The sequence below is a fragment of the Pongo pygmaeus genome, chromosome 16 (genome assembly GCF_028885625.2).
Source record: "Pongo pygmaeus isolate AG05252 chromosome 16, NHGRI_mPonPyg2-v2.0_pri, whole genome shotgun sequence".
In the NCBI taxonomy this organism is placed as follows: domain Eukaryota; kingdom Metazoa; phylum Chordata; class Mammalia; order Primates; family Hominidae; genus Pongo; species Pongo pygmaeus.
The window spans coordinates 37,344,028-37,632,385 of record NC_072389.2 but is presented as its reverse complement, the minus strand read 5'-3'; the positions used below and the strand labels follow the sequence as shown (position 1 = coordinate 37,632,385).

The 288,358-nt window shown below is 41.5% G+C and overlaps 5 protein-coding genes, 2 non-coding genes and 3 pseudogenes across 12 annotated transcripts; 1 reads left to right on the top strand and 9 right to left on the bottom strand.

The window, feature by feature from the left end:
- Nucleotides 1–32,709: 32,709 nt before the first annotated feature.
- LOC129014781 (U8 small nucleolar RNA) lies at nucleotides 32,710–32,842 on the bottom strand. Its single transcript, XR_008494316.1, has one exon. It is a non-coding gene; the product is annotated as a U8 small nucleolar RNA (small nucleolar RNA).
- Nucleotides 32,843–47,537: 14,695 nt separating this feature from the next.
- On the bottom strand, nucleotides 47,538–58,320 carry LOC129014226 (golgin subfamily A member 8B-like). Of its 5 annotated transcripts, none has more exons than XM_054451392.2 (17): nucleotides 58,089–58,320; nucleotides 56,272–56,391; nucleotides 55,321–55,380; nucleotides 55,057–55,137; nucleotides 54,172–54,210; nucleotides 53,859–53,906; nucleotides 53,690–53,774; nucleotides 53,488–53,594; nucleotides 52,398–52,484; nucleotides 52,183–52,290; nucleotides 51,890–51,977; nucleotides 51,250–51,506; nucleotides 50,799–51,020; nucleotides 50,615–50,715; nucleotides 50,432–50,532; nucleotides 50,169–50,324; nucleotides 47,538–50,082 (listed from the first exon to the last, which is right to left on the bottom strand). In XM_054451392.2, the coding sequence occupies exons 1-17, from the start codon at nucleotides 58,134–58,136 to the stop codon at nucleotides 49,883–49,885; spliced, it is 1,908 nt and encodes a 635-aa protein (XP_054307367.1). In that variant the 5' UTR covers nucleotides 58,137–58,320; the 3' UTR covers nucleotides 47,538–49,882. The 5 variants fall into 5 exon arrangements, with proteins under 5 accessions (XP_054307367.1, XP_054307369.1, XP_054307370.1 ...); XM_054451394.2 differs by having other exon boundaries at nucleotides 50,799–50,993; nucleotides 58,089–58,317; XM_054451395.2 differs by lacking the exon at nucleotides 55,321–55,380 and having other exon boundaries at nucleotides 58,089–58,318.
- Nucleotides 58,321–71,367: 13,047 nt separating this feature from the next.
- LOC129014238 (amyloid-beta A4 precursor protein-binding family A member 2-like) lies at nucleotides 71,368–96,264 on the bottom strand. Its single transcript, XM_063652541.1, has 8 exons — nucleotides 94,667–96,264; nucleotides 92,626–92,688; nucleotides 81,425–81,481; nucleotides 77,684–77,823; nucleotides 74,757–74,847; nucleotides 73,461–73,508; nucleotides 71,883–71,931; nucleotides 71,368–71,466 (listed from the first exon to the last, which is right to left on the bottom strand). Exons 1-6 carry the CDS (start codon nucleotides 95,183–95,185, stop codon nucleotides 73,473–73,475), a joined length of 906 nt encoding a protein of 301 aa, XP_063508611.1. The 5' UTR covers nucleotides 95,186–96,264; the 3' UTR covers nucleotides 71,368–71,466; nucleotides 71,883–71,931; nucleotides 73,461–73,472.
- Nucleotides 96,265–163,312: 67,048 nt separating this feature from the next.
- Nucleotides 163,313–169,020, bottom strand: LOC129013836 (heterogeneous nuclear ribonucleoprotein L-like; annotated as a pseudogene).
- LOC134738271 (fascin-like) lies at nucleotides 168,940–170,509 on the top strand. The gene is given in 1 exon segment (XM_063652540.1): nucleotides 168,940–170,509. A coding segment is annotated over 1 exon segment (1,479 nt). The 5' UTR covers nucleotides 168,940–169,018; the 3' UTR covers nucleotides 170,498–170,509.
- An 11,636-nt stretch (nucleotides 170,510–182,145) lies between these two features.
- Nucleotides 182,146–189,762, bottom strand: LOC129013835 (uncharacterized; annotated as a pseudogene).
- Nucleotides 189,763–194,052: 4,290 nt separating this feature from the next.
- On the bottom strand, nucleotides 194,053–207,851 carry LOC134737556 (golgin subfamily A member 8M). Of its 2 annotated transcripts, none has more exons than XM_063652538.1 (19): nucleotides 207,598–207,851; nucleotides 205,834–205,953; nucleotides 204,873–204,932; nucleotides 204,609–204,689; nucleotides 203,717–203,755; nucleotides 203,404–203,451; nucleotides 203,231–203,315; nucleotides 203,026–203,135; nucleotides 201,902–201,988; nucleotides 201,688–201,795; nucleotides 201,405–201,492; nucleotides 200,752–201,017; nucleotides 199,104–199,179; nucleotides 198,581–198,672; nucleotides 198,265–198,327; nucleotides 197,914–198,014; nucleotides 197,731–197,831; nucleotides 197,480–197,635; nucleotides 194,053–197,394 (listed from the first exon to the last, which is right to left on the bottom strand). In XM_063652538.1, the coding sequence occupies exons 1-19, from the start codon at nucleotides 207,643–207,645 to the stop codon at nucleotides 197,219–197,221; spliced, it is 1,905 nt and encodes a 634-aa protein (XP_063508608.1). In that variant the 5' UTR covers nucleotides 207,646–207,851; the 3' UTR covers nucleotides 194,053–197,218. The 2 variants fall into 2 exon arrangements, with proteins under 2 accessions (XP_063508608.1, XP_063508609.1); XM_063652539.1 differs by lacking the exon at nucleotides 198,265–198,327 and adding an exon at nucleotides 200,428–200,496 and having other exon boundaries at nucleotides 207,598–207,687.
- A 5,656-nt stretch (nucleotides 207,852–213,507) lies between these two features.
- LOC129013834 (uncharacterized) lies at nucleotides 213,508–274,885 on the bottom strand (annotated as a pseudogene).
- On the bottom strand, nucleotides 266,195–266,326 carry LOC129014780 (U8 small nucleolar RNA). The gene has a single exon (XR_008494315.1). It is a non-coding gene; the product is annotated as a U8 small nucleolar RNA (small nucleolar RNA).
- A 2,344-nt stretch (nucleotides 274,886–277,229) lies between the features above and the next one.
- LOC129014230 (golgin subfamily A member 8B-like) lies at nucleotides 277,230–287,847 on the bottom strand. The gene is made up of 17 exons (XM_054451407.2): nucleotides 287,773–287,847; nucleotides 285,955–286,074; nucleotides 285,011–285,070; nucleotides 284,747–284,827; nucleotides 283,858–283,896; nucleotides 283,545–283,592; nucleotides 283,376–283,460; nucleotides 283,174–283,280; nucleotides 282,088–282,174; nucleotides 281,873–281,980; nucleotides 281,580–281,667; nucleotides 280,940–281,196; nucleotides 280,489–280,683; nucleotides 280,305–280,405; nucleotides 280,122–280,222; nucleotides 279,859–280,014; nucleotides 277,230–279,772 (listed from the first exon to the last, which is right to left on the bottom strand). Exons 1-17 carry the CDS (start codon nucleotides 287,818–287,820, stop codon nucleotides 279,573–279,575), a joined length of 1,881 nt encoding a protein of 626 aa, XP_054307382.1. The 5' UTR covers nucleotides 287,821–287,847; the 3' UTR covers nucleotides 277,230–279,572.
- Between the last annotated feature and the right edge of the window lie 511 nt (nucleotides 287,848–288,358).

Below are 288,358 nucleotides of genomic sequence, written 5' to 3'. Positions count from 1 at the left end.
TCAGGGCTGCTCTTCTGACATTTGGTGGGCTTTCTTTGTATTCATACTGTGTCTCCAAGCTTTAGTCAAACAGGTTTCTGTTTGACTAAAACAGATCTAAAACATTTGTATTTAGTTGTAGATCATATATGTTTTGCATTAAAAGAATGAGAAGATAGAATGGATATGAAGGAAATAATAGTTGAAACCATCAGAACACCTTCCAAAGACAGGTATTCCATCAATCCAAAATGTCACTGGCAATTCTTGTTTGACCCTTGGAGTAAGCAAACAAGGATAGAGTTTTATGCCACTCTCCAGAATAACGCAGGGGTAATGTGCTGTTTGGTCCCCCAAAAAGCAGATACCAAGACATAATTAGATGTGCAAGAGATGTGCTGGAAGGAAATGCTGTGAAGGGTACAGGCAGGTACAGAAGTAGGCAGGGAGAGCCTTAAGATCATGACGTAGCTCAGACATCGCTGAAAAGAGAAGGAAAGGAAGGAGGATTGAACCTCAAACTACAGCATCCTTCTAAGAAATTTTGGACAAGTTGATAGGGAATTCCCCACCAAAGTCCCACATTAGAGTTTTGCATCCCACAGGAATGGACCAGCACTAGTAACCCTCAGTCATTGGCTGGGGGCAGGCCAGAGTGCAAAGGCAGTGATGGATCCAGAGACAAGCAGCTAGGTCTTTCAGTCAATGATGCTCCTTGCAGCAGGAAATCTGACTGTTACATTTTTTTATGGCCACCATGGGGAATGAAGTCAGATGACCTGGGTTTGAATTCTAGTTCTACCACTTAAGTGTGGAAAAATTATCTAATTTGTCTGAGCCCCAAATTCATCAGCTGTAAAATGGAAATTATTATTATTATTTTGAGACAGTCTCGCTCTGTCCCCCAGGCTGGAGTGCAGTGGCGCGATCTCGCCTCACTGCAAGCTCCGCCTCCCGGGTTCATGCCATTCTCTTGCCTCAGCCTCCCGAGTAGCTGGGACTACAGGCGCCTGCCACCACGCCCGGCTAATTTTTTGTATTTTTAGTAGAGACGGGGTTTCACCGTGTTAGCCAGGATGGTCTGGATCTCCTGACCTTGTGATCCGCCTGCCTCGGCCTCCCAAAGTGTTGGGATTACAGGCGTGAGCCACCGCACCTGGCCAAAATGGAAATTATTAAGGTATCTGTCTCAAAGAGTTGTCATGTGAATCACATGAACCGTATAATATTCTTATTTAGATCATGTTATTCTCAGACACCTCAGTATCAAACACCTCAATACATGTTAACTATGTTTATTATAGATATTTTAGCTGGTACAAAGTCAGAGGTCTCAGCCCTCAGGAAATGTTGACAGCTGGCGAAATGCTGAAATATAGCAGAAAGCCTATACCGTGTGTACCATATACAGTGCCACTAAAACTCTTCTCCAGGACCTTTTGAATGTGATTGTTCTTGCTTCTCAGACAACAAAAGGTGAAGTTATCTGCTGAACTTCACCTCCAAATGCTTAACACCAGGGAAAAGGACAATGGCTTCATTTACCTGCCAGATTGACATAGCTAGTGTGGGGACCCTCATTTGCAAGTTTCCCTTGCAGAGTTTAGTGTGTTTATCTATTTATTCTGTGTGCATTTTGCAGAGGTCAGTGATGCTGTAAACACAAGACAGCTCCAGGATCAGTCAAACAAATGACAGAATATTGAAAAGGTCATCATGGTAAAGTACATCATTTTAATCCACAGACTATATGAGGCATTACATTCCTAATGTGTCAACTTTTGATCAGAATTTATAGAAGATGACAAAAATGAACTACCTCAAAGCATTTTCACCACCAAAATTAAAATACGGTTAGATTCATTCGTCCCCTGCCAGCAGTCTTAGCTTCATTGAACTGCCTTCTGTGTTCACGGAATTCTCTCTACGGAACTTGATAAGATGGGGAGGTGTTATTGCTTTGAAACCCTTCCTGAAGACTTAAGGAAAAACAAGAGATAGGTGAAAATTGAACCAGCTGGTGAGACTTCACACATTTGAAACCAGCCTGATGGTTAGGGTAATGCTGATGGTTTCTCAAGAATATTAGTTATATAATTTATGGCTCCATGATGTTGATGGGCTCAAAAGCATGATCTGTCCTTCCATTAACCATGCGGCAGCGACATCTCTGCCAAGACTGTGTTCCTCTGTACCACATACCAAGCAGAAGTGGCTGTTAACTAAAATAGTGGCTTCACAGCCTAGGAAAAGAGTGGACAGAGGGAAACATATGAAGCTATGTGGGCATCTCACATCTGGAATAGAGTGCTCTATACCTGTACGAATTCTGATGTGAGGCAGCTCTGGGACCTGATTTGGAGACATTTCTAAGAAACATTCCCTAGGAAAAATTACCTAGGAAAGAGCTTATTCACCTGTATAACCTCATGACTGAAATTATTAGTGGTGTTATTGTCTAATCTTTTGCAGAACTTAAATTACTTTTCCACCTGACAAACCCCATTAAGGGAAGAGGCAGTAAGATATTTAGCATTTATTGGATACAATATGCCGGTAATATGCCTCACAGCATACCTATGAAGTGGGCATTATCCCCATTTTACAGATAAGAAAGCCGAGGTTTAGAGAGGTTAAGAAAATTGTACAAGGTCCTAAAGTGTTAAATGGCAAAGCGAAGTTTCCAGTCTGGATGTGCCTATCTCCAAAATCCACACTCAGTCACACACACACACACACACACACACACACACACACACACACACACACACGCTGATTGCCATACCCTTCCTATTGGGGACACTGGTGACCTTTGGAGAAGTCTTGAGAGCCATCACCTTTCGATTTTAGTAGCAACTGAAAATCTTATCTAAAAATGCCTCCCTCAGTGATCTCCATAATTTCCTATTAGGGGCTGGTTGCTTTGGCTCTAGTTCTTACTTTCTTTTAAAATGCAAATTACCCTGAGAGATGAGACACCCATTGTGAATAACTGTTTTATGTACTTTATTTTCTAAAGAGAGAAGTTAATAGAATTAGACCACGGGCTACCTGAAGACGAGAGAGAGGGGCTCAGAGAGAGAAATGGTTTAAAAAAAAAAAAAAAAAAAAAAAAAGGAACATTTGGAGGCAACAAATCTGAGCCTATTTCAGAATTTTACCTGGGGCTGAGCCTAGTGATATTTTTCTACTTTTTAGAAGAATAAAGCTCTAGATTTTAGAACGTGCATACCTATCTCATGGTACCGTTGTGTGAAATAAATGAGACATGTGAGAATGTTTTGTAATGTAAAATCTTAATATAAACAAAGTATGGGGAGGTACTATTTCAATTTGTAAATTAATTCAGTTTTTTGTTGTTGTTGTTTTTCTTTTTGCCAAAATACACCTCCTTTTCCACCTGGCTTCATTATCTTGACCTTGTGTTAAGTATAAGGGGCAAGGGGGAGAACCCTACCGAAAACATATCTGGACACTAGAAACAAATTTTTCAGATCAACGACCTGCTCTAAAAAATAATGTTGAAAATTTCAGGCCGGGCGCGGTGGCTCAGGCCTGTAATCCCAGCACTTTGGGAGGCCGAGGAGGGCGGATCACGAGGTCAGGAGATGGAGACCATCCTGGCAAACACGGTGAAACCCTGTCTCTACTAAAAATACAAAAAATTAGCCAGGCGCGGTGGCGGGCACCTATAGTCCCAGATATTCGGGAGGCTGAGGCAGGAGAATGGCGTGAACCCGGGAGGCGGAGCTTGCAGTGAGCCGAGATAGCACCACTGCACTCCAGCCTAGGCGACAGAGCAAGATTCTGTCTCAAAAAATAAAAAATAAAATAATAGTAATAATAATAATAATGTTGAAAATTTCAAATGCAAAGAAATGGGTTTTGGGAAAGATTGAGTACATTTTTGTGATGTTCAACATTATTTTTTCTTACAGTTTTAAAAACACAATTGATGTTTCTATCAATTTGACTTAAAAAAATTAAGAACTATATTAAAATTTACTAGCAGAGGGGAGTGAAGGAACACAAAACAACTTTGAGTTTAGGGTAATTTTTGGGCATAAACAGGGCAGCAATGTCCTCAAGTCTATTCTTTATTAGCCAGTGAATCCATGTGAGCTCATTAAATGTTATTAACAGCTCAGTCTATAATGGAGGGCAAATAAACAGACTTGTAGGTCACAAAGATACTGACTTTTGACCAGAAGTTCCAGGGAGCGAGAAGAATGAACTACCTCCATGCATTCTTTTTTTTTTTTTTTTTTTTTTTTGAGACGGAGTCGCTCTGTCGCACAGGCTGGAGTGCGGTGCCTCAATCTCGGCTCACTGCAAGCCTCAGCCTCCCGAGTAGCTGTTACTACAGGCGCCCACCACCACGCCCAGCTAATTTTTTGTATTTTTTAGTAGAGACGCGGTTTCCTCGTGTTAGCCAGGATGGTCTCGATCTCCTGACCTCGTGATCTGCCCGCCTCGGCCTCCCAAATTGCTGGGATTACAGGCATGAGCCACCGCGCCTGGCTCCATGCATTCTTATGGCCACATTTTTCCAGTTTGAAGTTTTATTTTCCAAGTTTCTTGAAACAATTGTGAAATCAGTTTTATTACACTAAAATCACTGTATTTTCTTATTTTTGGATATCTATTTAAAAATATTCATTTAGAATGACATTCCAGTGAAATACATTTTTAAAGGCTGTTCTATGTCACAGAGACAACAATTTGACTTTCACAAACTGTATTTCAGATGTACAAGGTCTTCATTTTGATGAAGAGGGGCTGTGGGAACATAATCTGATGCCTGTTCAAAATGTACCAGAAGTGCACGCATGTGTATGCAGGCGTGCGCACGCACGCGCAGACACACACACACACACACACACACACACACACACACACACAAAAAACCCCATTAGGATTCCAGTTAGCACACACAGACACACACAAACCCTACTGGGATTCCAGTTAGCGCGCGCACGCACACACAGACACACACACACACAGCCCATTGGGATTCCAGTTATTTACCTCGAGATGGATGCTTGCTGATGTTCCAAAACCTCTTTAGGTCTTAAGGCAAAGTGCCTTTTGAATACATAAACCCTTACCTAGAGGGAATAGACAGCAGCAATCATTGTCAACAACCTGAAATACATATTGAGTAGTTCCCATGCTAGACATTAGAGACATAAAGATGCAGAAGAGGCCATCGCCTTAAGGGGAATAATCCCGTTCAGACAAGTGAGAATACATTGTGTAATGAGCTATCTCTTATAGGAAAGATGAAGACCAATCAACAACAGACCAGAATTCCAATATTTAACCAACTTGTAATATTATTCCAACTTCTCCTTCACATTCACTTAATTCTCATAAAGCAGTAACCAGAGTTTTGTGTTCTTTTTCTTTTTCTCTTCTTCTTTTTTTTTAAAAAAAACAAAGTCTTGCTTTTTCGCCCAGGCTGAAGTGCAGTGGTGCGATCTCGACTCACTGCAGCCTCCGCCTTTTGGGTTCAAGTGATTCTCATGCCTGAATCTCCTGAGTAGCTGGGATTAAAAGCATCTGCTACCATGCCTGGCTAATTTTTGTCTTTTTAGTAGAGACAGGGGGTTTTATCACATTGGTCAGGCTGGTCAGTTTTGTGTTCTTAGTAGAGAGTTCTACTCTGTTATGTCACAGAAGGAAAATGTCTTTTGATTTCATTTCAATGAAATGTCTATTCATCAATTACGTCTTCACTGGCATTTCATACAGGATGAAGACTATCTTCTTTGCCTTAATGGTACACTGTGTGCATTGTTCCTTACCCATTGTAGCAGCTTTGAAGGTCTTTTATCCATATTGGTATTTTCCAGTACCAGAAAACCAAGTCTTGAAAGAAGGACTTCATATCTTATCCATGGACACGCCATGGTTCCAGAATGTGTTGTCAGTTGATAAGATAGGCTTGATTTGTTACTGGTCTTAATGAGGGCTTTAGGTCAGCACACCAGGCAATGTAGGAGTTCTGGGACTGTTAGGGAAGGCCTGATGGAGAAAATGGAATGTTAGCTGGGCTTTAAAGGGAAAGTAGAAATTAGATCACTGGGGGAGGGGGTAATGTAAAAAACATTCCAGGTAAGAGAAAGTGCTTAGCAAGTAAGAAAGCATCCAAAATATTAGAAAGTACCAGGCTGGTGCAGTGGTTCACACCTGTAATCCAAGTCCTTTGGGAAGCCAAGGTGGGTGGATTGTTTGAGCTCAGGAGTTGGAGACCAGCCTGGGCAACATGGCAAAACCCCTTCTTACAAAAAACACAAAACTTAGCTGGGGGTGGTGGCATGTGCCTATAGTCCCAGCTACTGGTGAGGTTGAGGTGGGAAGATCACCTGATCCCGGGAGGTTGAAGCTGTGGTGAGCCATGATGGCGCCACTGCACTCCAGCTGGGCGACAGAGCGAGTGACCTCGTCTCAAAAAAAAAAAAAAAAAAAAAAAAAAAAGAAGAAGGAGACGAAGAAAGTACCGGATGAGTTATAAGCAGTGATGAATAATGTGAGAGTTTAATTGGTTGAGATCACAAGGCCTTCCAGAGTTGAAGGGTGTCTTACTATTTTTTTTTTTTTTTTTTTTTTTTTTGATACGGAGTCTTGCTCTGTCACCCAGGCTGGAGTACAGTGATGATCTCGGCTCACTGCAAGCTGCACCTGCCAGGTTCATGCCATTCTCCTGCCTCAGCCTCCCGAGTAGCTGGGACTACAGGTGCCTGCTACCACACCTGGCTAATTTTTTTTGTATTTATTAATAGAAAACATAGAAGAAAGAAAAGAGACTATCCTGGATTCAATACATACACCTGGGAGCAACTCCAGTTGATTTCTCTTTCCCTTAATTAATAAAGGTAGATGTGTTCAATAGTTAAGGATAATAAATATCTCACAGGTTTAGAAGATAAATGTATGCAAGATTCTCAAACTACAGTGGATACCCAATCAATATTAGCAATCTTTCCATTTCCTTGAACATCACAATCCACCTTAGAAAACTGTTCTCTAGAAAAAATGGCAATCAGTAAACATTAAATGTTATAAATCTCAGTGTTACAAAGTAACATTATTAAGAATTTTAACGCTGGGCTAGGCAGCTCACACCTGTAATCCCAGCCTTTGGGAGGCTGAGATGGGAGGATGACTCGAACCCAGGAGTTCAAGGCCAGCCTGGGCAATATAGTAAGACCCTATCTCTACAAAAAAAAAATAGAATAAAATAAATTAGTTGGGTCTGGTAGCACATGCCTATAGTCCCAGCTACTCAAGAGGCTGAGATGGAAGGATAGCTGGAGCTTTGGGAGGTCGAGGCTGCATTCAGCTGTTATTGCCACTCCAACCTGGGTGACAGAGTGAGACTTGTCTCAAAAAAAAAAAAAAAGAACTTTAACAGTAAATATCAGCATAAATAAAATATATTGTGTTTCTCTATCACTGTCTTGTGCTCTATGCTAAAAAAAAATGGTGTCTTGAAGCTAATAAAAGTTGTTCATACTTAAGTCCTGACTACAATTCTCTATGGTAAATCTTTTCTATTGTTCTCTAGCAATAACACATGATGTAACTGTATAATGGATGGAAGTGTTTCTAAATGAAATCATTCTGACAACTCGTAAGAATTTCCTGGGTTTCTGTTCTGGAATGAACATAGGTACTATTTTTATATCATAGGCTACATGACTTAACAAATCTTAGTATTAAGGAAATAAATATCTTTTGTATTTTGTGGCAAATTTTCCCTTTTGTAAAGACTACCAAATTTGTGGAGACAGGGAGGAGAGGGAGCAATGTGAAGCATAGAGTTACATTTGCACTTATGGTAAGGTTATTTCCGGTGTCAGGCCATTTTGGTAGATAATGTTAGTTATATGGTTGCTTAGCAACCCTGCAATAGATGAACTCAGGATTCCTGTTTTGCTGGGAAATCCTAAGGAGCAATACCTCCAGAGTCCTTCTATTGCTTTTACATCATTCAAACTAAAGGTGATTTTTACAAAAGACCTTGGACATTCACACAATAAGAGAGAAATTTAAAAAAATAGGCAATAGGATTGTATTTCTGTTGTTATTTTAATAGTAGAGGAAGATGTTGATCCATTTTCCATTTTTGCTAAGAATTAAGAGACTTGCTGTAAAATGCAAGAAGGAATGCTTTCACCTATGTAAGAGCGGTATGTACACTAGCACATCTCTTCTTACCTTTTTTGCCTTTGAGAAAGAAGGGAACCTCTTTTTGCCCAATGCTAAAGTCTCCTTTTGCCCTTTTGAGCCCACCCTGTTCTTTACTTCAGGATCTTGTTTCATCAGTTTTCCTCCTTCTCCTCCACTTCCAATTTTTCCTTCTCCACTGGTTCCATCACTTAGCCTAAAAACATATTCACCGCAGAAAAACAAAAGAAAAAAGTAAAACATAAAAACCCAGTTCTCAAGCTACTCCCTCCTACCCTCTCCTCTTCTTTCACAAGCACCTTGAGAGAGTATTCCACACTTGTGGTTTTCAGTTCCTCGCCTCTCTTAGGTTACTGCAGTCTGGGAGTGAAGGCTACCAATCCACTGAAAGTGTTCTTGCTGACATGACAATAACCTGGTGGCTGAATTCACTGGACACTTTTAAGTCATTACCTCACTTGTCTGACCAACCAGAGGACTCTCTTCTTTTGGCTGTCTTCTCGTCCCTTCCTGTGTCTCTTGCTCTGTTAATGCTGGGCTTCCCCAGAAGTTTGTCCTCAATCTTCTCCTCCTGCTCTGCATGGTCTGCCGGAGCAATGTCATTCCCTCCCATGGCTTCACTTACTCATTAGTGGTGACTTCCAAATCTATATTGCTCTGGTTCAGACCTCATTCTGGGGCTTCAGGACACTCCCTCTAAATCACTCCCCTAAACATCTCTGTATATCTTATAGGTCCTTCACAACCTCTTCTTATGTCTTTGTCATCCTTCTGGTGTCCCCATCCCAAGAAGCACCAACAGCCTGCCTGTTCTTCCTATTTTCACACTCAGTTAATGGCATCACCATCCGCTCAGTTTCTCACATCAGAAATCTGCGAGTCATCCTGGATTCCTCACCTTCCATTATGTGTCAGCAAATGACTCATCAGAGCCCATATATTCAAACCCTAAGTAGCTTTTGAATCTAGTAATACATTAACATCATGTTTAATTCAACCCTTATAATAACAATTGAAGTGTCTGAGTTGTCCTTTTCATCTTCAGTCTCGTCTTCCCCACTCTTCCTACAACCCTATTACATTTTCTATCCCCGTCACTTCCCTCACAGTGGAAGTAATGTCCTCTTCTAGAGTATGCCACACAAAGCCCTTCATACCTGGCTCTTGACTACATTTTGGCATCAACTCTGCTATTTCCTATGTAGACGTTCTATGCTACATAGATTTGGAAGTTGCCACTGATTAATACATGAAGTTTTAGAAGGGAATGACGTCATTCAGGCAGACTGTGCAGAATGGGAGGAGAAGATGGAGGGCAAAACCCTGGAGAATCCTGTGTCCATAGGAAACAACTGGTGGTTTTCTAAACTTGAATGTTCATCCATCCCTTTTTACCTTTGCACATGCAAGTCCCTTAGGTCTTTCTTTCTCTTTCTTAGGAACCTTATGCTTCAAGAATCAGCTCAACCATCACCTCCTTGGGGTTTCCTCCCAGGCAGTTAAGCACCTCTCCTCAGTACTGCTATGTCACATAGTATCTGAGTGTGTTTTGACACTTATCACATCACTTATGTGATGTACATGTAATGCATTATGTCACATATAAACACATGATTATGTATTTACAGGCCTGTCCCTGATGAGACTGTCAGTTCTCTGATGGTAGGCAAGATGTCTTTTTAAAAAGTCTTGATATCCCCTTATCTCTAGCACAAAGTAGGTGCTAAACAAAGGCTGAATGAAGGAATGAACAAACACAGAGTGAGATATTTCAATAGTGACAATTATAGGACACTGAAAAGGCCCTAATAGAAGTTGGGGAATTTGCTAGACAAAAATTTATAACTTACATCCATTAAGCTGGTTGCTATTAGAAAAACAGAGAATCACAAGTGTTGGCAAGAATGTTGGGAAACTGGAACCCGTGTGCACTGTTGGTGGGATTATAAAACAGTGCAACTCTTATAGAAAACCATATGGCAGTTCCTCAAAAAATTAAAAGTAGACTTATTATATTATTCAGCAAGTTCACTTCTGGGTATACATTCAAAAGAACTGAAATCAGGGTCTCAAAGATATAGCTGCACACTTACATTCACAGCAGCATTATTCACGATAGCTAAAATGTGGAAGCAACCCAAATGACCATGGACAAATAAATGGATAAACAAAATGTGGTTTATACATACAAGGGAATATCTCTCAGCCTCAAAAAAGAAAAAAGTCCTGCCACATTGTTATAACATGGATGAACCTTGAGGGCATTATGCTAAATTAAATAAGCCAGTCTCAAAAAGACAATGAGTGGTTTCACTTTTGTGAGATATCTAAAGTAGTCAAATTAATAGAAACAGAAGGTAGTGTAGAAGCCAAGGGAAAACTTCCTCTTTGCCCTCTGAGGGTTTGCTGAAAATCAGGGACAAATGGCAGATGAATAGGAGAAAAGGCATACAGTTGATTTGGTTATCATTTTACATGACATGGGAGCCTTAGAATGAACACTCAGAGATACAAGGGAAACTGTCCATTTTTTAATGCTTAGATTCAACAAAGTATGGACACCTGTGTAGAAATATGATTGGACAAAAATGGTACGAATTACCGCTAATTGAGTGAGGAGACCTGGCAAGGCCTGTCTGTCTAGATTCTTCTTGGCCTCTCTGTGCAGCATTCCTTCCTTCTGGGTATGAGGCAGGACTCTCTCTGGAACTGGGTGTCTTATGACCCACAATCAAATAAGCTAGGTCAGGGGATTTCTTTGTGGCCAGTTTTTACACATAAAGGCAGGGGAAACGTTAGAGTAATATTTTTAGGTTTTATGGCTGGCTTTGGGGAAAAGTAGTTCTGGCTTCTATGACCTGCTTTGGGGAAGAGGGATTATAGGTTTTTTTTTTTGACACAGTCTCGCTCTGTCGCCCAGGCTGGAGTGCAGTGGCGCGATCTTGCCTCACTGCAAGCTCTGCCTCCCGGGTTCACGCCATTCTCCTGCCTCAGCCTCCTGAGTAGCTGGGACTACAAGTGCCCCCCACCATGCCCGGCTAATTTTTTTTGTATTTTTAGGAGAGATGGGGTTTCACCATGTTAGCCAGGATGGTCTTGGTCTCCTGACCTCGTGATCCACCTGCCTCGGCCTCCCAAAGTGCTGGGATTACAGGCGTGAGCCACTGCTTCCAGCCGAGGGATTCTAGTTTTTAAGGTTAGCCTCATGAGAGAAAGGTCACATCAGGATGAATGTTTTTATCTAATCTGTTTGAATGTTTTCCTTTGTTAAGGATTATAGTACAAATAACATATACAAATACGGTAAGAAAATAAGACAATATAAATTATAATATGATATGAATAACCAAGGAGGCCAGGAGGAGGTCAGAGAGAGACTTTTGCTTTTGAGGTTGCTTCTGAGACCTTCATTTTGGGGTAATGTTTTCTGAACCCCAACAGTAGAATGGTGGTTGCCAGGGTCGGGGGGTAGAGGGAAACGGGTAGTTATTTCATGGGTGTAGAGTTTCAGTTTTGCAAGATAAAAACATTCTGGATGGCTGGGCGCGGTGGCTCACGCCTGTAATCCCAGCACTTTGGGAGGCCGAGGTGGGTGGATCACGAGGTCAGGAGATCGAGACCATCCTGGCTAACACGGTGAAACTCCGTCTCTACTAAAAATACAAAAAATTAGCTGGGCGTGGTGGTGGACACCTGTAGTCCCAGCTACTCGGGAGGCTGAGGCAGGAGAACGGCGTGAACCCGGGAGGCAGAGCTTGTAGTGAGCCAAGATCGCATCACTGCACTCCAGCCTGGGCGACAGAGCAAGACTCTGTCTCCAAAAAAAAAAAGCATTCTGGAGATTGGCGGCAGAATGATATGAATACACTTAACACTACCAAACTGTGCACTTAGAACATGGTTAAGACAGTAAATTTTATGCATGTGTTTTTCATCATAATAAAAGAAATCAGTGAGAGGCAATGCATTTGACATGGACTAGATACTTTCTGGAGACCAAGGGCTGGATGGGAAGACTAAACAGTCACAATTTACGCTTTTATACGCCATATCAGGATGAATGTTTTTATCTAATCTGTTTGAATGTTTTCCTTTGTTCAAATTATATTTACTATATAACTTTTCCTCCAGAAAATTCCTGGAGGAAGCAATCTGAATGGGAGAAATCACAAGAGCTAATTACAGTACATTATTATTATATATAGTACAAATAACGTATATAAATACAGTAACAAAATATGACAATATGAATTATAATATATGAATAACCAAGAAATTCTATTTCCTTTTTCAAGAAAGGTACTCTACCCATCCCCATTTCTATTATTATGCTTTAAGTACCACATAAAAGAGTTCAATATTAACAGACATAGAAATATCTCTCTGGGAGCTTACAATCTAAAGACTATAACTGCAAGGTATACAATTATCTAGAAAGTTTATAGACAGAGAGTTGTCCGAAGTGTGTCCATGAAAGTATCCACACACACGCATGCACATGCTGAGGCTGGGGAAGCATCCATGTGTCAGGGTTTTGAAGAGTTCAAACAATGTTGATAAATTAAATAATTCTGCAAAAGGTGTATGTTGAGAAAATGTAACTAAGGAGAAAGAAGAGCTAGAACGTCAAAGTGTCTCTACTAATCTTCATTGACTTTAAAAGGTTGACATAAAACCTCCAAATAACAATCACCAGTCATCCAAAAACACGGACCTCAGTTTGAGCTAATTCCTTGGTTTTTAACAGTTCTGTAACAGCAGGAAACATCTCAAACCTTTTCAGTTGGGTTTCAGAAATTTCCTGTTTTTGAACCTACACACCATTCTCTCTCCCATGGAAAACATAAACATCGGGGTGAAATGTAATTCAGGGTTCTTAAATGGTCCCCTATTCTGATATGGCTCATTTTCCATCATTGAACCTCTGGGGTTACTTCAATATAAAAGCCTGTTAGCCACGGAAATGGAGCAGCATATTCAAAGTTGTGAAACTGACAAGAGAGGATCTGTGCAAACTGCCACGTGCCTAGGGTGGAATGGAAATTCCCAAATACGGTACTACTATCCTCTGTATCTGCAGCTTGGGGACACAGCACAACCCCACACTTGGCTCCTCACCCGTTTCAAATCTGCAGGAGGTGCATCTCTGCTAGTCTGAGCCCTGCCATTTCTGAGTTGCCTTGGAGCTATAGGAAAACATCATTAACTCAATCTGTGTTACCCTGAAATGCTGAAAATAAAAATAGCATCCGAGAGGCTACTTCCCTAGAGTCCTGTTATTTCATATAAAGATTTTATTTTTCCTTGAGCTACTGTTGCTTTCTGACCATCTTCCTCATTACAGATGCTCTTTTTTTTTTTTTTTTTTTTTTTTTGAGACGAGTCTTGCTCTGTCGCCCAGGCTGGAGTGCAGTGGCATAATCTTGGCTCACTGCAATCTCTGCCTCCTGGGTTCACGCCATTCTCTTGCCTCAGCCTCCCGAGTAGCTGGGACTACAGGCCCCCGCCACCATGCCCGGCTAATTTTTTTGTGTTTTTAGTAGAGACGGGGTTTCACCTTGTTAGCCAGGATGGTCTCAATCTCCTGACCTTGTGATCCGCCCGCCTCGGCCTCCCAAAGTGCTGGGATTACAGGCATGAGCCACCGCACCCGGCCTACAGATGCTCTTTCAAAATTTCATTTTGCACCCAGTCCTGATAGTCAGCAAGTTTACTGGGGAGAAGAGGAAATATCCTTCTCCCTTCTGTGCAAAGGCAGGAAATGGGGGAGCGGGTCCATTGCACCATAGGGCCCCCATCCTGGGCCCACATGTGTTTATGTAGATGGAACCAAGTAAAAGAAAATTCCTGGAGGAAGCAATCTGAATGGGAGAAATCACAAGAGCTAAAATCCTTTGAAAACCCTATGAGAGAATCTGGAGGAAGAGGCTAGGCATGGAGGCAATTTCATGCACTTAGACTTGGGAATGGTGGAGGATTCCTAGGCGGATTGTATGTGTGTTTGTGTGTGAAACAAATGTCTGTAATAATGTACTAAATCTTGCTTTTGATTTGTTTGCTTGCTTGTTTTTGGCATGAGCTTACTATAGGACCACTGAGACTTGGCTGTCTCCTTCAGCACATCATCCTGGGAAATCATTGCTTGGTTTTCTGTTCCTAGCTGAAAGATGTTTCCTGTAGAGAGGTTACCCCAACTTACCTATAAAGGATGACCGTATAATTTGTCATATAAACAGAACACATTTCAGAGTCCAAGTGGGCACTAAAAAGAAGTAGTAGACAATCTACAACAAATGAAAACAGGGACATCATATGGTCAACAATCAATTCAGATAGTGATGACTATTGGAATCCAGAATGGGCCCAGTTCACTTTCTCTAAGGGCTCATGAGGAATGCTCTTTCCTCCAAAACCCTGGAAACAAGCATGAAAGAATAAGCTCTTGGAGTATCTATTTCTGCTTCACATTGTAGCCTCAAAAAGAAGCCTCGTTTTGTTTGTTCAAATGCCAGATTACAGTCTCTCCTCAGTCTAGCCTCCGTTTAATTACTTTACTGCGTCTTTGCTATTTCCCTTTGGCTTGTCAATACTCCCTTTAGAATTCTATCAGCACATTTGGACATTATGATAGTGCAGGCAGTCCATAGTCATAAGCCTAAGACCCTATACAACCTAGGTGGGAAGATCAATGTAATATATGTGCACGAATTAAAAAACAATGAACTATTGTTCTGGATAGAATGCAATATGAGTTCAGATTTAAGAAGCATGAGACTGGCCTGGGCTAGATTAGTCAAGAAGGTCTCGTGGAGAGAGTAAAACATGTGCTGGGTCAAGGAGGATTAAGACTGACATACAGGAGACAGTGAGCAACCCTCTGGCAGGGAATACAGTATTGAAGGGGAAGGAGTAGAGTGAACTCCGAATAGGGAGACCTTGAATGAGAAATGCGGCTTTGCAAAGACTTGTCATAGGCCATTTTCAGCCTTTGAGCAGGAGAGTGACCAGGTAAAGTGGTACCGCAGAAAGAAAAATCTGACAGTGGTATGCTGACAGTGGTAAGGTTTGAAGTGGAATCACCAGGACAGTCTGTTTAAAGAATTTAGTTGTAGCAAGGAAAACAACTTCATTGAAATTTAACACTGTGCCTCTGTCTTCATCCCTTTGCATATATGTCAGACGCCACTTTCTGATATTATTTCTTTAAATATTTCATTGTAAGGGCAGGCATATATCTTCTCTTTATTCATCATTATATTCCCCCAGAAAGGATGTATTGTTTTACTCTGACACTTCCACATTTCACTAGACACCCCCAACAGCCTGAATATTTAATAAATTATCTAGCTTTCCCCGCACAATAGGGTACTACCTTTTCTCAATTTCCTTCCATTTATTATTCTCACAAATTTTTAGGGGCGGACTTTATGCTATGTAAACTGTCTCCACTTCATACATTTAAAAAAGAAAAATAAACAAACAATTGGTTATGTTTATTAAAGGGGAATCCAAAAGGTGGAATGCTTTTGGTGTGGGAATTTTGCCAGTCAGAGAGAGTCAGGGGTCAGACAGGGAATGTGGGAGAGCCTTTTCCTTTCCAGTCTTAGCTACTATAGAAAACTTGGGACACTGGGAGAAATGTGGAGTACGCACGTGGAGAATAATAATGCCGTCAGCATGGTGTCATTTACGATATGCTTGCTGCAGCTCTTCAGGCCCAGTCTCAACGTCAGGCCAGTTCCATTCGGCTGTGTGACACTGGGATAGTCACTTAACATCTCTGAGTCTCAGTATCACCATCAGTCTAACAGTGGTGTTTTACTTGATGATCCTTAAGTTTTCTTCCTGGTCTTAAGTTTTTTATTTCACAGTTTCAGGAAATACATATTTGGCAATAAAGCTCCATTTTTGTTGAATTTCTGTTTAATTAAAAGCTTGGTCAGCCTATTTATGCATGTCATCTTGCATACTTGAAGTCCTGACCAAACAAGTTAGAAAATGCTTTTAAAATAAGTCTTCCCGTATAATATTCTACAAAGAAGAGATATTTATGGTAAATTGCTTAGCACAAATATGTATTTATATCAGGCTATTATAAAGCAAAACTTGGCTTCTTTATTACTTACTAAATGTTGAACCAACAGCCTGATGCAGCTGCCAAAAACCTAACACACAGCCTTAGATCATTTCACTTGATGGACATTTCCAAATTACAGGCAGTAATAATCCCATTCTTTTCTGCACTAATCAGGCAACATCTGGGGTCTTTTTATTTAGTTCTGGACTCCACATTTATAAGAGATATACTGGCACACAGAGTTCACTAAGAGAGAAGCACTACCGAAGTGGTGCAGGGTCTTGGAAACCTTTTTTAACTCTTAGAGGAATAGGCCAGAAGACTAGAAGAGAAGATATATGGCTATTTCAGCCTTTTGGTATAGAAAAGTGTAAGTACTGACTTATGCTGTGCTGTGTTAAAGGATATGTAAGGGAAAATGGATATGAGTTTAAGAGAGACAGATTTTACCTCAAAATAATGAAGACATTTCTAACATCTAAAATCATCCAACAAGGGAAAGAACTAATTTATACATTAGTGAGATCTAGAGGCTTGATCACATTTACACTCATCCCCAAAAGAATTCAAATAGAGGCATAGATTGTTTCCATCCTAGGTGACTTTTTGAGGCATGGCTTTGCCACTCCTCTCACGAAGAGGTGGACTTTGTTTTTCCTCTCCTTGAATCCAGGCTGACCCCATGACTTGCTTTGACCAATGGAACTCAGTGGAAGCAATGATGTATGTCTTTCAAAGCTTCGAAGCTTAGCATTTTTTTTTTGGTGGGGGGTGGGGCACCTGTCACCCAGGCTGGAGTGCAGTGGTGTAATCTCAGCCCACTGCAACCTCAGCCTTGCAGGCTCATGCCATCCTTCCACTTCAGCCTCCCAAGTAGCTGGGACTACAAGTGCGTACCATGCCCACCTCATTTTTGTATTTTTTGTAGAGACAGGGTTTCGCCATGTTGCCTAGGCTGTTCTCAAATTCCTGGGCTCAAGCGATTTGCCCACCTCAGCCTCCCAAAATGCTGAAATTACAGGCATGAGCCACCCAACCCAAAGCTAAGCTTAAATAAGTACCCAGCCCAAAGCTAGGATTAAAGGGACTGTAGCTTCCATTTCTTCCTCATCAAGCCTAGAGAACGATAAATCAAGAAAACCTAGTCAACAGCCAGAATCAACTGCCAGATATATGAGACAAGCTATCTTGGATATTCCAGACGCAGCCACCATCCCAATTCAGTGCAGCCCCATGAGTGACCCCAGGCAAGATCAGCAGAGGAACCATCCATCTGAGCTCATCCAACCCACAAAACTGTGAAAAATAATAAACCATTGTTGTTTCAAACCACTAAGTTTTGGGGTGATTGTCTCGCAACTTATATATTATTAAATGCCTTTCAGATTGATCTTGTTGATTGCAACTCCATAGTGCTGTTTATTAAGTCTCTCTTGTTTGCGTTATTTCCTATGAATGGGTATTTAGATCTAGAGACTTAATCAGATTCAATTCAGGTCTTTGGCAATAACACTTCATAAGTGGTATTGTGTAGTTCCATCAGGAGACATACAAAATCTCATTGCCTCTCTTTCTGTGAAATTAGCAGCCACTGGTCATCTTTGCCCTAATCCATTATTTCATTAGGAATTGCAAAATAGGGATTTTCTATTATTACTTCTTCATATACTAGCTGGAACACTCCCATAAACAAAACCTTTCCCACGGTTCATAAAAGGCTGCGTTCTTTCTTCTATTTACCAGTTTCAAACCAATTATTTTATTTCCTAGCATCTGCCAAAATTGGTTCTATTTTTGTTGTGCTTTTGTTGTTCTTAGTGTCATTATGAACTCATGGATTTAGCATTTTTGATACAGTTCAATTCATTGCTGTTCATCTTCTCCTCAATACTCAAATTGTCCCATTTTTGTCCAGTGGAAGACTACTGAGTTTTTCAGTTACCATGGCAATAGTATTCTTAATCAGCTCAGGCGGCTATAATGAAATACCATAGACTGGGTGGCTGAAACAGCAAAAATTTATGTCTCATAGTTATGGAGGCTGGGAAGTCCAAGATCAAGGTGCTGGTTGATTTAGTTCCCTTGAGAACTTCATTCCTGACAGAGAAAAGGAGAAAGAGAGAACAAAAATGTTCTTGTAAGGACACAAATCTCATTCATGAGGGCTCCACCCTCAAGACCTAATTACCTCCAAAGGCCCCACCTCCAAATACCATCACATGGGGGGTTAATTTAGGGTTACAGAAACATGCAGTCTATCAAAATCATCTTGAATAACTTCTTTGCTTTCTGATATGACAAGATATTCCAGGTCTATCTTGTACATTTTTCTTTTCTCTTCTTTTCTTTTCTTTCTTTTTCTCTTGTCTTCTCTTCTCTTTTCTTTGATAGTAGTACAGTAGTACAATCACAGCTCACTGCAGCTTTGAATTCCTGGGCTCAAGAAATCCTCCCATCTCAGCCTCCTGAGTAGCTATGAGTACAGGTACATGTCACCAGGCCTGGCTAATTAAAAAAAAAAAAAAACAAATTGTAGAGAGGGGAGCACCATCTCACTGTGTTGCCCAGGCTGGTCTCAAACTCCTTGCCCCAAGTGATCCTCCCACTTTGGCCTCCCAAAGTGTTGGGATTACAGGGGTGAGCCACTGCGCCTGGCCATCTTGTACATTTCTTACCATAGACCTGGAATCAGACATTTCTCCAAAAGGCTTTTTTCTTTCTTTTTACTGGGAAAGAAAACTCTGTAACCATAAGTGGAACCTATTATTTCTAGGACTTTACAGTGGACAGATGTTGAATATATGCATTTTTTTAAAAAAAGACAGTGTGAATTTATACTGACTCCAGGAAGAGGATATTAATAACTTCAACTATAAGGGCTAAAAGAGTAGACACAAATTCAAAAGGGACTTAGGAAGGTATTTAAGTTTTAGGGCAAACTGTCACAATAGCAACCACATATGAGGTTCAGTAATTATACTTTTAGTACAATTTGTGTCGGTAAATAGGTGTAAAAGTCTGCAATACAAAATTATCATTAGTACGCATTTACCAATCAATGAACATTTGTTTAAGGCCTACTGTATGCCACAGAATAAGCCACTTGGGAACATCAAGAGCAATAAAGAGAACCCTTTATCTAGAGGAGCTCACAGCCCAGTACAAGGGTTCAAACTTCAGCACCTGTGATGATTAGAAAAGAAATGGAAATGAGTTAAATGGGCCAGTGGAGTCTACAAACTACAGAACATATGGTCCACCGAATGGGGCAACTGCTACCCAGCTCCATCTGAATGCTGTCATTACAGAAAGCAGGCCCGGTGTTAGCATATTCCATTACTAAAGTACATCTCATTACTCCAGAGGCTAAGTATTCTCAGACGCAACAGCTTGTTTCCCCACAGGCAGATTCTAGAGAGAGGGCAAGGTAGAAGCTGCAATGTCTTTTAAGGCCTAGCCTAGGAAGTCCCACTCCATCATTTCTGTAGCTTAGGCTGCTATAACTAAACACCACAGACTAGATAAATGATAGGCATTTATCTGTCACAGTTCTAGAGACTGTAAAGTCCAAGACCAAGGTGCTGGCAGATTTAGTTCTTGGTGAGGTCCTTCTTCCTGGCTGTATCCTCACATGGCAGAGAGAAGAAGCCCTGCAGTCTCTTCCTTTTCTTATAAGGGCATCCATCCCAGTATATGGGCTCTCCTGTTATGACCACATCTAAACCTAACTACCTCACAAAGGACCCTCACCTTCTAATACCATCACATTGAGGGTGAGGACTTCGATGTATAAATTTTGGTAGACACAAACATTCAGTCCAAACAATCCTGTTGGTTTTAGGTCAGCCCTATTCATTGTGAGAGTGGACAAGATACTATGCAGCAGGGATCACTGGGGGCCATCCTGGAGACTACTACAAGCCTTAATTGAATTGCTTTAAATGTAGGGCTTCTTTCATTTTTCTTCTTGGTGTTTTGTTTTGTTTTGAGACAGGGTCTCACTCTGTCACCCAGGCTGGAGTGCAGTGGCACAATCATGGCTCACTTCAGCCTCAACCTCCTGGGCTCAAGCAGTCCTCCCACCCAAGCTTCCCAAGTAGCCAGGATGACAGGTGTATGCCACCACACCTGGCTAATTTTTTTTTTCTTTTTCTTTTCTTTTTTTAGTGGAGAAAAAGTCTCACTGTGTTGCTCAGGCGGGTCTCAAACTCCTGAGCTCAAGCAGTCCTCCAGCCTCAGCTCCCACCAAGTGTTGGGATTACAGGTGTGAGCCTGCACACCCAGCCTTACGCTTTTTCAAAGTTTACCTTGCTGTCCTCTCACACCCCTAATTATGAGGATAACAAAAACAACATCAAAAAAGGTAGAGAAGGCAAAAAGCTTTTTGTAATGGGTTTGTAGAGGCTCTCACCCTTTCGTCCCCATAATAAAAAAGTCTAAGTTATTCTCTGGGGCTTACAGGGAGAAGGATAGACAAGAAGGGTGCCCCTCATAACATTCTGAAGTAAAAATCAGTCTATAAGGTTGCTCCTTTTGTGCAGGTGTTGCTTAAGGCTGTTATTCCCCCAACTGGGTATACAACGTATAATCTCATAACAAAGATTCCATAATTTGAGCCTCCAGTGTCAGCCCTTCTCCCCTAGTCCTATCCTCCCCAACTTTCTCTGGAGCCCCGCACCTATCTTCTCTGGACTTTGGGTCTTCCTTCTTGGCAGCTGTGTTTTGGTCAGTGTTGTAGTTAACTTTCTCTTTAATCCCCAATTTATATGTAACATTTTAGTTAATGTCCATCTGTCACACTATTTGGCAGTTCACAGAGATAAATTAAGTAGAAAAAGAGAAAGAGATTGAGAGGGAGAGAGAGAGGGAGAAAGAACTGGAAATGGAGTTATTATGTGATTAGAAACGGGTAGGATGTTTCTCTTCAAGCACCTTTAACCCATACCCACATAATTGAAAACTAGTGAGTTGTCATGTTTGAACTACCCATGAAAGATAAGCCATTTCAAACCCATCATGTTAGAAGCCCGATCATTTTGCAAGTTGCAGGTACATGAATTCATCTGGGAAACGGGGTGCTATGGTGTGTGCCATGCCTCCAGCGATAGTGGTGAAGCTGTTAAAACTGAGCCAGGTGTCGCAATACAATGAAATGGAAACTGGGAGGTAAAAATTGCCTTGCAATACAACAGTCAAGGTTCTTAGATGTCAAATGCTGATTGAAGTCAGAAAGTCTGTCCATTTTCATTACAACCCAGAATGAGGGAGCTCCAAGCAAGCATTCCGGGTTGATGATACCTTGATGCCTAGTAAATGTATCAACACTCATCATCCTCCGAGAGTGGTAGCTGGGGGGTTCCTGGTGACATTTTCTTCTTTCTATGAGAGAGGGTGTCAACATGGTTTCCTCTGACACAGGAAAATGAGCTACAGGCATCTGAAATTTGAAAATAATTCATGGGAACAGTATTATTTACCTTTCATTGTGAGCAGCATTTATGGCTGCAGATAATTCAATCCAGGGATAAAGCCATGAAGACATTAGAGCTGGAGGAATTTGATAGGTTCCAAGTTGATGTTTCTATATTCAAGAAGAGCTGTGCCAATCCATGATTGACAGACAAGTGGGGGATTGATGGATAAGTCAACCATGTTGACACCCTCTCTCATAGAAAGAATAAAATGTCACCAGGAACCCCCCAGCTACCACTCCCGGAGGATGATGAGTGTTGATACATTTACTAGGCATCAAGGTATCATCAACCCGGAATGCTTGCTTGGAGCTCCCTCATTCTGGGTTGTAATGAAAATGGACAGACTTTCTGACTTCAATCAGCATTTGACAATTTTTTTTTTTTTTTTTTTTTTTTTTTTTTTGTGGCAGGATTTCACCCTGTCACCCTGGCTGGAGTGCAGTGATGTGATCTCAGCTCACTGTGACCTCTGCCTCCCAGGTTCAAGCGATTCTCCTGCCTCAGCCTCCCTAGTAGCTGATATTACAGGTGCGCATCGCCATGCAAGACTAATTTATTTTTATATTTTTGGTAGAGATGGGGTTTCACCATGTTGGCCAGGCTGGTCTTGAACTCCTGACCTCAAGTGATCCACCTGCCTCGGCCTCCCAGAGTGCTGGGATTACAGGCGTGAGCCACTGTGCCCAACCTCAATTGTGCTTTGTGTTTTTTTTGTTGTTTTGTTTTCTATTTTTTGTTTTTTAAAAACCTCTTATTCAAGTACATAAGCAGAGGCATTTAAAGTTTGTGTTATGGGCTGAAAAGAATGTCCAGAATAAACTCTTGGTTGAAAAGGAAGATATGAAAAATACAGAAATAAGATACGCACAAAGGGAATGATTCAGAAGTGGACTATTTTAAGAAGGGATCCAGATCTGCCACTCAGCTGCAAAGAAGCAGATTCAGAGTTAGCAAGCTGGAGTCAGAGCCTAAAGTGTCTGCCAAGCCAGGAAGAGATTGGCAGTCCAAGTAAATGGACCAAAGTTTGAAACCAGTGAGTCTAAACAAACTGGTTAAGGTTAGCACCTCACAGCAGGGAAACCAAGGAGATGGGCAGAGAGCCGACAGATCCAGGGACTATTTCCCAAGCCTCAGCACAGAGGGGCAAATTCCACACTGCCAGGTTAATAGTTTACCGCTGATCCAAAACAAAACTAGCTACTTTGTCCCTCAAGTCTGATATATTTTGCCTGGGAATGGACACACAGGCCAGTTGTGACCTGGCCTGCATCCATTCATGCCATCTCATCTCCCAGCTCACATTTTACTCTTCAGCAGGAGCTAGCTTCTGTTTGCCCAGTGTGCTACTAAAGTGCTATTTATTCTTCTTGAAGGTCCTAATCCTTCTTACCTTCCCAGAATGCTCATCTTTCCATACTCAGCTCAGGAGTTACTTTCTAAGTGAAGCCTCTGTAAACATAACACACACTCACACACCAACAACACACACACACACAGCCACACTCACCCACATACCACCACCACCGAAACACTATATGCACCACACACACACACACACACTTAGACATGCGACATACTTATACACCAATGACACATACCACACACTCATACACTCAAACACACACCATGAAAATTAAGAACCCTTTCGTCAGTACTAGCAATGTAAGTCGACATGCCTCTACTGTTATACACATCATACAATTCTAAACAGTATTTTCTTATAATTATTTGAAGAAATTGCACCCAATTAGAACATTTCAAGTGGTGTAAATTCTAAAGTGGTATGCAACCATTGCTTAACCCAACCCCATTTTTACCCTCCCCACCCATAGCCCCAAGAAATGTCATAATTCTAGGATTTTGAGAAAATGTCAGTTCAAAATCTTTTATAGGTGAGTAGAGGGAAGCCACAAACTACTGACATCTTCTGATATAATCAGAAAGATTTCCTTTCTGTTCCTTTGGTTCAAGTAAAAAGAGAACAATCTCAGTCACATATACAAATATATCAGTAGGAAATGCCATGATTACATTTCCCCTTAGAGAAGAGAAGAGGTGCTTGGCCTCTGACTCACTTCTTTTTAACCTTAGCTCTTCATCCTGGGAAACTTTGATATTTCCAACATGACACCAATTATCTCCTTAGCAACTATCTCAAATAGGAGCAGATTTACTTCCTCTCTAATAAAGATTATGTTACTTCTTTCTTGAAAAAAGCAAGCATTCCTTTGTAAGTATAAACCCAATCGTAATAGAAGATGATTTTAAAAAATAAACATAAGTAAATATGTGATTTTACAACAGGAGTCCCTCTAAGCTGAAATCTAATTATAGCACATAAGAAATAGCTAGTCTATGGACGAAGTCAGCTATGAAATAGCCATAAAATGGCCAAAAAGCAGGAGGAGCGGCAGACAATAAAATAAAAGCAGGGGGCTGGCTGTGGTGGCTCACGTCCGTAGTCCCAACACTTTGGGAGGGCAAGGCAGGTGGATGGCTTGAGCCCAGGAGTTCAAGACCAACCTACACAATATGCGGAACACCGTTTCTACAAAAAATACAAAAATTAGCCGGTTGTGGTGGTGCATGCCTCTGGTACCAACTACTCCAGCTACTTGGGAGGCTAAGGTGGGAGGATCATTTGAGCCTGGGAGGTCAAGGCTGCAGTGAGCTGAGATCGTGCCACTGCACTCCAGCCTGGGCATCAAGGTGAAACCCTGTCTTAAAAAAAAAAAAAAAAAAAAAAGAAGAAGAAGAAGAAGAAGAAGAACAGCAGGGGGCCTCAGTAATTGGTCCTGGAATTATCTAAAAAGCTGTCTTACCATTAATGTGGAATTTCACTGTTTCAACTGGAAGGAAAATGAAGATATTATATCCTCTCACTTCATTCAGGGTTGCCCTGAGAGCAAGCTCTTTCTTTCTTTTTTTTTCTTTTTTTTCTGATGGAGTCTTGCTCTGTCGCCCAGGCTGGAGTATAGTGGTGTGATCTCAGCTCACTACAAGCTCTGCCCCCTGGGTTCACGCCATTCTCCTGCCTCAGCCTCCCGAGTAGCTGGGACTACAGGCGCCCGCCACCATGCTCGGCTAATTTTTGTATTTTCAGTAGAGAGAGGGTTTTGCCATGTTGGCCAGGCTGGTCTCGAACTCCTGAAGTTAAGTGATCCACCTGCCTTGGCTCCCAAAGTGCTGAAATTATAGGCATGAGCCACCGTGCCCAGCCAGGACTTTTAGCTTATGAGAAGAAAAACAAACATTGTAAATCAAGAGGTAAAAACAAATTTTAAATCTGAACTGGGGCCAGGTGCAGTGGCTCACGCCTGTAATCCCAGCACTTTGGGAGGCCACAGCGGGCAGATCACTTGAGGTCAGGAGTTTGACACCAGCCTGGCCAACATGGTGAAACCCGTCTCTATTAAAAATACAAAATTAGGCATGATGGTGCATGCCTGTAATCCCACCTACTTGGGAGGCTGAGGCAGGAGAATCACTTGAACCCGAGAGGCAGAGGTTGCGGTGAGCCGAGATCATGCCATTGCACTCCAGCCTGGGCAACAAGAGCGAAACCCCGTCTCAATAAAAAAATCTGAATTGGAAAGGTATCAATAAACTCAGAATTTTTCTCTTTTTAAGAAACAATAGTACCCAGATCTGACCTCTGAAAAGCTCTACAAGAAAAAAAAAAAACCCTAGATAACCCAGACTGCATTCTCTAACTATATCTTCTAACAAAAAGTAAATGAGATTCCTTATAAAAGTGGTTTCCAAACTAGGGGCTGACTATTCCCAAAACAAGCCTGTGAAAGCTCACTGCCGAGAAGCCAGCAAGCTATCAGAGACAGGAGTGGGCTCATGTCAAAAGGAGAAAGGAGCAAACTTGAATGGCTCCCACTGGATGGAGATGAAACAATTTAAGCATCAAAAAGACTAATGACTGCAAAGGACTAAATGATATACATACACATACATACATCTATAAGTTCTTAAGAATATAAAATCAATCTCACTGGACACTTACGGAGATCTCTAAGGTACCAACTCTTTATTCTGAAAACTGACCTATGAAGAGAAACAATCAAGCATTTATCCTGCCTTGAGAAACAAATTCTATTTTAGGATAACCAAATAGTTGATCAGGGAAAGCTCTTCTGTAAGAAAACTTCCAACTACAAATAGAAAGGAAATTACAGAATAAGAATATTATCATTTTGCATCTCTAAAGGATTACTACATGTACACAATAATCGATTGATGTTAAAACTATTAAATAAAAGAGTGATGAGTTTGGCTCACAGATGAGGGTATGAAGAAAAAAAAGAGTGATGGGAATATTTATAATAAGGCCGACAACATTTGACTCCAGTGATCAACTTTAACCCCTCTAATAGAGGCATATAATGTTTAGTTGTCTCGCTTTCTATGAAGCAATAGGAAAAATACAGCACCAACTATGAAAAATTCCTATTTCTCCAAGCCATCCCCGCAAAAAAAGCACTGAACCAAGGGTCCACATATAAGCAGCCATGTGCAAGAAAGGAAAGGCAGGTGATAAAGGACTCTGTTAAATAACACCAAAAGGGTGCAATAAAGCTTCTGATGTTCCCATTTGGGCCAAGACAAGGGACAATTTGTAACAAATAAATGACACTAAAAAAAAGAGACCAGGAATTAACAGACTTAAGGATCACATTATCTAAACACAATCCTGGCTCAAAGAAAAATTACAAAATGACATGTATGAAACCATCAAGAAAATCTGAACACTAACTGGGTATTAGATGATATTCAGGAACTACTGTTGAATGTATTGGGAGTGATAATGAAATTGTCGTTATACATTTTTCTAAGCCTTTTCTGTTAGAAAAATATATTTGCTAATAAAATGATATTATTTTATTTAAAATACTCCAGCAAGAGGCCGGGCACGGTGGCTCACACCTGTAATCCCAACACTTTGGGAGGCCGAGGCAGGCGGATCACGAGGTCAGGAGATTGAGACCATCCTGGCTAACATGGTGAAACCTCATCTCTACTAAAAATATAAAAAAAATTAGCTGGGTGTGGTGGCGGGCGCCTGTAGTCCCAGCTACTCAGGAGGCTGAGGCAGGAGAATGGCATGAACCTGGGAGGCAGAGCTTGCAGTGAGCTGAGATCGTGCCACTGCACTCCAGCCTGGGCTACAGAGCGAGACTCTGCCTCAAAAAAAAAAAAAAAAAAAAAAAAAAAAAATCCCATCTCTACTGAAAATACAAAAAATTAGCCGGGTGCGGTGGCGGGCGCCTGTAGTCCCAGCTACTCTGGAGGCTGAGGCAGGAGAACGGCGTGAACCCGGGAGGCGGAGCATGCAGTGAGCTGAGATCGCACCACTGCACTCCAGCCTGGGTGACAGAGGGAGATGCCGTCTCAAAAAAAAAAAAAAAAAAAAGAAACAGGCACTATACCAGGTATCTCACATATTTACCACATTCAAAGTGGAATAATTACCAAAAATCTATGAAGTAGTTATCTCATCCCCATCCCAATTTTATAGATGAGGAAACTGCGGCTCAGCAATTAAAGTAATTGGCCCAGAAAGCAGATCTTTGATCCACACCCAGGTCTGTCTGAATCCTAAACCTATGCCATTTCCTTGTTCCACCCACCCTCCCCAGGAAACAGAGAATGAGAAAAAGATAATCATTTGTCCGAGTCTTATAGGCAACCGGAACCCAGAGCCTTCTAACACTTGATCTATGGTGCTTTCTACCTGGTATGTTGCTTCTATAAAAAGCAAGGACACTTCCTTCCATCGGGAGTTTATAAATCATAATTAATCTCATTAGATTATAAATAACATCATAGGGAAGCTACGTGCTACATGAGGGACAGATAAGGGCGGCCAAGGGAAACTTTGAGGAAGTATAACTAAATTAATACACAGGAATCAGGGTTGAAGTATTTTATAACCAATACTCAAAACAGTAACAGTCAGCCTGGCGCAGTGGCTCACTCCTGTAATCCTAACACTTTGGGAGTCAGAGATGGGAGAATCATTTGAGCCCAGGAGTTGGAAACCAGCCTGGGCAACATAGTGAGAGACCTTGTCTTTACGAAAATAAAAAAAAGAACAGTTAATAAAGTTTCCAGGAGTAGCTTAGATAATCCCAGAATTGTATTTATATTAGGAGAAGGGCTATTTTTAAATATTCTAAAATTTATAATTGGAATGCCCATAAAAATTGCCTATGAGTAGAGTCATCATTATGTCAGAAAAATTTATGATAATTATTTAGGACTCTGCTTTTGATAAGTATGTATGCTGTAACTACTTAATAAAGTCATGAAAAAAAATTTTAAAATATAAATGTTACTTACCTATCCCAGTTTGCAGCTATCCACAAATGCTGGATTAGCAATTGGAACTAGAATAAAAAATGTAAGTGCAAAAAAAGAAAAAATTAAAATATTTAAGTCATGAAACACACAAAGTGACAGCAAAGTTAACAGCTCAGATCTTTATAAAAAGGAAATTTATGCTGTATACCAAAAATGATATTTACTAAATTACAAAGGCACTTGTATATGAATAAGATTAAAATAAAAACGAAGAACAGTACTTTTAGTTTCTCCTACCACTTTATATTCTCTAAATGACTGCTCTTACCTGATAGACACACGCCGACTATCAAAAAAAGTAACCTTAATACTATCCTGGAAGCAAGGGAACTTAAATTTTTTTCAAGCCAATTCCCAAATGAGGGCCCACTACAGAAAACACCTCTGAACCACTGTAATTCCTTTCTGAGGATGACTCCAAACACTCTGCCAATCGATGCTAAACATGAGCCAAAAGAAACAAAAAACAAAAAAACTCTGACAAATTCCCATGAGCTTACCAATGGACCAAGATAGTCCAAAAAGTAATATTCCCAGAGGATAGGAGAAAAATGTCTTAGGGGGTTGATGTCTGCCTTCAATGTCACAGCAGAAACCTTGCAGGTTACCAGATGACCCAGTAAAGGAACCAACACTGCCAACCCATTCCACATGGGCAGTTCATTCCAGTCACTAATGAGAAGGGAAAAGGTCTGTCTTATGATATCACATTTTTTTTTGTTTTTTGTTTTTTGTTTTGAGATGGAGTTTTGCTCTTTTTGCCCAGGCTGGAGTGCAATGGCATGATCACAGCTCACTGAAACTTCTGGCTCCTGGGTTCAAGTGATTCTCCTGTCTCAGCCTCCCAAGTAGCTAGGATTACAGGAGTGCGCCACCACGCCCTGCTAATTTTGTATTTTTAGTAGAGATGGGGTTTCGCCATGTTGGCCAGGCTGGTTTCAAACTGCTGACCTCAGGTGATCCACCCGCCTCAGCCTCCCAAAGTACTGGGATTACAGGCGTTCATTCCAGTCACTGATGAGAAGGTAAAAGGTCTGTCTTATGATATCATGCCCAGCCTGATTTCACATATTTTTAAAAAATCTTACAAGTTAACATAAAATGGAAATCTGAGTATTACAAACAACAACAACAACAACAGAAAGTTCAAAATCACTGTCTACTCTTATCTACTTTAAGACATAAGGATTAAGCAGAGGATAATTTGCATAAACCTAAAATCATGATAAATCAGTTTTTTCATGGTAGTTAAATCAAATTGCTATTTTAGCACTTGTTTGAGCCTCTATAAAAACACAAATTTAAAGGCATAAGTCATGTCACAGAGGCCTACCAGTGGGGAATGGAGGAGCCTGGTGGCCACCTCCTGGTGACTAGCCACCACGCACAAACAGCAAAGGAGATTAAGCTTGGTTCAGGAGGTTCCCAAGCTCTTCTCAGTGGAGTCGATCTGTGAGCATACTTGTTACAAAAAGTCATTCCAATCTTGGTCTTTCAGAAATTATAACTTATCCATTGCCAAGGAAAGAAAATAACAGAAGTATGATGATGAGAAAAACAACTGCTGGAAACATTACATGAGAAATAAACACAGAATTACAACAGCTAAGATGAGGACAAAGAAAACATTACACTGTCAAAACCAAAAATACTCCAAAGATGACACTACTTCTATTTGTCCTTCTATACTCCTCATCTCTTTATCTATCCATGGAAACTTTTTAACCACTTCAGTGGAAAACTATGCCTTCAAACCAAGCAGATGTCTAAAGCAGAATTGTCCCACAACCTAGACTATAACAAAATGCAAAGTTCAATACAACTGGAGTAAAAGACAAAAAAGCCTTTGTATAAATAAATCAACTCTCAGATATTGAGAAAAGCACAAACCACACAGTTATTAAAAAGTTCCAATGAAATTACTGTAAAAAATACAAGGATAACATGATAGCTAAAATCACCTGAAATTCCTACCTCCAAATCCCTATTAAAAAAAGGGCAAAATCTAGGAAATGTGATACCCCCTAAAATTTTTTGCTAACATATTGTTTGCTGATCTCAATCTTTAGACAAAGAAATTGTAAATATAATTCCCTAAGTAATTCAAAGAAGAAAAAGGAAATAGTATTTCCCGGTAATAATTCTCTAGGTTTGCATAAATAGACCTGCTTGGCACTGAAAGCACTATTAATATTTTGCTTCACTTTGGTCTTTCAAAAACGTCCTTCTCCACAGGTTTTTTTGGTTGTTTTTATCGGTAATTAAGTTGACTGATATAAATCCTCAGCTGGTTTATTTAAACCTAAATATATTTTAAATTTACTTCAAATCATAGATTCTACTCTAGCCACAATGAATAATTTTCCCCAAATTGAGTTTAACAGCTTAAAATATAATTTGTGAAAAAAAACAGTTTAAGGTATGTAAAAATTTCTGACTTTCACCCTAAATAAGATTTTCATTAGCTCAACAGAAACGTAATAATTATCCCTTAAGTGTCTCCACTCCCACACCATCTCCACAGTCATGAACCACCTAGTCCCGTTCTCAAATGTCCTGGTCCCACCAATAGAATCCCAATCCTTCCTTGTTGTCCCCAACCCTGTGCACCTACACCTGCCATAAATGGTGGAAATTCAACCAGCTCTATGAAGGGAAGGGAGGAGACCCCCCCACCCACTCTACAGGAAAACTTGCCCAGATCTACAGGAACCTCTGTACCCACAAGAGGACAGGGCAGCCCAGACTCAGCTGAGAAATGTCAACAGCTGGCACAAATGAATTACAGATTATTTACAATTCACATAACACTGCCCCAAGAATATAACCAACTGTCAAGACAAAATAAATTTAGTTATTCACATACAAATATTCCGTTTGTGAATAAATTTCATATTTGTATCTGTATACGAAGAGTCTACATGTTCGATAACTCCTTTACGATCCTACCTGAAAATGCTGGTAGATGCAATATTTTTGCATCAAATTTAACCGATGGTGGTTGTTTCATTATCTGTGGTTAAAAAAAAAAAAAAAACTTTTGAGGCAATTTTTAAGATGGATATCTGTCTCCTTATATGTCCCTTATATCAGATAATAAATCAATGAGGACAAAAAAAGAATGTGTAAAATTTGTTACCAAAAAGAATAAGAACGATGCCTTTTCAGATTAAAACATACATATGTAGATAATAATTTATTTTTAAAAATAATTTCAATTGATATCTGTAATAAAATAAAGCTTCAAAGAAAAAATTCACCCCATCTTGGCTTACTTTTTAGATAATTTAACTCTAATTAGAAATTCAGTCTTTCAACAAATATCTATTGGGTACCTGCCAAGGTAAGGCTCTATGCCAAGTGCTAAGGGGGATACAAAAATATAAAACACACAATCCTATTTTCAGAGAGCTGACATTCTGGTTGGGAAGATGAGACAAACATTTGATAAACAACAAAATATTTCCCAATTCAAAAGAGGTAGGACATAACTACAGACAAAACCCTGGACAGAAAGAATTTTTTTTGTAAATAGTAGTTTAGAGAATACAGCAAGCATTTTACTTGATATAGTTGGGACCGGGTTTACAGAAGAGGTAGAAGGTGGGTTGAGGTCTTGAAGGATGGCTAGAACTTTATGGTTATATCAGAGAAGACACCATTCAAGGAAGCCATAATAGCATGAATTGGAAAGTGCACAATTCTTTGAGAAATGTGAAGAAACCATGTAGTTGGATCCATGAGCTTAGGACAGCCAGATACTGCATCTTGAGACTTTTATTTAAAAATTCAACCATCATTTCTATACCTAACTTCTGCAAAACTTCTATATGTAATATTTTTAAAACCTTTACTAATTAAGTACCCAGCATTACTGTATTTACTGTAGGATTCTTACTAAAATGCATATTCTCATTCTAATCTAATAATCCAAATTCATAATCTCATTCGAATCATGAGAAACCCTTAGACAAACCTAAATTAAGGGACATTCTTCAAAACACCCAACCAGTTACTCTTCAAAGTGTCAAGGACTTGAGTCATATGTTTTATAACATGTATTACAAAAACATACAAAGGCCAGGCGCGGTGGCTCACACCTGTAATCCCAGCACTTTGGGAGGCCTAGGCAGGTGGATCATGAGGTCAGGAGTTCAAGACCAGCCTGGCCAACATGGTAAAACCCCATCTCTACTAAAACTACAAAACTTAGCCATGTCCAGTGGCAGGTGCCTGTAATCCTAGCTACTCAGGAGGCTGAGGCAGGAGAATAGCTTGAACCCGGTCAGCAGAGGTTGCAGTGAGCTGAGATCACGCCACTACACTCCAGCCTGGGTGACAGAGTGAGACTCTGTCTCAAAAAAACAAAACAAACAAACAAAAAAGACAAACTGTCAAGGTCATGAAAGGCAAGAAAAGTCTGAGAAATTCTGACAAAACCATGAAAGACTACGACAGACTGTACGAGACTAAGGAGGCATAACAACTAACTGTAATGTGGGATCCTGGAACAAAAAAAAAAGGACATTAGAGGCAACTGGTAAAATTCAAATAAATTTGGTAGTTTAGTTAACAGCACTATACTCATGTTTTATTTTTCCCTTTTCAGGAAGAATACGAAAGGAGCAATCAGGGTATTGCATGACATCATTATACAGAGATATGAATCAAGTATCATGCAACTCCAACTACCACATTCTACTGCCCTCCAAAAGGAGGAACAGGTAAGGATTATCCTGCCTGACTAACACTATACCAATGCTAATTCCCAGGTTTTGCTAACTATACTATAGACCTATAAGATGTGAACATTAAGAGCAGCTGGGCAAAAGGTATACAGGAATTCTCAACTATTTTTTAATCTTTTCTCTAAGATTAAAAGTAGTTTAAAATCAAAAGTTAAACACAAAAATTTCCACTGATGAAGGCTTCCCATAAACTATCAAATATGGTTATAAAAGGAAAAAAAGAAACATAAAATATTGTGTAAAGCAAGCTTGTCCAACCCGCAGCCCATGGGCTGCATGCGGCCCAAGACGGCTTTGAATATGGCCCAACACAAATTCATAAACTCTCTTAAAACATTGTAAGAATTTTTTTTCAATTTTTTTTTGTTTGTTTTTTAGTTCATCAGCTATCGTTAGTGTATTTTATGTGTGGCCCAAGACAATTCTTCCAGTGAGGCCCAGGAAAGCCAAAAGACTGGACACCCCTGGGAAAGATATCACAAATTGTTCTAGAAAGCCCATTTTGAAAATGTGCCAACGCACATTAATGTTAGCATAATAAAGTTACACTGCCAGACATATGAACTCACAAAAAGAATTAGCTCCATTATAAAAAATAGCTAAATAATCTATATAAAATGCTGTCTATCTAGAAAATAAACATGAATCCAAGAACCACGTTCTAAACCACACTAATGTTCCCAATGAGATAAGAAAAAAAAACAGTCATGAATTAATACAGAAAAAGATATTTAAAAAAGAAAAGGAAGGCCAGGTACGGTGGCTCACGCCTGTAATCCCAGCACTTTGAGAGTCTAAGGTGGGTGGATCACAAGGTCAGGAGATCGAGACCATCCTGGCTAACATGGTGAAACCCCGTCTCTATTAAAAATACAAAAAAGTAGCTGGGCTGGTGGCAGGCGCCTGTAGTCCCAGCTACTCAGGAGGCTGAGGCAGGAGAATGACATGAACCCAGGAGGTAGAGCTTGCAGTCAGCCAAAATCGCGTCATTGCACTCCAGCCTGTGCGACAGAGCAAGACTCTGTCTCAAAAAAATAAAAAATAAAAAGTAAAACTAAAAAAAAGTAAAAGAAGCAGGAAAGTTAAAATAGAGAATAAGTAGTGGAATGTGAGTATGTTGGGGAGCTGGAAGTCAGGACAAAACAGAGGGACTTAGAAATGCATCTGTGTTTTGAAGTAGATACTCATTATCCGCTAGCAATAAAGTACTATATTGTAAAAGACAAGAAGCAAAAAAACTCACAGTGGTTTAGAAGTACATTGTGAACCATGACTCCTCCAGCTCCCATAGTGTCTCCCCACCGTCTCCCATGCAGTCTCAACAACCTGTGAGAGGGCAGGGGTTCCGTGTGATCTGCCTGCCCAGCCCAGCCTGGTGAGCAGTGCCCTCTGACTGCTTCTGCCTTCAAAATACATCAGAGACTAGAATACTTAGAGTGATTCACATTAGCGCAGATGGAGAAACGATGGGACTGAGAGCTAAGGTCTGAGGTCAAGAGGCTGGCAACACCTCCGTGGCATGTGGAAGAAAGCAGTAGTGAGAGGCAGAGCTGACTCATTCAAAACAGAGGGGAGAAAACTTAGAACTCCAGTGAAGTGGAAGTGAAGGCAGAGGAAAGGGTTGCAGACAGAGAGGGAGCTGGAAATGCAGACATGCAGCACAAATGAAACAGAAGCAGACAAGAGAAAAGGAAAGATTAGACAGTAAATAACATTCTGAATGAAAATCTTATGCAGATTTCAGATCTCAGTAAAGCCTACAACTCAGTTGTTAGAGTGCTTTCTGCACCTTTGGATTGTCAATAATGAGGGTGACAACAAGATCTGAGTCCATGTAGATAAGCTCTCTCTCATCTGAGATTCCAGGTCCTGCTGACTCAGGTGTCCACTTGTAATCTGAAATGAGAACAAAAATTAGACTTTGTTTCTGTGACTAATGTAGAGCTTGAAAACACTGAACTAATAATATGCTGAGGAAGACCCACTATAAAATATCACCTATATCAATGTACTTCAGCTGCTATTCAAGACACTTGCAGTCTCACTTAATTTTCACAAAAATCCTAAACTGTACATACCATCATTTCCATTTTACAGATAAAAATATAAAACTCTGAGAAAGTAACTGAATTGCTCATGTTACCATTAAGCCTGGCTAGGACTAGAAAAAAGATCTTTACAATTCAATGTTCTAAACTGTGATGAGGCAAACTGGTTTTTCGATTGCCAGCATGGGTTTTTTTTTGTTGTTTTTTTTTTTTTTTTTTTTTTTAGGGATGGAATCTCACTCTGTCACATAGGCTGGAAGGCAGTGGTGCAACCCTGGCTCACTGCAACCTCTGCCTCCCGGGTTCAAGTGATTCTCCTGCCTCAGCCTCCTAAGTAGTGGAATTACGGGTGCGCTCCACCATGCCCAGCTAATTTTTTTTTTTTTTGAGACAGAGTCTTGCTCTGTCACCAGGCTAGAGTGCAGTGGCGCGATCTCAGCTCACCACAACCTGTGTCTCCTGGGTTAAAGTCATTCTCCTGCCTCAGCCTCTCGAGTAGCTGGGATGAGGTTTCACCATGTTGGCCAGGCTGGTCTCAAACTCCTGGCCTCAGGTGATCCGCCTGCCTTGGCCTCCCAAAGTGCTGGGATTATAGGTGCGAGCCACTGCACCCAACCCATGGCTTTATTTTTCATTCACAGAATGCTAATCAATTTATTTCTGCTTTACAGAATATTCAATGTGAAGTTGAAACTATAACATAAAAAAATTTTCAGACTTAAATACAGACCGGTTACCTAAGTGTTAAACCTCAATTATTTATTAAGCCTCATTAGAGTTGATACATAATAAAATGAATCACCAGACATTCACCATCAGTTATTCCTTTGAGATGGTTCTTTGTGCTCTATTTAAACATAATTTGTATTCCTAGTGCTATGCCCCAGTATTTCCCATCAGAAAAAAAAAAAAAAAAGGATTTATGCTTAAGAACCCTAAAAGAAACAATGACTAGCAAACTAAATAAAAAAGTAAATCAGTGAAGTAAGGAAGAAGGAAAATAAATTATCCAAAACTAGTGAGGAAGGGTCATAGATAAAGGAATAGAGTTAGCTAAGAAAATTCCTGGAAACCCAAGGTGCCCCTTGCAACTCAGATGAAAGATATAAGAAAACACACAAAGAGGCCGAGGCCGGGCACGGTGGCTCAAGCCTGTAATCCCAGCACTTTGGGAGGCTGAGGCGGGCGGATCACGAGGTCAGGAGTTCAAGACCAGCCTGACCAACATGGTGAAACACCGTCTCTACTAAAAATACAAAAATTAGCTGGGTGTGGTGGCATGTGCCTGTAATCCCAGCTACTCAGGAGGCTGAGGCAGGAGAATCACTTGAACCCGGGAGGCAGACGTTGCAGTGAGTTGAGATTGTACCACTGCACCAATTAAAAAAATTATATGCAAAAATTAATTTCCTATAGGTAAACTGAATGTAGGCACAAATGCCAAGTTATAACAAATGTCCCACTCACAATAGCAAAAATGTATAAAACAAAATGTTCAAGAATAAACTAAATGATCAATAATTGCAATGAGATCATGATCATTAAATGAAAATAATTGTCATAAAATTATACTCTCGTTTCAAAGTGAACACATTATGTATAAAACCAGAAGTAATGATATCAAAATGTATGAGATGTATGAGGTTACAGTGAACTATGATCGTGCCACTGCACTCCAGCCTGAGCAACAGGCTCTTAAAAAAAAATGTAATCAGTGTTTACCTGGGAATTACATTGTAAATAATTTTTCTATTGTCTTTGTCCTCTTTTATATTTTACAAGTTTTTTACAATTATATATGTTTTGTAATAGAATAAAAAGTATCATTTAAAAATTATAAAACATAAGGCCAACACAGTGGCTCACACCTGTAATCCCAGCTCTTTGGGAGGCCAAGGCGGGCAGATCACTTGAGTCCAGGAGTTTCAGACCAGCCTGGGCAACATGGGGAAACCTCTACTAAAAATACAAAAAATTAGCCATGCATGGTGGCGCACACCTGTAGTCGCAGCTACTCAGGAGGCTGAGATGAGAGAATCACCTAAGCCCAAGAAGTTCAGGCTGCAATGAGCCATGATCATGCCACTCCACTCCACCCTGGGTGACAGGAGTGAGGCTCTGTCTCAAAAATAAATAAATACCGAAATATATGTAAAATAAACTACCTTAGGTATTCACATTATTGATTATATTTTCTCAATAGAATGATTATATATTCCTCTTTATAACCATCTGCCAGAAGAGCTTCAACATCTATCGCATTTCAGAATGAATTTTTTTTTTTTTTTTTTTTGAGATGCAGTCTAACTCTGTTGCCCAGGCTGGAGTGCAGTGGCGCGATCTCGGCTCACCGCAACCTCCGCCTCCCAGGTTCACACCATTCTCCTGCCTCAGCCTCTCAAGTAGCTGGGACTACAGGTGCCCACCACCACACCCGGCTAATTTTTTGTGTTTTTAGTAGAGATGGGGTTTCACTGTGTTAGCCAGGATGGTCTCGATCTCCTGACCTTGTGATCTGCCCTCCTCAGCCTCCCACAGTGCTTGGATTACAGGTGTGAGCCACCGCGCCTGGACCAGAATAAATTTTTAAATTTACATTGATTTTCTATTTAACATAACCAAAAAATTAGCACAGTGAGATTTTATTATAACCCATTTATACTAAATTTCAAAGCAGAAATAAGCTTCACATGGTCCAAATACACTTCACATTACATCAAAACCACAGTAAAAACTAAGCAATTATATTTGTCAAGCAATAAGTAGCACAAAAATAACTTAGAATTAATTCAAAGTAGGTCTGCATTCAACACAACTATGATTGAAAGAAATTAAAGTAAGACCTAAATAAGTACAAATACATCCTGTGTTCATGGAGGAAAACTTAATATTGTTAAAATGGCAGTACTTCCTAAGTTCATCTATATATTCAATGCAACTGATTAAAATCCCACCTGGCTCCTTTGCAGAAACTGACAAGCTGATCTTAAAATTCATATGGAAATGCAAGTGACCCAAAACAGCCAAACCCACCTTAAAAAACTTTCTGGAGGATTCATACTTTCTGATTTCAAAGCTTACTAAACAGCTACAGTAATCAAGAGTGTGCTACTGGTATAAGGACAGATGAACAGATAAAAGAATAGAATCCAGAAATAAACTTTCACATATACAGTCAGTTGATCTTCAATAAGGGTTCCAAGACAATTCAATGGGGAAAGAATAAGCTTTTCAACAGATAGTTCTGAGATAGCTGGATGTCTAGGTGAAAACAATGAAGCTATACCCCCCTACTTCATGCCACATGCAAAAATTAACTCAAATGGATAAAAGAGCTCAATATAAGAGATATTGACAAAACTATAAAACTCATAGAAAAAAACATAGGCAGAAACTTTTGTGACCTTGGAGTAGCAATGTTTTTTTAGATATTACACCAAAAGCACAAGGAGCAAAAAAACACAAACGAAAAAAGATAAATTGGAATATATCAAAATTTAAAATCTTTGTGCTTCAAAGGACACCATCAAGAAAGAAAAAAGACAATCCAGAAAAAGGAAGAAAATTGTTATAACTCCTATCTAGAATATGTACAAAATTCTTACAACTAAATAATAAAGAGATACATAACCCACTTAAAAATAGATTAAATTTTGGAATAAATATTTCCCCAAAGAAAATAGACAAATGGCCAATAAACACATAAAAAGATACTCAACATCACTTGCCATCAGGTAAATGCAAATCAAAACCACTAAGACAGAAATTCACACCTACTAGCTGGGTGCAGTGGCTCACACCTGTAATCCAAATACTTTGGGAGGCGGAGACAGGTGGATCATTTGAGGTCAGGAGTTCGAGACCAGCATGGCCAACATGGTGAAACCCCGTCTCTACTAAAAATACAAAAATTAGCCAGCTGGTAGTGGTGCATGCCTATAATCCCAGCTACTCGGAAGGCTGAGGCTGAGGCAGAAGAATTGCTTGAGCCTGGGAGATGGAGGTTGCAGTGAGCCAAGATCATGCCACTGCACTCCAGACTGGGCAACAGTCAGACCCTGTCTCAATCAATCAATCAATCAATCAATGGAATTTCACACCTGCTAGATGTGAAATAGGATGGCGATCATGAGAAAGACAGGCAATGCAAAACTATTCACAACAGCCAACAGGTGGCTGCAACCCAAGCATTCATCAACAGATGAAAAGATAACAAGGCGTATTAAATACATACAAGGGAATATTATTCAGCCTTAAAAACAAATGAAATTCTGGCACATGCTACAACATGGATGAACGTTAAAGACATTATGCTAAGTGAAATAAGCCAGGCACAAAAGGACAAATACTATATGAGACCACTTATGCCAGCAGTCCCCAAACTTTTTGGCATCAGGAACCAGTTTTGCAGAAGACAATTTTTCCACAGACAAGGTTGGGGGAGATGATTTTGGGATGATTCAAGGACATTGCATTTATTGTGCATTTTATTTCTATTATTATTACATTGTAACATATAAGGAAATAATTGTACAACTCACTATAATATAGAATCAGGGCTGGGCGCGGTGGCTCACGCCTGTAATCCCAGCACTTTGGGAGGCCAAGGTGGGAGATCATGAGGTCAGGAGATCGAGACCATCCTGGCTAACACGGTGAAACCCCGTCTCTGCTAAAAAATACAAAAAATTGGCGGGGCGTGGTGGCTGGCCCCTGTAGTCCCAGCTACTCAGGAGGCTGAGGCGGGAGAATGGCGTGAACCTGGGAGGCGAAGCTTGCAGTGAGTCCATATTGCGCCACTGCACTCCAGCCTGGGTGACAGAGCAAGACTCTCTCTCTCAAAAAAAAAAAAAAAAAAAAAGACTACAAATGATAAGCAACATAGAATAGATATTTAAGGAAAGGCTTTGAAAAGGAAAATAAGATCAAAATAAACTAAAAAAATTATTACAGAACAAAGAGATTCTAGGGGGAAGACAAAAGAGTATCAAAATCACTTTGTAAAGATACTTGTGAATATATTACATGTATAAAACAAAACAGAGGCCGGGCGCGGTGGCTCACGCCTGTAATCCCAGAACTTTGGGAGGCTGAGGCGGGCGGATCATGAGGTCAGAAGATCAAGACCATTCTGGCTAACATGGTGAAACCGCGTCTCTACTAAAAAATCCGTCTCTACTAAAAACACAAAAGTTAGCCAGGCGTGGTGGCGGGCGCCTGTAATCTCAGCTACTCTGGAGGCTGAGGCAGGAGAATCGCTTTAACCAGTGGACTGTCAAGAGAGGTAGGCTGCAGCAAGCCGAGATCGCGCCACTGCACTCCAGCCTGGGCGACAGAGTGAGTGAGACTCTGTCTCAACAAAAAGAAAAAAAGAAAGAAAACTTTTTTTTGAGAGAGAGAGAGAGAAGTCTCGCTCTTCTCCCCTGGGTTTGAGTGCAACGGCTCGATCTCAGCTCACTGCAACCTCCGCCTCCTGGGTTCAAACCATTCTCCTGCCTCTGCCTCCCAAATAGCTGGGATTAAGTCGCCTGCCAACACGACCGGCTAATTTTTCTATTTTTTAGTAGAGACGGGTTTCAGCATGTTGGCCAGGCTGGTCTCCAACTCCTGACCTCAAGTGATCAGCCCGGTTGGCCTCCCAAAGTGCTGGGATTACAGGCGTGAGCCACTACGCCTCGCCAAAAAACCGAAAATCTTAAAGGTCTTTCCCCTTCCCCGCCTGGGCTCCAACAACTCGGGAGCCGCCCTGCCCCGCCCTGTCGCGGTCCCCAGAGCAGGTGGGCTCACTGAGGGCGACCATGGGTCCCAAGAGGGCTCCGGCAGCCGCGGGCTCCCACCTCGAAGCGCAGCGACAGGGGCCGAGAGGGGCCAGCAGCCCCCAAGCCAGCCCCGCGCTAGGAGTTGGAGAGACGCGCCCTCCGCCTTCTCCCACCCAAGCCTGGCGCAGTGCCCGGCGGGCTAGTTGCGGGAGAAAAGGGCAGGGAACCGGGGCCTCTCTGGGGCAGGTTCCCCTTTGTCCTGGGACTCTGGGCACCCCCTTTCCGCCCTCGCCCTGCGCCGCGAGGCCGCCACCCGGCGACTCACCTTGATGTTGCGGTGCAGCGTGAGCCGCGGCTGTGGCTCCTGGTTCTCGTGGAAGATAGAGGCCGGCAACTTCAGTTTGGCCTTGAACGCTGACAGGGACATCTTCCCCTCATCTCAGGCGGGAGGGGCGCGGAAAAGGAACCTGTCCCGAGCCGCTGTCATGGCCGCGACCACCCGGCGGGGCCCCCGGCCGAGCTCTCGCGGCTCCACCTCTCCCCGCCGCCATGACCCTCGTGGGAGCGCGGCTGGAAAATGGCAAGGGACACCGAGGACTTGGCGGGAGCTGTGTGGCGGCCTGGGGGGCTGCTCCCTTTATAACCGACTCCACCGACAGGAGGCGCGGCTCCCGTCAAGCCGCAGCTTAAAAGGGCAACAGCACCAGCGCCCCCGCTACCGCCTGGGAAAGGGCTGCCCCTACCCCGCCCTGGTCCTCGTGGCCCCTCACCTCTTACCCCTCACCCCTCACCCTTCACCCCTCAACCCGGCGCACCCCGCGTGTGCGCGCTCCCGGCTGCCCCCTCCTCTCTTGACCCAGCACCTTTCTGCCCGACCCATCTGGTCCCTTCTTCACACTCGCGACTGGGCGCCACAACCACGAAATCTCTGTGTGTGTGTGTGTGTGTGTGTGTGTGTGTGTGTGTGTGTCCCTGTCCCAAGGGGGCGTGGCTCACATCTGTAATCCCACCACTTTGGGAGGCTAAGGCGGGCGGATCAGGAGGTCAGGAGAGAAGACCATCCTGGCTAACACGGTAAAATCCCATCTCTACCAAAAAAAATACAAAAAAATTAGCCGAGCGTGTGGCAGACGCCTGTAGTCCCAGCTACTTGGGAGGCTGAGGCAGGAGAATGGCATGAACCCGGGAGGTGGAGCTTGCAGTGAGCTGAGATCGCGCCACTGCACTCCCGCCTGGGCGACAGAGCAAGACTCCATATCCAAAAAAAAAAAAAAAAAAGAAAGAAAAAAAGAAAAATAAACCTCAAAGGATCACTAGTGGTCAGCAATTATATGCAAATAAATAGGAAAACGTACTAAAAATGGATAAATTTCCAGACACATCTAACCTACCAAGATTGAACCATGATGAAACCCAAAACCTGAACAAACCAATAACAAATAATAGGATCAAAGTGGTAATAAAAAGTCTCCCAGCAAAGAAAAGCCTGGGACCTGATGATTCACTGCTGAATTCTAGCAAACATTTAAACAAGAACTAATACCAACCTTACCCAAATGATTCCAAAAATAGAGAAGGAGGGAATACTTGCAAACTCATTCTACAAGGCTAGCATTACCCTGATACCAAAATCAAAGATACAAACCAAAAAAGAAAACTACAGGCCAATATCACTGATGAATACTGATGCAAAACTCCTCAATAAAATATTAGCTAACAGAATTCCACAACACATTAAAGTTGGGCTGCAGTGTCCCAGGTTCACTCAACCCTTCCCGTTTTCCTCTGTGTGTGTGTGTGTGTCTACTTTGCCGTGTTCCGTGGTGGCAGCGGCGGTGGCAGTGTTGGTGCATGGGCCTCCCAGGACAAGGGGAAAGTGAGTATGCCCTTTTCTTGCCCCCTGCCAGGCATCTGCAGCCTGGCACAAGCTCTGGCCAGGTCTCCAGGCAAGGGACCTGGAGATGTTCTTTTCCAATTTCTGGATTTGTAACTTGAGGCAAATTCTGGGCACTAGAGTCAGAACTAAGATGAGACTGAATCAGGGGAGTCTGGGGTCCTGAGAGGCAGAGACCTGAAACCGTCTAGAGCGTGTGGGGAGCTGGGTGCATGTTCAGGCCAGTTGCTTCTCTCTGTGCCTCAATGTTCCAGGTACCCTTGGAGGGGCTGAGATCCTAGGGATTCCTGGAGCCTGGCTGCATGGCCTGGCCACTTTGATGCCCTTGTGTTCTCCATGACAGGACAGCAAGGCCGAGGAGAATGGCTCCGACAGCTTCATGAACTCCATGGACCCACAGCTGGAGCGGCAAATGGAAACCACCCAGAACCTGGTGGACTCCTACATGGCCATTGTCAACAAGACCATGTGGGACCTCATGGTTGGTGTCACGCCCAAGACCATCATGCACGTCATGATCAACAACATGCATGCACCGCCTCATAGGGGCAGGCGGCTCCTGTGGCACTGGAGATGCAGATGGCCATGTTGACCTGGGGGAGATGCTGACCAGCCCTATTGGACCAGGTCCAGGGAGGGAGGCACAGTCCAGACCAGAGCTGTCTCATAGAAATATAACATGGGACTGGGGACAGTGGCCCATGCCTGTAATCCCAGCACTTTGGGAGGCCAAGGCAGGAGGATAACTTGAGCCCAGGAGTTCGAGACCAGCCTTGGCAACATAGTGAGACCTGGTCTCTACACAAATATTTTAAAAATAGCTGGGCTTGGTGGTGGCACGTGCCTATAGTCCTAGCTACTCGACAGGCTGACACTGGAGGGTCACTTTGAGCCCAAGAGTTTGAGACTGCAGTGAGTGGTGATCTCACCCACTGTACTCCAGCCTAGCGACACAGCGAGATCCAATCTCCAAAAACTTTTTTTTAAAAACACTGAGTAGGCAGGTGTCCTGGTGGCATGATAGGTCCTGGGTCCCCTCCCAGATCTGTGACCTTGGACAGGTGACTTTTCCTCTGGACCTCAGTGTCCATATCTGAGTGAGAAAAGGGCGGTGGGGAGGCATATCTTGGAGTCTAAGTGGTGTAGAAGCAGCGTGTGAAAAGCCATACTCAGGGCTCCAAGTCCAGCACACTGTCCAGCACAGGCATCAGGGCAGCACAGGCATCAGGTCCCAACCTCCTTCCCTCTTTGCCCTCTCTCAGACCAAGGAGTTCATGTGATCAGAGTTGCTGTCCAACCTGTACCTGCATGGGAACCAGAACACGCTGATGGAGGAGTTGGCAGAGCAGGCACAGTGGCGTGATGAGATGCTGCACATGCACCACGTGCTGAAGGAGGTGCTCAGCATCATCGGTGACATCAGCACAACCACCATCAGCATGCACACGGGGACCCGTGGACAACTCCTGGCTGCAGGTGCAGAGCGTCCTTGCCAGACGCAGGTAGCAGGGCTGGCCCCCATGGCCTCAAAGCTCCCCAGCCCCCATGGCTGAGCCTGGGGCCTCTTGGAACAGGCTCCGTGCCCAAGCTGGCAGTTGTGGGTGCTCTCTGGAGCCGTCAGGGAGCTCGTGGTTTATGGTGTAAGGGCTGAGAGCTTGGAGGGGGTTGTGTGTGGGGCTGTACTCTAAGGTGGCCAGAGGCCCAGGAATGTCATCCTGGGCATGCCGTACCTGTTGTGCTGTCTGAGCCATGCTGCCAGGGTGGGGCATCCAGCTCCCAGCCTGGATGCCTTGGAGTGCTGAGAGCCAAATCCACTGCAGAGGAGGGGTGATAGGGTGCCACCTCCTCTATCTGTCGGCAAAACAGTGGTGATCCAGGAGAAAACCTCGAGAGCCCCATACACACGGTCAACCCAAAACACACCTCACAGGTCACGTAGGGGCACACAGCCCCCTTCCCTCCCTCCCACGTACCATCATAGCTGCTAGCATGGCACTGAAGGCAGCATCCCTGGGCCCCGCTGAAGCACTACCACCAGCCAGCAGGCTCACGCACCTTGGCTTGTTGCTCCTAGAGGTCGGCCCTGCTCTTCAGCCAAGAGGACCGCAGTGCTTGCTGGCCCAGCTGAGCTCTGCCCAGCAAGCCCACCCACCTCCCTTGCCATGGTCTCCCTCTTCTTTTCCTAGGAGGAAGGACCCAGCCTCACCTATGGGACCTGCAAGCCCCAAGAAGCTGAGGCTCCCCTCTTAGACTTGTAAGTCTATAGCCAGTGGCACCCGGCTGCCTGACCACCCTGCCTCCCCCAGGGTCCCTTCAGAGGGTCCTGAGCTTTCTGACCACCCAGAGGGGGCTCCGGCGATCACTCCAACCATCCATCCCATTTAGCTTCATCATCCTTGTTCGAGCAATGTTCCTTCTGTCAGGCCTGGTGGCTGTTGCGTTGGGCTCCCCAAGGTGAGAGGTGGCCCTGGACCAGTTGGTTGGAAGACAACTTGGAAGACAAGTTGGTTGGTGGCCAGAGAAGAGGGAAGCCCAAGGGGGCTGAGCATTGGTCTGACCTGTGGGTACACTGCCTGGGTGCAATGGAAGACGCCAGCATGTGTGGGGTGGGGAGGGCCGCCACAGTCCCCAGGCACTACCTGTGAAGCTCTGGCTCCTCCCTCCATCTTCCTCCCCTTTACCTTCCAGCCCCTTTTCCAGGAACCTTGCCACACCTGCACCTGCGCCCTCCCCTCCCTGGCCCTCCGACAGCTGCTGTGGCACACCTGTGCTCTGCACTTGCCTCACCAGCTCTCTGCTCGCTTTTCTCTCTCCTGTTTTCTCTCTGCTTTCTCTCCAACTGCCAGCCGATCGGGTCAGGCAAGTCCATCCCGTCCTGAGAGCCCCACGCACCCCTTCGACCTCTAAATAGATCCCTCCTCTTCTCAGAGTCCTCCCTTTCCAAGCCTGCCTGGGCGGCTGTTCTGTGACTTGGCAGTGGCTCCCCCAGCCCCAAAGCCAGCCCCCTTCATCTGTGACTTAGTCTGTTGTAGTGGTGAGCTGACACATCCAGGTGTGACCATTGTGAAAACTTGTGCCCCCCTCTGTGGTAGCCCCTGCATTGTTCTATAAATATCTATAAATACCCATACACACACACACACACACACACACACACCTCTACACCTACACGTGGCCAACCGCCTCACCTCTAGTGCTGGGAATCCATCACCGTGTTGTCCTCTTGGGAGTTTTGTGGCCCAACAAGAGAAAGCTGTCCCCTGACATTGCCCCTCCGAAGTGCACGACCTCCAGTGAGCCTCCCTGTCACGCCCGGCCTGTGGAGAGTCAGCCCCCGCCATCCCTCCCATCCCCCCACCAAGCATGGGAGTGCTGTGAAGGCAGCTGTGTGTCCTGACAGTCTCTACCAGTCCTACTGTCCCTTGGCTGAGAATCAAACCCATTTCTGGATGACGGGGAAGTGTGTCCTCTGCTGGCTCTGTTCTCTGTGGAGCTCAGGGGAGGGGAAAGGCCAAGCCATTTTTAGGGTGCTGTTTGGAGGGGTGAAAAGGCCATAGCCTTTCCAAGGGACACTTCCTGGAAAGCCCCTGGAACTTAGCTGGCTCTTGTCCTGTGAAGCCGGCTCTGGCCACCAGGGGGCAGGGCCACGAACTCAGCCTGAAGGGAGCCTGCGGGGCAGCCCAGCACTCTGGAGGGACAGACAGAACAGGCCATCAGGTGCAGACAGGGGAGGGAGGCAAGGGGACGGAAGGGAAGACGCCTTGGATGGGTGGAAGTCAGTGCCCTTAGGTGCTGGTACCTGTCTTCCCGGCCACCGCTACAACAGGCTTCTGAGCCTGTTGGCTGTCAGGGCTGGACTGTGCCCCATAGGTGACATGGCAGTCCCTGTGGAATCCCCCAGGCGCCACCAGGCAGCATACAGGTAACACACCTGGAAGGTCCCTAACAGCCTAGCTGGACATACTCAAGACACTCTAGGCCTCCTCGTTTGGTGGCACAAACTCCAGGACCCAGTGAGGGAAACGGGAACACACCAGGCCGGGCAGTACAGCTAAATCAATATATTCCAAAATAAAAAGCAAAATAAACAGGAGTCGCATCACCAGGGAACCACGACCCCATCCCCGCCTCCTTCCTCTGTCCTTTGCTAGCAATAAATAAGTTTCCCAGCCACAAATAATTATTAGAACCTCCTCCCCATGTGCCAGCTCCAACCTCTGCTAGGTATGATACAGGGGCGGCCCTACCCTCTGGAATATACAAAACCTTACACAGACACAATATGTACACCGGAGAAGGGTGGCCACCCCAGCAGCCTGTGCCCTCGCCTGGTCCACAGTTAGCCCCACTGTCCTGCCTCTCTGAATAAGAAGGGAGCCCCCCTGAGGGAAAAGTTGCTATGGTGAGAGTAAGGGGGCCATCAGGCCTCCTCCAAACAAACCAACTCCACCAGCCTCTGGCTCTTAAATAACAATCATCACCATCCAGAAATTTAGGGACTCAGCCCTGGTCAAGGTGGCAAAGGGTCTGTTTGTCTTTCCCCATTAGACAGAGGTCTTGTCTTGCTACCCTAATTGTAAAGGGGTGACTCGGAAGGGGTGGTAGGGACATGGTGGCAGTGGAGACTCCAGCCCCACTTCTCCAGGCTTTGCTGACAGTGGTCTGCTTTTTCCCATGACTTTTTTTTTTTTTAAATCCCATAACTTCTTTTTCATAACTTTCTTTTGGTAACATTTCAGAAAGCTTTTTTCTACTTTTCTGCCACATTTTTACAATTTTTATCCGATAACTTTTTCACCCCATAACTTTTTAAATCCCATACCTTTTTTATTTTGTGTTCTTTTAATAAACACTTGCATAGTTATACTACAATTTTGTGAAAATGAAACAGATTATCTCATGCCAAGCATGCCCAGTATTTGCACAGTATCAATACCTTTAATACTATAGTTTTCAAGACACACAAAATAAAATTTTAAGGCAAAAACAGCACTTTGCAACAACTTAATAATTTATTACATTACAGTAGCATCACGCCAGCAGTCAATAATGCCACTTTAGGCAAAAGTTTTCAGTATTTCCGTTACACATTCTGTTAACAAGAACTCATACATTGGTAAAATTCCTTCTAAGAAAACTTGGCAAATAAAGCTTTGGACTGGAACTGGCATTTCTTTCTCTACTTTTCCTTCCCACCATTTCTTTCTTTTAAACTACAGTATTCATATTTTAAAATGTTTTAACTTATTTCATAACATAAAGATAGCAGTTACATTTTTAAATATTTATATTATTTTAAAATGACTCTTTAAGGTACAGTTTTAAACCCACGGGCTAGAAATCATACCACTGTTAATTAGCCACATTATTTGGTCTAATATGTTTTCTTTATCATTCTGAAACTGGGTTTATCTAATACATTGATAAATTCATACAATTTGGAAGAGTCAGTTGAAGTCACAAGGACCCAATATGTGCCCTCTTTCATTGAATGCTGGCAAATCTGTTATTCCATTGGCAAAATCATATTGCTGCTCTCCTGTTCATCTCATATTTATAAAAGGATCATGAGGATGCCAAATGCTAAAAATGGAGATGGTCTAGTGAGTAGAAAATCCCCACCCCAGCGAGCACACATACATCTCTCCCTACAACCTAATAATGTGATGTGTTTTGGAACACAGACATTAGAACTTCACGAAGTTTTAACTGTTGATTCTTTCCCAAGCATCATCAAGTTATGATTTAGGCAATGTATGACTGAAATGCGTTCATTCATCACTCATAGGCACAATCACATAAATATTGCACAAAATATGTCCCTCACTGAAACTGAGAGGTACAAAAACATATTTCACTCTTCGTAAAGAAGTTTGTGAGGAACTACAACTCTGCGATTGTATAAACACGTTTCCTGATAATACACTGACATTCACAAACGGTAGATTGCACCACAGTGTGTAAACATTTTAAGTTGCATAAACTTCTCCTTGATTTTCAAAGATAACATAATACTGTCTACTAAAATTCCTTTTTGTTTCAACTAAGTACTCTCACATATATTAGTTTATAATAATGTTTGTTATTAAAGTGTTTTCCACTCAAGGAAAAGAAGTAAATTCCTATGTCAGAGTAACCAAGGTGGTTGAAGAATAGGTATTAGCCAGAGACGTCTAGATGGTAAAATCAATCTTCAAGCCTCAAAGAAGCTCCATGAACAGAGAGGAACGCCAGGCACCACACAGCTTTCCTTCACTCTAATTCATTCTTGACCAGAGCCTGTATGCCTGTTCCAGGGACATTTAAACTCTTAAAGGATTTCTTATGATCTTTACTAAATACATTAAGAAGAACGCCAACCAGCGCCCATTTGTGAACTGGGACAGGAAGTCATGTGATTAAAACAGGGAACATGAACTCTGACTTTAAAATGTATTCTAGATACAAATGCTCTAAGCTAGGAAAGGTTTTCCACATCCACAGCCAATGATGGGAGCCTTTCATTCCTCGGAAATAAGCCCTTTTTAGGTCATTGGAAAAGAGTACAACTGCTGCAGCTCACGATGCAATATCTTCATGATCCCAGAGCATATACAAATCCTAAGGGAACTGCCACAGTACAGTGCTCATTCTCGGCACCGGAACAAATGAAACACACTTTATCCTGCACATACCTGCCAGAGCAGGCCACTTTCCTCTTCTGTGAGATTTAAAAAGCTCCCCCAAAAGGTTATTACTCCCATCACCAAGACACAGAAAATGAAGGAAAGGCTGTTTGCAGTTCTCAGCCTTTAAACAGCTCTAAATGTCAGTACTCATAGTGGCATATTACAAAGTAATAAACAGTGCACACTTGAGGGCAAAGCACATATTGAGCTCTTGAAGAGCTCACTGTGATTAAGATGAGATCAAGCATAATAGCAGAACATAAGCAAATTTTATCTGAATTCTGTAATGAATATGCACACTGCAATAACATTAAAAAAGCACGGGAGCCTATTTCAAACCAGCGAGAAGAGTTTTGTGCGACGACTGGGTCTTTGTGTGTTTGAACTCCCACCATGTAAGGGCAAACTCGATATGCATGCTAATGCCCTACAATTATGAAATTAAAAAAGAAAAATGCTAAAGGATGCCAGAGTGAACATCCGTGAGAGCCACAGAGACCCACTCTCCTTTAATTTTCTACAAATATACTTAAACTATAAATTAGAAACACAAATAATCATGAGTGGCTGTAACATTCAAATGAAGTAAATGAATTGTGTAGGAGATTAACCCCGTAACTTTGTTTCGTTTTTAACAATGTCTTGAGCAGCTCTTTGATGATGGTGGTATTTATCTCCTTCTGGGCAGCCAAGCCCAGCAAAAGCATGGCACACAGGGGTTGCTGCCCAAGCCTGGGTGCTCTTGGTGGTCCTGCATCTCACCAAGGAGCTGCATGATTGGCTGTGCAGTAGGGTTGTCCTGGGAAGAACCCTCCCTGGCTTCTCCTTGCGCAGGCTCCACGCTGTTGGTGAGGCTCACCTCACAAAGATCTTTGGAGAGAGGGAGGCGGGGATCTGAGTGGAGTGCTAGCCCCCCATGCTCCTGCCTGCTCACCCCGCCTGGGGGCTCTACTCACCACCATGCATGTCGGCAGCCCCAAGCTCCTGGGGGGCTGGGGCTCCTGGACCGGGTTCAGCAGCAGGGTTCCGGGCAGCGGCCAGGAATTTGCCGTGCCCCTCGTTATAGTTGGCACAAGCCGCAACACCATCTCCTGCAGCTCCAGCAGCTTCACCTGAAGGGAGGGGTGCTCAGCTGTCAGGCCGCTGCTGGCGCTCACCCTCATGCCCACCCCCACCCGCACCCCCACCCCTACCCCCACAGGGATGTTGCACACCCTACCTTCCCCTCCTCCTTGTCCTGGGCCAGCCTGATGATGTCCTCCTCCAGGTGCCGCGTCTTTGGCACTGCCCCCTGGCTCTGTTAGAAGGCGATGCACTTTCCTGCGGGAGGAAAGGGCTCAGACGCTGGGGCCCCTCCCACAGCCCTGCAGCTCCCCCTGCCGTGCCCTGGTCTCCCACTCACTGATGGCATCTCTCTCTCCAGTACTGGATGAATCGAACTTCCAGTTTCTCCACATGCTCCCTCAGGTCCGTCTTCTCCTCCAGGAGGTCCATAAGGCCGCTCTGGAGCCAAAATTATGGGGTCACATCTCAGCAGCGACCTGCCCCACCCCTGCCCTTCTTGGCCCATGCTAGGACTCACTCACCTCCAGCTTCTCCATGACTTCCCGCAGGGCCCGGAGGGTCTCCCCACTCACAGACTCGCCCCCAGCCCCCGAGGCTGGGGCTGCTGCCTCTGGCTCCTTCTGGGCCGAGGTGACCGTCTCCGTCACCTGGCCCAGCTTCTCCTGCAGCTCCTTTACTTGCTGCTCCAACTGCAGGGCGCTCTTGTCCTCATTCTTCTGGACAGAGAGAAGCAAGTTCTGCAGCTGGAGACCCCAGAACTTGGTGTCTGCCTCCCATGGCACCGGGAAGGGTGGAGGCAGGTTAGAAAAATACTCTCCTCTCTCCCACAGCCACCAGAGCAAAGCTCTGGCTCACGGGTGACTTTGGAAGTAATATTTCATGTGAGGGCTGCACTGCCCCATTTTACAGGTGGGGAAACAAAGGCCTGGAGGGCTAGGGAGGAGGGCAGGCTCCCCAGGTGAGGCAACCCACCAGCTCCTCGTAGTCACTCTGTGGCTCGGCCAGCTGCTGAAGCCTCTTCTCCTGTTCCCGAAGCCTCTCCTGCTGCTCCTGAAGCCTCTCCTCCTGCTCGCGAAGCCTCTCCTTTTGCCCACGGTTCAGGAGATTGATGCGCCGATTGTTTTCCACCTGAGCCTGGAGCTCTCCTGCCACTCTCTCCAGCTCCTTCCTCAGGTCTTGCAGCTCCACCTCAGAGGGCACTGCTGGGGGATCCGGGGGCAGTGGTTCAGCTGAGAAAGGAAGCAGACCATAAGGGCCTCTGGATTCTCAAAACAAAAAAAACAAAAAACAACAAAACACCCTCCTCTTGGCGCACAGCTCCTCTCAGGCCCCCCAAACTTGGCCTCACTGCTAATGATTCCTCGCACCCGGATGGTAGCCAATCTTCCAAACCACTTTCAGATAGAGAGCACTGTGGGTGGCTGACAACGGGCCCTCTTTGCTCATTACGACACTGAGGCTCATGGAGATGACAAGACTTGTCTCCTGGCACAGACCTCTTTCCCTCTGCCTCAAAGCCCTGCCATCCACCCACCTTCCTGGGGCATTCTAAGCCACCCCCACAGCCCTCTGATGCCAGTCCTGCTGCCAGGTCATGCCAGTCACATCTTACCCGTCTGGTTTTTGAGTTTGGACAAACTCCTCTCCAGCTCTTCTACCCGATGCATATCATGCTTCTTCGCCTCCTTCAATGTGCAAACCTGCCCAAAGCACAGGGGGAAAGGGCCCTGGAGAGAGGGGCTGGTGGCTGGACAGGCTCCCATCTCCCTCTCTGCCCCCACCTCCACAAAGCCCAGACCCAGGACCACCTCTGGCTGCACTATTCCCATTTTAAAGATGCCCAGAAAGATCCAGTGACCTATCTAAGTTGTTGGGGGGGCGAGAGGCTGAAGGGTCAGATCTCACCTCCTGTGACATTTTCCTCATCCTCTGCTGCCACTGGGCCCTCTCTCCTTTTATTTGTTGCGCATATTGATCTCTCTCCAGCTGGACTTCTTTAAGCGACTCCTTCAACTGCAAGAATGGGCACAGAAGTTAGGAAAGGCTGTCACTGGTCCTCACCTGCTCCTGGCCACCTGGGGTCATCTTCCTTCCACATCCCTCCCTCTGCAAAACCTCACCTGTGTCACGTGTCGTTTCAGCAGTATCTGCTCCCTTATGGACTGCTCTAACTGCATCTTCATAAGTGCTTTACTGCGGCTCGAGAACTGGATGGTGAAGAGTGAGAAGTTTCGATCTGGGGAGCCTGGGCCATTCCACACAGTGCCCCTTAAAAGGGCTAGGGCTAGACCCAATATACAACTTGGCCAGTAAAGATCAAGGCATTTCCAAGCCCGTGGTCTGGTTTTGAAAAAAACTCAGTGAAGTTGGAAGGGACGAGGAGAGAGATTAGATAATATTGCTATTGTTATGACTATCACTGTTGGAACCTTTATGGAGTGCTTCAGCAGGTACCTTGCTAGCAATCCCATTGAATCCTCGCAACCACCATAGGAGACAGTTACTATGATTACCTCTCTTGGGTAGATGAAAAAACATGGAGTATTTGAGGTTAAGTGCTTGCCTACGATCACTTAGGCAGAGCTAGGATTTGAACACCCAGGTCTATCAGATTCTCCAAGCCCATTTTTCTTGCTGGGGGTGGGGGCAGAGTCAGGAAGGGGAAAATTAATCTTTTATTCACTTTTTGAAAGGATGATACATTCACATAGTCCAAAACTCAGAAGGTATAAAAGGGAAGTATCTCCTAGCCACCCCGTTGCTCTCTTCTGAGTTGTTTATGAACACTTGCAGACATGTTTTATGTATATTATCATAGTGTGTACACACACACACACACACACACACACGTTTCCTCTCTCTACAGAAATGGTAACATACTAGAGATACCCTTCTGTACCTTCACAGTATAAGTACCCAATACCCCACACCCCACCTAGGACTTGGCCAAGACCACGGCCAGGTAAGGGCAGGGCAGCCACTTGGCCTCCAAGCTCTGCATCCAGTGCTCGCTCCCCACCGCGCCCCCCAACTCACCCACAGCAGCTGACTCAGCCCCAGGCTGCCTCTAACAACCATACACAAAAGCAGTGAGAAATGGCCATGCTGCCTTCTGGGCAGGACACTCCATCCTGCAGAAGGGACCTTTAGGCTCACTCCTCCATCTGCGAAGCCGGGCTCCCAGGCGACAGCGCAGGTGGTTGGACTCACCCCATCCGGCTTCTTCTGCGTGGCGGCGACAGCACAGAGAGCCCGCTCTAACTCTCCTGTACGCTGTGATGAATGTTGCAGGCGGCCGGCCAGATCCCTGGACTCTTCTGTAATGACAGAGTTGAGATGGGGCTCAAAGGACTCCCCCTACAGACCTGTCAAAGTGCCAGGTTGAAGGATGACAGGGTGCCCAGATTCCCACCTTCAAAGTATCTGAGAGAACGTTTCGTGCGATACAGGTCCGTATTTAGTTTCTTGTTCTCTATGTTCAATCTCTGGATTTGAACCTTTGGGAGAAAAGCCAAGCAAGTGCTGAAATGGAAAGAAACACTCTCCGGAGGACAGGAGGAAACTTCACACCCTCCACTCACCTCTAGCTCCCTTTGGGCTTTCTGTTTCTCATTGTTTGCTTCCTTTTCCTATAAGAAGAGGAAGACAGAGCTCTTACCAGGGAGAGGCAGAGATGGCACGGCAAGAGACATGCCCCCAGAATGCCACCAATGCCCCAGGACAGACCCACCCATGGGACCAGGTTATCAGGGGCCCTGTGGGGATGGGGTGGAATCTGAGGAGTGAGCCTTCTTCCCCAGGCTGGGAGTAGGCGAAATGAGACTGGGGCCTCTACATCTGAGTGTCCCCCAAACCCAGCAGTCATGTCACGAGCACACAAAGAAATCACGTTACTTCTTCCAGCTGATGTTCCACTTGTTTCTTCTGTTGTCTCTGTGGGGTGAGTCAAATTAAGGTGATGGAAGGTGGCCCCCTCAACTCTATTCCCCAGAGAGGAAGCGGTAGGCAGGGGCCAGGAATGGATTTTAAAGGCAAAGTTCTCAGACCCAATGGGAACAGGAACTGTTCCTAAGCTCCCAAGGACAGAGGATTTGGGTCTTTGTTGGTTTTCAGCCACAGCCACAGAACTCAAAATCTGAATCAGGAATCTCTTGAGAGGACAGTAACATAAACCTCTAGAGATGGAGTTTGAGAAAGGCTCCCCCTTCTGCCAGCTTGTGATTTAGAAAAGTGTGTTCATTTAATAAACATTTACTGAGCACGTATGGGCCAGGTACGGTTCTTCACAGCAGATATAGGATGGAAAAGGACAGACAGGAGCCCTTGGCCCTGAGGTTTCCATTCTAGGGGGTCTTTAAATCTCAGACTCTCAGAGCTAACAGAGACCTTTGATACTCACTACCTCCTCTGGAAACACGAGCCCAAAAAGGAGAGGTGGCTTGTTGAGAATCAAAGATCAAATTAGGGACCGAGTCGTGGCAGAAATACAGGGCCCCTGATAACCAGTCAGGCCAGCACTTCCCCAAGAGGCAACAACGCCAGGGCGTGTGTAGTACGGACTCGAGTAGGGACGTCTGGAGAGGAGAGAGTCGGCAAAGAGGGCAGCAAAAGAAGAGCCATGCTGCATGCCCTGGGGTCCCTCCAGGTGAGTCCTGGGTGCCCCAGCTCCCTATCTGCCCTTGATGCCAGGGGCCCACAGCCCCCTTCTTCAGGGCCCCAAGGGGAAATCAGAGCCTAGGATTGGCAGCGTGGAAACAGGGGACCCCACTGGACTCTTACCAAAGATTTGATGGTGTTATTCAGTCGACTGATTTTTACGGACCTCGAGTCCAGGACTGCTGCTTGTTCTTGGCGTGGGCTCTGAGGCGCATGCAGAGAGGAGGAGGTGGAGGAGGAGTTGGGGGAGAGGTAGAGAGAACAATCATTAGGGCTGGGGTGTGTGTGCGCTGTCTCAGCTGGCAGAGAGGCACCCAGTCCCCGCGGTGGGAGGAGGTTGGAGGGCTGGCCTGTGGGGTCACTGCACCTCCGCCCAGAGCCTCCTACCTCCAGATCCTTCAGGGTAGCAGATGATGTAGGGCCCTCCCCGTGGATACCTGTTGCTGACTACAAGAGATGAGAATGCACATGGAGATGTTCTGTCCCCCTCAGTGTCTGAGCCCTCCGACTTCCTTTCTTCCCCATCAACTGGCAACATTTTCTTTTCTGCCTATCTTGGACCCTTTGTCCCATAACTCCTTTGTGCCACCTTCTCTCCCGGTTCTTATCTCCGCACCATCCCACCCTGGGGCCCTTTCAGTGACTCCTGATGGCAAGTGGCTGTTCTCATTGTCCTGGCTTCCCCTTGAGACTGGGGATGAGGAAAATCAAACAGCAAAGACCATATCCTGGGTGTCCTGGGTGTTGACAGCAGGCCATGTACTAGGGATTAACATAAAATCAACAATAATAAATCTCATTTAAACTTCACAAATACAAGTCAAACAATACCACCTCTATTATACAGATGTGAAAAGAGAGGCCCAAAGAGCTCAAGCAACTTGCCCTAAATCATATCCCTAGCAGACGGAGAGGCAGGATTCAAACCCAGAATTCTTTTCTTTTTTGAAACAGAGTATCTCTCTGTCTTCCAGGCTGGAGTGCAGTGGCGTGATCTCGGCTCACTGCAAGCTCCGCCTCCTAGGTTCACGCCATTCTCCTCCCTCAGACTCCGCAGAAGCTGGGACTACAGGCGCCCGCCACCACGCCCGGCTGTTTTTGGTATTTTTTAGTAGAGACGGGCTTTCACCGTGTTAGTCTGGATGGTCTCGATCTCCTGACCTTGGGATCCACCTGCCTGGGTCTCCCAAAGTGTTGGGATTACAGGAGTGAGCCACCGTGCCCGGCGAAATCCAGAATCCTTGACTAGTACCCAACAGTCCATCCACAATCTTAACAATTGCCCTCTACTGCCCCTTGGGTCCCCTGTCCCCAGGAGCCTGTCCAGGCAAGACTCACAGCCTCAGATGAGTGGCAACCACCAGAAGCGGCTGTCTCAGAGTTACTGCCATTTGCTTTCCTGTTCCTCTTCGCTGCTGCTGGAACACCAGGGCTGTTTCTCTGCCAATATTCTTTTAACTGTGGGAAAGAAGAGCAGTAATACTCATGAGAACTATCAGCCCCTACAGCCACATCCTCCTTTATAGTTTTTATAAAAGACTCTTATATACCATCTGATTTAATGACACCAACCACTCTATAAGGTGTCACAGTCATTTAGGGACAGAGAGGGATTGATATCATGGCTAGAAAAAAAGAAAAAAGAAAAAGAAAAAGGTGATACTGGAACTTGGAAATCCAGTCTTCTGACTCTAAGCTCTGGGGTTTTGCCAAGAATCAGCAGCTGCCAGGGACCAAACCCAGAGGCAGAGGTAGAAAAGGAAACATTAAGTAGGCAGGAGCTGTATGTCATGTGGTTTAGAGTCACACATCCTTACACGTCTGTTAGTGGGAAGAAGTGCACCAGTACCTCCCAAACTTTTATATCAATGTGTCCTCATGGCAGAAGGCAGCCTTTCAGTGAAATCTGGGAATTTACCAGAAAGAGGACAACCCAAGCCTCATTTCAGAGAGAAGTCTGGTATACTCTTAGAAACCTATGGGACTGCCATCCCTAAGTACATTCATGTTTGTTCTCTTGATCTCAAGAGAATTAAAGGAAACTGATGCTTCAGAAAGATGTCCCACATTTATCCTGTGGTACTCAAAGCACCCCAGGTTGAGACAATATGAGGAAGATTCAAACTGTCAAGTTCAGTTTCCCAAGGTCTATTCCACAGAAGATGAGGAAATCTCACTTCAGAGACCACTGACTGAAGGGCAGTCTGGTTCCAGAACCATGGAGAATGAGAATATGAGGTGGAGAACTCAGAAAAAAATGTTAAAATCTCTCTGGAAAGTAGAAGCCTGGGAGAAAACCAAACCAAACCAAACCCATTCTCCAATTGCCATCCAGAGATACTGTCAACATTTTGAGTTCACGGGGGAAGTGTAGGCTTTTCCCACCATCAACATCTGTAAGGGAGTGAGGCAGCCTGAAACCTCTTGCTCCTGGGTCCCATAGTCTCCATTCCCCTTCCAGCTGGAAATTTCTGCTGTGACCAGAAGAACCAGAAATGGGGTGACAACGCTTAGGGGACTGGGCCATAAGACCAAAGCCAGTCTTGCAGTAATGACAGTTAGTAGACAGACTGTGACATCACTACATTCCACTCCTCCTAGTGAGGGGGAGGGACCACATTGGTGTGATGTCTGAGTCGCCGCTCCACGATGCGGGAGGGAAACACAGGGTTGTGACCCAGGTCCTTAGAGACGCCAGCGCAAAGAGCCCAGGGAGGTCGACCTTGAGGCAGCAGGAGGGGAGGGCAGAGTCTGCAGCAGGGAGCCCCAGGAGTCACCAGCCCAATGTCACCTAGGAACAACTGGTGAGGGCGGGGCCTGGGGCTGGGGGGCCCAGGTCCTTGGAGACGTGAGCCCATAGAGCCCAGGGAGGTCCAACTTGGGGTGGCAAGAGGTGAGGGCCCAGTAATGGAGCAGGGAGCCCCAGGAGTCACCCGCCCAAAGTCACCCTGGGGTGATTGGCGAGGGCAGGGACTGAGCTGTTTGCTGAAGGGGCAGGGCTGACTGACAAGACTTTTGTAGGGGGAGCCCAGAAGTGCTGGGGTTGGGGGGCAAAGTCCAGTGTGCCTCAGGAGTAGTATGGACTCTGGCAGCGGTCTTGTCGTCAGAGGGGATCTGTGGCTGGGTTAGGGGGCCATGACCTGGTACGTCTTTACCTTTTTCTTGGCTGCAGCTAATTTGCTCTGTTGAGTTTCTTCTGCCATTGTGGGGTGGGGAGGGAGGCGGGGTTGGGGCCACGTCAGCAAAATCCCAGCGAGCACCGATCAACGCCTCCAGTCACCTAGCAGGCAGCTGCGTAACTGAGCCAGAGGAGGCGTAACCAGGGCCCCAGTAGAATGCGGAATAGGGGTGTGGCCTTAATGCTCCAAGCCCATTGGTCAATGAGAAAGATGAAAGGGAAAGGGGGCGTGGCCAGGCAGCAGTGTGTCCAGAGGGACCTGTGGCTCATCAGGAAAGCTGCCCATGCAACCGCTGTCCCCACCCACTCTGAGAGAGGGGAGGGGCCGCCCACTCTGAGAGAGGGGAGGGGCCGCCCACTCTGGGAGAGGGGAGGGGCTGGCTTTTGCTTTAAAACTTTAAAAAACATATGTGTGTATACTTTATATATATATGTGTGTCTCTCTGTGTGTATCTATGTGTTCCTCCAGAGCTGTCTTCATTAACCAGCTTCTACGCAAGGTCTATGATTTTGGCCTATACCTTTCATCTTCAAATACTGTACAAAAATTACCAGTATTACCTGAACTGAGATACAGATCCTATAAAAGTGGGAAATCCACAGCATGCTTGATGATTAATGAAGCAGACTATATTATCCAACATTCCAATAAGATAAAATAATCAAAATGATTTCTTTTTTGGAAAAATGTTTCTCTTAATTCTCCTATATTATTGTTGTGTTTTTTTTTCTTAAACAGGAAAGATGGTTAATATCTGTAAAAACGCAAAGCTTTTGGGCTGGGTGCAGTGGCTGACACCTGTAATCCCAGCACCTTGGGAGCCTGAGGCGGGTGGATCACCTGAGGTCAGGAGTTCGAGACCAGCCTGGCCTCCATGGTGAAACCCCGTCTCTACTAAAAATACAAAAACCAGTCAGGGGTGGTGGTGGGTGCCTGTAATCCTAGCTATTCAGGAGGCTGAGGCAGGAGAATCATTTGAACCCGGGAGACGGAGGTTGCAGTGATCCAAGCTCACGCCACTGCACTCCAGCCTGGGTGACAGAGCGAGACTCCATCTCAAAAGAAATACAATACAATACAATGCAAAATAAATTTAAAAAGCTTTCAATTTAATAAGCACTCAAAGCTCTTCACTGGTTTAAAACAAATACAAGGCCCATTTTTCTACAATCACCTGGACTCTCTAAGCCTTGCAAAGGAAACTGAATCTCTCACTTGATACTTGGCTATGAGTTGCAATCATGAAAACCAAGAATTGTGTTATGTCACTGTGTACTGCTTGTTACGTGAATTTCACACAAGGCTGGGATCAAGGGTTTAATCGTTCATGATTGGCTCCATAACCTGTGTGCTTCTTACCCCAGAACAAACTCAGCTTTTGTCTAGAGTTCTACAATTTATAGCTAGTAGACAAGAGCGGTTCTCAGTAATGTAGTCTCTGGACTAGCAGCACCAGCAGCACCTGAGAACTTTTTATAAGAGCAAATTCTCAGGCCCTACCCTGGACCTGGTGAATCAGAAACTCTGGAGAAGGGCTCAGCAATCTGTGCTGCAATAACCCCTCCAGGTGCTCAGGAACCTCTGGCATGCAGCAGGTAGAAAAATGTGTTTCCTTCTGTAGGTCCAAAGCCAGGGATACTATATGTTCTGTCTCGATATGAAACAATGACATGCAATTAAAACACGTAACTCTCCTTGCTACTCCCACCCTCTATCCAATGTGATTTATTTTTATGAGTTCAATAAGAAAACAAGTGGCAATCAGACATTTAGTCTAAAAAGTATATTTACAAGTATTAGTTGTCATCCAGCCTGATCTCATACGAAACCACTTACATCCTCTTACAGTTAAGTTTTAAAAAAGTATCTTCACAATGTAAGTCTCAGGCACAGTAGGAGTTCTATAACAAAACACCAAGTAGATCAGAATGTCCATGCTTACTAGAGAAGAAAAGTGGAATCATTGGCTATATTTTCAAATTGCGTTCAAAGGAAATTTAAGTTCTGAATTTTTTTCACCTTCATACTTTCAAGTTAATAGAATTCAACCAGAACACTCCATTCCTTCAATCAAAGCCTCTAGCCCGGCTAAGTTTTACTGTACTACTTCTTGCTTTCAACGGATGTAAAGCAGCGTCCTGGTAGGCACATTTTGTATACCTGCAAAGATGCAGAACTAAACAGTTCTTCCATCTGTTCCATATTAAAACAAAAGCCCTGTAAACCTTGGATGGTGAGTGTAATACTTCAGCACTGGCACCAATGCCTCAAATAGGAAAAGATACCAAGAACATCACTAGCAAAGAAAACTAAACTCTCGGCCGGGAGCAGCAGTTCACACCTGGAATCCCAGCACTTTGACAAGCCAAGGTGGGAGGATTACCTGAAGTCAGGAGTTCGAGACAAGCCTGGGAAGCATAGCGAATTCACATCTCCACAAAAAATTTAAAAAAACAGCTGGGCGTGGTGGCACACACCTGTCGTCCTAGCTACTCGGCAGGCTGAGGTGGGAAAACTGCTTCTGCCCAGGAGTTCGGGGCTGCCGTAGCTATGATTATGGCACTGCACTCCAGCCTGGGTGACACAGCGAGACCTAGATAATTACATTCTCTCCTGCTCCTGTTTACACTAAAATCACTAAGTTAAAACGCTTTCCAATTTGGCAGGATAAAAATTAAGTGAAATGTGACTTTGGAGTTTGGAGGGAGAAAGAAGGAAGGAAGGAAGGGATGGAGGGAGGGAGGGAGCAAAGGAATGAAGGAAGGAAGGGGAAAAGGAAGAGGAAAAAGAAAAGAAAGGAAAGGAAAGGAAGAAGGAAAAAGGAAGGAAAAAGGAAGGAAAAGGAAAGAAAGGAAGGAAAGAAAAGAAAAAAAAGGAAAGAAAGGAAAGAAAAAAGAAAAGAAAGGAAAGGAACAGAAAGAAACTAAAGGAAAGGAATGGGAAGGGAAGGAAGAAAGAAAAAAAATGAAATGACAAATTACTTACTGGGAGAAAGTTTTAGTAAACTCAATGACAAATAAAAGGTTAGTATCCTTAGCCTATAAAGAAATCTTTAACATTACTCAGAAAAAAAAATGATTTTCAATAGAAAATGGGCAATGGAGAATCACGCACTTCTCACAAAAATAAAAATGGCCAGTAAGTATATAAAAAAGATTCAAAAGCACTAGAAATCAAGGAAATGTCATGAAAACAATGACATTTTCTGTATAAAGGTGCAAAGATGACAAATGGAAGGGGGAACCTGGAGCTCTGTCCCTGTTGGTGGGAGTGTAAACTGAGCCACTTTTCCTGGAGGATAATTTGAAAATTTCTATTCAAGACCCTAAACATTATTACCCTCCAGAAATTCTACTTCTATGAATTCAGTCCAAAAATGCTTGCTTGAGTCCATTCAAATGTATATATAAGAAAATTCACCTCTGCGGTGGCAATGATTCAATTAATATACATCCAGCCATTAAAAATGATGACGCCAGGATATATTTACTACCACAGAAATATGTCCAAAATGTAGTAAGTGACAAAAGACTATCTAGTATGATTCTACTTTTTAAAATGTTTACATGCATAAAAAAGTATAAAAAGCAACAAACCAGAATGTTTTGAGTGAGAAATTAAAGACTTTTCTTAATATTTGTCATCCAAATTATTACAGAAAGAATGTGATTTCCTTTGTAATCAGGGAGAAGTGTTATTTTCATTTATTTATATTTAAATCTCTTCTTTTTTTTCTTTTTTTTCTCCCGTATGTGTCCCATGTAGGCTAGAATCCCTGCCTCCTGAGGGAAACCAGCCCATTTTTGGGAAGTGCACTATATAAAGCTGCCCCATCTTCCTTTTATTTTAAGAGATCGGGAGACACTTTTATTTCAAATTGTTTTATTGTTCTCAGAATATATATTTTTTAATATATGAAATTGAGGAAAAGATAAAGGAAAGGCTGACTCCCCACCCTCCTGGGGCTACTCTTCCGATTTTTGCTGCTATTGTTATGTATCAGTATTCACTGGGTACTAAAAAGATGGGCAGCCCCTTAGATCCTTTTTTCTTATCTCTTTCTCATAATCCTACTTCATTCCTTCATTCACTTATTTTTAAAAGGGTCATGTGTACAAATACATAGTTCAGAAAATTTTTAAATGTAACTATCTATAAAAGTATGTGGCTAAATCCCATTCACAGTCTTATTCTCCTTGCGGCAAAATCCCATTCACAGTCTTATTCTCCTTCCACAGCCAAACACTTTTAATTGGTTTCTTATATACCATTTCAGAATTTATCTTTGCAAATACACACATACAACGCCATTCCTTCTTCCTTTTAAAAAATACATACATACAGACACACATACGACGCCATTCCTTCTTCCTTTTAAAAAATACATACAATATATCCGAGTTCTTCTACAAGAGTACAGGGGTCTTTCTCATTCTTCTTTGCAACTGCACAGTATGCATCATTTGGATGTACCACAGTTTACTTAACCAGTTCCCTGTTGGTGGACACCAAAATCATCCCTATCATTCTATTACAGGCAATAATGCCAAGCATAACCACCTACACATAACAAGTTCATTTCTCAATCTGTCTTTGATGAAGCCTCTGTTTCAATCACCAGAATGTCGCAAGGCTGAAAAATTAGCCTCTTTTATAGTATTCATTATGTACAGCAGTATGTAGCAAAAGACTCCCCCGGGCAAAGCAAATGTACTCTTTAGGGATTTACTTCATAACAATAAATGGATAAACAGAACACCAAGGAGAACCATTTCTATTTAACCATGCATATGTATGTATACAATACATGCATATGCATAGAAAGCATAAATAAATCCATCAAAGCATTAAGCATTGTCCCACTACGGTGGATCTATGGAGTGCTTTATAGACCGCCTTCCTTGACTATCAACTCTTTCTAATTTCACAACAGTAAATATATACACCTTTGCAATATAAAATTTCAAAAAATGCTAACTCCAATTAAGTTGCATATATTCCTTCAGTCTTCCCTATATTTGTATGGTGCTTCAGAGTGCTCAAATATCACTTCATTAAAAACATTTATTTATTTATTTTTCACAAATATAGAGATGTCAAGGTCTTGCTCTGTTGACCAGGCTGGTCTTGAACTCCTAGATCCTCCTGGATACTCCCACTTTCACCTCCAGTAGTACAAGTGTGAGCCATCACGCCCGGCAGGCTTCATTTCAGAACTCTTTCCCCAGCACTCCATATATTATGAATAATTCCTTTCTTCTTCTTTGGATAGCATTTTAGTCATATCTCTATTACCTCACTTGTCACATGATAACCAGTGGCTCACCCATCCATCTCCCTTGATTGCTCATGAGCTCCTTGAGAAGAGTCTGATTTTCAGCACCTTGAACAGTGTGCGACACATACATGCTTCATACGCAGAGAAGGAAATGATTTCACTACAGTGTAATTATTCCCAGAATTCAATACCTGTATTTCTGAATTGTTCTAGATATTCTGCCAACAACCTGAGAATGTTATGTTTTTTTCCCTAAAACTTCCATCCATTACTGTGTGTCTATGGTCATAGTTAACTCAATTGTGACATCCCCTCTGGCCAAGCCCATTAATAGTTTTTTTTTTTTTTTAGGTGATTTTTAATTTTAATTTTTGATTTTGATTGTTTCTTTTTTGTGTTTTAAATCTAGCAGTGTTTGATAAACTTCAACATCTCTATATCCCTGTATCTTTGCCCCAGCTGGTCTCTGCTTGGAATAATGTCTCAAGGTTTTAGTCACCCGGAAAAAATTTCTACTCACCCTTAAAGAATCAGCATAAATAGGCTGGGCATGGTGGCTCATGCCTGTAATCCAAGCACTTTGGGGGGCCAAAGTGGGCGGATCACCTGAGGTCAGTAGTTCCAAGACTAGCCTGCCCAACATGGTGAAACCCCGTCTCTACTAAAAATACAAAAAATAGCTGGGCATGGTGGCAGAGGCCTGTCATCTCAGCTACTCGGGAGGCTGAGGCAGGATAATTGCTTGAACCTGGGAGGCAGAGGTTGCAGTGAGCTGAGATCGTGCCATTGCACTCCATCTTGGGTGACAGACTGAGACATCATCTCAAAAATAAAAGCTTAAATAATACCTTCTCTGAGAAGCCTTTATATTTTCCTATTCTTTCAGGAAGTGTTGAAAATTCCTCAACTTTTGAAACATTTATGCCTCTATTACTATGTATCAGGCAGTGAACTGAGTGCCTAGGATAGAAAGATGAAACTGTAGATCCTGCCCTTATGGAGCTCATGGTCTAGTATGGAAAACAGCTGTATGAACAAATAACCACACTATAGGTCTTCAGAGCTCAAGTCCTATCCTAAATACTGCAAAATTAATGTTCTGTGAGGTTTTGAAAGTACTAGGGCCAGAGACAATATGGCTGCTTGGATGACTTTCCATCCAAGTTAACATTCGGCCCTCATCACAAAAGGAATACATGTGTGCCTCTTCCTTGCAACCCACCAGTGCCTAACACATCATATCACCACTTTTGAAATTAGGAAACAGGCTCAGAAGTCCAAGAGCTTGACCAAAGTAACTCAGCTGGTAGGTAGCAGAGCCAGGTCAGTATGATTCTTCTTCAATATCCTGCCAGCTACATGGGCAAGTGGACTCAAAATCAACAAAAGTAGAGGTGGACATGCATCAATGGAGAGAGGCTCAAAAGGAGGATTTTATACACAAGAATAGAACAGAAATGTTCTGGAAGTATATCTGTGGATGTGAAGCAGGAAGGGGCACACCAGGTTTCACCCTGGCCAAGTGAATCTATAATTCCAACCTAGGCCTCGTCCCCTGAGCTCCAGACTTAGCTACCTGTCTTTCTTACTCTAATATAAAATCCACAGGGCAGGACCTTAATCTCTAGCTTGTTCACACAGATTAAAGCAGAGTCTGGCTTATAGTAAGTACTTAATAAATACATGAATGAATAAATAAACTATCAAAGAAGCTAAAGAAACATTCCACACTCTTGGGGGAAGGGATTACCATGAAACAGACCCTAGCAGTCACTTACAAATACAGTTGACCCTCATTATTTGTGTATCCCATATTTGCAAATTAGCTTACTTGCTAAAATGTCTTTGTACTCCCCAAATTAATACTTGTCGCACTTTCAAGGTGGCTCCTGGATAGACACACAGTAGTGAAAACTCTGTCACTCTTTGCACACGTCCCAAGCTAAGGTCAAATAAAGTGACCTTGGTCTGCTTGTTTCAACTCTCATACAAAGATGACCTGAGGACAGAGACAGTAGAGGACACTGCAGGGTAGTGCAAGCAGCTGTGGCTCTGGGGCCAGTTAGACGGAGTCGGAATCTTAACACTGGCACCTGTTAGTGGAGCGGCCTCAGACAAATCACTTACAATTCTGTACTTCCTTTATTCTTTTGGAAATAAAGAAAATTCAATCTACCAGGATGAGTTGTTTTTAGGAATTAAGATGATAACCTGCATGACATATGTATTTATGTACATATTTACCCTGGAAACGAGGGTTCGCTATTTGGTTAATTCAGTGTTCTGGCAACTTTATAGAATATTACTACTGCAAATAATAAGAGTTGGCTGTAATTATTTATAAAGAAATAACAGAGATGTAGACAAAACAATTATTTGGATGAGCTAGAGGCAGGCTTCAAGAAGCTTCTGAAGAAACAGAACTTCAGCAGGCACTTAAGGTGTAGAAAAGGCTCGCAAGGAGATAGAACAGCACCTACAGAGAGAGGTCCAGGTAGGGTCAGGAAACGGCATTTCAGGAAGTCTAGAGCAGTAGAAGATGAGGCCAGAACATGGTGCCACAGTGCTTCTCTGCACCCTGTATACACCCTGTACTGCAGAACCTCACTCTCTGCATTTAATTCTTGGTTTCCTGTTCTCTCTTCCATTAACCTGTGAGCCCCTCAAGATCAAGGTCTCTAAGAAGAAACCATAGCTACAGTCCTCTAAATTTGAAAACGAATTATTAAACACAGATACACCCAAGAAGACCGTACAAAAATAATGTTGGATTTCAATTGCAGTCATAGAAATTCACAACTGGTATACATTTGCAATCTGTCCAGGATTTTTCTCTGATGACTGCTGTAACTCTGTCATAAACCCTTTTCATTGTTTTAGACACCGAAACATTTGTTAGAATGTTTGGGAAAGACATTCTAAAAGAGCAAGAAAGATCTTGATCTTTTTTGTGTAACTGATTGATTGGTTGACTGACTGAGATGGGATCTCATTATGTAGCCCAGGCTGGTCTAAAACTCCTAGATTCAAGCGATCCTCCTGCCTCAGCCTCCCAAGTGGCTGAGATTACAGGCGCATGCCACCATGCTGGGCTCTAGTGTGATGTATTTATAAGGCTTAAACATATGGTTCATTATACAAGGCTGCCACCTCAGAGTAAAGATTTTTTTAAATTCACCCTAATAGACTTATTTCTCTATATGCAAGATACAATTTTACCATAGTAAAACACAATGAAACATACTGATATACATATATGTTACAAAGAGGATAAAAAAAGCAATATAATTTTCTCCACAAAAGCTTGCAAAATCCTGGCCAAAACACAGTAAACAGGATGTTAAACTCACAGCTTACATTTCTCCACTGAGACCTACGAAAAACAATGCCAGTTTTTGTACAGTCACAAAACTAAGCACTGTGAGAATTTACAAGATTTGGTTAACTTGTATATTCTCCCCACCCCGACAGACAAGTCCCAAAGGAGCCTAGCAGTTTTACCCCAACATTTCAATCTCCTCCAACCTCCAAAATAAAACCCTCACAGTCCAATATCTGAATTTATATTTTCAAACGTCCAAAATCTTAATCAAAACAAAGAGCAGTGCATTAGCTTTGCCGCCATAGAATTCTTGGTATAATTTTACTTAGGCACATCACAGATGGTACTATTACCTAAAAACATATAGGTAGAACCAACATTACTAGAAACCAAATCGAACATATTATGCAGGTGAAAGGGAATAGGAAGTGTTGTTTTTAAACAGATTCAATGCTGTGATTCTCCACTCATAGGTTAGGTGTGATCAAATCACATTGTGCTGTACAGCTAAGTACGATATATATTGTATGACAAAGTAGGGTAACCAATTATTTATTGAGGATGCGGTGGGTACACAGAGGCATGCCAGAAGCTGTAAAAGACTTCATTCTTGCCCTCAAGAAACTTCCAAGTTTGTAGATAGCCTGATAGAAGGTAGTCGAAAGCAAATACTTCAAGCACTATCCATCACAATTGCCTTAGATATTTACTCTACCCTTCTACAAGCCTGAATATTTTGAGGCCCCCTTTCCTATCTCCCATGGACTCTATGGCTCAACATTCTTTACAGCCACAGGCTTTCCTGGACTTCATGTTATTATTGAATCAACATGTCTCACTATCTGCCTCCTTCGCCAATTAAAATTCCACTTTCCATCCAACCACCACTTTGGCTTTGAAGCCACTGCCTGATACTGACACTTTGTCGATGTAGAATGACTATTCTTATACGTCTCTGTCTACTGATTAGGATCCTACTTTTAGTAGAAACAGTGCCATTGACTTCCAATCAACTAGTTTCAATAATATCCGAAATACTGGGTAATATTTGACAATACTCCCAAAACAAATCATGAGTGATGTTCTCTCAAATACACGTATAATCAAATGTGAAATTGAGAAGACGGGGGCACCTTAGACTCAGATTGTATTCAGGCCTTTGTAGATGCATTTATTTGACATAATTATGCATTTAAAACATAAGTTAAATTGTCATCAGCCTGAAATTTATAGAGGCTTTTGTTGGTGAGAAACCTATTTTATATATAATCGTTTACCCATAGAAATGTTTTTGATTAATGTTATCTGTTAAAGACTTCAGTTCACAATATTTCCCCTGTTAATAGTATATATGTTTTTGGAGCTGATCTGGAGAATTCGAGGACCACGTTCTAATTGCTATCTGATGCTATTCTGGGAGGACAATTCATTGGCTTTGGGTTGCTGGGGGTTGGAACTTGAAGGCGCGTCTGAGTCTAGAGATCTTGCCACTGACTTTTGGAAAGTCTGTTGATTCTACCTTTGGAAGTGCCTTTACATGCCTTATGGAAGGCCGGGCATGGTGGCTCACACCTGTAATCCCAGCAGCTTGGGGTTATTGATGAATAAATCAATTTGGGAAATGCTTGGTAAATTCAACAGGACCTCGCAGAGCAATGAATTTATATGGCCACGATGTTTTTTTTTTTTTTTTTTTTTTTTCCCAAAGAGCATTCGGAAGACTTTCTAGTACACCAGTTTGGGAACTGTTGGTGGAGGAATCAGGGTAATTAGGATTTGGACTATTCCAGGTACAGGTTGTCACCATATTCAAGGAATTTTTCTCAGTCTTTGTATATATCCGAATTAACTATAGCAAATTAACAAGCAGAAATATAAGAATTGGGCCTTGGAGGGAGGGAGAGGGCGAGAGAGGGGTAGATAGAAGTTTCCTATTTTAACTATGGTTCAATTCTAAGCATTCTACAATTTCATTGGATTTTTTAAACTAGGAATTACCAGGGTGTTTAACTTCCAAATTCATGTAGCTTTTGGTTAATCTCTTCATTATTAACTTCTAACCTTAATTGCTTCATATTTAAATTATAAGTTTTATGGTGTGGATGGTATGAATTGTTTTTCAATCTTCTGACTTGCTTAATGGGTTAATATATAATTAATGTTTCTCCCACAGTCCACATATGCTTGAGAAGAATATAGAATATCTGATTATTGGGTACAGAGGTCTATATTTGTCGATTGTATCATGTCCATTCACGGGTTATTCAAATCTATATATGGGCATTCTGTGTAACTTACTTATGGTAAGCCGGGTATGTTGAAATCTCCAAACACAATGGCAGACTTGTCAATTTCTCCCTGTGGTTTTATCAGTTTTTCCTCTGTATTTTGAGTCTATTTTGATAGGTAAATAAAATATGAAAATTGCTACATCCTAATTAATAGTCATTTAGCATCAAGTTGTTACTAATGCTTTGTGTTCCAAAATCCTATCTTGTTGAAACTGAAGCTCCATCACTTGTTTTTGGTTAATGTATACTGGCATATCTTTATCACTCTCTCTCCTTTATACAAACTTTCAATCTTTTCACATCCTCATATTTTCAATAAGATGGATTAAAACAGCTGGATATTGTTTTATTAGTTCCATCTGTCTAACTGGTAACTTTAGTCCATTTACATTTGTTGTGACTGATTAATGTGGACTTCCTTCTGTCACCTTTAGAACTTCTATTTCTCTCACTTTCCAATGTAATTTTAATATCTCCTCCCGGGATTCCACTAAGACATATTTTAGAACTCATTCTGATCTCCCTCTCTCCTCCAACCCCACCAACTTCTGCCCTATCACTTATCCTCATGTCTGTCTGTGTAACATAAGGACTTACTTTTTGGAGATAATGGTCTAACCAATTAATCATTTCTTCTGGTGTCTATCCACCCACTCAGTTTCTTATTTCAACAATTCCATTGTATATTTCCTTATTCCATTTTATTCTGAGACAAAGTCTCACTCTGTCACCCAGGCTGGACTGCAGGGGCACGCACCTGGCGCCTTGGCCTCCTGGGCTCAAGTGATCCTCCTACCCCAGCCTCCTGAGTAGCTGGGACTATAGGCAGGTAGGTGCCCCATACACAGCTTTTTCCTTTTTATTTATTTATTTATTTTTGTTTTGGTGGTGGTGGGGTATTTTTTGGAGAAATGAGTTCTCACCATGCTGCCCAGGCTTGTCTGCAACTCCTGGGCTCATGCCATGCTCCTGCCTCAGCCTTGCAAAAAGTGCTGGGATTACAGGTGTGAACCACCACACCCAGCTATATATTTTATTTCTGTAAGTTCTATTTCATCCATTTTCCTTTCAGGTCTTCCTCATCATTCCTGGTGGTCTTACTGCTCACTCAATTTTATGAGTCCATCTTTTTTTATATAATAGATTTATTTCACATATAACTATTTTTTCACAATTCTAATATTTGAAGTCTGTATTCTGTATCTGATAATTCCAAAACCTACAGTCTTTGGGAAACATATTATGCATTGTTTCTGATAATTCTCAAATATACTGGGTTAACTACTTGAATGCTATGATTTCACTGAATTCATAGTTGCCTGCCTTTAGTCTTTGGGAATCCTACAGGCTTAAGTTAGAGATGCTTTCCTACAAAAAGTAACTGTGTCTACTTCTGATGAGAGCTGTGGAGACAACTAACATGAGACTACTTTACCACCGTACATAATCCTGACATTCTCTTGGATTCTCTTGGAGAATGTCAGGATTACACAAGGTTCTCAAATTTGGCTCCCCAACCTTGCTCATTTATACACAGAAGACTAGACTGCTTAGTATAGGTGGTGACTCACTTCCTCCTACCCTGGAAAAAACAAAACAGATCTCTCATCTGAATGTGATCACAGACTAGGGAATTCTGAAGGTGAATAACTGGAGGCTGTAGGCAGCAGGGAAAGACAGGTGTCCTTCCTGACCATAGAAATAGGTCAGAAGCTGCCCTAAAGGCTGTGTGCTCCAGGATTTCACTATTTAGCTCAACTACCAGTCCTTCCGTAAGAGTGAACGGAAGCTTCTTAGAGCACCATGTTGCCTTTAAACCACAAATTCTTGCTAAAAGTCACGGTCATGGTAAAAAACCTATGGCTTTGGAAGGCTTTCTTGGTCATGTCCTAGAATTAAGGTTAAGCCTGCGTTTCATGGTAACTGAACGGGAAACCAGCCCGACCAACATCCTTCTCCCCCGTGGCTTGCTCTCAGCTCCTCTTGATCGGGCCTTGGGCAGCCAGACGGTCTGGTTTTAATCCTTGCTCTGCCACCTGTGACCCTGGACAAGTTACCTACCTTCAGTTACCTCATCCACAAGATGCAGTTATTAGTAATACCCTCTTTTTAAGTTATTAAGAGGATTGAAAGAGTTAATAAAAAGCAAAAAATAAGAAGACTTGGTAAGCATAGGCACAGAGCGGAGAAAAAGCAATAATAAAGAAATGATACTTCCATATTTTCTATAGATCATCTTTGTAACAAGAAGAAAACAAAGCAAATAAAATGAAACAAATTCTCTGAAAAAGAATTAACACAGGCAGAAGGCTCACAAAGTAATACAAAATATATCTTATGGTTTATGTAAAATTCTTTATAAAATACCTTCTTTGCTCCAAGCTGCACTCTGGCTTTGCCTTTGAGTCAGGTGGCATTTCTTTGTACGATGACTGGTTCTGTCGAGTAGGCACTGCTTCAGCCCTACAAAAAGAAGAAAACATCTCTAGAAAACCTGATTCCCACTTGGGAAGGCCTAACAAAATGGCATATGCCTCAACAGCAGCACATCAGTGTTAAAAAGTCTGGAGTCAAGGGGAAAAAGTAAAATTGGACCATTTCCAGAATCTCACCAAAAACAACAAACTGACGTTCCAAGTGGCCTACATGAGCAAATTAGAACCTTAAATAAAGGTCACTCTTAATGCCTATCCTAGCATAGATTCAGCACCAAGTACAATCTCATTTTACTGGTTTACCTTTTTCATTCTTGAAAGTAGGAGCTATGAAAAAAAAAAACACTAAAATTTCTTTAAGAGAACCCTCTACTTACAACCTAACTTACGTAATCGAAACACTCTGTTGAGGGTGAAAATTGAGTATTATAAGAAAATAATCACCTGTTTTGTGAGAAGTTCAATACATAATGCTCCTCCACCCAATACATACCTTAAAAAGAAAAAAGGAAACATACAAAATTATCTCGAGAATTATTCTTGCTTAAACAATTTCTACATGCCATTACTAAGAAAGAATGCACACAGTAAACATGAGAAGAGAACATGCAAGCATGAACATACTTGTTAGGGATATAGGACAATGGGTAACTTAAAAACTCTGTTGGCATTACTCTCATGTAATTGCTCTGAAATTCTAGTCAATTGTTTGAAATGGCTCTTAGAACAGAATACTTTGAATTTTTATGATATCAAAAACTAAGAACTTAGCCCTAAGTATTCCAAAGAATAGGGGCAGAAGAACGCATTTCCTTAAAGTACTACCTCAGAATTCAATTCAGTAATTCCGATGTTGCCTGTAACATCAGAAAACAACTTCCTTAAAAGCATAGCAAGTCGGATTTACCAAGTTGCCTGTAACATCAGAAAACAACTTCCTTAAAAGCATAGCAAGTTGGATTTACCAAGTTGCTGACCAGGTCGCATTCCCTCCTGCCCTCAATTCCATCTTTGTGTTATACTTTATCTCCAGTTCCATTTTGCTTAGTACTCATTGTGCTCAAGTTGTCACTGTGGACATCAAAGCCTATAAATATATATTGTTGCGGCTCCTTCCTGTACATCTTTCCAAGTCATACCTGCTATTCTCCAAAGTCTGTGAATCCCGATACTAACAACTTGGAAATTCAGTTTAAGGTCCTCTGCAGAAGGTCAGTTAGCTCAAGGCAATCACATTTTTCTCAGGACTCATAAGAAATACTCCAACCCCAGAAAAAGGCCCTTCTTTCTGGTATCAGGAGCCGTGGGCCACAAACACAAATCCGACAGAATTTCCATTTACCTCCCACATCGTCCCTTCCCTAACGTTCTAGCTAAAGCAGGAAAAAAATCATGAAAACACCAACTGCAGTCATGAATCCTCCAGTTTCCTGGCCAAGATTTCATATTCCCTTCAAGATACCTCCCAAAGAGGACGTGACAAGGGAGGGGCACACAGAGTGCTACAGGTACCGAGAAGCTTTTATTTCTTTTATATATATATATATATTTTGAGACGGAGTTTCTCTTGTCACCAAAGCTGGAGTGCAATGGCACAATCTTGGCCCACTGCAACCCTTGCCTCCTGGGTTCAAGTGACTCTCCCACCCCAGCCTCCCATGAAGTGGGGGTTACATTACAGGCGCCCACCACCATGCCCGGCTAATATTTTTGTATTTTTAGTAGAGACGGGGTTTCACCATATTGGCCAGGCTGCTCTCGAACTCCTGACCTCAGGTGATCTGCCTGCCTTGGCTTCCAAATTGCTAGGATTACAGGCGTGAGCCACCACGCCCAGCCAAAGGTTCTATTTCTTAAGTTTGATGTTGGGCATATGGATGTATGATTTAATGTTTTAAAAAAGAAAGATACCTTCCTAGTTTTTTTGTATTTTCTTTTTTTGTTTTAGGCCTGTGTGCTTTATTCGTTACCCCATATGAATCTGTAAAGAAGTAGCCATTAGCAAATTCAGGCAATACATACCGGATTCATACTTCAGGAAGACAACCCAATTGACAACCACAACAGTTTCTATGATAACAAAAGTGAGAGAAAATACTGACATTACGGTCATATCAAGAAAGTCATATCAAGAAAGTTCAATCATAAGATATATCCACAAGCAAAAATATACACAAAAAGCTAAGTACGAAGCTTTTAGAAAACTACTACCATTCTTAGAGTAAGTACAAGAAAGTATTCTTTTATGTCTGTTTTTTTCATCAAAATACCGCATATAGCCATAGATTTTAAACCATTACATCTTATCTAGATTTTAAGCCATTACATCTTATCTAGATTCCATATTAGATTAACATTTCTTCTAGATTCCATCGTTATTCCTTTGTAACCTTTATTTTTAGTATCTTAAAAATATTTTATTAAATATAACACATACATTCAGAAAATTACATAAAATATACCTTAAGGTATACCTTAACAAGTTATTGTAAATTATTTGCCCATGTAACCACCAACCTGATCCAGAAATATATTCCAGCCAGTATCCAAGAAGCTCAGAGATGTCCCTTTCAGGTCACACATCTCTACCTCCCACCTGGATGGACTCCTTACCCTAACCTCTATGTGATCACCTCTTTGTTCTTAATAGTTTTACTGCCCAAGTATGAATCCAGAAATAAGTGTTTCTCCGTTTTCTTTTCATTTTTGTCCCCCTAAGAAGCCTTTTTAGAAGTTTTCTTCCTAATTCTACCCCATGCCCCATGGAATTTTAACACCACAGATATATTGTATGTCGGTTTATGTTATACGGCCCTTTGGAGGGCAGCAGACCAGTATAATAAGCAAGATTTTCTTTCACTCTAAGGACCAATTTTCACTCCACTGTAGGCGATATTGCCTCCACTAAGAATGTATGCCCTAACCAACATTAGTTTTCCCTGTTGTTGAACTCTATATAGAGGAAATTGTACAAAATAGGTTTTGGGGGGTCTGGTCTCTTTTGCTTAACATAGTGTTCAAGGTTCGCCCGTCTTTCCCACATAGCTGTAAGCCATTTTATGAATACCACAATTCTTCATTTTCTTGGAATGAACACTTGGGTTATTTTCCGTTTGGGGCTATTATAAATGATGCTGCTCTAAACATTCCTGTGCCTCTTGGTGCCTACGTAACTCATTTCTTGTGGAGTATATATCCACAAGATTCCTGAACCATAGTGTATGAGTATCTTCCACTTTACCAAATTGTTTTCCAAAACACTTGTACAAATATACACCTCCATTAGAAAAATAGAGAGTCCCGTAACAATTTCCTTACCTTAAAAGATAAGTTAAGCAAAATATCTCCTACGCCTTCTTTTTCTTTGAAGATCTGAAGATCACTGTGCAAAGGACTATCAGGGTCAACCCTAAGAATCACAAAAAAAAAAACAGTTCAAACAAAAAGATAATTTTTTTTTTCAACTAACTCAAAAATGAACCAATCTGAAAGCTAAAATAGAGCACCTAGGGTAAGTTCAAGAAAGAGAAGATCTTAAGCTGCTCTATATCCCCAGGAAAAAAAGAGGTCACTATAGCTTCCAGCTCCTTTAGAATGAATGTCCAAAAGAGACCATGATAGCCTACATCTCATCTAATAAGGGGGTTTGGAGTTTGCAGTCATTCTAAAGGAAAAGTCACATGTATATAATTTTCTCAAGAATTCAAAAGAAGTTTAATACGCTTTCCTAAACTTGTATTATTAGCCAAGCGGTTCAAGGAGAACAATTTGCCATGGACGGAACTATGAAAAGTTAAATCACTAAAAAATCGGTATTTTTCCATAACTGTCCTATATATAGATTCCTAATATGACTCCCACCCCCAACTCCCCCTTTGTCTTTTGTTTTTTGTTTTAAGAGACAGGGTGTCTTGCTCTCTCACCCAGGGTGGAATATAATGGTGCAATCACAGCTCATGTGCAGCCTCGACCTCTTCAAGCTCAAAAGATCTTCCTGCCTCAGCCTCCCACCATCTATAGTAGCTCACACTACAGGGGTACTACACCGACATATTTTAAAAGTAATAACATAACTACATCTACAATAAGAGTTAATTATGTTGCTTTCAAACCTGGGGGAAAAGTCATAAAAATCAGCTTGGCAATCATTCTCTGTATAATGAAATGTATTACTCTTACTTACTTTCCAACCAATGTTATTCAAGCTTGAGCTTTTTGCTACAAGATAAAAATCATGCAAGAGTTCACTCTATCAAGAAAATGACAAAAAAATTTCGATGGACATATAAAAACATTTTCAACACTCAACATTTCAAGAAGTAAAAAAAAAAAAAAGTCCAATTGAATGAAGCATTACGAAGTTTCAGAAAAATATAAAACTAGACACAAGTCTGGTTCATTTCCTATTTCTTATCATCTGAAAAACTCTAGCCAACATGTTCAGACCACCATGGACTCCATGATAGCACAGAATTCAGTATGAGTCTATTTCAAACCTCAGCAATTTGTGAAAATACTAGAAGACACTCAACGTGACACTAACTAAAAGAGACTTCCATTCATAAGACTACAAGCAAGAATATTACACAGATGGTCTAGTTCACACATTGACACACTGAGAAACACGTGTACCTACATGCAACTGGTTTCAGTTTTTCAGTGTGGGGACTTCTCTAAAGATGAAAACACATCCATATCTTATCCTAACACTAAGTAGAAATGGAACTACTTTTTAGTCAGGTGAAACTAAAGGTTTTAAAGACTGCACTATACTTTGAAAAAGAAAAAAAAAAAATCAAGTTTACAAAGATCTTACTTCCTAGATATGTAACCATGACCTCATTTCCTATCTATAAAATATGAGAAGTTTCTCTTATCTCTAAAATATGAAGAGCACCTATTTCACACAGCGGCTATGAAGACTAAATGAGAGGATATATAAAGTATAAAGTACTTAGCATAGTATCGGTCATGTAAAAGTGTTCAATAATTTATACTTGTTTTGAAGATAAACTGGAATCGATCACAAGACACGGAAAATACAGTAACATTATTTCAAATGCTACAAACTCAGTTTTTTAAATAATCAAGATATGAGAAATTGACTAAATTTCTTTCCTCTAGGAAAAATTACTAATTAAATTAATATATAACTAAGACTGAAGGAGGGAGAGTAATCTATCTGGTTTCAACACTTGACATCTACTTGCCTAACAACTCATTCCCTGTTTTGGAGAACCTGTGCCCAAGACAAAGTAACTGGTCCTCGGCTTTCGTGGAGTTGGTAAATAGCTCTAATACAAGGCACGAAGTAGTAAGTGTTCAGACAATCATCTGATGTTTCCCTACTCTGTCTGAGCATTTCATGTATATACACACATCATTCTCATTGATGTTTCACAGCAGTCATCCAAAAGGTATGTACTGTCTATCCATATTTGAGAGTTCAGCAAAGTGAAACCAAAAAAGGTGTGTTTGTCACCAAACTCAGTGTTCTTTCACATCCTGCCGCTTCACATAAAAGAGATGTTAAGTCAAAAGAGAAGAATTAGTTTTGATTTGGTCAGAGCAGGATGGACCAAAGTCAGCTTCATGAAGGAGAAATAATTTGAGTTGTGTTTTGTAGGAGAGAATGAATGTGAATATACAGATGCCACAGAAGGAAGGTAAGCAGAGAAAACAGCATAAACAGGCTGGAAAGGGGCACATACAGGGATCAGCAGGTGGTTCCAGGATGTGAAGAGCAGATGAACAGGGTAAAAAGTGGCTATTCATAGATGAGAAAGATAACCTTGGGCAAGAGAACATATGACCGTGGCTAGGGATGGTGGCTCATGCCTGTAATCCCAGCACTTTGGCAGGCTGAGGTAGGAGGATCGCATGAACTCAGGTGTTCCAGATCAGCATGGTCAACATAGTGAGACCCCATCTCTACTAAAAATCTAAAAAATTAGCCTGGTGTGGTGGCTCATGCCCATAGTCCAAGACACTTGGTAGGCTGAGGTAGGAGGATCGCTGGAGCCTGGGAGATCAAGGCTCCAGTGAGCTACGATTGTGCCACCACACTCTAGCCCAGGCGACAGAGCAAGACCCTGTCTCAAAACCAATAAACATGTGACTGAATCTACCCCTAAGGCAGGGATGGAGGAGGAGAGCAGCTGAGATCGGCATGTTGATGAATTGCCTGGTATTAACTATAATTACTTAAACAAAAATCTAGGCTCTGGCTATTTATACACACTTACACAATTAAATGGTTTTGCCTTTCAGTCTTCCTAATTTTCTCTAATATTGCCAAATTTTCTTTTTCAATTCCTTCATCCTCCAACTTTTTCCCACTAATCGGCTCTGCTTTCATCTCGTAGTGATCTAAGTCTTCTATATCCTGCAAAAAGAAGAAAAATGTTAGCTTATTCAACCTATTTTTCTTCAGCAGTTTCTTCTGCCAGAAGTTAAATTATTCTTGACTCAATGGGGGACAAGAAACAGAATATATCTATCCTACGGGGAGAGAGAAAAAGCCCCCACATTCCATTCAAGAGGCTCCCGCCTTTTATATCCTAGATTTTATTTAAAAGCTAGACTCTGGGTAAAGCAGATTTAAAAGCTTTACAAAGTCATAACTATTATGAAATAAGCCATCATTTATTTATTTACTTCTTTAATTTTTATTTCCTTTTTTAAAATAGAGTCTCACTCTGTCACCCAGGTGGGCGTATACAGGGGTGATCTCTGCTCACTACAAACTCTGCCTCCCAGGTTCAAGTGATTCTCGTGCCTCAGTCTCCTGAGTAGCTGGGATTTCAGACATACATCACCACGCCCAGCTAATCTGTTTACATTTTTAGTAGAGAGAGGGTTTCACCATGTTGGCCAGGCTGGTCTCAAACTTCTGATCTCAAGTGATCCACCCACCTCTGTCTCTCGAAGTGCTGGGATTACTGGCATGAGCCTCCACGCCCAGCCAAGCCATCTTTTAAATCTCCTCTTAAGAGGAACCTTTGAGACAGTTTAGCAGCGGGTGTCAAGAACCTTAACTGTTCATAGTTTGTTCCAGAAACTCGACTTCTAGAATTGTATTCCAAGAAACTAGTCTAAGATGTAAACACAAATTTAGGCATAAGGATACCTATCTCAACCTTGCAACCAAAAAAACAAACACAAAATCTGCATGTGCAAAAATAGCAAAACAGTTAACTCAATTCCACGAAATATTAACAGGCCACTGAAATACCAACACAGCATAATTTCTCCTGTATCAAAAAACTTTGAAATGAAAAATGGAATACACAAAGGAATAGAAGAATTTCAATTATGCTGAAATATGCATAGGAAAAGACCAGAAGAACTTATATTGAAATGTTAATTTCAATTAATTTTAGTTGTTCTCTCTGGAGACATTTGGTGCTTCCCCCTAATTTCAGTTTATGGTTTTATGTAGTAAGCATCTATTGATGTTAATAACTAAAAAGTGAGTTAGAAAAAGAATTTGATTTCAGGTGCTCGGGAGGCGGAAATAGAAGGCTCGTTTGGGCCCAGGAATTTGAGGCTGCAGTAAGCTATGATCATGCCACTGCACTCCAGCCTGGGTGACAGAGACCCTATCTCAAAAAACAATAATAATTTAAAAAGAATTTGAATAGTATCCCCCAGAACAACATCTTTATTCACATCATTCTGCTCCCTCCCTTCCCATACTATCTTGTTCTTACACACATACAAATATATGCAGATTTTTAAAAATCCTAACTTTTTTCAATTACCTTATTTTTCTACTTTAAATGCCAAAATCTCTAAAGGAGTAGTTTATATTCATCTTGATTTTTTTTTCCCAAGCCGGCTAATTCACTGATTTCTAGACCAGGTTACCGACTACCTTCACTCAAACTCTGCCCATGACTCCATACTTCATGGAGCTCCCTTCTCCCTGTGTGCACCTTTCAGCCCTGATATTCCATCCTACGCTTGTTTTCCTCACAATGCTCACAAATGCCTTTGGCCTGTATTTCCTCCTATATGTTCAACCTCAGTCATGTTCCCATCCACAAAACTTCTCCACCTAAGTATTAATCAGCACATCACAAACAGAATTCAACACAACTTTCTAAAGCAATATCCTGAGAACACTGTTCCCTGCTTAAGGCCTTCCTATCAATAATCACACCAAATAGAAACACACGCCTGTCTTGAATTCAAGACTTCTAACCATCTGCCTTTTCTGGCCAATCTTGCTTTCCATGACTTCAACACATCAACTTTCCTTCTCAAAACAAAAGCATCCAATGCACCCCAACACACCATGTCCAAGGTTGCTCTGGGCCTGTTCCCACCTTATTTTAGGAGCCCAGAATATCTGCTTTTCACCTGTCCTAATCTGACATTTCCAAAGTCCAGTCTCTTACCTTTCTAGATTTCCCTCAACGTTGCGGTCCCTTGTTTATTATCTTAGAGGGGAAAATGAAAGGGTTCATGATCTTTAGTACAATGGCTGCCTGACCCACGGAAAACGTTTAATGTTTTCATGCAGTTTATTCCACCTCAGCTAAACTGCATAAAAACATTAAAACAAACTCTCATTCTAATTGGACAATTCTAAGAAGTATTTTACTCCCAGACTCATAAAACAAGCCTACAGCCAGGCACAGTGGCGCACGCCTGTAATCCCAGCACTTTGGGAGGCCGAGGTGGTGGATCACTTGAGGCCAGGAGTTCAAGACCAGCCTGGGCAACAGAGCAAGACTCAAAATCTACAAAAAATAAAAAAAAGCATTAGCTGGACGTGGGGCACCTGCCTGTAGTCCCAGCTGCTCAGGAGGATTGCTTGAACCTGGGAGTTGAAGGTTGCAGTGAGCCGTGACCACGCTACTGCACTCCAGCCTGGGTCACAGTGAGACCCTATCTCAAACAAACAAACAAACAAAAACAAGCCTATGACACTACTTCTTTAGTTTTGAAGCACTCGAAAGTATATTTTAGATTAATAATTTCCAAACCAAGAAAATGAAAGCCTAAATTAATTATAAGACCCCAAACCGAAAAAATCTTGTCAAACAATCAAGACCATAACATTCACATACCTTCTATTTGGTCAATGCAGAGACACAGATCTTTGTTCCGAAATTTGCATTTAAATGCAAAGCTTCAGAGCCTGAAAACATCTAAAATTATACCCAGGACTGACAACTGGCCTAGGCTCAATGTCTTTGGAATGTGCTCTACTAAATTTGCTACCGTTTGAATGTGTTCCCTCCAAAATTCAGGTGTTTCTAATGTGATGATATTAAGAGGTAGGACCTTTAAGAGGTGACTAGGCCAAGAGGGCTCCTTCCTCCTTAATGGGATTAAGGCCCTGATGAATGAAGCTTCACACATTGGACTAGCTTGCTCTCCTGCCCTTCTGCCTTCTACCATGTGAGGCGGCAACAAGAAGGCCCTCAGACACCAAATGTTGGTATTTTCATCTTGGATTTCCCAGTCTCCAGAACTGTTGGAAAATAAATGTCTGTTCTTTATAAATTACCCAGTCTCTGGTATTCTGTTATAGCAGCATAAAACAGACTAAGAGAAAATTCCTGATGATTTTTCAATGAGACAGTTTCACTACTTCTGGTGAGTAGTCCCTAACATGTTCTCAAATTCTCTTTTTATGCAAACATAACATTTTTTAAACTTAGTAGTTCCTCTTCCTAAAAAGAACCAAATGCAGGTTAAGGACTGATCAGTATTACACAGAAATACAACTTTGGTGCTAAAATTAAGGGCTTTTGTTATTCAGGAAATCAAATCCAAAGAATTCAGATAAAGCAATTTGCTCAAAGGTGTATCATCAGTTAAAGGTAAAGCCAGACTTCAGAAATTATATTCCATTCCAAATACAATGTGCTTTCAATTATTCCACATTAATAGTAGTTTACAAAGGAGACTTATGGAATTACTCAAATAAAAAATGACATTTATGAAATGTCATTCTTACATCAAATACCTACTTCAGCCATCTCCTCTTCTTCCTCTTCCTCTGAAGTCACTTCTTCTGTTGTCCCATTCTGAAACAGAGAAAGAATCTGCCAGGTCTACACAGGCTGAATACAGGGCGAGTCCATTAGAAGACCCATGCCATAGCTTTAGGGACAAACTCTCAAACATCTGTCAATGCAGTGCCGCTACCAGAGAGCTTATTAAAATTAAATGTTCATTTTTAAATCCAAGTTTGATTTGACAAACAACAGTTATCAGCTTTTAAAAATGGAACAGAAAATAAAAGATTTAGGAATAAAGAAAAGCAGTCAAATATAAATGTAAAATACAAAAAATATAAGTCAAATATAAAGCAAAACTGAAAAAATATTAAAACAATCTAATTTGTTTATTTTTTAAAATTTAAAATAAGAAAACATTTTACTTTCATGGCTACGTGTGTAAAATCAATGGCTTATTTTGTTTAAAATATCACAAACTATCCATTCCTTAAAATAACTACCTGTTTAACTTTGAAAAGCCTGAATCATTACATAAATTCAATTGCCTTACATTTTAAAAGATCAGATGTGTGATTTATAGACACTTCACAAAACTAAGAATTATGAAATGATTACCACCTTACTAAAAGGCAAATTTTAGTTTTCAAATCATGTTATTTACTACAAAATACCTCTCTACAAGACAGATTTTACCAACTGACGCAATTTACAATGATCAAGTTTAGAAATGAATTTAATGGGGTTTGAGGAAGTGCCTTCATACCCAGTTTGGGCAAAGTTCCAAAGATAAGCTTCCTGGCCAGGGCACAGTATATAAATGCATCTTTAACCATGAAGGCCAGTTCAGGTTAGAACCCAGAATATGTAGAAGATCAAGAAACTAGGATCCAGAGATCAAGTAAGACCAACAAAGGTCTCAGCAGTTTCTAAGCATCTGTTTTTAGATACTCTGATGGAATAATTCTTAAGAAAAACAAACGCATGATCACAGAGGGTGTTAGAACTCTTCTGGATTAGTGAGCAGGAGAAAGCCATGTAGATAAACATACCCATGCAGAATTAACTTATATTTCCTTTAAATCTGCATCTCTTTAGACATTCTTTGTCTTCTAAAAACTAAATGGAAAAAGGAAGCAAGCAGCAGCTTCCAAAACATAATTCACCCCTTCTTCATTTCCCTAAATTGTTATATTCCAAATCAAACTATTTTGGGTATCTAAAGAATATATACTTAGCCGAAAAGTCCCAAAGACTTTGGCTGCATCAGTGATTGAAAGAACATTTTTGAAATGCTCACTGGCCAGGCGTGGTGGCTCACGCCTGTAATCCCAGCACTTTCGGAGGCCGAGGTGGGCGGATCATGAGGTCAGGAGATCGAGACCATCCTGGCTAACACGGTAAAACCTTGTCTCTACTAAAAAATGCAAAAAATTAGCCGGGTGTGGCGTCGGGCACCTGTAGTCCCAGCTACTTGGGAGGCTGAGGCAGGAGAATGGCGTGAACCTGGGAGACGGAGCTTGCAGTGAGCTGAGATCGCGCCACTGCACTCCAGCCTTGGGGACAGAGCGAGACTCCATCGCAAAAAAAAAAAAAAAAAAAAAAAGAAATGATCATTTCAAAGCCTACCCTGAGAATCTGGGTTTTTGTTGTTGTTGTTGTTTTTTGAGATGGAGTCTCGCTCTGTCGCCAGGCTGGAGTGTGGTGGCAGGATCTTGGCTCACTGTAATCTCCGCCTCCTGGGTTCAAGCGATTCTCCTACCTCAGCCTCCCGAGTAGCTGGGACTACAGGCATGTGCCACCACACCCAGCTAATTTTTGTATTTTTAGTAGAGACAGAGTTTCACCATGTTGGCCAGGATGGTTTTCATCTCTTGACCTCATGATCTGCCCACCTCGGCTTCCCAAAGTGCTGGGGGGAATCTGTTTTTAAAAAGCTCTCTGAGGTGATTCTGACATGCATCCATGTCTGTAACCATCAGTCCAGTTACTATCTTTCACTTTACAAATGAGAAAGCTGAGCCCCCACCCCTCAAAAAGGGTAATTTAATCAAAACAAAAAGTGAGTTCGGGTTGTAAAATCCTTAGATGAATTTCATTTCAGGATGTGGCCTGGTCCTCTTTCCAAAACCCCACCAAAATGACAGTATTTTTTTAAAAAGAGTAAGTCTGCCGCAGCAGCAGAAAAATAACAAATACAAGGAGATTACCCTTAGTGAACCAAAACCACAGGGACATGCCGGAAGACAGAAAGCAGACGGAATCAGACTGCTGGGCTTGACAAAGCCAAAAACCCAATCCAAATAATGGAGGGACCACTTTTTTCCAGAAGAATCTAACATTCTTTATTGTACTTGTCCCAACTACAGTTGGTAAGGATCACCCTCGGATATAAGAAACCTATCTTGCTGGCCTCTTACTATGAGTGTGAAAATCAGAGAGAAAAGACAGAATGTTTTTAACATAACTCAACGCAGCAGCAAAATCTTATAACAGACTCCATCTCTGCCTTTTAACTCAGGAGCTAGAAAGCTCTCCTGCCAGCACCTCCCCATCCTCATGCCACAGGAGGAGCACGGGTCTGCAAACCAGGAGATGGAGGTCACGGCAGAAAAGAGTGACAATTCTGAAGACACTTGTGATGGTTAATGCTGAGTGTCAAATTGATTGGATTGAAGGATTCAAAGTACTGATGCCGGCTCTGTGAGGTGTTGCCAAAGGAGATTAACATTTGAGTCAGTGGGCTTAGAGAGGCAGACCCACCCTTAATCTGAGTGGGCACCATCTAATCAGCTGCCAGCGAGGCTAGGATATAAAGCATGCAAAAAAACGTGAAAAGACTAGACTGGCTCAGCTTCCCAGCCTGCATCTTTCTCCCATGCTGGATGCTTCCTGCCCTCGAACACCGGGCTTCAAGTTCTTCAGCTTTGAGACTAGGACTGGCTTCCTTGCTTTTCAGATTGCAGATGGCCTACTGTGGGACCTTGTGATTGTGTGAGCTTAATACTCCTTAATAAATACATATATGTGTGTGTATACATATATGCTTTAGTTCTGTCCCTTTAGAGAACTCTAATACAACACTCATATCAACAACTGATACTGATCAATGGTATACCTCATGTATAAATGAACAGATAACCATGCACCACAGAGAGTTGAAGAAAACTAGCAATCTGAGAGGAAGGTGCCAAGTCAAATAAGCACAAATGACCGGAAGCACTACTAATGAAGGAAATAATCAGAATTTAAAAACCTAATTGGAATCTTTAAGAGTAATTGAGAAGACTCTGTATCCACAAAATAAAAAACAGATTACTATGTAAAAGACAATTCTAGGAATGAAAGTAAGATACCCTCCCCCCACAAAACAAAACAAAACAAACAAAAAAAAAACCACCTGTAGAAGGGCCAGAGCACAATACACTTCTCAACAAAGCATTTATGATTAGGAAAATCAAACTGTGACATTCCCTTAGAACAGAGAAAAAAAGGAAATGGAAGGGAAAAAAAAGGGAATAGTTAAGGGACATGGAAGATACAGAGATCTAACATTCATCCAGAAGATGGAGGGGAATAGAAAGAAACAAAAGAGACAAATGCTGCTGAGCCAAAGAAAAACTTGAGAATATTAAGTGGCTCTGAATGCCCCGAAGGAATACTGAAAGCTAGACACAGTGGCTCATGCCTATAATACCAACACCCTCAGGAGGCCAAGGCAGGAGAATCACTCGAGCCCAGGAGTTCGAGGCTAGCTTGGGCAACATGGTAAAAACCCATGTCTACAAAAAAATTTTTAAAATTAGCCGTGCATGGTGGTGTGCATCTACAGTTCCAACTACTCAGGAGACTGAGGTGGGAGGACTGCTTGTGCCCAGGAGGTAGAGGCTGCAGTCAGCCGTGATCACACCACTGCACTCCAGCCTGGGCAACAGAGCAAGACCCTATCTCAAAAAACAAAGAAATACTGAAAAGTAAAACCCCCACACTTTACCATTACAGAGAAAATCATACTAACTACCAGAAAGAAGTAAGAATCAGATAGGCATCAGATTTTCATTTGTAACAATAAATATCAGAAGGTAAAAGTGTAAAGAACTGGGAAGAGACTCAACTATAAACTTAAAATTCTATATCTAGCTCCATCAAGACAGGAAGCAACTCTGTGTATGTTCGCCTCCGGATTCTCCACACCAAAGTGGATATCATTCAGGGATATACTTGAGGGGCAGGGAGCAAGAGACATAATACAAGAAATAGCAATGAACAAAGACAACAGTAACACCAATAGTGAAGTCTAAACAATTGCTCATAGATCACAGGGCATATTCTCTGACTATATTGATGCACCAAAAGTAACTCAAAAACCATGTGAAAATGCTTTTTAAAAAGTTTTTTTTTCCCCAGATAATTCTTGGGTAAAAGAAGAAATTGATCCTCATGCCCCAGTCATCCAACTCCTAAGTACGTGCCCCAGGGAAATGCTGGCACAAGGGTACCATGAAATACAGACAAGAAAAATCATAGCAGCATTCACTGTTTCTAACAACACTGGAAACAACACAGATGTCTGCATATAGTCAAAGGGATAAATGGCATGGTGTATTCAACAATGGAGTAAATACAGCAATGCAAAAGAACTATAGCTACACACAATAGGAACAAATTTCACACACAATGTTGAACACAACAAAGGTATGAAAAATACATAAAATATAATTTTCAAAAGCTCAAAAAATAGGCAACACTAAACTATATTGTTCAAGGATGCACACATGAGTGACAACACTAGAGAAAAGTAAGGAAAGATGAGTGTACAGAGAACAGTGATTTGGAAGCAGCCGGCAGATGGTTTCTGTAGTGCTAGCAATGTGCCTTCTGTTCACCTGGGTGCTATTTGATCAATGCAGAGACACAGATCTTTGTTCCGAAATTTGAACTTAAATGCAAAGCTTCAGAGCCTGAAAACATCTAAAATTATACCCAGGACTGACAACTGGCCTAGGCTCAATCTCTTTGGAATTTGCTCCACTAAATTTGCTACCGTTTGAATGTGTTCCCTCCAAAATTCAGGTGCTTCTAATGTGAATAGGATGCAAAAAGTGAAAACTTTATGCATCTTTACAACAGCCTAGAAGTATGGATGAAGCAATCTTTTTTTTTTTTTTTTAAAGAATCTACAGTTACTAAAACTAACTGAAAAAGTGGGAAATCTGGAGACCAATACATAGAAGAAAAACGGCAAAGACTCACTCTCCAAATTGGACATTTATTTAAACCAGGGTTTCTCAGCCTCAGCAACATGTATATACTGGGCCAGACAATTTGTGGAGGGTTCTCCTGTGTGTTGTACGATGTTTAGTAACATCCCCTCTACCCAAGAAATGCCAATAGCACCTCCCATCATGACCAGTTGTGACAACCAAAAATGTCTCCAGATTATTTCCAAACATCCCATGGGGGCAAAAATCTCCTTCAGTTGAAAACTACTGTGTAAACTAGAGCTACATCCTAGATCTTAGAAAAAGATGTAAGCTTCCCAAGTCAGCCCTGCATACCATTGGTACGGAAATGAAATAAGAGCCTAGAAGGAAACAAACAAAACTATAATCTTATTTAATATAAAAGTAAAAATGCAAAAATAAAATACTACCATATCCATTCTAACAGTGTTTATTATAGGAATACAAGGATGATTCAAAATTAGGAAAATTTCATCAGGTAATTCACAAATTATATTTCTACATAGAATTGAAGGCACAATCATGAAAAACAAAGCAGCTCTATATGCATTAAGTCCATGATCTATTCAGTGACAAACACAGGTTGCAGATGTCTTACAGAAGGAAAACTGAACACCAAACACGTATTTCTCCCATCTGCTCTTTGTCCTGAGGCTCCATGGGAATTACAGTGAAGAATAAACATTGTATAAACACACACAATTACAAAAAAAAAGGAATGGGGTTACCAACAGAAGAGAATTCACCTCCAATAGACAATGACAGTAAATGGGAAATGGTTAATTAATGAAGAAAAGCAAACAGTGGAGGTTAGGGGGATACCGATGACAAGGAGGCTAATTTGTCCCATAGTACCCTGGAGAGGCACTAGACTCAGACACCAGGTACCTCGGAGAGTGGGACTGATAGGCAAGACTGAAAACAGATTAACCAAAAGCCTACATACAGAACTCATTTTCCAGGCCCTGAAACACGTTGTTCTCCCACATCTCCTTAAGCAGAACCCCAGCAAACATGCATCTACCTCAGGCAAGAGAACACAGATTTCACTTCCAGGGGAATGGAGTAGTTCCTGCCATCATTTATGATTGCACAAGGAGATAAGATAGAGGAGTGGGGATAACAATTGGGAATCAGCATAAATTCCCCCTAAAAACCCTTTCCCCTAAAAGCTATCAGTTGACAAGTCTTGGCCACAAAGAACTCCCAATTTTTTTTTTTTTTTTTTTTTTGAGACAGTGTCTCACTCTTTCACCCAGACTAGAAGGCAGTGCATGCATGATCACAGCTCACTGCAGCCTCAACCTCCTGGGCTCAAGCAATCCTCCCACCTCAGCCTTCTGAGTAGCTGGGACTACAGGCAGGCATCACCACATCCGGCTAATTTTTTATTTTTTGTAGAGATGGGGGTCTCACTATGTTGCCCAGGATAGTCTTGAGCTCCTGGGCTCAAGTGATCCTCCCACCTCGGCCTCCCAAAGCGCTGAGATTATAGATGTGAGCTACCACACCCAGCCTCCCATTGTCTTTTAGTCCTTCTCTCAAACATGAATGAACAAAAGGGGGAATTTTAAAAGACTACAAATGATGAGCAATGTAGAATAGACATTTGGGGAAAGGCTTTTGAAAGAAAAATAAGACCAAAATAAACTAAGAAAAAATTATTAAAGAAAAAAGACATGCTAGGGAGAGGACAAAAGAGTATCAAAATAGCTCCTTAGAGACACTTGTGAATATATTACATCTATAAAACAAAAAATAGAATATGAATAAGGAATAATCAGAGAAGAAAAAGTTCTCAGAACTCAGGCTTCATCTTTGGAGTTGGTCCCCAATGAGCCACAACTCCTGTCATTCACGTCCTCGGAAGGGACCATTCCACAGTGAATCTAGGTTGGCTCCGAGACTTACTTTAACCTATAGAATGTGGTAGAAATGAAACTGCACCTGTTCTAGGTCTAAGCCTTAAGAACAACTGACAGCTTGCACTTTTGTGCTTCTGGAAGCCAAAAAGAAGAACTGACTATTCTCTTGGAGAAAGAGAAGCTACATGAAGAGGGCCAAGAGTATGAGATGCTATGTAGAAAGGTCACACGAAGAAACACCAAGGCAGCAGACCTGTGGGTGAAGAAGCCATCTCAGACATTCCACTGCAGCTGAGCATCCAGACGACCAGTCCCTGACACTGTCTAACCATGCGGTGAGAGCTGTCGAATGAGACCAGCAGAAAAACTGTCCAGCTAGCCCGTTAACCCATACAATAGTGAGAGACAGACAAATTTGCGGTTTTATACCAAACCCTTGTGGAAGTCAGTGTGGCGATTCCTCAGGGATCTAGAACTAGAAATACCATTTGACCCAGCCATCCCATTACTGGGTATATACCCAAAGGACTATAAATCATGCTGCTATAAAGACACATGCACACGTATGTTTATTGTGGCACTATTCACAATAGCAAAGACTAGGAACCAACCCAAATGTCCAACGATAGATTGGATTAAGAAAATGTGGCACATATACACCATGGAATACTATGCAGCCATAAAAAATGATGAGTTCATGTCCTTTGTAAGGACATGGATGAAATTGGAAATCATCATTCTCAGTAAACTATTGCAAGAACAAAAAACCAAACACCGCATATTCTCACTCATAGGTGGGAATTGAACAACGAGAACACATGGACACAGGAAGGGGAACATCACACTCTGGGGACTGTTGTGGGGTGGGGGGAGGGGGGAGGGATAGCTTTAGGAGATATACCTAATGCTAAATGACGAGTTAATGGGTGCAGCACACCAGCATGGCACATGTATACGTACGTAACTAACCTGCACATTGTGCACATGTACCCTAAAACTTAAAGTATAATAATAATAAAATTAAAAAAAAAAGTTTTGGGATAATTGGTTAAGCAACAATAAATAACCAAAACAAAACTTAAAGTTATGACTAGCCAAATAAAATTTCCCAAAAGCTTGTACACACATGCTCACAGCAGCAGTATTCACATTAATCAAAAGGTAGAAAAAACTCAAATGTCCCTCAGTGGATGAATGGATAAATAAAACTTAATATAGCCCTCCAGCTGCAGTGAGCCGAGATCATGTCACTGCACTCCAGCCTGGGTGACAAGAGTGAAACTCCGTCTCAAAAAATAAAAATAATTAAAAAAAAATAGCCATTCAGTGGAATATCATTCAGCCTCAAAAATGAACGAAGTACTGACACATGCTACAACAGGGATGAACCCTGAAAACATTATGTTGGTGAAATAAGCCAGACACTAAAGGGTACATATTGTCTGATCCCATCTTTATGGAATATCCAGAATAGGCAAATTCAAAGTGAGAGAAAACAGATTTTTCATTGTGGGGGCTGGGGGGAGAGGGAAGAATGGGGAGTGACTGCTTAATAAGTACAGGGTCTCCTGTGGGGGCAGTGAAAACGTTCTGGAACTAAATATCAGAGGTGGCTGCACAACATTGTACTAAATGCCACTGAATTGTACACTTTAAAATGGTAAACTTTATGTTACAAGTGTATTACTACAATTTAACAATAATGGGAGAAGCAAGAGTAAGGAGAGCCCTCTAAGGGTCTCAAACATACTGCCCTATAAGAGTCCCTTCACCTAAGCTCTACGGAGGTCACCTGCCAGCTTGTACTGAGCTAACCCTCCAGTGACTCACACCCAGGCAAAGTGGGAGATGGTCCAGGGGAGGGGCTGGGTCATCCAGGCAGCAGAGGCAGCTGTCCGTCAACCACTGAAACCCCCTTCTCCTGGTCACCTGCCTCACATACCAGGTGCCACTCTGGGTCTATTTGTGGGGAAGGTGGGAGCTCCGCCGCTTACAGCCCCCAGAGTTGCAGAACTAGGGAGAATTCCATTTGGTTTTGTTCAATTCTCAAATGAGAAAATCTTCACCAACCCTTTCTAATACCATTGCTTAGGGGTCAGCATGGCTGCTTCTTCATGCTTGCTGCAAACACCTGCAATTTTTCCATCCTGCTAACTTAAAGGCAAGAAGCCCTGTGTGCATAGTTTAATGACAGCAACCTACTGGGGATAAAAATCATTCACGTGGCTCTATCGAAGGCTCAAGCCTGCAGTTCTCTCAGGAGGCTTGACCTGTGACCTCTCCTGTATTCACCCAGTGGCCTCCACACTCGGCCTCCAGCCCTGCACACATTCTGAGAAAATTAGCTTGACATCTGAAACATGAATGTAACGATGGTGCCCAAGCCAAAAGGAAATTAAATGACCAGTAGTAAGTCAGCATTAGACTTCAGTTTCCAGAAGGCATTTTCTACAGTATTTAACTTCCGCTCATTTACACAGGCCAGATCTCTGTTCTCCTAATATGAGGAGTCCACAGTTCCGGTCAATAAGATTAGTCCTAATAAGAAAAAAACTGAGTTTAGTCTCGATGGAACTGCCTAAGGCTACAGACATTAAAACAAAGTCCTACGACTCATAATTTGAAAAAAAAGTTTCACCAGATGATCTATAAAGAAGATACCAATGATCCAGTTAACTTCACTAAATCTACCTGTCTACTTTTAGGAATATACACAATAGAATATCTGGGATATTTAAACTTGTGGGAAAGGTGACAGGATAGCAGAAATGGCTGTTATTTGATGGCGGATTTAATGATATATGTTTATTTTAATGACACTCACAAGGCATGACCACAATCACTTTACTATAAGCCACAGCCTGTGGGATCTATGTTCCTTCCACTCCCGCCAAGGGGGGATCATGACCCATACAAGACCTAGGAGAGAAGGGGAGGCTCCCCACTCCCACTCAGGATGTGGTTGTATTATTTACTCATGGCTTATTTTGGTCGTGAATGTCCTCCTGACACCTCCCAGGGCTATGCCGACCCACCGCCCCACGACCACACAAGCCAGGTCCACAGGCCTGAATGGGTGTAATCACAGCTCATCCCTACTGTGGCTACATCTAAATAGTTTTGATTTGGCCTAAAATGTTTTTGCTTGTTTGTGGGTGATACAGTTTGGATATTTGTCCCCACCTCAATCTCATATTGAAATGCAATCCCCAATGCTGGTGGTGGGGCCTGGTGGGAGGTAGGTGTCTGGATCATGGGACACATCTCTCATGAATGACGTGGGCCATCGTCTTGGTGATAGGTGAACTCTTGCTCTGAGTTCACAAGAGATCTGGTTGTTTAAAAGTGTGTAGCACGCCCCCTGCATAGCCCCCTGATCAATCAATCAATCTCTCTCTCTCTCCCCCATTCTCACCACGTGAAGTGCTAGAACAGCCTAATACAGTGTGATTCTGGCTACATGGGTTCAGACTGGCTCAGCTTAGCTTTAGAGGGTCCAAAATGGCTCGAGCCCGTTCGTCATCCAAAAACCTTTTATTTCTTATTTCTTTTATTGTGGTAAGTATACATAATGTAAAATTTACCATCTTAACCATTTTTAGGTGTAGAGTTCAGTGGCATGAAGTGCATTCACACTGTTGTGCCATCTTCACCACCACGCATCTCCAGAACTTTTCCATCTTCACAACTGCACCCATTAAACACCAGCTCCCCACTCCCTGCTCTCTCCAGCCCCAGTCACCCCCATTCTACTTCCCGTCTCTGTGACTCTACTGTGGGTGCCTCAGAAAAGTGGAATCACACAGGACTTGTCCTTTTGTGACTGGCTCTAGCAGGATGTCCTCAAGGTTCATCCATATTGTAGCCTGTGTCAGAACTTCCTTCCCTTTTCAGGGTGAATGAAATTCTATTGCATGTGAAATCCTTTTCTTTTGTATGGTGTTCGCTATGTTGGCGGCTCAGAAGAGCAAGAGGAGCCCTGACCCGCCACTGCTTTGTCTGTGGAGTGGGTTTTGAGGGCTGGGGAATGGCTGGATGACCCCCCCTCTCTTGAAGATGAACACAAATATTTCTAAAAGTGGCTAACATGCTACTGTTCACATACCTGGGATCCAATGAATGAATCAAGAGGGGGCAGACAGGCTCCAGAGGCAGAATCAGAGGCCACCTGCAAGCACATGAGCCGAAGGACAGAGGCTGATGAGACAAGAGGGTAAATGAGTGATGCCGCCACACACAGCAACAGCCTCCACTCTGACATCGCACCCGAGCAGCTCTTGGGGAGCAATGTCTCCCCACCTTAAGTCCAGCTCAGGCTCCCTGACCTGCACAGCTTGGCTGCACCCAGAGCAGACCTGGAGGGACACCCTTGGGGCAGACCCAGAAGTGAGTCAGCACCCAGTGTCTCTTAAAAGGCCCAGTGTCTCTTCAAGGCTGAGTGTGGTGGCTAACACCTCTAACCCCAGCATTTTGGGAGGCTGAGGTGGGTGGATCACCTGAGGTCAGGAGTTCAAAACCAGCCTGGCCAGCATGGTGAAACCCCGTCTCTACAAAAATACAAAAAATAGCCGGGCATGATTGTGGGTGCCTGTAATCCCAGCTACTCGGGAGGTTGAGACAGGAGAACTGCTTGAGCCCAGGAGGCAGAGATTGCAGTGAGCTGAGATCACGCCATTGCACTCCAGCCTGGGCAACAGAGCAAGACTCCATCTCAAAAAAAAAGGACCAAGACCAGACAGAGGCCTGGACCATAGGCAGCTGTTGACACTGCAGGAGCGCAACGGCTTCTATGAGCCTAGCCCAAACATCCTTCAGCTCCAACAGTTTGGGCCTTGGCTTGGTCTCAGCTGGAGAGAGATCAACTTCTCTTCTGTGAAGGTTGACTGGGGAGTTGGGGGCAGACATGGGTGTGGCAGGTCCTGGAGGCCTCTATCAGCCCAGGGGGCTTCATTCCATTCCCCATCTCCTTTCTGCACATCTGAGTTATGCGTAGTTTTCCTGAGCTGCTCATGGTATTATCTGACATAGGATTAGGAGTTATTTTTGGTCAGCCCCCTATTACCATAGTCCCTTGGGGTAAAATTCCCGTGCTTACTATCACCATGGGACCTCCTATGCATCCCACAGCCCCCTGTAAACACGGAATTGCTGTGAATGACAGGAACACCCCCAAAATGAAGTCAACTGACACTTAATGTGCTTTAGAGAGAAGACAAGACATTAAAATACAATTGCTGAAAATCCAGGAGTCAATATGATTTCCATTCCAAACCCAAGCTCTCAGTACACACACAAACACACACACACACACACACACTCAAATTCATGAATTCTTCTCAGAAAAAAATAGTAGTTAAGGCTTAAAAAATATGAAAGCAGTCCACATAATTGGCCAAATAGAAGTTCCTTCACCCAAGTCCAATAATCACATCTTCTTTATATACTCACAGTGAGGCTTTTTTTTGGAAGGCGGCTTTTCAAATGTGTTTATTAGAATGGACGCTGACTTTGCTATAATTAAAATACAGTTATGCTGACATCCACTGCCCTCATTAGCATGCGTTTCTTCCCCGAGGTTTTGCCAAACTTTCAAAAAATCCTTTCCCAAATAGGTATTCACAGCTAACTGCCCATCAGGTCAAGGCCCCCGGGCTTTAAGAGACCCGTCCATTGTGAAACGCACTCTGGCCCCGACCCCAGCCACCAGGCCACCCAACCCTGGCCGCAGCAGTGTGTGAGCACCAGCACCCCCAAGTCTTTGCCACTGCCCTGCTGGTCTGAGTACACCCGTGAGGATTGAGGGGCTCTCCCACACATACTGCCCCACCATGAGCAGACCCAGGGCAGTGGGCAAGAAATCGAACCTCTCTTCTAGGGTGGGAGGAGGGGTGTCTTCTGCGAGACACGAGTCGCCACTCAGCCCTCAACTGGCTTTACTCCTGAGTCTGAGCGGTGAGCTTAAGAGTGGCCGGAACATCCACACAACATGTCTCCCAACTGGACCAATGAAGAGCTCAGCCACCATTAGAACTGTGAGGCACCCAGCACCCCCTACTGCCTCGCTTCAGCATCTGCGAGGCCTGTACCCTGAGGTCCCTTGCTCTAGGGCCCCTCTGCTCCCTTCCCCGGGACAGCCAGAGTCCTACCTGCTCGTGGGGCCACTTCAGCCTCTCTTCTGGGGTCCTGGTCTTGGGCTTGAAGCCTCTCTGGGGGTCTCCGTGGTGCTTGGCCTCGGGAAGGAGGTTCAGCGACTTGGGCCTCGCCTCGTGCCTGCTGGGGCTGCAGCTGGCCTTGATGGGTGGACAGGCCTCTGCAGAGCCTGCAGGCCCTGGCTCAGGCCCATGCTCGGGGCTGGCCTCACTGGTGCTGGTGATGCTGGTCATACTCAGGCTTATCTTGATCTCTGCCACGATCTGGTCGATGTCCTCCTCCTGGTCCTCCAGGTCCCCGTCCCTGCACCTCAGGGGGTAGGCAGAAGCGCTGGTGTTCCCGTTAGCCTCCGCAGGGTAGTAGTCCTGGCAGCCCTCTTTGCTGGGACAGTAGTGACCATCTTCTTCCTGGTCGTGGGCCTCCATGACAGAGGGCTCATCCTCCGTGATGGACAGTTGGCCATCAGGGTAGTCCTGGCTGCCTTTAGCCCCGTGACCATGGGGGTGCAGGCCCATCTAGGCCGTCTACTCCACTGCATCCTGGCACCCGTCAATGTCCACTGGGTGTGCGCCGTGAGCCAGGTACTCCTCCCTGTTGCAGTCCATGCTCTCCAGGTAGCTGTCATCCTCAGGGCAGTAGCGGATGTAGTAGGGGATGCCCTCCTCCTCCTCAGCGAGGCCCTCGTCATAGTCCTCCTCCTCAGAGGTGTTGTTCACGTAGTCAGAACTGGAGTCCCCATCGGGGCTGTGGTTGTGACACTCCTGTTCCTTAGGCGTGGGGCTCTCAGTGAGTGAGGGTCTGTGCTACATTCCAGGAGGATCCAAATGTGAACACAGCTAGGTTCCAGCTCTGGGACTCGGGAAAAGGAGGCACAGGGAGCAGGATATGTGCTGCAAGGACATTAATGCTCCCGTGCTTCATTCACTCACTCATCCAACAACAGCGCTAAGGCTCCACTGTGTGCCAGGCACTTTTCTAGCTACTGGGGATCCAGAGGTGAAGAAAGTCTTTTACATTTGAGTGGTAAGAGACTGACAATAAACAAACAAGTATAGAAATAACACAGCGAATGTTGAGTACTGAGGAGAAACACAAAGCAAGGTTAACAAGAGAAGGGGAAGTAACGCTAATTTATGTAGGGCTGTCAGGGAGCCGGCAATAAGTGAGGGGCCGGCCAGGTGGGCATCTGGGGGTGGCTGATGCCAAGGGGGTGGGAATAGCATGTGCAAAGGCCTGGAGGCAAGAGTGGCCTGGCAAATCTGAGGACCGAGGGATAAGAGGGAAAGAGCCCACATTCAGTTGGGATCTCCGGGATGGACATGGGCCAAGATGACAGGTGGGGATGGGGTGGGGACAACCCAGGGCAGATCTGGGCAATGAGCCTGTCTGCCTGGAGCTAGGACAGCCTGGAGGGGCCATTCTTGGGAGCGAGCGGGGGAACTTGAGAAAAATCAGGCTGAGTAACATGGATGTGGAGGGAGCACTGGAAAGCCACTGAAGGCCTGGGCAGTGGTGACACACCTGGCCTGGGCCAACTTGCAGACTCAGGGGTACCTCACAGCCCAACCTGGGAAACCTCACAGCCGGCACAGAAATCATAACGCACACAGCAATGGCACCCCGCCAGTACCTAGGGTTCCACAGAGAGAACCTGGCTGCATGACCTTGAGGTCACCTAACTCCCGGGCCTCCCTTGTGTGTCTGGACAGGGAGAGAGGGGAGGATTGGCTTCAGGAGAGGCGAGAAAAGACAGTGCCCACGACAGCTGACTCAGCCTGTGCCAGCAGGCTGCTCTGAGACATGAGCTGGACCCAACCCAGGCGGTGGGCGGCAGGCAGGTGGGGAGGAACTCTGGGAAAGGAAGGTGCCAGAGAAGCCACCCTGTGGGCGCTTGGGCCAACCACCACCCAAGGGAACAATGAGCACCCCCAGCCCCTGCCGGGTACACAGGCTGCCTCCTGGTGAGCAACCATCTCAAACTTGACCTACATCCGGGAGGCCTGCCTGGTGGTCAGTGGCTACCTTACACCCTACCTGTGCCTCCATGTTCCCAGTCCTCACGGCCACCTGGTAAGGGTGAGGAACTGAGACTGCAGGGGGAGGGCACACAGCCTGTGAGCAGTACAGCCAGGACCGCCGCCCAGGCCCAGAGCTCTCTCCATCCTGTCTGTTTCTCTAAGGACCAAGCTGCAAGGCAGGGCATGTGATCTCTGCCGAAGACATTCAAGCCACCCAGTGATGTGTGCTGGGTCTCAATTCCCACCGACCGCCAGTCCTCTCCTCCCCTGGATAGTAAAGGTTTCTCCAAGACTTCAGACCATGGTGTCCCCTGAGGCCCACACCTGTTGAGTCACCGGGACAGGTATGCGTGGCAGAGGACAACCAGGAGCGCCGGAGAGGAGCTGAAGCCTGGAGGGGGCCTCTGCAGCCAGGCTCAACCCCCACTCTCCCCACTCCAACAGCCCTCACCGCAGCCACAGCGGCCCAATCCAAACACAGCCCAGGGTGATGCAAACCTTACCATCAACTGTTTTTCCTCTGACTTCCTCAGGTTTGTCTAGGAAAAATCAAGGTGTCTTATCCCACCTCTAAGCTTCCAGGGATGTGATCGGTGTCTTTTACAATTTTCTTTCACTTTTATCCAGCATTTCTTAGCTCAGTTGGCAAACTGGATATTTATGCACCTCCATTTCACAATCCATCCCCACCAATTATTCCTGTGAAACTAACATTTTGATTTTTTTTTAAAGGTTAGAACTACTTAAGAAGGTTATGTAAACAAGTTAACTAGCAGGCCACAACTTGGGTCTGGGGTGTCAGAGAAAACATGCAGGGTGGAAGAGAATGAGGAGCTGAAGGTCACCAGCTTTACCTCCTTCCAGCACACACTCCTGCTCACACACACACCCCGTGGGACTCAGCCTGCAGCTTCTCCCAGCCCAAGAGCCAGACAGTGGGGAGGGGCACAGACCGCACTTCCTAACAAATGAGAGGGAAGACTTGGTGCCCCATTGCTACTGCCATCACCCAGTCGCAGCCCACCCAGGGAGCCCACTCCAAGGGCCCCCCTGCCAGTACTGGTAGGGCCCACCGAGGGCTGCCGGCACACAGCTGCGAGCTCCAGCTTTATCTACTCATGCCCTGGACAATGCCCGGAGCCCCTGCAGGTTCCACGTGTCCTTGTCACCCCAGCCCTCCTGCCCCACAGATCCTAAGCTCAGGAGACCCTCTCCAGCGCAGCCTGGGGGGGAAGGCAGCCCCCACAGTCACCCAGGAATCAGCGCAGAGAGCAAGGCATCCTGGACTCCCCGGACTGGGAAACCCAGTTCCTGTCCCCCTGCGTAGTGGCCACACCTCTGGGAGGGGAAAAACCCCTGCCTCACCTCACCGGAGGGACCCTGACCCAGAGACCTGAGAAAAAGCCACCTGCAGGCTCCTGGCAACTGCCAACTGCACCTTAGGGAAACTTGTCCCACTTCAACCTGCAAAGCTCTCAGATCATTACTTCTAAAACCACTGTCCTTTCTCAAAGAGGAAGGAAAATAGAAAAACAACAACAACAACAAACAAACAAAAACAGAAAGAGGCACAGGAGGTTGAAGACGCCAGAAGCAGTTTAGCCCAAAAACAAAGTGCCAGACGCAAGATGCCAAGTTTGGGGCGCTTCATCCACCGCATGCCCGTTTAGGAGCTGACTGCACTCAACTACAGATTCACGTCTGCTGCCCGCCAGGTCGTATCTGAAGAGATCTGAAGAAATAAGCCTTCCTTCTGCCAGTAAATACTAAGACTAGCAGGCCCCTCTAAGGCTCTGCTCTCCACTGGGGTACCGCAGGACAGGCCTCTCAGCGGGCGTTCCCCGCACCCTCCCTCCGCGTAGGCCCCGGGGAAAAGAAGTTCGCCCCTCGCCTGGGCTTACCAAGGCCCGCCGCCCGGCGCATGGAGCCCTGCTTGGGGACCGGGGGCCTCGATGTTCTCCTTCACCATCTGCGGCCAGATCTCCCTCCAGCAGCCTTGCCAGGCAGTGCCTGGCGTGGAGAAGGGGCCCTGCCGAGGGGCAGGTCCGCGCCGTGCCCCCAACCCGGCGCCTGCAGCCCAGGGGCAACAAGCTATGGGGTTTTTAATTGAGAAGTTTTTCCCTCTGGGCCTTATTATACAGGGAAAGGGAAGGGGCGAAGATCCGGGCTCGGGTTCTCCCGGGGCAGCGAACCCAGAGGCGACCCCAAACTCAGTAGTTGCCCGGCACGGGGACTTGATGCCGGCGCCAAGCGGAGTAGCAGAACGCACCAGCGGCCCCGCCAGCCCGCCGAGACCCGAGCGGGCCGCCCCGCCAGACAGCGCCACTTGCCCGCGCCGAGGGTGGCCCCTCGCCCCGGTGAGCCCCTCCCGGGATGCGAAAGCCATCGCCTGGTCCCCGCCGCACCCGCCCGCCCGTCGTGGGAGGAGGATGGGCCGGTCCGAGAGGCATAGGGCCGCGGGCTGCACCCCTAGATCCCAGCGGCGGCCTCCCCGCAGCCCCGTCGAGTCCGGGGGGCAGCGCTTGGGAGCTCTTGGCCCGCAGCTTCCGCGCCGCCCCCCACGCGTCCGGGTCCCCGCGGCGCCGCTGGCGGCCCCAGGCTGCCGCCGTCAGCGAGTCAGGCAGCCAAGGTTCTCCAGCTTACCTGGCCAGGGCGCGGGGCTGCCCCGGTGCGCCACCGTCCTCGCCGCGCCGCCGCCCGCTCCGTCCGGGAGGCTGAGCTCCTGCAGAGCCCGCGTCTAGCCGCACACTGCGACTGCTAATTAGCCCGACAGCTGAATAGCGGAGGGGATGTACCGCGAGCGGAGTACGGAAAGCCCGCAGGGCCGCGCTACACGGCGCACGCGCACTGAGCTGCATACCTATGTAACAAACGTGCATGTTCTGCACATGTATCCCAGAACTTAAAGCATGACAAAATTTTTTTTTTTTTTTAAACCTGATTCCATTATTAGGAACAATTGGAATAGTTCAGTCACAACCCATATGCTGGCTTCTGGTGTCTCAACTTTTCCTGGCAAAACTTGTAAAGCAATATTATGTCAGTCCTTATATGCTTATCCATCTCCAATCTGGAAAGACAAGGCTTATATGTTTCCTTTTTAGTCCCGTAATTTCTCTTTATGACACAAATCCAGTTGGCAGTATTAAAGACGGGGCTGATTCTCCTTTACTTATCTGGAATATGCTACCATTCCAGATAAGTAATAGTAAAATGGCCATTTCCTCTTGCTAATCAAATGTCGTTTTTGAACACAAAGCCACTGGGTTTGGAGTATAAAACATAAACATAAAACGTATCATACACTATCTGTGAGGTTTTCATAAACTCACATGATCCTTTTATATTTTTCTTTTATATAAAACGAAATATTTTACATTAAAAATTATTGAGATAATTAAATGAGAAAATGCTTGCCAATGTTATTAAAATATAAAATTTTCTTATTTATTCAAAGAAAATTGTCCCTTTTGGTTTGTGCTAAAAAATAACGGTAACACTAGAAGCCTGCTTTAAAATATTTTAAGTGTGCAATACCATATTACTTCTCATTTACTCTTTGCATTTCTAGACAGCCAAGTTTATTTTTTTTCTCAATTCAGTTTAAAATCAGAGGGAACAAAATTTAAAACGTGACATAATATCAAGGTTAACATGCTAGCTATGTAATAACTGTAAAATTTGGCCACAAATGCATTTGCTTTGAGAAAAATAATCATGTGAAATTCCTAAATATTTGGGCCATATGGAAGATGATATCAGAAGAATAATATATTCTTCTCTGTATGTCAAAGGAGGAGGAGAATAAAAACCGTAGTCATTAGGTTAGTACAAAAACAATTACAGTATTCGTCATTGCCAAAAATTGCAATTGCTTTTGCAGCAACGTAATAATAAAAGTATGGTTGAGTTTCGGTAGAATTCTGGCAAAGGATGAGCATCCTTAATCTGAAATCCAAAACTCTCCCAAATTTGAAATTTTTTGGGTGCCCATATGATGCTGCAAGTGCAAAATTCTACACCTGACCTCATGCAATGTATCATAGCCAAAGCACAGGTACACAACACACAGTTTATTCAGTGTTTTCAAGAGAAAATTAAAATTAACATGAGGCTACATATAAATAAATTTTGTTTTTAGACTTGGGTCCCATCCCAAGATCTCTCATTATGTCTATGCAAATATTCCAAAATTCAAAAAAATCCACAATTTAGGATTTTTCAGGTCCCAAGCATTTTGATTAAGAGATACTCAACCTGTCCCTGTTTGGAAACAGTTCCCTCTAGATAGATTACACTGGCCTAACAGAGACAAAAGGTAGTATCTGTTGCTGGACTTGAGAAAGAATAAATATTTACATACAAAAGTGAGGGCAAAAGAAGACTACAAAAACATTCTTATTGAAATTAAATAAAATTATGCCCTTTTCTCTATGTAGCTCTTTGGCCAGTTTGAACAATGAATACCAAGAGCCAATGACTGAATTCTAATTATATATTTGGTGATTATGCTCAGATAGACTTGAAGAGAGCAATTTCATAAGCATCATTTTGGCATTTGATTTTCTAATAACAGAGCATCTTCAAAATATTTTTATTCTTCATAATTCCCAGAATTTTTTTTTTTTTTGGTAAATCTTGCATATGGCTCCAACGTGCAAGTTATTTGTAACACTACCAATAACTTTTCTATTCTTTTGGAGGAGAAAATATTCCATATATGTATATGTATATATATACACACTACACTACATACATAGTTTATATATTCCAATTCTGCCCTATTAATCTATAAATGTATGCATTAAGAAAATATGTAATTACTAGGACTGTAAGCTATATTTATATCAGATAAAATAGATAAATAATTCTATTAGTTTTATTTTTCAAATATATCTGTGTATTAGGCCGTTTCCTCACAGCTGATAAAGACATACCTGAGACTGGACAATTTACAAAAGAAAGAGGTTTAGTTGAACTCACAGTTCCACGTGGCTGGGAAGGCCTCACAATCATGGCGAAAGGCAAGGAGGAGCAAGTCACATTTTACGTGGCTGGCAGCAGACAAAGAGAGCTTATGCAGAGAAACCCCCAGTTTTAAAAACCATCACATCTCGTTGATGAGATGAGAACATGTGGGAATTGTGGGAGTTACAATTCAAGATGAGATTTGGGTGGAGACACAGCTAAACCATATCAATCCATTTCCTGAAATTTGCTCTTTGATCAGGTTAAGAGTCAGATTACCTGAGTCAAAAAAAGATATAAACTGGCATTTTAGCTTAGCTAATTATAAAAGTATAGGTTAATTTAAGAAAAGCTGAGGGTTTTAAAAGAATATTTAGTTTTATGCATAGAAAAAAGGTATAAAAGTAAAAACCAGCTGCTCATTTGGGTATTAAAGGTATAAGTGTTTAGTATAAATGTTATATGTTCTAATTGGCTAGTAATTTATGTACTTTTATTTATATCTTTTTGTATATTAATTTTTCCCAAAACATACTGAAAGTTTTTGTTTTAATACTTTTCTATTGATTTTCACAATTTTCAACTTCTTCAATCCAAATTTATCAATTAGTAATGATGTTGCCTTTTTCTTTTTAAGTTTTTACCTATTGTGTTTTCTGCCATATTAATCAGTATTTTAAAAAATCACTAATGGCTGTAATAGGCAACACACACAATTTGTTTGTTAATGAGAATGCATCAAGTTTCTCACCATTAAGGGTAATGTTTATCTGTCTTCATATAGCCATATATGTTTTATATATGTGTGCAAGTGTTGCATATGTGTGTGTAGTTATGTGACGACATACCATATTCTTTATTAAACTCATTGAAATTAAGAAATGTTAATATTTTCAGATGCATTTTGGTATCTTTGGAGATAATACTGTAATACTTCTTCAGTAATATGATATGATGAAAAATATTAACAAAACTATCCTCACATTGTTGCCAATAATCTCTCGTGGTCATCGACTATCTTTTTTTTTGAGACAGAGGCTCGCTCTGTCACCCAAGGCTGGAGTGCAGTGGCGTGATCTCAGCTCACTGCAAGCTCTGCTTCCTGGGTTCATGCTATTCTCCTGCCTCAGCCTCCCCAGTAGCTGGGACTACAGGCACCCGCCACCACGCCCAGCTAATTTTTTTGTATTTTTAGTAGAGACAGGGTTTCACCGTATTAGCCAGGATGGTCTCAATCTCCTGACCTCGTGATCCACCCGCCTCGGCCTCCTAAAGTGCTGGGATTACAGGCGTGAGCCACTGCGCCTGGCTGGACTATCATTTTTAATAGCATGCTCAATTCAATTTGCTAGTATTTTATTTGGTGCTTTTGGGCATACATTTTCAGGTTTTTAACTGGAATGCAATGTCATGCTGACTTCATAAACATAATTCCAAGATTACCTTTCTCTGCAAATATTCTGAAACATTTTAATTATCAAGGGAATTATCTGTTCCTGAAGTTTGGATAAATATTACTCAAAATACTGATGAACCCTGGTATCTATTACTGGAATAGGGGAAGTGATGAGAATAAAAAGGTGAGACCTTTTGTATCTTGGTGATATTCTCTTTTTATTTATTTTGTCTTTATTCAGTAATCTGCTTTGATATCCTGAATCAGTATTTCCGTAGGTGGAGAGAGTTTTCTTATATGGAATATTAGATTCTTTCTCCAATTTTACTTTTAGAACTATAGTTACCATTCTGTATTTAGATCTCCACAACTTATTCATCCTGCCTAACTGAAACTTTGTACAGTTTGACACATATCTCTTCATTTTTTCTTAGCTCCTCATTTATTTCTCTTTTTATATTTTCTAGAAACACTGACTTTTACTTGGGGTATACATTTTTATTCCCCCATATATATCCTTTTCTTTCTTATCTCTTATTGTCTCTTTGCCCCTTTCCCTTGGATCCTAAGGAAGACTCCTACGTTTTCATTGACATCATTTAGTATTCTATAGCTTTAATTCTTTTCTTCATTGGTTCCAATGCAGCCTCTAGTGTTCCTTTAATATTTTAAGTTTCCTTACAATGCTACCTTCACTCAGCTCTCTTTTTCTTGCCCTGTAATAAGTCAGAAAAAATATTTGCTGTAGTTTATATTTTATATCATGTTTTCCATTTTAAAATATTTTACACTGTTACATATTTTAAAATATCTTACTTTTAAATATTTTAATATATTTTAACACAATAAAATATTTTATCTGAAAGATACATTATATTTCTTGTAATTATTTTATTCACAGATAAACCTTTTATCTGATGTTTTGTTTTCTTATTATATTGTTAAACATTTCTGAAATTATCACGTACTACATATATATGTATATACCTATCATTAAATAAGGCAGGATCTACCCATTTTTTTGATACCCCATAAACAGAGTATACAAGTGTATCTTGGTTCCCTCTCTATCCATCTGTCTCAGCTCATTTTATGCTGCCATAACAGAATACCACAGACTGGGTAATTTATTTAAAAAACAGAAATTTATTGGCTCATATTTCTGGAAATTCAGAAGACAGAGCATGGCACCAGCATGTAGAGAGGGCTTTCTTATTTCTTCATCTTATTTCTTCATGTTATGGAACGCAAAATATGAAAAGATGAAAAGTGACAATGTACAAACCATGTATGTATGTGTATATGTACCTAAAGGTCCCACTTCTCACCACTGTAGCATTGGTGACTGATATAAGTTTCTAATACATGAACTTTGGCAGACACATTCAAACTATAACCCCATCTGATTATTCGTAGAGTTCTCAACAGATCTCAGGCAGAAGGCTTTTTAACAGATCCAGTCCCTTATCAATTGTAGATAATTAGAAGTGATACACATCTTTACCAGGCTTAATGCCTTCCTTCTGCCAAGCTTACATTCCTAAACATAAAGCACATCCTCATTCACTTGAGTTTTTCATCTATATTGAGCTTCTTGGAATTCTAGGCCTCAAATCAATGCAGAATAAAAGGAGATGATAGTAAATTTGAAGAATTAAATGATCATGACCATTTTTAAGTCAGGTCTTTTGCAATGGCCCTGGTCAATAATGGCCAAGACAAATGGAGACGAATTATAAATAGAGTGAATACATTAACATGTCATCTACTCTTCTTTCTCCAGAAGGCTTCACTGTTCTATGTGGGCGTCTCATCTGCCTTTTTATTAATTAACCTTTCTACTGAAGTCTGGATGATCTCCAACCAGTATTACTAGTTTGTGGTATTGTAGAAATATATTTTTGTGTTTTAATGAGTCAACAAAGCATTTGTAAGAAATCATCATAAAAAATCTATTAAGCATTCATTTTGCATCAAACATTTATTGCATAAAATAAGTAGATACAATGAAAATTCTTCTTGATGGTGGAAAGGTATCACTAAAAAATCATTATCATCTTGGGTTGCAATACAGCAGTAAACACAGAGATTTTGATATACGTAGGATCTATATTGCTGAGCTTAGCTATGCTCTCTGTATTTTGTTTCTTTGCCCTTCTTGTCAAGTTGTCAGCAATCACTTCACACTACTGAAAATATAACTGCCTTTAGCAGTTCCCTCCCTGCTTCTAACCTTATACTTTGAAGCAGAAGCAGAAAATTACTTTGGCTGAGAGTCAGAGCTAAGCTGAATCTTGTATTAAGTAGAGGTCAAAAGTCTCTGAAAATGTACTGGGGGCTTTTTTTATGGATGAAATGGTGTAAAACTTTTGTTTTATTGATCTGCGCTTCCTACTTTTTATACTTACCACCATTGTCCATAATTTTATATATTGCTTCAGATGTCTTGTATTCCACACCAATGGAAGGTACTGCGTCTTATTCATCCTTCACCTCCAAGTTCCTACCAATGTGCCTGACATGATAGGTACTTAGTGAAAATTGAATGGAATCAACTTAGTGATTATTCTCCCTTGGATATCTCACATGCATCTGAAACTTAGTATGTGGGAAACTGAGCTCATTTTCCTTTTTCCATGCTCAACGTTGTCTTTTCCCTCCTGTGTTTCCTATTTTGATGAACAGCCCATATTCTCAACCAATTACCTGGGCCAAGAGCCTTGGAGCCAGCCTTTCTCTTTTCCCCTCACTACTCACAACTAATTGATAACCAACTCTTGTCTAACCCCCCTGTCCCCTGACCCCCCCCAAAAAAAACAGCAGATTAATCCACGACCTCCTCTCCACTCTCACTGCACTGCCTTGGTCATGACCCTCACTATTCTTCATCTGGAATGTAATATCTCCTAATAGTCCTATCAATTCCAATTCACTTTCCAGATTCCTGACAAAAATAATTTTTCTGAAGAGAAATCTGATCATTAAATTTAGCTGATTGATCGCAAAATTAAGTTCTGCATGTTAGAGATGAGAGTCTGGGAAAAAGAAGGCAGCAAGAATTCACAAAGAAGAATAACAGAGATCGGAAAACTATCCACAGAGACAGCTTCAGAGATTTTCAGGGGTTGTGCAGATTTATTGAATCTTCCAATTAATACTGATCAACACAAGTATGTGAGGAAATGATCAAGGCCAGGGTACAAACCACAAGAAAGGGAAGGCAAAAAAGTCTCCAGAATTCACATAGGGTCATAAGTAATTTGTGTTTCCACTAGCCAGGGTAGAAAATCCTCGGATCAGTTAGAGTACTCAGAAGGGTATTGTCTCACTAATGTGGAAAAAATTCTATCTAGACTGAAAGGTGCTCTGGTTCTACCAAGCAAAGCTTAAAAGCAAACTTCAACACAAGCAAATGATTCCTAAGTAATTTAACTGCATCCCAGAAGAAAGCTTAACTATTCAGCACAAAATAAGGTAAAATTCACTATGTCCAGCATTTGATAAGAATATATCAGGCATACAAATAAGCAGAAAAATATGATACATATTGAAGAGAAAAAAATCAATCAAGAGAAACAGACCCATAATGACACAGTTGCTAAAATTAGTAGATAATGACATTAAAACAGGTATCTATGTTTGAAAAGGTAGAGGAAAGCATCAAATGAGAGACATGGAAGAGACAGCAAAATGTGAAATCAACTTCTAGGGATTAATCAAACAAACATGGGAACAATGTCTTAGATGAAAACTATACTGGATGAAATCAAAAGCAGATTATCAATTGCAGTAAAAAAAAACAGTGAATGTAATTGTTTAACAATAGAAAGTATCTGAAATGAAAAATAAAAATGGGAAGAGAACATCAGTGGGATAACTTCAGTGGCCTATTATAAGGGTAACTGGATTTCCCAAAGGATATGAGAGAAAAAAGTTTTCAGGAAATAATGTATGAAAGAATAATTACTGAAAACAATTAAATTTAATAAATTGAGCTCTCCTCAGCCTAACGAGTGTCAAAAGTCTCTTCTTTTCTTGGACTTTCTGCTGACCTGAACATTGCTTTGAGACAAGTCTACATGAAAAAAAAATGAGGCAAAGGTAAAGAAAAGGAAACCTTCTCTTGGTCAATCGGATGAGATGGCTGAAAAGAATGCCAAATCCTCACCACAAGTGATGGAGTGAATGGTCACCTTGGTCCGGAGTGAGAAGACTGTGAGCCTCAGGATGGTTCTAACACAGGATTACCCACTCACCTGGCTGCAGTCCTTGTAATTCAGACCCATCTTTAGGGCTTTTCCTCGGATCCACAAGTCAGCTTCCTGTTTTCTCTTATACTCCTCCTGTCTCAGATCTTCTTAGTCTCTCTCTAAGCTCTACAGAAGCGTCTTCTTTGTTGTTTCCTCATATACTTTATATCTACCTATGAATTACCATCCCCTGAATGTTACGGCTTCTATGAAAGATAATGCAATAATGTTTGTAATCTAGTTATTTCTTAGGGACCACCACCACTCACTCTTGTCTGTGTTTAGCACAAAGAGCAAGGGGCAGAGTACTCGTCAACTCAGGGGGAGGAGGAGTCAGTAGAGAAAGCATTCATGAAAAAAGGTTTACATCTCAGCAATTTCTAGGCACAAAAGACTTATGAAATTCTAATATTTTATTTTGACACAGTTCTTTTTTTAGTATTTTGTTAGATACAAATACAGATTTTGAAAAATCATTTTATAATAATTATAGTATTTGCCAATCTGTTTAAACCACGTAAATTCTATGTATAAATAGGTGGAGAGGTAGTCATAATATTGAGGGGCACGTTGCATAGTATCTTGCATCATAGTTCACTATCTTTTACATAATATGCTTTAGTATGTTCAGTAAAAATTTTTAGTAAAGGGCTCAGAAATTATGATAGAGTAATACCAGTCACAGAATCAAGAAAGGCATCTAGTTTTATCTACAAAAGATTTTAGAAATAATCTTGTAACATATCCACTAAACTGAATGATGAACATTAGACCACTTTTTATTCCATTATAATCTTATTTTCTCTCATAACGCTATCCATTAAAGAACAGATTCTATTGTAAAAGCTTCTAAAAAAAGTATCAAATCTTCCTTTGTTCCATTCCAGCTGTGTTTCTCACCTGTTCTGTGCTTGCTAAAAGTAAAATGAGAAAATAAAATGACTATCTAAAGTGGTTTTACAAAAGACTGTATCATAGATCCTGTGAAATCCTTCCTGATTTAAATCCTTTGAGTGGCTGCATATCTTGAAATGGCAAATGAATTGGCCACAGAATGTGCACACTGTTAAAGGTTTGTTCATGGAGTCTTATTTTATTTATTTATTTATTTTTTGAGACAGAGTCTCGCTCTGTTGCCCAGTCTGGAGTGCAGTGTTGTGATCTCGGCTCACTGCAAGTTCCGCCTCCCGGGTTCACACCATTCTCCTGCCTCAGCCTCCCAAGTAGCTGGGACTACAGGTGCCCACCACCACACCCGGCTAATTTTTTGTATTTTTAGTAGAGACGGGGTTTCACCACGTTAGCCAGGATGGCCTGGATCTCCTGACCTCATGATCTGCCCGCCTCAGCCTCCCAAAGTGCTGGGATTACAGGCTTGAGCCACTGCACCCAGCCATGGAGTTTTATCACAGTGATCTGTGGGCATAACATAATCTATACAGTGTTCATTTTTCTCTGAGTTGGTCTAGGCATTCTTTTTCTTTTTTTTTAATTTGAGACGGAGTCTCGCTCTGTTGCCCAGGCTGGAGTGCAGTGGCGTGATCTCGGCTCACTGCAAGCTCTGCCTCCAGGGTTCACACCATTCTCCTGCCTCAGCCTCCCGAGTAGCTGGGATTACAGGTGCCCGCCACCACGCCTGGCTAATTTTTTGTATTTTTTTTTTTTTCAGGAGAGACGGGGTTTCACCATGTTAGCCAGGATGGTCTCTATCTCCTGACCTCGTGATTCACCCGCCTTGGCCTCCCAAAGAGCTGGGATTACAGGCTTGAGCCACTGCACCCGGCCCATCTGGGCATTATTAAACCATTTATTCAAACACTATCTTTTCAGTTCTACCTTGTAATTTTCATTTCTAAAGCGAAGTGAGCACAGACCAGGTACCTGTACCTGGGTAGTGGTTTTCTAGGATATAGTAAAATGCAGGAGACATTGAAAAGCAAATGGGTGCAGATGAATTGAAAACTCTTCCCCCCCCACATCGAAGCCTGGTTGAAGGTTGGCATTTGAACAGAAAACATCTTTATAGACATGAATGGGAAAAGTTAATGCTCAGAGTCCAGAAGTAAAATGCAACCACTCCTACTCACTGCTTCTAGAAATCACTTTATAAGTGATCCTGAGGAATTCTTTCTCTCTCTCTCTCTCTCACTCTCCCTCCTCCCTCATGTCTTCCCTCTCCTAATTCTGGCTGAAACTGGCACCTAAGTCAAATGTAGCTAAGCAAACAGACTAGAGTCTCAGTATGAGACAGATAGATATGTATGCACAATATACATATATACTTACATGTATATATATATACATATATATGTATTATTTTTCTCCTAATTCTACCCACAAAAGAAGCACTAATGCTTTAAGAGCCATAAGCGAATTTTGTGCCCAGATGGTTTTTAATACCTGTCCCTACTGAAAGGAACAAGAGCCTCTTGGAGCAATGTCTGGTTCCAGGGCTGGGACAAAGAAGGTGCATGATGAAACTGGAACACCTTTTTGTGCCAGAAAGAAAGGGAGTGCTCAAGAAAACAACAGGGACATGTCAAAAAGAAATAGGCCATAGCTTCAAGGGATTCCCACTGACCAAATCCAGGGACAATTTGAGTACCAAAATAAATGAGGATTGCAATGGATTCTAACAATTACATAAAATAGGATGACTAAATAAAGTAGGAAAGTATTCGTTTATTATAATAAGCAAACAAACAGATACATGCATACATAAACGGATAAATAGGCAGAAGAGAAAAGAGAACATTTCTTTAAATTAGTATGCCAGCTGATACTTGTGAAAGGAAGAGTCATGGAGTGGCCGGGTGGAGGGAAGTGGGGCGGAGAATACCATTTGCAACTATGGTGGTAAAGAATAATTTAGGCAAGAAGTATCAGGAGAATACTTATCTTTGGGAAGAGCTGGATGAGAAGCAGGCTGCTTGCATGTTCTCAAAGTATCCTCTCAGACTGCTATTCATTACAAGGAGAAAAGTACTAACTAAACAGTGAAGAATGCAAATGACACTTTGACCTTTTGCTGCAAAGTAACCTCACCAATAAGAGGCATGTAGATGTCTTGCATTTGGGGACTATGGTACCCCAAGAAGGACACCACATCACTGCTGCATTATTCCATTTGCAGCTGTATAACCGAGTCTCATCATGAGAACACATCAATCAAGCTCAAATGAAGAAACATTCTGTAAAATTACTAGCCTGAATTTTTCAAAACTCCCGATGCCTTGATAAAGAAAGGCAGAGAAATGCTGATAGAATAAAGAAGGTGAAAGAGATATAAAAACTAAATGCAGTATGTGATTCTAGACATGGAATACGGACTACATAGATTAGATGAAAATATTACTTCAGTGTTAAATTTCTTGAATTTTATTATCTTCAGATGCTTATTTGAGGATATTTAATTCAGTCTGGAGAGTTTTATTGCAGTTTATCTTTCTTCCTAGTTGGTTTGGGGGGAAGAATTTCTTCAGCTGAAATGTTTTGACTCATATTTTCTGTTTTCTACAGTAGCTTTTATATTGCAGTTTTTGTAGTTATGTTTTTTATTCTGTTCCCAGGTATCATAGAAATGGAGCTCCTAGTTCCAGAGCATCCTTTTCTATAAATAGAGTAAAATGCAGTTTATTTAATAAGAGATGTTGGTACTTTGGGCAGAAAGGGAGTGGTAGGCACGTGGCACTTCTCTTTCGTCTGGACATATTCCTTAATTTTACCTCCTTTTTTTCCTTTCTGTGCCATGACTCCTGATCAATCAAATAGACAACTGAAATTATTTGCAGATCTGAAACGTTTTATTATTTCTGTTACCAGATTTGTAGCTCTTCAAAGCATGTTTAACCTGTGCACATAGTCTAATTTTCACTGCTGGTATTGACAGAAAAAAATATTTCAAAAATGGAAGCTGAGGTTTGTAATATAGTGTAGGTATATAATGGCAATGGCACTATTTCTGCTTTTCCTGTGCTTTGGGTCTACCTGAACAGTAGTGTGCACTTGCTGTGAATGGTAGAGCCTACCTACATTAGATTGATGATTTATTGTTGAAGTCAAAAAAACTAGTGAAATTTTACTGAGTAGACTCTTGATCAGCAGGGTAGCAGATGTCTCCCAGAATATTTTCCTTCTCAAATTTACAGGGCTTCTACCTTTCATAGAAAACCATCCTCACCTGTGACTCATGTGACTTATCTTTGGGTATTGCCTCCTCTTGGCAATCTTTGGGACCACCTCGAAGCAGAATTAATCCTACCCTGCTTAGTGTTCCCTCGACTCTTCTTCCGTTACATGGTAGTCCACTGGCGTCTCAAAAGGTCTGTGCATTATCAGACTGTGAGCTCCCTGCTCCCTCAACCAGATAGAGATTGAAGAGGACACCATCTCTTTCAACTAAATTGTGTGAGGCCATTACAAATGGCCAATATTTGTAGGCCACTACATACGGGCTACTACTCACTTGTGTTTTAGCCCAGCCCTTGAGTTTGTAAAGTGCGTTGGGTTAAATTTGTAGTTAGACAATTTAGCCGAGTGAAGCTTAAATGTTCTGTGTAGAGCAGTGGGAGAAATATGTTCTTGTTATTTTTGCTGTTCCTGAAACAAAAGAAACAGAAAAGGGAGAAAAGAGGTGAAGAATAAATAAGAAAGAGAAGTAGAAATGCAGTCTGCAACAGATGACGGCAGACTGAAGCTAGAATCCAGACCAGGCCAAGGAACTTTATGATTTTAAGGAGGATGGCTAACACACAACTTGAGGTGTTGGCAGTGCTACAGTGGTCAGTTGTATACATTTTTCTGGCCCTCAAAAACTTGAGTAAGTTCAGTTAAAACACACATAGCATGAGTAAGAATTTTGATTTTATGAACACTAAGGAAAATGCTGTGTTTGTTACATGATAGGCCAAAGTAATTAGAAAAAGAACCCTACACAGAACAGTTGCATAATTTTGAAACGAAGTTAAATCAGAGGAAGTGGGGGGGGGGTGGTAGGAGGAGAATGACCACAAAATTATAAGCCTACAGATAATTTGGAAAAATCCTGAGGAGGATTTTTAAGAAAGTGTTCAGTGAAAGCTTGGAGCAATCTCATCCAGTGTTTAAGAAAAAAGGATTTCCTTGCTGATTTCTATGATGTGTTTTTATTCATACACAGGTACAGCACCTATGTAGCACGTAATAGGCTATTTACTTAGATAGCAGGTGAGCCCAAATATAATACCTGTACTTTAGCTGTTATCTTTAGAAATAAACTTCTAATAGGATCTATTTTGGCCCTGCAATGGAAACTATCAAAATTGGAAAACTACTAAGTAAGTGTTCAACAATAGAGAAATGACTAAACAAATTACAGTACATTTGCTCTATTTTGTGCATGTCACAATCATAAGATTGAAATCCATCTATATAAGCTGACATGTTAAGTTCCCTTACACATAATGCCATGTGACAAAAAAATATGTTGCCCTACTATACAACTGCCCTACTTATGCAAATGTTCAGAAAACTATGTATTAACAACAATTGCCCCCAGTTGAAGGATTTGATTGGAGGGAAAAAAAGCAGATCTTCATTTTCCTCTTCCTATCCTTTTATGTTACACAAAATTTTGTCATGAGAATTTATATATATGCACACAATATTAATATATTTATATTAATAGTTATCTTATTAACATATTAATATGTTTATATATTAATATATTTATACCAATACTTATATAATTAATATATTATTAATATATTTATATTTATATAATTAATATATTAGTAATATAATTATTGTTACATTAATATTTTAACATATTAATACATACATTAATACATGTACACTATAAAACAGAACATCTGTTTTTGGAACATGGTTAGTTGAGCTAATTCAAAATGCTTTCTGTTACAATTAACATGGTGGAGAATTGTAAAACTTGTGCATAGTGCTGGGAGTTCACAGAAAAGAAATGGAGATGGCAACCCATAGATATTGTGAAAAAATGGAAAGAGGTGAGATTGCATGACAAATGAGAACCATATAAGGTAAACTTTGTTGGACTTATGACTCAGAAATAGGCTCTCAAAAATATAGGTTTGGAAGTCTCCTTTTATTCAACTTTACTGCAGAATTTCAGAAGGTGACATCCACTAATTCTACTTGCACAGTTCGACAAGTTTTGATAAAAGCATAGTTACATAGGCCCTACCACATTCAACCCTTAAAACAATCCCAGCCAGAAACTCCTCTGGTGCCCCTACATAGTCAATTCCTTTCTACCACGCCCAGCTTCTGTGCCCAGGCTGGAGTCCAGTGGCACGATCTCAGCTCACTGCAGCCTCCACCTCCAAGGTTCCAGCGATTCTCCTGCCTCAGCCTCCCAAGTAGCTGGGACTACAGGTGCCCACCACCACACCTGGCTAATTTTTGTATTTTTAGTAGAGACAGGGTTTCACCATGTTGGCCAGGCTGGTTTTGAACCCCTGACTGGGAATCTTTAAATGAATTTTTGTCCTTGTAGTTTTGTGTTTTCTAGAATTTCATATAAAGGAAATCATACATGAAGTAGTAAGTCAAAATCTAACATTTTTATTAGCATAATGCACTTTAAAGTAAGTCTTGTCTTTATATGTATTAGTACTTCATTACTTTTTTTTTTTGGTTAAATAGTATTTCGTTGCATGGATATGCCCCAATGAGTTTATTTACTTACCAATTAATGGACACTACAGTTGTTTTCAGTTTGGGGTTGTTCCATAGAAAATTGCTATAAACATTCATGTACAGATACTGTATAGACTTACATTTTTATTTTCCTTGGTAAAAACCTGGAAATGGAATTCCTCAGTCATACAATAAGTGCATGTATGAATTTATAACATAAAGTGCTAATCTGCTTTCCAAAGTGGCTATAGTAATTTAAATTCTCATCAAAAATATATGAGCGTTGGGTTGTTCATCCTTACCAGAACATGGTTTTGTTATCTTATCTTTATTTTTATTTTAAATGTTCCAATAAATAGTGATATTTCCTTAAGATTTTAATTTGCATTCCCCTAATGATTAATAATGTTGATCATCTATTTGTTTGTCATCACAATCATTGTTTTTTGGTGAAGTGTCTTTTCAAATATTTTACCTAATTTTTTTAACCAAATTGTTTGGCTTCTTGAGTTGTAAGAATTCTTTGTATATTCTGGATACAAATTCCTTATCTGATATATGATTTGCAAATATTTTCTCCCATTCTGTGGATTATCTTTTAATTTTCTTAATGGTGATTTTTAACAGCAGGAGTTCTTAACTTTTATAAAGTCCAATTTTTCTATTTTTAATTTTTATTATTTATCCCATTTTCTTGCCTTATCTAAGAAATCTTTTCCTAACCATGTTCATAAAGATTTTCTCAAATATTTTCTTCTAGAAGTTCTAGAGTTTGACATGTTACATTCAGGTCTCTGATCTATTTCAACTTAATATTTCTTATAACAAGAAAGGTGAAGATCAAGACTCATCTTTTTTCATATGATCACCAAGTTAATCAAGCATCATTTGTAAAAAACTCTCTTCTTTCACCACTGAGAATCAATCATTGTAGAATACTAGCTGACTATATATGTGTAGATCCATGTTTAGACACTATATTCTGTTCCAAATTATTCTGTACATTTCTATACTTTATCTCAACGCAACCTTATCTTACTATAGCTTTATAGTGTGACTTTAAGTCAAACTGTATGAATCCTCCACATTCGTTCTTTTAAAATACTGTTTTAGTTATTCTCAAGGTTTGCATTTTCATATAAGTTTTCAAATCAGCTTGTCAATTCAACAAAAATACCCGATGGGATTTTGATAGGGACTGAATTGAATTTATAAATTAATTTTGGGTAGAATTGAGATTTAAATACTATTCAGTCTTTTATTCCATAAACATAGTGTATCTCTCCATTGCTTTATTTTTATGTTGATTTTTTATCAATGATCTTTAATTTCCAGCACACAAACCTTGCTTATATTTTACTAGATCTATTCTGAATAATTTCATGTTTTTGATATATTGCAAATGGTATTATGTTTTTTAATTTCAATTTTCAGTTATTTTTAGCTCATCTACAAGGGTGTGATTATACATATATAAACATATATATAATATAAACATATATTATATATATATATGCTGACATGACATTCTCTGACCATAGAACTTTCACGTTTAAATCAGTTTAGCATTTTTGTAGCCTTTTTGAGATTTTCTAAATAGCTAATTATAACATCTGTTAATAAAGACAGTTTTGTTTTTCCCAGTTTGCATGCCTCTATCTCTTTTTCTTCCCTTATTATTTTCACTAAGACCTCAGCCTAATGTTGAATAGAAATGGTGAGAAAAGACATCCTTACCTAGTTCTCAACCTTAGGGGGTACTCATCAGTCTTTCAAAATTTAGTATTATATTCACTGTAGGTTTTGTCAACTTGAAAGTGTTCCTTATCTTTCTGATTTGCTAAGATCTTTATAACTGTAACTAACAAATGTTGAATTTTATCAAGTGCATTTCTGCATGTATTGAGATCCTCCAGGTGCTTGGATGTCAGTGCTCCTGTTGCAGGGCCGGGCAATAAGATCTGTATGTGCTTTCAAGCAAAAAGCTGAATCTAAGCTGCCTACATAGGCCCAGGAATAAATGCAGCACCCTCAGTTGACAGGGACTAGAAAATTCCTCCTCTCCAGTTGGAGACATGACAAGGAATCTTGGTTCTGCTCTGATTCTGGACACCAAGCAGATAATCAAACCTCAAGCAGATTTTGAACTCTAATCTGAAATACAATGATAATAATAGAGTTCCTGATTTCAGACATTAACATCAAAGTTGTTTCTGAGTTCATTATAGAATCAAAGGCTAAAGGTTCTGAAGAGACATTTCTGCCATACAGGCCACATGATATCTTTAGTTGAGAATAATGGAAGCTAACTCTCCTAAACTCTTCTTACTGTATTGAAATTTAAGTAGAATATATGACAGAGTATATATTTTTTTCATTCATTCAACAAATATTTGTTGAATGTGTCTGTTAGGGGTCCAAGCATTTTTCAGACTCTGATATGATGAAAGGAAAACATGAAAAACCATGTCTTGTTCCAAGGGGAGATTATTATTCTTATTTCCATGGTACTGCAGCCAAATGTGTTCATCTTATTAGAGTACATGTTGACTGAGTATAACATGATAGCCTCCCTTAGGATATACAGTACTTTTATATCCTAAAATGTTTGTGAGACCTTTTCTAAATAATCACTAATAATCTAAAATATGTACATATATGATTATATATATATATCTCTTCACTTCATTATTATTTTCAATAATAACATAAAAACTGGCTTTGTTCTTGGAAGTTACTTTGCTTTGTAATGTTTCTGCATTTATTTATCCTCTATACACCTCTTACTAGATAGAATTATGCTGAGTTGCTACAAATGAAATAAGCCAACTTCTATACATTATTTGTTTTGTCAAATAACACCATGTTCAGTCGTTGCAATGTATCTATTCTTCTGGGGTTATTTTAAGATACATACTTCAGTTTATATTGATAGCACCATACTAATCATTTCATAAAAATATATGAAATTTAATTGCTGATATTCAATATTAGACATATTTTATGCTATTTTATCCACCAAAGTAAAGCCTCCTCCTAGTGCAAATCTGAGTAACCACCATTCCCCTCTGCTATCAAATATTTCCAAATTAATTACAGTTATTTCAATGTTTTTGCCCTATTTTGATTTGTTCAACTATTTAATTTCAAATTAAACTCATTTTACCTAAGTTACAAACTAAGTGGATGTCTAGATTTGTTGTTTCCAGATTTATTTCAGACATTAAGAAAGCTACATTCGGTCTTTAATATACTTAACAGAACAAAACTCAAGTTGTTGTTTTGCTAATTATTCTCTATATAGATTAAAACATTAATCCCTGTTAAAATCATGCTATTTAGTACTAAGTTTTGTTGGATGAAGGGAGGATCAAACTGGGGCATGTCATTTTTTTGACATCAGAGTTAACTGAGTGAGTGGCTCTGAATGGCTCATTAGGTGTAACTTTCCTCTAACACTGTTACATGCGAGCTTCCGGTAGGAGTGCCTTCTCATGGAGAGGGTGGTTATTCATCAGTCAAGAGGATTTAAGTGTGTATAATCATCAGCTAGCACATTCAGTATGCAACAGGCTTCCTTCTGCCTTCGTGTGTAATAGTGGTCTTTAAAGCTGGAGCTTTTGCTGAATGTTGTTGATATATTACAACAATATCCAGAAAATGCAACTCTATTTCCTCACTAATCCAAAGCGGACAATGGAATATTTCTAAATTAATAAGAACACTGAAAACCACAAACATTTAATTCCAAAATCTTGTTGCTGACATTGGGATACATGTAAAAATTTAATCCAAGTTCAACTTAAATGCTTCCAACAGTTTTTGTTTGGTTGCTGTGGAGTTTTATAGGAAATTCAGATAGCTATAGGTTTCCTGTATAAGTTCTCTTCAATAATTTGATTCTTGCCAATAATAAATCTGTCCATCATGGTAAGTGATGCTTTTGTTATTCACATTGCCTTATGTTTATTTCACACAAAACTCTATTTGTATATCTCCACTGAAGTCCTTGGTAATTTTTGATTGTCCATTAAATTGTGTTTTAAAATTGGCATTGAGTTTCAAGTCATAATGTCTAAACTGCCAGTGGTAAGACACTCACTGTTTCTTTTAAAGCCGTGATAAGTATAATTCACTTTTCTGCTAAATGGACTCAGTTCCAAGTAGAATTACAAAGGATGCCAAAATGTCTTTGAAATAAACTTTGTAGCAGAGAACAAAGTAAACAATCCTTGATAAGAATCAAGAAATTTACATTATCCTCCTGGCCAAGCAACCACCTGCCTGTAATTTTGTAAAACAAAGTTGGCTTCATTGATGTCTCTCTCCTTGTCAGTAAAGTAAGAGAGAAATAATTGAATTCATTATTCTCCCTATCAGTAAATAGTTTATTACTTTTAAAACCTAATTTCCTTAAACTTTGAAACTATGACTTTATGATTATTGTCTTTAATTATTGGTAATACTTTGAATAATTTAAAAATGCTAGGCAAGGCATGTCCATTGTACTCATTTTATGCCTCAAAAATATTCACAGTTGATGGATTAGTCGTATTTAGGAAAACATGCATAGCTTTAAGCATAAAAATGCAATGTCAATTTGAGGGTTTTTTGTTGCTGTTTCTCATCATAAGTTCACCTGTAAGATCTTACTTTCAATGTAGCATAGTATCATTGACTTTACTTATGTCTGTTATTTTTCATTTTTCACTGAGTATACAATATATCTAATTCTTCAGTGTCATTATTGTTTATTATGTCAGGTAGCAATGCTGATCATTTAGGGTTTGGAATTTTTCAAAGCCTATAGCATTTTGAAGTCAATGCCGTAGGCTTTCAGGATAACAAATGAAACAGCAAAAGGACTCATTTTCCATTTGATGTCTTATAAATATAATTATATAAGGAAATTCCCTTTATCCATTATAGGATTCTGCCCTCAGAAATGTTTCCAGAGATTTTCAGAGCAAATGGCCTGCAAATGAAAATCTCACTTAATACAAACATGCTTCCAAATGTTTTAGACATGTTACCAATTTTAGTTCAAATTTAATATTTTAATAATTGTGTTATGAATACTACTACTAAAGCATCAATTATACATCAGTATTAGGGTCTATGCTGGAAATACAGTGCATATATAGGCCAGATATTCTTGAAAATCCACATAACAGTAGAGCTTATGCTTGAATAGTTTAAGACCTTCTGGGAAAAATCAACCTGATAAATTAAAATTTGCATATATTTATGAAAGTCTCTAAGGAGATTTTGCCCGTTAATAGACTTTAAAAAAAGACAGCATACCTCTTGTATGAATAATAATTGGTGATGTACAGTGACATTTTTCTTTTAGGGTTTTCTTTTTTAAGTTTTTTTAAAATTGTACTTTATGTTCTGGGATACATGTGCAGAATGTGGAGGTTTGTTACATAAGTATATGTGTACCATGGTGGTGTGCTGCATCTATTAACCCATCCTCTAAGTTTCCTCCCCTTGCCCTGATGTGTGTTGTTCCCCTCCCTGTGTCCGTGTGTTCTTATTGTTCAACTCCCACTTATGAGTGAGAACATGCAGTGTCTGGTTTTCTGTTTCTGTGTTAGTTTGCTGAGGATGATGGCTTCCAGCTTCATCCATGTCCCTGCAAAGGACATGATCTCATTCCTTTTTATGGCTTCATAGTATTCCATGGTGTATATGTACCACATTTTCTTTATCCGGTCTATCATTGATGGGCATTTGGGTTGTTGGTTCCATGACTTTGCTATTGTAAATAGTACTGCAATAAACATACATGTGCATGTGTCTTTACAGCAGAATGACTTATATTCCTTTGGGTATATACCCAGTAATGGGATTGCTGGGTCAAATGGTATTTCTGGTTCCTAGATCCTTGAGGAATTGCCATACTGTCTTCCACAATGGTTGAACTGATTTATATACCCCACCAACAGTGTAAAAGTATTCCTATGTCTCCACAACCTTGCCAGCAACTATTGTTTCTTGACTTTTTAATAATTGCAATTCTGACTGGTGTGAGATAGTATCTCACTGTGGTTTTGATTTGCATTTCTCTAATGATCAGTGATGTTGAGCTTTTTTTCATGTGTTTGTTGGCTGTGTAAATATCTTCTCTTGAGAACTGTCTTTCAGTGAATTTTTATTTACCTTCCTTTAATTTCCAGAAACTTTTCAAGATTACTTCCCTGATTGTTTTGTTGATATGTTGCTTTACTGAGAGTAATATATATGTTTAGAGATATTTTTGTATGCATGTAATATTTCTTTCGATACTTAGACCATTTCTAATTTTATGATTTACTGATATTGACTCCCTCTAGCTCAACTGTGGTTATAGCCAATTAGAGTAATTCCAATCTCTTCCCATCAACATTCATCAACTACCTAAGGGTTATCTCATCTCAGCCTCCTTCACTTTTCCTGATGCTTGTTTTTCAAAGTTGATACCACTAGTTTGTTGCCAGTTTTACTTTTATTTTTTTCAACCTCCAGTTCCCTGGTTTTTTGTTTGTTTTTGCTAATATTTCCACATATAAGTAAATCAAGGTCTATTTTTACTAAAACCATAACTTCTAAATTGAGGTAAAGGATAACAGGAATGATTTCAGAATAATTAACTGGAATTAATATCTACAAACAATATCCATCATCTGAATTCATAGCTTCTTAGGCATTATATCATCTTAAAAAGTAACTGATTTGATAAACATCTACAAAAAATCCTGCATTATACTTAATGGTGTGGAACTGGAAGTGTTTTTGTTAGGTTTAGAAGCAAGTCTAGGATGCCCTCTCTTATAACTCCTATCCCACATTTTATTGGAAGAAATAGCTGATGTAATATGTGAAAAAGAAGGAAAATGTTTATAGATTGCAAAGGAATGAAATAAAATGTCTTCCTTTGTAGATGACATGGCTTGCCATGGAGAAAATTCCAAAGAAATGTTAAAAAATAAAAATACCACCAAGATCAATAAAGTCAATAGAATACAAAGTTAATATATAAAATAAATTTCTTTCCTATATTCCATAAACAAACATTTCAGAATTTTAAAAAAGAATGACGCAATCACAATAGCACCAAAAAACTTTCTCGTTAGCACCAAAAAATGAATTACTTATGTATAAATATATAGAGAGTCTATATGTAGAAATCTACAAAACATGATAAAAGACTAAAAGAAGATCTAAATAAATGGAGAAATATTCCGTATTCGTGGACTGGAAGACTCAATATTGTTTGATGTCAACTAAATATATAGATTCAAAATAAAAGCAATAAAAAAATTGTATTTAATAGCTCTTAGCAAATTGATTCTAAAGTCTATGTTGAAAAGAAAAAGACCTAAAATAGGCAAGATAATACTGAAGAGAAACAAAGTTTGAAGACTCATGCTACCTGGTTTTAGTATTTAGTATAAAGCTACCATAATCAAGACAGCATGGTATTGGTTAAAATAAAATACACAGATCAGTGGAAGAGAAGAGACAGTCTAGAAGGAGCACACACAAATATAGTCAGCTATCTTTGAAAAAGGTGAAAAGACAACTCAATGGAGAAAGAATTATATTTTCAACAAATGATGCTGAAGCAGATACACATCTGTAGGAAAAAAAAAGAACTTAGCAGCAAACCTTATACATGTTGCAATAATCAACTCAGAACAGATCACAGATCTAACTGTACAATATAAAGCTATAAAAATTCTAGAATAAAATCCATGAGAAAAATCCACATGAACATGGGTTTGGTTATGCTTTTAGCTTTAATACCAAAAGCACAATTTGTGGAAGAAAAGTTTGATGTTGGACTTTATTCAAACTAAAAGTGCCTGTTCTGCGAAAGACAAGTTAAGAAAATGGAAACACAAGCCACAAACTGGGAAAAAATGTTTGCATAGCAAAAATCTGATAAAGGACTGGTATTCAGCATATACAAACACTTCTTAAAAGTCAACACTAAAATAACAAACATCCTAATTTAAAAATGGGCAAAAGATCTGAACAGACATCTTACCCAGGATGATATACAGATAACAAATAAGCACATGAAAATACACTCTAATAATCTGTCATTAAGGAATTGCAAATTAAAACAACAACCAGATATGCACTTATCAGAACGGCTAATATCCAAAAAACCAAAAATACCAATTGCTGATGATATGGAACAACAGGAAATCTCATTCCTTGCTGATAGTAATGTAAAATGATACAGTCACTTTGGAAAACACAGCGTGGCAGTTTCTAACAAAGGTAAACATAGTATTATCATTTGACCCAGCAGTCATGCTTCTGGGGTATTTACTGAATGTTTTTTAAACACATGACCACACAAAAACCTGCAGGTAAATGTTTATAGTGGCTATATTCATAATAGCCAAATTTGGAATCAACCAAAATGTTCTTAATTAGGCATATAAACACACTATTATACTTTGATGCAATGGAATATTATTCAACAATAAAAAGTAAGGAGCTATCAAACCATGTAAGCACTTGGCTAAGTATTAAAGTACATATTGTTAAGTGAAATAAACCAGGCTGGGCCGGGTGCTCATGCCTGTAATCCCAGCACTTTGAGAGGCCAAGTCGGTTGGATCACGAGGTCAGGAGTTCGAGACCAGCCTGGCCAACATGGTGAAACCCCATCTCTACTAAAGATACCAAAAATTAGCTGGGCATGGTGGCGTGTGCCTGTAATCCCAGCTACTCTGGAGGCTGAGGCAGAAGAATCGCTTGAACCTGGGAAGTGGAGGTTGCAGTGAGCTGAGATCACGCCATTGCACTCCAGCCTGGGCAAAAAGAGCAAAACTCCATCACACACATACACACACACACACAAATAAAATAAAATAAAAATTATTTAGAGGTCAAGGGCATCTGTGGATAGAATGCAGAATGTGACAAAAGGATCTAACTACATTACAAGCTCTCCGAGGGTGGGGAGGATGGGAGTGCTGAAGTAAGGAAGTGCTAAAGCAAAGCAAAGCAAAACAAAACAAAACAAACAAAAATACCCCAAAATGCTCAGTGATGAGGATATGTCAGGGACAAAGAAACCAACTGAAGGAGTTCTCAACAAAAGCTATAGCAATTTGAGCAACAGAAAAAAATACAGTAGTATTGGATTATAACTCAAAGTATAAATAACTATGAATTCATACAAACAATAAATGATGTGTAAATAAATAAATGGGAAAAACGGATAAATATTCTGGTCAGAAGAAGTCCAAATAGCTTATGTGGATACTCTGCCCTCAGTGAGATAGGGCATAACTCCTTGTTTTTTAAGTATGGGCTGTGCATAAGGACCTCTTTCCAAAGACTGCCATATGTGAGAGTTAATATTGAGTGTCAACTTGATTGAATTGAAGGATGCAGGGTGTTGATTCCTATGTGTGTCTGTGGGGTGTTACCAAAGGAGATCAGCATTTGAGTCAGTGGGCTGGGGAAGGTGGACCCGCCCTTAATCTGGTGGGCACAGTCTAATCAACTGCCAGCAAATATAAAGCAGGCAGGGAAACATGAAAGGAGAGATGGGCCTAGCATCCCAGCCTACATCATTCTCCCGGGCTGGATGCTTCCTGGCCTCGAACACTGGACTCCAAGTTCTTCAGGTTGGGGACTCAGACTGGCTCTCCTTGCTCCTCAGCTTACAGACAGCCTGTTGAGGGACCTTGTGGTCACGTAAGCTAATACTTAATAAACTCCCCTTTATATATATGTATAGCTATCCTATTAGTTGTGTCCCTCTAAGAGAACCCTGATGAATACACCATATGAAAACTGAAAAAAAAAAATCGAGTAACTTCGCAGTGGAGAAATTTGACAAACACTACCCCAGCCAAGTAATCAAAGTGAAAATCAACAGCGATATGCCTTGTTGATAATATGTCATTGAAATGGTGTGATGAAATGGCACTTCTCCACTGTGGTCTTCTCCAGAACACATGACGTCAGCCTAATCATGGGAGAAACATCAATCAAATCCCAGCTGAGGGTCATTCTACAAAATACCTATCAAGGACTTCTCAGAACTATCACGGTCATCAATAACATGAAGACTGGCAAAACCGTCACAGCCAAGAGGAGCCTATAGAGACATGACAAACAAATGGAATATATTATTGTGGTTGGGATCCTGGAACAGAAAGAGGATACTAGAGAAAAACTAAGGAAATCTGAATAAAGTGTGGGCTTTAGTTAATAATATATCAATATTGATTCATTAATTGTAAAAAATGTACCATATTAATGAGAAATGTTAATAATAGGAGAAATTTGATGTGGGCTGTATAGAAGTCTCTGTACTATCTTAGTAATTTTTTGGTAAATCTAAAACTATTTTAAAATTGGAAGCTTATTAAAAATAAATTTAAAATGTGATTGATAATTAAAGTAGTATAATTATGCAGCTGATGTTATAATTAAACTAGTAAGAAGAATATAATTAGATTCATGTGTACTGATATGGAAGAAAGCCAAAGATACATTATGCTAAAAAAAACAAATTGCAAAAACATCGATTGCTGTGACGCACTTTATGCAAAAATGTGAACACATATGCATACACACAAATAGTTGAAGAGTACACACTAAAGTATGGTTACTTTAAAGACAGCAGTAACATTGATGTGGTGGTAGAAAATGGGGTGAATGTGGGCATAGGCCTTTTTTTCTATACATTTCTCTTATTTGAATATTTTATAACAAACATGTATTTGTAGATACATGTAAGTTATTTATGATTTAAAATGCTTTTCTTAGATGTATTTTAACTTCTTTTTGCTACCAAGCCTGCCTTAATCCATTATTCCCTTTCATTAATGTAACATCAAGTGTCTTCTCCAATGCTTCTTTTTGCTAGGCACGTAAACAAGAATAAGTTTCTCCCAGGTTAAAGAGGAAAATAACAAAACAAAATAAAACAAAAAGCTACCTTATGCCTTTCAGTTACCCTGTATTTTTTTTCTGCCAAATTTCCTGAAGGTGTTGTCTATGGTCATTATTTCTAGTTCCCTATGTAGTTTTCTCTGTCAGTTCACCACAGGCTGTCTTCTGCCTTTACCTCTCTACTCAGTCCAGTGTATGGCAACCTTCCTGACAGTGTGGTGGAGAGGGTAAAGCTCTGGGCAGATTTGGGCTCTGTGTCTGAGAATTTGCATATTTTATTTTACTTTCCTAATCTCAATTTCCTTATGTCTAAAATGAGGACAGTATCCTTCTTGCTAACTTCTAGTATAGAAACTGATACATAACATATTTTTAAAAATATTGATCAGATGATCTAAAAAGCAATCTCATCATAGCATCATGGCAAAGATGTAATCCCTCATCATCTTTCCTCTAGATTCTTGTGGTGGTCTACTAGTGTTATAGATGAACTAACCTCCCTAAAGAGTCTCAGTGTGTCTGCCCTCACAACTCTTCAAATCTCTGTCAACACAATATCCAGAGTGGGCCCACTGAAGCCTAAAATTGTGCATGTCTCCTCTCCTCAGAACCTTCCAGAGCTTACTATTGCACAAGAATGTGTTTGTGTAGTGTTTGTATGGCATGTGTATATGTGTGTGTGAGAGAGAATGTGTATTTGTGGAGGTAATCCTAGGAATCAACAACACTGGAGTGGAAAAGTATGGCATGGAAGAAACGAAGCCAATAAAGTTTTGTTATCAAGCAGTGTACTGCTGTGGGCACCAGGTGCCTAGGCTCAGTAGGAAACTCAGAAGGATAGGGTGAATATGACCCAGAGGAGTTCCAACCAAGGTTCCAAGAAGCTGAGAATTTGGTCCACATTATCTGGCAGTTATTGGTTGATGGCTGCCTTGGGGAAGGATGTGGAAAGAATGCATTAGTTTCTAACATGCCCAATCTACTTTATCTTTAAGCCCGGCAAACTGCAGCAGCCAAAGACAGTGCTCAGTTGAAGAGTTGTCAATAGGGAGCATACCCAAGAATGGTGAAAGCCAAAGAGATATGGATGGGTTGCTGACAGCATCTACTAAAATGTCTTTTTTTTCAAATATCTAATGTATTTGTATTTCCTTTCTAACCCTATGCATCATGTAAGGTTCTTTAGGAAACAGAAGGCATAGTCAAAGGGGATAATTAAAGAGAATTTAACAAAATGGCTATTTATAAATATGTAAGCAGTTTTCAAGAATTTCACAAGTTAGAAGAAGCTAGATGGACTAAAGCTATTTCCATTGTCTAAAGGAGCAAGGGTAAGGAACAGACAATTGAACCTATTAGATGTGGCCTTAAGTAACAGAAATCAGGCACTGCCAAGCTATGCCTCAGCAGGGAAGGATCCTGAGAAATCACACTCAGATTGATCTCTCCTCCAACCTCTGATCTGCTCTGTCTTTTGTTGGTCAAAGCAATACCAAGCCAGAGTATAGAAAGTGAAGCAGTACTTAGGAGTCAGTGGCCAGAGCTCAAACCTCACTGAAGTATGAGAAGTGGAACCAGAGGAGCAGGTGGAGAATATTCAGCATGACTAGGGCAATGTAAGTTGCAAGAGAGCCTGATTTTTGTCCCCCTGTTTCCTGCACTATCCCCTACAAATAGAACAGTGCATCATACATAGTCAGTACTAAATAGGTATTTGTTGAATGTTTCAGTCCATTCACAATACTTTTGCTATTCATTGTAAATTATTCCAGGATTGCACTTCATTTAACTTTTGCCTTCCGAAAATACGAATTGATATCTCAATATTGTGAATGAATACCCTTAAAATGTTTAAGTGCTTCATCATAGGGGAGTGTCACAGCTTCTAATAATCATCATGTAAAGACTGGTTTTTTAAAAAAGTCATCTTCTCTTGTAACTCAATATTTTCATTTCCTCTTCTCAATGAAGCAATAAAAATGGTTTTCCTGAGTTGCCAGATAAAGTCCTTATTCAAAAACTGTTTGACTTCCATGAACCCAAAATAATTCCATTTGATAAAGTATATTTTATTAGTATTTACCATCACTTTTAAGGAAAGGCATATGTAGGAGATTGCCTAGTGTTGATATTGGATGACCATATATCAGAAAAATATATATTAAATTACACTTGATCATTTCTATATTTCTAACTTGAGAGAATATTTCTGTCAGTCAGTGATTCAGGATCCTGTATTTAATTAGCTGTTAAACATTTATCACAATTTTTGATTTTGTCATTTTTTATTATAATAGTTTTAACAAACATGATTCATTGAAAATAATATTCTCATCCCATGTTAAAGATAGTTTTCTACTTTTATTTTTTCTACTCAACTCTTTTTACCTTATATTCATCAAAGAAAAGTAGAAGTAAATGTATCCCCCCAAAATTCATTTCTACCTGGGCTCTGTGAATGTGACTTTATTTGAAAATAAGATATTTTCAAATATAATAAAGTTAAGATGAATTTACACTGGATTGCTAAAGATCTGAAATCCAGTATGACTGATGTTCTTATAAGAAGAGGGAAATTTAGAGACGGACACAGGCACATAGAAGAGATGCGTGTATAGGTGGAGACAGAGGTTGGAGTTAGGTTGCCACTGGCAAGAGTACCAAAGATTGACGGCAACCACCAAAAACTCGGGAAGAAGCATGAGCTCGATTTTCCCTCAGAGCCCTCAGAAGAAGCCAATCCTATTCACACCTTCATTTCAAATGTTCAGACTCCAGAACCACAAGAGAATGAATATATCTGTTGTTTGAAGTCACCAGGTTTGTGGTGATTTGTTACAGCAGTCCAAGGAAATATATACAGAATAAAATACAGTACCAGATCTGTTCTCATCCACTGACAAACATTTTTTGGAATATTAATTCTGGAAATGAAGAGTTGATTGCCGCTTTTTTTTTTTTTTTTTTTGAGATGGAGTCTCGCTCTTGTCGCCTAGGCTGGAGTGCAATGGCACAATCTTGGCTCACCGCAACCTCTGCCTCCTGGGTTCAAGTGATTCTCCTGCCTCAGCCTGCCGAGTAGCTGGGATTACATGCATGCTCCACCATGCCTGGCTAATTTTTGTATTTTTAGTAGAGATGGGGTTTCACCATGTTGGCCAGGCTGGTCTTGAACTCCTGACCTCCGGCGATCCACCCCGCTTCGGCCTCCTAAAGTGCTGGGATTACAGGTGTGAGCCACCGTACCCAGCCAATTGCCACTTTTGGAGTATCAAGAGTTGGCCTTTATTAGCAAGTATTTCTATCTGCCAGTTTGGGTTGAGCAAAATTAGAACTGACAACGGACCAGATGCTTCTATTACCAGTATTTCAACCTCCAGAGGATCTGGATAACAGTTTTCAAGTAACTCTCATAGTAGCCTAAGCTTACTTAAACTCTAAAATGAAAGAATAGAAGTAGACTCAGGATGCCAAAAAGTCATATATTTATCTGATTTAAACTCATCAAACTGAAATTTAAAATCAAAATTATCTTGAAAATCTGCTACATAGCAAACACTGTGTTAGGTTCTGGGAATACAACACTGAATAAGACAATTTCCCTGACTTCAAGGAATTTGAAGTATGACTGTAATATACAATGAAATATACAATGAAAAGGGAAACAGGAGGCTACAGAAATAAAATGAGGCATATCATGTTCAGCTATATGCTGAAGGCATTTGCAAGTCATTGAGGAGTTTGAAGTTGGGAAGCAACAGGATAAAATTTGTTGTTTAGAAAACAGCACAGGGTAGAGTGGAGGGCAGTTTGGGCAGATGCAAGCCTGGAATGACTGGGAGATGAGCTAGGCCATTATAGCTGACATTTTGAGAAAAGGTTGAGGTGGCTTCACATAGAGAGTTAGCAATGAAAAAATGAAAGTGAAAAAACGGACGGAATAAAAGGATGTTTAAATGGTTAATCAGCAAAGTTTAGGGATTTAATTGGGGTAGAGATGGGAAGCAAAGAGAGTGGGAAGGGAAAGGCAGATTCCAGTTAGTGGAAGTTAGTGGCATCATGGTGCAGTTTTCTCTAGGCAGGAGGCCCAAGATGAAGGGCAGGGTCCAGATACACAATGGAGAGGCAGGTACAATGGGTGACATTCAAGGAAACAGATTTTCTGTTATTTACATTCAAGTTATTTTTATACACACCCACTCACAAACACTTTTTTATTCTATCAAATGAATTTTAGCCTACTTCTTTCTATTTATGAACACATTTGGCTCACTATATAACTAAACTAAGTTCAGTCAACTTTCAAAAATAGCAAAAACAGGCCAAAGTGGGAGGATCACTTGAGGCCAGGAGTTTGAGACCAGCCTAGGCAATATAGTGAGACCCCTGTTTCTACAAAAACAAAACAACAACAACAACAAAAAGTATCCATGCCTGGTGGCATGCATTTGTAATCCCAAATTACAAAGGCTGAGGACAGATGATGGCTCGAGCTCAAGTGTTCAAGGCTGCAGTGAGCTATGCTGTCACCACTGCAATGCAGCCTGGGTGACAGAGACCCTGTCTCAAAAAAAAAAAAAGTTTTTGGTATTACACAGCTAGATATTTTCAAAACATAATTAAAAAATAAAAGAAATAATTTGAGGTAATTGTAAAAGACATAATTTTAAGTAAAATTTAAAAATCTACATGAATATTCCTTGCTCTCATTAGATGGTGAATATTTAACTGACCTTTGTAGGTGATGGCAAAGACAGGCTAATAATAAACATGATGACTTGAAGTAGTAACTCAATTTATTATTTTAAGGTATATTAAGTATGATAAATTTATTTAAACTAAAAGAAAAAGTCATATTTAATTTCTTGGAAATACTAAACAAATAAAAAGTACAAACATTATTCCAGAAATAAAACTGCAACCCTTTAATGATCTGACCTGAGGCCTCAACCTGGCTCTCAGTTCTAAAGTCTTTTCATTCTAAGTGTTTGCTCTAACACTGGATCCCTGTGTGTTTCACTCCAAATCCAGATCCCAGGGTGCAAGGATAAGACAAATCGCATATAATCAAAAGGGAAAAACCAGTAACTATGACTAAATTAGAGAAACAACTGGCACGCAAGAGCGTGAGTCAGAACTACTAGTTTTCTAGAAGGCTTTTTTTTTTCTTAAATTCAAAAATTGAAGTATGGACAGGTGTATTCTGTGTCCTGTGAAGCTGTGGGGCAATTTTAAAGGCCATCCTTTCAGTAGCATCAACATTGGTAACCTACATGTAACCACATGCTCTGCACAATGAATACTTCAAATTTTCCAAGATGAGTCTGCAGAAAACAGGAAATGGATTCTTCACTCTGCAATTTTTTATTTCTAAGGTTACATTCTTTTAACTTTTCAGACTGTTACTACAGTCTATATCACATACTGAGTGTTTCCTAGAAAACTCATAAAGTTGAGATCATCTGAATTGCTTTTCTATTTTTCTGCACACTGGTATGAATCATACTTCTCTAAGCAAATATGTTCCTTAATGTATTACTTTTCTTACTTTGAAAACTCTAAAACTACCTACTTTAATTTATAATATCACAGAACTTTACTCTGTGTTTACTATACATTTACCTCCATTCTATCATTTTTATTCTACATACAATCCTCATCAGATTGTCACTGTCTTTCTTATCATCTGTGTGGGTATTAGTCACGAGACTGGAAACTTATTGGGGTAAAAAATATCCCAATATTCGTAATTATATTGGCTAGCTTCCAGCATCATACATGACATAGGTATTTTATCTATTGTTTGAAATTGACAGCCTTATAAAACCATAAAATCACTCATTGGCTTGGCACTCTACATGGCAATATTTAACAATGACTATGAAGAGCAAGACACAATACAAAGTGTGTATTCAATCTTATAGAGAGCATTTGGGGACATCTATGTTGTTGCAGAATTTAGAGTTCTATTTATTTGGATTTGAGAATGATAATGTGACATGCATGCCATTTTAAAGTCACACTGGTTCCAGCACTGGGCGGTACCACGTTTTGCCTCCCATGTTTCCAGATCAGGTATTGCCACCAAATGAGTTCAAGCTGTGTCAAGTTTTGTTGTGTAATACAATATTTAAAAATCTTCTAGTTTTAAGAGCTGGTATTTTGGTTTTACCGTTGTTGTTGCTGTTGTTTCAGGATTTTAAACTGTGGAACACACTGTCAGACAAACAGTGATCCGAAGAAGGAAGAGATAGGCATTTCAGGAAAATGACATAAAGCGTAAGAAAACAGAGATGAGGGGAAAAAAAAGAGATACTTTAGAAAAGACCTGTAACCCAGAGAGCTGGGAGTATAGATCTTGGGAAGGGGTCAAGTGCATTACAGCTGGAGCAAGGCATCAAGGTTGAATTATAGGAGATGTATGTTTTGCTCCTGTTTTCTTCCCTGCTTTATTGAGATATAATTGACAAATAAAAGTTGTATATGTTTAAGGTATACAACATAATGAGTTAATATGTTTATGTGTTGTGAAGTGATTACCACAATCAAGCTAATTAAAATGCCCATCACCTCACATAGTTACTGGTTTTCTGTGTGTGGTGAGAACACTTGAGATCTACTCTCGGCAAATTTCAATTATACAACACAGGGTCATTAACTAGAGTCACCATGCGTACATTACATCACTCGAACCTATTAATCTTATAACTGGAAGTTTATATCCTTAGGTCAATTTCTCCTCATTTTCCCAACTTCCTAGCCCCTGGCAAACATCATTCTACTCTCTGTCTCTGTGAATTCGACTTCTTTAGATTCCACATATAAGTGAGACCATACAGGATTTGTCTTTCTGTGTCTACTTTATTTCACCAAGCATAATATTCTCCAGGTTCATCCATGTTGTCACAAGTGGCAAGATTTCCTCTGTTTCATAGCTAATATTGTACTGTGTATATACCACATTTTCTTCATCCATTCATCTGTTGGCAGGTGCTTTAGTCTGTTTCCATATCTTGGCTATTATGAATAATACTGCGGTAAACATGGGAGTGCAGGTATCTCTTCAAGATACTGATATATTTTCCTTTGCATATATACCAACAAGTGAGATTGCTGGATCATAAGGCAGTTCACTTTTTATTTACTTATTTATTTTTAAGGAACCTCCAATGATTTTCCATAATGACCATACCCAATTAAATTCTCACCAATAGTGTACAAAGATTCCTCTGTCTCCACACCCTTGCCAATGCTTGTTATTTCTTGTCTCTTTTTAAATAATAGGCATCCTAACGTGTGAAATGACAAATCCTTATGATTTTGATTTGAATTTCCATGATGGCTTGTGATGTTAAGCGTTTTTTCACATACCTATTGGCCATTTTTATGTTTTCTTTAGAAAAATATCAGTCTTGTGCACATGTGCCCTAGAACTTAAAGTGTAATAATAAAAAAAATAAAATAGAGAAAAATGTAATTCCAGTCCTTTGCCCATTTTTAACCAGGTTTTTCTTTTGCTATTGAGTTGTAGTTTCATATATAATTTGGATATTAACCCCTTAACAGACATCTGGTTTGCAAATATTTTCTTTCACTCCCTGGGTTGCCTTTTCATTTGGTTGACTTTTTTTTTTTTTTTTTTTGCCTCTTCCAGAGCAATTAAATACACTATTAGCTATGCTAGCCCTTATTTATTCATGACTCCCTATCTCTAGACAGAAAACTCTGAGGAACAACTGTTCCCTATATCCTCCCACTTACTACATGTGCATATTGTATAGACACTTCAAATTCAATTTGTCTAACCATATTCATCCATTATTTAATAAGCCATTATTAGCCAATGTATAAGACATTGGAGGTTCAATGGTGAAAGTCATACCAATTGCATTTTTGGTGCAATTTCTTCAATAATGTCAGACATTACAAAATTACAAACTGAGGCATACTCTGATGGAATGAATGAATGTCCTCCTCAGAGAGTATATACGAAGGTAGCTTTTCCACATCTGGTAGGGCTGATGTTCTCTGAGGAAGTGAAAGCTGATCTGGGATATGAGAGTGAAAAGGAAAGGAAGGAAGGCTACCAGAATGGGAACAAGCATGTGCAAAACCCCTGTGGTAAGGCAGAGTGGAAGGAATCAGAGAAAGTGAAAGAAACCCGTGTGGAAAGAAAGCCAAGGAACCACTGCTTGTATATGAAACCATCACTGTTAGCCCTCTAGAAGCCTTCTGTCTGCTCTTCCAGTCACAGCCCCCTTTCTTCCACTGAAGGAATAGTAACTACACTGTTCAAATATTTATGGCAATAATTCCTTATTATATTTAGTTACCACTCTTAAGAATTTCCTTTTAAGTTTATATAAATGGAACCATAAAGCATATAGTCTTCGTGTATGATTTTACCTACAGTACATTTTGTTTTCCAATTTGTTTATGTTCTTGAGTCACATATTTCATTCATTTTGGATGCTCGATAGGATTCTTTGTTTGAATAAACAATAATTCATGAACCTAATGCTTTGATGATGAACAGTTTTGATGTTTCTGTGTTTCTAGTGATCACAAATCATATATGATGAAACATCTAGGCACACATATGCACGTCATTTCTCTAGAATAAACAGCAAGAAGTATATATATATATATATATATAAAAGAACATGAACATATGCAAACACAAGTTCATGCATAATACTAATATAAAATTATGTACTATTCTATCTCCTTTCACACATTTTCTGTTTTTGTCTCTCTTTTCATTACTGATGTTTTCTTCTTCCCTTTCTTGCATTTAATGATCTCTCTGCATCTTATCCATTGAATTCTTAATTTAGGCTATTTCACGTATTACATTTAGTTCTAGAATTTCTATTACTTTCTTTTCTGAAAAATCTGCCTGACGGATCTCTTAGTCTACACAATCTAACACAATTTTCTATTATGATGGAAATATTCTATAAATCAGTATCGCACAACACAGTATTAACCAACCACACATAGCTATTCAGCTCTTGACTAAAGAATTGAATTTTTATTTTTATTTATTTATAATTATTTCAAAGTTAACATCGGTAGCAACTTCTATATTAGATAGAAGGTCTTCTATGATTCTATTTTCACCATCCACTTACACTTAAAAGTAAAAAAAAACGTAACTCACTCAGGGCAGGCAGGGTGGCTCATGCCTGCAGTCACAGAACTTTGGGAGGCCAAGGCAGGAAGGTTGCTTGACTCAGGAGTTTGAGACCAGCCTGGGCAACAAAGTAAAACCACATCTGTAGTAATAATAACAAATAATTAGCGGGGAGTATTGGCGTGCGCCTATGCTCCCAGCTATTAGGGAGGCTGAGATGGGAGGATCACTTGAGCCCGAGAGGTGAAGGCTGCAGTGAGACACATCATGCCACTGCACTCTGACCTGGGCAACAGAACAAGACCCTCTCTCAAAAAACACAAAAAACATAAAAACTACTATGCTCAATCATAAAAATTTGAAAAAATAGACAATCATAATCAATTAAGACTCAATGGTCAACATTCATATTTAGTGTATAAATTATATACACTAAATGAGATTGCACACATACCATCCATATCTACACATATGCACATAATATAAACAAAATAAATTTTGTAATGTTGGTGTATATATTTTATAGCCTATTTTTTCAAACAATATTTATAAAATAATTTTATGGCATTAAATAGTGTCTAAAATCATAGACTGTAATGATTATGTGAGATTTTACCCTTTGGTTCTACAATAATATTCTCGTATTACTCGACATTTAGACTATGATTTTGACACTGCTGCTAACATGATTATTTCTAGTTGATTTCTTAGGATTATTGAGATGAAAGTAAGATTGCTGGAATAAAATATCCAAATATTAAAACATTTTTGGTATTTATTATCAAATTGATTTTTGGAAAAGTTATACCAGCTTAAATTGCCATTAGAGTAAGATAAGAATGCAGTGTGAATTTAAGTCCTGTTTCTCCTCTACCTTTTCCTATCTCCTCTTTTTCTGTATCACCATATGACATTTGTCATAGTCCTGTTCTTCAATATCTTTTTTCCATAACCTCTGTTTTAAAGGTTCCTTCTCCCCATTCCATGTTCAGCTCTGTCTTTTTTTTTTTTTGAGACAGGGTCTCACTCTGTCACCCAGGCTGGAGTGCAGTGGCCCGATCTTGGCTCACTGCAAGTTCCGCCTCCCGGGTTCACGCCATTCTCCTGCCTCAGCCTCCCGAGTAGCTGGGACTACAGGCGCCCGCCACCATGCTCGGCTAATTTTTTTGTATTTTTAGTAGAGACGGGGTTTCACCGTGTTAGCCAGGATGGTCTCAATCTCCTGACCTCGTGATCCGCCCACCTCGGCCTCCCAGCTCTCCTGTCTTAAATGCTAAATCTCACATCCATATTTCCAATCCGTCAGGTCTTCCAAGATCAAGTAACACTTTTCCAATATGTGTGCTTTATAAATGTGTGCTCGTCCCTACTGACTCTCATCACCTCTAGACCTCAATTTTTAACATTATCTCTTCCCCCAGCCTATCCTAATAACTCAGATCCCCATGTGTTCAGATTTTCCTTTTCTGTAAGCAATCCTACTGTCACTTGAGCACAAAACCCCCACTCTTTGCTCTTTTCCTTTATCTCACAAATGCCGATAGTCATCAAGAATGATGAAATTTTCATTTGCCGTATGAATCCAAGGCATATTTTACCTTGCATACTGCTGCTTCCATGCTAGAACTGGCCTTTATCACCATGGCAATTTTCTTTTAAATATTGTTCCTGCATTTCCACTTTCCTTCCATTAATCTATTCTACTCAATGCTTCTAAACTAATCTACTTAATTTAACATTTTGAGGGTACCACTGTCTTCATCAAAAGTCTTCAATGTCCCCCTGTTGTCTTTTAAGCAACCCCAAGTTGTGTAATTTGTCATTTATCCATTTGTCCTGCCAGCCAGCTATTCAAAATTTATTGAGTGCCTACATGATTTTTTTTCCTTTGGAGAACTGCCATTCAGCTACTGGAGCTACTGGCCCTTGCTTAAAAAGGGTGTGAAGTGCCTGGGAGTTTATATCCCCTTGAGACTCCCACTAACCAGTGACTGAAAGATGCTGACTAAAGCCTCACATCCATAGTCTGGATTATAATAGCTCTGAAGCTTAGTTTACACTCCAGTTTCCCTGTGGAATCAGGCTCAAGGCTGTTCTTGGGCTTTGCTTGGTGATCACACTCTTGCCTGACTTCCTTGTCTTCCTTGCCCTACTTCACTAGTTGCCTTATTTATCTACCCTGGAGCCCTTCCTTAATAAATTATTTTTACGTGAATTCTTCTCTTAGGTTCTGCTTCTGGAAAATCCAAAGAAAACCACTTTTGTTAAGAACCAAAGACATGATCACTACTGCGAATGAACTCACGCTGAGTAGAAAAATAGACATGCAAGCCAGCAATTTAAATTTTAATATGCTGTCTACCATAATAGTGGGATTTGCAAAGTCCTGTGAGATGAGGAAAGAACAAATACCTATCTCAGGTAAGGGAAGTCGGACTGCAAGTCTTCACCTAAAGTAATATCTGATCTGAAATTCAGATAAGTTTTTTTTTGGCAGAAATAATAGGTAAACTGGTTATAACAAATAGTGTGGGAAAAATTTAATGTTATAAGAACATGAAATTCTTCAGGAACTACAAATAACTCAACTTATTCTTATCAGAGACAATATGTGATACAAGAGAGGGGGAGGGAACTGATTCGAATAGGTGAGTAAGATGGTAGAAATGTGAATTCAAAACATTCTCTGAGTGTTGTAAAAAGAGCTCATCTAGTTTATCTGTCAAAGATGGCAAACAATATAGAGAACCCAGAAGGGCAATGCCTTCAATTATAGAGTTGTAGCTGTTGCTCTGGCAGTATTGTGGAGGACTGCATGTGGAAGTTGCAAGTTAGGGCTAGTTTGGAGAAAGAATAATCAGAAATCAAATACCATGGTGAGCACAAAGGACTGAGAAGAGACAGAATGTGATATATTAGAGGAAGAAATTGGCGGTAGTTGGTGATTGATTGGGTCTGTGGTAAGATTCTAGGCTTTGGATCACCCTGCCAGTCACCAAATCTGCGAGAATTTTCTTTTGACTTACTTTATCAAGACAGCAGCATTTTCCTTCCTTCTTCAGCTTCCTGTTTGATTGTTTTGCTAACTTTTGTACATTTTCCAAATTATCCATATTGACAATACATTATTCTTTTATTTGCAAAGTGGAGTACGTGGTAAAAATGAAATCATAGCATATAGACAACTTACTAAAAATTATTGAGTTAATCAGAAAAAGTATGTTGATAATTAAAATACATGTGAAAAAAAGTCCAAGCTCAATCATAACTGTTTAAAAAATGTCAATTGAAACAGTAAGAATATCAGATTAACAAAAATTTTAGTTGTAAAACATTCAATTTTAGCAAAGATAAAGGAAAGAAACATGCTAATGCACTACCTGTGAGAGTATAATAGGTCCAAATTTTTGAAGAGCCATTGCAAATATGTGGCAAATTAAAACACTCACTTCCTTTCATCCAGCAATGGCACCACTAATAATTTACACTAAGAATCAATATAGATGAATATATATGAAGATGCTTATTACAGTATTATTCATAACAGCAAAAAGTCCACTAATATAAACTCATTAGCTACACCATAAAATGACCATTCCATGGAATATTATGCAGACGTTATAAAGAATATGTTAATATAAATGTGGTCAATAAATATTGCATTACAAAAAGAAGAGTAGAAATTGAGTTTGTAGAGAATAATTTCATCACCACATAATGTGAAGATATATATACTGAAAATTTCTGAAAGGATCCATCCAAAACTGCTAACATTATTTACCACTGGGGCTTGAAAATGATGGAGATTTGCTCTTGTCATTTATTTTTTTCCCCAAGAACAACAGTAATTTGGCCATAAAATTAATGAAAAGAAAGAGGCATTAACAAGATAATTGAGGGACAGTGTTTAGTTTTTACATGTTTGTGAAAGGAGGAGATGAGAAATTAAAACTTTATATAATTCTGTTGAAATAAAATAAAAATAAAATCCTTAGAGTCACAACTCTAAGAAAGGAAAAGTACTTACAGATAGGAAAATAGAGGCTAATCCCAAATCCTGTAAGAGTCAAACCAAGGACTAGGATTCAGCTCTCCAGACCCTTGCCCCAGTGCTCTTTCTATGATCCTAAGCAATAGTATATCTATGCCTAGAAAAATCAAGCCAACTGAGCTGGAAAAGATCTCAGCCATTATTTGTGTCCGCTCTGAATATACAGGATTGATTTTGAGTTCATAAATAAATAAGAAATGTTGAAGGGTTGTCCATGGGACACTAAATTCCACTGTATTCTGAATCAGAATTTCTTAATTCAGTACCATTGCTCTAAAAGGATGCTTTCTCAAGCACTGAAAAATATGGTTCCATTTATGTCCCTAATTTAAGGGAAGAGACATTTTGAATTGGAGGCAAATAATCTCTGTTGTAACACTTCAAAGCCAGGTCAGGAAGCTTATGCTAAATGCCTTGTGTGTACTTGTGATTTTTGTATTCTGACCTTGAATGTATTTCACACATAAGCTGACATGTCTCCAATAATTTTCCTGCTAAGTACAGTATAAATGAAATATTAGCACATATTATCTGGGCACCCCACCAACTGATCAGTTTGTTGCTATAAAGTGCAAATGCCCAATCATATAAAATTCCAAGCATTGCTCTGCTGAAAATGAGAAGGCATCACTAGAATGTGAGTGAAAAGAATATTATGTGCTTCCCTTTTCTATATGTTAGACTGCTTCACACTGAAAAAATAAGTTCACTCTGGGAGGCCGAGGTGGGCGGATCACAACGTCAAGAGATCGAGACCATCCTGGCCAACATGGTGAAACCCTGTCTCTACTAAAAATACAAAAATTAGCTGGGCGTGGTGACGTACGCCTGTAGTCCTAGCTACTCGGGAGGCTGAGGCAGGAGAATCGCTTGAACCTGGGAGGCAGAGGTTGCAGTGAGCTGAGATCATAAATAGGCTGCACTCCAGCCTGGCGACAGAGATAGCCTCCGTCTCAAAAAACTTAAAAAAATAAGATAAATAAAAAATAAAAAATAAGTTAAACAATATACTAACCAAAAACTTGTAAATTTCTTTATCCATCTACTTCTAGGAAATTACAAAGAATAAATTTCATTATTTTAGCATAACAGGGATGGATTTTCTTTTGTAATTTTCAATATATTAACAATATATTTTTTTCCTAGTGTTGTTTAGGATACTTCCTGTAATGCTTCATTCAAGTTATCAGTGATTTTTACTATGTCTTGTAAATGATACATAGCCACCATATATAAACATTTGCTGAATTCAAGATTAGTAAGTTAAGAAACTGGGGTAAATAAAATGGAAACAAGACATCTGTGAATATTTAAAGATGTAATCTCGCAATTGCATGTTTCTGCTGGCTTTTCATCATATAATAAACCTTGTTTTTTCTTCTAATTAAAAAAATGCTATCAATAATAAAAATGCTAATTATATATAATCAATATTTTTATACATATGGCAATTCTTACAAATGTTCGAATTTCAGTTTAGTAAATTGATGTGTAAATATACTTTGTAAGACAGACAATTTTTTTTCTATTTATAGGTATTTTATTTTTATGATATTGTAAATAATATGTATATATTTTTTACTTTTATTATACTTTAAGTTTTAGGGTACATGTGCACAACGTGCAGGTTTGTTGCATATGTATATACATGCCATGTTGGTGTGCTGCACTCATTAACTTGTCATTTACATTAGGTATATCTTCTAATGCTATCCCTTTCCCCTCCCCCAAACCCACGACAGGCCCTGGTGTGTGATATTCCCCATCCAAGACAGACAATTTTATAAGAAGATTAACTTGAAGTTATAAGTGGACTAATGAATTAAAATTTCCATTTCCTATGCTGCAGAGCACTTTTAGTGCAATTTGGAGGGAGAACATCAGTGTTCAGCATTTATAATTTATCATTTGACATTTGGACAGAAACTCTAAGTGTATAGAAGAATTACATATATTTCTTAAATTTCCAGTACTACACATGCTACCATAATGCAGGGTTTTACAAAGAGATTAGTGTAATTCAATGGTTAATCATATTTCAAAAAGGAGCTACATTGTGGACCTTATATTCCCCTCATAGTTGCTTCAGGAAGGGGTCTCACTTGTCACTCCTTCTTGGCATTGAGTTCTATTCAGTTCTTAATTGAAAATAGGAAAAAATGCTACCCTATACTGAAGCATTTCAACACAATTGGAAACATTATGCATAATTTTCAATAGATGAGGATATACATTTACAAAGTATTCACAAAAAGATATTTTTGGCCAAAATTTGAATTTGTTGAAAGAAAGTACATCTCTGATCTACTTTTTTAGAACTTTCTGGGTTTCAAGGTCTTTAACAGAGGTGTGTGTGTGTGTGTGTGTGTGTGTGCATGTGTGTGTCTGTGGGTGTACGGAAATGTACTGTGTTCATAAAAATGCCAGTGTTGGTGTTTCCAAAGTGAAGCTACTAAAAAACAGAGAATTGGTGTAATCTAGAGGGGAGAGGAATTGATAATGCAGAGAGCACTCGGAAAATAAAACTATGGAAAAGAGGCCACAGTATGGACCAGAGGTAATTACCTGATCACTAAAAAAGAGAGAAGAGAAAGAAAAAGACACAGGAAAACAGGGTCAGAGAGGCAGAAAGTGAAAAATCTAACAGTGTATTTGGCACTGCAGAGAGTAAAAGAATGAGAGGTTTTTCCCCTTTCTGTTCATGGGTTATGAAATTGAGGTTTTCCATATAATTAAGAAAGGATGGATCTTGGTGAAGGGCATATTGTCATCTATGAGAGAGCTGCAAGAAGTATAGGGAAGATTGGAGAAGACGGCTGACATTGCTGCTTTGGGGTAGTTGCTCTAAAACTTCTGCCATTCAGCCACGCGGAGGAGGTGAACAGGTATTTGGGGACATGTGTGACACTTGATCACATGTAACAATAATATATATTACATGTAGAACAATTCATATCATAATTTATGTGTGGAGCAGGATGTAGCTCAACAACGAATGTTCAGAAACTTTACCTAAAAGCCAATTCATAAGTTCTTCTAAAATTGTTGTTAACCTGGTGGGCATATTTTCTAGGGATTTCAAGTGAGCCAAAATTGTCAAGAAATAAAAGCCGTCAGGAATAATGTCTGCTTGGCCTATGAATCGTAGACACACTTAAGAGGCATTTAACATTTTAGTTAGAGCTAGAAATGATCTTTGCTTTAAAATTTAAAAATGTGTTTTCTTTAAACTTTGGTTTCATTTTCTTAGGCATTTCTTCAAATAATACATATGTGTGAATGTATGTGATTTTTAGACTATAAAATACTTTGAAACTCTTAGATAAATCTTTGCTAATAATACAGTTCGTTATGGAAGAATTTTAGGATTCCTTTTGCTCTCAGCATTGACTACTGTCATTGTAGTAGTTCTGACAATATGATGATTATATGAAGACTCTGAGTTCAAATGCATCATCCTAAGGCAATGCAAACATATTTTCATGTTCTTGTTTTATCATATTTATGTATAACAGAAATGGGAAGACTAAAAGATTTCATTATCACAATTTTGGAGGGCAGAGAAAATACCGACAATCTGCATTTCCAGGCTAAGTTTCAGCTATTTAGAAGCCAAACCTTCTCACTAGTCAGCTGGCAGATCACATTCAGCGAGAAAATGTTTCAGTTTTTTCATAGCTATGTTTAACTTTAAATAAGAGATTACATAATTAATGCTAAAATTGCCTGTCACCATTATATTCCTTAAGGTTTTCCATTCTTTCTTAGCTTAAGTCCTGATTTTTATTTTCATTGTTGTCATTGTTATTTTTCTTTTCATAGAAAAGTACTGCTTAGCTCTATAATCTTTTGTTTGACATTAAGGGATAAATATTTTTGACAAAGCAAAAATATGCTTGAATAAGTTTGTGGTCTTCTGTAAAGGTTTAACCTTATGTAGTTGGATTTTTTACATTTTTGATAATAATAATGATTACATAAACTTTATCCAAAAATTGTTATAATTATTCAGATTAATTTTGAATCAATTAAAAAGTTTTAAAATAAATATTATTTGAAGTGTTTATCAGATCAGAAAACAAATGAAAAGATTCATGGTTATACATCAATAATTGCTTATAGTGTAAATGAAAACATTTGTTAATTTCTAGAAATTTATCACATATTTGATTCTACTTTCCAGGCAGTATTCCCACATTTTAAGTTTGTCTTCATTTTAATAAAACTGTATCCAGAAAAATAATAAAAGTATAATCTGAATATACAAAAATTTCAAATAATGACTCCATATATGCTCAGGAAGTTTAATGTCTTGACTTTAATCATACCAAAGACTTCTTATACTAATATAATTTTGTATATATGCAAGGGTTTCACTTCTGTACGCAATCAAGAACTCAGCTAAGCTGTTTATCCTCTCCATGTTCTTCCAGAACATTCTGCCTTAAGGATCTAATTCATGGTTACTTCCTACTCCGTTTTTAAATTTCACCATGATTATGCATCTCATTTACATTTTATTTCCTGGGTCTTTCCTCCCCTCTCAAAAACTACCCAGAGAGCATGATAGTGGCCTTTTCTTGACTTCCACGCCTTACACACACACACACACACACACACACACACACACTCTCTTACTTTCACAAATATGTGATAATGGGGACAGTGTTGCTACATTTATATTATTCTTCACAAATGAAACTGGTCACCTGTTTGCTGTATATCATAGGCTTGGCCAACATCAGGCAGATGCTGCCCAGATGGCCTTTCTTCATCTAGAAACATGGAGCCATGGTGGCCACCTCACTTTCCTCACACCCTCAACCTAATTGACCCCAGGTCCTAACCAGCAGTTGAATCCATTTCCTTTCCTTCATTTTCCTTTCTGCTATCCAGGCATTTGTCCTCTTGGAAAGCAAGACGAGGCCTTCCTACCTCATGCTTAATCTGCTCCAGTGGCATTAGCCTACACTCACTCCTCAAAGAGAACAGTTCCTTCCTAACTCGGAATTTCACACAAGGCACGTACCCAGGAGTCCTCGCCACTCTATTCCATCCCATGTCTCCTCATATTCAATAGCCATAGGCTTTAGTCTAGAGGTGACACCTCTGGGACAATGTACCTGAAGCCCTAGACAAGGAGCTTTGTTATTTGCCATCACATATTCTATGTTTTTCTACATGACATTTATAGCAATAATTTTTGTTTAAATAATTTTTAATATTTTAGTCCCTCTCCTCAACATATACACTTCTAAAAATCAGTGTGTTGCTCACTACTGATTTCCAGCATCCAGCACAGCCCTTAGCATATGGTTGGAACTCACTGAATTTCAGCATTATAAAGAAATGAATTAAATGGATGTTGCACACATGTGTGAGGAGCCATGTGGAATGTAAACGGCAGCACACCTATGTGTCAAGTTGTCAGAATCAAGGAAATGGAGCTAAATTGGGAGCCAGAAAGCTAATCCATATGGATGTCGAGGAGATGAGGCTTGAGACACACAGCAGTGAGCAATGTGAGGGGTCCAAAGGCTAGGGAAGTCCCACAGGAACACAGGAGATGATTCAAAGAACCCTTGGTTGTCCTGAAACATTGCTTTTCTTCATGGGCTAGAGGACTTTCTTGGCAGAGGGCTGAAGACAAATGCGTGCAAAAGTGCTTTCTCTAAATGTCTCACTAGCTTATGTTTTGAATGTATAATTCCAGAACTATGTATCACCCATCTCTCTGTGCTGTTCAGTTCTTTTCGTCCTGCTAAATCTTTTCTGCATCTCTATTTAGATGATTTCTCATTCTTTCCATCTGAGACTGATGGTTATTTCCATGTGGGGATGTTACTAAGAAGACTATATAGGGTCTAGTTAGCAAAAACAGACCATAGAATTTTTTTTAAAGTCTGCCCAGCATTTAAGAAGATATCAACCTGGTCTCCAAGTGTCCAGTCCTATCTCGTGTCTACCAGCTTTTAGCCTTTTTCTTTTTCTAAGGATAAGCTCTCACTTTTCAAATTCTGTGTGACATTTTTAAGGCCACATACATGAACACATTTTCATGTATTCCATCTTGCAGTCCTGAAGCAGTAACATGACTACCTGTTGTGGCAAAAAGGCTGCTCCTTGGTCTGATCTGCATCTTCCAGGGAACCTGCTTGGCGGTCTACGATGCATCAAATTTTCCCCTTAGTAAATCTCAGAAAAAGATCACCCATAAGCATACTACAGGGGTATTCTGAGGTTTGACTAGTATTTCAGAGTGCTGTAGATCCTAAGATGAAAGCAGTAAGAAAGTTGAAAAAATACTATTATTTATTCAACAGACATGCTAGAAATCGCAGAGCTTCCCTAGTCCCTATTTTCTGTCCTATGCATGTAACATAAAACTCTGCAAAATCAGAACTGAGTTCTCTGTAAAGACATTCAGAAAGAAACAAGACCAGCCTCGAAGGGAAGGCCTTGTAATCCATGGTTTATTCTCCTTTTCTTGTTATGGCCGATGGCAGCACCTAGATTAGAGTAGGTTCTCAGCCATGGATTCACTGAAATAATGCTTTAAAAGTATACTAATAAAGAAGAAAAGAGAGAAGAATCAAATAGACGCAGTAAAAAATGATAAAGGGGATATCACCACCTATCCCACAGGAATACAAACTACCATCAGAGAATATTATAAACACCTCTACGCTAATAAACTAGAAAATCTAGAAGAAATGGATAAATTCCTGGACACATACACCCTCCCAAGACTAAACCAAGAAGAAGTTGAATCCCTGAATAGACCAAAAACAGGCTCTGAAATTGAGGCAATAGTTAACAGCCTACCAACCAAAAAAAGTCCAGGACCAGACGGATTCACAGCCGAATTCTACCAGAGGTACAAGGAGGAGCTGGTACTATTCCTTCTGGAACTATTCCAATCAATAGAAAAAGAAGGTATCCTCCCTAAATCATTTTATGAGGCCAGCATCATCCTGATACCAAAGCCTGGCAGAGACACAACAAAAAAATAGAATTTTAGACCAATATCCTTGATGAACATTGATGCAAAAATCCTCAATAAAATACTGGCAAACCAAACCCAGCAGCACATCAAAAAGCTTATCCAGCATGATCAAGTGGGCTTCATCCCTGGGATGCAAGGCTGGTTCAACATATGCAAATCAATAAACGTAATCCAACATATAAACAGAACCGAAGACAAAAACCACATGATTATCTCAATAGATGCAGAAAAGGCCTTTGACAAAATTCAACAGCCCTTCATGCTAAAAACGCTCCATAAATTAGGTATTGATGGGACATATCTCAAAATAATAAGAGCTATTTATGACAAACCCACAGCCAATATTATACTGAATGAGCAAAAACTGGAAGCATTCCCTTTGAAAACTGGCACAAGACAGGCATGCCCTCTCTCACCACTCCTATTCAACACAGGAAGACTTGGTGCCCCACTGCTAGTGCCATCACCCAGTCCCAGCCCAGCCAGGGAGCCCAAGGGCCCCACTGCCAGTACTGCTAGAGCCCACCGAGGGCTGCCGGCACACAGCTGCAAGCTCCAGCTTTATCTACTCACGCCCTGGACACTGCCCGGAGCCCCAGCAAGTTCCACGTGTCCTTGTCACCCCAGCCCTCCTGCCCCACAGATCCTAAGCTCAGGAGACCCTCTCCAGCCCAGCCTGTGGGGGAAGGCAGCCCCCACGGTAACCCAGGAATCAGCTCAGAGGACAGGGCATCCTGGACTCCCTGGACTGGGAAACCCAGTTCCTGTCCCCCTGCGTAGTGGCCACACCTCTGAGAGGGGAGAAACCCCTGCCTCACCTCACCTGAGGGACCCTGACCCAGAGGCCTGAGAAAAAGCCACCTGCAGGCTCCTGGCACCTGCCAACCTGCACCTTAGGGAAACTTGTCCCACTTCAACCTGCAAAGCTCTCAGGTCATTATTTCTAAAACCACTGTCCTTTCTCAAAGAGGAAGAAAATAGAAAACAAAAACAAAAACAAAAACAAAAACAGAAAGAGGCACAGGAGGTTGAAGACGCCAGAAGCAGTTTAGCCCAAAAACAAAGTGCCAGACGCAAGATGCCAAGTTTGGGGCGCTTCATCCACCGCATGCCCGTTTAGGAGCTGACTGCACTCAACCACAGATTTACGTCTGCTGCCTGCCAGGTCGTATCTGAAGAGATCTGAAGAAATAAACCTTCCTTCTGCCAGTAAATACTAAGACTAGCAGGCCCCTCTAAGGCTCTGCTCTCCACTGGGGTACCGCAGGACAGGCCCCTCAGCGGGCGTTCCCCGCACCCTCCCTCCGCGTCGGCCCCGAGAAAAGGAAGTTCGCCCCTCGCCTGGGCTTACCAAGGCCCGCCGCCCGACCCATGGAGCCCTGCTTGGGGACCGGGGGCCTTGATGTTCTCCTTCACCATCTGCGGCCAGATCTCCCTCCAGCAGCCTTACCAGGCAGCGCCTGGCGTGGAGAAGGGGCCCTGCCGAGGGGCAGGTCCGCGCCGTGCCCCCAACCCGGCGCCTGCAGCCCAGGGGCAACAAGCTGTGGGGTTTTTAATTGAGAAGTTTTTCCCTCTGGGCCTTATTATACAGGGAAAGGGAAGGGGCGAAGATCCGGGCTCGGGTTCTCCCGGGGCAGCGAACCCAGAGGCGACCCCAAACTCAGCAGTCGCCACCCTGCACCGGGACTTGACGCCGGCGCCAAGCGGAGCAGCGGAACGCACCAGCGGCCGGGCCAGCCCGGCGAGACCCGAGCGGGCGGCCCCGCCAGACAGCGCCACTTGCCCGCGCCGGGTGGCCCCTCGCCCCGGTGAGCCCCTCCCGGGATGCGAAAGCCATCGCCTGGTCCCCGCCGCACCCGCCCGCCCGTCGTGGGAGGAGGATGGGCCGGTCGGAGAGGCGTAGGGCCGCCGGGCTGCACCCCTAGATCCCAGCGGCGGCCTCCCCGCAGCCCCGCCGAGTCCGCAGGGCAGCGCTCGGGCGCTCCTGGTCTGCAGCTTCCGCGACGTCCCCCACGCGTCCGGGTCCCCGCGGCGCCGCGGGCGGCCCCAGGCTGCCGCCGCCAGCGAGTCAGGCAGCCAAGGTTCCCCAGCTTACCTGGCCAGGGCGCGGGGCTGCCCCGGTGCGCCGCCATCCTCGCCCCGCCGCCGTCCCCGCCCCGCCGCCGCCGGCTTCGTCCGGTAGACTGAGCTCCTGGAGAGCCCGCGACTAGCCGCACACCCGGACTGCTAATTAGCTCGACAGCTGAATAGCGGCGGGGACCTACCGCGAGTGGAGTACGGAAAGCCCGCAGGGCACCGCTACCCGGCGCACGCGCACTGAGCTACATACCTATGTAACAAACGTGCACGTTCTGCACCTGTATCCCGGAACTTGAAGCATCCTAACATGTGTGAAATGACATCTCATTATGATTTTGATTCGAATTTCCATGATGGTTTCTGATGTTAACCATTTTTTCACGTACCTATTGGCCATTTTTTATGTTTTCTTTAGAAAAATGTCATTCTTGTGCACATGTAACCTAGAACTTAAAGTATAATAATGAAAATAAATAAATAAAATAAAAAAAGAAAAATGCCATTCCAGTCCTTTGCCCATTTTTAACCAGGTTTTTCTTTTGCTATTGAGTTGTAGTTTCATATATAATTTGGATATTAACCCCTTAACAGACATCTGGTTTGCAAATATTTTCTTTCACTCCCTGGGTTGCCTTTTCATTTGGTTGACTTTTTTTTTTTTTTTGCCTCTTCCAGAGCAGTTAAATACACTATTAGCTATGCCAGCCCTTATTTATTCATGACTCCCTATCTCTAGACAGAAAACTCTGAGGAACAACTGGTCCCTATATCCTCCCGCTTACTAGAGGTGCATGTTATACAGACTCTTTAAATTCAATTTGTCTAACCGTATTCATCCATTAATTTAATAAGCCATTATTAGCCAATGTATAAGACATTGGAGGTTCAATGGTGAAAGTCATACCAATTGCATTTTTGGTGCAATTTCTTCAATAATGTCAGACATTACAAAATTACAAACTGGGGCATACTCTGATGGAAGGAATGAATGTCCTCCTCAGAGAGTATATACGAAGGTAGCGTTTCCACATCTGGTAGGGCTGATGTTCTCTGAGGAAGTGAAAGCTGATCTGGGATATGAGAGTGAAAAGGAAAGGAAGGAAGGCTACCAGAATGGGAACAAGCATGTGCAAAACCCCTGTGGTAAGGCAGAGTGGAAGGAATCAGAGAAAGTGAAAGAAACCCATGTGGAAAGAAAGCCAAGGAACCACTGCTTGTATATGAAACCATCACTGTTAGCCCTCTAGAAGCCTTCTGTCTGCTCTTCCAGTCACAGCCCCCTTTCTTCCACTGAAGGAATAGTAACTACACTGTTCAAATATTTATGGCAATAATTACTTATTATATTTAGTTACCACTCTTAAGAATTTCCTTTTAAGTTTATATAAATGGAACCATAAAGCATATAGTCTTCGTGTATGATTTTACCTACAGTACATTTTGTTTTCCAATTTGTTTATGTTCTTGAGTCACATATTTCATTCATTTTGGATGCTCGACAGGATTCTTTGTTTGAATAAACAATAATTCATGAACCTAATGCTTTGATGATGAATAGTTTTGATGTTTCTGTGTTTCTAGTGATCATAAATCATATATGATGAAACATCTAGGCACACATATGCACATCATTTCTCTAGAATAAACAGCAAGAAGTATATATATATATAAGAACATGAACATATGCAAACACAAGTTCATGCATAATACTAATATAAAATTATGTACTATTCTATCTCCTTTCACACATTTTCTGTTTTTGTCTCTCTTTTCATTATTGATGTTTTCTTCTTCCCTTTCTTGCATTTAATGATCTCTCTGCATCTTATCCATTGAATTCTTAATTTAGGCTATTTCACGTATTACATTTAGTTCTAGAATTTCTATTACTTTCTTTTCTGAAAAATCTGCCTGACGGATCTCTTAGTCTACACAATCTAACACAATTTTCTATTATGAAGGAAATATTCTATAAATCAGTATCGCACAACACAGTATTAACCAACCACACATAGCTATTCAGCTCTTGACTAAAGAATTGAATTTTTATTTTTATTTATTTATAATTATTTCAAAGTTAACATCGGTAGCAACTTCTATATTAGATAGAAGGTCTTCTATGATTCTATTTTCACTATCCACTTACACTTAAAAGAAAAAAAAACGTAACTCACTCAGGGCAGGCAGGGTGGCTCATGCCTGCAGTCACAGAACTTTGGGAGGCCAAGGCAGGAAGGTTGCTTGACTCAGGAGTTTGAGACCAGCCTGGGCAACAAAGTAAAACCACATCTGTAGTAATAATAACAAATAATTAGCGGGGAGTATTGGCGTGTGCCTATGCTCCCAGCTATTAGGAAGGCTGAGATGGGAGGATCACTTGAGCCCGAGACGTGAAGGCTGCAGTGAGACACATCATGCCACCGCACTCTGACCTGGGCAACAGAACAAGACCCTCTCTCAAAAAACACAAAAAACATAAAAACTACTATGCTCAATCATAAAAATTTGAAAAAATAGACAATCATAATCAATTAAGACTCAATGGTCAACATTCATATTTAGTGTATAAATTATATACACCAAATGAGATTGCATACATACCATCCATATCTACACATATGCACATAATATAAACAAATTTTGTAATGTTGGTGTATATATTTTATAGCCTATTTTTTCAAACAATATTTATAAAATAATTTTATGGCATTAAATAGTGTCTAAAATCATAGACTGTAATGATTATGTGAGATTTTACCCTTTGGTTCTATAATAATATTCTCATATTACTCGACATTTAGACTACGATTTTGACACTGTTGCTAACATGATTATTTCTAGTTGATTTCTTAGGATTATTGAGATGAAAGTAAGATTGCTGGAATAAAATATCCAAATATTAAAACATTTTTGGTATTTATTATCAAATTGATTTTCAGAAAAGTTATACCAGCTTAAATTGCCATTAGAGTAAGATAAGAATGCAGTGTGAATTTAAGTCCTGTTTCTCCTCTACCTTTTCCTATCTCCTCTTTTTCTGTATCACCATATGACATTTGTCATAGTCCTGTTCTTCTTCAATATCTTTGTTCCATAACCTCTGTTTTAAAGGTTCCCTCTCCCCATTCCACATTCAGCTCTGTTTTTTTTTTTTTTTTTTGAGACAGGGTCTCGCTCTGTCACCCAGGCTGGAGTGCAGTGGCCCGATCTTGGCTCACTGCAAGTTCCGCCTCCCGGGTTCACGCCATTCTCCTGCCTCATCCTTCCGAGTAGCTGGGACTACAGGTGCCCGCCACCACGCCCGACTAATTTTTTTGTATTTTTAGTAGAGACGGGGTTTCACCATGTTAGCCAGGATGGTCTCAATCTCCTGACCTCATGATCTGCCCACCTCGACCTCCCAGCTCTCCTGTCTTAACTGTTAAATCTCACATCCATATTTCCAATCCATCATGTCTTCCAAGATCAAGTAACACTTTTCCAATATGTCTGCTTTGTATATGTGTGCTTGTCTCTACTGACTCTCATCACATCTAGAGCTCAATTTTTAACATTATCTCTGCCCCCACCCTATCCTAATATCTCAACTCCCCATGTGTTCAGGTTTTCCTTTTCTGTAAGCAATCCTATTGTCACTTGAGCACAAAACCCCCACTCTTTGCTCTTTTCATTTATCTCACAAATGTGGACAGTTATCAAGAATGATGACATTTTCATTTGCAGTATGAATCCAAGGCATATTTTACCTTGCATACTGCTGCTTCCATGCTAGAACTGGCCTTTATCACCATGGCAATTTTCTTTTAAATACTGTTCCTGCATTTTGACTTTCCTTCCATTAATCTATTCTACTCAATGCTTCTAAACTAATCTACTCAATTTATCATTTTGAGGGTACCACTGTCTTCATCAAAAGTCTTCAATGTCCCCCTGTTGTCTTTTAAGCAACCCCAAGTTGTGTAATTTGTCATTTATCCATTTGTCCTGCCAGCCAGCTATTCAAAATTTATTGAGTGCCTACATGATTTTTTTCCTTTGGAGAACTGCCATTCAGCTACTGGAGCTACTGGCCCTTGCTTAAAAAGGGTGTGAAGTGCCTGGGAGTTTCTATCCCCTTGAGATTTCCACTAACCAGTGACTGAAAGATACTGACTAAAGCCTCACATCCATAGTCTGGATTATAATAGCTCTGAAGCTTAGTTTACACTCCAGTTTCCCTGCAGAATCAGTCTCAAGACTATTCTTGGGCTTTGCATGGTGATCACACTCTTGCCTGACTTCCTTGTCTTCCTTGCCCTACTTCACTAGTTGCCTTATTTATCTACCCTGGAGCCCTTCCTTAATAAATTATTTTTACGTGAATTCTTCTCTTAGGTTCTGATTCTGGAAAATCCAAAGAAAACCACTTTTGTTAAGAACCAAAGACATGATCACTACTGCGAATGAACTCATGCTGTGTAGAAAAATAGACATGCAAGCCAGCAATTTAAATTTTAATATGCTGTCTACCATAATAGTGAGATTTGCAAAGTCCTGTGAGATGAGGAAAGAACAAATACCTATCTCAGGTAAGGGAAGTCGGACTGCAAGTCTTCACCTAAAGTAATATCTGATCTGAAATTCAGATAAGTTTTTTTTTGGCAGAAATAATAGGTAAACTGGTTATAACAAATAGTGTGGGAAAAATTTAATGTTATAAGAACATGAAATTCTTCAGGAACTACAAATAACTCAACTTATTCTTATCAGAGACAATATGTGATACAAGGGAGGGGGAGGGAACTGATTCGAATAGGTGAGTAAGATGGTAGAAATGTGAATTCAAAACATTCTCTGAGTGTTGTAAAAAGAGCTCATCTAGTTTATCTGTCAAAGATGGCAAACAATATAGAGAACCCAGAAGGGCAATGCCTTCAATTATAGAGTTGTAGCTGTTGCTCTGGCAGTATTGTGGAGGACTGCATGTGGAAGTTGCGAGTTAGGGCTAGTTTGGAGAAAGAATAATCAGAAATCAAATACCATGGTGAGCACAAAGGGCTGAGAAGAGAGAGAACGTGATATATTAGAGGAAGAAATTGGCGGTAGTTGGTGATTGATTGGGTCTGTGGTAAGATTCTAGGCTTTGGATCACCCTGCCAGTCACCAAATCTGAGAGAATTTTCTTTTGACTTACTTTATCAAGACAGCAGCATTTTCCTTCCTTCTTCAGCTTCCTGTTTGATTGTTTTGCTAACTTTTGTACATTTTCCAAATTATCCATATTGACAATACATTATTCTTTTATTTGCAAAGTAGAGTACGTGGTAAAAATGAAATCATAGCATATAGACAACTTACTAAAAATTATTGTGTTAATCAGAAAAAGTATGTTGATAATTAAAATACATGTGAAAAAAAGTCCAAGCTCAATCATAACTGTTTAAAAAATGTCAATTGAAACAGTAAGAATATCAGATTAACAAAAATCTTAGTTGTAAAACATTCAATTTTAGCAAAGATAAAGGAAAGAAATATGCTAATGCACTACCTGTGAGAGTATAATAGGTCCAAATTTTTGAAAAGCCATTGCAAATATGTGGCAAATTAAAACACTCACTTCCTTTCATCCAGCAATAGCACCACTAATAATTTACACTAAGAATCAATATAGATGAATATATATGAAGATGCTTATTACAGTATTATTTATAACAGCAAAAAAGTCCACTAATATAAACTCATTAGCTACACCATAAAATGACCATTCCATGGAATATTATGCAGACGTTATAAAGAACATGTTAATATAAATGTGGTCAATAAATATTGCATTACAAAAAGAACAGTAGAAATTGAGTTTGTAGAGAATAATTTCATCACCACATAATGTGAATATATATATACTGAAAATTTCTGAAAGATCCATCCAAAACTGCTAACATTATTTACCACTGGGGCTTGAAAATGATGGAGATTTGCTCTTGTCATTTATTTTTTTCCCCAAGAACAACAGTAATTTGGCCATAAAATTAATGAAAAGAAAGAGGCATTAACAAGATAATTGAGGGACAGTGTTTAGTTTTTACATGTTTGTGGAAGGAGGAGATGAGAAATTAAAACTTTATATAATTCTGTTGAAATAAAATAAAAATAAAATCCTTAGAGTCACAACTCTAAGAAAGGAAAAGTGCTTACAGCTAGGAAAATAGAAGCTAATCCCACATCCTGTAAGAGTCAAACCAAGGACTAGGATTCAGCTCTCCAGACCCTTGCCCCAGTGCTCTTTCTATGATCCTAAGCAATAGTATATCTATGCCTAGAAAAATCAAGCCAACTGAGCTGGAAAAGATCTCAGCCATTATTTGTGTCCACTCTGAATATACAGGATTGATTTTGAGTTCATAAATAAATGAGAAATGTTGAAGGGTTTTCCATGGGACACTAAATTCCACTGTATTCTGAATCAGAATTTCTTAATTCAGTACCATTGCTCTAAAAGGATGTTTTCTCAAGCACTGAAAACTATGGTCCCATTTATGTCCCTAATTTAAGGGAAGAGACATTTTGAATTGGAGGCAAATAATCTCTGTTGTAACACTTCAAAGCCAGGTCAGGAAGCTTATGCTAAATGCCTTGTGTGTACTTGTGATTTTTGTATTCTGACCTTGAATGTATTTCACACATAAGCTGACATGTCTCCAATAATTTTCCTGCTAAGTACAGTATAAATGAAATATTAGCACATATTATCTGGGCACCCCACCAACTGATCAGTTTGTTGCTATAAAGTGCAAATGCCCAATCATATAAAATTCTAAGCATTGCTCTGCTGAAAATGAGAAGGCATCACTAGAATGTGAGTGAAAAGAATATTATGTGCTTCCCTTTTCTGTATGTTAGATTGCTTCACATTGCAAAAATAAGTTCACTCTGGGAGGCTGAGGCGGGCGGATCGCAAGGTGAAGAGATCGAGACCATCCTGGCCAACATGGTGAAACCCTGTCTCTACTAAAAATACAAAAATTAGCTGAGCGTGGTGACGTACGCCTGTAGTCCTAGCTACTCGGGAGGCTGAGGCAGGAGAATCGCTTGAACCTGGGAGGCAGAGGTTGCAGTGAGCTGAGATCATAAATAGGCTGCACTCCAGCCTGACGACAGAGATAGCCTCCGTCTCAAAAAACTTAAAAAAATAAGATAAATAAAAAATAAGTTAAACAATATGCTAACCAAAAACTTGTAAATTACCTTATCCATCTATTTCTAGGAAATTACAAAGAATAAATTTCATTATTTTAGCATAACAGGGATGGATTTTCTTTTGTAATTTTCAATATATTAACAATATATTTTTTTCCTAGTGTTCTTTAGGATACTTCCTGTAATGCTTCATTCAAGTTATCAGTGATTTTTACTATGTATTGTAAATGATACATAGCCACCATATACAAATATTTGCTGAATTCAAGATTACTAAGTTAAGAAACTGGGGAAAATAAAATGGAAACAAGACATCCGTGAATATTTAAGGATGTAATCTCGCAATTGCATGTTTCTGCTGGCTTTTCATCATATAATAAACCTTGTTTTTTCTTCTAATTAAAAAAATGCTATCAATAATAAAAATGCTAATTATACATAATCAATATTTTTATACATATGGCAATTCTTACAAATGTTCGAATTTCAGTTTAGTAAATTGATGTGTAAATATACTTTGTAAGACAGACAATTTTTTTTCTATTTATAGGTATTTTATTTTTATGATATTGTAAATAATATGTATATATTTTTTACTTTTATTATACTTTAAGTTTTAGGGTACATGTGCACAACGTGCAGGTTTGTTGCATATGTATACACATGCCATGTTGGTGTGCTGCACTCATTAACTCGTCATTTACATTAGGTATATCTTCTAATGCTATCCCTTTCCCCTCCCCCAAACCCACGACAGGCCCTGGTGTGTGATATTCCCCATCCAAGACAGACAATTTTATAAGAAGATTAACTTGAAGTTATAAGTGGACTAATGAATTAAAATTTCCATTTCCTATGCTGCGGAGCACTTTTAGTGCAATTTGGAGGGAGAACATCAGTGTTCAGCATTTATAATTTATCATTTGACATTTGGACAGAAACTCTAAGTGTATAGAAGAATTACATATATTTCTTAAATTTCCAGTACTACACATGCTACCATAACGCAGGGTTTTACAAAGAGATTAGTGTAATTCAATGGTTAATCATATTTCAAAAAGGAGCTACATTGTGGACCTTATATTCCCCTCATAGTTGCTTCAGGAAGGGATCTCACTTGTCACTCCTTCTTGGCATTGAGTTCTATTCAGTTCTTAATTGAAAATAGGAAAAAATGCTACCCTATACTGAAGCATTTCAACACAATTGGAAACATTATGCATAATTTTCAATAGATGAGGATATACATTTACAAAGTATTCACAAAAAGATATTTTTGGCCAAAATTTGAATTTGTTGAAAGAAAGTACATCTCTGATCTACTTTTTTAGAACTTTCTGGGTTTCAAGGTCTTTAACAGAGGGGTGTGTGTGTGTGTGTGTGTGTGTGTGCATGTGTGTGTCTGTGGGTGTACGGAAATGTACTGTGTTCATAAAAATGCCAGTGTTGGTGTTTCCAAAGTGAAGCTACTAAAAAACAGAGAATTGGTGTAATCTAGAGGGGAGAGGAATTGATAATGCAGAGAGCACTCGGAAAATAAAACTATGGAAAAGAGGCCACAGTATGGACCAGAGGTAATTACCTGATCACTAAAAAAGAGAGAAGAGAAAGAAAAAGACACAGGAAAACAGGGTCAGAGAGGCAGAAAGTGAAAAATCTAACAGTGTATTTGGCACTGCAGAGAGTAAAAGAATGAGAGGTTTTTCCCCTTTCTGTTCATGGGTTATGAAATTGAGGTTTTCCATATAATTAAGAAAGGATGGATCTTGGTGAAGGGCATATTGTCATCTATGAGAGAGCTGCAAGAAGTATAGGGAAGATTGGAGAAGACGGCTGACATTGCTGCTTTGGGGTAGTTGCTCTAAAACTTCTGCCATTCAGCCACGCGGAGGAGGTGAACAGGTATTTGGGGACATGTGTGACACTTGATCACATGTAACAATAATATATATTACATGTAGAACAATTCATATCATAATTTATGTGTGGAGCAGGATGTAGCTCAACAACGAATGTTCAGAAACTTTACCTAAAAGCCAATTCATAAGTTCTTCTAAAATTGTTGTTAACCTGGTGGGCATATTTTCTAGGGATTTCAAGTGAGCCAAAATTGTCAAGAAATAAAAGCCGTCAGGAATAACGTCTGCTTGGCCTATGAATCATAGACACACTTAAGAGGCATTTAACATTTTAGTTACAGCTAGAAATGATCTTTGCTTTAAAATTTAAAAATGTGTTTTCTTTAAACTTTGGTTTCATTTTCTTAGGCATTTCTTCAAATAATACATATGTGTGAATGTATGTGATTTTTAGACTATAAAATACTTTGAAACTCTTAGATAAATCTTTGCTAATAATACAGTTCATTATGGAAGAATTTTAGGATTCCTTTTGCTCTCAGCATTGACTACTGTCATTGTAGTAGTTCTGACAATATGATGATTATATGAAGACTCTGAGTTCAAATGCATCATCCTAAGGCAATGCAAACATATTTTCATGTTCTTGTTTTATCATATTTATGTATAACAGAAATGGGAAGACTAAAAGATTTCATTATCACAATTTTGGAGGGCAGAGAAAATACCGACAATCTGCATTTCCAGGCTAAGTTTCAGCTATTTAGAAGCCAAACCTTCTCACTAGTCAGCTGGCAGATCACATTCAGCGAGAAAATGTTTCAGGTTTTTCATAGCTATGTTTAACTTTAAATAAGAGATTACATAATTAATGCTAAAATTGCCTGTCACTATTATATTCCTTAAGGTTTTCCATTCTTTCTTAGCTTAAGTCCTGATTTTTATTTTCATTATTGTCATTGTTATTTTTCTTTTCATAGAAAAGTACTGCTTAGCTCTATAATCTTTTGTTTGACATTAAGGGATAAATATTTTTGACAAAGCAAAAATATGCTTGAATAAGTTTGTGGTCTTCTGTAAAGGTTTAACCTTATGTAGTTGGATTTTTTACACTTTTGATAATAATAATGATTACATAAACTTTATCCAAAAATTGTTATAATTATTCAGATTAATTTTGAATCAATTAAAAAGTTTTAAAATAAATATTATTTGAAGTGTTTATCAGATCAGAAAACAAATGAAAAGATTCATGGTTATACATCAATAATTGCTTATAGTGTAAATGAAAACATTTGTTAATTTCTAGAAATTTATCACATATTTGATTTTACTTTCCAGGCAGTATTCCCACATTTTAAGTTTGTCTTCATTTTAATAAAACTGTATCCAGAAAAATAATAAAAGTATAATCTGAATATACAAAAATTTCAAATAATGACTCCATATATGCTCAGGAAGTTTAATGTCTTGACTTTAATCATACCAAAGACTTCTTATGCTAATATAATTTTGTATATATGCAAGGGTTTCACTTCTGTACGCAATCAAGAACTCAGCTAAGCTGTTTATCCTCTCCATGTTCTTCCAGAACATTCTGCCTTAAGGATCTAATTCATGGTTACTTCCTACTCCGTTTTTAAATTTCACCATGATTATGCATCTCATTTACATTTTATTTCCTGGGTCTTTCCTCCCCTCTCAAAAACTACCCAGAGAGCATGATAGCGGCCTTTTCTTGACTTCCACGCCTTACACACACACACACACACACACACACACACTCTCTTACTTTCACAAATATGTGATAATGGGGACAGTGTTGCTACATTTATATTATTCTTCACAAATGAAACTGGTCATCTGTTTGCTGTATATCATAGTCTTGGCCAACATCAGGCAGATGCTGCCCAGATGGCCTTTCTTCATCTAGAAACATGGAGCCATGGTGGCCACCTCACTTTCCTCACACCCTCAACCTAATTGTATCCAGGTCCTAACCAGCAGTTGAATCCATTTCCTTTCCTTCATTTTCCTTTCTGCTATCCAGGCATTTGTCCTCTTGGAAAGCAAGACGAGGCCTTCCTACCTCATGCTTAATCTGCTCCAGTGGCATTAGCCTACACTCACTCCTCAAAGAGAACAGATCCTTCCTAACTCAGAATTTCACACAAGGCACGTACCCAGGAGTCCTCGCCACTCTATTCCATCCCATGTCTCCTCATATTCAATAGCCATAGGCTTTAGTCTAGAGGTGACACCTCTGGGACAATGTACCTGAAGCCCTAGACAAGGAGCTTTGTTATTTGCCATCACATATTCTATGTTTTTCTACATGACATTTATAGCAATAATTTTTGTTTAAATAATTTTTAATATTTTAGTCCCTCTCCTCAACATATACACTTCTAAAAATCAGTATGTTGCTCACTACTGATTTCCAGCACCCAGCACAGCCCTTAGCATATGGTTGGAACTCACTGAATTTCAGCATTATAAAGAAATGAATTAAATGGATGTTGCACACATGTGTGAGGAGCCATGTGGAATGTAAACGGCAGCACACCTATGTGTAAAGTTGTCAGAATCAAGGAAATGGAGCTAAATTGGGAGCCAGAAAGCTAATCCATATGGATGTCGAGGAGATGAGGCTTGAGACACAGAGCAGTGAGCAATGTGAGGGATCCAAAGGCTAGGGAAGTCCCACAGGAACACAGGAGATGATTCAAAGAACCCTTGGTTGTCCTGAAACATTGCTTTTCTTCATGGGCTAGAGGACTTTCTTGACAGAGGGCTGAAGACAAATGCGTGCAAAAGTGCTTTCTCTAAATGTCTCACTAGCTTATGTTTTGAATGTATAATTCCAGAACTATGTATCACCCATCTCTCTGTGCTGTTCAGTTCTTTTCGTCCTGCTAAATCTTTTCTGCATCTCTATTTAGATGATTTCTCATTCTTTCCATCTGAGACTGATGGTTATTTCCATGTGGGGATGTTACTAAGAAGACTATATAGGGTCTAGTTAGCAAAAACAGACCATAGAAATTTTTTTTTAAAGTCTGCCCAGCATTTAAGAAGATATCAACCTGGTCTCCAAGTGTCCAGTCCTATCTCGTGTTTACCAGCTTTTAGCCTTTTTCTTTTTCTAAGGATAAGCTCTCACTTTTCAAATTCTGTGTGACATTTTTAAGGCCACATACATGAACACATTTTCATGTATTCCATCTTGCAGTCCTGAAGCAGTAACATGACTACCTGTTGTGACAAAAAGGCTGCTCCTTGGTCTGATCTGCATCTTCCAGGGAACTTGCTTGGCGGTCTATGATCCATCAAATCTTCCCCTTAGTAAATCTCAAAAAAAGATCACCCATAAGCATAGTACAGGGGTATTCTGAGGTTTCACTAGTATTTCAGAGTGCTGTAGATCCTAAGATGAAAGCAGTAAGAAAGTTGAAAGAACAGTATTATTTATTCAACAGACATGCTAGAAATCTCAGAGCTTCCCTAGTCCCTATTTTCTGTCCTATGTATATAACATAAAACTCTGCAAAATCAGAACTGAGTTCTCTGTAAAGACATTCAGAAAGAAACAACACCAGCCTTGAAGGGAAGGCCTTGTAATCCATGGTTTATTCTCCTTTTCTTGTTATGGCCGATGGCAGCACCTAGATTAGAGTAGGTTCTCAGCCGTGGATTCACTGAAATAATGCTTTAAAAATATACTAATAAAGAAGAAAAGAGAGAAGAATCAAATAGATGCAATAAAAAATGATAAAGGGGATATCACCACCAATCCCACAGAAATACAAACTACCGTCAGAGAGTACTATAAACACCTCTATGCAAATAAACTAGAAAATCTAGTAGAAATGGATAAATTCCTGGCACATACACCCTCCCAAGACTAAACCAAGAAGAAGTTGAATCCCTGAATAGACCAAAAACAGGCTCTGAAATTGAGGCAATAGTTAATAGCCTACCAACAAAAAAATGTCCAGGAACAGACGGATTCACAGCCAAATTCTACCAGAGGTACAAGGAGGAGCTGGTACTATTCCTTCTGAAACTATTCCAGTCAATAGAAAAGAGGGAATCCTCCCTTACTCATTCTATGAGGCCAGCATCATCCTGACACCAAAGCCTGGCAGAGACACAACAAAAAAAGAGAATTTTAGACCAATATCCTTGATGAACATTGATGCAAAAATCCTCGATAAAATACTGGCAAACCAAATCCAGCAGCACATCAAAAAGCTTATCCACCATGATCAAGTGGGCTTCATCCCTGGGATGCAAGGCTGGTTCAACATATGCAAATCAATAAACGTAATCCAACATATAAACAGAACCAAAGACAAAAACCACATGATTATTTCAATAGATGCAGAAAAGGCCTTTGACAAAATTCAACAGCCCTTCATGCAAAAAACTCTCTATAAATTAGGTATTGATGGGATGTATCTCAAAATAATAAGAGCTATTTATGACAAACCCACAGCCAATATTACACTGAATGAGCAAAAACTGGAAGCATTCCCTTTGAAAACTGGCACAAGACAGGGATGCCCTCTCTCACCGCTCCTATTCAACATAGTGTTGGAAGTTCTGGCCAGGGCAATCAGGCAGGAGAAAGAAATAAAAGGTATTCAATTAGGAAAAGAGAAAGTCAAATTTTCCCTGTTTGCAGATGACATGATTGCATATTTAGAAAACCCCATCGTCTCAGTCCGAAATCTCCTTAAGCTGATAAGCAACTTCAGCAAAGTCTCAGGATACAAAATCAATGTGTAGAAATCACAAGCATTCTTATACACCAATAACAGACAAACAGAGGGCCAAATCATGAGTGGACTCCCATTCACAATTGCTTCAAAGAGAATAAAATACCTAGGAATACAACTTACAAGGGATGTGAAGGACCTCTTCAAGGAGAACTACAAACCACTGCTCAATGAAATAAAAGAGGATACAAACAAATGGAAGGACATTCCATGCTCATGGATAGGAAGAATCAATATCGTGAAAATGGCCATACTGTCCAAGATAATTTATAGATCCAGTGCCATCACCATCAAGCTACCAAAGACTTCCTTCACAGAATTGGAAAAAACTACTTTAAAGTTCATATGGAACCAAAAAAGAGCCCGCATTGCCAAGACAATCCTAAGCAAAAAGAACAAAGCTGGAGGCATCATGGTACCCGACTTCAAACTATACTACAAGGCTACAGTAACCAAAACAGCATAGTACTGGTACCAAAACAGAGATATAGACCAATGGAACAGAACAGAGCCCTCAGAAATAATACCACACATCTACAACCATGTGATCTTTGACAAGCCTGACAAAAACAAGCAATGGGGAAAGGATTCCCTATTTAACAAATGATGCTGGGAAAACTGGCTAGCCATATGGAGAAAGCTGAAACTGGATCCCTTCCTTGGACCTTATACAAAAATTAATTCAAGATGGATTAAAGACTTAAATGTTAGACCTAAAACCATAAAAACCCTAGAAGAAAACCTAGGCAATACCATTCAGGACATAGGCATGGGCAAGGACTTCATGTCTAAAACACCAAAAGCAATGGCAACACAAGCCAAAATTGACAAATGGGATCTAATTAAACTAAAGAGCTTTTGCACAGCAAAAGAAACTACCATCAGAGTAAACAGGCAACGTACAGAGTGAACAGGCAACCTACAGAATGGAAGGAAATTTTTGCAATCTGCTCATCTGACAAAGGGCTAATATCCAGAATTTACAAAGAACTCAAACAAACTTAGAAGAAAAAAACAAACAACCCCATCAAAAAATGGATGGAGGATATGAACAGACACTTCTCAAAAGAAGACATTTATGCAGTCAACAGATGCATGAAAAAATGCTCATCATCACTGGCCATCAGAGAAATGCAAATCAGAACCACAAATGAGACACCATCTCACACCAGTTAGAATGGCGATCATTAAAAAATCAGGAAACAATAGGTGCTAGAGAGGATGTGGAGAAATAGGAACACTTTTACACTGTTGGTGGGACTGTAAACTAGTTCAACCCTTGTGGAAGACAGTGTGGCTATTCCTCAAGGATCTAGAACTAGAAATACCATTTGACCCAGCCATCCCATTACTGGGTATATACCCAAAGGATTATAAATCATGCTGCTATAAAGACACATGCACACATATGTTTATTGCGGCACTATTCACAATAGCAAAGACTTGGAACCAACCCAAATGTCCATCAATGATAGACTGGATTAAGAAAATGTGGCACATATACACCATGGAATACTATGCAGCCATAAAAAATGATGAGTTCATGTCCTTTGTAGGGACATGGATGAAGCTGGAAACCATCATTCTCAGCAAACTATCGCAAGGATAAAAAACCAAACACTGCATGTTCTCACTCTTAGGTGGGAATTGAACAATGAGGACACTTGGACACAGGAAGGGGAACATCAAACACCGGGGCCTGTTTTGGGGTGGGGGGAGGGGGGAGAGGTAGCATTAGGAGATATACCTAATGTAAATGACGAGTTAATGGATGCAGCACAGCACATGGCACATGTATACATATGTAACAAACCTGCACGTTGTGCACATGTACCGTAGAACTTAAAGTATATAAAAAAAGTATACTAATTCACAGAAATCCTCCGCACTTCCAATTACAATAAAACCATCTATTACTCTAAAATTTGTGAATATTAATCATTCTATCCTTCTAGCTTTTATTCTGCATTTGTGACCCCTTTGTACTATTTTTTCTGTTAGGATACAGTCAAGAAAACTGAAATCATGGTAGTAAGTACTTTAAAGACGGAATTGGTTACCAGATGTTAGAAAGCTCTAGAAGTTCTTGAGCAGGAGTAATTATAGACATCAGTTTACCTTAAATGGGCAGAATTCAGATAGATAAAAACAACAACAAAAAGAGACTGTGGAGGTTATTCATAGTGGGCTAATTTGTTTGGGAAAAATAAGTAGCTATAAATCAGTATATTCTAGTATCTTTGAGACAACAAATATGGGAAATTATTTTTCTTTTCTTTTTTTTTCCCAGCAAGCGCTGTGTTTATTTTCCAAACAATTTTATTGAAATGTGCCAAGAGTACATGGGTAGCACAAATGTATGAACAGGAAAAAAAAAATCACATGTACAACAATTTTTTAAAAGTGAAGGTTAATTTTGGGAGATATCAGTTCCCCTCTCCCTCCCCCTGCAGACTTCCAGCGTTTCCATTAAGGTTAAGCCTCTACGAACCTAGCATTAAAAAAAAAAAAAAAAAAAAAAGGAATACAAGATCTTTTGCAAATAACAAAAACAAAAAACAAAAAATGGCATAAAGGACAGAGAAATGTCTTCCTGCTTAGATGGCACTCTTCCTAGGCACCTAATTAGGAGGCGTGCTGAGCGGTGGAGAAACACAACTTCAGAGTGTAAGGGTATGGACCATTGGGTTTTTCATCTGGTAATGGTTCAGGAAGCCCAGAGTCTCCAGGGCATCGCTCTTGGATTCCCACTGCAGCAGTCCAGAGGAGCTGCGCTCACTTTTGCTGAGAATACTTTCACAGAAGATGGCCGTTTCACTCCAAGTTCATCGCAGATCTCAAAGAAGTTCTCCTCAGTCACCTCCAGCGGGGTGTTGAAGAAATGCAGCACGTTGCTGGGGTGCTGGATGCGGTTCTTGGCTGCCTGCTCTGGGGTGGAGAACCGATTGTTCTGGGATTCACTGAAGTCTTTGTAACTGCAAGACCCGTCTTCCAACCCGTATGACTGACCGGGCATGATGGCTGGCTGCTTGGAGACACAGACATTCAGCTTCTGCCCAAACATGAAGTTGTTGTTGAGGTGGGTAATGGCCCGGTCCACAGCGTAGCCATCAGCCATCTCCACCATGGCGGCCCCCGGCTTGCTTTTCATGAATTTCACCTTCTCCACATTGCCATACAAGCAGAAGACATTGAAGACTCGGTCACAGTTCATCTTAGATTGATCCAAGCCATAGACCACCAGCACAGGGCTGTGGGCATGAGGGCCATACTCGGGTGGTGGGGGAGGGGGTGGGGGGGTGCCCATACTGGGGGCCGTAGCGACTTGGGCCCCGACGGTGACCCCCCACTGGTGGACCCATCCTTCTCCCTTAGTAGTGAGGGGTGCGGGGCCGTAGCCCTCATCATGGTAATGGCTGTGGTATCCACCGTGGGGCCCTCCATATTCTGCTGGGTGATCTCCCAGGAGAGGGGGCTGCCTCTGGCGTTTGTTGGGGTTGCTGCCAGGATCACCTTGTCCACTGAGATTGGGGTTTGTGTAGTCCCAAGTATCCTGATCACTCTTGAACACATTCAAGCGTGTAGGCTTTGCGTATTCCATCTTCAGAGCACAACAGCCAGAATAGATATCAGCCCCATTGAGAGAGGCCTTGGCCCACTGGGCACTTTGAACAGAGTCGAATTCCACCATCGCCTGAACTCCATTCTTCCTGAAAATGACAATTCTCTGGACAGGGCCACAAGGATTACAGATAGCGTAAAGAACATCCGTGGTGATCGAATAAATGGGGTTCAGGATGGTAAAGAGAAGCACACTGTTCACGCTCCGGGAGTCATCCGAGTCCCCGGGGTGGGAGATCTTCTGGATGGTAGAGTAGTTGACAAAAGCTGGGTGGCCGGCAATGCATATTTGGTTGTCGGCTGCGTAGCTCACTGCGTTGCAAGCCCCCAACACATCTTCAAACTCCACCAGTGCTTGTCTCTTTTTAGGCATTACCACCACAGAGCTGATGGGTCCAAACTCCTGCAAGTCCTCCACAAGGTCAGCTTCCACCACACCCTCAATCAGGCCCCTGATGTGGACAACTGGGGAGGCAGGGGTTTTGTGCGGGTCGTGGTAGTTCTTCCCGCCGCCGCCCGCCACCCCGCCTCCTCCACCGCCACCGCCACCGCCACCGCCACCGCCTCCGTGCTGGTCGCCGGCGTTGCCAGTCTTGAGCCGCTTAGTGGTCCCGCCGCCCTCACTGACGCCGCCCTGGTATCGGCCACTGCCGCCTCCGCCGCCCGCCACCGCCATCTTCACCGTCGCTCCGGACCGCCTCTGCTGCTCGTCCGGTTGCTGCCTCTGCTCCAGCCGCCGACGCCGCTTCTCCCGGGAAATTATTTTTCTAAGTTAGTTTGGTAAAGTTTAAAAGGGTTGTACTTTATCCTGTAGACAATTGAGAGTAGTTTGCTGTATTTAAGAAGGATAAATAAACTGTTCTGTGTGCAGGGCGGATTAGAAATGGAAGACATTGGAAGCAGAGAGAAGTTAAGGAAGAATGTTGACATTATCTTAAAGTGTTAAGAACCTGAACGAAACTCATTGCAAAATCATTGCCAGGGAATACAATGTAGGGCCATTGACTGACTCTAGTGGTGGATGAGGACAACTCACAGAGAGAAATCTGACAATCCATGCTTAGCAGAGGGAAGGAAGCCAGAAATAGTTATTATTAAGTGCAAGACTTCAGTTTTGTTGGTTTTTTGTTTTTTACTCCCAGCAAGCTAAATTTGACAATAATGTAGCTCAATTTCTCCCAATCTCATTTTGTTAATCTCTATAATCTTGCCCCAGAAAAGCCCCAGCTCAGAAAATTCTGTATTCATTTGTCTTCATAAGATTGTAAAAATTTCAAAACTGTCTGTTCATGATAATTAGAGAAATACAAATCAAGACCACAATGAGATACCATCTTATACCAACCAGAATGGCTATTACTAAAAAGTCAAAAAATAACAGATGCTGGTGAAGTTGTGAAGAAAAAGGGATGCTTATACACTGTTGGTGGGAGTGTAAATTAGTTCATCCATTGTGGAAAACAGTGTGGCAATTCCTCAAAAGCCTAAAGACAGAAATAGCATTTGACCCTGCAATCCCATTACTGGGTATATACTTAAAGGAATATAAATCATTCTATTATAAAGACACATGCATGCATATGTACACTGCAGCACTGTTCACAATAGCAAAGACATGGAATCAACCAAAATGGCAATCAGTGACACACTGGATCAAGAAAACGTGGTACATATACACCATGGAATACTACGCAGCCATAAAAAAGAACAGAGATCATGTCTTTTGCAGGGAAATGGATGGAGCTGGAGGCTATTATCCTTAGCAAACTAACATAGGAACAGAAAAACACCGCATGTTCTCACTTGTAAGTGGGAGCTAAATGATGAGAACTCACATGGACACACAGAGGGGAACAACACACACTGGGGACTTTCAGAGAGAGGAGGCAGAGAGATGGGAGATCATCAGGGAAAATAACTAATGGGTGCTAGGCTTAATACCTGGATGATGAAAGAATCTGTACCACAAACCCCCATGACAAAAGTTTACCTATGTAACAAACGTGCACTTGTACCCCTGAACCTAAAATAAAAGTTCAAAAAGGAAGAAAAAAAAAAAAAAACTTTAAAGTAGCTCAATAAGTTTTATATTAATGTCAACTTTAAATAATTTTTATGCACAATACGTTATGAAAATTCATTTACCTTTTTTAAAAAAAGAATGCGAAATTTTAGCAGAGTTTTCAACAACAATGTTATAGTTAACAAGAGAAAAGCATCCTGATGTTTTACAAACTGGTGTTTCAATGAATTACTCTTTTTTTTTCTGAGAGGGGATCTCGCTCTGTTGCCCAGGCTGGAGTGCAGTGGCATGATCTCGGCTCACTGCAACCTCCACCTCCCAGGTTCAAGTGATTCTCCTGCCTCAGCCTTCCAGTACCAGAAGGCATGCACCATGACGCCTAGCTACATTTTGTATTTTTAGTAGAGACAGGGTTTCACCAGGTTGGCCAGGCTGGTCTCTAACTCCTGAGCTCCCACACTGCTGGTAGTACATGCATGAGCCACCGTACCCAGCCAAAATGAATTACTCTTGTGTTCTATTCATTTGTTTTTCCTGCATTTTCATTTCATTTCACTTTGACGAACCAACAGAAATACCCGATGCAATACAGTGACAGCTTCAAAAGCTTCATGTTAACAAAGTTATCATTTCACAGTAGATAAAATAATATGTGAAAGTAATGAGAATTTAGGAATTCCTCTAAAATCAGAATTTAAAGACATACCACTTACCCTTTGTTAAAATAGCTTACAGCACAGAAGTCTTAGAAAATGGGCATTAGAGTGTCAGAAAGCTAGTCATGTTAAAAAAAACCTTTCAAATCAAGGCTAGCCACCTCATTAAATAATAAAATGAAGAAACTGCTTATAAAACCGGTGTTCCATTTTCAATTTTAAAAAAATGTTGATAGTAAAATAACCATTAATTTAAAATATTTTTCTGCTCACTTCTAGAAGGTGACCTATTTAAGCCCCACTAAACCACTTAAGTGACCTACTTAAGCCCCACTAAAGCAAATAGCATATATTGGGATTGGATTACCAAAAGTATGCCTTCCATTTGATTGGCCATATACCTTTTTGTTTCATGCAGGGATAATGGCTTTTCTCCTTCTTCAGTAACCCAAAGGAAAAGCTGACATTCTAACCTGGAGCTGCACATTCAAGCTTTGACACATGCCTCTCGCTGGTTTCATCTAATGCTTATAATAAACCTGTAGAGTCAGCAACTTTAGAAAGATGGGTTGAAGAAGTGTCTTTGTCATAGTTTGTATTTTTCTCTGAGGCACTTGGCAGAGTCACCTCTGGTGTTTCAAATGTGCTTGAAAGTTATCTGTCTGCCCTCTGAGAAGTTTGCATAAAACCTGCTTTACTTAAAAGCAGGCAAAATTAAGGTTTCTGTAACAAAACCATAGGCACTGCATTGAGATAGGACAAAGACCAAATATCCTGCTTCCATGTGGCAGAGAAATAATGAATAACTTGGTTCAAGAGCTCATGGAGTGGCATATCATCACGCCATTATTAATAGAGAACATTGCTAATTTCTAAAGGGGCTTAATGTCATGATTATTTTATCCTCTTCTTTCTGTTGAATTTTTAACATGTATGTCTACTGCAAAGTACACAAAGGAAATAAATTAGCACTAAAAAAAGGGCTTCTTCACAACCGCAAATTATATATATATTTCTTTCAGAACATCACTTTAGAGAGAAAATAGCAAAAATTCAGCATCATCACTTTTGTGACACTTCACTAACCAATCCAAATATAGAAAAAGAAAGAGAAATTGAGTACATTTGCATTCACTGTACATTTTTAGCTGTTTGTGTAGAAGAAAAACAATTAGCTTATTTAAAAACCCTAAGGTGAGTACGCAGTTTTTAATTATTATCTTTGCTGTTGTGATTTGTATTTGTATTTTATTTATGTATAAACCCAGTATATAAACCTATGTCAAATACTTCTTTATTTTTGATACTAGTTCAAAATATTGGTGACTTTTTTAGATATGAATATCTCATATGTATCTTTTAGAAATTATCAGAGTTATAAAATAATATTTGGGAGGTAAGGAAGGCACTAGACATAAGAAACTTGTGTAGACAAATACTTTGTCACCAAAGTTGTATATTTAAAAGTCCCTATTCTTTGTCTCTTATCAATTCAAAATTAATTCACTAGAAAACAATTTTCCTCAACATTTAATCCCTAGTTGTTCATCTTTTTCACTAGTTTGTATTGCATTACTCATTGCTTCATAGCTAAACTCTGTTTAAATCTGTTAACTGAAATGATTTTAAAAACCTTTTGGTGGAGCGCTGCGGAGGGCGCGTGCCGGCCGCCGCCGCCGAACAAAGGAGCAGGGGCGCCGCCGCGGGGACCCGCCACCCACCTCCCGGGGCCTCACCGCGGCCTCCCGTCCACCGCCACCATGACCGCCAACGGCACAGCCGAGGCAGTGCAGATCCAGTTCGGCCTCATCAACTGCGGCAACAAGTACCTGACGGCCGAGGCATTCGGGTTCAAGGTTAACGCGTTGGCCAGCAGCCTGAAGAAGCAGCAGATCTGGACGCCGGAGCAGGCCCCTGATGAGGCGGGCAGCGCGGCCGTGTGCCTGCGCAGCCACCTGGGCCGCTACCTGGCGGCGGACAAGGACGGCAACGTGACCTGCGAGCGCGAGGTGCCCGGTCCCGACTGCCGCTTCCTCATCGCGGCGCACGACGACGGCCGCTGGTCGCTGCAGTCCGAGGAGCACCGGCGCTACTTCGGAGGCACCGAGGACCGCCTGTCGTGCTTCGCGCAGACGGTGTCCCCCGCCGAGAAGCGGAGCGTGCACATCGCCATGCACCCTCAGGTCAACATCTACAGCGTCACCCGTAGGCGCTAGGCGCACCTGAGCCGGCGGCCGGCCGACGAGATCGCCGTGGACAGCGACGTGCCCTGGGGCATCCACTCGCTCATCATCCTCGCCTTCCAGGACCAGCGCTACAGCGTGCAGACCGCCGACCACCGCTTCCTGCGCCATGACGGGCGCCTGGTGGCGAGCCCCGAGCCGGCCACTGGCTACACGCTGGAGTTCCGTTTCGGCAAGGTGGCCTTCGGCGGCTGCGAGGGTCCTTACCTGGCGCCGTCGGGGCCCAGCAGCACGCTCAAGGCCGGCAAGGCCACCAAGGCGGGCAAAGACGAGCTCTTTGCCCTGGAGCAGAGCTGCGCCCAGGTCGTGCTGCAGGCGGCCAACGAGAGGAATGTGTCCACGCGCCAGGGTAGGGACCTGTCTGCCAATCAGGACGAGGAGACCGACCAGGAGACCTTCCAGCTGGAGATCGACTGCGACACCAAAAAGTGTGCCTTCCGTACCCACACGGGCAAGTACTGGACGCTGACGGCCACTGGGGGCGTGCAGTCCACCGCCTCCACCCAGAATGCCAGCTGCTACTTCGACATTGAGCGGCGTGACCGGCGCATCACACTGCGGGCGTCCAATGGCAAGTTTGTGACATCTAAGAAGAATGGGCAGCTGGCCGCCTCGGTGGAGACAGCAGGGGACTCAGAGCTCTTCTTCATGAAGCTCATCGACCGCCCCATCATCGTGTTCCGCGGGGAGCACGGCTTCATCGGCTGCCGCAAGGTCAGGGGCACCCTGGACGCCAACCGCTCCAGCTATGACGCCTTCCAGCTGGAGTTCAAGGATGGCGCCTACAACATCAAAGACTCCACAGGCAAATACTGGACGGTGGGCAGTGACTCCGCGGTCACCAGCAGCGGCGACCCTCCTGTGGACTTCTTCTTCGAGTTCTGCGACAACAAGGTGGCCGTCAAGGTGGGCGGGCGCTACCTGAAGGGCGACCACGCAGGGGTCCTGAAGGCCTCCGCGGAGACCGTGGACCGCGCCTCGCTCTGGCAGTACTAGGGCCCGCCCGCCCCGCCCTTCCCCGCCCCTGCCCACGTGGCAGCTCCTTCCAACCCTCCCTGCTAACCCCTTCTCCTCCAGGTGGGCTCCCCGGGGCGGGAGGCAAGCCCCTTGCCTTTCAAACTGGAAACCCCAGAGAAAACGGTGCCCCCGCCTGTCGCCCCTATGGACTCCCCACTCTCCCCTCCGCCCGGGTTCCCTACTCCCCTCGGGTCAGCGGCTGCGGCCTGGCCCTGGGAGGGATTTCAGATGCCCCTGCCCTCTTGTCTGCCACGGGGCGAGTATGGCACCTCTTTCTTCTGACCTCAGACGGCTCTGAGCCTTACTTCTCTGGAAGCGGCTAAGGGACGGTTGGGGGCTGGGAGCCCTGGGCGTGTAGTGTAACTGGAATCTCTTGCCCCTCCTGGCCACCTCCTCCCAGCCCCCCAGGAGCTGGGCACGTGTCCCAAGCCTGTCAGTGGCCCTCCCTGGTGCACTGTCCGGAAACCCCTGCTTGGGAAGGGAAGCCGTCGGGTGGGCTAGGACTGACCCTCGGTGTTTTTTTGGGTAGTGGCTGGAAACAGCCCCTCTCCCACGTGGCAGAGGCTCAGCCTGGCTCCCTTCCGTGGAGCGGCAGGGCGTGACAGCCACAGGGTCTGCCCGCTGCATGTTCTGCCAGGGTGGTGGTGGCGGGGGGTAGGGGTGTGGGGGCCATCTTCCTCCTGTCTCTTTCCTTTCACCCTAGCCTGACTGGAAACAGAAAATGACCAAATCAGTATTTTTTTAGATGAAATATTGTTGCTGGAGGCGTCCCAGGCAAGCCTGGCTGTAGTAGTGAGTGATCTGGGTGGGGCGTCTCAGCACCCTCCCCAGCGGGTGTATCTCAGCCCTCTCTTTCCGTCCTTCCCGTCCAGCCCCAGCCCTGGGCCTGGGCTGCGGGACGCCTAGGCCAGAGCCCCTACTGTGATTGGTGCTCCCTGGGCCTCCTGGGTGGATGAAGCCAGGCGTCACCCCCTCGGGGAGCCCTGGGGTGAGCCGCCGGGGCCCACCTGCTGCCAGCCTCCCTCGTCCCTGACATGCATCTCACTCTGGGTGTCTTGGTCTTTTATTTTTTGTAAGTGTTATTTGTATAACTCTAAACGCCCATGATAGTAGCTTCAAACTGGAAATAGTGAAATAAAATAACTCAGTCTGCAGCCTTCCCCCCCCAAAAAAAACTTTTTGTCCATTTTTTACCTATTCCATTTGACATTGGTCTCATATGATATCATGATACAAAGGAAAATGACCCTACAATGATATGATTCATAATTCCACTATAAATTTCCTTGATGCTTTGAGAGTGTGATTTATTTTGCCCCCCCTCCATTTTTTTTTAACTATAAAGCAAGTACATGTACAATAATGCCACTTTTTTTCCAACCCCAAATAAATAGAAACAGCTATAGGACTGAAGTTTCTAATATGAATCTTATAGTTTACTTAGCACATGCTTTAATAAAGTTTCCTCTTCAGGAAACTAGAATATTGTGTCTGGTGCAAGACTAGATGTTTTGTCAAAAACATATGTAATATTCATATAGCAGAGCTTTGGCTTTATGCCATGAACAAGCAGGAGGTGTTTTTGGAACTGTCCTATTGATTTTCACACGTTATTTATTGGAAATGACTGCTGCCATTCCCACATAGTCCTAAGTGTGAATATTTACCATATGTATGTGGCTTCAAGATTATTTTGTTGTTCACAAAATCACCTATGTCCTCCCATCAAAATACTGTCCTCATCTTAAAGTAAATGGCACTGTTTTATTCAATGATTTACATTTTGGAATCCTAACCAGATATTTTTTTCCTTAAATTTCAAGCACTGCATTACTTCCAAAGGCATGCTATGGGTATGTGGAAATTATATCAAACATGAGTAAATTTTGTTGACCAAGACTACAGAAATAACAATACCATCACATAAATATATGAATACAGACATTGATGGTTGGTGAAAATTACCTCCAAATGTCCAATGCCATGAGTATATTTTGAATAGCTAGTTTGATTTTTATTAATATTATATGAAGGTTATTTCTAAGCCTGCAGACATAATTTATGGAATATACTACTCAGATATTTGACAATGTACTACTTCAATGTTTGGATATATTTATTCCAAATATATCTCCACTGTGATTTTTTAGGAGATACAATTGCCATCACAGAAAGATATTGCTGATTCCGATGAAATTTTTAATTAAGTAGAAAAATCAAAGAACGCAATTCTTTTTCAAGATTTCTTCAAATAAAGAAATAAGCAAAATTAGGCTGTGGTGTTGTGAATAACACCAAGAAGTATGGAGTCAGGCAAGCCTCAGGTTCTGTCACAGTTCTACTGTGAAGTAGATAATTCTAAAGGTGCGTTTCTGTGTCTTAGGTTTGTGGAGACCTACAGTAGCATTCCACAGACCAACACTGAGCCTACCCCACGACTATTCAACCTGCCCATTATTGGGTAGCTTTCATATAACCAGTTAGAAAGAAAACATCTATGAAAACTATTTACTAAAGAATTATATATTTTAATTAAGGGTACCGAACATGGTCAAGTTAGAGAACAATAGAGTAGAAACCTTCTATTCAAATATAATTGAGACCAGTTTTTTGATAGTTAATCTAAAAAGTGAGTTAAGGAGGAGGATCATGGGGTTAAAAAAAAAACCAGAAATGTAAATTATTTGGCCAATATTTTGATATAAGTCCAGGACCCTTTGATTATTACTCTATTAACTGGAGTTTCTATACATTGTCTTCTTTGTATAAATTATGATCATAACAAGTCAGTCATAATTCTAAATTTTTACCTGTTTAAAGTAGAACAAAAAAAAGTAATTGAGGTGCAAAAACCTTTTAGCTTGTTAAAATTTTGCTATTCTGATTATTCTAATTTTATAATTTTTTCTTAAAATTTTTACATTGCTTAGCCCTCCTATGAATCAACTTAGCTTTTTCTAATCTTTTCAAGACCCAAATATTTTTACATAAATAGTACCACTATATTATAATCACATCACTGATTTTATTTATGTCACAAAAGCCCAACTTGAATACAACCTAAATAAACTGTCTGGTAGGTAAGTTAACATAACGCCAAGTTGAGGCAACAGACTTACATAGGCATAATAGAAAACACACTGTTATTTTACAGGGAGAATGTACAGTGTCAGTTCATTCAACAAGTTGGTTAAACACAACTCAACTAAAACAATGTCATTGAAAAGTAGCAAATTCTGTTTTTGTTCCATGGACTTACAGCCAATGAGTCCTGAGAAAGAAGAGAGAATTTAAAGAGCTTCATTGGCAGGTGAATCTGTACTTGGCCTTTTAGCTTAGAGACTGCAACTCCATATTAAAAGCAGGAGACTAGTGAGACATCCCATATAAAGAAAGAAATCAGAACAGACATGCAGGGGCAAAAGTAGCCATGGTCTGCGTCCTGGCTCAGGAGGACAGTATGTGTTGAAGAGCAAAGCCTAGAATGGGCTGATGCCTGTAACCTCACCCCATCCCATTGCTTTATCTACTCACACTGCTTGCCCAGAAAATCTGGTGCCCCACAGTGAGAACAGGAACTGGGCATCCCAGCTAATCTTCAGCTGGGTAGGTCTCATAGGGTTGTCAGATTTGAAAAAAATAACAATAGGCTTTGAAGAAAAAGACTTGGAGATGAAGCAGAATGCTCTTGCCAAAGCTTCCCTCAATTGACATAAGAGGAGCAAATTTATTTCCCAAATTAGTTATGGTATAATTTACCAGGTATCCAAATAAATTTGTTTAGAAACTAAGAGTTTTCCCCTGGAATAATGTCTGACTATAATTTTACATATAATTCTTTTATTCAACAAATGCTCAATGTATGTTTGTTTTATACCAAACACTTTTAAGGAATTAGGAATACCATTGTGAATAAAATAGACAGTCTCTACTAAATGCTTAGTTATGATGGGAGGCAAACAAATACATAAGAAAATAATTAAGAAATACAGTTTTATGCCTAATTATGTCAGATGATAGTAAGTGCTGTGTCCCCAAAACACTTACTCATTTTCTCAAACTATTCTAAAACAGGAAAGGTGCATAAAGAGTGCTGGACATGGGACTGAAGATTCTGTTTTAAATATGGTTGCCAGGGAAATCCTCACTGTGTAAGAACATTCCATCAAGGACTTGAAGGAGATGAGGGAAGTCATCAAGAGGATGGGAAAAAGAACACTCCCAGTAATAGGACCAGCAAATGCAAAGACCAGAGGAGAAAGACATCTGCTTTGTTTAAGGGACAGCAAACAGGTCTCCCTGCTACAGCAGAGTAAATACAGTGGTAATGGTAGAAGAGTTTTTAGTTGTAAGGCAAGAAGGGGACCAACCATGGAGAGTCTTAGATGTCATTGTGGAGATTTCGATTTTACTGGAGGTGAAATGGAAGCCACTGAAGGCACTTGAAATGGAGGCTGATATGGTTCACAGCTTTAATAGTCTGCTGTCTGCTGAGATAAGAATTGACGACAGGACAAAGGGTAGATCTAGGTAGTGAGATGTTATTGCAATCACCTAGGAAAAAGACAGGATGATTTGAACTAGAGTGGTACTGGTAAGAGGTGGTCATATTTTGAAAATATTTTTGAAGTAGAGTTGACAGGATTTGGTGATGAATTTGACATGGGATGTGAGTCAAATTTCATAGCCAGAGCCAAACATCCCTATTTAATTACATTGAATATAATAGAAAAGGTGGAGGGAAATGGATCAGGAAAAGAAAGAATAGAAGTTTGGTGTGGGAAACAGTAAGGTGAAGAAACCAGTAGAGATGTTACATATCTAAATCTCAGTTCAGGAGCTTTGAATGCATAGAAAAGTTGATCATTAGCATGGGGCTGGAATTTGAAGCCATGAGACTGGACAACGTCATTTTAGTTTAGTGTATTTCCACAGATTATATTTCAAGCATCATGCTAGATACTTTAACGTTTGGCCATTTTAAAAGCCCCTTGGTAAATTTCACAGGAATGAGGATTTGACTGACCTGTTTTTCTCAGATGTCTGACCTCAGTAGGATGCATGATTTTATTATATTTAATTCCCTATAAAATTCCAAAATATCAAAATGAGACCTATATTTATTAGCAGGATTTTTCAGGTACAATATTCCTACTCAGATAGAACTATATCACTTAATTTCACAGAAATATCCTTCCCTGGGGTGATGATACTATTATATCACCAATCATGAAATCATGCTGACTTGCAGGCAACAATGGAGCTCACATTTTGATCTAAGCTAATTTGCATGACTTACTTAAATTATGAAAATACACACTTTTAGAGAGCAGACAGATTTTGTTAATTCTGAATTATGTCAAAGTATCACTTAATTCTCAAGGGCCCAACTCTGGCGAAACAAGATGCCGCAGTGTATGTGTTTCCTATTCCCTTCCAACTTTTTTCATCATGATTCATCAGCGAATGCTATGAAGTCTAGAAATTTAATTAATGGATCTCAGGGCCACTGGACCATGCATTTACACAAATTTCTCTGTGAAGAAGGAGCACTCACTCTCTCTCTCTCTCTACCCGCCCCTGCCCTTTCTCCCCCTCTTTCTCTTTCAAGAGCAGAACATTTTAGTGACCTCCAGTTAACTGGCTGAACTAAGCAGCGATCTCTTAGTTAATAATGCACTGCTAACAAACCTCAGCATAGACTATAACGCTACCACTAAAGCTTCCGTTCATGTTGTTCTAGGGCTAATAAAATGGAATATTGTATTCTAGCTCTGAGGAAATTTGAGATTGTCTCATATTTTCTCAGTTAAACCAGAAAATAATTAATTTTAGGGAAGGGACAAGAATTGCTGTGGCAGAGCCAGCCTGATAAATAATTTCTATTCATTCTCAATGTATTATCTGTTTTCTCCCTACAGGCTCCTTTTTGTTACTCTTATATCAAAATCCCACTTAATTTTCTTGCCATCACAACTCAAAAATCATACCTACAAAAGAGCTAAAGTTTTCATCTTTTTGCTTTGGCACAAACTCTATGCCGGCTATGAGAGTGTAAGCTTTATAGTTATATATAGATATTTTTATTTATAATCTTTCTTCTGCAAAAAAGGATTAAAGTGAAGCAAAAAGAACATGTAATAAGATGAATAATGAATAGAAAAATAAATTGCTTTTAAGACAAAGTAAAGGAAACTATAAAAGGGAGATGACTAGAACTATTTAGCAAGAAGAGACCTCATTCTTTCTATCAAATAGTGCGGTGTAATTTGCACAATGTACCCAATGGTTAATGAATACATATTTGTTGAGGATAGCATTAATAAATAACATGACCAATGAAAAACTATAACAAAAGATTCTTACTCTTCAGGAAGTAATTATTAGGTAGGTATTTTAAATTCTAACTTTAAAAGATAGAGGAAAAGATATATTGAGCTGGCCCATAAATGCAACAGGAAGACAGAGTAACAATTACTGCAGGTGAATTTCAGCTCTCGGTCTATCTACCAACCAGTGTCACCAGGAACCTTCTTCAGACCCGTGTATCCAACTGCTTATTTATCTTTTGCACCTGGATATCCCTCAGCTACCTCCATTTAATTCATCTTCTTCCTCCAAACTGGTCAGCATCCAAGCAGATCCAGAGAACTGTGAGGAGCTATTCTAGTCTCTGCCTTCTCCCCTGTTGCTGATCCAGTTAAGAGGGCCAAAGAATATAGTTGAGAGGACACCAGCCCTGTATCTAGTAGATTTAGTTTTAACCTCATCCCTTAACTTAAAATTGGCATGGCCTTCAGTAAGCGATTTAACTCCTCTGAATATCAATTGATAAAATTTAAAAAAAGTCCAAAATTCATTGTAGTGAGGACTAAAATATCATGTTTGGTACATCATGAGCTCTCAATAAACAACTGCAGTATTATTCAAATTGGTACACAGGCCTGTCCCTTCTCCTTCCTTTTAGATTTCTTTTTCCTTCTGTTTTTGCCTCTGAATGCCCCAACCCAATCTCTCTTCCTTGATCATCTTTTTAGGAAATCCATCCCCACCCCACTCACCCCACCACTCCTCACACTCCTTTCTCTCCTACCCCGGCCTCCAGCTCCTCCATTCCCGCTTGTAATCCAGCCTCTGCACCACTATCAGCGCTGCGGTTCTGAAATGCAAATCTCATCATGTTGCACCTTATAACATCTCTGACACCTACTTGTCTCCTGATAAATTCTCAGCTTCTTAGTTTTAGGTTGACCATGACCATTTGTGATCCGACCCTGTCCGTCTCTCCCTCCTGATTCTCATTTCTCTCACCAAATACTCCCCCCTTTGCACTGAACAACGTGGCTCTACTTTCATCTCTTCAGACTTATATTTTTTCCTTGATCCTTAACTTTGCTCACAATGGTCCTCCCATCTGGAATAGCATTTTCCCTGTGGGCCTGGAAAATTTGACTCTTCCTTTGTGACGCAATTCAGTCTTCACTTCCCCGTGAGTGACCTTCTTAGGACAAACTGACAGTATCTTATATTGTAGTCCCACAGTCCATTAGGCAGTCTTCAAGTGTCCAATATGACAGTGCATGATATTAGTTGTTTATATGCCTATTTCTCCCACTGGCTTTGAGAAACTTGAGGGATTGTTGTAACCATTTGTATCCCCAGTGTGTAGCATAGCGTGCATCTATTTGTGTTTTGAATGAGTGAGTGAATTAATGAATGATGAGAAAGCAATGAGCTATGTTTTGTCTCTACCAGTCTTACATGAGATTACAAATAGACTGATTCAGCTGAAGATTCCAGGTCCTATTCCTTTTGCAGTTGCTATTGTATATGTTAGCAAAAAGCTTCATCCCTTCCAAAAATTTTTTCAGTGGTAGCAATAAATTCATTGTCTTCTGGGAGCAACTTTCTGCTCTCTCTCTCTCCTCTCTCTCTCTCCCTGATTTGCCTATTGCTACTTTGAAGAGTATGTGTTTATGACTTTATAATTTGTTACAGTGAATGTAATAGGAGTCCTTCTGTTTCTTCATAAGTGGTTATGAAAAAATATTCACACTTGCTTATGATTTTCTCTTACTGTTCTTAATGTAATGCTTCTAAATTAGATATACAAAAGTGCTCATCTAGAAGATAATGGAAGCATAAGCAAAACACAGAAAAAGTCTTACCAAGAATGAATTATAACTAACAAACAAATGTTAGTTGTATTCCAATCGAATTACTGAATTAGTACATGATGGAACAAAAAATCTATAACAAGTTTAGATGTCAGTAATTTATTGGACACGGATTGTATACACTGTACCCACAAAATTCTATCAAGTTGTTTCTATTTCAAGAAATTTTCAGTTTATTCATGTTCAATACAAAAGTTAATTATACATGAAATATAAACTGAATGGAAAACATTGGCATTGTTTTTCCTGGCTTTCTTGGAAGAATACGGGAGTAGGGTTAATATTGAAATGCAAGAGAAAACTCTTCACGCCTCTCCTTGTTCCCAGGATAGGACAAAATACACACGGCCAAGAATGAGGAAAGTAGGACAAAACCCAACGTAGTCAAGAGAGTTATGACCCTGAGGTGTGAGGTAAGATCTGGCCCTGGGAATGTTGACTGACACTGCAATATTTAGTATCTAGACTGGAATGATTAAATATGAAGTGGGTTGACCTGGAGTCTTTAGAGATGGCGCTATTCCCAGAAAGATAAATGAGATCCAGTCCTAGGACAAAAGGACAAACATCATTGGTCGGAAAAAGAAAAAATGATTTAGAAAAAATGAGAAAGAGAAACAAAATGTAGAGGAGAAGAAGAAATCCCAAGGATGGAGACCAAAGGGTTTGCCAACAGTCTGTTCCTCGGGAATGTGAGTTACACAGCAACCTAGAAGATGATGCTACTTCCAAGCCCATGATTCTGTCTCCATGACTTAGGACACTAGTCACAAAGAAATAGAACACACCTTTCTCTTTTGAGATCTCATTGTCCGTTGAAGAACTGCTACTCATGGCCTGCAAGAGTGAAACTCACTGGTTCTAGGAATGAATGAAATTGGACTGGCTGGAGGCCTTTAATTATTATGTGGGCTTCAGAACTGATGAGGATTGATGTGGGTGTTATTTCAATAAAGTGTTATAAACAATTCATATATGAAAAATTTATTTTCTTAATTTATAGTTAAATACACTTATATTGTATTTCAATGTTGTTATTCAAATTAAAGACCATGTCAGTTCTTAGACACAATCTCTCACTGTGTATTAATCTCAACAAGACATTGTAGTAACCACATATATATTTATATATATATAAAAACTAATAGATATTACTTTTTGAGCTATTTTATGTTTACAGGCAAAAATTAGTGAAAGTTAAAATGCCTGTCTGTAGACTCTCTCACTCCACTCCCATTTCTCCGATTTTTAACATCTTGTGGTATTTTTAACATTAGTATGTTACATTTGTTACAGGTGATGAGAAAATGTTGATAAATTATTTTTATCTAAAGTTCATAATTATATTAGGGTTCACTCTTTGTGGTGTCCATTTTATGGATTTTAACAGAGATGTACCCACCATGACAATGTTACACAAAATAATAGTTTCACTGCCCTAAATATCCCCTGTGCGCTACCTAGTTATTCCTCCTTTCTTTCCTCCCCAGGAACCCCTGGAAATGACTGATCTTTTTACTGTCTCCACAGTTTTGCCTTTTTCAAAATGTCATATACTTGAAACCACATAGTGTGTAGGCTTTCATATTGGCTTCTTTCACTCAGTAATATGCATTTAAAGTTCTTCCATTCCTTTTTGTGGCTTGATAGCTCTTTTTTTTTATATAGAACTGATTAATATTCCATTGTATGGCTACACCATAGAGTGTTAGTCCATTTGCCTATTGAAAGGTACTTTGGTTGTTTCTGTCTTGGTAATTATGAATAACACTGGTATAAACATTTGTGTGTATGTTTTGTGTGGGCATAAGTTTTCACCTCATTTGGCAAATACCAAGAAGCACAATTATGGAATCATAGGCTAAGAGTGTGCTTAGTGCCATAAAAAACTGCTAGACCATCTTCCAAAGTGGATGTACCATTTTGCATCCCAACTAGCAATGAATAAGAGTTATTTCTGCTCATTGTTCTTACCAGCACTCAGTAGTGTTACTATTTTGGATTTTGGCCATTATAAGAGCTATGTAGTAGCATCTCATTGTTTTGGTTTGCAATTTTCTAATGACATATGATATTGAGTATCTTTTCATTGCTTATTTACCATTAGTAATATGTTGCCATCAGTAACTTTCCTTTCCCTTTCCATTGCCAGTGAGATCCAGCATTTTTTTTTTTTTTTGAGACATAGTCTCACTCTGTCGCCCATGCTGGAGGGCAGTAGTGCAATCTTACTGCAACCTCCACCTCCCAGGTTCAAGGGATTCTCCCTGCCTCAGCCTCCCAAGCAGCTAGGATTACAGGCACCCACCACCACGCCTGGCTAATTTTTTTTTTTTTTTTTTTTTTTTTTTTTTAGTAGAGGGGATTTTCACCATGTTGGTAGGGCTGGTCTTGAACTCCTGACCTCAGGTGATCTGCCCTCCTCAGCCTCCCAAAGTGCTGGGATTACAGGCATGAGCCACTGCGCCTGGCCAGATCCATTATTTCTTAATGGAAATGAAAAATTCACCAGTTGCTGCATTTTTCCCCATATATTTGTAGTACGTTCCGATGTCTGATAAGGCAAGTCCAACCCTCTGCATTTTTAAAAATTAATCATTATTTATTAAAAATTAATATTCTATGCACATTTTAAAATCAATGACCATATTAGATTTATTGAAAAAATAATGTAATTTAATATTAATTTATCACATCGATTGACATGATAATTCTCCACTTATTTGGATTTCCTTTAAGATCAGTTCCTAAAATTTTCTATATAGATGGTTTTAGAATTTTTTTTTTGTAGCTTAACTACAAGATACTTTGTAGTGTCTCAATTTTTATTACAGTTTTACACCTTCAATTCAATTATTGCTGACATAGAAAAACTTTTTTTTCAACATCTATTTTAGATTTAGTGAGTACATATGCAGATTTTTTACATGGGATACTACTTGATACGCAGGTTTGGAGTACACATGTATCCATTAATCAGATGGTGAGCATAGTATGCAATAGTTACTTTTTCAACCCTTGTCCTTTTTCTTCCATCCCCCATATAATAGTCTGTTACTTTGTACTGTTTTCTATTATAAATTGGGGAGAAGCCATTATTATTATATATTAGCTTCAGAACAACTAGGTTCAAGTCATGGAAAACAATTTTGCACAAACAACTTTAGGAAACACTGCTTTGAAAACTGTAATCTGAATTATAGCTGAGGCCACAGAAACCAAATATTTACTGAAGGTTCTTTTAAGAAAAACAAGTTAGCCAGGAATGGTGGCTCATGCCTGTAATCCCAGCACTTTGGGAGGCCGAGGTGGGTGGATCACGAGGTCAGGAGATTGAGACCATCCTGGCAAACATGGTGAAACCCTGTTTCTACTAAAATAAGAAAAAATTAGCTGGGCATGGTGGCACATGCCTGTAGTCCCAGCTACTCAGGAGGGTGATGCAGGGGAATCGCTTGAACCAGGGAGGCGGAGGTTGCAGTGAGCTGAGATTGTGCCACTGCACTCCAGCCTGGGACAGAGCAAGACTCTGTCTCAAAAAAAAAAAAAAAAAAGAAAAAGAAAAGAAAAAAGAAAAAAGCAAGTTGTATTGAAAGAGGACATCATTAACAGTATATCTCTTCAATAATGGTTTATTTTACTATATTCTCATGCCTCTCTTACTGTGTCCCAAATCTCTTTACAGGCTAAAAGAAACTGTTCAGAATTAATCCTATTCATAAAGCACAGCACTTACTGAGTATTGCATTTTCTTCTTCAAATTCTTCAGCATACATTGGGACTACACCATACGGGACCATTTTTATGTTTTTAGTTTTGGGTTTTTTTTTTTTTTTTTTTTTTTTTGCTAAAGAAACTGCAACTAGATTTAGGACCTCATTCTATTAGGTCAGTATTTGTCTAATAAACTTCAGCTTAAGCAAAATAAAATATGTGTTGCTCTGAACTGAAACTCCTCAAAAGCATATTTTTAAAATTACAGAAAAAATTAAATGAAATTATGTTTTTAAAAATCTTGTAGATGAAAAGATATAATATATAGTAGGGTTAAGTACCTATTTCAATGGTTCCCAAAGTGGGGCCCTCAGACATCCAGGTTCAAACTATTTTAACAGGAATACTAACAGAGTGACATTTGCTGTAAAGGTGCAAATACAATAGTGGGTAAAAATGCTGGCACTTTAGCACAAATAAAGGCAGTAACACCAAACTACTAGTAGTCATGGTATTCTTCACTATGCACAGGAAAGGTTTGAAATGGAAGGGCAGGCCGGGCATGATGTCTCATGCCTGTAAGCCCAGCAATTTCAGAGGCCAAGGGGGGAGGATCACCAGAGGTCAGGAGTTTGAGACCAGCCTGGCCAACATGGTGAAACCCCATCTCCACAAAAAATACAAAATTTAGCTGGACATGGTGGTTGCATGCCTGTAGTCCCAGCTACTTGGAAGGCTGAGGCAGGAGGATTGAGCCCAGAAGGTTGAGGCTACAGTGAGCTGTGATCATGCTACTGCACTCCGGCCTGGGTGACAGAACAAGTCCCTGCCTCAAAAATAAAAAGAATGTCTGTGATGAAGCAGTGAAAATTTTACTATATCTTAATCCTTGAATATCTCTTTTTAATATTTCAAGTGATGAAATTGGAAGCACACATAAGCATTCCTACAGACTGCCTGAGAAAAAACCCTTGTGTGACTAAGTCATGAAGTGAATTAACCACTTTAATGGAATATCATTTTTACTTGAAAAGAGTACTGACAAACAATGTTATTTCAACTGGGGTTTTTGGGAGACACTTTCTCAAAAAATGAGATTCTGTCATTTCAAGAAAAACAACAGACAGGCCATAATAAAATTCAATAATAAAACTGCTAATAATAAGATTCAAGCTTCTGAACAGAAAATTAGAATTTTAGAAAACTTATATCTACCATTGCTTTCCAAATGTATTCTAATGAGATTGTTGGTGATATTGATGAATGTATTTTGATACTGTATCATCAAATGTATCAACATGTAGAAGATCTCGGTGAACCATTATTTTCTAAATGACCAATGCATGATGTTACAATATCACGCAAGGGTAAAAGATCCAAAGTTCAAGAAAAACCAAGTTTTGATGGAGTATCAAAAAAGAAGCCTAGGCAACATGGCAAAACCCTGTCCCTACAAAAAAAAAAAATACAAAAAATTATCCAGGTGTGGTGATACACACCTGTAGTCCCAACTAATCTGGAGGCTGAGGTGGGAGGATCACCTAAGTCCCCAGAGACTGAGGCTGCAGTAAGCTGTGATCACACCACTGCATTCCAGTCTGGGTGACAGAGCAAGACCCCATCTCAAAAAAAAATTTATATATACATAAATATATAAATACATATATCCACAGTGATCTAAAATGGCTATCTGTATGAGATTGGACATTGTTCACATTTTTTCAAGCAAATATCACACAATAAATTAAATGCAGATGAAAATGACATGGCAGACATCAAGGAAATTTGCAAAAAATATAAGATTGTGCTACTTTGGGTTTAGAAATTTTTTCATAACAACATTTATAACAATATGTGGTGAACTTTTAAAGAATAATTTTAATATTTCTGATTTAATTTCTAATGATAAATACCAATAGATATAACCTACATAAACCAAAGCTCCTTGGGCCCTCAATATATTTTTAAGAATGTAAAGGAGTCCTGATTCCAAAACTTTGAGAACTGCTGCCTTCCCCTCCACTTTCCTTCCTTCCCTAGAATTTCTTCCTTGGAAGAAACATCCCTTTGCCATTTTAACTTACAGAGTTCCATTCAGGCCAGTTTTGCTACTACCTCCCTCCCATCTTTCCACTTCCCTCTCTTGACACAAAATCTGACCAAAGGACTCTACCAGCCCACCCCATTTCCAGTGATTAGCTGTCAAGGTGGGCTAAGCCAAGAAAATCTGGGTTTTCTCTGAGACTAGACCTCTTTTTCTGGGAGATCTGCAATCACAGGGACAAGGTTGGCCACCTTGGCGTAGTCAGAATTCATCTTGCCTCAATGGGGAGAGGTTAGGCAAGTTTCTACAAAGCCAAACTGCTTCCTAGAAAGTCAAAGATAATTATACTTTGTGCCACAACTGTGAGAATGCCCATTTTATTGCACACTTTCTAACATTTTTACCAAACTGATAAATAAAAGCTGGTACCTAGAAGAAAAAAAGGCCAGGTGCGGTGGCTCATGCCTGTAATCCCAGCACTTTAGGAGGCCGAGGTGGGTGGATCACCTGAGGTCCGGAGTTTGAGATCAGCCTGGCCAACATGGTGAAATCCCGTCTCTACTAAAAATACAAAAATTAGCCAGGTGTGGTGGCAGGCACCTGTGATCCCAGCTACTTGGGAGGCTGAGGCAGGAGAATTGCTTGAACCCAGGAGGTGGAGGTTGCAGTGAGCCGAGATCATGCCATTGCACTCCAGCCTGAGCGACAAGAGCGAGACTTCATCTCAAAAAAAAAAAAAGTTTCCATAAAATATAATTTGTTCCATCTCTAGAAACCAATTCAGCAATGAGAACTGAAAGCCACCACTTGGAAGGTTTCAAGGATTTAGCTCTACCTAATGATGTCTAAAGCATTAGTTAAGGTAGAAAAAATACAACACACACACACACACACACACACACACACCCCTACGTATTTAGTACCAGGAAACATGACTGACTAGATGGTATAGTCATCCAACAGAAAGCACACAGTAACTGAAGCTACTGTAGAGGAATAAGTTATGACATGGATCTACAATATCGTTGAGTGAAAAAGCAGATTACAAAAAAAAAATCTGATTTTTCAAGGGAGAGGGAACATATACAAGCACAGGAGAAATAAGATGAGCAGATGAATGGAAAAATACAAAATTCTGATAATAGTACCTTCTGAGTGGGAGAATTCTCGGCAACATTTTCTAGTTTTGCCTAAAATTTTCTAAATGTCTTAAAATAAGAAGGTTTTGTTATCCATATTATAAAATATCCACCACCCCAGGAAACCTAACCTTCAGCACAAATGCTACAACATGTTCAAAGTTTGTTCAGTTTAAGAGACAATCAATTTTGAAAGACATCTAAAATGATGACCAATATGTAAACCTATGCATTAATGTTTTTCAATCATATGCTTTAAATTTTGTAATTTTGATAAGTTTAAGCTTTATATCCATCTTGAAAAAAGTTTTCTATTTGTCTTTAAAATATGACCTACAATATACCAGTTTTTAAACAACGAATGGTGCTCAAAAATTGCAATATAAATTCAGGCAGTGTTCCTTACATAGAATGTTTAAGTGCTTCTAACCCTGCTCTTTCTCACCGGTTATGAAAACACATTACAATTATCTAAGCATCTAATTATTCAGGTCCTTTGTTTCTCCTCTATTCTGTTAATTTTATAGTAATTTTAAGGCCTGTGAGGATGAAGTTGTCTGGGACAGCTACCACAAAGGTTATTATAAGTGGACAAATTTCAAACAAGTTTATCACCACTACCATCCCCACCATAAAACTATCTTAATCAAGGGCAACACATTTCAAGGTTAACCAAGACAACCTCTTTACTTGTCACTGCTTAAGAAAAGGATTTTTTGGTCTTATTTAGAAATAACTTTCTCTATCTATTTTTCTCCATAAATCCACTGAGACCAATGTATGGCTCTATCTCAAGCACCAGTAAGCAAAACTGCCTGCCAGAATGTTCAGTTTTTGTATCTTTCCAAATGTAGGACACAGCTATCTTTTGACATCACAATTTTTAAAAAATTGATGCACAAACTTCTTCTTGAAAGTTCAGCCAGGCATGGTGGCTCACGCCTGTAATCCCAGCACTTTAGGAGGCCGAGGCAGGTGGATCACGAGGTCAGGAGTTCAAGACCAGCCTGGCCAAGATGGCTGTTTCTACTAAAACTGCAAAAATTAGCCGGGTGGGGTGGCAGGTGCCTGTAATCCCAGCTACTCAGGAGGCTGAGGCAGGAGAATCTCTTGAACCTGAGTGGCGGAGTTTGCAGTGTGATGAGATTGCATCACTGCACTCCAGCCTGGGTGACAGAGTGAGACTCCATCTCAAAAAACAAAAACAAAAGCAAAAACAAAACAAACAAAAAAAAAAGGAAAAGAAAATAAAGTTCAGACATACAGCAGTTGTAATTCTTCTGAAGGCTGGTTATGGGACACACTAGTTTCATACTTTGCTGTTCAATAAATGTGGGCTGGAGAATAAAGTAAACTGACAGAATTACCATATAAAATAAAATTCTAAGTGTTCTGACAACAAAACAACCTTAAAATACACACACACACAAACACACACACACAGACACACACAGAGTTTTTCCTGCTGATCATTTTACAACTAAACAACCAAGTGACTAAAGCAGAGCCCACAAAATCAGCGTAAAAATTCTAACACTTGGTAAAATAAAAACGCACATACACCCCTGTGATCTAAAAAAAAAATGCTTAAGTATTCAAAGACAGCAATTACAGGTACTGAGAACATCGCTGTAAGCAAACTGAGGCAGAGAAAACAAAGGTGCTGATGAGGATTTGAACCACCTAACATGCAGAAACCCACTGGGTGATTTCCTAGGTTCCAAGTTGGCATCATCTTTCAGAATGATCTTCTAGAAGAGGACACATAACACTGTTACAAAGGATCTGGAGAAAGAGACCCTTGCTTTATCACTCCAGCTCTCCAGTCATGCTTCACATTTTCGCTTCTTCCACTCTTTCACATGAAGTCAATTTACAGACTTCCATCAAGCCCTTAGAGACCTTTTTGTACTATCCCTGACAAGTTCTGGATGTTATCTCTGCACTTTTGACAACTTCTTAGCAGTTAACTTACAGGGCAGTTAAGATTTTGGTTCAAGCACAATATAGCTAGAATAGGGTCATATACTCAATAAAACAAATATTTACCAAGCATTTATTGAGTGGAAGATAAAAAGCACAAAGCATAATTACAAAATATTCTCCCCTGCCACCATAAAAGAATTTTTTTAAAGGCTTACAGAATATAGCATAACGTGACCAAAGCAAAAATTGGGGGGAGGAAGGGAAAATATCAGCATGAACTCAATACGACCCAGAAGAGCCTTGATGGTGAGACATGTAAAGACAAGTTGGGTAGGGTTAAGGGGTGGAGGTCAGGGGCACAGGTCACAGGCACATTCTACAAGGGAAAAACAGCTGATACAGAAGCCTGAAAGGAAAAGCGGGCAGAGCACCTGTACAGGACTCTTACCTGCGGCATCTACCATACAATGCGCCTTTCCAGAACACAGCAGTGCGCAGCCAGACCCGGGGGAGAGTGATCACTCAAACAGCACCAGAGGCTGCATTCCAACTTTTCTTCCATCAACGAGTCCGTTCTCATTGTTAGTTTCTCCTTCAACAGAAACTTAAAACTAATTGGCTGAACACGCGGGAGCAAGGAAAACCTGACTGAAGAATGAGGCCTTAAAACTTAAGGGCCTTGGGTCCTGGCACGGTGGCTCACGCCTGGAATCCCAGCACTTTGGGAGGCAGAGGTAGGTCATTTGAGGTCAGGAGTTTGACAGCAGCCTGGCCAACACGGTGAAACCCCGTCTCTACTAAAAACACGTTAGCCAGGCGTGGTGGCGGGCGCCTGTAATCCCAGCTACTCGGGAGGCTGAGACAGCAGAATCGCTTTAACCAGTGGACTGTCAAGAGACATAGGCTGCAATGAGCCCAGATCGCGCCACTGCACTCCAGCCTGGGTGACAGAGTGAGACTCCCTCAAAAGAAAAAATAATTTTTTTTTTGAGAGAAGGTCTCCCTCTTATCCCCCAAGTTTGAGTGCAACGGCTGGATCTCGGCTCACTGCAACCTCCGCCTCTCGGGTTCAAACGATTCTCTTGCCTCTGCCTCTCAAGTAGCGGGGATTAAGTCGCCTGCCAACACGCCTGGATAATTTTTGTACATTTTAGTAGAGACGGGGTTTCACCATGTTGGCCAGGCTGGTCTCTTAACTCCTGACCTCAGGTGATCCGCGCGCCTCTGCCTCCCAAAGTGAGGGGATTACAGGGGTGAGCCACTGCGCCCAGCCAAAATACCGAAAATCTTAAAGGTCTTTCCCCTTCCCCGCCTGGGCTCAAAAAACGCCGGAGCCGCCCTGCACCGCCCTGTCGCGGTCTCCGGAGCAGGCAGGCCGACTGAGCGCGACCATGGGTCCCAAGAAGGCTCCGGCAGTCGCGGGCTCCCACCTCGGGGCGCGGCGACGGGGGCCTAGAGGGGCCAACAGCCCCCAAGCCTACCCCACGCGAGGAGTCGGAGAGAATCGCCCTCCGTCTCCTCCCACCCAAGCCTCCCGCAGTCCCGGCCGGGGCCGGGCCAGTCGCGGAAGAAAGGGGCGGGGAAGTGGGGCCTCTCTGGGGAAGGCTCCCCTTTGTCCTGGGACTCCCGGGGCCCCCTCTCTGCCCTCGCCCTGCCCCGCGAGGCCGCCGCCGGGCGCCTCACAGTCATGTTGCAGTGGAGCGTGAGCGGGGGCTGCGGCTCCTGGTTCTTGTGGAAGATAGACCCAGAAACTTCACTTGGGCCTTGAACCCTGACACGGACATCTTCCACTCATCTACGGCGGCAGGGGCGCGAAGGGGAGCCTGTCCGGAGCCGCTGTCACGGCGGCGAGTACCCTGCGGGGCCGCCCAGCCGAGCTTTCGCGACTCTGCCTCTGCCTGCCGCCTGGACCCTTGTGGGAGCGTGGCTGGAAAATGGCAAGGTGCCCGGAAGCCTTGGCGGGAGCTGTGTGGTGGCCTGCGGGGCTGCTCCCTTTGTAACGGACTCCACCCACAGGAGGCGCGGCTCCTGTCAAGCCGCAGCTTCAAAGGGCAACATAACCACTGCCCCCACTACCGCCTGGGAAAGGGCTGCCCCTACCCCGCCCCCGTCACCCTCACCCCTCACGCCTCAACCAGGCGGGCCCTGCCCGCACCAGTTTCGGCGGGTGCACGAGTCCAGAGCGTGCGCGCGCTCCCGGCTGCCGCCTCCTCCCTTGACCCAGCACCTTTCTGCCCGACCCATCTGGTCCCTTCCTCACACTCGCCAACTGGAGGCTCAGGGCGGCACAGCCACTAACTCTGTGTGTGTGTGTGTGTGTTCGTGTGTGTGTGTGTGTGTGTGTGTGTGTGTGTGTGTGTGTGTGTGTCCCAAGGGAACAGAGCACTGCTGAGTTCAGGCAGATGATTAACTCGTGGACGGTCAGCAAAATACAGTCACAAGAAGGCTATGTGTTGATTTGTCTTTTGCAGTGACATCATGTTGCGCATGTTTTATGTTTTTCGGAGTGCATTAGTTTCTTTTTGTTCTCAGTTAATATCCAGCTTAATAGATTGTGTAAGTAGAATACCCCCAAACTGAAAGTCACCTACATAAAATATAGTGAAAAATATGTCACGCATTTAAACTATAGTTGAAAATGTGTACACTTTAGTTTTGCGTAGCCAACACTGGAGAGTGGGTAAGGACACAGGATCCCAGGGCTAGACTGCCTGGGTTCAAGTTCCAACTTAGGCACTTGCTGGCTGTGAAATACTTGACAACTTTAAGCCCCAGTTTCTTTTTTTGTTTTAACTTAATCCCAAATGTGATAGTAAGTCTCAGTTTCTTGATCTGAAAAAGAGAAATGATTCAATGAGAGTCTAGTGAAAACTTTAAAGTTGTAAAGCCACTACCTGGCTAAGGAAAGTCCTCAGCCTTAGCCGTTATTAGCTATGATTATTATTGTGTTGGCTACACGTGCATTAATGAGGCAGGAAAATGCTCAAGGATAACAACCACGTATCCAAATTATCTCATCAGACCGAGAGAGAGGCATATGTGTGCATGCTCATGTTTCAGCTCAGAGCCCTTTGTCTAGAAGGCTCTTGAACTCAGAGGTGCAGGCACTATCAACTTTGCAGTGGAGCCATCACTTTTGTTGATGAATGAAATTGACATAATGCTTTTTTTTTTTTAAGCACCAACCGTGTGCCTCAAGCTAACTGTCAAGAAAAGCATGCTTCAGTTGGCTGGAGTGAGCAATTCAACTTGTGGAGGAATGAGAAATGTTAGCGTTGAGACGAGAAACATAAAACCCCAGAGTAAGGTAGGAATCACTGAAAGTCAGGCAAAGGAACTGGCATCCAGTAATGAGTTAGGCTTTGCCGGGCTCTGGCCCTACAGATGGCTCTTTGGAGAGGAAAAAATTAAGCCAGGCCTGAGGGCACAGATCCTAAGGGAATGCTGGCAGCTCTAGGCTGTCTATGGAAGAGAAGCAGAGGGTGACGCCTGGTTGAAAGAGGGGGCTGGGGGACATAGCTTCAGCCCGTGTTTACAGATGGAGTCCCCTGATTCCTGCGACTGGGAAAAGAGATCGTGCCCGGATCAGGGGACCTCAAATCAGAACTCTTCCCACCCACACCCCTTCTTTTCAGGGCGTCTGTCACTGCAACCAACAGGTAAACTAGTTGGAAAGCTCGGCAGATTCTCATGGTGGTGCCTAGCAGGCCAGGCCTAGCTGCCCTTTAACCTGTGACTGAGGATGATGCCACTGGCCTGTAAGCACACATTGGAAAATCTTTACATCCATGGACACGCCATGCCCCACAGAGACAGCTGTGCAGGGTTCTTTAGGTTCGGGGTGCTGTGCTGGCAGTTGCCTTATAAATACGTAGGATTAAAATGGGATGCCCTGGAGCTTAGCTAACCTTTATCCTCCCCCCACTCCCCACCCCAAAATGAAGGGGCTGCTAGTTTTGTTTGCTTTATGAAAGATGGATCTACGATTGTTTTTAGAATCTTTGGAGAAAGATTTCTTGGGAGGAAGCTATCCTGAACCCCTAGAGATTTTTGTCATTTACTGGCACAACAGCTTTAGAGTCCTAGGTCTTCATCTTGGCTCAGCCACCCTCCAACTGTGTGACCTTTGAGAAGTTGTTTGACTAAACTGAATCTCGTTGTCACCTATGAGAGGAGGTTGCTCCATTGTTACCGTGTGGAGCACCTACACCCAGGCACTCTTATCGGGTGATGGTGAAGATTAAATGCAACAAAAAGGAAGAAGGAGGAGGCTGGCTTGAAGCCGGGAGTTCAAGACTAGCCTGGGCAACAAAGTCAAACCTCATTTATTTAAAATGTTTATTTAAAGATGTTTATTTAAAAATTAGCTGCACTTGGTGACTTATGCCTGTAATCCCAGCTACTCGGGGGGCTGAGGTGAGACCAATTGAGCCCAGGAGTTTGAGGCTGCAGTGAGCCGTGATCGCATCACTGCACTCCAGCCCAGGCAACAGAAAGGGACCCTATCTCAAATAAATGAATAAGTAAGTAAGTAAGTAAGTAAATAAATAAATAAAATAATGCATGCAATTAGTACACTTGTACATGCTCAGGCACATGATAAATGCTGGATAAATGGTAGCCCAAATAAACTTTGTAATGTTTTGGGAGAGGATGTCCTTTGGACTCAGCCCAGTGACAAAAGCATTTGAAAAGACTGATGTATATGATGGCTATTCCCTACAGGTACAAGTCTGTACCTCCAGGGACCCAAGGCATTGGCTCCACCCGGTAACTTGTTCTGTTTATTCTTGTTTTGGGCGGCACCGATTGCCCTAGGGCTAAGCAGGACTGCCAACCCAGACTCGATTGCCAAGAGTATCCCCCTCCCCAAGCTAGCCATGGGAAAGCCACTTGCATCATAAGACTACAGGAAATCAAAGGGAAGAAAAAGCACAATTTAGTCAGCTACCCTCCAGTTGATGGGCAATAAGTGTTTGCTATTTTGAACACAGCTGCATGCCTTGTCCACATCCCCTGTTTTATATAGGCAAGAATTTGTCTTGGATGTAGAGTAGAGTTGCCGGGCTGGGAGGAGTGTGAATATTCAACCTTATGAGATGGAGCCAAACTGTTTTCTAAGCTGGTCATACCAGTGTATGCTCTCAGCAGCAGGAGGCAGCAGTTCCTTTTTTTTTTTTTTTCGACAGGGTCCGCCCAGGCTAGAGTGCAGTGGCACGATCTCGGCTCATTGCAGAAGAGGCCACCAGGTGCAGACTGGAGAGGGAGGCAAGGGGACAGAACGGAAGATGCCTGGGGTGGGTGGAAGTCAGTGCCCTTAGGTGCTGGTACCTGTCTTCCCGGCCACCGCTGCATCAGGCTTCTAGGCCTGTTGGCTGTCAGGGCTGGACTGCACCCCATAGGCTCCATGGCAGTCCCCATGGAATCCCCCAGGCGCCACCAGGCAGCATACAGGTGACACGCCTGGAAGGTCCCCAACAGCCTAGCTGGACATGTTCAAGACACTGGGGCTCCTTGTTTGGTGGCACAAACTCCAGGACCCAGTGAGGGAAACGGGAACACACCAGGCCGAGCAGTATGGCTAAATCCATTTTGTCCAAAATAAAAAGCAAAATAAACAGGAGTCGCATGACCAGGGAGCCATGACCCCATCCCCGCCCCCTTCCTCTGTCCTATACTAGCAATAAATAAGTTTCCCAGCCACAAATAATTATTAGAACCTCCTCCCCATGTGCCAGCTCCAACCTCAGCTAGGTATGATACGGGGCGGCCCTACCCTCTGGAATATACAAAACCTTACACAGACACAATATGTACACTGGGGAAGGGGGGCCACCCCAGCAGCCCGTGCCCTCGCCTGGTCCACAGTTAGCCCCACTGTCCTGCCTCTCTGAATAAGAAGGGAGCCCCCCTGAGGGAAAAGTTGCTATGGTGAGAGTAAGGGGGCCATCAGGCCTCCTCCAAACAAACCAACTCCACCAGCCTCTGGCTCTTAAATAACAATCATCATCACCCAGAAATTTAGGGACTCAGCCTTGGTCAAGGTGGCAAAGGGTCTGTTTGTCTTTCCCCATTAGACAGAGGTCTTGTCCTGCTACCGTAATTGTAAAGGGGTGCCTGCGAAGGGGTGGTAGGGACATGGTGGCGGTGGAGACTCCAGCCCCACTTCTCCAGGCTTTGCTAACAGGGGCCTGCTTATAATTTTAATTTTTTTTCCATGACTTTTAAAAAAAAATCCCATAACTTCTTTTTCATAACTTTTTTTGTAACTTTTCATAAAAATTTTTTCTACTTTTTTTCCACAACTTTTGTACATTTTTTTATCCCATAACTTTTTAACCTCATAATTTTTTCTAATCCCATAACTTTTTTATTTTGTGTCCTTTCAATAAACACTTGCATAGTTATGTTACAATTTTGTGAAAAAATGAAACATATTATCTCATGTGAAGCATGCCCAGCAGTTGCACGTATCAATACCTTTAATACTATAGTTTTCAAGAAACGCAAAATAAAATTTTAAGGCAAAAACAATACTTTGAAACAATTTAATGATTTATTACATTACAGTAGCATCACACCAGCAGTCAATAATGCCTCTCTAGGGAAAAATCTTTCAGTATTTCCATGACACATTCTGTTCACAAGAATTCATAAATTGGTAAAATTCATTCTAAGAAAACTTGGCAAATAAAGCTTTGGACTGGAATTGCCATTTCATTCTCTGCTTTTCCTTCCCACCGTTTCTTTCTTTTACACTACAGTATTCATATTTTAAAATGTTTTAACTTATTTCAGAACATTAAGATAGCAGTTACATTTTTTAATAGTTATATTATTTTAAAATGACTCTTCAAGATAAAGTTTTACAGAAAATATATTATGGATAGGGCTGATTTACATTTTCAAATTTTCTAAAAATCAGCTTTGGTTTTAGAGCTGATATTTTTTCATTTCTGGAAAATCTATCAGGTTTAATCAAATACTTTTAAAATGATTATTATATACTGCAATCTTTAGGTGTTCTGGTTCTTCCTACAGAAACTCAAATGTATTCAGCGGAACTCACATTTTAAAATTCTATGTTTCTGATGAACTCTAACATTCCAATGTTGCCTTCTAAGCAAACTGAAAGCTACCTTATACTGAATGAGGAAGAGCACAAATACTTGGCTGAATGGGGTATCGCAAAAGACGGCATGCACTTTGAAGAAAGACTTAAGTTATTGTCATACAGTTTCCATTCTTTTTAGCTTTTTCTTAAATATATGACAAATACCTACACAAAGAGTGGTATTTCAGTCAATATAGTAAATTTATTTTCCAGACTGACCTTCAGCTTAAATATGCCAGTGTGTGATTTAATCCATAGGCACCTGATGAACACATTGTTGTCAGATTGGTTACTGATGCTAAACGCTATCTGAAGGTCATTCGTAGTCACTGATGTTTATCAGGGTAAAGTGAAGTGATTTCAATGATAAAAGTATCTTTGAAATAATTTATCAATGTATTAGATAAACCCAGTTTCAGAATGATAAAAGAAAAAATGTTAGACCAAATAATGTGGCTAATTAACAGTGGTCCGATTTCTAGCACATGGGTTTAAAATGCTCTTAAAGTAACTGTCTTTAAACTGAACACAAAGAATGCAAAAGCAGCAAGTTCAGAAAATAAAAGGCAAGAACAGGACTTTAAGTGCATTTTAAACCCACGGGCTAGAAATCGTACCACTGTTAATTAGCCACATTATTTGGTCTAACATTTTTTCTTTATCATTCTGAAACTGGGTTTATCTAATACATTGATACATTCATAAAATTTGGAAGAGTCAGTTGAAGTCACAAGGACCGAATATTTGCCCTCTTTCAGTGAATGCCGGCAAATCTGTTATTCCATCGGTAAAATCGTATTGCTGCTCTCCTGTTAATGTCATAGAAGTATCATGAGGATGCCAAATGCTAAATATGGAGATGGTCTAGTAACTAGAAATCCCCACACCAGGGAGCACACATACATATCTCCCTACATCCTAATAATGTGATGTGTTCTGGAATACAGACATTAAAACTTCATGAAGTTTTCCCAAGCATCAAGTTATGATTTAGGCAATATATGACTGAAATGCATTCATTCATCATGCGTAGGCACAATCACATGAATATTGCACTAAATATGTCCCTGACTGAAACAGAGAGGTACAAAAACATATTTCACTCTTTGTAAAGAAGTCTGTGAGAAAATATAACTGTGTGACGGTATAGACACGTTTCCTGATAATACATTGACATTCACAAACAGTAGATTGCACTGCAGTTTGGAAACATTTTAAGTTTCATAAACTTCTCCTTGATTTTCAAACATAGTATAATACTGTGTACTAAAATTCCTTTTTGTTTCAACTAAGCACTCTCACATATATTAGTTTATAATAATGTTTCTATTATTTTTTAAAGTGTTTTCCATTCAAGGAAAAGAAGTAAATTCCTATGTCAGAGTAACCAAGGTGGTTGAAGAATAGGTATTAGCCAGAGATGTCTAGATGGTAAAATCAATCTTCAAGCCTCAAAGAAGCTCCATGAACAGAGAGGAATGCCAGGCACCACACAGCTTTCCTTCACTCTAATTCATTCTTGACTAGAGCCTGTATGCCTGTTCCAGGGACATTTGAACTCGTAAAGGATTCTTACGATCTTCACTAAATACATTAAGAAGAACGCCCACCAGCGCCCTTTTGTGAACTGAGGCATGTAGTCATGTGATTAAAACAGGGAACATGAACTCTGACTTTAAAATGTATTGTAGATACAAATGCTCTAAGCTAGGAAAGGTTTTCCACATCCACAGTCAACGATGGGAACCTTTCATTCCTCAGAAATAAGCCCTTTTTAGGTCATCAAAAAAGAGTACAACTGCTGCAGCTCCTGATGCAATATCTTCATGAGCCCAGAGCACATACAAATCCTAAGGGAACCACCATAATACAGCGCTAATTCTTGGCACTGGAACAGATGAAACACACTCTGTCCTGCACATACCTGCCAGAGGAGGCCACTTTCCTCTTCTGTGAGATTTAAAAAGCTCCCCCAAAAGGTTATTACTCCCATCACCAACACACAGAAAATGGAGGAAAGGCTGTTTCCAGTTCTCGGCCTTTAAACAACTCTAAATGTCAGTACTCATAGTGGCATATTACAAAGTAATAAACAGTGCACACTTGGGGGCAAACCACATATTGAGCTAATGAAGAGCTCACTGTGATTAAGATTAGATCAAACAACAGTAGAACATAGGCAAATTTTGTCTGAATTCTGTAGTGAATATACATGCTGCAATAACATTAAAGAAGCATGGCAGCCTATTCCAAACCAACGAGAACAATTTTCTGCAAAGAGTGGGTCTTTGTGTGTTTGAACTCCCACCACATAAGGGCAAACTCGATATGCATGCTAATGACCTACAATTATGAAATTAAAAAAGAAAAATGCTAAAGGATGCCAGAGTGAACATCAGTGAGAGCCACAGAGACCCACTCTCTTTTAACTTTTTACAAATAAACTTAAACTATAAATTAGAAACACAAATAATCATGAGTGACTCTAACATTCAAATGAAGTAAATGTATTGTGTAGGAGATTAACCCCATAACTTGGTTTCTTATTTAAAAATTTCTTGAGCAGCTCTTTGATGACAGTGATGTTTATCTCCTTCTTCTCAGCAGCCAAGCCCAGCAAAAGAATGGCACACAGCAGTTGCTGCCCAAGCCTGGGTGCTCCTGGTGGTCCTGCACGATTGGCTGTGTGGTAGGGTTGTCATAGAGAGGACCCTCCCTGGCCTCTCCTTGAGCAGAGGAGGTGAGGCTCACTTCACAAAGATCTTTGGAGAGAGGGAGGCGGGGATCTGAGCACAGTGGGAGAACCCCTCTTCCTGCCTGCCCACCCCGCCTGAGGGCTCTACTCACCACCCTGCTTGTCTGCAGCCCCAAGTTCCTGGGGGGCTGGGGCTCCTGGACCAGGCTCATCAGCAGGGTTCTGGGCAGCAGCCAGGAATTTTCTGTGACCATTGTTGTAGTTGCTATAAGCCGCAATACCATCTGCTGCAGCTCCAGCAGCTTCACCTGGAGGGAGGGGTGCTCAGCTGTCATGCCGCTGCCTGCACCCACCCTCACACCCACCCCCACCCCCACCCCCACAGAGATGTTGCACACCCTACCTTCATCTCCTCCCTGTCCTGGGCCAGCCTGATGATGTCCTCCTCCCAGTGCCGCATCTTTGGCACTGCCCCCTGGCTCTGTTAAAACGTGATGGATTTTCCTGCAAGAAGACAGGGCTCAGATGCTGGGGTCCCTCTGACGGCCCTGCAGCTCCCCCTGTGGTGCCCTGGCCTCCCACTCACTGATGGCATCTCTCTCGCCAGTAGTGGATGAAGCGAAGTTCTTGTTTGTTCACCAGCTCACTCAGGTCTGCCTTCTCCTCCAGGTGGTCCATAAAGCCGCTCTGGAGCCAAAATATTGCGGTCACATCTCGGCAGCGACCTGCCCTCAGGTGGCATTTTCAAGTCATGGAGAAGGTGGAGGTGAGTCCTGGCATGGGCCAGCTTCTCCATGACTTCCTGCAGGGCCCAGTGGGTCTCCCCACTCACAGACTTGCCCCCAGTCCCTGGGGCTGGGACCACTGCCTCTGGCTCCTTCAGGGCAGGGGACACCGGGTGAGCCAGGCACTGGCAGCACACCCTCTGCTTTTTCACCTGCTCTTGTAACCGTGCTTGCTCCTCCTGGACACTGGCTCCAGTGGACTTGAAAATCGCCACCTGAGGGCAAGACATGAGCATTCTTGTAGGGGCATACACACAGCAAATGGGGCAGAGAGGTGGAGTGCAGCCCCTTCCCTTGGGGCCTCAGAGAGTACACATTTGTTACGGGTGAAATGGTGTCTGACCACTGGCTCCCAGAAGGGGTGAGGGTCCAGAGAAACCAGAATGCAGGGAAACTAAGAGCATAAAGGGGTCTTGGAGGGACCACAGAGGAAGGTGGCAAAATGGGTGCAGGGGGAGTCAGGCTCACCATGGCCTCCCTGCCCTCCAGGTCCTCTGAGATGCTTGGCATGGGCCGAGGTGCCTCCTCCTCCTCACTGTCCAGATGTCCTCCTCCATCTCCTGTGGGGGGTGGCCAGAGGGGTCTTCAGACAACCCAACAAGGGAGGTACTGTGGGCCCACCTCTGCCTCCACCCTCACTGTGTAACCCTGAGCCAGCCCCTCCCCAGAGAGGAATGAGCTGCTCTTCTTTATTTGTACTTTTAAGAATCAAAATCTTGCTATTCCACCCAGGCACACTCCCACTACTGGTCGATGTGGGAGTTCTGACCTGCTCTCTTTCTGACCTGGGCCAGTTCAGCCATCCTTAGGCAACTTGGTGGCCCCCTGCTCACAGGAGGTCAACACACTGATGCCGAACTTAGTGCAGGCACCCGGTCGGCATAATGACCAGCTGTTCTAAAGGTCTCTTCCAACTCCTCAATCCTATGCTGCTAACAGTCCCCCCTTCCTCCTGGGGCTCTCTCCTCTTCCTCTGAGCGGTCTCCCGTACCTTCCCCAGGGAGAGCCATGAGGCTCAGCTGGGTTGTTAGCTGCTGGTTCTGCTGGCTGGTAGCTTCCAGGTGCTCCTAAGGGGACAGGAAAGAGTGAGAAGGGATGGAGTTTGCCAGGTCATCCCCTTCACGGCCCTGTCCTCCACAGCTCCCTCCCCTGGGTCTCCTGCAACTTTTGGCAGGCCATCTCGGCCACCGCTTTGCCCCAAGCTTCCTGCTGCTGCAGCTGGTTCATGAGCTGGGTCTGCTGCAGTCACTGCCTGGGCAGCGCCTCCTTCTCAGAGGTCAGCTGCTGATAGGCGGCCACCTGCTGCTGATAGGTGGCCACGTACTGCTGCAGGTGACCCAGGTAATGGTCTGGCTGCTGCTGCAGACTCTGAGCCTCTTGGCTCTTCAGCTCCACCTGCAGGAAGATCCTGGGCGTGAGAGCACGTGGTGGCTGGTTTCCAGATTCTGGGCCCATTAGTGGGGTAGTGAGGGCACTGTGGGGCTCTGTCCCCTGCCCAGGCCCCTGGCCCCTTGCTCGAGGCCTAAGTGACTGCCTCCCTTTCCTAGAACCCCATGCCTCCTTCCCCAGCCTCAAATCTCATACCCTCTTCTCATTTAATCCTCAGCACCTCTGTAAGGAAAATGCTAACTTCCCTTTGAAGTTAAAGAAACAGACTTTGAGATGAAAAGTACTTGAATGGTGACCAGTGGAACCAGGCTGGAATCCAGTTTTAATCTAAGGAGTCTTTTTGTTTTGTTTTGAGACAAGAGTGTCACTCTGTGGCCCAGGCTGGAGTGCAGTGGTGCAATCTCAGCTCACTGCAACCTCCACCCCCTGAGCTCAAGCGATTCTCATGCCTCAGCCTCCTGAGTAGGTGGAATTACAGGCATGTGCCACAATGCCCTGCTAATATTTATTTTATTTTTTTGTAATTTTAGTAGACATGAGGTTTTACCATGTTGGCCAGGCTGATCTCAAACTCCCGACCTCAAGTGATTCTCCTGCCTCAGTCTCCCAAAGTGCTGGGATTATAGGCATGAGCCACTGCACCTGGCATAAGGAGCCTGTTATACCACCGTCTCTTCCCCTGTGATTGGGGGCTCCATGCCTCTAGCTGGGATGATGATGTCCAGACCTGAGAGGAGCCCAGGGCTACCCACCTCTAAAAGTCAGAGGGCAGGAAGCAAGAAACAGTCACAGTACTGCTCTGGAGAGTGCTGGGGTCACCTGCCCCCAGGCTGGAGCTGCCCCTGGCTTGGCACCTCCCCTCCCCAGAGGCTGCTGCCCGCCTCACAGCCCTTCTTGGATGGGGTGGAGGTTTCTGTCTCCTTCACCTCACCAAGCTTCTCCTGTAGCTCCTTTACTTGCTGCTTCAACTGCAGTGCGCTCTTGTGCTCATTGTTCTGGACATAGAGAAGCAATCAGCAGCCACCCACTGCAGCTGGAAACCCCAGAACTTGGTGTCTGCCTCCCATGGCACCAGGAAGGGTGGAGGCAGGTTAGAAAAATCATCCCCTCTTTCCCACAGCCACCTGGCTCACGGGTGCCCTTAGAAGTAACATTTCACATGAGGGCTACACTGCCCCATTTTAGAGGTGGGGAAACAAAGGCCCGGAGGGCTAGGGAGGAGGGCAGGCTCCCCCGGTGGGGCAACGCACCAGCTCCTCAAAGATGCTCTGTGGCTTGGCCAGCTGCTGAAGCCTCTCCTGCTGCTCCTCAAGCCTCTCCTCCTGCTTCCGAAGTCTCTCTTCCTGCACCTGAATCCTCTCTTCTTGTCCCCGGTTCAGGAGGCTTATGCGCTGATTGTTTTTGACTTGGGCCTGGAGCTCTCCTGCCACTCTCTCTAGTTCCTTCCTCAGGTGCTGCAGCTCCACCTTGGAGGACATTGCTGGGGGCTCTGGGGGCTCTGGGGGCAGGGGTTCAGCTGAGAAAGGAAGCAGATAATAAGGGCCTCTGGATTCTCAAAAAAACAAAACAAAACAAAAACCCTCCTCTTGGTGCACAGCTCCTCTCAGACTCCCCAAACTTGGCCTCACTGCTTATGATTCCACGCACCGGGATGGTAGCCAGTCTTCCAAACCAGTTTCAAAAAAAGAGCACTGCGGGTGACTGACAGTGGGCCCTCCTTGCTGATGGGGACACTGAGACACTGAGACTTATTGAGATGACAAGACTTGCCATCTCCTGGCACAGACCTCTTTCCCTCTGCCTCAAAGCCCTTGCATCCACCTACCTCCCTGGGGCATTCTAAGCCACCCTCACAGCCCTCTGATGCCAATCCTGCTCCCAGGTCATGCCAGCCCCATCTTACCCATCTGGTTTTTCAGTTTGGACAAGCTCCTCTCCAGCTTTTCTATCCGACGCATATCATTCTTCTTTTCATTCTTTAATGTGCAAACCTGCCGAAAGCACAAGGGGAAAGGGCCCTGGAGAGAGGGGCTGGTGGCTGGACAGGCTGCCATCTCCCTCTCTGACCCCACCTCCACAAAGCCCAGACCCATGACCACCTCTGGCTGTACTATTGCCATTTTAAAGATGCCCAGAAAGATCCAGTGACCTATCTAAGGTGGGGGTGCTGAAGGGTCAGATCTCACCTCCTGCGACATTTTTCTCATCCTCTGCTGCCACCGGGCCCTCTCTCCTTTTAGATGTTGCACACACTCGTCTCTTTCTAATTGGGCTTGTTTAAATGACTCCTTCAACTGCAAGAATGGGCACAGAAGTTAGGAAGGGCTGTCACTGGTCCTCTCCTGCTCCTGGCCACCTGGGGTCATCTTCCTTCCACATCCATCCCTCAGAAAACCTCACCTGTGTCACCTGCGCTTTCAGCAGTGCCTGCTCCTGGATGGAGTGCTCTAACTTCCACTCCATACGTGCTTTACTGTGGCTGGAAAACTGGATGGTGAAGAGTGACCAGTTTCAATCTGGTGAGCCCGGGCCATTCCACACAGTGCCCCTTAAAAGGGCTAGGGCTAGGCCCAATATACAACTTGCTCAGTAAAGATCAAGGCATTTCCAAGCCCGTGGTCTGGTTTTTAAAAGAACTCAGTAAAGTTGGAAGGGACAGGGAATGAGATTGAATTTATAGCTGGCTAACAGAGGCCCAGAGAGATCAGATAATATTGCTATTGTTATTACTGTTATTATTACCACTGTTTGAACCTTTGTGGAATGCTTCACCAGGTACAGTGCTAACAATCCCGTTTAATCCTCACAACCACCATAGGAGACAGTTACTATGATTACCTCTTCTGTATAGATGAAAAAACATGGAGTATTTGAGGTTAAGTGCTTGCCTGAGTTCACTTAGGCAGAGCTGGGATATAAACACCCAGGTCTATCCAATTCTCTAAGCCCATTTTTCTTGCTGGGGATGGGGGCACAGATAGGAGGGGGAAAATTAATCTTTTGTTCACTTTTTGAAAGGATGATACATTCGCATAGTCCAAAACTCAGAAGGTACAGAAGGGAAGTATCTCCCAGCCAACTTGTTGCTCTCTCCTGAATTTTTTATGAATGCTTGCAGACATGTTTTATGTATATTATCATAGTATGTACACAAACACACACATGCACACATTTCCTCTTTCTATAGAAATGGTAACATACTAGAAGTACTCTTCTGTACCTTCACAGTACAAGTACCCAATACCCCACCTAGGACTTGCCCAAGACCACAGCCAGGTAAGGGCGGGGCAGGCACTTGGCCTCCAAGCTCTGCGTCCAGTGCTCACTCCACACAGTGCCCCTCAACTCACCCACAGCAGCTGACTCAGCCCCAAGCTGCCACTAAAAACCTTTTAAAAAAGCAGCAAGAAATGGCCATGCTGCCTTCTGGGCAGGACACTCCATCCTGCAGAAGGGACCTTTAGGCTCACTCCTCCATCTGTGAAGCCAGGCTCCCAGGGGATGGGGCAGGTGGTTGGACTCACCTGGTTTGCCTTCTTCTTCTGTGTGGCGGTGACAGCAGAGAGAGCCTGCTCTAACTCTCTTTTACGCTGCAATGAATGTTGCAGGTGGATAGCCAGATCCTTTGACTCTTCTGTAATGAGAGAGTTGAGATGGGTCCCAAAGGACTCCCCCTGAAGACCTGTCAAAGTGCCAGGTTGAAGGATGACAGGGTGCCCAGATTCTCACCTTCAAAGTATCTGAGAGAACGTTTCATGTGGTACAGGTGTGTATTTAGCTTCCCTTTCTGTATGTTCAATGTCTGGATTTGAACCTTTGGGAGAAAAGCCAAGCAAGTGCTGAAAGAGAAGGAAAGAAACATTCTCCGGAGGACAGGAGGAAACTTCACACCCTCCACTCACCTCTAGCTCCCTTTCGGCTTTCTGTTTCTTGTTGTTTGCTTTCTTTTCCTGTAGGAAGAGGAAGACAGAGCTCTCACCAGGGAGAGGCAGAGATGGCACAGCAAGAGACGTGCACCCAGAATGTCACCAATGCCCCAGGACAGGCCCACCCATGGGACCAGGTTATCAGGGGCCCTGTGGGGATGGGGTGGAATCTGAGGAGTGAGCCTTCTTCCCCAGGCTGGGAGTAGGTGAGACGAGACTGGGGCCTCTATGTCTGAGTGCCCCCCAAACCCTGCAGTCATCTCGTGAGCAAACAAAGAAATCATGTTACTTCTTCCAGCTGATGTTCCACTTGTTTCTTCTGTTGTTTCTGTGGGGAAAGTCAAATTAAGGTGATGGAGGGTGGCCCCCTCAACTCTATTCCCCAGACCAGGAAGCGGTAGGCAGGGGCCAGGAATGGATTTTCAAGGCAAAGTTCTCAGACATAATGGGAACACGAACTGGTAAACTCTCCTCAAGCTCCCAAGGACAGAGGATTTGGGTCTTTGTTGGCTTTTGCCCACAGCCACAGAACTCAAAGTCTGAATCTGGAATCTCTTGAGAGGACAGCAACATAAACCTCTAGAGACGGAGTTTCAGAAAGGCCCCTCCTTCTGGCAGCTTGTGATTTAGAAAAGTGGGTTCATTCAATAAACATGTACTGAGCACGTACAGGCCAGGTATGGTTCTTCACAGCAGATATAGGATGGAAAAGGACAGACAGGAGCCCTTGGCCCTGAGGTTTCCTTTCTAGTGGGCCTTTAAATCTCAGACTCAAGAGCTAACAGAGACCTTTGATACTCACTACCTCCTCGGAAACACGAGCCTAAAAAGGAGAGGTGGCTTGTTGAGAATCAAAGAGCAAATTAGGGACTGAGTCATGGCAGAAATACAGGGCCCCTGATAACCAGTCAGGCTAGCAATTCCCCGAGAGGCAACAACCCCAGGGCTTGTGTAGCAAGGACTCGAGCACGGGTGTCTGGAGAGGAGAGAGTTGGCAAAGAGGGCAGCAAAAGAAGAGCCATGCTGCATGCTCTGGGGTCCCTCCAGGTGAGGCCTGGGCGCCCCAGCTCCCTATTTGTCCTGGGCACCAGGGGCCCCCAGCCCCTTTCTTCAGGGCCCCAAGGGGAAACTGGAGCCCAGGATTGGCAGTGTGGAATCAGGGGACCCCACTGGACTCTTACCAAAGATTTGATGGTGTTCTTCAGTTGACTGATTTTTACGGACCTTGAATCCAGAACTACTGCTAGTTCTTGGCATGGGCTCTGAGGCACATGCAGAGAGGAAGAGGTGGAGGAGGAGTTGGGGGAGAGGTAGAGAGAATAATCATTAGGGCTGGGGTGTGTGTGGGCTGTCTCAGCTGGCAGAGGGGCACCCAGTCCCACCTGGAGGAGGAGGTTGGAGGGTTGACCTGAAGGGTCACAGCACCTGTGCCCAGAGCCTCTTACCTCCAGATCCTTCAGGGTAGCAGATGATGTAGGGCCTTCCCTGTGGAAATCTCTTGCTGACTACAAGAGATGAGAGCGCATATGGAGATGTTCTGTCCCCCACAGTGTCTGAGTCCTCTGACTTCCTTTCTTCCCCATCAACTGGCAACATTTTCTTTTCTGCCTGTCTTGGATCCTTTGTCCCATAACTCCTTTATGCTAACTTCTCTCATGGTTCTTATCTCCCCACCATCCCATCCTGGGGCCCTTTCAGTGATTCCTGATGGCAAGTGACTGTTCTCATTGTCCTGGCTTCCCCTTGAGACTGGGGATGAGGAAACTCAAACAGCAATGACCATATCCTGGGTGTCCTGAGTGTTTACAGCAGGCCATGTACTAGGGATTAACATAAAAACAACAATAACAAATCTCATTTAAACTTCACAAGTGGAAGTCAAACAGTATCACCTCTGTTATACAGATGTGAAAAGAGAGGCCCAATTAGGTCAAGCATCTTGCCCTAAATCATAGCCCTAGCAGAGCAGATGGAGAGGCAGGATTCAAACCCAGAATTCCTTTTTTTCTTTTTTTTGAGACAGAGTCTTGCTCTGTCACCAGGCTGGAGTGCAGTGGCACAATCTTGGCTACTGGAAGCTCCACCTCCCAGGTTCACACCATTCTCTTGCCTCAGCCTTCTGAGTAGCTGGGACTACAGGCACATGCCACCATGCTTGGCTAATTTTTTTGTATTTTTAGTAGAGACAGGGTTTCACCATGTTAACCAGGATGGTCTGGATCTCCTGACCTCATGATCTGCCTGCCTTGGCCTCCCAAATTTCTAGGATTACAGGCATGGGCCACCACACCCAGCTAAAGCCAGAATTCTTAACCAGTACCCAGCAGTCCATCTACAATCTTAACAATTACCCTCTATTGCCCCTTGGCCCCCCTGTCCCCAGAAGCCTGGCCAGCCAAGACTCACATCCCCAGGTGACTGGCAACCACCAGAAGTGGCTGTCTCAGGGATACTGCCATTTGTTTTCCTGTTCCTGTTCACTCCTGCTGGAACTCTAGGGCTGTTTTTCTGCCAATATTCTTTTAACTGTTGGAAAGAAGAGCAGTAATACTCATGAGAACTGTCAGCCCCTACAGCCACATCCTCCTTTACAGTTTTTACAAAATACACTTACACACCATCTGATTTAATGACGCCAACAACAGTACAAGGTGTTGTCACACTCACTTAGTGACTGAGAGGGATTGATATCATGGCTAGAAAAAAAAAAGAAAAAGGCAATACTGGAACTTTGAAACTCAGTCTTCTGACTCCAAGCTCTGAGGTTTTGCCAAGAATCAGCAGCTGCCAGGGACCAAACCCAGAGGCGGAGGTAGAAAAGTAAACGTTAAGTAGGCAGGAACTGTATGCCATGTGGTTTAGAGTCATACATCCTCACACATCTGTTAGTGTGAAGAAGTGCACCAGTACCCCTCAAACTTTTATATCAATGTGTCCTCATGGCAGAAGGCAGCCTTTCTCTTAAATCAGAATTTATCAGAAAGAGGACAACCCAAGCCTCATTTCAGAGAGAAGTCTGGTATGCTCTTAGAAACCTAAGTGACTGTCATCCCTAAGTACATTCATGTTTTTTCTCTTGATCTCAAGAGAATCAAGGGAAACTGATGCTTCAGAAAGATGTCCCACATTTATCCTGTGGCACTCAAAGTACCCAAGGTTGAGATAATATGAGGAAGATTCAAGGTGTCAAGTTCAGTTTCCCAAGATCTATTCCACAGAAGATGAGCGAATCTCACTTCAGAGACCACTGACTGAAGGGCAGTCTGGTCCCAGAACCATGGAGAATGAGAATATGAGGTGGAGAACTCAGAAAAAAATGTTAAAATCTCTCTGGAAAGTAGAAGCCTGGGAGAAAACCAAACCAAACCCATTCTCTCATTGCCACCCAGAGATACTGTCAACGTTTTGAGTTCACGGGGGAAGTGTAGGATTTTCCCACCATCAACATCTGTAAGGGAGTGAGGCAGCCTGAAACCGCTTGCTCCTAGGTCCCAGTCTCCATTCCCCTTCCAGCTGGAAATTTGTGCTGTGACCAGAGGAACCAGAAATGGGGTGAGAATGCTTAGGGGACTGGGTCATAAGATCAAAGGCCAGTCTTGCAGTAATGACAGTTACAGGTGGACTGTGACATCACTACATTCCACTCCTCCTGGTGGGGGGAGGGACCATGTCAGCACCATGTCCAAGTCTCCGCTCCATGATGGGGGAGGGAAGTACAGGGTTGGGACCCAGCTCCTTGGAGATGCCAGCACAAAGAACCCAGGGAGGTCGACCTTGAGGCAACAGGAGGGGAGGGCAGAGTCTGCAGCAGGGAGTCCCAGCAGTCACCAGACCAAAGGGGGTAGGGCCTGGATCCTTGGAGATGAGAGTCCAAAGAGCCCAGGGAGATCAAGCTTGGGGCAGCAGGAGATGAAGGCCCAGTAATGGAGTGGGAAGCCCCAAGAGTCACCCACCCAATTCACCCTGGGGTGATTGGTGAGGGCAAGGACTGGGCTGTTTGCTGAAGGGGTGGGGCTGACTGACAAAACTTTGGTGGGGGTAGCCCAGAGGCACCGGGGTTGGGGGGCCCAGTCCAGTGTGCTTCAGGAGTTGTATGGACTCTGGCAGGGGTCTTGTCATCAGAGGGGATCTGTGGCTGGTTTGAGGGGCTATGACCTAGTGCGTTTTTACCTTTTTCTTGGCTGCCGCCAATTTGTTCTGTTGAGTTTCTTCTGCCATCGCAGGGTGGGTAGGGAGGCAGGGTTGGGGCCACGTCAGCGAAATCCCAGTGAGCACTAATCAACACCTCCAGTCACCTACCAGGCAGCTGTGTGACTGAGCCAGAGGAGGCGTAACCAGGGCCCCAGTAGAATGTGGAATAGGGGTGTGGCCTTAATGCTCCAAGCCCATTGGTCAATGAGAAAGATGAAAGGGAAAGGGGGTGTGGCCAGACAGCAGTGTGTCCAGAGGGAACTGTGGCTCACAAGGAAAGCTGCCCATGCAACCGCTGTCCCCACCCACTCTAAGAGAGGGGAGAGGCCTCCCACTCTGGAAGAGAAGAGGGGCCGGCTTTTGCTTTAAAAGCTTTCAAACTTTAAAAAATATATGTGTGTATACTTTATATATATGTGTGTCCGTGTGTGTGTATCTATGTTTTTCTCCATAGCTGTCTTCATTATCCAGCTTCTATGCAAGGTCTATGATTTTGGCCTACAGTTTTCATCTTTGATTACAGTACAAAAATTACCAGTATTACCTTAACTGAGATACAGATCCTATAAAAATGGAAAACCCATAGCATGCTTGATGATTAATGAGGCAGACTATATTATCCAACATTCTAATAAGATAAAATAATCACAATGATTTCTCTTTTTTGGAAAAATGTTTCTCTTATTCTCCTACGTTTTTGTTAAGATTTTTTTTCTTAAACATGTCTAATATCTGTAAAAACACAAAGCTTTTGGGCTGGGCGCAGTGGCTCATGCCTGTAATTCTGGGACTTTGAGAGCCCAAGGTGGGTGGATCATGAGGTCAGGAGATCGAGACCATCCTGGCTAACGCAGTGAAACCCCATCTGTACTAAAAATACAAAAATGTCCGGACATGGTGGCAGACACCTGTAGTCTCAGCTACTTGGGAGGCTAAGGCAGGAGAATGACATGAACCCCCGAGGTGGAGCTTGCAGTGAGCCAAGATCATGCCACTGCACTCCAGCCTGGGCTACAGAGCAAGACTCTATCTCAATAAATAAATAAATAAATTCATTAATTAATTAAAATAAAAAATTAATAGTAAGAGCAATGTGAACAAAAGATGCAACGAAATAATTTAGAAAGTACAAACTATTAAAAAGTAGATTTTAAAACTTGTGCAATGAAGTCAAACAGCACCCAACGAAAACGTATACCCTTACATATTTGTTTAAAAAGCAATTTAAATTACATTGATCCACTAAACTAGGAAAAGCAAAACAAACAAAAAGGGGGAAATAATTAAGACATAAGGAAAAAGTAAAAAAGAAAAACCACTAGATTTAAAAAATAAAACTAAAGGAGAATTCTTTCAAAAGACTGAGATTAAAACAGTCAAGCCTCTGATAAGTAATCAAGATAAAGAAAACTTTGAAGAGAAAAAGGCATATAGCCACATGTGAATATGATGCAAAAAGTGAAAACTTTGCACATCTTTACAACACCTTAGAAGTATGGATGACATGTTCATTTTTTTTTTTTTCTCAGACAGAGTCTCGCTCTGTCACCCACGCTGGAGTGCAGTGGCACGACAAGCTCCACCTCCCGGGTTCACGCCACTCTCCTGCCTCAACCTCCCGAGTAGCTGGGGCTACAGGTGCCCGCCACCACGCCTGGCTAATTTTTTGTATTTTGGCTTAGTAGAGATGGGGCATCACCATGTTAGCCAGGATGGTCTCGATTTCCTGCCCTCGTGATCCACCAGCCTCGGCCTCCCAAAGTGCTGGGATTACAGGCATGAGCCATCGCACCCGGCCAAAGTGTTCATTTTTTTTTTTTTAAGAATCTGCAGTTATGAAAACTAACTGAAGTAGTGGAAAATCTGGGGACCAATACGCAGAAGAAGGAAAAAGACAAAGACTCATCCTCCATATTGGATACTTATTTAAACCAGAATTTGTCAGCCTCAGCAATATTGATATATTGGGCCAGATAATTCTTTGTGGAGGGTTCTCCTGGTGTGTTGTCGGACATTTAGTAACATTCCCTCTACCCACAGAATGCCAATAAGACCTCCCGACCATGACCAGTTGTGACCACAAAAATGTCTCCAGATATTTCCAAACGTCCCATAGGAGGCAAAATACTCCTGCCATTGAAAATTACTGTGTAAACCAGATCTACATCCTAGATCTTAGAAAAAAGATGTAAAGCTTCCCAACTCAGCCCTGCATACCCTTGATACTGAAATGAAATAACAGCCTTAAAGGAAGCAAACAAAACTATAATCTTATTTAATACAGAAGTAAAAATGCAAAAATAAAATATTACCATAGCCATTCTAACAGTGTTTACTATAGGAATGCAAAGATAATTCAAAATTAGGAAAACTTCATCAGGCAATTCACAAATTATATTTCTACATATAATTGAAGGCACAATCATGACAAACAAAGTAGCTCTATATGCATTAGGTCCATGATCTATTCAGTGAAAAACACAAGTTGCAGATGTCTTACAGAAGGAAAACTTAACACTGAACACATATTTTCACCATTTACTCTTTGTCCTGAGGCTCCAATAGAAATACAGTGAAGAATAAACATTGTATGAGCACACAATTACAAAAAAGGAATGGGGTTACCAACAGAAGAGAATTCATCTTCATTAGACAATGACAGTAAATGGAAAATGGTTAATTAATGGAGCAAAGCAAACAAAGGTGGAGGTCAGGAGGATACTGAGAACAACGAGGCTAATTTGTCCCACAGCAACCTGGAAATGATCTAGACTCAGACACGAGGTACCCCCGAGAGTGGGACTGATAGGCAAGACTGAAAACAGAGATTAACCAAAAGCCCGGACAGAGAACACGTTTTCCAGGCCCTGAAACACACTGCTGGCCCCATCTCCTTAAACAGAACCCAAGCAAACATATCTACCTCAGGCAAGAGAATGTAGATTTTACATCCAGAGGAATGGAGTAGTTCCAGCCATCATTTATGATTGCACCAGGAGATAAGATAGAGGGATGGAGGATAACAATTAGGAATCAGCATACATTCCTCCTAAAAGCTATCAGTTGACAAGTCTTTGCCACAAAGAACTCCCAATCAATTTTTATTTATTTTTACTTTTATTTTTATTTATTTATTTTTTTGAGACAGGGTCTTGCTCTTTCACCCAGGCTGGAATGCAGGAATGCAGTGGCATGATCACAGCTCACTGCAGCCTCAATCTCCTGGGCTCAAGCAATCCTCCTGCCTCAGCCTCCCAAGTAGCTGAGACTGCAGATGGGTGTCACCACACTTAGCTATTTTTTTTTTTGGTAAAGATGGGGTCCCACTATGTTGCCCAAACTAGTATTGAGCTCCTGGGCTCAAGAGATCCTCCCACTTCGGTCTCCCAAAGCACTGAGATTATAGGTGTGAGTCACCACACCCCACCTCCCAGTCTTTTAGTACCTCTCTCAAATATGAATGAACAAATAAAAAATGAAAAAAAGACTACAGGTCAGGCACGGTGGCTCATGTCTGTAATCCCAGCACTTTGGGAGGCTGAGGTGGGTGGATCACCTGAGGTTGGGAGTTCCAGACCAGACTGACCAACATGGAGAAATCCCATCTCTACTAAAAATACACAAATTAGCTGGGCATGGTAGCACATGCCTGTAATCTCAGCTACTTGGGAGGCTGAGGCAGGAGAACTGCTTGAACCTGGGAGGCAGAGGTTGTGGTGAGCCGAGATCACATCATTGTACTCCAGCCTAGGCAACAAGAACAAAACTGGGTCTCAAAAAAAAAAAAAAAAAAGACTACAAATGATAAGCAACATAGAATAGATATTTAAGGAAAGGCTTTAAAAAGAAAAATAAGACCAGAATAAACTAAGAAAAAAATTATTAAAGAACAAAGAGATGCCAGGGAGAAGACAGAGTATCAAAATCACTTCATAAGGACACTTGTGAATATATTACATGTATAAAACAAAACAGAATATGAATAAGAAATAATCAGAGAAGAAAAAGTTCTTAGAACTCATGCTTCATCTTGGGAGTTGGTCGCCAATGAGCCATACCTCCTGTCATCATGTCCTTAGACAGGCCCATCCATAGTCAATCTGGGTTGGCCCCAACACTCACTTTAACCTATAGCATGTCGTAGAAATGACACTGGAGCTGTTCCAGGTCTAAGCCTTAAGAACCTCTGGCAGCTTCATTTCTGTGCTTCTGGAAGCCAAACATAAGAATTGACTACCCTCTTGGAGAAAGAAAAGCCACATGAAGAGACCCGAGACGATGAGATGTTATGCAGAGAGAAAGGCCACATCAAGAAACACCAAGGCAGCAGACCTGTGGGTGAAGAAGCCATCTCAGACATTCGACTACAGCTGAGCATCCAGATGACCAGTCCCTGACACTGTCTAACTGCACAGTGAGAGCTGCCAAATGAGACCAGAAGAAAAACTGTCCAGCTAGCCCCAGTTAATCCATACAGTAGTGACAGATAGACAGATGTGTAGTTTTATGCCATTAAGTTTTGAGAAAATTGGTTAAGCAACAATAAATAACCAAAACAAAACTTAAAGTTATTACAGTCCAAATAAAATTTCCTGAAAGTCAAAAGATAAGAAAATATTCCAGAACTTTAAATTTAAAAAAAAATTAGAAATAACTTGAAATACAAGACTCAAGACATGAGGTCCAAAATCCAATTAATAGACACTTCAAAATGAACAAATAAAATGGAAAAGAGAAAGTTAACACCAAAAATATGACAAGATTCAAGACTCCAACTTTGAAAGAGCCTATCCATAGGCCTGTTCATTTGGTGTACCCAGCACAATGAATGAAAAAAGACCCACACTAAGTACATTGTTGTGCTATTTCAGCTCACCAAGGAAAGGACAAATTCCTAAAAGCTTCCAGGGAGAAAGTCATGCATAAACAAGTGAAACTCAGGATGGCATGAGGTTTCACCACCACGACTGGTTAGAAGACAAAAGCACAGACTTTGAAATTCTAAGGTAAAATTATCCTCAACCTAGAAATACATAATCAAGCAAACTATCAATCAAGTGTGAGGATAGAATATGAGAGACGTGAATACTGATGGGGATGTGGTATGCAGCAGGCACTGTTCTAAATGGTTTACATGTACCAAACCAATTAAGAAACTTAAAGTACACACACCACACACACACACACACACACACACACACACACAGTTCTTCCTGCTAATCACTTTACAATGAAACAACCAAGTAGCTAACCCAGAGCCCACAAAGGCAGAGTAAAAATTCTAACACTTGGTAAAATAAAAATGCACATATACCCTGTGACCTAAAAAAAAAATGCTTAAGTATTCAAAGACAGACAGCAATTACAGCTACTGAGAACATCATTGTAAGCAAACTGAGGCAGAGAAAACAAAGGTGCTAATGAGGGTTTGAACCACCTAACCTGCGGAAACCAACTGGATGCTTTCCTAGGTTCCGAGCTGGCATTGTCTTTCAGAATGATCTAGAAGAGGTCACATGACACTGTTACAAAGGATCTGGAGAAAGGGACCCTTGCTTTATCACTCCGGTGCTCCAGTCATGCTTCATATTTTCACTTCTTACACTCTTTCACATGAAGTCAATTTGCAGACTTCCATCAAGCACTTAGGTAGCTTTTTGTAATGTTCATGACAAGTTCTGGATGTTATCTCTGCACTTTTGACAAATTCTTAGCAGTTAACTTACAAGGCAGTTAACATTTTTGTTCAAACACAGTATAGCTAGAACAGGGTCATATACTCAATAAAACAAATATTTACCAAGCATTCATTGAGTGGAAGATAAAATGCACAAAGCATAATTATAAAATATTCTCCCCTGCCACGATACAACAAAATTTTTAAAGGCTTACGGAATATAGCATAACATGACCAAAGCAAAAACAGTAAGGACTAAAGAAGGGAGGAAGGGAAAATATCAGCATGAACTGAATATGACCCAGAAGAGGCTTGATGGTCAGACATGTAAAGATGTTTTGGGTAGGGTTAAGGGGTGGAAGTCAGGGGCACAGGTCAGAGGCACATTCTACAAGGGAAAAACAGCTGATACAGAAGCCTGAAAGGTAAAGTGGGCAGAGCACCTGTACAGGACTCTTACCTGCCGCAGAAAGGTTACAATGCACCTTACCAGAACACAGCAGCACACAGCCAGGCCTGGGGCAGACGGATCACTCAAACAGCACCAGAGGCTGCATTCCTACTTTTCTTCTGTCAACAAGTCCATTTTCATTGTTAGTTTCTCCTTCAACACAAACATAAAAACAATTGGCTGAACACAAGGGAACAAGGAAAATCTGACTGAAGAATGAGACATTAAAACTTAAGGGCCTTGGGTCCTGGTGCGGTGGCTCATGCCTGGAATCCCAGCACTTTGGGAGGCAGAGGTGGGTCATTTGAGGTCAGGAGTTCAAGACTAGTCTGGCCAACACGGTGAAACCCCGTCTCTACTAAAAACACAAAAGTTAGCCAGGTGTGGTGGTGGGCACCTGTAATTTCAGCTACTTGGGAGGCTGAGGCAGGAGAATTGCTTTAACCAGTGGACTGTCAAGAGAGGTAGGCTGCAGTGAACTGAGATCGCACCACTGCACTCCAGCCTGGGTTACACAGTGAGACTCTGTCTCAAAAAAAAAAAAAAAAAGTCATGGTCATGGTAAAAAACCTATGGCTTTGGAAGGCTTTCTCGGTAACGTCCTAGAATTAAGGTTAAGCCTACGTTTCATGGTAACTGAACAGGAAACCAGCCTGACCAACATCCTTCTGCCCAGTGGCTTGCTCTCAGCTCCTCTTGGTTGGGCCTTGGGCAGCCAGACTGTCTGGTTTTAATCCTTGCTCTGCCACCTGTGACCTTGGACAAGTTACCTACCTTCAGTTACCTCATCTACAAGATGCAGATATTAATAATACCCTCTTTTTAATTTATTCAGAGGATTAAAAGAGTTAATAAAAAGTAAAAAATAAAAAGACTTGGTAAGCATAGGCACAGAGGAAAAAAAAAGTAAAAATAAATAATTAAATAAAAAGACCAGTGCCTAGCACATAAAAGTTCATCAGGAATTAATTCTATAATATGTACTCAATTTTGCAAAACTTCGAAGTACATATAACTTTTAACTTACTAGGGTATACATACCAATAATAAATTTACAACGGTAGACATGTTTGCCTACTGGAAATACAACAAAGACTAAACAAGCAGATACTAAATCATTAAGCAGTTATGAGTTAGTATCTTTAATTTTCTTATACTTCTATATTTTCTATAGATCATCTTTGTAACAAGAAGAAAACAAACCAAATGAAAATGAAATGAATTCTCTCAAAAAGAATTAAGTCAAGACACGAAGAAGGCTGACAAAGTAATATAAAATATATCTTATGGTTTATGTAAAATTCTTAATAAAATACCTTCTTTCCTCCAAGCTGCACTCTGGCTTTGCCTTTGAGTCAGGTGGCTTTTCTTTGCATGATGACTGGTTCTGTCGAGTAGGCACTGCTTCAGCCCTACAGGAAGAACAAAACATCTCTGGAACACAGCAGCATTCCTGATTCCCACTTGAGAAGGCCTAACAAAATGGCATATGCCTCAACAGCAGCCCATCAGTGTTAAAAAGTCTGGAGTCAAGGGGAAAAAGTAAAATTGGACCATTTCCAGAATCGCACAAAAAGCAACAAACTGATGTTCTAAGTGCCCAACGTGAGCAAATTAGAACCTTAAATAAAGGTCACTCTTAATGCCTATCCCAGCATAGATTCAGTACCAAGAACAGCATCATTTTACTGGTTTACCTTTTTCATTCTTGAAAGTAGGAGCTATGAAAAAAAAAACACTAAAATTTCTCCAAGAGAACCTTCTACTTTCTATCTAACTTACATAATCAAAACACTCTATGGAGGTTGAAAATTGAGTATTATAAGAAAATAATCACCTGTTCTGTGAGAAGTTCAATACATAATGCTCCTCCACCCAATACATACCTTAAAAAGAAAAAAGGAAACATACAAAATTATCTCGAGAATTATTCCTGCTTAAACAATTTCTATGTGCCATTACTAAGAAAGTAGACACACAGTAAAGATGAGAAGAGAACATGCAAACATGAACATACTTGTTAGGGATATAGGACTATGGGTAATTTAAAAATTTTCATGGTATTACTCTCATGTAATTGCTCTGAAATTCTAGTCAGTTGTTTGAAATGGCTCTTAGAACAGAATACTTTGACATTTTTATGATGTCAAAAACTAAGAACTTAGCTCTAAATATTCCAAAGAATAGGGGCAGAAGAACCCGTTTCCTTAAATGGCATTTGAGTATTCTTTACAACTCAAACTTTCTCTCCCATCCTGTGATGGCCAAGAGTTTTTCCTCTGACAATGGCACTGACCTTACCCTATCCAAAATATGAACATCTGCATGGTTTCCTGGTTCAAATTGTTTTTATCCATTCTGTCGTGAGCATCAAATGGTTCAGACCAGGCAGCACCTCTCTGGGACTCCTCAAGTCCTTTCTAGATCTGAAAGACTATTCTCTGAACCAAAAACAACTTCTGGGGGTGTACCAAATCTCCCATTAGAAAATTATTTAGATCCATACGTTTTAACTTTTTAACTCTTTCTCAAACAAAATAATTTCATTTCTCCTTTACTGTTATTTTAAATTTCAAAATACACAGATAGTATGTCTAAAATAAAATCAAGGGAATGACAGTTGTAGAACACAAACTGTGGTAATTTTGAAAACACAAAAGCTAAGACCACTAATTAGGTCTATGTGGACACCAAGTCCACCACAACCTGTTCTGTCCTCCGGGGCTCTGCCCACACCTTTCCCTTGCCTGAGATTCCTTCTGCTTCCTACCCTTCCAAATGCTGTATTTCCCCCTGGAAGACTTACCAAGACCACTCTAGCCTGCACATCTTCCATTCCAGCTAACCAAAGGCATCCTCGGGTTGACTAAACCAAATTATTTTGCAGAGAAGGCATCTAAAAACTTCTACTGTAGACTATTCACCTTAATAACTGTTATTGTGACATTATTCAATAATAAAATGAGGGAAAGAAGTCCTCTTCAATCCCTTATCCTGGAGAATCTAAGCAAGTGTCTTTCTCACTTGCTTTGCCCAAACCCTGGGACCTTTCAAAGTAGAAGTTTAATGGAAGGGAAAGAAAATCTAAAAGAAAAACTCTCCAAAAAATTAAACTTGGGCAAAGAATCCTGGGATTAAAAATGTTTATTCTTTGTGTATTTGATTTCTGAAACATAGAAATCTATCACCCACTCCTTAAATCTGCCACCGGGCTAAGAGAGTGTTGTATGGAATATGCACTCACTGACTTAACAGAATTAGAACATCCAGGCACTCGGTGAGATTTTGCTTCCACAACCGCTCAAAATCTAGTCATTAGTTAATGAGTTAACACCACACCTGATCTTCAAATTTTGGAAATGCTGACGGTAGACAGGGACTTGTTTTGGGAAAGGAAGTACACAGTAGACATTGTTACCCATGACCCAACCACCACCACCTTTCCTTTAAAGTACCCCACTCTTCCTTTAAGGTTGCAGAGTCTCAGAAAGTGGGAAGAAAGGAAGTTTTTGCATTTTTGGGTCAAAACAAAGTACATTTGTGCAACCACATAATGCCCATGCAAAGGTTTGTTGAAATCTAAACACAAGACAGAAGTAGTTCTAGCACCTCCACCAAAAGTAAGGTAGGTAAACTTTTCCTTAATGTACACTTTCAGCAGCATCAACACCTAAAAGTGGTTGACTTTACTACTGTACTAAATTAAATTACATTCATTTTGTCAACATGTGTTCCAAATTCATACTGATCTTTGTCTCCAAGGGGTTCCTGCTGAATATTGAGACAGTTGAAGATTACTAGGGGAAAAAATTCTTAATAATTGAAGTTAGGGTCATCTAAGGATAATATGCCACATATACAGACACAGCCATATTTTCAACTTTAAAAAAGTTCAGTTGTCCAAGTTGTACATCAAACACTCTCCTAAGCTTAGCATCTTCAGGCATTTGATTTATAATCTCTGTAAAGAAAAACCAGTCACAGAATGCCACATTTGGTATGATTCTATTTATATGAAATGCCCAGGATAGGCAAACCTACAGAGATAGAAATTAGATTAGAGGTTGCCAGGATCAACAGTGGGGAAGATGGGTACAGGGAGTGACGGCTAGTGGGTACAGGGTTTCTTTTTGGGGAGATGAAAATGTTCTGAAATTAGGGAGTGATAATGTCTGCAGAACTCTGAATATACTAAAAACCACTGAACTGTACACTTGAAGGGTGAGGCTTATTATATAAAAACTGTATCACAATAAAGCTCTTAGTTTAAAAAATGTTTGTCTATGTCAAGAAACAAAGAAATAGGGTCATAGCTAGAACATATGGGATATAAAATATGGGAACAAAACTGCTTAATAATCTATCTAGAATTACACAATGCTTAGTCTTTATCCTGACTAAAATCACGAGCTTTGTGTTTTATCGATATTTCACATTTTTTACTTCTTCTAAGTCAGCCAGTAATTCCTCCTTCTCACTTAATAGTTGACTACAAAGACCAAGCCATTTTGATTCTGCCGCCAATGAGCTTTCACATTTCTTTCCTCCTTCCATCCCCATGACTACCAAACCAATGTAGGTTCTCCTCACTTCACTCTAAGACGACAGTGTGGCCCTCAAACACTGTCACACTCTTCAAGGCTCTGTGAGGACAATGTGACTCATATTCTCTTCTGCTGTCACCAGATTTATTCTAAGACAGTTTCTTTACTGTTCCTCCCATTTCTCCACCAGTTACACAGAAAGATGACTATCCAGACATGGTGTCATGTGCCTGTGGTCCCAGCTACTCAGGAGGCTGAGGTGGCAGGAGCACTTGAGAATGTGAGATTCAGACTGCAGTGAGACATGATCATGCCACCGCACTCCAGCCTGGGCAACACAGTGAGATTGTCTCAATAAATAAATAAATAAATAAATAAATAAATAAATAAATGTGGTCTATCCATGCAACAGAATATTATAAAATTATCAGCCTTAAAAAAGAAAGAAGCCCTGTCACATGCTACAATATAGATGAACCTTGAAAACATCATACTAATAGAAATCAGCCAGTCACACAAAGACAAATAGTGTATGATTTCTCTTACCTTAGGTTCGATATTAGTCAAACTCATAGAAACAGAAAATAGAACGGTTGTTTCCAGAAGCCAGGGGATAGAGAAATGGGGAGTTGTTGTATAGTGGCTATAGTTTCAGTTCTCCAAGAGAAGCAAGTTCTAGAAACTTGTTACTCAACAACATGTATATACTTAACACTACTGCACCGTATACATACACATGGTTAATATGGTAAATTTTATGTTGTGTGTTATTATCATAATGTTTTTAAAAGAAGGGGCTTGTGTTTCCCTTCGTTGTGATCACTCATTTTTCACTTCAGCATTTTGAACTTCAGATTTCCTGTGGCTGTTTTACTGAGCCCTGGAATTACCAGCTCAGAATGTCTCCACCACCTTGTAACCTTGTAGGCAGACACTTTTCAGCATCTTATTGGGCTCCGTGTGCTTGACGCTTAAAGTGACATGGGGACATGCCACTTGCTGAGAGGCAAAGAAAGGCAAAAGGTGATTGCTTTCCTGGCATCGATGAAGGCAGAGAGAAGGGATCTTGGAGGCACAGATGTTAAGCCATAAGCAATAACAAGAGTTGCCAAAAAGAGAACTAACCACTCTCCTGGTAACATTTGCAGGTGTTTTTCACAGGGCCAGTGGATTTCACAATGTGAGTGCTGTCCAGCACCAAAGGGAATGGCCAACAGGCATGGAGGAGCAGCCTGCAGCATCCAGCACCCAGGAGGATGGCCAGCACACATGGAGCAGCTTGCAGTGTCCAGCACCCAGTAGGATGGCCAGGAGGCATGGAGCAGCCTGCCTGTCCCAGGAAAGCAGGAGTCACCGGACACAACTGGACCCCAGTAGGCATGTACATTAGTTTCCTGTGGCTATTAGAGCAAATTACCAAAAAGTTGGTGAATCAAAACAACAGAAATTTATCTTCTCACAGTTTTGGATATCAGAAGTCCAAAGTCAGTATCACTGGGCTGAAGTCTAGGTATCAGCAGAGCCAGTGCTCTCAGAGGCTGAGGGGAAAATCCATTCTCTGACTTTCCCAGCTTCTGGTGGCTGCTGGCATTCATTGGCTTGCAGCTGCACCACTCCTGGCTCTGCTTCCTTGGTCACAGGGCCTCCTTCTCTTCTGTCTGAAGTTAAATCTCCTTTATCTCCCTCTTATAAGGATATATGTGCCAGGATTTAATGCCCACAGAGACAATCCAGGATAATCTCTCCTCAAGATCCTTAACTTAATCATACCTGAAAATATGCTTTTTCCAAATGAGGTAACATTTACAGGTTCTAGGAATTAGGACTTAATTATTAGCTCCCACTTATAAGTGAGAACATGCAGTATTTGGTTTTCTGTCTCTGTGTTAGTTTCCTGAGGATTATGGCCTCCAACTGCATCCATGTTGCTGAAAAGGACATGATTTTGTTCCTTTTTATAGCTTCATAGTATTCCATGTTGTATATGTCCCACATTTTCTTAAAAAGAGATTTATTATGGAAGCTGAAACACTCAGGAAAATTGGTGATTTAATTCTGTCCAAGTCAGAAGGCCTGAGAACCAGGAGAGCTGATGGTGTACATCCCAGTCCCAGGGCAGAAGATGAGATGTCCCAGCACAAGCAAAGAGGCAGAAAGAAAGGGGGCAAATTTCCCCTTCCTCCCTTTGTTCTACTCAAGCCCTCACCAGGTTGGACGATGTCCATCTCCATGGGGCCATCTATGTTACTGAATTCACTGACTCAAAAGCTAATGTCATCTGGAAACACTCACAAACACACCCAGAAACAATGTTTAATCTGAGCACCCTGTGGCCCAGTCAAGTTGGCACATAAAATTAACCCTCACAGTGTAATCCCAGGAGCGAGGCAGATCGCTTGAGCCTGGGAGTTCCAGACCCACCTGTGCAACATGGTGAAACCTGTTTTTTTGTTATTGTTTGTTTGTTTTTCAGATGGAGTTTCGCTCTTGTTGCCCAGGCTGGAGTAAATGACGGCTCACTACAACCTCCACCTCCCAGTTTTAAGTGATCTTCCCACCTCAGCCTCCCAAGTGGCTGGGATTGCAGGAATGAGCCACCATGCCTGGCTGATTTTTTTTTTTTTTTTGGTGGAGACAGGTTTCTCCATATTGGTCAGGCGGTCTCAAACTCCCAACCTCAGGTTATCCACCCACCTCAGCCTCCCGGGGGTGCTGGGATTGCAGGCATGAGCCACCATGCCTGGCCCAATTTATTAATCAGAAAGGCGTAGATCAGCCTGGCATGGTGGCTCACCCTTGTGATCCTAGGACTTTGGACGGCCGAGCGCAGCAGATCACTTGAACCTAGGAGTTCCAGACCGGCCTGGGCAACATGGTGAACACGGTCTTTTTTTTTTTTTGAGTGGAGTTTCACTCTTGTTTTCCAGGCTGCAGTGCAGTGGCGCGGTCTCGACTCACTGCGGCCTCCACCTCCCAGGTTTAGGTGGTTCTCCTGCCTCAGCCTCCTGAGTGGCTGGGATTGCAGGCATGAGCCACCATGCCAGCTAATTTTGGTGTTTTTTTTTGGTACAGATGGGGTTTCTCCGTGTTGGTCGGGCTGATCTCGAGCTCCTGACCTCGGGTGATCCACCTGCCTCCACCTCCCTGGGTGCTGGGATTGCATGCGTGAGCCACCATGCCCGGCTTTTTTTTTTTTTTGGTAGAGACAGGGTTTCTCACTGTTGGTCAGGCTGGTCTCAAACTCCGGACCTCAGGTGATCCACCCGCCTCGCCTACCGGGGTGCTGGGGTTGCAGGCATGAGCCACCACGCCTGGTCCAATTTACTAATCAGAAAGGAATAGATCAACCTGGCGTGGTAGCTCACGCTTGTGATCCCAGTAATTTGGATGGCCGAGCGCGGCAGATCGATTGAGCCTAGGACTTCCAGACCGGCCTGGGCAACGTGGTGAAACATGGTCTTTTTTTTCTTTTTTTTTTTTTTGAGTGGAGTTTCGCTCTTGTTTTCCAGGCTGGAGGGCAGTGGCTCGGTCTCAGCTCACCGTGGCCTTCGCCTCCCAGGTTTAGGTGGTTCTCCTGCCTCAGCCTCCTGAGTGGCTGGGATTGCAGGCATGAGCCACCATGCCAGCTAATTTTGGTTTTATTTTTTTGGTACAGACGGGGTTTCTCCGTGTTGGTCGGGCTGATCTCGAGCTCCTGATCTTGGGTGATCCACCTGCCTCGACCTCCCTGGGTGCTGGGATTGCAGGCGTGAGCCACCATGCCCGGCTTTTTTTTTTTTTTCTTTGGTAGAGACTGAGTTTCTCTCTGTTAGTCAGGCTGGTCTCAAACTCCGGACCTCAGGTGATCCGCCCGCCTCACCTCCTGGGGTGCTGGGATTGCAGGCGTGAGCCACCACACCCAGTCCAATTTATTAATCACAAAGGAATAGATTGGCCTGGTGTAGTGCCTGCCCCTTGTGATCCCAGGACTTTGGACGGCTGAGAGTGGCAGATCGCTCCAGCCTAGGAGTTCCAGATCGCCTGGGCAACATGGTGAAACTGGTCTGTGTTTTGAGATGGAGTTTCACTCTTGTTGTCCAGGCTGGAGTGCAATGGTGTGATCTCGCTCACCGCAACCTCCGCCTCCTGGGTTTAGGTGATTCTCCTGCCTAGGCCTCCCTAGTAGCTGGGATTACAGGCATGAGCCACCATGTCCAGCTAATTTTTTTTTTTTTTTCAGTAGAGATGGTGTTTCTTCAGGTTGGTCAGGCTGGTCTCCCACCTCAGGTGATCCGCCCGCCTCTGCCTTCCAAAGTGCTGGGATTGCAGGGGTGAGCCACTGCGCCCGGCGGAAACCCAGAAGGGAAAAACAAAACAAAGCCCACAAAGATTAGCCGGGGGTGGTGGGCCGTGCAGGTAGTCCCAGCTACTCTGAAGGCTGATATGGGAGGATTGCTTCAACCCAGGCGTCTAGGTGGCAGTGAGCTATGATGGCGCTGCTGCCCTCCAGACTGGGTGACAGAGAGGGACTCTGTGGAAGGAAAAGGGAAAGGAAAAAAAAAAAGAAAAAGAATGTAAATAAAATTGCTAACTCAAGGGACAGCTTGACAGTGTATTATTGAGATAAATAGAGGCAAAGGTTAGCAGACACCAGTGTTCACTTAGTGGGAACTGCAGGTGTTCCCCCCATAGGAGGCTGCTACTTTCCCACAAGAAATCCATTACTGACTACCGATAAAAGAATACATTGTAGGTTTCTTACAATATACAAATAGCTAAACTTTATATAGCCACGACCATATTCTAGCACTGCTCTAAGCCATTTCCTCCTCTGAAATACCTACTATTGTTACCTCCATTGTTGAGAAAACAGATGCCCAGGTTGCTGTGGAAGGGCCAGGGAAACTGACTATGGAATTGACTTGTTGTAAGTTTTTTACTTAAAGGTTCTTCCTGCTCTGCTCCTTACATTGCCACATTTTAGTTAAGGTACCTCGTACAATACTGGCCCTTTCTGTATTTGGGGGGACTTCTCTTGCAAATTGAAGTTTTTTCTTGTGCTAAGCATTTGGTCATAAGATTATCTGTGTTTTACATCAGTTTAAGTACCTCTTTAGACATTGTTCAGTTAGGAATGTAAATAGGAGCTAACGTGTGTAAAAGGAAAGAACATCTGCTTACAACCATTTCTGTTTCATAATACAAATATAAATCAATATGTTATTGGAAATGCAGGCTGGGAGGGGAGGGAAAATATGCAGAGAGAAAATCCCCATCTCTGCTTGGAGTTCAGCACTGGGTCTCTTTTTCCTTTCCACCTTCCTTGTCAAGGCTGCCCCACAGTGACAGAAGCACACAGGGCTGCCTTTTAGTGACACCTGCTGGGACCGACCTGGCAGAAAGAATTGCAGATTTGCATGTTTCATGGCTGCCTCTGCTAGCCTGAGCCAGCAGCCCACTCCAATTCATGCTGAGCTTGGACAGCTCAGGTTTGAAAAATTACCCCTTCCCTTGGAGCAACCGCTTGCCAGCCTCCTCATCATTCCTAAAGGAGAATGACCTACATGCCAGCATGACAGATATCCAGAAATTTATAGAAGCTTCAGTGTGAGCCTAAATCCTTAACACAGGCTCAAACTGCCAACACCGAATGAACAGAGAGGTTTTGCAGTAAAGCAGGAAGTCATTAAAATAATGAATTACCCGGCTAGCTTTTGAGCTCCTTTCCCACCAATTTAAGGGAAAGTTTTATTGTCTTTACAATGTACACTTTCATAAATTTTGCATAAATTTATTATTCACATCTTAATATAGGTAACTCCTTTGTGTTTTATCACTGAGCAAATTATATGTAGCAAAACAATCCTATATTTTGGTGAACTCATAGCTTAGAAAATACTAAAGACTCATTGTAAACTGAGGACAGCATTAAGCAAATTATATTTACCTTTGTGACTGCAAAACTTAACGATTCAATGCTTTTCCCATGAAATTTATCTTTCAATACTGATAGCTTTTTAAACAAAAAATATGAATTAAATATCGATTAAAACTTTATCATTGTTTTTAGAAACTGTGACTTCACTAGTTATGAACAGACTTGAGACATATAGTTTTTAAATTTGGAAATTCTTTATAGTTTCATTTACTTTTCCAGGAAGGGAGTGAGATATTTTTTGCCACTTTTGCCTGGTTTTTGTTTGTTTTTTGATGATAAACAAAACTTAATGGAGCCCCAAATCTCCTAACTCGGTCCTCCTTTGGCAATATGCCTTTTTCTGATTTCTAGATATTACTTGATATTTGTAAGACACTAATTTTATTATTTAAAAATTTATAAAAGTACTAAAATGTAAGAAGCAAATTAAATTTGAAACCTTAGTATTAATACCATCATCCAAAGTCATCAATAATATTTTGGCATATATTATTTTAAAATGCATTTTAGCATAGTTTAGTTATATTTGTTATATCTGTGTCAATAAACTGTTTTCCTATGTCATTACTTTTATGGATATAATTTTTAACGTGTGACTAATACTAAATCTTATATACTTGCTATACGGTTGACCTTGTGAGACATTTAGATTTTCAACTGTTTAGTACTTTAATAACCAGTTTTTATTCTAATATCTTATTATTAGAATATTACTATAGTATTGTTTTTATTGTAGCAATAACTTGTTTTTAGAATAAATATCCTATTTCTCATTTAACTTGATTGGATCTGTGCATGGACAATTATGTTGGGAACATAGAATGTAACTGGCCCTGTTTCAACCCCTTAGATGTGGCCTTCAGTTCAGGGAAGGAAGGAGTTCTCTACTGGGCTGATAAAGCAGAACTCAGAAACATTGTTTTCTTCCTTACCTGGTGTTTTACAACACCAGAAGATGTAGGTGTGACTCGTAAAGGCAAGAGCATGTATATTATGCAAAAGCAGCCTGAAATATTTTATTCACAGATAGTCGATGCTTGACTCCCTGCTAATCTGAAATACTTTGTGGGGAGGGGCCAGGGAAATCAAAACAAAATTTCAGAAGTAGAATGAGCTATTTGGTGTATGTCTCCAAGGCCAATAAATAATAACAAGAAGGAAAAATAAATTTCTTTGCTAACAACAAGAAGGAGAAATAAATTTTTTTGCTCTAAAACATTTTCTGATTATCTCCATGACACTGGAGGGAAGGACTAACAAAAAAAAAAAAGAAAAAGAAAAAGAAAAGAAAAGAAAAAAAAAAAGCTGGGGCACGGTGGCTCATGCCTGTAATCCCAGCACTTTGGGAGGCCGAGGCGGATGGATCATGAGGTCAGGAGATCGAGACCATCCTGGCTAACATGGTGAAACCTCAGCTCTACTAAAAATACAAAAAATTAGCCACAGGTGCCTGTAGTCCCAGCTACTTGGGAGGCTGAGGCAGGAGAATGGCATGAACCCGGGAGGCAGAGCTTGCAGTGAGCTGAGATGGCACCACTGCACTCCAGCCTGGGCCACAGAGCAAGACTCCATCTAAAAAAAAAATAAAAAAAAAATAAAAAATTAACCATCACAGAGGGGCAGAGAAAAACCTTCTGAAGGAAAGAAGTCATTGATTTATTTCCATCATGGCACAAGCTCCTTAATTCTGTAACTTGTCCAGAATGGTTCCCTGTCACTGTAGACTCCGCATCAGAACATCCTCTTATGCAAAGCTAAAAGACTCCAAACCACCTCTGTTAACTATGCAATGCTCCATGGTTTCACACAGTCCAGAGCTGCTTGTGTTTATCAAAAATGAAGCTGAAAACAAAATTCTTCCTTCACACAACAACTACATTCCATTGCACATTTACCAAAGACATTTACCACATTGGCATTATTTGTGCATCCATCAAGAAGTGCTGAAAAGCATTCCCCTCGCATGCTGCATGTGTCCTGTGAGTGGATCTTCCATTTCACTTACCAGCTCTGGAAAACTTTGAATTTGTGTGTCGATGGAAAATTAAAATTTACTGGCATCTTTGCCCCACATTCACCCAACTTTTCTAAGGAAGTATTTCAATGCTATTTTTCACTAGTGTCACTTTTCAGTCTTAGCCTCCTGGAGTACAACTTTATTAGAAGCCAGTAAAGCACTAGTGTTAAAATGAGAAATAGTAAACATCTGATTCTGTTGTCTTTTAACTCCACGCTTTTCTCTAATGTTTCATTGTTTTGAATTTAATTCTTTGTGCTTCCCACATGAATGCAACTTACATTTTGAATGTCTTCTTTCTTCACTAGCCGATGCACCTGTGCCAGTAACACACTGTGATTCTATCCTTCCACCTTTAGTTATGCCTGTAAAACCAAATTCAAGACAGATGATCCTCAACTCACAAAGGAGTTATAGCTCATCATCAGTTGAAAATCTAAGCCAAAAATGCACTTAAGGCCGGGTGCAGTGGCTCAGCCTGTAATCCCAACTCTTTGGGAGGCTGAGGCAGGTGGATTACCTCAGGTCAGGAGTTTGATACCAGCCTGGCCAACATGGTGAAATCCTGTCTCTACTAAAACCACAAAAATTAGCCAGGCATGTTGGTACGCACCTGTAATCCCAGCTACTGGGGAGGCTGAGGCAAGAAAATCGCTTGAACCCAAGAGGCAGAGGTTGCAGTGAGCTGAGATCACACCATTGCACTCCAGCCTGGGTGACAAGAGCAAAACACTGTCTCAAAAAATTAAATTAAATTAAATTAAATTAAATTAAAATGCATTTAATACACCTAAGCTAACATCATAGCTTAGCCTAGCTTACCTTAAACATTCTCAGAAAATTTACATTCACCTTCCGTTGGGCAAAAATTATCTCCCACAAACCCATTTTAAAGTGCTGAATATCTTGTGTAGTTTATTGAATACAGAAGTATGGTTTCTGCTGAATGCATATCACTTTCACACCATCATAAAGTCAAAAAATTGTAAGTCAAACCATTGTATGTCAGGGATCATCTGTTCATTAGAAATAGTACTTCTGAGTAAAACCAGGACAAACTCCTTTGGTCTTCATTTCCTCAGAATCACTTTCATAATCATCTCTTGGTTTACAAGGTGCATCTTTTATTGGTTAAAAAAATTAATACAATTTGTTTCACTCTCAAATTAGGTTTAATAATAAATAATACAACTTTCTTTTGTTTTCACTAATAATGCTAACACTGGCTTGATTTAAAATTAAAATTATTGCAAAAATAAGACTTTATAGAGTAGATGTTCCCATTTTTCAGATGTGTGAGATTATACTATAGTTGACAAACTATCCTTAAAGAACGCAGCTTGCAATGTGGTCCCTGTGCATGTGACTCGTTTGCAGCTCACAGACTCTGCATGTTTCCATCGAGTCTGACAAAACCTGAGTTGGTCTGTAACTGCTCATTGAGACAAGTCCCCTGATGTCACATACAGATGCTGGGAGAATGACAAGTTTCTATAGAAATTTCTAAACCTTTACCCTGAATTTCTATGTTTCTATCATTACATAGAGATGACAGAGTGTTGACAGATTTTGAGTGGTCTTTAGTAATGAATTGTTGAAAGTCTGGTTTAGCTAAACTAGTTCATAAATAACTCAGCAGGTGCCTTTGCTGCCAGAATTCTCAGAGTCTCTATAAACTAATGAGCATTGGAAATCTGCAGGGGGGAAACAGAGTATGCAGTATCCCCCATCATGATTCAACCCCAGATTTTATTTTTCACTGAGCATCTCACACTTAGCAGTGTGTCTTTTCTATGCATTGGGCACTGGGAGATGATGTGTAGTCATCTCAACACAGACCTGGCCTTCAGACTCCACCACTCACTGCTGCTCTGTCCAGGTGAGCATCAACTTGCACTGTTTCAGAAGCAAAAGGAAAATGAACCACAGCCATTGAAGTCCCTCAGAACTGAGGAAAAGTTACTGACTTTCCTGATTTGTGTTCAATCTGGCTGGCCATGGGTACAGACACAGCTGGTTTCCCCATTTGTGAGTTGGACAGATTTCATTCCTGGGTGTTTGAATGATATATTCCCTCATCAGTGAAACCAACAGAGTAAATCAACTTAATTTTCTCTTCCTATGGCCATTTATACCCATTCAATTACGCCTGTGTCAATTAAACCAAACATTCTTACTGTCTCTATTTCTAATAAAAAGTGGTAAATACTCGAAAAACCTTTTCATAAATAGGCATGTATAAAAGCAATGACCCTAATAAAAATGTTGGACTTAATAAAAGTATTTTAAAAAACAGTGGGAACCCTAATATAATAAAGGCCTTGGCCAGGCGTGGTGGCTCACACCTGTAATCCTAGCACTTTGGGAGGTGGAGGCGGGTGGATCACGAGGTCAGGGGATCGAGACCATCCTGGCTAACACGGTGAAACCCTGTCTCTACTAAAAACACAAAAAGTTAGCCGGGCGTGGTGGTGGGTGCCTGTGGTCCCAGCTACTTGGGAGGCTGAGGCAGAAGAATGGTGTGAACCCAGGAGGCAGGGTTTGCAATGAGCAGAGATTGTGCCACGGCACTCCAGCCTGGGCGACAGAGCGGGACTCCGTCTCAAAAAAATATATATATATATATTATATAATATACATAATATATATATATTATATAATATATATTATATAATATACATAATATATATTATATAATATATATTATATAATATACATAATATATATTATATAATATATATTATATAATATACATAATATATATTATATAATATATAATATACATAATATATATTATATAATATATATTATATAATATACATAATATATATATAATATAATATATATTATATAATATACATTATATATAATATAATATATATTATATAATATACATAATATATATATTATATAATATATATTATATTATATATATATTATATATAATATAATATATATTATACATTATATAATATATATATATATCATATATATATAAAGGCCTCATTTTGCAGGTGAGGACACTGAGGAGTAGAGAAGTAAGACGGGCTTCGTGCAAAACCGCATTCCTTATTGTTGGTGGAACTGAGCCCACAACCTGGAACTCAAGTTTCTCTGCTTTTAGTAGACGCTCAAAGAATTATAATAATTTACAACAACGTCATAATCATTTGACATTTCTGAGCTGTTCATGTTTTATTTCATGTGTACTTCTCCCCTCAACAATTACTGTGCCCTTGGCAATTTAATAAAGCATGATAATATTCAACTCAGTGACCTACAGCTTGACAAGCATCTCCTACTCCCAGAAAACAGAAGGTGTTGTTGTCAAACTAATACTAAATAATAATTTTCTGTAGTCCTAGAACCTCTGGACTTCCCAATTACACAGCCAATAAACCCCCTCATTGTTGAAGCCAGTCTGAGCTGGGCAGCCTGACTGGAAGTCTAGAACATCCTAACTCGCACAAAGGCCCTTAAGAAGACCCCAATCCACCTGTCTGGCTTTCTCTATTGTCACTTCCTTCTACATCCTCTCTTCAACAACCAAATTAGATTACTCACCATTCCCCACTCTGCCTTGCGATTTTCTTTCTTTCTTTCTTTCTTTGAGATGGAGTTTTACTCTTGTTGCCCAGGCTGGAGTGCAGTGGTGTGATCTCGGCTCACTGCAATCTCTGCCTCCTGGGTTCAAGTGATTCTCTTGCCTCAGCCTCCCCAGTAGCTGGAATTACAGGTGCCTACCACCACGCCCAGCTAATTTTTGTATTTTTAGGAGAGACAGCATTTCACCATGTTGGCTAGGGTAGTCTCAAACTCCTGACCTCAGGCGATCCACCTGCCTTGGTCTCCCAAAGTGGATTTTCTTTTTTTACCCATACATTTGCCAAAGCAGACTTTCCAGCTAAAACCTTTCCCCTGGCCTTGCATCCTCTATATCCATCTGTCCAAACTTCCCTCACTCTCCAAAGTCTCATTTCAAATGTCGCTTTTCCCTGAAGCTTCTCCCGGAATGACCCATCTCTCCCTCTTCATTCTGATCATTTCCTCTTTGAATTCCCATAGCGTTTGGTGTGCCCTCCTCTTCCAGCACTGAATCCAGCCTTGCCTCAAATTAGAGTCACTTGTACACCTGACCTTAATCCCCCGAGGGCAGGGATAGTTTGTGTTTATCCCAAAGACCTGAAACAACTAGTACAGAACCTGAGACACAGGAAGGCCCCAGAATTGCCTACTGAATAGAACAGTGATAGTGTTGAATTTGGTTCCTCCTTTAACCTGTGTGACCCCAGACGTTTGTTTTCTATGAAGCCTCAAAACATGGTTATGTTTCCTAATTTACAACTAACACGTGGAAACCCATGTTTTGAAAATGGGGGTGGGGAGGATGAACTGAAGGCAGCCTCTTCACCCAAGTTCCAAAGGCCAGGTGGCCCACTGTGAACCTTGTTTAACCACACAGAACACACAAATAGCTAGAACAAGGGATCTAACAGTTACCAGAATATTTTCAGAAAGGTGACTTCAGAAGTGCCACACTTCAGGAAGACCTGGACTGAGAAGGGATCAGACAACTTTAGGAAAGTAGGTGCCAAACAGCCCTTTTACAGTTTACACACAGGCCTTGGTGTCAGAAAAATACTGGTTTGAGTACTGGTTATGCATCAGAGATGTCACTCTGGACAAGATCCTTACGCTCTCTGGGACTCAGCTTTCTCATCTAAAAAATGGGGATAATAGTCGGGCACGGTGGCTCATGCCTGTAATCCCAGCACTTTGGAAGGTGGAGAGGGGTTGATCACCTGAGGTCAGGAGTTTGAGACCAGCCTGGCCAACATGGCAAAACCCGTCCCTGCTAAAAATACAAAAATTAGATGGATGTGATGGCTCACACCTGTACTTGCAGCTACTTGGGAAGCAGAGGCAGGAGAATTGCTTGAACCTGGGAGGCAGAGGTTGCAGTGAGCTGAGATCACACCACTGCACTCCACCCTGGGCAACAGAGTGAGACTCTGTCTCAAAAAAAAAAAAAAAAAAAAAAAAGGGAGGGGTGGATAATAATAGTGCCTACCTCAAGAGGTTGCTGTGAACACCAGAAGAAGCAATACACACCAAGTGCCTATAGATAGTAAGCACTTGGTAAAAATGTAACTGCCATTAACAATAAATATGATGCTCACAGGGTCAGTGGAAAAAGGAGTGGAAAGTAGGAGTGGTGGGAACAGAATAGGAGGGAACAAAGCACCTCTGAGTAGACATTTCTGTATAGCTCCAACTCTTTTTATGTTTCACCCTAATAATTCATTAAAACTAGGATAGGAAGGCTGAGGGTGTTTTTGGAATAGAAACACTAATGAACCAAACTGCATTATAAATAATGGCCACACTGAAAGGGATGAAGAAGAAAATAACTGATTTTGGAAAACAGCATTTTGACTGGATACTATAAGGCAAGCTTGTCCAACCTGCAGCCCAGGATGGCTTTGAATGTGGCCCAAAACAAATTAGTAAACTTTCTTACAACATTATGAAACTTTTTTGTGATTTTTTTTTAGCTCCTCAGATATTGTTAGTGTTAGTGTATTTTATGTGTGGCCCAAGACAATTCTTCTTTTTCCAGTGTGACCCAGGGAAGCCAAAAGTTTGGCCACCCCTGCTGTGAGGCTTAGGGTGAAAATATCTGTCCACAAACAATGGACTCCAGTTAGTCAACCTGTCACAGGCATATGGAACTACTTTATGATACTAGGGTCAAACAAATAAGTGAATAAAGCGTACATAACAAGAGCCACACTTCCCACTGTTGAAAAGGCTAAAAAGAAGGAAGAGGGGGAGGCTAGGATGAAATCTGTGCTTGGATTAAAGCAGAAACATTCGTTATCAACTCATGTTTATTTTAATATGTATACAGACAGATACAGAAACAGATGTAGATGTGTGTGTATGTGTGGTTAGTATGCATGTTTTATTTCCTAATCCTATTCACTGGGAGGACCTACAAAAAATTGACAAATTGTTTATATGACACTCCAATAGAAATGAGCATGCCTAGCACCAGATCCTGGTTTCTAACAGCATTCTCCAGTAACGGAAGCAGGGCTCCTTGAAGTAATGGCTGATTGTGGGTCAGGGTAGGGAAAACACAAGATGAGCCTGTAATGTCTTGTATGCCAGAAAATAGACACACTCAAGAAAGGGTAGTGGCATGGCAAGAGGACACAGGGGGCGATTGGAAGATGCGGGGCAAAAAGTTCCAGGCAGAGGAAAAAAGTTCCAAGTTTGGCAGAGGGCAAAAATTTCCAGCCACATGAAAAATATTCAAACCCTTGACATATGTTCAGAGCTCTGAGATATTGCCATAATTAAAGGAACAGAAAAAACTGTTGGGAAAGGAAGTTCTACTGAAAAGCTACCAAGTTTGAATGTCACTTAACTCATGAATCATGTTGAGGAAGTCCATTATGAAGTACATCCGTATTGTGTAAAGAGAAAACTTGAAATTTTCTTTATTTTTGTTTGTTTGTTTGTTTGTTTCTGAGAAGAGCCTCGCTCTGTTGCCCATGCTGGAGTGCAGTGGAACGATTTTGGCTCACTGCAACCTCCACCTCCTGAGTTCTAGAGATTCTCCTGCCTCAGCCTCCTAAGTAACTGGGATTACAGGCACCCGCCACCACACCTGGGTAATTTTGTATTTTTTTTAGTACACACGGGGATTCATTATTTTGGCCAGGCTGGTCTCCAACTCCTAACCTCAGGTGATCTGCCTGCCTCAGCCTCCCAAAGTGCTCAGATTATAGGCATAAGCCATCTCGCCCAGCTGATTTATTTCTATTATAGGTTGAATTACATACATTTCTGATGCTATGCCACTGCACTCCATTGCACTCCATAACCTAAAAAAAATGGCAATTTCATATGCATTAGCCTAACACATTATCTAGGGTCTCCAGTGCCATCTTCAGTAGAGACATCGATAGAAGGTACCATTGTCTATGTCCTAACTTTGATGAAAAGCACTTCTAAAATTTTACTATTAAGTATGATAATTGCTTTACACTAAGGAAGATAGGGCTGGGTGTGGTGGCACGCACCTGTAACCTCAGCACTTTGGAAGGCTGTGGGGAGGATTGCTTGAGCTGGGGAGATGGAGGTTGCAGTGAGCCAAGATGTTGACACTGCACCCCAGCCTGAGTGGCAGTCAGAACTTGTCTTAAAACAAAAGGAAGCTAGCTTGCTAATAGTGCAGTATCTGATGTTGACTCTGCCCTTGCATTATTGTAATAAAACCTAATTCACCATGATGCATTATTTGTGTGTGTACATTGTTGTATTCAACTTGGTATTATTTTACTTAAAATTTTGGAATTCATGTTCCTAAAAGTTAATAATAGCTAACATCTATTTGGTTTTCTATGTTCTGGGTATTGTTAAGTGACTTTCCTTGAATTATTTCATTTCATCCTAGAAGGCTTATTGTAAAGGTTATTTCCCCCTTTATCGATGAGGAAGTGAAGGTGCAGTGAAGGCGAGTCATTTTCCCGAAGGTCACAGGGAAGATAAGTAGTGGCAGCAGGAATACAAATCCGGATTGCCTGGCTCCAGAGGCCGAGCACTAAGCACTGCCCTGTGCCCTCTCCTGTGACAAAGACTCGCCATTCAGACTGTTCCATCGTGAACTTTCCTTGGACATCCTTGTTCCAGTTTTGTACCAAGATTATATTATTCTCAATAGATAATTAGATAGCTCTTCTTTTTCTTTTACTAAAAAAACTTATCAAACTTTTATAAAAACCTATTTAATCCTATCACATTTGCTAGCCTGACGTTGACAGTTTTGTAGTGTCCTCCAGGTTTTATGGCATTTCCAAGCTCCTGTCCTGGGGACACTGGAGAGGTATACATCCCATAAAGCCAGGGATACAGACCACAGATCAGTTTTGTTTTTTTTTAAGGCTAGTCAAGTGAAGCAGTGGGAGTGGAGAAGAAACAAATCTGTAACTAGTTACAATCAGTTGTAAACACCACCACACTATGATCAGCCAAGTATTCCTTTTCATCTCTTCTACTCACTATTCAGTAATTACTCTCGTTTTTCAGTTTGTTTTTTTTTTCTGGATAGTCTTCCAATTATAATAGTATGCATAAATTATCAGAAGTAACCTTTAATCAACATTATACTATTTCACATACGTGTAAGTACATATACAATATTAGCTGTATTATGGGCTATACAGGGCATGGTGGCTGGTGCCTATAATCCCAGCACTTTGGGAGGCTAAGGCAGATGAATCACCTGAGAACAGGAGTTCAGGACCAGCCTGGCCAACATGATGAAACCCCAACTCTACTAAAAAATAAAATTAAAAATTAGCCAGGCATGGTAGCACACACCTGTAATCCCAGTTATTCAGGAGGTTGAGGCACAAGAATCACTTGAATCCAGGAGACAGAGGTGCAGTGAGCCAAGATCATGCCACTGCACTCCAGCCTGGGTAACTGAGTGAGACTCTCTCAAAAAATAACAGAAAAAAAAAAGAAAAAAAAAACCTCACACATACAATATATACATAAAACAATATACACATAAAATATAGAGATACGATAAAATTCACATTAAACACGTCACATATGTTCCTCCAACCCTTTATACAATTGCTGTCATATATTTTACTTCTACTTATGTTATAAAACACACAATCCATTTTTCTGGCCTTAAACAATAGATTTAACAAGTTATGAAAAATTGTTTATTGTCCAACATATTTATCACTATAGCACTCTTCAATTATTCTTGTAAACCCAGGTTTATATTTGCTCATTTAACTTTAACATGAAAAATTCATTTTAACATCTCCAGTCAAATTCTCTCAGTTTGGAGACTAATTTACCCATTTTATTCTTTATTTCCTTTTTATTTTTGAGAATACTTTGGCAAAATATAGAATTCTGGGATAGCAATTTTTTTCTTTGAATACTTTAAAAATATTGTTCCACTGTCTAATGGCATCTATGGTTTCAAATGAGAAGTCAGCACACATTCATACAACTGTTTCCCAACATGGACTATATAGGATTTCTCTAATTGCTTTTAGGATTTTTCTCTGTAGTTTTGATTTTAAGCAGTTTGACTATGATAAGCCTAGATGTAGTCCTCTTTGGTTTAACTTGGTCAGGGTTCAATGTGATTCTTGGGAATGTGAGCTGACATTATCATCAATTTGGAAACATTTTCAACAATTATTCCTTCAAATATTCCTTCTATCTCATTCTTTCATCTCCTTCTGAGAATCAAATCATGTGACTGTTAGATAATTTTATATCATATTATTCCACAAAGTCTCAGACACTGTGTTCTGTTTTCTTCATTCTTTTTGCTTTGTGTGTCAGTTTGAGTCATTTCTATTAAACAGACCTATAATTCACTGATTCTTTCTTTTATTATGTTCTGTGATGTCCATCCAATAAGTGTTTTTGAACTTTTATTGTGAAATAATTATAAACTCACAGGGAATAGAAAAAGCAGTACAAAGAAGTCCCATATGCCCTTCCTCCAGTTTCCCATAATGGTAACATCTTACATAATTATAGAACAATATCAAAGCCAAAAGTCTGCCATTGGTACAATGTGCATATATAATTCTACATCACTTTACCACATGTGTAGATTCACACAACCACCTCTGCAATCAAAGTACAGAACCAATCAATCATGATGAAGATCTCCCTCATGTAATCCTTATGCACTCAAACTCTCCCTCTTCCCCCAATATACCTAACCCCTGGCAACAACTGTGATATAGTTTGGCTCTATGTCCCCACCCAAAGCTCACCCTGAATCATAATAATCCCCACATGTCAAGGTTGGGACCAGGTGGAGATAACTGAATCATGGGGGTGGTTTCCCTCATGCTGTTTTCACAATAGTAAGTTCTTACAAGAAGAGCTGATGGTTTTATAAGGGGCTTCCCCCTCCACTCGGCACTCATTCTCTCCTCCCGCCATGTGAAGAAGTGCCATCTGCCATGATTGTAAGTTTCCTGAGGCCTCCCCAGCCACGTGGAACTGTGAGTCAATTAAATCTCTTTTCCCTATAAATTACCCAGTCTTGGGTATTTCTTCATAGCAGCATAAGAATGGACTAATACACGCTGATCTGTTTTCTCACACTGTCATTTCAAGAATGGTATATTAATATGACATTTCACTCATCTAATGCCCTTGAAAGCCATCCAAGTTGTTGGGTATCAATAGTTCATTTCACTTTACTAAGCAGTATTCCATTCCAAGGATGTAACACAGTTTGTTTAATCATTCACAAACTGAGTGACATTCTAGTGTTTCCAGTTTCAGTTTATTACAAATAAAGCTAGGATGAATAGTCATATATAGATATTGGCATGAACATAAGATTTCACACCTCTGAAAAAAAGCTCAAAGTGAATATGTAATATGTATATTCATATGGATACGTAATATGGAGTTAAAATATGGTAAGTAAATGTTTAGTTTACCAAATGGCCAAAATGTTTCCAGAGTAGTTGTACGATTTTACACTCCCATCAGCAATGTACAGAGCTAGTTTTTCAGCATCCATGACAGCACTTGGTACTGCCACTATTATACTGTTTTAATAGGCATATAGTTGCAGAATTAGTTTGCTTTTCTTTAACAGGTAACAATGACAAATATATTCTCATGTACTCATCTGCTATTCATATAGCCTCTTTGGTAAAATATTTCTCATGTCTTCTGCCCATTTTCTAATTGAATGTTTTTTGCGTTGAGGTTTGAGACATACTCCAGATATGAGTCCTTTGTCAGATATGTAGCTTTTAAAGATTTTATCCATGTGTCTATCTTGTCTTTTCATCATTTTAACAGGGTCTGTGGTGGAGCAAATGTTTTTAATTTTGATGAAGACAAATTTATTAACTTTTTTCTTATATAGATGATGCTCTTGGTGTTAAGTCTAAAATCTCTTTATCTAAGTCACAGTCACCAAGAGTTTCTCCTCTGAACCTTCAGGATAATATATACTAAAGACTCTCGATAACCTTATTTTCCTCCACAGAGCACTGAGTTGTGTTCTGGCAAGTAGCGTCTGGCCAGTCACCTCAATCCTGTGAAGGCTTCTTTTCGCTTTTGTTAGTACTAGTCTTTTCTTGTTTTTCCTTTAGCCCTAGGATGTAACCCTTAGTCCCGTTACATGATTCTTAGTCCTAAAGTGTGGCATGGCCCTTCTCACATTTCAATGGAAAATTCAAGGTGTTTACCAAGCCCCTCTTAACTTGGTGAGACTTTACCTCCAAACTCTATCTCCCTAGCTCGAGCAACTGCTGGAATTTCTGCTCAAATCTTTAACCTCCCAGCTGCTGCTTTCTGCTGGCTTCCACAGGGTGTCATTCAGCACATGCACAATGTCAAAGTTAGCCAATGACTGTAGAGGAACTTGTACACATATTTTGTGACTCTGCTCTCACTATGATTTTTCCCTACTCATTCTCCACCACTCTTTCCCAGCAGGGACAAATTCCAACCTCAGCTCCTTGCCCCAGGAAGAAGTCACTTCCTGCCTAAACTCTATTCCCTTGGTGTGAACTTAGCGCATCTGCAGGATAAACCAGTTAAATGTACAGCTCAGCCAGGTCACTTCCCTTCCTTCAAGTAGTGTGTTGCCTCCAGTTTCCATCTACTTTTGTTTTTATATTCCATGCAGATCTTTTATTATTATTATTATTATTATTATTATTATTATTATTATTATTATGATTAGCAAGAGGGTAAGCCCAATACAGCTCCTCGACCATTACCAGAACCAGAAGCCCAGGTGTGGTTGTTATGTTAATTTCCCAGTTTGGGAGAAGTATAATTTCATACCCCAAAACATGACGAAAATTGAAAACAAAAAACTGCAGTTGAAAATTTATATGGAAGACTTTTTTCCCTCTTTCTAGAGTTGAAGATAAAAATCAACAAACTGGCTGGGCGCCATGGCTCATGTCTGTAATCCCAGCACTTTGGGAGGCCAAGGCGAGTGGATCACAAGGTCAGGAGTTTAAGACCAGCCTGGCCAAGATGGTGAAACCCAGTATCTACTAAAAATACAAAAACTAGACGGGTGTGGTGGTAGGTGCCTGTAATCCCAGCTACTCGGGAGGCCGAAGCAGAGAATTGCTTGAATCCAGGAGGCAGAGGTAGCAGTGAGCCAAGACTGCACCACTGCACTCCAGCCTGGGTGACAGGGTGAGACTCAGTCTTAAATAAATAAATAAACAAACAAACTTCTTTGTTATCTCTCTGTGTAGGTAATAAGTGGGTTGCTTTTTTTTTTTTTTCAAATTCCCCATTTTATTAAAAGAATAGCCTTCAAGGCTCTCAGCTCCACCTAACTGTTTCAGGCAAACCTCAGACCTCATCTTCTATTCTTAAATTGCATCAAACCTCAAAACTATTATATAACAGCAATAACTACCATCTCATCTTGTCCCAGGCAGCCTTAAAGTGTTACCATTTCAGGATTTTAGTTGCCCCCATTTCTGACTTTTGAAAATTTCCCTCACTTTCTTGTTCATTCCCATGTGTATTCCAAAGTCTTTTTGTTACATTTTACCTTGCATTTTTAGGTTTGTTTGTTTTGTGTTTTTTTGTTTTTGAGATGCAGTTTCACTCTGTCACCCAGGCTGGAGTGAAGTGTTGTGATCTCGGCTCACTGCAACCTCTGCCTCCCAGGTTCAAGCAATTCTCCTGTCTCAGCCTCCTGAGTAGCTGGGACTACAGGCACATGCCACCAGGCCCAGTTAATTTTTGTATTTTCAGTAGAGACAGGGTTTCACCATATTGGTCAGGCTGGTCTCAAACTCCCGACCTCAGTTGATCTACTCGCCTTGGCCTCCCAAAGTGCTGGGATTACAGGTGTGAGCCACTGAGCCCACCCTCTATGTTTGTTTTTGTGGTTTTTTTTCTTTTGATGTGGGAGGATCACACATAATTTGCAAGATTATTTCAATAGCTAAATTGCCATAATTAGAAGACCACATGTTATTTTTATAATTAGAATATTTACAAAATCATAATAAATGCTACATGGAAAAACTATAGGGAAAAATAAGTCTGTATATATGTATATATAGTTCATACATCTCAGAAAGTGCAACAAGTGCTGTTTGTTCTTAAAAAAGATTATAAATTGAAAATGAGGACTATAGAAAATAAGGAGAATGACAGAACTGACACTGTGTAGTTCTAGAAATGAAAAGCAACACTAGTCAAGCTAGGAGACAGAGAACAGGAAGTAGTGCCATTGTGCATCTTAACATGGAGCAAGAGCCCAAAGTGGAGCCCACAGTCTCACAGCCTTTGAAACGGATTTGTCATATGCTATGTTTAGAGTTTCCAAAAGCACACACTTTTCAGAAAGAACTAAGTTAATTAATGCTTCCAATCACCATATATCCACTTTTAACATAAAATTCAATTCTATAACTAACTCAGTAGAAAGATAAAGAACACAGTACCAATATACTTAAGTCACTAATTCTTATGATATTTCACTCTTTTAAAGAACTGAATCATAAAGTGTGACCATCCCACAAAAAAAATGACGACATAGAATGTAAAATAAATTTTTCAAATTAAATTAGAGGCCAGCATTATTCTAAGGAAGTAACTCAGGAATAGAAATCCAAATATCTTATGTTCCCAATTATAAGTGGGGGCTAAGCTATGGGTATGCAAATGCATACGGAGAGTTATAATGGACACTGGAGACTCACAAGTGAGGGAGGGGAGAGGGAATTAAAAAATTACATATTGAGCACAATCTACACTACTCGGGTGACCAGTGCACTAAAAACTCAGACTTCACTGTTATACAGCTTATCCATGTAATCAGAAATCACTTGTACTCCAAAAGAAAATGAAATAAAAAATATACATTAAAATATATTAATTAATAAATTAATTAGAGGTCAGGTGCAATGGATCATGCCTGTAATCCCAGCACTTTGGAAGGCTGAGGCAGGTGGATTGCTTGTCACCAGAAGTTATTTCCCAGCCTGGGAAATAATACAAGACACCATCTCTACTAAAAGTAAAAATTAAAAGATTAGCCACGCATGGTGGCAGGGACCTGTAGTCCCAGCTGCTAGGGTGGCTGAGGTGGGAGGGTCAGTTGAGCCCAGGAGTGTGAAGTTGCAGTGAGCCATGATCATGCTACTGCACTCTGGGCAACAGAGCAACACTCTGCCTCAAAAAACGAAAATTAAGTTAGATTAATTTCAAAAACAATCATAGTGATAGTGAATTAATAATCTGTTGAGGCCAGGTGTGATGGCTCATGCCTGTAATCCCAATACTTTGGGAGGCTCAGATGGATGGATCACTTGAACCTGGGAGTTTAAGACCAGCCTGACCTGGTACACAGTAAGCATTCAATAAAGCTTGGCTAAAATGATATTTTTAAAACTAAGAAGACCAGCCTGGGCAACATAGGAAGACTACATCTCTCCAAAAAAAAAGAACAAACAAAAACAGCTGGGCATGGTGGCAAACACCTGTAGTACTAGCTACTTAGGAGGCTGAGGTGGGAAGATGGCTTAAGCCCAAGTAGTGAGCTGTGATTGTGCCATTGTAGTCCAGCCTGAACAACGCAATGAAACTCCAGCTCAAAAATAAAAATAGTAATAATCTGTTGAAAATAAAGAGAAAATGCAATGGCGATTAATGATAATATAATGATTAACATTTCCTGAACTAAAATTGTATGTTTTATATTAGAAAAATGTTAAAACAGCAGTTATAATCTACATGATTTTTAATATTATGTTCTTATTGCATACATCACATGAATGGTAAAGTGGCACTGCAAAGGAAAAGATGTACCTTTACAATGGAGCTCTCTGGCAGCACCACTTTAATCAAATGGTCAAAGTAGGCACAACTAATAAAACCTGACACTGCATGCTTCCTGATGAGTTGAAATATGAAGTACACAATATTACCTATGGTATGTTCTTATCAAAAAAAAAAAAGGGTTAACATGAATCTAATGAAGCTTCCAGACCTAACTTACACTTTATATGGAATGTGTGGACTAGAGGAATAAGTTGGCAATACCAAGAAAAAGCAAGCAGACAAATCTGGAATGTGGAACATTCTACAGGACAAACAGCCTGGACTCTCCAAGAGTCAATGTAATGTGGCAAGAAAAAATAGAGGAATCATTCTAGAAAAAAACATTAGGAAAGAGACTCCAAAAGTGAATTATAGAGAGCACCAAGTTGTTTCTTCTGAAGATGCAAAGGAGATTTATTTTTAAGAATTCCATTAATATAATCCACCTATTAATAGAGATAGGAAGAAAAATTCTATACTCGTATCTTCAGATGTCATACCAAACTCAATAACCATTAATGTTGAAAACAAAGAGGAAACTGGTAAATACTTATTTAACATGATTTTATGCCAACACCAAGCATTAATGAGAATATAGAGCACTGAGCATTCTTTCATTAGTCAAAGCATTTTAACTTCTACAACCTTTTTGGAAAAGAGTTTAGATTACCCCCTAAAGTTGAACACACACATGTCCTATAATCTACCAATTTTATTCCTACACATACCCAACAGAGAGCTTGCGCGAATGCATGAAAATGTGTATGCAAGGTTTATAATAGCCAAATACAGAAAACAATCCAAATGCCCATTGCCAGTGATGTAGTATACTCATGCACTAAAAATGAACTACAGATACCTGCAACAAGGATGATTCCATAAACATAATATGAAATAAGAGAAGCCAGATACCAAAGTATACATATCATATGACTCAATTTAAATAAAATTCAAAAGCAGGCAAAATCATCATAGAGTTGGAAGTTATGGTAACTTCCTTTGGCACAAACGGAGAGAACAGCGATTGGGAGAGGGCACAAGAGGGTCCCCGGGTATGCTGGCAACGTCGTACTCAATGTTCTGTTTCTTGACCCAGTGGCAGTTTCTTAGGTTTTCACACTTGCCAATAATTCATTAAGCAGTACATTTACCTCTTGTACATATTTCTGTATATTTCTAACACTTCAATAAAAAAGAATTATAAATTTTAAACCAGAAAGAAAGTACAAAGTCATCTCTAAATATCTAAAAAAAAAGAAAAGAAACATATATAACTATATATCATATTGGTGACAGAAGTAGGAAGTGAAGAATTATTTAAATTGATTTCAAAACTCAGTGTTTTGACTGTATGTATCATCCAGTGGGATATATCACCAGGGAAAAAAAGTACTTACAATGTACTTTGTAGTTTTGTTGTTAGTAACAATACATGTACTACTGTTTTTCAACTATTCTAAACTTTAAGCTAAAAAAAATAGATCATTATGTTAATGTTATTAATGGTCAAGATTTTTCTTTTTTTTTTTTTTGAGACAGAGTCTCACTCTGTTACCAAGGCTCAAATACAGTGGTGTGATCCCAGTAGCCACTGCCTCCTGGGTTCAAGCAATTCCCATGCCCCAGCCTCCCGAGTTGCCAGGATTACAGGTGTGCACCACCATGCTCAGCTAATTTTTATATTTTTAGTAAAGATGGTATTTTGCCATGTTGACCAGCTGATCTCAAACTTCTGAACTCAAGTAATCCACCTGCCTCGGCTCCCAAAGTGCTGGAATTACAGGTATGAGCCTCTGTGCCCAGCCAGGATTTTTAGCTTATAAAAAGAAAAATAAAAATTGTAAATCAAGAGGTACAAACAAATTTTAAATCTGAATTGGAGCCAGGTGCAGTGGCTCACACCTGTAATCCTAGCACCTTGGGAGGCCAAGGCGGGCAGATCACCTGAGCTCAGGAGTTTGAGACCAGCCTGGCCAACATGGTGAAACCCTGTCCCTACTAAAAATACAAAATTAGTCAGGCATGATGGTGCATGCCTGTAATCCCAGACACTCGGGAGGCTGAGGCAGGAGAATCACTTGAATCAGGGAGGCAGAGATTGCGGTGAGCCGAGATCGTGCCATTGCACTCCATCCTGGGCAACAAGAGTGAAACTCCATCTCAATAAAAAAATCTGAATTGGAAAGGTATCAATAAACTCAGAATTTCTCTCTTTTTAAGAAACAACAGTACCCAGACCTGACTTCTGAAAATCTCTACAAGAAGAAAAAAAAAATCCTAGAGAACCCAGACTGCATTCTCTAACTACATCTTCTAAAAAAAAGTAAATGAGATTCCTTATGGAAGTGGTTTCAAAACTAGGAGCTGACTATTCCCAAAACAAGCCTGTGATAGCTCACTGCCAAGAAGCCCGCAAGCTATCAGAGACAGGAGTAGGCTCATGTCAAAGGGAAAAAGGAGCAAACTTGAATGGCTCCCACTGGATGGAGAGGAAACAATTTAAACATCAAAAAGACTAATGACTGCAAAGGACTAGATGACATACATATACATATATACATCTATAAGTTCTTAAGACTATAAAATCAATTTCACTGGACATTTATGGAGATTTCTAAGGTACCAACTCACTGGACATTTACGGAGATTTCTATGGTACCAACTCTTTATTCTGAAAACTGACCTACCAAGAGAAACAATCAAGCATTTATCCTGCCTTGAGAAACAAATTCTATTTTAGGATAACCAAATAGTTGATCAGGGAAAGCTCTTCTGTAAGAAAACTTCCAACTACAAATAGAAAGGAAATTACAGAATAAGAAAATTATCATTTTGCATCTCTAAAGGATTATTACATGTAGACAATAATCGATTGATGTTAAAACTATAAAAGAGTGATGAGTTCCTGGCTCACAGATGAAGATATGAAGAAAGAAAAGAGTGATGGGAATATTTATAATAAGGCCGACAACATCTGACTCCAGTGATCAACTTTAACCCCTCTAATAGGGGCATATAATGTTTAGTTGTCTCACTTTCTATGAAGTAATAGGAAAAATACAGCACCAACTATGAAAAATTCCTATTTCCCTAAGCCATCCCCCCAAAAGAGCACTGAACCAAGGGTCCACGTATAAGCAGCCACGTGCAAGAAAGGAGAGGCAGGTGATAAAGGACTCTGTTAAATAACACCAAAAGGGTGCAATAAAGCTTCTGATGTTCCCATTTGGGCCAAGACAAGGGACAATTTGTAACAAATAAATGACACTAAAAAAAGAGACCAGGAATTAAGAGACTTAGGGATCACATTACCTAAACACAATCCTGGCTCAAAGAAAAATTACAAAATGACATGTATGAAACCATCAAGAAAATCTGAACACTAACTGGGTATTAGATGATATTCAGGGACTACCGTTGAACGTATTGGGAGTGATAATGAAATTGTGGTTATATATTTTTCTAATCTTTTTCTGTTAGAAAAATATATTTGCTAATGAAATGATATCATTTTATTTAAAATACTCCAGTCAGAGAGAGAGGGGGAGAAAAAGGGAGAGGGAGAATGAAAGCAGGAGACATAGATGAAACAAGATTAGCCAGTATTGATGATTGCTGGAAGTGAATGATGCTACCTCATTATTCTAGTCTCTCTACTTCTATATATGTTGAAATTTTCCATAATAATAAAAAAAGATTTTGAGACAGGCTCTTGCTCTGTTACCCAGCTGGAGTGCAGTAGCATGATAATAGCCCACTGCAGCCTCAACCTCCCAGGGTCATGTCTCAGCCTCCTGAGTAGCTGGGACCACAGATCCGCACCACCACGCTAGACTGTTTCTATTTTTTCTAGAGACAGGGTCTCTAGACACAGTCTCTACCATGTTGCCCAGGCTGGTGTCAAACTCCTAGGTTCAAGTTATCCTGCCACCTCAGCCTCCCAAAGTACTGGGATTACACCCATGAGTCACCATGCCCAACCAATAATAAAGAAATTTAGTGAATGGGTTAACCTAAAATGTCTGTTAATATTCCTTTTGGCCGGGCATGGTGGCTCACGCCTGGAATCCCAGCACTTTGGGAGGCTGAGATGGGTGGATTATTTGAGGTCAAGAGTTCCAGACCAGCCTGGCCAACATGGTGAAACCCTGTCTCTACTAAAAATACTAAAAAAATTAGCTGGGTATGGCAGTGCATGCCTGTAATCCCGGCTACTCGGGAGGCTGAGGCAGGAGAATGTCATGAACCTGGGTGATGAAGATTGCAGTGAGCCAAGATCGCGCCACTGCACTCCAGCCTGGCTGACAGAATGAGACTTGGTCACCAAAAAAGAAAAAAAAAATTCCTTTCAGTTATTGCATTTGATGAGTCTGTATTAAATTTCCTATAATATATCCACTGCATGCTTCACACTAAATATATTGGCTTAATAAGAGAAATATTTATTTAAATTATTACATATAGAAACCACAATGATTACACACTGGTAAATGTGTTATCTAGGAAAATAAGCTTCAGATAGTTATATTTTCCTGTGAAAAAGATACAGATGCCAATAAAGGCTTCTAAATGCATAAAGGAGATCATGGCTAGTTATTTTCTGTAGCTGCTGATGAGAGAATAAGATGAAAGAGACTTAAATTATATTACAAGGACAGTAAAATAGATTTTTGCTTCATTTTTTCTTTCTCTTTGTAACAAATTACACCATCATACTCTTCTAACATTCTTTTAATCATTCATTAAACCCTTCAGCTTTGACTGAGTGCCTGAAATACACATTACTTTGCTGGCTCGGCACTGTGGGGTACAAAGGTGAGTAACAAAATGAGGTTCTATGCCTTTAAAATGCTTATAGGGGCCAGGTGCAGTGGCTCACACCTGTAATCCCAGCACTTTGGGAGGCCGAGGCAAGTGGATCACTTGAGGCCAGGGGTTCAAGACCAGCCTGGCCAACATGGTGAAAACCTATCTCTAGTAAAAATACAAAAATTAGTGGGACATGGTGGCATAAGCCTGCAGTCCCAGCTACTCATGAGGCTGAGGCTGAGAATCTCTTGAACCCGGGAAGCAGAGGTTGCAGCGAACTGACATTACACCACTGCACTACAGCCTGGGCAACACAGAGAGACTCTGTCTCAAAAAATAAATGAGTAAATAAGTAAAATAAAAACTAAAATAAAGTGCTTATGAGATCTTCAACCACAATTTTTCTTGTTCACTGATAGTAAACCTAATAGAGAATTCAGGATTTATCTTACACTTGAAATTTTGTTACTGATTACTGAAGAATTATCTACAAGCACCCAACTCTGAGTTTTACAGAAACCTGGCCTCAGGAGTTCTGAACCAAAGATTCACCAGTGGACTCCACAGGGTTTTCAGATCCCCTGAAATCATGTGCTAGGTGCTGACTGAATTTTTCTGGAGAGGCTATAATGGTTTTCATTCATCTGATTCCTCTCAAATAGTAAAAATCACCAATGGAATGGAGCCACACATCCTGTAGCAGAAACTTCTAAAAAAACAGGAAAAAGATAAAACATGGTACCATGTAACTGCTCAGCCTCCACAGATCCTGCTTCTGGAAGTTGAAACATAAATTCTTAAAACTTGCACAACCTTTTTTCTAGTGCTTGAATGACCTCTAGTGGCTATTTAAATTATCACAGCCAATTGCTCACAGCAAGAATTAGGTTGGTGCAAAAGTTATTACGGTTTTTGCCATTAAAAGTAGTGAACTAAAGAACTAAAAGGTGTTGAGAAATAACAAAATTAAGACGGCATCACAAGGGAGCACCTGGCTCAATTTCAAGTTATTATATAAGCTCCCTACTATCCAACCAAATGTAGTTCACAATACAATGTGTGTGATACAAAACAGTCCACCAGATAGTTCAGTACACACCATTTTTTTAAATGAAATAAGTATGATTTTCCCTAAGTTCTTGCATTTCAAATTAATAAAGCATCAGCAAACACGCATGAAGAGAACAGTACCGGAATAAAAGATATAACAAGAACCTCGGGAATTAACACCCACACTTTCCTTTCAGTTGAGGCAGGACCAGAAATAATACAACGTCGACAAAGTACAACAACTGGAGTAGGAGAAACACTTTGAGAATACACACTGGCCACAGAACTCAACCTGAGTGAGCACAGGTAACAAATATGGTTCAGGAACTGCTGGGCCAAACTCTCCAAGTGGGAGTGCAGCAGCCGCAACAGCAAGTACCAGTAGAATGAGGGCAGCACATCACCCAGGGTGACCAGCAGGTCCCAGGTTACTTCACGTGCCCTCTGCCCACTCCCTTGAGAATTCATGCAGCAGCAAAACATACCATCTTCCAGGCCCTGCTACAGGGAGTCCCAAGAATACTGATACACTTTCATTCACTTATTCTGAAATATTTGTCAGTATCTAGATATACACAAGACACTGTCTAGGCACTGGGGTGGAGTGTGGAATGAGACAGTTCACAATCCCTGTTCCAATGGAGCTTGTAGTCTAGTGTGGAAAGAGAAATAAATACATAAAATGCCAGGTGGTGATATATGCTGTGAAAAAGATCAAGTAGAACAATGGGGTTTGGAAATTACAGGGTGCCCATAGTATTCTTTTCTATAAGTTGGTCATCTCAATTCAAACTAGCTGTTCTTGAAGTGCTCAATACCTACAGTGGCTGGTGGCTACTATAGTAGATAGCACAACAAATCTGAAACTACCATTCATGCCTTTTTAGTTCATAATCTTTATCCTCTTTCTTTCTGAATGCTCAGAGAATTCATCCAACTGATCTTCAAATTCACTAACTCAGCTTCCTGAAGTATCCATACTCTACTGCAACTACTGAATCATTTAATTCAACAGTCATATTTTACACATTCGGAGACTCTTTCTTCACAGCTCCTGAGCAACACATGCCTGCTCTGACAATGCAGGAATATCCTCTAAAATCTTGAGACTTTCTCTTGGATTTTATGTTCTCTCCCATCTCCTACAGCTACTCCATCTCACTGGAGACCTTTTGCTCTGAGCCATCAGAAGGAACCATTTTTGAGATGCTAAGCCTTCTTACCTTCCTGGTAATACTGCCCTACATGCTCTTATCTTTTAGATAAAAATCTACTCGACACATCTCTGGGAACAAAGTTGGGTACCATTGGTAATCATATAGGTCACAATTCATTTATTTTAAGCCCCCACCAAAAAGGAAAAAATTAGACTTAGTGGCATTTTACTAGTAGCTCAGATATCCAACAATTTGCAGGAAATAGAGATGGAATTGTAAGCAATGGAAATACAATGAAATTAAATTAATCTCCACCCAGACACTGTAAGGACAGCTGGGATACTATCCCAGCAATTGGCTACTGCAGTGAACGGCACAGAGAGAAAAGTTTCCAATTTCCCTTAAGGCTCCAAATACCAGTTGGCTACTATAGTGGACAACATGTTGTGGGAAGCCAGGGACCCCAAACAGAGGAACCGGCTGAAGCCATGACAGAAGAACATGGATTATGAAGATTTTATGGACATTTATTAGTTCCCCAAATTAATACTTTTGTAATTTCTTATGCCTGTTTTTACTGCAATCTCTCAACATAAATTGTAAAGATTTCATGGACACTTACCACTTCCCCAATCAATAACCTTGTGATTTCCTATGCCTGTCTTTACTTTAATCTCTTAAACCTGTCAGTTGAGGAGGATGTATATTGTTCCAGGACCCTGTAATAATTGCGTTAACTACAAAAATTGTCCAGCATGTGTGTTTGAGCAATATGAAATGTGGGCACCCTGAAAAAAGAACAGGATAACAGCAATTGTTCAGGGAATAAGAGAGATAACCTTAAACTCTGACTGCCAGTGAGCCGGGCAGAACAGAGCCAATTTCTCTTCTTTCAAAAGCAAATGGGAGAAATATCGCTGAATTCTTTTTCTCAGCATGGGATATCCCTGAGAAACAGAATGCACAGCTAGGGGTAGGTCTCTGAATGGGCCCCCCTGGGGCGTATCTGTATCTTACGGTTGAGACTGCAGGGGTGAAATAAACTCCAGTCTCCCATAGCACTCCCAGGCTTATTAGGAAGAGGAAATTCCCACCTAATAAATTTTGGTCAGACTGGTTGATCTCAAAACCCTGTCTCTTGATAAGATGTTATCAATGACAATGGTGCCCAAAACTTCATTAGCAATTTTAATGTCGCCTCGGTCCTGTGGTCCTGTGATCTCACCCTGCCTCCACTTGCCTTGTGATATTCTATTTCCCTGTTAAGTACTTGATGTCTGTGACCCACACCTATTCGTTACTCCCTCCCCTTTTGAAACTCCCTAATAAAAATTGCTGGTTTTTGTGGCTTGTGGGGCATCACGGATCCCACCAATGTGTGATGTCTCCCCCAGACACCCATCTTTAAAATTTCTCTCTTTTGTACTCTGTCCTTTTATTTCTCAAGCCAGCTGACGCTTAGGAAAATAGAAAAGAACCTACGTGATTATCGGGGCAGGTCCCCCAATAACAACACAGACACAGAAAGTTTTCCAATTCCTCTTAAAGCCCCAAATACCACACAACCAGCTTCAGCTCTACAAAATACCCTCTCCTTACCCCTTTTTAACCTCCTTCAGGACCTCTTGCTATGTCCCATAAAAAGTCTTGGTTCTTTTCACCTACACTGACTCTTGAGCCTCTCCCAGTTCAAGGGATAAAACTCTATTACCAATTAAGTGTAATATACATTAACAGAATAGGTAGAAAGTAATCTTTTATACTAAAACACTAAATTCAAGGTGAAAAGCCAGAAGGATTTGAATTTTGAATTATAAGCTATGATTTAACTAGCAAATACATTAGCTGTAACAAAATGTTGGACAGACTATAAGAAAACTGGAAATGAAAAGTCTTATTGAAAAACAAATGAAATAATGATGAGTAGAGTTCACAAGCGTTGTTAACTCTGCTGTGCCATTTTAATGATGGACTACATTGTAAATGAGCTGCTGTGTTTAAGCCTAAAGGTCCGTTGAGGTGATAGTTCTAGAACAATTTCCACAATCCCACAAAGAAAAATCAAGTGAAGGTCAAGGAAAGCTGCATGTTCTAAATTACAGAATCAACAACAATATTTCTTGTCATTCATCACATTTCAGTCATAAAAGACATTACCTCAACAACAGGTGTATTTTCCTGGAGCTCAGTTGTGTGAGAAGCCAGTAAACCAATCACCCAAGCAACGTTGGCCCGTCTGTAAATGGAGAGAAAACAGGCTCTGAAGAGTAGGTACTGAGGAAACTAACCCGAGCTAGTTACATTATGCAACGATGAGCATTAGATATAAGACGGTGAAACAAAAGTTGAATGTGACAGGTCAGGCCCACATTCCCCATTCACTGGGCATCTACACAGCCCAGAGAATCTCTCCCTCGTATACACAGGGAGACATGAACTGTAATGTCTGCTGCAATTCTGCAATAGCAACAAAATTTAAACAAGTTGTGGTGTAATAGTAAAAGGAAAAATAAAATTTTTTAAAAGCCTTAACAAGAGAAAAGAGCAAAACAGTAATTAATCATTTTATTGCTGAATACAGAGACATTTGGCTAAAGGTCTCTTTTCTAATTGTTAGTAGATCAGTGAGTTTCTATGTAAGTGCTAAATATCTGAACAATAACATATCTGTATGCATTAAGTTTAAAAGAAATTTTTACAATCCAAACTTTTTACAGTATTGTACTATTTGCATAAACACTAGTCTTAATGAGGTGTTCCTTTAGTATCCAGCAGAAAACTGAATTTGATAAATCACTATTAATAAATCACATTCAGTATGATTTGAAAAGGTATTTCATACAGAAAAATTAGTTTTGATGACTTTTTTTCTAATTGAAATGAATGGTGAGTTGATGAGAACTGCACTCATTTAGTGATGTCTGCATGTTGTCTGGGATAATCAGTATGTACTTTAGTCAGCTTTTATTTTTTACCTTCTTAAAGTAAACCTATGTGTGGCCAGGCGTGGCGGCTCACGCCTGTAATCCCAGCACTTTGGGAAGCCGAGGTGGGCGATCACAATGTCAGGAGATCGAGACCATCCTGGCTAACACAGTGAAATCCCGTCTCTACTAAAAATACAAAAAACTTAGCTGGGTGTGGTGGCAGGCACCTGTAGTCCCAGCTACTTGGGAGGCTGAGGCAGAAGAATGGCATGAACCTGGGAGGCGGAGCTTGCAATGAGCCGAGATCGCGGCACTGCACTCCAGCCTGGGCAACAAAGCGAGATTCTGTCTCAAAATAAATAAATAAATAAATAAATAAATAAATAAACCTATGTGGCACCCATGGAGGAAAACAAATCAGACTCAGAGAAGCACTACAGGGAAAAGGTCTGGGTTATCACAACTCTAACATACAGAGATAATTCTTAGAAATTTCAACACTTATTAAATTGCCCATTAAAATTTCTTAACGTACACAAATTAAAGAAGTTCTAGGCAATTGTAGAGTTAGCATCCCACCTCTGAATAAAAAGATTATAGTTTAAAAGTAATCATTTTGAAAAATATCTGTAGGATAATTGGAAAAGCCATCCTCCCACCTCAACCTCCCAAGTAGCTGGGACTACAGGCGTGCACCACCATGCTCAGCTAATTTTTTCAGCTTTTGTAGAGATTGGGGTCTTATTATGATGCCCAGGCTGGCCTTGAACTCCTGACAAACAATCCTCCCATCTCAGCCTCCCAAACTGCTGGGATTACAGGACTGAGCCATTGCACCTGCCTATCTCTTTTCAAAGACAAGCTCAAAATATTTTGAAACACTGAACCATTTTTTAATCTATGAAAGTAAAACAGCTACCAGATTTAATCAACTAAAATAAAAATGTATCAACATGCCAGTTATTTTTCCTAATATGACCAAAACAATTCCTATTACAACAAAAGAAAATGCACTACCTAAAAATCCTATATTTTTAAAATAGAAACTTTAAATAGCTTATGAATAGTCACTTTTTACCAAAATCCTAAATACAAGTACCACATGCCCTGTAGGCAACACCCTCACAGTACAGATACCTTCTCAAAATTCAGGTTTTCTCAGGTCACCACTCCAGGTGCCCCCAGTGACTTGACACTGTACCTCAGAAACAACCCATCTCCATGACAGCGTCTAAGGCACCACTGTTTACCAAACCTTCATGCACTGACAAATGTCCCACATCTGCACTGTTCAATCCAGTATCCACTAGACACATGACTATCAAGCACATAAAATATGACAGATGCAAGTGAGGAACAAAATATTTATTTAAATTAATTTTTTTTTTTTTTTTTGGAGACAGGATCATCCAAGCTAGAGAGCAGTGGCTCAGTCTCCACTAACTGCAATGCCTCCTGGGCTCAAGTAATCCTCCAAACTCAGCCTCCCAAGTAGCCGGGACTATAGGTGTGTGTCACACACCTGGCTAATTTTTGTATTTTTAGTAAAAACGGGGTTTTGCCATGTTGTCCAGGCTGGTTTTGAGCTCCTGAGCTCAACTGATCTGCCCACCTTGGCCTCCCAAAGTGCTGGGATTACAGGCATTAGCCACTGCATCTGGCCTTAACTTTTATTTTAAAAATTACCCCCACAGTTGAGGGTGAGGGAGACAGTACCCTGGGGCCTGGTAGGCACAACAAGTAGGACGAATAACAATACATACCTCATGTCGTTAAAAGAAACAAAGGATACAATACATGTGCAGAAAGTACCATTGTGTCTGACAATACGTGCTGAATGAGTAAGCTATTAATTTTTCATTTAAATAGCCCCCATGAAGTGAATGGCTACCACATTAGAGCAGAACTAAAATTTTGTTGTTACTTTTTCATTCGTTGACTTGTTTATTATCTGTCTCCCCAAGCAGCCCAGAAGATCCATGAAGGCAGGGCTGTATCCCGATCACCACTGTGACACTAGACAGTGCTTGGAGCACACTCGGGCATCTGAAAATGTATGTTGAACAAACGTATCAACATCAAAAGGAAAATAAACACATTAGTAGGAAAGGAGTACATAAAAGTATGGCTGTACAAGGCAAACAAAATGCAAACAGGATTGCCAATGTAAATCTCAGTAGAATTCAAGGCTAAACTCTTCAGAAAAAGATTCCCTTTAAACTAAAAACTGTATGACCTACAAAAGATCTAAGGTGCGAATCTTTATACACCAAATAACAAAGCATGCAATGTAAACCCATAGCAGTGGTAAACTTCAATTTTCTTCTCCTCCAAGCACAGAGAGAAGGCAATAATGAATATATTAATCAATACATTCACACATTCAGGTATCCTAAATAAAAACTAATGAAGTCAAAGTAACAGACGTATCAAACTCTACACCCTACAAACAGTGACCACCCTTATTCAGTGGGAGGCTGCATAGGATGGTGTCTAACACTCTAGAATTCAAAGTCTTGGACCTAGCTCTGGCCCACCATTGGAGGTGAGGGAGACAGTACCCTGGGATAATTACTCATCTTTCATGGGCCTGGTAGGCACAACAAGTAGGACCAATAATAATATGTACCTCATGTTGTTCTAAGAATCAGGAGATAATCCACATGCAGAAATTACCATTGGGTCAAGACAACTGGTGCTGACTGAGCAAGCTACTATTACTACATTATTATAGATAGTTGACTACATTCATGGCATACATTAAAAATGATTTTATATTAGACCACAAAGATAAATTTTTAGAATTCCCTAGGGCAGAAATTATAAAGGACTCATTTTGATGTAGTAAAAGGAGAAAAGTAAAAATAGCAAATATAACCCAAAAAGCCTAAACACTTGTGGAATTAAAAGCACTTCTGCCAGACATGGTGGCTCATGCCTGTAATCCCAGCACTTTGGGAGACTGAGGCGGGTGGATCACTTGAGGTCAGAAGTCCAAAACCAGCCTGGCCAACATGGTGAAACGCCATCTCTACTAAAAACTACAAAAATTAGCTGGGTGTAATGGTGGGCGCCTGTAATCCCAGCTACTCGGGAGGCTGAGGCAGGAGAATTGTTGAACCCAGGAGGCGGAGGTTGCAGTGAGCTGAGATCATGCCACTGCACTCCAGCCTGGGCAACAGAGCAAGACTCCCTCTCATAAATAAATAAATAAATAAGTAAATAAAGCACTTCTATATACCTTATACCTCATATTAAAAAGTGAAAACTTTGGCCGGGTACAGTGGCTCACACCTGTAATCCCCAGCACTTTAGGAGGACAAGATGGAATGATCACTAAGGCCAGGAGTTCAAGACCAGCCTGGCCAACAAAGTGAGACTCTGTCTCTCCAAAAAAAAAAAAAAAAAAAAAAAAAAATGGTAATTTAGCCAGGCATGATGGCATGTACCTGTAGTCCCATTCCAGCCTGGGGCACAAAGTGAGACCCTATTTTTTTTAGAGTAAGTCTCTAAAAATAATAACAATAAAATAAATAAATGAAACAAAAGAAAAAATAAAAGGGAAAGGGAAAGAAAGAAAGCGTCCGTAAATCACAATCATGTAAGTAACACAGATCCAAACTTACGAGACATTCTTTGTCTTTAATGGTTACAGACTAAACACTCGACACTCACTTTTCTGAACCCTCTAGAGTCTCTAAAATACAAGCTCTTTTTATTAAAGGAAAATTGGAAACAAAAAGGAGGGCCAAAAGTGGACTAGAAAGTTTGAGAAAATCTCAGATGCCAGACATGCAAAAATAAAATTAAGACTGACAGAGAATCAACAAAGGAATCCCCTGTCTAAGAACCACAGGTAGACAGACGTTCCCAAGGAAGCCTCAGGGACTTGGAATAAACTAAGACAAAAAGAAAGAATGAGCCACAAGACAATCATCAGATTAAACAACTGCACAAGGAAAAATTGTGTCCTTGTACAAGGAACAGTTGAGCCAATCAGACCGTGTCTCTTTTCCATCTCCCTTCCCTGGTACATGGAATAAACCCTGCAGCCCTGGCCTCCTGGGTAAATGCGGAAAATTGTTCCTACAGTGAGCAATCCACCTTGCTCACTGGATGGATGGATGCAGGAAGCAGCGACTGTGGTCCTCCACATACTGAAGCGGGGAAGGGGTTAAATGAGGAAAGCCAGCTCCACTGCAAAGAAAAACCCACCCTGGCAATTGCAGAGGCCTCCAGCCTGCCTATCTGATCTTCAGCCAGCTGGAACCCCAAATTAAACTCTACCAGTCAACAGGCCTCACCTACCCACATACCAGCCCTTTCTTTACAGGAGAGGCTATTGGAGAAAGAGACTTAGGCAAGAATAAAGGAAACTCGTATTGCCAACTTCTATACCAATCAATTTCATCATTTATTCATAATATAAACGAAGAACCAGAGATCACCAGGCATTTGAGAAATAAACAGCATTAAAAAGCAGGACCATGATGAAAAAGAAGTGACCTACAAGGTCAAGAGAGAAGAATACAATGTTTATAATCCAAATTTTGTTCCCTTTTTATCAAAGTCCAGGTTCCAGGCTTATATTATATAATCCTAACGTTTAGCCTTAAACATTAATAACAATATTTAATTCTAAATTCTGCTCCAAAAAGAGAATTTTTATAATCCTAATATTTATCCTCAAATTCAAAAGTACACACCAAATATAGGCAGCTAGGAAAAAGGACCAATCAGAGAAAAAGAACATGAACAAAAACTTTCAAATATGATTGCTCAAATTAAAAAATTAACTGGAAATCCTAAATAATAAAATGAGTGGGGATAAATACCAAGCTTGAGAGCTCAAAGATAAAGTCAAGGAAGGGCAATAAAAGAAGAAAGTTTGCATGGATACAAACAGGGAACAATCGACACTGGGGCCTATTTAGGGTGGACGGTGGGAGGAAGGAGAGCATCAGAAAAAATAACGATTGCTCCTTACTAAGCTTAGTGCCTGGGTGACCAAATAATCCGTACAACAAACCCCCATAACATGAGTTTACCTATATAACAAACCTGCATATGTACCCCTGAACCTAAAATAAAAGTTTAACAAAGAGAGTTTGGCAGTTCTTCAAACAGCTGAACACAGAGTTACCATTTTATCCAGCAATCTCACTACTGCAGGAGAAATAAAATTGTATATGTTCACACAAAACCTTGTGGACAAATGTTCAGAGCGCCATTATTCCTAACAGCCAAATGTGGAAACAACCCCAAATGTCCATCAAGACCACATAAGCAAAATGTGGAACAGCCATACAAAGATTATGCAGGTAGAAAAAGAATGAAGTACTCACACATTCCACAATATGGAGGAACCTTGAAAACATTATGCTAAGTGACAGAAGCTAGACACAAAAGGCCACATACTGTATGATTCCATTTATATGAAATATGAAGAATAGGCAAATCAGCCAACAGGAAGCAGATTAGTTGTTGCCAGGGGTTGGAGAAGAATGGGTACTGGGTTTCACTGGGTGAGAAAACTGTTCTGAATTTAGATAGTGGCAATGGTTGAACAACTTTCAGTATACTGACACCTACTGAACTGCACACATTAAAATGGTGAATTTTATGGTATGTGAATTATATCTCAATAAACAAGAGAAAGTGAGAAAGCAAAAGAAAATTTGAAAAAAGAGTCAAGAGACACAAACCCGCACACCCATCCTGTAGGGGTTTCAGGAACAGAAAAAGGATGAAATAAGAGAGGAAGAAATCTAAGAAGTAATATAAAAGCTAAAGGAGGAGTGAAGAGGATAGGCATTGTGGCTTACACCTATAATCTCAGCACTTTGGGAGGCCAAGGCAAGTGGATCACTTGAGGTCAGGGGTTCGAGACCAGCCTGGCCAACATGGTGAAAACCAATCTCTACTGAAAACACAAAAATTAACTGGGCATGGTGGCACACACCTGTAATCCCAGCTACTCAGGAGGCTGAGGCAGGAGAATCACTTGAACCTGGGAGGTGGAGGTTGCAGTGAGCCAAGATTACCTCACTGCACTCCAGCCTGGGTGACAGAGCAATACTCTATCTCAATATAAATGGAAAGAAAAGAAGGGAAGGAAGGGATGGGAGAGGGGAAGGAAGGCATGGGAGAAGGGAAGGAAGGGGAAGAAGGGGAGAGAGGAAGGGAGAGAGGGAGGGAGGGAGGGAGGGAGGGAGGCAGGAAGGCAGGCAGGCAGAAGCAAATTAGTAAAAAGAGATGGCAGGAAGGCAGGCTGAAGCAAATTAGTAAAAGAGATTCCTAGAGACAATCTAGTAAAATCTACAGGCCTGGAATAAAAAGAAATGCTAACTCAAACAAGACACACAAAAGCGGGGGAAAAAAAGGTAAGGTTGACCCCCAAGTCCTACAGAGCTACAGTTAGTACAGGGAAGAGAGCTCAAACACCAAAGCATGGCAAAGAGGTAAGCCACTGAGAGGTCTTCTTCAAAAGAAAGCAAAACAAAAAATCTACCAGCCGGGCATGGTGGCTCAGGCCTATAATCCCAGCACTTTGGGAGGCCGAAGCGGGTGGATCACCTGAGGTCAGGAGTTCAAGACCATCTGGTCAACACGGTGAAACCCCGTCTCTACAAAAATACAAAAATTGCCAGGCATGATGGCAGGTGCCTGTAATCCCAGCTACTCGGCAGGCAGACACAGAAGAATCGCTTGAACCTAGGAAGCAGAGATTGCCGTGAGCTGAGATTGCGCCACTGCACTCCAGCCTTGGCGACAGAGCGAGACTCCGTCTCAAACAACAAAAAAACCCTATCCAATGATAAAATATAATCAACGAAGAGGAGAACTACAGCAAAGAAACAGGAAAACTGTGTTTTTATTAAAAAATTAATGATGGATGAGCATTTACTTTACCTTATTCAAGTATAAAACTCTTATTTAAAAAATAGAAAAATTCTTCCTAAATTCATATCTCAAAAAGGCACTTGCCACAGTAAAAAGCAACCAGTGTAATGAGAGAATATATTTGCAATCACTTATCTGACACGGGGTTAATATCTAGAATATATAAAAAATACCTACAACTCAACAACATAAAACTCAATATAAAAATTGGCAAATGATTTGATTAGACCTTTCTCCAAATAGCCAACAATCAAACAAAAAGATGTTCAACATCACTAGTCACAAAATACAAATCAAAACCATGAGATACTACTTCACACCCATAGGGATAGCTGTCAGCAAAAAACAAAAACAGAAAACACTAATGTTCATAGCAGCATTGTTCACAATAGCCAAAAGATATAAACAAGCCAGTGCCCAACAACAGATGAAAAAATAAACAAACTGTGGTATATACATACAAAGGGATATGATTCAGCCTTAAAAAGGAATGAAATGCTGACACGTTAGTTGCAACATGGATGAAACTTGCAAATGAAAGCAGCCCAATTGTCCTATAGAACTGATGCTTACAGTCTTTTAAAATAAACATAGAAATTGAGCCTCCCAGTCTTAAAACTTGAGAAAGTTACATTTGTCTTATCTGAATTCCTTTGTTGGGAAACCAACCATCAGGCCTCCCAGATAGTTATCAAGGAACTGAAACTTACCAGATCACCACATCTGGACCATAAGACACCAGACCACCTCACTCATCACAATTGCCTAACCAACTACCTGCTTCCTGTCGACCAACTTCTCTTCCCCACCCTTCCCTAACTCCTGTTTTCCCATACATGGTTACATTTCTTCCCTGCTAAATAAACCTCTGGTTTTAGTCAGTTGAGGTGACAAATTTGAGATTGATCTCCCATCTCCTTAGCTGCAGCACCCAGTTGAAGCCTTCTTCCCTAGCAACACTCATCGTCTCCGTGATTGGCTTTCTGTGCTGTGAGCAACAGGACCTAGACCAAACTCCTTGATGTTTTGGTAGCAATATGAGGTACTCACCATAAGCAAATTCACCAAGATAGAATAAGTAGAGTACAGGTCACCAGGACTGGGGAAGGGAAAGGGAAAGTTACCGTTTAATGGGTAAAGAGCTTCTGTTTAAGATGGTGAAAAAGTTCTGGAAATGAATAGTGGTGATGGTTATACAACAATGGGAATGAACTAAATGCCACTGTACACATAAAAATGGCTAAAATGGAACATTTTAAATTATGCATAATTTACAATTAACACATTTTAAAAATTACAGTATTACACTATTACTATATATGAATTATACCTCACAAAGTTGATTGGCAAGGAGAGAAGGATATACAATTTGATAAATACTCAATGTTGGAAGTTCTAACAAAAGGCATTTTAAACACATTGACTGGGATTATATATTGACACAATTTATTTGAGCACTTCAGCAATTTTTCAGAAGTCACAATGATATTTACTGCCTTCTACCCATTTGTTCTAATTTGTTCTAATTCTATGAATCTTCCCTAAAGGGAAAAAGAAAAAGCGGGCACAAAGATTTAATCTCAAAAATGTTCATCACAATGTTGTTTCCAACATTATAATACTATCCAAAATTAGTAAGCAAAATGATCAGATATTCACAACATATAAAAAGTTTACCTTAATTATTATGTATTTCATTTTTAAATGTTAATAACATTAAAAATACATAATATATGTGTTATGGGGGAAAACAAACATAAAATTATATCATGTGATTCTAATTTTTATAGGAAAAACAAAACTAAGAAATAAATATACCTACTTCAATAATAATTATCTCCCAGACTAAGTTAAGGACCCTTTATCATATGCTATGAAGGTAATATAACCTGAGATCAGAGAAAACCTCACTAGAAGTGGCTTTGAATGAAGGAGAATAAAAGAAGATTCCTACCAGAGAAATTGTCTACCTCAGTATCATTTTATTCAAATTAAAACAGTTTTACAATCAAACTTCATTAAAAGCAGAGGAAAAATAGTATGTGTGAATTTTGGTATCCAAGGGGATACTAGAACCAGTCTCCGGGCTGATACAGAGGGATAACTGTACTTGGAAATGATTTGGGATATCTGTTTGAAAATGTTAGCAGGGGGCACCCCATTCAAAGATATAACACGTTTTAAATAAAAGTGTTTAAATAAATATTTCATTGATTCATTTTTAATGAGCATACCATAAGCCTTCTCAAAGTATTAAATGCTCAAAGTATTAAATCCTACTTTCTATTACCAGATTTTACTTTGGGAGAGTAACATTACAAGATGTATAATAAGAATTACCCTTATTATTAAGCATTTTCTAAACTCCTATTGTTTCACCCATATTTTACCAGCATAGAAGAATAATTATTATACTACTGCCACAATTCACAAAATCCTTTCACCTCCGATTTTTCATGTGCTTGTCCTAACAATCATGAGATAAGCAAGCTTCATGATAATAACTGCAACTTCTACAACCCCAACCCCACTGTAAATGAAATACCCACTAAGAATCAGGCACTATATAAAGTACCTCATATATTTACCACATTCAAAGTGGAATAATTACCAAAAATCTATGAAGTGGTTATCCCATCCCCATCCCAATTTTATAGATGAGGAAACTGCGGCTCAGCAATTAAAGTAATTGGCCCAGAAAGCAGATCTTTGATCCACACCCAGGTCTGTCTGAATCCTAAACCTATGCCATTTCCTTGTTCCACCCACCCTCCCCAGGAAACAGAGAATGAGAAAAAGATAATCATTTGGCCGAGTCTTATAGGCGACTGGAACCCAGAGCCTTCTAACACTTGATCTATGGTGTTTTCTACCTGGTATGTCACTTCTACAAAAATCAAGGACACTTCCTTCCATCGGGAGTTTATAAATCATAATCTCATTAGATTATAAATAACATCATAGGGAAGCTATGTGCTACATGAGGGACAGATAAGCATGGCCAAGGGAAATTTTGAGGAAGTATAACTAAATTAATACACAGGGATCAGGGTTGAAGTATTTTAAAACCAATACTCAAAACAGTTATCAGCCTGGTGCAGTGGCTCACACCTGTAATCCTAACACTTTGGGAGTCAGAGATCAGAGAATCACTTGAGCCCAGGAGTTCAAAACCAACTTGGGCAACATAGTGAGAGACCTTGACTCTATGAAAATAAAAAAACAAGAACACTTAATAAAGTTTCCAGGAGTAGCTTAGATAATCCCAGCATTGTATATTAGGAGAAGGGCTATTTTTAAATATTCTAGAGTTTATCATTGGAATGCCCATAAAAATTGCCTATGAGTAGAGTCATCATTATGTCAGAAAAATTTATGATAATTATTTAGGACTCTGCTTTTGATAAGTATGTATGCTGTAACTACTTAATAAAGTCACGAAAAAAATTTTAAAATATAAATGTTACTTACATATCGCAGTTTAGAGCTATCTGTGAATGCTGGATTACCAATTGGAACTAGAGTAAAAAATGTAAGTGTAAAAAAAGAAAAAATTAAAATATTTAAGTCACGAAACACAGAAAGTGACAGCAAAGTTAACAGCTCAGATCTTCATAAAAAGGAAATTTATACTGTACACCAAAAGTGATATTTACTAAATTACAAAGGCACTTGTATATGAATAAGATTAAAATAAAAACGAAGAACAGTACTTTTAGTTTCTCCTACCACTTTATATTCTCTAAATGACTGCCCTTACCTGATAGACACACACCAACTATAGAAAAAAGTAAACTTAATAATATCCTGGAAGCAAATGAACTTAAATTCTTTCAAGCCAATTCCCAAATGAGGGCCAACTACAGAAAACACCTCTGAACCACCATAATTCCTTTCTGAGGATGACCCCAAACACTCTGCCAACCGATGCTAAACATGAGCCAAAAGAAACAAAAAACAAAAAAAAACTCTGACAAATTCCCATGAGCTTACCAATGGACCAAGATAGTCCAAAAAGTAATATTCCCAGAGGATAGGAAAAAAATTTCTTAGAGGATTGATGTCTTCCTTCAAGGTCACAGCAGAAACCTTGCAGGTTACCAGATGACCCAGTAAAGGAACCAACACCCACAACCCATTCCACATGGGCAGTTCATTCCAGTCACTGATGAGAAGGGAAAAGGTCTTATGATATCACGTGTTTTTTTTTTTTTTTCTTTTGAGATGGAGCTTCGCTCTTTTTGCCCAGGCTGGAGTGCAATGGCGCGATCTCAGCTCACTGCAACCTCTGGCTCCCAGGTTCAAGTGTTTCTCCTGCCTCAGCCTCCCCAGTAGCTGGGATTAGAGGAGTGCACCACCATGCCAGGCTAATTTTGTATTTTTCATAGAGACGGGGTTTCACCATGTTGGCCAGGCTGGTTTCAAACTGCTGACCTCAGGTGATCCACCAACCTCAGCCTCCCAAAGTGCTGGGATTACAGGCATGAGCCACTGCACCTGGCCCAATTTCATATATATATATATATATATATATATATATATATATATATATATTTTTTTTTTTAAGACGGAGTCTCGCTGTTGCCCAGGCTGGAGTGCAGTGGCACAATCTTGGCTCACTGCAGGCTCAGCCCCCCAACCGGGGTTCACGCCATTTTCCTGCCTCAGCCTACATATTTTTTTAAAATCTTACAAGTTAACATAAAATGGAAATCTGAGTATTACAAGCAACAACAACAACAACAACAGAAAGTTCAAAATCACCATCTACTCTCATCTACTGTAAGACCTAAGGATTAAGCAGAGGATAATTTCCATAAACCTAAAATCATGATAAATCAGTTTTTTCATGGTAGTTAAATCAAATTGCTATTTTAGCACTTGTTTGAGCCTCTAAAAAACATAAATTTAAATGCATAAGTCACATCACAGAGGCCTACCAGTGGGGAATGGAGTAGCCTGGTGGCCACCTCCTGGTGACCAGTCACCACGCACAAACAGCAAAGGAGATTAAGCTTGGCTCAGGAGGTCCTCGAGCTCTTCGCAATGGAGTCGATCTGTGAGCACACTTATTGCAAAAAAGTCATTCCAATCTTGGTCTTTCAGAAATTATAACTTATCCAGTGCCAAGGAAAGAAAATAACAGAAGTATGAATGATGAGAAAGACAACTACTGGAAACACTACATGAGAAATAAACACAGAATTATGACAGCTAAGATGAGGACAAAGAAAACACGACACTGTCAAAACCAAAAATACTCCAAAGATGACACTACTTCTATTTGTCCTTCTATATTTCCCATCTCTTTATCTATCCATGGAAACTTTTTAACCACTTCAATGGAAAACTATGCTTTCAAACGAAGCAGATGTCTAAAGCAGAATTGTCACACAACCTAGACTATAACAAAATGTAAAGTTGAATACAACTGGAGTAAAAGACAAAAGAGCCTTTGTATAAATAAATCAAGCCTCAAATATTGCAAAAAGCACAAATCCCACCGTTATTAAAAAGATCCAATAAAATTACTGTAAAAAATGACGAGGAAAACATGATAGCTAAAATCACCTGAAATGCCTACCTCCAAATCCGTATACAAAAAAAGGGCAAAATCTAGGAAATGTGATACCCCCTAAAATTAACATATTTTTGGCTGATCTCAATCTTTAGACAAAAGATATTATAAATATAATTTCCCAAATAACTCAAAGAAGAAAAAGGAAATAGTATTTCCCGGTAATAATTCTCTAGGTTTGCATAAATAGACCTACTTGGCACTGAAAGCACTATTATTAATATTTGGCTTCACTTTGGTCTTTAAACGTCCTTCTCCACAGGTTTTTCTGGTTGTTTTTATCGGTAATTAAGTTGACTGATATAAACCCTTAGCTGGTTTATTGAAACCTAAATATATTTTAAATTTACTTCAAATCATAGATTCTACTCTAGCCACAATGAATAATTTTCCCCAAATTGAGTTCAACAGTTTAAAATATAATTTGTTAAACAAACAAACAAAAAAAAAAGTTTAAGGTATGTAAAAATTTCTGACTTTCACCCTAAATAAGATTTTCATTAGCTCAACAGAAATGTAATAATTATCCCTTAAGTATCTCCACTACCACACCATCTCCACAGTCATGAAACACCTAGTCCCATTCTCAAATGTTCTGGTCCCACCAATAGAATCCCAATCCTTCCTTGTTGTCCCCAACCCTGTGCACCTACACCTGCCATAAATGGTGGAAATTCAACCAGCTCTATGAAGGGAAGGGAGGAGACCCTCCCCCAACCCACTCTACAGGAAAACTTGCCCAGATCTATAGGAACCTCCCCACACACAAGAGGACAGGACAGCCCAGACTCAGCTGAGAAATGTCAACAGCTGGCACAAATGAATTACAGATTATTTACAATTCACATTAACACTGCTCCAAGAATATAACCAACTGTCAAGACAAAAAAAATTTAGTTATTCACATACAAATATTCCATTTCTGAATAAATTTCACATTTGTATCTGTATACAAAGAGTCTACATGTTCGATAACTCCTTTATGATCTTACCTGAAAATGCTGGTAGATGCAATATTTTTGGATCAAATTTAACTGATGGTGGTTTTTTCGTTACCTGTGGTTAAAAAAAAAAAAACTTTTGAGACAATTTTTAAGATGGATATCTGTCTCCTTATATGTCCCTTATATCAGATAATAAATCAATGAGGACAAAAAAAGAATGTGTAAAATTTGTTACCAAAAAGAATAAGAACGATGCCTTTTCAGATTAAAACATATATATATAGATAATAATTTATTTTCTAAAATAATTTCAATTGATATCTGTAACAAAATACAGACTCAAAGAAAAAATTCACCCCTATCTTGGCTTACTCTTTAGATAATTTACCTCTAATTAGAAATTCAGTCATTCAACAAATATCTATTGGGTACCTGCCAAGGTAAGGCTCTATGTCAAGGGTTAAGGGGGATACAAAAATATAAAACACACAATCCTATTTTCAGAGAGCTGACATTCTGGTTGGGAAGATGAGACAAACATTTGATAAACAACAAAATATTTCACAATTGAAAAGAGGTAGGACAAAACTACAGACAAAACCCTGGACAGAAAGAATTTTTTTGTAAATAGTAGTTTAGAGAATACAGCAAGCACTTTACTTGATATAGTTGAGACCGGGTTTGCAGAAGAGGTAGGGGGTGGGTTGAGGTCTTGAAGAATGGTTAGAACTTTATGGTTATATCAGAGAAGACACCATTCAAGGAAGCCATAATAGCATGAATTGGAAAGTGCACAATTTATTTGAGAAATGTGAAGAAACCATGTAGTTGGATCCATGAGCTTAGGACGGCCAGATACTGCATCTTGAGACTTTTAATTAAAAATTCAACCATTATTTCTATACCTAACTCCTGCAAAATTTCTATATGTAGTATTTTTAAAACCTTTACCAATTAAGTAACCAGCATTACCGTATTTACGGTAGTATTCTTACTAAAATGCATATTCTCATTCTAATCTCATAATCCAAATTCATAATCTCATTCTAATCATGAGAAACCCTTAGATAAGCCTAAATTAAGGGACATTCTTCAAAACACTGAACCAGTTACTCTTCAAAGTGTCAAGGACTTGAGTCATACGTTTTATAACCTGTATTACAAAAACATACAAAGGCCAGGTGCGGTGGCTCACACCTGTAATCCCAGCACTTTGGGAGGCATAGGCAGGTGAATCATGAGGTCAGGAATTCAAGACCAGCATGGCCAACATGGTAAAATCCCATCTCTACTAAAACCACAAAACTTAGACATGCGCAGTGGCAGGCTCCTGTAATCCTAGCTACTCAGGAGGCTGAGGCAGGAGAATAGCTTGAACCCAGTCGGCAGAGGATGCAGGGAGCTGAGATCACACCACTACACTCCAGCCTGGGTGACAGAGTGAGACTTCATCTCAAAAAAAAAAAAAAAAAAAAAAGACAAACTGTCAAGGTCATGAAAGGCAAGAAAAGTCTGAGAAATTCTGACAAAACCATGAAAGACTAGGACAGACTATAAGAGACTAAGGAGGCATAACAACTAACTGTAATGTGGGATCCTGGACAACAACAACAAAAAAGGACATTAGAGGCAACTGGTAGAATTCAAATAAATTTGGTAGTTTAGTTAACAGCACTATACTCATGTTTATTTTTCCTTTTTCAGAAAGAATTCAAAAGGAGCAATCAGGGTATTGCATGACATCATTACACAGAGATATGAATCAAGTATCATGCAACTCCAACTATCACATTCTACTGCCCTCCAAAAGGAGGAACAGGTAAGGATTATCCTGCCTGACTAGCACTATACCAATGCTAATTCCCAGGTGTTCTTAACTATACTATAGACCTATAAGATGTGAACATTAAGAGCAGCTGGGCAAAAGGTATACAGGAACTCTCAACTATTTTTTAACTTTCTCTCTAAGACTAAAAGTAGTTTAAAATTAAAAGTTAAACACAAAAATGTCCACTGACTAAGGCTTCCCATAAACTATCAAATATGGTTATAAGAGGAAAAAAAGAAACAAAGAATATTGTCTAAAGCAAGCTTGTGCAACCCACAGCCCATGGGCTTCATGCGGCCCAAGACGGCTTTGAATGTGGCCCAACACAAATTCCTAAACTTTCTTAAAACATTGTAAGATGTTTTTTGCAATTTTTTTTGTTTGTTTTTTAGTTCATCAGCTATTGTTAGTGTATTTTATGTGTGACCCAAGACAATTCTTCTTCCAGTGCCGCCCAGGAAAGCCAAAAGACTGGACACCCCTGGGAAAGATATCACAAATTGTTCTAGAAAACCCACTTTGAAAATGCACCAATGCACATCAAACTTAGCATAATAAAGTTACTCTGCCAGACATATGAACTCACAAAAAGAATTAGCTCCATTATGAAAAATAGCTAAATAATCTATATAAAATGCTGTCTATCTAGAAAATAAACATGAATCCAAGAACGCTTTGGTCTAAACCACAGTAATGTTCCCAATGAGATATGAAAAGACAGTCATGAATTAATACAGAAACAGAGATTTAAAAAAGAAAAAGAAGGCTGGGCGTGGTGGCTTACACCTGTGATCCCAGCACTTTGGGAGGCGGAGGCGGGTAGATCACGAGGTCAGGAGATCAAGACCATCCTGGCTAACATGGTGAAACCCTGTCTCTACTAAAAATACAAAAAATTAGCTGGGTGTGGTGGCGGGCACCTGTAGTCCCAGCTACTCTGGAGGCTGAGGCAGGAGAATGGCGTGAACCCAGGAGGCGGAGCTTGCAGTGAGCCAAAATCAAACCACTGCATTCCAGCCTGGGTGACAGAGGGAGACTCCATCTCAAAAAAAAAAAAAAAAGTAACAGAAGCAGGAAAATTAAAATAGAGCGTAAGTAGTGGAATGTATGTTGTGGAGTTGGAAGTCAAGACAAAACACAGGGACTTAGAAATGCATCTGTTTTTTAAAGTAAATACTCATTTTCCCCTAGCAATAAAGTAATATATTCCAAAAGGCAAGAAGCAAAAAAACTCACAGTGGTTTAGAAGTACATTGTGAACCATGACTCCTCCAGCTCCCATAGTGTCTCCTCACCGTCTCCCATGCAGTCTTAACAACCTGTGAGAGGGCAGGGCTTCCGTGTGATCTGCCTGCCCAGCCCAGCCTGGTGAGCATTGCCCTCTGACTGCTTCTGCCTTCAAAATACATCAGAGACTAGAATACTTAGAGTGATTCACATTAGTGCAGATGGAGAAACGATGGGACTGAGAGCTAAGGTCTGAGGTCAAGAGGCTGGCAACCCCTCTGTGGCATGTGGAAGAAAGCAGTAGTGAGAGGCAGAGCTGACTCATTCAAAACAGAGGGGAGAAAACTTAGAACTCCAGTGAAGTGGAAGTGAAGGCAGAGGAAAGGGTTGCAGACAGAGTGGGAGCTGGAAATGCAGACATGCAGCACAAATGAAACAGAAGCAGACAAGAGAAAAGGAAAGATTAGACAGTAAATAATATTCTGAATGAAAATCTCATGCAGATTTCAGATCTCAGTAAAGTCTACAACTCAGTTGTTAGAGTGCTTTCTGCACCTTTGGATTGTCGTTAATGGGGGTGACAACAAGATCTGAGTCCATGTAGATAAGCTCTCTCTCATCTGGGATTCCAGGTCCTGCTGACTCAGGTGTCCACTTGTAATCTGAAATGAGAACAAAAGAACAAAAATTAGACTTTGTTTCTGTGACTAATATAGAGCTTTAAAACACTGAACTAATAAGATGCTGAGGAAGACACCACTGTAAAATGTCACCTATATCAATGTACTTCAACTGCTATTCAAGACACTTGCAGTCTCACTTAATTTTCACAAAAATCCTAAACTGTACATACCATCATTTCCATTTTACAGATAAAAATATAAAACTCTGAGAAAGTAACTGAATTGCTCATGTTACCATTAAGCCTGGCCAGGACTAGAAAAAAGATCTTTACAATTCAATGTTCTAAACTGTGATGAGGTAAACTGGTTTTTCGATTATCAGCATGGGTTTTTTTTGTTTTGTTTTGTTTTTTAGGGATGGAGTCTCACTCTGTCACATAGGCTGGAGAGCAGTGGTGCAACCCTGGCTCACTGCAACCTCTGCCTCCCAGGTTCAAATGATTCTCCTGCCTCAGCCTCCTAAGCAGTGGAATGATGGGTGCACGCCACCATGCCCAGCTAATTTTTTTTTTTTTTGAGACAGAGTCTTGCTCTGTCACCAGGCTAGAGTGCAGTGGCACGATCTCAGCTCACCAGAACCACTGTCTCCTGGGTTCAAGTCATTCTCCTGGCTCTGCCTCTCGAGTAGCTGGGACGAGGTTTCACCACGTTGGCCAGGCTGGTCTCGAACTCCTGGCCTCAGGTGATCTGCCTGCCTCGGCCTCCCAAAGTGCTGGGATTATAGGTGTGAGCCACTGCACCCGACCCATGGCTTTATTTTTCATTCATAGAATGCTAATCAATTTATTTCTGCTTTACAGAATATTCAATGTGAAGTTGAAACTGTAACAGAGAAAAATTTTCAGACTTAAATACAGAACGGTTACCTAAGTGTTAAACCTCAATTATTTATTAAGCCTCATTAGAGTTGATACATAATAAAATGAATCACAATTCACCATCAGTTATTCCTTTGAGATGGTACTTTGTGCTCTATTTAAACATAATTTGTATTCCTAGTGCTATGCCCCAGTATTTCCCATCAGAAAAAAAAAAAAAAGAGGATTTATGCTTAAGAACCTTAAAAGATAAAGGAACAGAGTTAGCTAAGAAAATTCCTGGAAACCCAATGTGCCCCTTGCAACTCAGATGAAAGATATAAGAAAACACACAAAGAGGCTGGGCATGGTGGCTCAAGCCTGCAATCCCAGCACTTTGGGAGGCTGAGGTGGGCGGATCACAACATCAGGGGTTCAAGACCAGCCTGACTAACATGAGGAAACACCATCTCTACTAAAAATACAAAAATTAGCTGGGTGTGGTGGCATGCGCCTGTAATCCCAGCTATTCAGGAGGCTGAGACAGGAGAATCACTTGAACCCAGGAGGCAGAGGTTGCAGTGAGTTGAGATTCTGCCACTGCACCAATTAAAAAAAAATATGCAAAAATTAATTTCCTATAGGTAAATTGAATGTAGGCACAAATGCCAAGTTATAAGAAATATCCCACTCACAACAGCAAAAATATATATAACAAAATGTTGAGGAATAAACTAAATGATCAATAATTGCAATGAGATCATGATCATTCAATGAAAATAATCATTATAAAATTATACTCTCTTGTTTCAAAGTGAACACATTATGTATAAAACCAGAAGTAGTGATATCAAAATGTATGAGATGTATGAGGTTACAGTGAACTATGATCATGCCACTGCACTCCAGCCTGAGCAACAGGCTCTTAAAAAAAAAAAATGTAATCGGTGTTTACCTGGGAATTTCATCATAAATAATTTTTCTATTGTCTTTTTCCTCTTTTATATTTTACAAGTTTTTTACAATTATCTATGTTTTGTAATAGAATAAAAAGTATCATTTAAAAATTATAAAACATAAGGCCAACACAGTGGCTTACACCTGTAATCCCAGCTCTTTGGGAGGCCAAGGCGGGCAGATCACGTGAGTCCAGGAGTCTGAGACTAGCCTGGGCAACATGGGGAAACCTCTACTAAAAATACAAAAAATTAGCCATGCATGGTGGCGCACACCTGTAGTCGCAGCTACTCAGGAGGCTGAGATGAGAGACTCACCTAAGCCCAAGAAGTTCAGGCTGCAATGAGCCATGATCATGCCACTCCACTCCACCCTGGGTGACAGGAGTGAGGCTCTGTCTCAAAAATATATAAATACCGAGATATATATGTAAAATAAACTACCTTAGGTATTCACATTATTGATTATATTTTCTCAATAGAATGATTATATATTCCTCTTTATAACCATCTGCCAGAAGAGCTTCAACATCTATCGCATTTCAGAATGAATTTTTTTTTTTTTTTTTTGAGATGCAGTCTAACTCTGTCGCCCAGGCTGGAGTGCAGTGGCGCGATCTCGGCTCACCGCAACCTCCGCCTCCCAGGTTCACACCATTCTCCTGCCTCAGCCTCTTGTGTAGCTGGGACTACAGGCGCCCACCACCACACCCAGCTAATTTTTTGTATTTTTAGTAGAGAAGGGGTTTCACTGTGTTAGCCAGGAAGGTCTCCATCTCCTGACCTTGTAATCTGCCCTCCTCAGCTTCCCACAGTGCTTGGATTACAGGTGTGAGCCACCGCGCCCGGCCCAGAATAAATTTTTAAATTTACATTGATTTTCTATTTCACATAACCAAAAAATTAGCACAGTGAGATTTTATTATAAACCATTTATATTAAATTTCAAAGCAGAAATAAGCTTCACATGGTCCAAATACACTTCACATTACATCAAAACTAGTTAAAAACTAAAAGGAATTATATTTGTCAAGCAATAAGTAGCATAAAAATAACTTAGAATTAATTCAAAGTAGGTCTGCATTCAACACAACTATGATTGAAAGAAATTAAAGTAAGACCTAAATAAGTACAAATACATCCTGTGTTCATGGAGGAAAACTTAATATTGTTAAAATGGCAGTACTTCCTAAGTTCATCTACATATTCAATGCAACTCTGATTAAAATCCCAGCTGGCTCCTTTGCAGAAACTGACAAGCTGATCTTAAAATTCATATGGAAATGCAAGTGACCCAGAACAGCCAAACCCACCTTAAAAAACTTTCTGGAGGATTCATACTTTCTGATGTCAAAGCTTACCAAACAGCTACAGTAATCAAGAGTGTGCTACTGGTATAAGGACAGATGAACAGATGAAAGAATAGAATCCAGAAATAAACTTTCACATATACAGTCAGTTGATCTTCAATAAGGGTTCCAAGACAATTCAATGGGGAAAGAATAAGCTTTTCAACAGATAGTTCTGAGATAACTGGATGTCTAGGTGCAAACAATGAAGCTATACCCCCCTACTTCATGCCACATGCAAAAATTAACTCAAATGGATAAAAGAGCTCAATATAAGAGATATTGACAAAACTATAAAACTCATAGAAAAAAACATAGACAGAAACCTTTGTAACCTTGGTGTAGCAATGTCTTTTTAGATATTACACCAAAAGCACAAGGAGCAAAAAAACACAAACGAAGAAAGATAAATTGGACTATATCAAAATTTAAAATCTTTGTGCTTCAAAGGACACCATCAAGAAAGAAAAAAAGACAATCCAGAAAAAGGGAGAAAATTGTTATAACTCCTATCTAGAATATGTAAAAACTTCTTACAACTAAATAATAAAGAGATACATAACCCACTTAAAAATAGGTTAAATTTTGGAATAAATATTTCCCCAAAGAAAATAGACAAATGGCCAATAAACACATAAAAAGATACTCAACATCATTAGCCATCACGTAAATGCAAATCAAAACCACTAAGACATAGAAATTCACACCTACTAGCTGGGCGCAGTGACTCACACCTGTAATCCAAATACTTTGGGAGGCGGAGACAGGTGGATCATTTGAGGTCAGGAGTTCGAGACCAGCATGGCCAACATGGTGAAACCCCGTCTCTACTAAAAATACAAAAATTAGCCAGCTGGTAGTGGTGCATGCCTATAATCCCAGCTACTCGGAAGGCTGAGGCTGAGGCAGAAGAATTGCTTGAGCCTGGGAGATGGAGGTTGCAGTGAGCCAAGATCATGCCACTGCACTCCAGACTGGGCAACAGTCAGACCCTGTCTCAATCAATCAATCAATCAATGGAATTTCACACCTGCTAGATGTGAAATAGGATGGCGATCATGACAAAGACAGGCAATGCGAAACTATTCACAACAGCCAACAGGTGGCTGCAACCCAAGCATTCATCAACAGATGAAAAGATAACAAGGCGTATTAAATACATACAAGGGAATATTATTCAGCCTTAAAAACAAATGAAATTCTGGCACATGCTACAACATGCATGAACGTTAAAGACATTATGCTAAGTGAAATAAGCCAGGCACAAAAGGACAAATACTATATGAGACCACTTATGCCAGCAGTCCCCAAACTTTTTGGCATCAGGAACCAGTTTTGCAGAAGACAATTTTTCCACAGACAAGGTTGGGGGAGATGATTTTGGGATGATTCAAGGACATTGCATTTATTGTGCATTTTATTTCTATTATTATTACATTGTAACATATAAGGAAATAATTGTACAACTCACTATAATATAGAATCAGGGCTGGGCGCGGTGGCTCACGCCTGTAATCCCAGCACTTTGGGAGGCCAAGGTGGGAGATCATGAGGTCAGGAGATCGAGACCATCCTGGCTAACACGGTGAAACCCCGTCTCTGCTAAAAAATACAAAAAATTGGCGGGGCGTGGTGGCTGGCCCCTGTAGTCCCAGCTACTCAGGAGGCTGAGGCGGGAGAATGGCGTGAACCTGGGAGGCGAAGCTTGCAGTGAGCCCATATTGCGCCACTGCACTCCAGCCTGGGTGACAGAGCAAGACTCTCTCTCTCAAAAAAAAAAAAAAAAAAAAAGACTACAAATGATAAGCAACATAGAATAGATATTTAAGGAAAGGCTTTGAAAAGGAAAATAAGATCAAAATAAACTAACAAAATTATTACAGAACAAAGAGATTCTAGGGAGAAGACAAAAGAGTATCAAAATCACTTTGTAAAGATACTTGTGAATATATTACATGTATAAAACAAAACAGAGGCCGGGCGCGGTGGCTCACGCTTGTAATCCCAGCACTTTGGGAGGCTAAGGCGGGCGGATCATGAGGTCAGAAGATCAAGACCATTCTGACTAACATGGTGAAACCGCGTCTGTACTAAAAATCCGTCTCTACTAAAAACACAAAAGTTAGCCAGGCGTGGTGGCGGGCGCCTGTAATCTCAGCTACTCTGGAGGCTGAGGCAGGAGAATCGCTTTAACCAGTGGACTGTCAAGAGAGGTAGGCTGCAGCAAGCCGAGATCGCGCCACTGCACTCCAGCCTGGGCGACAGAGTGAGTGAGACTCTGTCTCAACAAAAAGAAAAAAAGAAAGAAAACTTTTTTTTGAGAGAGAGAGAGAGAAGTCTCGCTCTTCTCCCCTGGGTTTGAGTGCAACGGCTCGATCTCAGCTCACTGCCACCTCCGCCTCCTGGGTTCAAACCATTCTCCTGCCTCTGCCTCCCAAATAGCTGGGATTAAGTCGCCTGCCAACACGACCGGCTAATTTTTCTATTTTTTAGTAGAGACGGGTTTCAGCATGTTGGCCAGGCTGGTCTCCAACTCCTGACCTCAAGTGATCAGCCCGGTTGGCCTCCCAAAGTGCTGGGATTACAGGCGTGAGCCACTACGCCTCGCCAAAAAACTGAAAATCTTAAAGGTCTTTCCCCTTCCCCGCCTGGGCTCCAACAACTCGGGAGCCGCCCTGCCCCGCCCTGTCGCGGTCCCCAGAGCAGGTGGGCTCACTGAGGGCGACCATGGGTCCCAAGAGGGCTCCGGCAGCCGCGGGCTCCCACCTCGAAGCGCAGCGACAGGGGCCGAGAGGGGCCAGCAGCCCCCAAGCCAGCCCCGCGCTAGGAGTTGGAGAGACGCGCCCTCTGCCTTCTCCCACCCAAGCCTGGCCCAGTGCCCGGCGGGCCAGTTGCGGGAGAAAAGGGCGGGGAACCGGGGCCTCTCTGGGGCAGGTTCCCCTTTGTCCTGGGACTCTGGGCACCCCCTTTCCGCCCTCGCCCTGCGCCGCGAGGCCGCCACCCGGCGACTCACCTTGATGTTGCGGTGCAGCGTGAGCCGCGGCTGTGGCTCCTGGTTCTCGTGGAAGATAGAGGCCGGCAACTTCAGTTTGGCCTTGAACGCTGACAGGGACATCTTCCCCTCATCTCAGGCGGGAGGGGCGCGGAAAAGGAACCGGTCCCGAGCCGCTGTCATGGCCGCGACCACCCGGCGGGGCCCCCGGCCGAGCTCTCGCGGCTCCACCTCTCCCCGCCGCCATGACCCTCGTGGGAGCGCGGCTGGAAAATGGCAAGGGACACCGAGGACTTGGCGGGAGCTGTGTGGCTGCCTGGGGGGCTGCTCTCTTTATAACCGACTCCACCGACAGGAGGCGCGGCTCCCGTCAAGCCGCAGCTTAAAAGGGCAACAGCACCAGCGCCCCCGCTACCGCCTGGGAAAGGGCTGCCCCTACCTCGCCCTGGTCCTCGTGGCCCCTCACCTCTCACCCCTCACCCTTCACCCCTCAACCCGGCGCACCCTGCGTGTGCGCGCTCCCGGCTGCCCCCTCCTCTCTTGACCCAGCACCTTTCTGCCCGACCCATCTGGTCCCTTCTTCACACTCGCGACTGGGCGCCACAACCGCTAAATCTGTGTGTGTGTGTGTGTATGTGTGTGTGTGTGTGTGTGTGTGTCCCTGTCCCAAGGGGGCGTGGCTCACGCCTGTAATCCCACCACTTTGGGAGACTAAGGCGGGCGGATCAGGAGGTCAGGAGAGAAGACCATCCTGGCTAACACGGTAAAAATCCCATCTCTACCAAAAAAAATACAAAAAAATTAGCCGAGCGTGTGGCAGACGCCTGTAGTCCCAGCTACTTGGGAGGCTGAGGCAGGAGAATGGCATGAACCCGGGAGGTGGAGCTTGCAGTGAGCTGAGATCGCGCCACTGCACTCCCGCCTGGGCGACAGATCAAGACTCCATATCAAAAAAAAAAGAAAAAAAGAAAAATAAACCTCAAAGGATCACTAGTGGTCAGCAATTATATGCAAATAAATAGGAAAACGTACTAAAAATGGATAAATTTCCAGACACATCTAACCTACCAAGATTGAACCATGATGAAACCCAAAACCTGAACAAACTAATAACAAATAATGGGATCAAAGTGGTAATAAAAAGTCTCCCAGCAAAGAAAAGCCTGAATTCTAGCAAACATTTAAACAAGAACTAATACCAACCTTACCACGCCCGGCCTGTGGAGAGTCAGCCCCCGCCATCCCTCCCATCCCCCCACCATCCCTCCCATCCCCCCACCAAGCATGGGAGTGCTGTGAAGGCAGCTGTGTGTCCTGACAGTCTCTACCAGTCCTACTGTCCCTTGGCTGAGAATCAAACCCATTTCTGGATGACGGGGAAGTGTGTCCTCTGCTGGCTCTGTTCTCTGTGGAGCTCAGGGGAGGGGAAAGGCCAAGCCATTTTTAGGGTGCTGTTTAGAGGGGTGAAAAGGCCATAGCCTTTCCAAGGGACACTTCCTGGAAAGCCCCTGGAACTTAGCTGGCTCTTGTCCTGTGAAGCTGGCTCTGGCCACCACGGGGCAGGGCCACGAACTCAGCCTGAAGGGAGCCTGCGGGGCAGCCCAGCACTCTGGAGGGACAGACAGAACAGGCCATCAGGTGCAGACAGGGGAAGGAGGCAAGGGGACGGAAGGGAAGACGCCTTGGATGGGTGGAAGTCAGTGCCCTTAGGTGCTGGTACCTGTCTTCCCGGCCACCGCTACAACAGGCTTCTGAGCCTGTTGGCTGTCAGGGCTGGACTGTGCCCCATAGGTGACATGGCAGTCCCCGTGGAATCCCCCAGGCGCCACTAGGCAGCATACAGGTAACACACCTGGAAGGTCCCTAACAGCCTAGCTGGACATACTCAAGACACTCTAGGGCTCCTCGTTTGGTGGCACAAACTCCAGGACCCAGTGAGGGAAACGGGAACACACCAGGCCGGGCAGTACAGCTAAATCAATATATTCCAAAATAAAAAGCAAAATAAACAGGAGTCGCATCACCAGGGAACCACGACCCCATCCCCGCCTCCTTCCTCTGTCCTTTGCTAGCAATAAATAAGTTTCCCAGCCACAAATAATTATTAGAACCTCCTCCCCATGTGCCAGCTCCAACCTCTGCTAGGTACGATACAGGGGCGGCCCTACCCTCTGGAATATACAAAACCTTACACAGACACAATATGTACACCGGAGAAGGGTGGCCACCCCAGCAGCCCGTGCCCTCGCCTGGTCCACAGTTAGCCCCACTGTCCTGCCTCTCTGAATAAGAAGGGAGCCCCCCTGAGGGAAAAGTTGCTATGGTGAGAGTAAGGGGGCCATCAGGCCTCCTCCAAACAAACCAACTCCACCAGCCTCTGGCTCTTAAATAACAATCATCACCATCCAGAAATTTAGGGACTCAGCCCTGGTCAAGGTGGCAAAGGGTCTGTTTGTCTTTCCCCATTAGACAGAGGTCTTGTCTTGCTACCCTAATTGTAAAGGGGTGACTCGGAAGGGGTGGTAGGGACATGGTGGCAGTGGAGACTCCAGCCCCACTTCTCTAGGCTTTGCTGACAGTGGTCTGCTTTTTCCCATGACTTTTTTTTTTTTTAAATCCCATAACTTCTTTTTCGTAACTTTTTTTTGGTAACATTTCAGAAAGTTTTTTCTACTTTTCTGCCACATTTTTACAATTTTTATCCGATAACTTTTTCACCCCATAACTTTTTAAATCCCATACCTTTTTTATTTTGTGCTCTTTTAATAAACACTTGCATAGTTATACTACAATTTTGTGAAAATGAAACAGATTATCTCATGCCAAGCATGCCCAGTATTTGCACAGTATCAATACCTTTAATACTATAGTTTTCAAGACACACAAAATAAAATTTTAAGGCAAAAACAGCACTTTGCAACAACTTAATAATTTATTACATTACAGTAGCATCACGCCAGCAGTCAATAATGCCACTTTAGGCAAAAGTTTTCAGTATTTCCGTTACACATTCTGTTAACAAGAACTCATACATTGGTAAAATTCCTTCTAAGAAAACTTGGCAAATAAAGCTTTGGACTGGAATTGGCATTTCTTTCTCTACTTTTCCTTCCCACCATTTCTTTCTTTTAAACTACAGTATTCACATTTTAAAATGTTTTAACTTATTTCATAACATAAAGATAGCAGTTACATTTTTAAATATTTATATTATTTTAAAATGACTCTTAAAGTACAGTTTTAAACCCACGGGCTAGAAATCATACCACTGTTAATTAGCCACATTATTTGGTCTAATATTTTTTCTTTATCATTCTGAAACTGGGTTTATCTAATACATTGATAAATTCATACAATTTGGAAGAGTCAGTTGAAGTCACAAGGACCCAATATGTGCCCTCTTTCATTGAATGCTGGCAAATCTGTTATTCCATTGGCAAAATCATATTGCTGCTCTCCTGTTCATCTCATATTTATAAAAGGATCATGAGGATGCCAAATGCTAAAAATGGAGATGGTCTAGTGAGTAGAAAATCCCCACCCCAGGGAGCACACATACATCTCTCCCTACAACCTAATAATGTGATGTGTTTTGGAACACAGACATTAGAACTTCACGAAGTTTTAACTGTTGATTCTTTCCCAAGCATCATCAAGTTATGATTTAGGCAATGTATGACTGAAATGCGTTCATTCATCACTCATAGGCACAATCACATAAATATTGCACAAAATATGTCCCTCACTGAAACTGAGAGGTACAAAAACATATTTCACTCTTCGTAAAGAAGTTTGTGAGGAACTACAACTCTGCGATTGTATAAACACGTTTCCTGATAATACACTGACATTCACAAACGGTAGATTGCACCACAGTGTGTAAACATTTTAAGTTGCATAAACTTCTCCTTGATTTTCAAAGATAACATAATACTGTCTACTAAAATTCCTTTTTGTTTCAACTAAGTACTCTCACATATATTAGCTTATAATAATGTTTGTTATTAAAGTGTTTTCCACTCAAGGAAAAGAAGTAAATTCCTATGTCAGAGTAACCAAGGTGGTTGAAGAATAGGTATTAGCCAGAGACGTCTAGATGGTAACATCAATCTTCAAGCCTCAAAGAAGCTCCATGAACAGAGAGGAACGCCAGGTGTCACACAGCTTTCCTTCACTCTAATTCATTCTTGACCAGAGCCTGTATGCCTGTTCCAGGGACATTTAAACTCTTAAAGGATTTCTTATGATCTTCACTAAATACATTAAAAAGAATGCCAACCAGCGCCCTTTTGTGAACTGGGACAGGAAGTCATGTGATTAAAACAGGTAACATGAACTCTGACTTTAAAATGTATTCTAGATACAAATGCTCTAAGCTAGGAAAGGTTTTCCACATCCACAGCCAATGATGGGAGCCTTTCATTCCTCGGAAATAAGCCCTTTTTAGGTCATTGGAAAAGAGTACAACTGCTGCAGCTCACGATGCAATATCTTCATGATCCCAGAGCATATAAAAATCCTAAGGGAACTGCCACAGTACAGTGCTCATTCTCGGCACCGGAACAAATGAAACACACTTTATCCTGCACATACCTGCCAGAGCAGGCCACTTTCCTCTTCTGTGAGATTTAAAAAGCTCCCCCAAAAGGTTATTACTCCCATCACCAATACACAGAAAATGCAGGAAAGGCTGTTTCCAGTTCTCGGCCTTTAAACAGCTCTAAATGTCAGTACTCATAGTGGCATATTACAAAGTAATAAACAGTGCACACTTGAGGGCAAAGCACATATTGAGCTCTTGAAGAGCTCACTGTGATTAAGATGAGATCAAGCATAATAGCAGAACATAAGCAAATTTTATCTGAATTCTGTAATGAATATGCACACTGCAATAACATTTAAAAAGCACGGGAGCCTATTTCAAACCAGAGAGAAGAGTTTTGTGCGACGACTGGGTCTTTGTGTGTTTGAACTCCCACCATGTAAGGGCAAACTCGATATGCATGCTAATGCCCTACAATTATGAAATTAAAAAAAAAAATGCTAAAGGATGCCAGAGTGAACATCCGTGAGAGCCACAGAGACCCACTCTCCTTTAATTTTCTACAAATAAACTTAAACTATAAATTAGAAACACAAATAATCATGAGTGGCTGTAACATTCAAATGAAGTAAATGAATTGTGTAGGAGATTAACCCCGTAACTTTGTTTCGTTTTTAACAATGTCTTGAGCAGCTCTTTGATGATGGTGGTATTTATCTCCTTCTGGGCAGCCAAGCCCAGCAAAAGCATGGCACACAGGGGTTGCTGCCCAAGCCTGGGTGCTCTTGGTGGTCCTGCATCTCACCAAGGAGCTGCACGATTGGCTGTGCAGTAGGGTTGTCCTGGGAAGAACCCTCCCTGGCTTCTCCTTGCGCAGGCTTCACGCTGTTGGTGAGGCTCATCTCACAAAGATCTTTGGAGAGAGGGAGGTGAGGATCTGAGTGGAGTGCTAGCCCCCCATGCTCCTGCCTGCTCACCCCACCTGGGGGCTCTACTCACCACCATGCATGTCGGCAGCCCCAAGCTCCTGGGGGGCTGGGGCTCCTGGACCGGGTTCAGCAGCAGGGTTCCGGGCAGCGGCCAGGAATTTGGCGTGCCCCTCGTTATAGTTGGCACAAGCCGCAACACCATCTCCTGCAGCTCCAGCAGCTTCACCTGAAGGGAGGGGTGCTCAGCTGTCAGGCCGCTGCTGGTGCTCACCCTCATGCCCACCCCCACCCGCACCCCCACCCCTACCCCCACAGGGATGTTGCACACCCTACCTTCCCCTCCTCCTTGTCCTGGGCCAGGCTGATGATGTCCTCCTCCAGGTGCCGCGTCTTTGGCACTGCCCCCTGGCTCTGTTAGAAGGCGATGCACTTTCCTGCGGGAGGAAAGGGCTCAGACGCTGGGGCCCCTCCCACAGCCCTGCAGCTCTCCCTGCCGTGCCCTGGTCTCCCACTCACTGATGGCATCTCTCTCTCCAGTACTGGATGAATCGAACTTCCAGTTTCTCCACATGCTCCCTCAGGTCCGCCTTCTCCACCAGGAGGTCCATAAGGCCGCTCTGGAGCCAAAATTATGGGGTCACATCTCAGCAGCGACCTGCCCCACCCCTGCCCTTCTTGGCCCATGCTAGGACTCACTCACCTCCAGCTTCTCCATGACTTCCCGCAGGGCCGGGAGGGTCTCCCCACTCACAGACTCGCCCCCAGCCCCCGAGGCTGGGGCTGCTGCCTCTGGCTCCTTCTGGGCCGAGGTGACCGTCTCCGTCACCTGGCCCAGCTTCTCCTGCAGCTCCTTTACTTGCTGCTCCAACTGCAGGGCGCTCTTGTCCTCGTTCTTCTGGACAGAGAGAAGCAAGTTCTGCAGCTGGAGACCCCAGAACTTGGTGTCTGCCTCCCATGGCACCGGGAAGGGTGGAGGCAGGTTAGAAAAATACTCTCCTCTCTCCCACAGCCACCAGAGCAAAGCTCTGACTCATGGGTGCCTTTGGAAGTAATATTTCATGTGAGGGCTGCACTGCCCCATTTTACAGGTGGGGAAACAAAGGCCTGGAGGGCTAGGGAGGCGGGCAGGCTCCCCAGGTGAGGCAACCCACCAGCTCCTCGTAGTCACTCTGTGGCTCGGCCAGCTGCTGAAGCCTCTTCTCCTGTTCCCGAAGCCTCTCCTGCTGCTCCTGAAGCCACTCCTCCTGCTCGCAAAGCCTCTCCTTTTGCCCACGGTTCAGGACATTGATGTGCCGATTGTTTTCCACCTGAGCCTGGAGCTCTCCTGCCACTCTCTCCAGCTCCTTCCTCAGGTCTTGCAGCTCCACCTCAGAGGGCACTGCTGGGGGATCCGGGGGCAGTGGTTCAGCTGAGAAAGGAAGCAGACCATAAGGGCCTCTGGATTCTCAAAACAAAAAAAACAAAAAACAACAAAACACCCTCCTCTTGGCGCAGAGCTCCTCTCAGTCCCCCCAAACTTGGCCTCACTGCTAATGATTCCTCACACCCGGATGGTAGCCAATCTTCCAAACCACTTTCAGATAAAGAGCACTGTGGGTGGCTGACAATGGGCCCTCTTTGCTCATTAGGACACTGAGGCTCATGGAGATGACAAGACTTGTCTCCTGGCACAGACCTCTTTCCCTCTGCCTCAAAGCCCTGCCATCCACCCACCTTCCTGGGGCATTCTAAGCCACCCCCACAGCCCTCTGATGCCAGTCCTGCTGCCAGGTCATGCCGGTCACATCTTACCCATCTGGTTTTTGAGTTTGGACAAACTCCTCTCCAGCTCTTCTACCCGATGCGTATCATGCTTCTTCGCCTCCTTCAATGTGCAAACCTGCCCAAAGCACAGGGGGAAAGGGCCCTGGAGAGAGGGGCTGGTGGCTGGACAGGCTCCCATCTCCCTCTCTGCCCCCACCTCCACAAAGCCCAGACCCAGGACCACCTCTGGCTGCACTATTCCCATTTTAAAGATGCCCAGAAAGATCCAGTGACCTATCTAAGTTGTTGGGGGGGCGAGAGGCTGAAGGGTCAGATCTCACCTCCTGTGACATTTTCCTCATCCTCTGCTGCCACTGGACCCTCTCTCCTTTTATTTGTTGTGCATATTGATCTCTCTCCAGCTGGACTTCTTTAAGCAACTCCTTCAACTGCAAGAATGGGCACAGAAGTTAGGAAAGGCTGTCACTGGTCCTCACCTGCTCCTGGCCACCTGGGGTCATCTTCCTTCCACATCCCTCCCTCTGCAAAACCTCACCTGTGTCACGTGTCGTTTCAGCAGTATCTGCTCCCTTATGGACTGCTCTAACTGCATCTTCATAAGTGCTTTACTGCGGCTCGAGAACTGGATGGTGAAGAGTGAGAAGTTTCGATCTGGGGAGCCTGGGCCATTCCACACAGTGCCCCTTAAAAGGGCTAGGGCTAGACCCAATATACAACTTGGCCAGTAAAGATCAAGGCATTTCCAAGCCCGTGGTCTGGTTTTGAAAAAAACTCAGTGAAGTTGGAAGGGACGAGGAGAGAGATTAGATAATATTGCTATTGTTATGACTATCACTGTTGGAACCTTTATGGAGTGCTTCAGCAGGTACCTCGCTAGCAATCCCATTGAATCCTCGCAACCACCATAGGAGACAGTTACTATGATTACCTCTCTTGGGTAGATGAAAAAACATGGAGTATTTGAGGTTAAGTGCTTGCCTAAGATCACTTAGGCAGAGCTAGGATTTGAATACCCAGGTCTATCAGATTCTCTAAGCCCATTTTTCTTGCTGGGGGTGGGGGCAGAGTCAGGAAGGGGAAAATTAATCTTTTATTCACTTTTTGAAAGGATGATACATTCACATAGTCCAAAACTCAGAAGGAATAAAAGGGAAGTATCTGCTAGCCACCCCGTTGCTCTCTTCTGAGTTGTTTATGAACACTTGCAGACATGTTTTATGTATATTATCATAGTGTGTACACACACACACACACACACACGTTTCCTCTCTCTACAGAAATGGTAACATACTAAAGATACCCTTCTGTACCTTCACAGTATAAGTACCCAATACCCCACACCCCACCTAGGACTTGGCCAAGACCACGGCCAGGTAAGGGCAGGGCAGCCACTTGGCCTCCAAGCTCTGCATCCAGTGCTCGCTCCCCACCGCGCCCCCCAACTCACCCACAGCAGCTGACTCAGCCTCAGGCTGCCTCTAACAACCATACACAAAAGCAGTGAGAAATGGCCATGCTGCCTTCTGGGCAGGACACTCCATCCTGCAGAAGGGACCTTTAGGCTCCCTCCTCCATCTGCGAAGCCGGGCTCCCAGGGGACAGCGCAGGTGGTTGGACTCACCCCATCCGGCTTCTTCTGCGTGGCGGCGACAGCACAGAGAGCCCGCTCTAACTCTCCTGTACGCTGTGATGAATGTTGCAGGCGGCCGGCCAGATCCCTGGACTCTTCTGTAATGACAGAGTTGAGATGGGGCTCAAAGGACTCCCCCTACAGACCTGTCAAAGTGCCAGGTTGAAGGATGACAGGGTGCCCAGATTCCCACCTTCAAAGTATCTGAGAGAACGTTTCGTGCGATACAGGTCCGTATTTAGTTTCTTGTTCTCTGTGTTCAATCTCTGGATTTGAACCTTTGGGAGAAAAGCCAAGCAAGTGCTGAAATGGAAAGAAACACTCTCCGGAGGACAGGAGGAAACTTCACACCCTCCACTCACCTCTAGCTCCCTTTGGGCTTTCTGTTTCTCATTGTTTGCTTCCTTTTCCTATAAGAAGAGGAAGACAGAGCTCTTACCAGGGAGAGGCAGAGATGGCACGGCAAGAGACATGCCCCCAGAATGCCACCAATGCCCCAGGACAGACCCACCCATGGGACCAGGTTATCAGGGGCCCTGTGGGGATGGGGTGGAATCTGAGGAGTGAGCCTTCTTCCCCAGGCTGGGAGTAGGCGAAATGAGACTGGGGCCTCTACATCTGAGTGTCCCCCAAACCCAGCAGTCATGTCACGAACACACGAAGAAATCACGTTACTTCTTCCAGCTGATGTTCCACTTGTTTCTTCTGTTGTTTCTGTGGGGTGAGTCAAATTAAGGTGATGGAAGGTGGCCCCCTCAACTCTATTCCCCAGAGAGGAAGCGGTAGGCAGGGGCCAGGAATGGATTTTAAAGGCAAAGTTCTCAGACCCAATGGGAACAGGAACAACATGTTCCTAAGCTCCCAAGGACAGAGGATTTGGGTCTTTGTTGGTTTTCAGCCACAGCCACAGAACTCAAAGTCTGAATCAGGAATCTCTTGAGAGGACAGCAACATAAACCTCTAGAGATGGAGTTTGAGAAAGGCTCCCCCTTCTGCCACCTTGTGATTTAGAAAAGTGTGTTCATTTAATAAACATTTACTGAGCACGTATGGGCCAGGTACGGTTCTTCACAGCAGATATAGGATGGAAAAGGACAGACAGGAGCCCTTGGCCCTGAGGTTTCCATTCTAGGGGGTCTTTAAATCTCAGACTCTTAGAGCTAACAGAGACCTTTGATACTCACTACCTCCTCTGGAAACACTAGCCCAAAAAGGAGAGGTGGCTTGTCCAGAATCAAAGATCAAATTAGGGACTGAGTCGTGGCAGAAATACAGGGCCCCTGACAAGCAGTCAGGCCAGCACTTCCCCAAGAGGCAACAACGCCAGGGCATGTGTAGTAAGGACTCGAGTAGGGGCGTCTGGAGGGGAGAGAGTCGGCAAAGAGGGCAGCAAAAGAAGAGCCATGCTGCATGCCCTGGGGTCCCTCCAGGTGAGTCCTGGGTGCCCCAGCTCCCTATCTGCCCTTGACGCCAGGGGCCCCCAGCCCCCTTCTTCAGGGCCCCAAGGGGAAACCGGAGCCTAGGATTGGCAGCGTGGAAACAGGGGACCCCACTGGACTCTTACCAAAGATTTGATGGTGTTATTCAGTCGACTGATTTTTACGGATCTCGAGTCCAGGACTGCTGCTTGTTCTTCGCATGGGTTCTGAGGTGCATGCAGAGAGGAGGAGGTGGAGGAGGAGTTGGGGGAGAGGTAGAGAGAGCAATCATTAGGGCTGGGGTGTGTGTGGGCTGTCTCATCTGGCAGAAGGGCACCCAGTCCCCGTTGTGGGAGGAGGGTGGAGGGCTGGCCTGCGGGGTCACTGCACTTCTGCCCAGAGCCTCCTACCTCCAGATCCTTCAGGGTAGCAGATGATGTAGGGCCCTCCCCGTGGATACCTGTTGCTGACTACAAGAGATGAGAGTGCACATGGAGATGTTCTGTCCCCCAGTGTCTGAGCCCTCCGACTTCCTTTCTTCCCCATCAACTGGCAACATTTTCTTTTCTGCCTATCTTGGACCTTTGTCCCATAACTCCTTTATGCCAACTTCTCTCCTGGTTCTTATCTCCGCACCATCCCACCCTGGGGCCCTTTCAGTGACTCCTGATGGCAAGTGACTGTTCTCATTGTCCTGGCTTCCCCTTGAGACTGGGGATGAGGAAACTCAAACAGCAAAGACCATATCCTGGGTGTCCTGGGTGTTGACAGCAGGCCATGTACTAGGGATTAACATAAAATCGACAATAATAAATCTCATTTAAACTTCACAAATACAAGTCAAACAATACCACCTCTATTATACAGATGTGAAAAGAGAGGCCCAAAGAGCTCAAGCAACTTGCCCTAAATCATATCCCTAGCAGACGGAGAGGCAGGATTCAAACCCAGAATTCTTTTTTTTTTTGAAACGGAGTCTCTGTCTTCCAGGCTGGAGTGCAGTGGCATGATCTAGGCTCACTGCAAGCTCCGCCTCCTAGGTTCACGCCATTCTCCTCCCTCAGACTCCACAGAAGCTGGGACTACAGGCGCCCGCCACCACGCCCGGCTTTTTTTGGTATTTTTTAGTAGAGACGGGCTTTCACCGTGTTAGTCTGGATGGTCTCGATCTCCTGACCTTGGGATCCACCTGCCTGGGTCTCCCAAAGTGTTGGGATTACAGGAGTGAGCCACCGTGCCCGGCCAAATCCAGAAACCTTGACTAGTACCCAACAGTCCATCCACAATCTTAACAATTGCCCTCTACTGCCCCTTGGGCCCCCTGTCCCCAGGAGCCTGTCCAGGCAAGACTCACAGCCTCAGATGAGTGGCAACCACCAGAAGCGGCTGTCTCAGGGTTACTGCCATTTGCTTTCCTGTTCCTCTTCGCTGCTGCTGGAACACCAGGGCTGTTTCTCTGCCAATATTCTTTTAACTGTGGGAAAGAAGAGCAGTAATACTCATGAGAACTATCAGCCCCTACAGCCACATCCTCCTTTATAGTTTTTATAAAAGACTCTTATATACCATCTGATTTAATGACACCAACCACTCTATAAGGTGTCACAATCATTTAGGGACAGAGAAGGATTGATATCATGGCTAGAAAAAAAGAAAAAAGAAAAAGAAAAAGGTGATACTGGAACTTGGAAACCCAGTCTTCTGACTCTAAGCTCTGGGGTTTTGCCAAGAATCAGCAGCTGCCAGGGACCAAACCCAGAGGCAGAGGTAGAAAAGGAAACATTAAGTAGGCAGGAGCTGTATGTCATGTGGTTTAGAGTCATACATCCTCACACGTCTGTTAGTGGGAAGAACTGCACCAGTACCTCCCAAACTTTTATATCAATGTGTCCTCATGGCAGAAGGCAGCCTTTCAGTGAAATCTGGGAATTTACCAGAAAGAGGACAACCCAAGCCTCATTTCAGAGAGAAGTCTGGTATACTCTTAGAAACCTATGGGACTGCCATCCCTAAGTACATTCATGTTTGTTCTCTTGATCTCAAGAGAATTAAAGGAAACTGATGCTTCAGAAAGATGTCCCACATTTATCCTGTGGCACTCAAAGTACCCAAGGTTGAGATAATATGAGGAAGATTCAAACTGTCAAGTTCAGTTTCCCAAGGTCTATTCCACAGAAGATGAGGAAATCTCACTTCAGAGACCACTGACTGAAGGGCAGTCTGGTCCCAGAACCATGGAGAATGAGAATATGAGGTGGAGAACTCGGAAAAAAATGTTAAAATCTCTCTGGAAAGTAGAAGCCTGGGAGAAAACCAAACCAAACCAAACCCATTCTCCAATTGCCATCCAGAGATACTGTCAACATTTTGAGTTCACGGGGGAAGTGTAGGCTTTTCCCACCATCAACATCTGTAAGGGAGTGAGGCAGCCTGAAACCTCTTGCTCCTGGGTCCCATAGTCTCCATTCCCCTTCCAGCTGGAAATTTCTGCTGTGACCAGAAGAACCAGAAATGGGGTGACAACGCTTAGGGGACTGGGCCATAAGACCAAAGCCAGTCTTGCAGTAATGACAGTTAGTAGACAGACTGTGACATCACTACATTCCACTCCTCCTAGTGCGGGGGAGGGACCACATCAGCGCGATGTCCGAGTTGCCGCTCCACGATGCGGGAGGGAAACACAGGGTTGTGACCCAGGTCCTTAGAGACGCCAGCGCAAAGAGCCCAGGGAGGTCGACCTTGAGGCAGCAGGAGGGGAGGGCAGAGTCTGCAGCAGGGAGCCCCAGGAGTCACCAGCCCAATGTCACCCAGGGACAACTGGTGAGGGCGGGGCCTGGGGCTGGGGGGCCCAGGTCCTTGGAGATGTGAGCCCAAAGAGCCCAGGGAGGTCCAACTTGGGGTGGCAAGAGGTGAGGGCCCAGTAATGGAGGGGGCAGCTCCAGGAGGCACCCGCCCAAAGTCACCCTGGGGTGATTGGCGAGGGCAGGGACTGAGCTGTTTGCTGAAGGGGCAGGGCTGACTGACAAGACTTTTGTAGGGGGAGCCCAGAAGCGCCGGTGTTGGGGGGGCAAAGTCCAGTGTGCCTCAGGAGTAGTATGGACTCTGGCAGCGGTCTTGTCGTCGGAGGGAATCTGTGGCTGAGTTGGGGGGCCATGACCTGGTACGTCTTTACCTTTTTCTTGGCTGCAGCTAATTTGCTCTGTCCAGTTTCTTCTGCCATTGTGGGGTGGGGAGGGAGGCGGGGTTGGGGCCACGTCAGCAAAATCCCAGCGAGCACCGATCAACGCCTCCAGTCACCTAGCAGGCAGCTGCGTAACTGAGCCAGAGGAGGCGTAACCAGGGCCCCAGTAGAATGCGGAATAGGGGTGTGGCCTTAATGCTCCAAGCCCATTGGTCAATGAGAAAGATGAAAGGGAAAGGGGGCGTGGCCAGGCAGCAGTGTGTCCAGAGGGACCTGTGGCTCATCAAGAAAGCTGCCCATGCAACCGCTGTCCCCACCCACTCTGAGAGAGGGGAGGGGCCACCCACTCTGAGAGAGGGGAGGGGCTGGCTTTTGCTTTAAAACTTTAAAAAACATATGTGTGTATACTTTATATATATATGTGCGTCTCTCTGTGTGTATCTATGTGTTCCTCCAGAGCTGTCTTCATTAACCAGCTTCTACGCAAGGTCTATGATTTTGGCCTATACCTTTCATCTTCAAATACTGTACAAAAATTACCAGTATTACCTGAACTGAGATACAGATCCTATAAAAG

Excerpts from the sequence above, each read along its gene's own strand:
- LOC129014226 (XM_054451391.2), bottom strand. The coding sequence starts at position 58,136 with ATGGCAGAAGAAACTCAACAGAGCAAATTAGCTGCAGCCAAGAAAAAG. Across the intron at positions 52,291-52,397 it reads TGAAACGACACGTGACACAG|TTGAAGGAGTCGCTTAAAGA; the intron begins GTGAGGTTTTGC and ends CCATTCTTGCAG. Across the intron at positions 51,978-52,182 it reads TGAGGAAAATGTCACAGGAG|GTTTGCACATTGAAGGAGGC; the intron begins GTGAGATCTGAC and ends TGCTTTGGGCAG.
- LOC129014238 (XM_063652541.1), bottom strand. The coding sequence starts at position 95,185 with ATGGGCCTGCACCCCCATGGTCACGGGGCTAAAGGCAGCCAGGACTAC. Across the intron at positions 92,689-94,666 it reads TGAAGTGGCCCCACGAGCAG|GTGGCCTCTGATTCTGCCTC; the intron begins GTAGGACTCTGG and ends ATGTGCTTGCAG. Across the intron at positions 77,824-81,424 it reads AAGAAGAGGAGATGGCTGAA|GATATAGAAGACTTAGATCA; the intron begins GTAGGTATTTGA and ends TTCTTTTTGCAG.
- LOC134737556 (XM_063652539.1), bottom strand. The coding sequence starts at position 207,645 with ATGGCAGAAGAAACTCAACAGAACAAATTGGCGGCAGCCAAGAAAAAG. Across the intron at positions 203,452-203,716 it reads TGGAACATCAGCTGGAAGAA|GAAAAGAAAGCAAACAACAA; the intron begins GTAACATGATTT and ends CTCTTCCTACAG. Across the intron at positions 197,395-197,479 it reads GGCTGCAGACAAGCAGGGTG|ATCTTTGTGAAGTGAGCCTC; the intron begins GTGAGTAGAGCC and ends CTCTCTCCAAAG.
- LOC129014230 (XM_054451407.2), bottom strand. The coding sequence starts at position 287,820 with ATGGCAGAAGAAACTGGACAGAGCAAATTAGCTGCAGCCAAGAAAAAG. Across the intron at positions 286,075-287,772 it reads TAGCTGCAGCCAAGAAAAAG|TTAAAAGAATATTGGCAGAG; the intron begins GTAAAGACGTAC and ends TCTTTCCCACAG. Across the intron at positions 284,828-285,010 it reads CTACCCTGAAGGATCTGGAG|AACCCATGCGAAGAACAAGC; the intron begins GTAGGAGGCTCT and ends CATGCACCTCAG.